General features: G+C 47.8%; 1 protein-coding gene and 1 long non-coding RNA gene across 9 annotated transcripts; both read left to right on the top strand.

Moving 5' to 3' along the window:
• Positions 1–20,663: 20,663 nt before the first annotated feature.
• On the top strand, positions 20,664–88,600 carry LOC112209743 (uncharacterized). Its single transcript, XR_002944552.3, has 5 exons — positions 20,664–20,750; positions 37,249–37,366; positions 74,461–74,535; positions 80,735–80,801; positions 88,326–88,600. It is a non-coding gene; the product is annotated as an uncharacterized LOC112209743 (long non-coding RNA).
• Positions 88,601–150,661: 62,061 nt separating this feature from the next.
• On the top strand, positions 150,662–287,996 carry CARD11 (caspase recruitment domain family member 11). 8 transcript variants are annotated; one of them, XM_016957037.4, is made up of 26 exons: positions 150,684–150,884; positions 213,475–213,535; positions 235,551–235,682; positions 246,507–246,719; positions 248,338–248,475; positions 249,752–250,077; positions 254,396–254,575; positions 255,493–255,645; positions 256,292–256,417; positions 257,090–257,287; positions 259,471–259,647; positions 261,391–261,442; positions 263,872–263,954; positions 265,248–265,348; positions 267,153–267,205; positions 269,441–269,573; positions 270,473–270,674; positions 271,046–271,172; positions 274,193–274,433; positions 275,219–275,315; positions 276,420–276,515; positions 278,433–278,568; positions 280,327–280,506; positions 281,631–281,755; positions 283,762–283,877; positions 287,294–287,996. In XM_016957037.4, the coding sequence occupies exons 3-26, from the start codon at positions 235,676–235,678 to the stop codon at positions 287,496–287,498; spliced, it is 3,465 nt and encodes a 1,154-aa protein (XP_016812526.1). In that variant the 5' UTR covers positions 150,684–150,884; positions 213,475–213,535; positions 235,551–235,675; the 3' UTR covers positions 287,499–287,996. The 8 variants fall into 8 exon arrangements, with proteins under 8 accessions (XP_518943.3, XP_016812526.1, XP_054543340.1 ...); XM_054687362.2 differs by having other exon boundaries at positions 150,750–150,884; positions 213,475–213,539; XM_063815200.1 differs by lacking the exons at positions 150,684–150,884; positions 213,475–213,535 and adding exons at positions 220,668–220,702; positions 234,043–234,160 and having other exon boundaries at positions 265,251–265,348.
• The last annotated feature ends 362 nt before the right edge of the window (positions 287,997–288,358 follow it).

Raw genomic sequence — 288,358 nt, 5'->3', positions numbered from 1 at the left:
TGAAAAACACAATAACCAGGAAAAAGATAAATAAAACACGTCACTAGATGGGCTTGATAGTAGAGTAGAGATGACAGAGATTGAAACTGTGAACTCAAGAACAGACCAATAGCATTCACTCAGTCAGAATAATAGAGAGAAAATAGGCCGGGCGCGGTGGCTCACACCTGTAATCCCAGCACTTTGGGAGGCCGAGGCAGGCAGATCACGAGGTCAGGAGATCGAGACCATCCTGGCTAACACAGTGAAACCCCATCTCTACTAAAAATACAAAAAATTAGCTGGGTGTGGTGCCAGGCACCTGTAGTCCCAGCTATTCGGGAGGCTGAGGCAGGAGAATGGCATGAACCCGGAAGGCGGAGCTTGCAGTGAGCCAAGATCACGCCACTGCACTCCAACCTGGGTGACAGAGCGAGACTCTGTCTCAAAAAAAACCAAAAATAGACTGAAGAAATAACAGTCCCAGGGACCTGTGAGACAATAAGAAAAGAGCTAACAGTCATACCTTCTGAGTCCCAAAGGAGAAGAAAGTGAGACTAAAAGTATTCAAAGAAATAGTGGTTAAAAACTTCTCAAATTTGGAGAAAGACATAAACCTACAGATTCAAGAAGTTTAGTGGATTCCAAGCAGGCTAGATGTAAAGAAATCCACATCATAATTAAATAGTTAAACTAAAGACAAAAACATATTGAAAGCAGTCAGAAAGAAATAACACATTTATGACATGGGAAAAATTAATTGCAATGATAGTGGATTTCCCATCTGAAATGATGGAGGCCAGAGGAAGTGGCTCAGCATCTTTCAAGTACTGAGAAAAAGTACTGTCAACTGTGAATACTGTATCTGGCGAAAACATCCTTCAGAAATGAAGGAGAAAGAAAAACATTCTTGGATGAAGAAAAACTAAGAGCATTTATTGTTGGCAAATGTATCTTTAAAGATTGGGTAAAGAATGTTATCTGAACAGAAGCTTTTATTTAAAAATTATACCTTCTATTTCTGTACTGAGATTTTTCCACTTTTCTCATTGGTTTCAAGAATGCTTGGAGCTCCAGAAAAGAAAAACAAACTATGGGAAGTATATAAATAGAAATAAATATAACAGACTATACTTCTCATGAGTATCTGAAATCATATTTGATGATTGAAGCAAAAATTGTAACAGCATCTTATGTGATGTTCAATGTATATAAAGAACACCCTCAAGACACATGTATTTTTAAGTGGGGAAGCTAAAGAGAACTAAATGGAAGTAAGGTTTCTACACTTACTCAAAGTGGCAGTGTCAACACCAGTAGCATGTGGTAAGTTGTATATGTATGTCATAATCTCTATAGTGACCAATAATTTTACATAATCTCTCCCAGAAAATAGGACGGGAAGGAACACTTACCACCACATTTTATGAAGCTAATATTACCCTGATACTAAAACCAGAAAAAGACAGTGAAAAAAAAAAAGAAAGAAAAGTAGATATCAATATCTTTTCAGCGACTTTTGACCCGAGATGCGTAGCCCTGGGGCTTTCTGTGCTCCTCGGCCCCTTGGTCTCCACGCAGAGGCTCCTGGGCTCACTCTCTCCTCCCATCTCCTCTTCTAGGAAGCATTGATGCGGCTGTCCAGCCTGTTGGATCAGCTGCAACCCACCCTGGTCTGTGAGTTAATGTTTCAGTGACCCAGCTTCTCATCTTGCGTCGTTGCAAACACTCCAGGTCCCCAGCCAGCTTTCAGTAGGGCAGGGGAAAAAGAGTGAGTCGAGATCACATGCTGGTGTGGGTTCCTGAAGGTTCCAGGGGGGAGGGGAGAAGCGGGAGCGGAGAGGGGGAAAAGGGGAAGGTAAAGGAAGAAAAGGAAGGGAGGGAGGGAGGAAGGAAGGAAGGAAAGGAAATGAAAGGAGGAAGGAAGCAGAAAGAAGAAAAGTTTAAAAGCAGGAATGAACTTACTGTCCTGGGTCCTATTGACTGCTCCTTTTATCGACAAACCTCTTGAAGGAACCATCTAGGCTGCTTGCCTTTCCCCCCACCTTCTGCAGTGCTGGCTGGCTCTCACTCCTGCTCCTTAGCTGAAACTGTCTTTCAGCAGCCACCAAGTCCCTATCTTTCCTCTTGGGTTGCTCCACGGCTTCTGTTGAAGGTGCCAGCTCCGGATTTTTTCGAAGGCTCGCTGTCCTCTCCCAGTTCCCCTCCTGCCCTCTGCCTGAGCCTCCTCTGACTCTTCCCCCACCTGGCTTCCTCTTTCCACCCCAATAATCCAATTCTACATCCCTTCTTTCTCTCTTGTTTCACTTTCCCTGGTAGTCTCACCTCTTTAGGGTTCCACTTTCCTTCCTCGGACACCAGGGTGATTTCTGTCCCTGCCCCCAGCCTCATGCCAGGTCTTTATTTGCCATCTCCCCTCATTCCTGAGCTCCCCAGGCAGGTTCCAGCAGCACATCACAGTCCCTGAGCCCAGGACTGAGTGCTTCCTGCCTTACCTCCCTCCAAACTGCTCTCCTACTGCCCTTTCTGCAAATGCCCCCAGCATGCCCCCACCCCCGTGCCCAGGTACTCTGCAACCTCGGGCAGGGGACTCAAACCCCTCCCAGCATGTGCGCCTCCCACACGTCTATGCCATCCTGGATCAGGCGGTTGGGAAGAAGGATAGGAATGATGAATTATTCATCTCGCTGTGCTTAGTAAGTGTCACTCATTCATTCACAGGTATTGACTGAGGGCTCTCCCTGGGCTGGGCCGAGCAGGAGGAGGCTGAGCAGTGAAAACGGTGACCCCTGTCCTCAAGGAGCTAACGAGAAGAGCAAATGGCTGGCAACGGTGCAAGACACAGAATGAGCAACGGGCTGCACAAATCGCGATTTACGTGGCTTTGGAAAAAAACGCATCTCTCAAGTTGGGGCTGTCATACAGCATTGGCTTCTTCGTAATCAATGCGTTTCAGCAATATATGGGGGTGAGTTTACTTTCCAGTTGGCTTCCCTGAGGGTGTTGGATAAAATTGCAATTTAGATTCAATCAATACACATTTAGTGAGCGCCTATTCTTTGCCTGAAAGATCGTGGGCATTGTGGGGGATACAAAGGGAGACATCGTGGGTGGAGCTTACCATGGAAACAACTCTCTCTTGCTCCATGGCGTTTACCTTGCCTTGGAAAATAAACAACGTAAACATTTTTTTGTGACAACGGAGACAGGATTGAGAGACTTGCACAGACTTCCCTTCCCAAAACTTCTGCAGACTAAAATTCTACCATTAGCTATTAATTTCTTTGACTAAATTTTGCCCTCACTCTGCAGTTTCTTTTTTCTAAAATAAAAATACTTCTAGAAAGAGAACACGACGTCCTTAACCTCTTAAAACAGAAATGACATATAATTCGACATGCACACCAATCTGGACCCTTGGATATTTGTTGCCTGAAGAGCTGTGTTGAAAAGGCCTCTGAGGCTCAATCTGGCCTCTGATGCAAAGAATGTCGATCGATTGGTGATGTCTGCCCTGAGTGCTGGAAGGGAGGATGGCATTTACTATCCCTGCCTTAAATTAGAGGAGCTTATGGGGTTCTTCCCCAACTATAACAAGAGGGGTTAAATGAACACTAATCATCTGATAGGACAGCCACTGAAGGAGGTGGGGGGAATTTAAGAAGGAAAGGCTGTGACTGCCAATCTCCTAATGTCACCTGCATGGCCCTCAGTCACCTGCAGCCCTTGTCAGTGCACCCAAAGCCTTTGCAGATGTCAACCCAGCTGGCTTTCCAGCCATGTCTGACCATACCCCAGTGCTCCTCTGCTCCAGCCCCACTGAACTCTGCCAGACCTGGACGTGCCCTTATACATGTGCTTCCTAGACATCCCAGAACATCTGTGCCCATTGTCTCTGCACAGGGAATTCTTATGTAACTCCATGAACACCTACCCTAAGTGTCACTTCCTGTGAGAAGTCCTCCCTGATTCGCTCCCTCCTCTGTTTACCCACCCACTGGATACCCACTTCTGCATGGCAGTCTTCACACTCTGTCATCTTTGTCCTTCCTTCTTTTTTTTTTTTGAGTCAAGCTTTCACTCTGTCGCTCAGGCTGGAGTGTAGATCACAGCTCGCTGCAGCCTCCAACTCAGCTAAAGCGATCCTTCCTCCTCAGCCTCCAGAGTAGCTGGGACTACAGGTGCATACCACCATGCCCAGGTAATTTTTTTCTTTTTTGTAGAGACAGGGTCTTGCAATGTTGCCCAGGCTGGCCTCGAACTCCTGGCCTCAAGCACCTCCCACTTCAGCCTCCCAAAGTGCTGGGATTATAGGCATGAGCCACTGCATCCAGCCCATCCTTGTCCTTTCACATGTGTCACCTTTCTCGTGAGACTAAGAGGTCTGTGGGAGCAGGGTTAGTGCCTGGTCTCTGTGATCCAGCCCCCAGCCTCGGGCCTGACACACAGCTGGTGCTCAACAACCACTGGCTGAATATTGGAATGAATAAATGAACGAACTTTATAAGTGTGGCAGATGCTATGCCTATGCTGAGACTGCTGTTTTTTCACGTGCCCCTGCTTCTCCTGTGTTCCTGCAGTAGCACACTGCCGGTGGTAAATGAATCCCCAAGTATGAATGCTTCACAGAACAAAGTTTAATTTCCCCTCCCACAAAGTCCAGTGCAGATTGTGCAGCCCTCCGGAACAGTTGTCTTGGTATTAACCACATCTTTTATTTCCTGCATTCCAATGCTCTGACATCTGGGGCCTCACTGACCCCCTAGAGTTAGCCAATTTCTAGAGATACAACTTGCCATGACAGCACTTTTCAGATGCAAACAACCCACCCAAACCAAACAAAGCCTTCTTTTCCCTCCACCTTCTAACTGACCTTGGTGCTTCCCCGTGTGGCTCTGTGTGGCGGGGCAGGCGGTGTCCCCTCCTCCTGGGAACTGTGAGTAACAAACTACTTTTTCAATAGCAATCATCTCCTGATCTGTTGGCTTCACTATACCTCAAAATTTCTACTGATACACTATGTTTTGAAACAGGCTTCCATTGAGTGACTCAGCGATCCAGTCTGCTTTCATAGGTGGCTCTAATGAGGCAGAAATTTAAAAATAAATATGCATTCATTCACTCCAAGAAAAGTAACAGGCAAGGGTTAACAACAAAAAAAGAAGTTTTCCTCTGCCTAGCAAGCACACTTCAAGGACAGTTATAAGATAATGCTGTATGAGCAGCCAAGGCCAAAGGAATGGGCTTCAGACACCCCTCCCCTCCAGAGCAATGTTGAAGGAAAAAAAAAAGAGAAAAAGATAAATTACTTTACTGTTACTCCTTTCCCAGGCTTCTTAAACGTGATTATGTTTTACAAATGTCTGTATTTAGCCAGTTCTTGTTTTTCTTTTGATGCAGTTACAAGGCCACAAATTATACACTATATGATTAAATGCTTTTGTTTTACTTTTGTAAGTCTGCTTATAAAAACCCCACTCAGTCTTTGTTCAATGCTCAGCTTTTTGGATGCGAATCCACTGAGCCAGTGCCTACCTAAAATAAACAATCCTCCCGTTCTCCGTATCGGTCTCTCTGGTTCTCAGTTTCTCGCAACGCTAACACCTCAACCTGTGGCCCCCACAATTGTCGTGGCAGGGAACACAGACCAGGGACATCTTGCACCAGCTCTAAAATACTTCCACCCAGAAGTGGCACCTACCACGTCTGCTCCCTACTCAGTGGCCATGTCAGAGGCTTTCCAACCAGAGTGACTCCATCTTGAATAAATGAGACAAGAATAGGCAGGACTGGTTTTGCAAGGTACAACTCACAAAGACCCCCCTGATAAAACAGAATGTGGTCAAGAAGCCAGCCAAAACCCACCAAAACGAAGATGGTGAGGAAAGCGACCTCTGGTCATCCTCACTGCTCATTATACACTAATTATAATGCATTAGCTTGGGAAAAAACACTCCCACCAGCACCATGTTAGCTTATAAACACCATGGCAACATTCAGAAATTATGTTATACGGTCTAGAAAGGGGAGGAACCTTCAGTTTGGGAAACTTCCCACCCCCTTCCCAAAAAACTCATGAATAATCCACCCCTTGTTTAGCATATGAGCAACAAAGAACTGACAGTATACTCAGTCAAGCAGCCCATGCCACTGCTTTGCCTATGGAGCAACCACCCTTTTATTCCTTTGCTTTCTTAATAAATTTGCTTTCACTTTACTCTGTCAGCTCACTCTTAAATTCCTTCCTGCATGAAGCCAAGAACCCATGTGGCCTCTCAGGGTGAACCCCAGTTTTGGGGTTCACCACGTGATAGCCAGAATCGGTCACATGTTGCCACTTGGGGGTACCTAAGCGGTGTGGCTGGGAAATTGGGGGTAGGGGATTGAACTATCTCCACTTCGGGTCTTGTTCTTCCCATCTGAATTAAGAACAGATAACCAACCCGGGATCAGTATATCTTTAGCTTAATATCAACACAGCACGATATGATTTCAGAGGATGCTTTGCCATATATATGACCTCGTGTGTCACCAGGAAATATGGGAGCTGAATGTTAACAAAGTAGAGATTCAAAGGAAAAAAGGCCCAAGGACTGATTGGCTCACAAATGTGCTCCAGCATTAGGGTCCTGAGTGAGATGAATGGGCCCAGGCCTAGCGAGCTAACCTCCTCTCACCTCCCTGGGCCAGACGCAGATGGGAACCGTGTGGTCATGGCTGCCCTAAGCCAGGATGAGGCTGAAGAGGCAACCTGTGTCTGTTACCATCTGCTCTTGCAAATATCTTCCTTGGGTGTGGTGTTTCTGGAGCCTGTAAGATATTTTCCCCAATGTTTTCTTGTAGTGGTTGCATTAGGCCATTTGAGCATGGCCAGAGTTTTAATTATTCATGACCAGGGAGGAGTCAGTAGACGAAGAAGCATCGGGAATATTGGGAAGCACAGACCTGGATGTGCTGATAATCTCAGCTTTCTTCCTCCCCAAATATCAACTGTGGCTGCTCCAAGGTTGTAAAGTTAAAGAAAGTTTCACCACTTCCTTCTCCTGCCCTGTTGCAAATAGAAATAGCAGTGGTATTGACCAGAGGGTGGGTGCACTGGGAAGGAAGGAAAAATCCCAAAGATACAGAAACAATGCACAGGCTGGAGGATCAGACCGAAAAGAGGAGAGAGGTTTTGCTGGAGACAGCAGAGGAAGCAGGCAGGCGGAGAGATGGAGCCCTGGGCAGGGGCCTCTAAGTACATAACTTCATTTACTCCCCACCCCTGCTCTGGAAGGAGGTATTGTGTTTGTTTACATTTTTATAAATGAGAATGCTCAGAGAGGGTAGTAAACTAGCCTGAAGTCACACAGGATGTCAATGGGTGGTTTTGACCTTTCTCCTGTTGTTACCCAACACAGGCCCAGCCTGGAATCCTGTGATCTCTAGATTAAGAGTCTCATTTCTTGCCCATTTTGGAAACTATCATTAACCTAGAACAATGCTTCTTAGCCTCTCAGAGGATGCCTTTGAAAGGCTGATGAAAGCCGTGGATTATTTTTGCAGAAAAAATGCACATACCTGCATGTGTTCACTCACACCTCGTTTCTGCCTGCAACTTCAAGATATTTGCAGATGCCCCAAATGGAGGAAAAGCTGTCAGGGACAGGTGAAGCACTTTCTTCCCAGCCTGGTACCTTGTAAACAAATTTTAAGGTAATATGTTGACACGTCCATGGCTAAAGTGCTGGTAGACAGATGTGTATTAGTGCATTCTCACACTGCTATGGAGAAATACCCAAGACTGGATAACTTATAAAGGAAAGAGGTTTAATTGACTCACAGTTCTGCATAGCTGGGGAGGCCTCAGGTAACTTACAATCGTGGTGGAAGACAAAGGAGAAGCAGGCACCTTCTTCGTGGAGTGAGTGCCAGCAGGGGAAATGCCAGATGCTTATAAAACCATCAGATCTCATGACAGTGAGACTCGCTCAATATCACAAGAAGACCATGGGGGAACCACCCCTATAATCTGGTTACCTTCACCTGGTCCCGCCCTTGACACATGGGGATTATAGGGATTGTAATTCAAGATGAGATTTTGAGTGGGCACACAGCAAAACCATATCAAGATGTGAGAGGAAGTAGCGAGACCCCTGGGCAAGAAATCAAAGGGTCATATCTTTGTTTAATATGCCTGTCGTTCTCCAGCCAAAGACACGACCCCGGCTCCAGTCTGGCCTCCCCACCTCCACGTTAGAACCTGTCTGCATCCCTGCCTCGTACCATCTCAGTTCATTCATGATGCTACAGCAAAATATCCTAGACTGCATAATTGATAAATTAGAGAAATTTCTTTGTCACGGTTCTACAGGCTGGGAAGCCCAAGATAAAGGTGCTGGCAGATGTGGTGTCTGGGAAAGGTCTTCTCTCTGTTTCCAAGACAGTGCCTTGTTGTTGTGTCCTTGAGAGGGGACAAATGTTGTGTCCTCATGCGGCGGAAGGAATGGAAAGGCTGGGTTGCTCTCTGAAGCATCTTTTATTACAAGGGCATTAATGCATTCATGAGGGTGGGGTCCTCACGACTGAACTACTTCCCAAAAGGACCATCTCTTTTTTTTTTTTAATTTTAAGACAGGGCCTCACTCTGTCACTCAGGCTGTAGAGTGCAGTGGTGCAATCACAGCTCACTGCAGCCTCGACCTCCTGGACTCCAACGATCCTCCCACCTCAGCCTCCCGAGTAACTGGGACTATAGGAGCACAGCAGCATGCTCAGCTAACTTTTTAATTTCTTACTAAGATGAGGACTCCCTATGTTGCCCAGGTGGTCTTGGATTCTTGGGCTCAAGCGATCCTCCCAACTCAGCTTCCCAAAGTGTTGGGATTACAGGTGTGAGCCACGGCACCTGGCCAGGTCCACTTCTTAATACCTTCACATTGGGTATTAGGTTCCAATGTATGCATTTTGGAGGGACATTTATAGTTAAACCATAGCAACATCCATGGAGGGGGTCCCGTGTGTCACCTGCAGCCTCTGGAGTGGACCCTCCTCCTCCGCAGTGTACCACCCCTTTCTTCTCTTTCTGCAGACGCTTTTTCGTGATCTTCTCCTTCTAAGATTTGGCCGATACAGTCCTCACTTCAGAAAACTGGTACTCCAGCCTGAAATCAGAAAAGTAACCCCCACCTGCAGAGAAACCGGGACTCTGGAGACCATCCTTGGGTTTTGGCAAAAAGACTCTGCTGGCCGGGTGCAGTGGCTCACATCTGTAATCCCAGTACTTTTGGAAGCCAAGGTGGGTGGAACACTTGAGGTCAGGAGGTCGAGACCAGCCTGGGCAACATGATGAAACCCCATCTCTACTAAAAATACAAAAACAATTAGCCGGGCATGGTGGCACATGCCTGTTACCCCAGCTACTGGGGAGGCTGAGGCAGGAGAATCACTTGAACCCAGGAGGCAGAGGTTGCAGTGAGCCGAGATTGCGCCATGGTACTCCAGCCTGGGCAACAGAGTGAGACATCATCTCAAAAAAATTTAAAAAGGCTTCCACAAACAGGAGGAGAGACCAGGGATTAGAGAGAAAGCAGCAGCATTGCTTGGTGATTTTTTGGCCTCCTCCTACCTCAGTTTTCCCAACTACAAAATGGGGGCAATGGTGTTTCTAGCCTCATAGAGTTGTTACATCTGCACAGCATGGTACCTGGAGCAGCGAGACCAGCACATACATGGGAGCTGTGGTTATTGACTCCAGCCTGGCTGCCAGAAGGGAGACCTCTGTATCCAGAGACATCAAGGCATTGGCAAGGGGGATTTGGGGTTACAGATGAAACCCCATTAAATAAATAATGCCCCTCTTGAGCTGGGCATGATGGCTCACACCTGTAATCCCAACATTTGGGGAGGATCGCTTGTCAGAAGGCTTAGGAGGGAGGATCACTGGAGCCCAGGAGTTCACGACCTACCTGGGCAACACAGCAAGACCTCATCTCCACTAAATAAATAAATAATAATGCCCCTCCTGCTCGCCTGAGCTCTGTACCAGTTGAATGAGACCAATGAGGGATCCAAGCATCCCCTCCGTTCCACTACGCAACTGTCAGCTAAGTCCCTCTACCTCCCAGAGCCATGCAGAGGCCAGGAGCCTCAGGAAGGTGATGGGTTGTTTCCTCAGCCCCCGCCAGGGAGGGCGTCATCTGCAAAGGCAGATCTTGTGCCCATCACACCAATCTCAGCCTGTGTGGCTCCCGGAAGCCCCTGTGGCTTGAGATGTGTCTTCGTGTTTGAGATCACCACCTGGGAGTCAGCCTTGTCATCTAACGAACCCGTCACTGGAGCCTTCTTCGTTAGCCCAGGTGGAAACCATCTCAGCGGGACTTTAAGTTCTAACAGCACCGTTTCTTTTCCTGCGTGGGCCCCTCCTCATGGGGCTGCAGTGGCTTGGACCCTTTAATAGTCTCCCTGCTGCAGGTTCCAGCAGCACTCCGCTCTCTGCAGCCTCCCTGGATGATCTTCTCCGCAGCTGCCTCTACCTACAGATGGTCTCTGCCTCAAAGCCTGCAAACCGATAACGATGACCTCACCCACCCTCTGCCACCTCCAGTTTTGTTTTTCAGTGAGAGAAGCAGCTGTTATTATTCATGAAGTCAAGATTTGGGGAGGAAAAAAAGTATCCTTCCAGTTAAGGCTTGGCCTTAAATAAATACAATTCACTCAAAGCAAAGCAACAGGCCAGGAAAATATTGTTAGCACTTTCCAAAGAAAAATGTATATGATTCAACATATGTATTTTGAAAGGAATATATATTTCCTTTCAAATATATATAAACAGCTCCTACAAATCAAAAAGAAAAAGACAAACAATGCCACAGAAAAGTGCCACAGCCGTGGTAGCGAGCAGGTTTGTTACTGATGGCAGTGGCCGTTCCTCCCTCCCCACCCCAGGGGAGCCCCGGTTTCTCAGGTCCTCAGTGCGCTACAGATGCTTGCTTCAAGGGAGTGCCCAGATGCTGTGCTGGGGAGTCTGGGTTCACCGTGGCCACCACAGTGCGATAGGTTGGGTCATAGACAGTGATGTTGTCTTGTCCATCTGCTGGGGGTATAGGGGGTGGCAAGGAAAGCCTGTCCTCATTCTTAAAAAGAGACACTGATGCTGGGTGCAGTGGCTCACACCTATAATCCCAGTACTTTGGGAGGCCGAGGCAGGAGGATCACTTGAGGTCCAGAGTTCAAGACCAGCCTGGCCAACATGATGAAACCCTGTCTCTATCTAAAAATACAAAAATTAGCCGGGCATGGTGGCGCACGCTTGTAGTCCCAGCTACTCAGGAGACTGAGGCAGGAGAATCGCTCAAACCCAGGAGGCAGAGGCTGCAGTGAGCCGAGATCACACCACTGCACTCCAACCTGGGCAACAGAGCGAGACCTCATCTCCAAAAAAATGAAGACACTGAGGCTGTGCGTGGTGACTTACACCTGTAATCCCAGCACTTTGGGAAGCCGAAGTGTAGGGATTGCTTGAACCCTGGACTTCCAGACCAGCCTGGGTAACATAGTGAGACCCCATCTCTACAAAAACCAATAAAATTAGCCAGGCTTGGTGGTGCACACCTGTAGTCTCAGGTACTTGGGAGGCTGAGGCAGGAGAATCACTTGAGCCCAGGGGGTCAAGCCTGCAGTGAACTATGATCGTGGCACTGCACGGCAGCCTGAGTAACAGAGTGAGACCTCGTGTCTAACAAAAAAAAAAGGAGACACATTTCTTATTGTCCAAGCCAGTTGAGTCATGGTTTTTTGTTCCCTGCTCTCCAAAGCACTTTCATTAATACAGGCACGAAGAGGTGCTGTCATCGATGAGATATGAGTGGCCAATAAACACAAGAAATTATGCTCAGCCTAAGCAGTTAAATAGGGAACTGCAAACGGCAATAACAGGGACGTAACTGGGGCCCGTTAGACTCGGAAAGAGTGAAAAGGTTGAGAACATGTGAGGCTGGGCAGTGCGGAGTGCGAGGCGCTCTCCTGCGGAACGGGAGGAGGTGTTCACCAGCACGGCGTCTGGAGAGGACAACTTATGGTTATATAAAAATGTAAATGCACACACCCTTAGCCTCGCGACGCCAATTCGGCCTCTTTTGTAGAAACATTTGCATGATGTAGCCATAAAAAAAGAATGAGTTCATGTCCTTTGCAGGGACATGGATGAAGCTAGAAGCCATCATTCTCAGCAAACTAACACAGGAACAGAAAACCAAACACCGCATGTTCTCACTCATTAGTAGCAGTTGAGCGATGAGAGCACATGGACACAGGGAGGGGAGCATCACACACTGGGGCCTGTCGGTGGGTGGGGCGCAAAGGGAGGGAGAGCATTAGGACAAATACCTAATGCATGCGGGGCTTAAAATCTAGATGACGGGTTGATAGGTGCAACAAACCACCATGGCATGTGTATACCTATGTAACAAACCTGCATGTTCTGCACATGTATCCCAGAACATAAAGTAAAATTTAAAAAAAAGAAAAGAAACGTTTGCATGAATATGCAAAGGAGTAAGTAGAAACATGTCGATTTGGAGCAATGGTAATAGCAAAACACTAGAAACCATCCAATCCATTTCCAATGATGATTTGGTTAAATCAATCACAATGCAATCATGTTATGGAAAACTGTACAGCTATAAAGAGAATGAGCTTTTTTTTTTTTTTTTTTTTTTGAGATGGAGTCTCGCTCTGTCGCCCAGAGACTGGAGTGCAGTGGCGGGATATCGGCTCACTGCAAGCTCCGCCTCCCGGGTTCACGCCATTCTCCTGCCTCAGCCTCCCGAGTAGCTGGGACTACAGGCGCCCGCCACCACGCCCAGCTATTTTTTTGTATTTTTAGTAGAGACGGGGTTTCACTGTGTTATCCAGGATGGTCTGGATCTCCTGACCTCGTGATCCGCCCGCCTCGGCCTCCCATAGTGCTGGGATTACAGGCGTGAGCCACTGTGCCCGGCCGAGAATGAGATTTGTAGCTGTCCGTGAAAACAAAGAAAAGCCTCCAAGACAACAAATAAAAGTTCAGTGAAAAAAAAAGTTATGAGAATGCAAATAGTATAATTGGACTTACATAAAACCCTTTATCTGAATGTACACATATGTGTGCATATACCTATGCAAAATCGTAGAAAAAAGACTATACGGTGCAGATTAAAGTAATACCAGTGATTGTCTCTATAAAGTGAAAGTGGGAATACGGGAGGAATTTAAGCCTTTTTGTTTTGTTTTGTTTGTTTTGTTTTGTTTTTGAGATAGAGTCTCACTCCGTCACCCAGGCTGGAGCGCAGTGGTGTGATCTCAGCTCACTGCAAGCTCCGCCTCCCGGGTTCACGCCATTCTCCTGCCTCAGCCTCCCAAGTAGCTGGGACTACAGGCGCCCGCCACCACGCCCGGCTAATTTTTTGTATTTTTTAGTAGTGGGGTTTCACTATGTTAGCCAGGATGGTCTCGATCTCCTGACTTCGTGATCCGCCCGCCTCGGCCTCCCAAAGTGCTGGGATTACAGGTGTGAGCCACCATGCCTGGCCGGAATTTAAGCTTTTTATTGTTTTTGTTGTTGTTATTACAAGACAGGGTCTTGCTCTGTCACCAAGGCTGGATTGCAGTGGTGTAATTATAGCTCACTGCAGCCTCCACCTTCTGGGCTCAAGCAATCCTCCTGCCTCAGCCTCCCGAGTAACTGGGACTACAGGCGTGTGCTGCCATGCCTGGTTAATTTTCTATTTTTTTGTAGAAATGGGGTCTTGTTTGGTTGCCTAGGCTGGCCTTGAACTCCTGGCTTCAAGCAGTCCTCCCACCTCTGCCTCCCAAAGTGTTGAAATTACAGGTGTGAGCCAATGGGCCTGGCCTTAACTTTTTATTTTGTACTCTGTTTGCAATTTTTTCTTACAGTGTATTGCTGTATTGTGTGACTTTATAAAAAACATGCAAGCCACTTAAGACATTGAAAGTCAATATACACAAGAGATACATTAGGCCGGGCATGGTGGCTCACGCCTGTCATCCCAGCACTTTGAGAGGCCGAGGTGGGTGGATCACATGAGGTCAGGAGTTCAAGACCAGCCTAGGCAACATGGTGAAACCCCGTCTCTACTAAAAATACAAAAACTAGCCAGGCGTGGTGGCAGGCACCTGTATTCCCAGCTACTCGGGAGGCTGAGGCACAAGAATTGCTTGACCCCGGGAGGTGAAGGTTGCAGTGAGCAGAGACAGCACCATCGCACTCCAGTATGGGTGACAGAGCAAGACTCCATCTCAAAACGAAACAGAACAAACAAACAAAACAAAAGGGATGTGTTAAGGAAAAAAAGGGTTTCATTGTCCAAGGGACCGTTCTGCCTGAGGCTCCACCTTACGGCTCCCAAGCCTAGTCCACAGATACATGAATTTCCCAGCCAGGAAGGATCCTGTAGTAGCTCAGAGACTGAAGTTGCCAGCCAAGGCCAGGGTTCTAATTTCTCAGCCTGGCACCCAGAGGAGCCTGAAAATGGGGCAGTGTCTCTCAGGGACCCGCAAGGCCTTGACAGCCCAGCAGCCCCAGGCTTTGCACCTGACCAACGTCACCACGTTCCCCTTCCCCATTTGTTCCTAACTCTGTAACAAACCTGCATGTTCTGCACATGTATCCCAGAACTTAAAGTAAAATCTAAAAAAAAAGAAAAGAAACATTTGCATGAATATGCAAAGGAGTAAGTAGAAAGATGTTGATTTGGAGCAATGGTAATAGCAAAACACTAGAAACCATCCAATCCGTTTCCAAGGAGGATTTGGTTAAATCAGTCACAGTGCAATCATGTTATGGAAAACTATAGAGCTAGAAAGAGCATGAGCTTTGTAGCTGTCCGTGAAAACAAAGAAAAGCCTCCAAGACAATAAGGGTTTCATTTCATACTCTCATGGTACCCTGGCCTTGCCTGGAGCCAGCTGTCCCGAGAGACCAGAAGGTCCCAGCCCTTCAGCCACATGTGGGAGCCAGGTTCCCGGCTTGCTGCTGCGTGGCTGGAAACCCACCTTCTGGCTGTGTTGATCGTTTGTGGAGGGCTTTGACGCGGCACATCCATTTCTCCTTCTCACTGGCATCGGGCGGCTCTGGAGCAGGAGGAGATCTAACCTCACGGGAGGGGTGCTACATTCAGGAGGGGCTGTAGGCTTCATGCTCTTCTGTCAGGGGTCTTCACCAAGAGCTCCACAGGCACCAGTGGGAAGGGCCAGGACTCGGGCACTGGAGGATTTCACGCATCTCACTTTCTGCATCACGGCAGCTGTGAGGCCGGCCCTGCCCCTCAACCCCTGTGGACCTTGGGAACGCCCCCAGCCTGAGCTTCCATTCCCTCGTCTGTAAAGTGGGATAGTAACAGCCACTCACAGAGTGACGTGGGGACTCAGTGAGACAGTGCACAGTGAAAAGGGCTGTGAGCTGGTCACCTGGTTGAGGGGATTAGGGAGGCTACAGAAAAGGGGTATTTTGGCTGGGCATGGTGGCTCACACCTATAATCCCAGCACTTTGAGAGGCCAAGGCAAGAGGATTGCTCGAGGCCAAGAGTTCAAGACCAGCCTGGGCAACACAGAGAGTCCTCATATCTACAAAAAATTTAAAAATTAGCCAAGTGTGGTGGTGTGTGTCTGTAGTTCCAGCTCCTCGGGAGGCTAAGGCAGGAGGATTGCTTGGGCTCAGGAGTTGGAGGCTGCAGTGAGCTATGATTGTATCACTGCACTCCAGCCTGGGTGACAGCAAGATAGTATCTCAAAAAATAAAAATTAAAAAAAAAGTTAATTAAGAAAATGAAAAAAGGAATATTTTGACATAGTCTAGGCATCAGGAAGGACTTCTTGAAGGAAGGAGCAATGAGTTTTGAAGGCTGTCCTGTTCACTGTTGCTGCGTCATTTTTAAAACTCTGAACTTAGTGTCACAAAAGAACCATGTTATTGTGTTTATGGACCCATGAGCCAGGAATTTGCACAAAGCACAGCAGACTGGCTTGTCTCTGCCCTACAATATTTAGGGCCTCAGTTGGGTAGACTTGAAGGGTGAGTCCAACTCCATGGCTGGGGCAGGAAGGAGCCGGAAGCCTCTTTACCTGCCTGTCTGGCAGTTGGTGCTATCTGTCAGCTGGGACACCACGGGTGGCCTCTCCCTATGGTCTCTCCACACAGGCTAGTTGCGCTTCCTTGAAACATGGCAGCTGGGTTCCAAGAGTGAGCCCCCCAGAGAACCAAGGGCAAGCTTTACACTGTTTATAACCCAGCCTCAGGAGTCACAACACATCACTTCTGCCATAGTCACACACCCTTTCCAGATTCAAGGGCATGGAATGTAGACCCTATCTCCACAGGAAAGGAGTGTCCTTGTAAAGTCATACGAAATGGGAGATGCTGTTGCTGTCATTTCTTGGAGAAAATAATTTGCTGCAAAGGTCTGTAGCAAGTAGGAAATGTCTCTTCTAAACTCAGAGGAAGTTAATATGTTCCCTGGCACGCCTTGGACTGTTGTCCAAGTTGTGCACTGCACAAAGGCATCCAGCTAAGAAGGCAAGTAGGAGCTGAAATCCAGCCTGTCCTCCATTCACTGAGCTCTTTGTTCCTGCATGAAGCTGCATCTTCCAAGAGGAAGGAGAGACTTTTCCTTTGCAGAAAGCATTGACCACTTGCTAGGCTAAGCATCCACAGAGCTGCGTCCAACCAGAAGAGTGCCTTTTTCTAATTCCCACAACATATCCACATGGACAAACTGTGGTCCTGGCTGATCCCATCCTGGGGAAGATGAGTGGTGAATTAGAGGCTGGAACAGGAGGTGGGAAGAGGGGAGGAGGGGGGCTAAGCCTTGAGACTCAGGCTGAGCCCTAACGGTCCTGCCCCTCTGTCAGTCCCGCACTCCTCTAAACACACACACACACACACACACACACACACACACACACACAGAGTCATTTTCCATCTCATTTTGGCACCCTCAGGCCAGAACTCTAGTTTGTTCTGGTCCTAAAGCTGGTGTCTTCCAGGTTTATAGAGGAGGCCCCAGTGTGATTCATGGGGCCAGTATAAATATGGAGCAGACCTACAGCAGCAGAGGAAGAGGTAGGACTCATCTGAGAAGCGCAGACTCCAGGTTTCAGTGGGGACAGAGCCTCTCCCAGACAATAGAATGAAAGAACCACAATGAGATTTTGCTCCTTAGATCTGGCCATTTGGGAGGCCAGGGTGGGAGGACTGCTTGAGCCCAGGAGTTAGAAACCAGCCTGGGCAACATAGTGGGACCCCCATCTCTACAAAAATTCAAAAATGTAGCCAGGCATGGTGGCATGCACCTGTGGTCCCAGTTACTTGGAAGGCTGAGGCAGGAGGATTGCTTGACCCCAGGAGGTTGAGGCCACAGTCGAGGCCACAGTCAGCTGTGATTGCACCACCGCACTCCAGCCTGGGCAACAAAGCAAGACCCTGTCTCAAAAAAAAAAAAAAAAGATTCCAAAGAGCATCCTTCAGGGTTCAGGGACCGAGATGCCCACTATTGAAACAAGAGGAGAGAATACCCAGTTAGACTTAGCGAATGTCCCTCGGCTTAGCATATCATCATTTCCCCCAGTTTCCCTTTATGGAGATGGGCTGTTTTGAAGAGTGTTCAATACTATAAAATAAAGCTGAAATCAGGTTATCTGGGCTTCCGTGGAGCCTGCTGTAGGAAAGTGCAGCACAGAGGCTATTTATACAGGGAGGGAGCATCTCGGCAAGAAACTTACAACGGACGTTTAGAATTAATTTAGCACCCTGTCTGCTCCGAGGACATATGCTCTGTGTCTAGAATTACAGCACCTTCAACACCATATGTGAGTGCTGGGTGTGGCCGGGAAAGATCTCGGAGCCTCCTGGCGCACAGACACGGAAGCTCCAGTGTCAGCGACGATCACACCTCCCTATGCGTGCGAATGCCAGCAATGTGTGTAGAATCCCCGAGTCTTCACAAGTAAGCGAGCATATGGCACGTATCTCGTTTTCTGGCACAGAGCACAGAAAATAAACGGTGACGTGCAATCTGGAGTCAGGCAGGATGTGTGACCTGCGCTGTCTTTGCAATCTCGACTTTGCGCGTCGTGGTGGGTTCCCGGCTCAGAGCCAGCAGGGCCTCTCCTCCAGGAACTGCATCTGAACATACCGGAGCCTGCAGTGGAGACCTTGGAATCGGACCCGGGAAGGGGCACTCACCAGGACGATAACTGGCAGCCCTCGGAAGTTTTAACCTTTGAACCACTTCAAAGGGAACTGGTTACAGGCTGAGGGAGGAGCTGTTTCATGGCTCTCTCCTGGCTTCCAGTAATTGCTGTCACGTGAGTTCCTTGGCTTGTACACACATCACTCCAATCTCTGCCTCCTTCTCTACCTGGAATTCTCCCTGTGTCCAAATTTTCTTCTTCTCATAAGAACACCAGTCATCGGATTTAGGGCCTGCCTCAATGTGGTGTGACCTCATCTTATCCTGATGACATCTGCAAGACCCTGTTTCCAAATAAAATCACATGCACATGTACTGGAGGTTAGGACTTCAACTTCCCCTTCGAGGGGACACCATTTAACCCACGACACAGGTGTTATCGAACGTTTTGAAGGCTTTTGCATAGCAGAGTTGTCAGGCTGATGGTGGAAATCCCAGTAAGTTGGCAGCTCCCACCAGACCCCCCACCTGCCTCATCCCCTGTTGCTGACACCTGGAGTTTGTCAGCCCTGATCAGAGGCCTCCAAAGCACACTCGCTGGTGGGGGTGGGGGATTAGGGAGTGGGGGATAGGTTGGGGATATCATAAGCTATTCTCCCACATTTCCCAAACCAGGGCACTGCTTGAGGCGACTTTGATGCTAACTAATAATCAGTATAGTAAAGTCACACTTTTCTCTCTGTCTCTATTTTTTTTTTATTTTTTTTTTGAGACAGGGTCTTGCTCTGTCACCCAGGCTGGAATGCAGTGGTGCAATCATAGCTCACTGCAGCCTCAAACTCCTGGGCTTCAGCATTCCTCTCATTTCAGCCACCCAGGTAGCTGGAATTACAAGCATGTGCCTCCACATCTGGCTAATTTATTTGTGTGTGGGTTTTGCTTTTGTTTTTGCCTTTTTGTAGAGAGCCATTTCGCTATGTTACTCGGGCTGTTCTCCAACTCCTGGGCTCAAGCAATCCTCCTGCTTCGGCCTTCCAAAGTGCTGGGATTATAGGTGTGAGCCACCACACCCAGCCAACATTTCACTGGAGTTCAGATTCTAAAAACTAAAGTTCTGCAAAGTAAAAATCACGTACAGTCAATATGATGCTTGGAAAGGACCTTAAGAAGTTCAAAAGCCAATGATCAATTCCTTTTGTTTGTCTTTGCATTTGGGCGAGTTTCTCAGGGGCGGCGGAGGTCAAGGTCTAGCTTGGGGTCTCTGTGTCAGCCCCTGTGTTGTGTGGTCGGGCTTTGGGATACATTTCCCCTGCACTTGGGGAAGGACCCTCTCGTCCAAGACAAGCCCTGAGAACCTGAACTCTACCTCACAAGAGGCAGCACAATCTCTCTGGCCCCATTTCTGCAGCCCCAGCCTTCCCTCTTCCCTGCAGCAAAGCCTGCAAGTGAACAGATCTGAAATTGTACAATTCCCTGGGCGTGTGGGCTCAGCCTACATAGACATCCTAGCTGGGGTCTGTCAGCAAGATGAATGGTGCAGAGGCGACCAGTGACCCCCAGGGACACAGTGGATGCCTCCAATTATCTGGGCAGCCTCTAAAGCCCCCTTTTTATTTTCTATCAGTGGGGGCAAAGAATTTTTCTGTGGGCCAGTAGCCCCTGTAATGAGGCCTGTGTTCTCAGCCTTCGGGAGGAGGAAAATGAGGAACAGGGCTGTCAGCCTGCTTGCTAGTCCAGAAAGATGATGACCGTGACTTGGGGAAGTCTAAAAGCAGGAAAAACGAGCCCCTCCCAGGATTCTGGCAGAGAGGCAGAGAACCCCTGGGTCCGATCGATAAAATATGTAATGGACTGAGGAGGTTTGCTTTGGGAAATTTCCCCATCTGCTCCGTCCAATTATCCTTTCTCATGATGAGGATCCTAAGTGTTTCGCCCCATGTGAGTGACATTTAAAGACCCACCCTTGTGTGAGAGGAGGCAGGGGCCCCGGGAGGTGGACTCCCCAGTAAATATCGGTTTAAGTGGAGTAAACACAAATGTTGTGCACCATCCCCGATTTATTGACTCACTTCTCCCAGTCAGTTTCCCGCCAGGGAGCCACATGGGGCTGCAAAGCGAGAGGTGGACAGATTGGAAGCCATGTGAAAATCTTTCCGAATGATGCTCAGAAAACAGGGTGTCATCCCTGGAATACATTACCTGCTCCTTGCAACACTCAGATACAAATCCGGGAGCTGAATTTACTGCGGGGTGTTTACGGTGAATCCAAAGCACCAAACACACTCAGGGCTCCCAAACAGCCCTTGATCAATGTGCCAAGGCGAGGAATTTTATTAGCCAGAAGTTTACCTGGAGGATTTCAAGGGGGCAGGGTGGGGAGGGTGGAGTGGGTCAGAGTGATGGGAGAACAACCCTTCCCAGGAGGACTCTCGGGGATGAGGAAGGAGAGGAGCAGGGAGCATCGAGTGAGTCCTCCAGCCTTCCTAGAGCTACCCAGCAGGCCAGAGGGAGGGTGGGGAAGCCAGCCACCATTGCTGATGGGCGGAAGAACTGCTGACGGCTGAGAGCCCAGGCAAGTCTGGGAAAGGAAGGTGAGCTGACAGGTAGGAAAATAGGAGACTTCTTTTCACACAGGGAAGCAAAAATGAAGGTTTTTGTTATTGATTTTTTTAAAGTCCTCTTATTAGTTACAATTTTTTCTCCTTTAATATTTTAAGATAAAATAATCCAACGTTGGCATTATTTTTCACTGTCATGTAATGGATGGTTTCTGATAACGTGACTCTACACTGAATGGACCCCTGTAGGGAATGGGGAGTTACTTGGATTGCATTTGGGGGGCTGCAGCCGGGTTGGGGGGCTGCAGCCGGGTTCTGGTGCAAATGTGTTGTACCCAGCGTGGACCTGGGCAGAGAGCGTTTTTATACCGTGACCTCCTGGCTCTGGGCTTGTGAAGTCCAGGGTTTGAGCCTTATCTGACTTGAGCTATTCTGGGTCTCAGAATACAAATGCAAGTCAGAGAGATATCGTAGAGAAAGCACAAAAACTGGAACTATGTTTTCTGGGAATATGCACAGTAGCGGGGGCAGGATATTTTAGATGGAAAGTCTCAGAGCAATTGGTAAATTGAGGAAGCCATATTAACCTCCCCTGGAAAAGTCTGAAGGTTTAAATTTGAAAGTAGATTGATTTCCCCACCTCCCAATTTCCACAAACACTTAAGTTTTTGGGTTGTATTTGTTTTTGTTTTTAGAAATTAGAGGCCGTTGCCTTCTATGTCACAGGGTATGAAAAAAAAAGAAAGAGATAAGTAAATAAATAAATTAGAGGCGTTTCAGATACTGAGAGTTTGGGGGTTCTTTTGTTTTGTTTTGTTTTGTTTTGTTTTTGAGACAGAGTCTCGTTCTTTCACCAAAGCTGGAGTGCAGTGACGCGATCTCCACTCACTGCAACCTCCGTCTCCAATGTTCAAGCGATTCTCCTGCCCAGCCTCCCAAGTATCTGGGATTACAGGCTCGCACCACCACCCCTGGCTAATTTTTGTAGTTTTAGTGGAGATGGGGTTTCGCCATCTTGGCCAGGCTGATCACCAACTCCTGAACTCAAGTCATCCACCTGCCTTGGCCTCCCAAAGGGCTGGGATTATAGGCATGAGCCACCGATCCCGGCCCTGAGAGTGTTTAAAAGAATTTAAAACTTAGGACCCCATCTTTCCTTCCTTTGGTCATCCACACACTTAGGGAATACTAAATAATTGAACCAATAAAGGAATGAGGAATTGTCCTCCTGTTCCACAGAACCTAGCACCAAGAAGGTCCACAGTAAATATCTGTGGACTGCCTGAACAGCTGCCCATTGGGGTGCCAAGACTGGCCATAAGGAGGATGTCATCAAGTCCTGCTCTGCGAATTTATAGCCCAGTAACCAGAAAAAGAAAGAGCCAGAAAGAAGGGAGCAGAGAACCAGAGCTAACCAGGCAAATCCATGCTTGCAAATGAGCCCCCAGCTGTCATCTTCCTGCCTGCCTCTCTCCCCTTTGCCCACCGTTACAGACTGCATCTCTGCCCTCCCCGTATCCATGCCCTTTGCTGTTGACTTTGCAGTTCTTCCACGAAAGGAATGGGATCTGTTTCTCCATACCCTGGCTTTGTGTTTACCCATGGGACTTACTTTGCCCAGTGGAATGAAGTGGGTGTGATGGTGCACCTAGGCTTCAAGAGCACCCACGCCTTTGTACTTGTTCTCTGATCCTTCTGCCATCATCATGAGCGGAGCATGCCTGGCCAGCCCACTGTCTCAGGAGGAAGACAAGAGATGCGTGGATCAGAGCCTCTCTGGCCAAGCCCAGTTTAGCACATCCAAGCCTCTGCTGGCCCTCTGACCAATGAGAGTAAATAACTACTGGTTTTTTTTTTTTTTTTGAGACGGAGTCTCGCTCTGTCACCCAGGCTGCAGTGCAGTGGTGCGATCTCAGCTCACTGCAAGCTCTGTCTCCTGGGTTCACACCATTCTCCTGCCTCAGCCTCCATCCAGAGTAGCTGGGACTACAGGTGCCAACAACCACGCCCGGCTAATTCTTTGTATTTTTAGTAGAGACAGGGTTTCACCATGTTAGCCAGGATGGTCTTGATCTCCTGACCTCGTGATCCGCCCGCCTCGGCCTCCCAAAGTGCTGGGATTACAGGCGTGAGCCACCACACCCGGCCTATATAACTATTGTTTTAAGCCACTGAGTTTTGGGGTCGTTTGTTATGCAGCAGTTTTATAGAGGTAGCTAACTAATACACCCTATTCCTGTGGATGGTTCAGTCTTCCCTGGTCGACATGTCTGGCTCATCTACACCTCCCACAACACCTCCACCCATTGTTTCTCTGCATGTGATTCTAATATTGATTCTTAAGACCCTTGAGCACCACCATTGATTTTTCAATACCTATTTCCTTTGTATCGACGTTTTCATCTCCTTTGAATTTTTCTTCAGTCCACGTTATCTCTTGCATCTGGATCTGGCTTGTCCTGCCCTCATCCCCTCTCCCCTGTGCTTGGTGTTCATATCCACTCTTGCTCCCTCCTCTCCCCACTTCTCCCTGCCTCCGGGCATGGGCTGGTGCCTACCTCCCACTGCGCTGCTCCTGTAATCTCTGCTGCCACCCTTGAAGGAAGGAATTTAGAAATGCTCTGTGAAGGCATTATTCATACATGAGACATTGTCACTGTTGACAGGGTAGGTAGGTCCCACTGTGGGCCCTGGTGACCTCCAATGCCAAGATCTCCTGGTGGAAGGAGCCGGGCTTGTGTGGAATAGACACAGCCTTGTGTGGCAGCACGCAGCCTCTGCCAACAGCAAATTCGGTCGACCGCGACTGTTACTTGACAGCATTTGTTAACATATTAATGACAGAAAAAGGGTTTTTGGCAGAAATATCTTATCCTTGAGTCCTCCTCTCTGGAAAAAAAGGAATGGGGTTCTTTGAGGAGTTAAAGCAGACATAAAAGAGCCAAGACCCCCTGGAGAGGCTCCCCCGTTCCCACACTATCTTGGAATGTGGGCTCTCTGGGGATGACACTCATCTGTTGAGCCCCAAAGCCATGCCTTTGATTGCAAGAAACCAGAGACCCACACAGGCTTGCCCAAGCAAAAGGTCCCCACCAGGATCTATCAGGAAAGATGGTAAATTTGGATTAAGATAGTCCAAGAAGGGCTGAAGAAAGAGATTAGAGTCCTTTCTCGGTACCCATGGCAGATTGGTTTCAGCATCCCCCACAGATACCAAAATCTGCAGATGCTCAACTTCCTGATATGAAAGGGCATATTATTTACTTGTAACCCACAAACATCTTCCTGTATACTTTAAAGCATCTCTAGGTTACTTATAATACCGGATACAATGTGAATGCTTTGTAAATAGTTGTTTTACTCCATTGTTTTAGCAATTTGTATTATTTTTATTGTTGTATTTTCTTCTTTTAAATATTTTTGATCTAGGGTTGGCAGGCCCCATGGTTGGTGAGCCCATGGTTGGTGGAGCCTGTGGTTGGTGGGGCCCATGGTTGGTAGGCCCAAGGCGACCCCATGAGGAAAGAGCTGGACATCAACACCCTGGCCTTGCTCCTTCTGTCCCTCTGAATTGCTTCTGGGCATCCCCATTGGGTGAGCCCAATGGGAAGCCAAAACCAGGGTAGGGCATTGATACTGTCCGTGCAGATCAGCCTCATGGGCTGAGAGTCGAAAGGAGCAGATGGATCACAGGGTTGGATATCTGTAGCTCTTAAGCACACCCAACACAGCTCTCAGGGCCGGCCTCCACACAGTCTGATCTGAGAAGGGGTCTTGGTAACAGCACCACCACGGACATGACTCAGCCTCTCTCCATGGCTTTGGTCTCACCACCAAGTGTCAAATCAAGTCCTTGTTTCTTTGTTTGAATTCCAAAGAAAGAGAGAATCTGATTGACCGAATTTCAGATTTGGGAACCAAAATACATGATACAAGAGGACGCTGGAGAGCCTCTGGGCTGCTCCGGCCAGGCAGGTGGCACGCTTCCTTCCATGGGGGATGAGGGGATACGTGTCTGGGAATGATGTATTCTCATTCTTTCATTCTGCCTGATTTTGAAATTTCCCAGGAGCAGATCCTGAGATGTTGATGCCAATGCAGGTGGTTTATTTGGGAGGTGGCCCAGGGAAGCATAGATAGGAGAGTAGAGAAGTGAGGCGGGAGGGGAGGAGCCTCTAATAGAGAGTGTGTTACCGAGCCGACCACCATCATGGCACCTGGGCTTCATCCTGCTGGGTTCGGAATTAGTGACTCAGTGTAGACCATGTCCTCAGAGTGATTCCAACTCTGGCGTGGTGTGTGGAATATGTGGATATGTATAGTTATATTTATATTGGTATTTTTTTGTTTTGTTTTATTGTGAGACAGAGTCTTGCTCTGTCGCCCAGGCTGGAGTGCAGTGGCGCAATCTCAGCTCACTGCCACCTCCACCTCCCATGTTCAAGCGATTCTCCTGCCTCAGCTTCCAGAGTAGCTGGGATTACGGCGCCTGACACCATGCCTAGCTTATTTTTGTATTTTTAGTAGAGACAAGGTTTCACCATGTTGGCCAAGCTGATCTCAAACTCAGGTAATCCACCTCAGATAATCCACCCTCAGGTAATCCTGACCTCAGGTAATCCACCCATCTTGGCCTCCCAAAGTGCTGGGATTATTGCTTGCCCAGCCTTACATTGTATTTTGATACACGTTATATTTATATTATATATATATATATATATATCAGTTATATTGCACATACATATATTTATATATGTTAGTCATTGGCTCAGTGTTACTGAATGCAGAAGGCCATCCATTCTCAGGCTCTTTTGGACCCTAGGGGCCAGAGAGGGCCCCCAGGCAACTGGAAGTCAGGGCAGTGCACTATGATGATGGTTTTTTGTTGTTTTGTTTTGACAAAAGGTCTTACTCTGTCGCCCAGGCTGGAGTGCAGTGGTGTGCAATCTCGGCTCACTGCAGCTTCCACCTCCTGGGCTCAGGCAATCCTCCTACCTCAGCCTCCTGAGTACCTAGAACAGGAGCGCGCCACCATGCCCAGCTAATTTTTTAACATTTTATAGAAACAGGGTCTCACTATGTTGCCTAGGCTGGTCTTGAACTCCTGGCCTCAAGCAGTCCGCCCCACCTTGGCCTCCCAAAGCACTGGGACTACAGGTGTGAGCCACCGTGCCTGGCCAGTGTTTTAAGGCTTCTTAGGATTTGTCTTAATTCAGGTATGGTAAGACACACAGACACAGAAATGATGGTCATGATAAAAGCCTTTTTATACTCACAGATTCCAGGACGTGTCACACAGGGCCACACAAAGCAGCCCCGGGGTCAGTCCGGAGACAGAGGGGCGGGAGGAAGCGTGTGAGAGCCTTTGTGGTGGTTTCCGAGGGAAAGCACAGGTGAGGCAGGGCGAGCAGGCTTCAGGTTGGCTGTTTGGATCATTTCAGTGGGCTCCGGGGCACAGGAGCTGCCCCTTGTTATCCAGTACCTGGCCCTGGGGTGGTCAGGGCAGGCTGGATGGGTGACCAGAGTGTAAGAGCCCTACAGAGGAAGTGGTCAGAGATGGGTTGGTTGGTTTGCAGATGAAAGCTATACTCACAGGTGAGTCATTTACTATCTCTGGGGATCCGCTAGCCCTGGGAGGCGCAGTCCCTCCAGGGTCAGCAAGACCCAAGACATCAAAGCGTCAGAACACAGCAAAGGAAAGTCGTGGTGAGTACAAATAGTCAGGACAGAGGGGACAAAGAGGGAGCTCGAGGGGCGAGCACTGATGGCATCTGCTGCACATTTATTCAACTACTTATTAGCAACCTGTTTAGAAAGTCCTGTCCCACATGCAGGGGAAATGGGGTAAACACTCGTTGCTGCCTGCATGGTGTGTGGCACACGAACACGGGGTCTCAGCTCGGGGCAGGTGGAGCAGGAGCCCCAGTGCGTGCGGGCGTCATCCGCGCCCCGGAGGATGAAAAGTACGTGTTTCTGGTCCCGCATTCCAGTCTGGGCACCAGGGGCTCTGCTTCCAGAGCCAGTTCTCCAAGCAGCTTGGCACACACATTGCAGCTCCCTGTGCCAGAGCTTGGCCAGGGTGACGCCGTCCACTGGCTTCTCAGGACATGATATTTTCTGCTGAACCAACATGGCACACCCTGCGTCTTCCAAGGCCATTTAGGGAACTTGTGGATCTGCACAGGAGGCCACTTGGCAGTGAACAGAACAGGCTGGATGGAGGATCCCGATGGTGGAAGTCAAGGTGCCCAGGGAAGGCTAGCGCCTCTCGGAGAAGATCGTTCCACATGGGGTCACTCAATGTCAACCACTTTGCATTAAAAACAAAAACAAACAAACAAACAAAAAACCACTTTGAATGGTGGGAGCCTCCCGAGGCTCCAAACACCAAAAGTCTTCAAACAAGACAATTAATTTTTCCATTTAAATCCCATCCTCCCTGACGCCATGAGAGTTTTCTCTTAGTAAACTCTGAACATTCACGTGGCTGGAAGTAAATCAGTTACCCATGTTGAAACGAAGAGAGCCACACACTAAAAGGAAAATGAAAAAAAGTCATGAGGACGTGTGAAAAATGGACCAATTTCGAGAGTCTACTTTGGAAAACAGCATCTGTTTTCAAGCATTTCCACTTCATTTCTGAGTTAATGGGTCCCTCGTTTCCAGGGTGCCATTTCCCCCTCAAAAGATGAGAGCCAGCCTGGCTAGAGACACCCTCCCTCTCTGGGGAGCAAGTTGGGGGTGTCTCTGTTTCCAGGCAGTGTGGCAAAGCACACTGCAGGCCCAGCCTCCTCCAACTCCAGTGCAGCATTACGCAGAAATGTGTAAAGCCTAGGACAGTTGCAAACGCCTTTCTTCATTATGATTTTTTTTTCCTAGAGCTTGCTAATTAAATCATTAAAATTTTATCTTCACTTAACCATGGATAAGAAGCATTTGAAACATTTAATTAGTATTGCTGCAAGAGGTGCATAGAAGCCAGGAACCTTTGCAAGTTGGATCTGTTAGGAAGGGGAGGTGGATGAGGTCGGGGAGGGAAGAGATACCAGAAAGGAGACAGCAAAAGACGATGGGGTGGCTTATTTGCAAAGGAATCTGTAACTGCTTTGCTGCCTGTGATCAGAGCCACCTACCTGGTCCTGTTCCGCGCCTCTCTCATGAGCTTTGGCTGGCAGCCACAGCCAGGTTCCTACCCAGAATGGCAACCCCTGTGTGTGGGGATGGGGATGGGTGTGGGGCGGAGTGCTTTTCGCATTTCAGGGCTCTCGGCTCCACATGCTAAATTGCGTTTCAAATTTTACATACATTTACTTGCAGGGTCTCTGAGTTCCCTGCCCTTGTCTCACTCCCAGTCAGCAAAATAAAATATCATGAAATAAAATGGAAGTAGTGCAGCTCCAAGGTCAAGCTAATATTCAGCAGGTTGCAAAAAGGGCTCCTGGTCCCTGGGGAATAGACGCTGTCAGTTCCAGAGCCTGTCTCTAGTGCCCAGCAGCATGCTACGTGCGTCCTGTGATCTCGCATCATTCCACAACCACCCTGGGGTTTGTATTATCATCTCCTTAGCACTACCCACCTGTGTCTGTATTCGTTTCCTAGGGATCCCGTCACCACGTACCATAAACTTGGTGGCTTAGAACAACAGACACTAGCTGGGTGCGGCGGCTCACACCCGTAATCCCAGCACTTTGGGAGGCCAAGGCAGGTGGATCACTTGAGGTCAGGATTTTGAGACCAGCCTGGACAACAGGGTGAAACACTGTCTCTACTAAAACTACAAAAATCAGCCAGGCTTGGTGGTGTGCATTTGTAATCCCAGCTACTCGGGAGGCTGAGGCAGGAGAATCGCTTGAACTCAGGAGACGGAAGTTGCAGTGAGATTGCGCCACTGCACTCCAGCCTGGGTGACAGAGCAAGACTCTGTCTCAAGAAACAACAACAACAACAATAAAAAACCACAAAGAAACAAAAAAATACAAAAATTAGCTGGGCATGGTGGCAGGTGCCTGTAATCCCTGTTACTCAGGAGGCTGAGGCAGGAGAATCGCTTGAACCCAGGAGGCGGAGATTGCAGTGAGCAGAGATCATGCCACTGCACTGCAGCCTGGGCGACAGAGCAAAGACTCTGTCTCAAAAACAAAAACAAAAAAACAAAAACCCAGATGCTTATTTTCTCATGGTTCTGCAGGCCAAAAGTCCAAAGTCAAGTGCCATGCTCCCTCTGAAGCCTGCGGGGAAAGACTCTCCCTTGCTTGTTCCAGCCGCTGGGAGCCGCAGACCTTCCTTAGTTTGCAGCCACATCACTCTGATCTCCACATGGCGCTCTTCCGGTGTCTTCACGCCCTCTTCTTCCCTAAGCCTGCCCGTCTCTGTCCAAATTTCTCCTTTGCGTAAGAGTACGGTTATGTTGGATTAATGTCCATCCGTCCTGATGACCTCATCTTTTTGTTGTTGCTATTGTTTTGAGACAGGGTCTCTCTCTGTGAGCCAGGCTGGAGTGCAGTGGCATGATCACAGCTCACTACAGCCCCAACTGCTGGGTTCAAGCAAACCTCCTGCCTCAGCCTCCCAAGTAATTGGAACTGTAGGTGCGTGCCATGCGTGCCACCATGCCCAGGTATTTTTTTAAAAAATTTGTGTAGAGATGAGGTCTCGCTATGTTGCTAAGGCTGGTCTCAAACTCCTGGGCTCAGTCGATCCTCCCTCCTCGGCTTCCCTGAGTGCTGGGATTCTAGGCACAAGGCACCGCGCCTGGCCAAATGACCTCATCTGAATTACCTCTGTAAAGACCCTATCTCCAAGTAAGGTCTTAGAGTTAAGACTCCAACTTATCTTGTTGGGCAAAGCAATGCCACCCATAACAAGAACAAGGAGAGATTTGGAAGGTAGTTCAAGGTCACACAGCTGGTAAAAATGGGAGCTGCATTTCCCACCCAGGTCCGACCTCAGCACAGGCTCCTGCTGCCTTGCTGTCAGAGGTGTGCCCTCTAGGCCTCAGGCTCAGGGGCTTCTGCCACCCCCAGGAGGGTCCCAGTCCTGGAGCCAGCCAAGACCAGTCAGCAGGAGGACATCAGGCAGGCCCAGAGCCACCCAGACCAAGCATGACAGGCACTGGCCAGACCTGGTTGACACCCAGGAGCCTGACGCTCCAGCCTTCTCTCATGGACAGAGGTGCTACCATCTTTGTCATTGCTGTTTTGTGGGATTTCAGGGCATGTGCAAATAAATCTCCACGTGCAAGAATTTCATGGGGTTCTGTCGAGGGGGCTGCCTAGCCCCTGCCTCCAGGTCTACTGGCTGCCTTGCTCACACCTGTCCTCACAACCACGTTGTCCTATCGAAGAACAAAGTGGTCCTGAGATGGACAGCCAAAATTCACACAGAATTCACAAAATTCACACAGAATTCACAAAACTCACACAGGACACAGGTCCTTGTGTCCTAAGCCCTGGCAGCACCTGCCCAGGGGCCCTGGCATCACTCAGGGGTTAACGGGAAGGAAGGGGCCTGACAAGCCTTGTGGGTCCCCCACAGTCAGTCCCAGCCTTCTGGGGCTGTCTCTGTCACCCCCACCCCCATCCTGCTTGGAAGGAAGCTCCAGGGTGCAAGCAGGAGAGAGGAGGCTGGGGGAGCCATGGGAAGGGGTGGTCCAGGACAGCTGGGCATCCAACCTTGCTCCTTGCCAGCTCAGGACAAGCAGACAGTCTTTTGGGATGCTCCACTTTCGTTCCTGCTATAAATAAATGCCCCCCGGGCACACTGGCACACTGGCCAGCTTTTCTACTGGAGGGGATTAGAGAGGGGAAGGAGTTCCCATTAAATACAGCAATTATTTAAAAATCCTTCGAGGCAACGTGCAGGAGACAGTATGCAAAACACTTTAGGAGACTCCAGCACCCAACCACGATGACACTGTCAAGTTGCAGATATGGTGGGAGAAAGAACGCCCCATGTCAGCACTCACAAAACACAACACACGTGGTTTAGAGCGGCAGCAACAGCTATTAACCTGATATGTTTGTTATGAGATAATGAGAGCATGCAGTTCTTTGATTTCCGCTAACTACCTTGGGAGCTTAACCCTTCCTCTGGAACGGTCTCCGGGCTGTAATGTGTTATCTGATTGTAGGTCTTCCTGGCAGGCTCCCCGGTGTGCTACAATTTCAGATGTTTGTGTGATAGACTCTGATCTCAGTGAATTACTGAGATTTCTTCAAAGAGCTGGGGGAGCAGCTGAGCTGAAGGGAAAGGAAGCGTCACCACTGGTAGATGGAGTATGGGAACAAACCCTCTGTCCGTTGTAATCACCTGCCACAGTGAACCTGCAGTTTTGTCTTGGTCAGAGAAGGAGGTTGGGCAGGGAAAGGCAGGTCTGTAGGGCCCCATGCAGTCCTTGGTGTAAAAACACAGGCTCTGGTGCCCCTCCTCTATTCCACAGCAGATAAGAATTCACCTCACTCCTCCCAGGAGCAAGGCGTATGTGAACCCAAGGAAGTCCTGGTTAGGCCAATCATAGCCCGCCACAGCCCCAACTCTGGGTTACAGGCTCACACCTGTAATCCCAGCACTTTGGGAGTCCGAGGCAGGAGAATCACTTGAGCCCAGGAGTTCAAGACCAGCCTGGGCAACATAGTGAGACCCCTATCTCTACCAAAAAAATAAATAAATAAAATACAAAAGTTGGCCAGTTGAGGTAGCACACATCTGTAGTCCCAGCTACTTGGGAGGCTGAGGCAGGAGAATCACTCGAACCTGGGAGGTAGAGGCTGCAGTGAGCTGTGATTATGCCACTGTACTCCAGCCTGGGCGACAGAGCAAGACCCTATCTCAAAAAAGAAAGAAAGAAAAAGTTCTGGTTAGACTTGGGCTGAGCAGAGAGAAGGCAAAAGTCACTTCTGTTTCCTTGTTAGAAGGGAACATTTCAAAGAACAGAAAGCAGACAGGCCTTTGTGAGGTGTCCTGAACTTTGCGTTGCCCGGAGTGCTACCTGGGGCCTTACTGATGCCCTAGGCAGTTCACGTTGCATGGGATCTGAGGAGTGCCCGTAATTGGTCCTGCATGCTTCTGAGCCAGTCCACTCCATCATCCCTAGTTACCGGCTCCTCTCTCACCATAAAACTAGAGCATATGGCTCTCGTAGCCAGAGGGGTTTCTCCGCTGACTGGGAGCTGTGACAAGCCTGCCAACGTTCCCCAGCAGGCCCGGTGGGTAGCGTCTGGGGTCAGAACCCACTCTTGTGTCTTCCCCACACACGAGGTTCTGTGGGGTCTTGGCCAGTGATACTCTGAAGGTCTTAGACTTGCAGCTGGAGGAGTGGTTGTCCATGCACCAGCAAGCATTCCCTGGAACTTAGTTTAAAACCTGCACCTCCAGAGTCAGAATCCGCATATGCCCTTGGGACTTTCAGGTGATGTGCGTGCTGCTCATGACTTGAGAAGAGCTTCTCTGGGTGTGCTGTTCCATTGTCACACTGCTAATAAAGACATGCATGAGACTGGGTAATTTATACAGGAAAGAGTTTTAATGGACTCACAGTTCCACGTGGCTGGAGGCCTCACAATCACGGTGGAAGGCAAGGAGGAGCAAGTCACATCTTACATGGATGGCAGCAGGCAAAGAGAGGGCTTCTGCAGGCAAGCTCCCCCTTATAAAACTATCAGATCTTGTGAGACTTATTCACTATCATGAGAACAGCATGGGAAGGACCCGCCCCCATGATTCAGTTACCTCCCACTGGGACCCTCCCATAACGTGTGAGAATTCAAGATGAGATTTGGGTGGGGACACAGCCAAACCATATCACTGGGATTCATGTACCCAAGCTAAACAGCACTCCCTCCTAAGGAGGGCAGAAGGGGAGGAATTTCCAGGTCTGCCCAATCTAAAGGAAAATTCCCGAAAGGGGAGGCCCCTTGCTCATGGGAAAGAAATGGCTGCCTTTTGAGCTGGGCTACTTACAGGGTAAAGTGAGTCATGTACTCCACAGAGTGGGTAAGAGAGGACACCCTCCAGGAGAGAAAGCAAGTGTGTTGAGAACACAAGACAGAAAAAAGAGAAGCTCCTTACTCCTGCATCATCCTCCCACCCATGCAGGATGTGCTCAAGCTGCTACCCTCTACCGCTACTGGGCTCCATGGGAAATACAACTGGTTGGGTGGGTGGGTGGAGAAGAAAAGAAATTATCACCAGGTCTGATGTGACCACACGGAATTTCTTTTCTTTTCTTTTTTCTTTTCTTTTTTATTTTTTGAGATGGAGTCTCATTGTGTCACCCAGGCTGGAGTACAATGCTGCAATCTCTGCTCACTGCAACCTCCGGCTCCTGGGTTCAAGCAATTCTCCTGCCTCAGCCTCCCAAGCAGCAGGGATTACAGGCGCCTGCCACCACACCCAGCTAATTTTTGTATTTTTAGCAGAGACAGGGTTTCACCATGTTGGCCAGGCTGGTCTCGAACTCCTGACCTCAGGTGATCCGTCTGCCTTGGCCTCCCAAATTGCTGGGATTACAGGTGTGAGCCACTGCTCCCGGCCAGCATGTCTTTTCTTTTCTTTTAGATTTAATTTGTTTTTGTTTTGTTTTGTTTTGTTTTGTTTTCGAGAGATGGGGGTCTCCCAATCTTGCCCAGGCTGGTCTCAAACTCATGGGCTCAAGCAATCCTCCCATCTAAGCCTCACCAAAGTGCCGGGATTACAGGTGTGAGCCACCATGCCCAGTCACAGTGATAATTTCAATAATAATAAAGACTATGGTTAACCATCATAGCCAACATTTACTGAGGACACTTATGTTCCAGGCACTCTATTCTGGAGTCTTTATTTTTTTGGATTTTAAAAAATTTTTTAATTTTTTTATAGAGACAAGATCTCATTATGTTGCCCAGGCTGGTCTCAAATTCCTGGCCTCAAGCCATCCTCTCACCTCCCAAAGCTCTGGGTTTACAAGTGTGAGTCAACAAGGCAGGCGGCAAAGAACGTTTTGACTCCATTTTGTGGCCGCTGCCAGGAGGAGAAAAGGGATTGAGCAAAATTGTTTCAAGGAGAGTGGTCCAGTGGCCAGGTGCGGTGGCATACACTTGTAATCCCAGCACTTTGGGAGGCCGAGGCAGCTGGATCACCTGAGGTCAGGAGTTCAAGCCCACATGGTGAAACCCCACCTCTACTAAAAATACAAAAATTAGCCGCATGTGGTGGCAGGTGCCTGTAATCCCAGCTACTCAGGAGGCTGAGGCGGGAGAATCACTTGAACCCAGCAGGTGGAGGTTACAGTGAGCTGAGATCATGCCACTGTACTCCAGCCTGGGCAACAGAGCAAGACTCCATTTCAAAAAAATAAGGGAGAGTGGTCCAAAGAGCCCCTGTGTGAATTTTGGCTGTCCAGCTCATGAGCCATGAAAAATTTCCTTTAAAAAAATACAGTGTTAAAAAAGATAATTTCTCCCTCAGACTTAAAGAATATATTAATAGGCATGGAAAGACTGATTTTTCAATGAAGAGCTCACCAAGTCAGCCAGGGAAAATAAAACACAGCAACAACAAACACACAAGGGCACACACACACGCACACACACACACTAGCCTCACAAAAGCTTAAACACACAGCGTCTTAATAAGGCACCAAAATGCCTGTTAGTTATGTTTATTCTCTTAATTGTGCTAAAATATACAGAACATAAAATTTACCATTTTAATAATTTCTTTGTTATTATTATTATTTTCATTTTCTAAAAGACAGGGTCCAGCTCTGTCACCCAGGCTGGAGTGCAGTGATGCTCACTGCAGCCTCCAACTCCTGGGTTCCAGCAATCCTCCTGCCTCGGCCTCCTGAGTAGCTGGGACTACAGGCATAAGCCGCTGTGCCTGGCCCATTGTAACCATTTCTAAGTGCACATTTGAGTGGCATTAAGCACATTCACAGTGTTGGGCAACCGTCACCACCATCCACCTCCAGAATGTTTTCATCTTTCCAAACTGAAACTCTGTCCCCATTCAACAACTTCTCATCTCCCCCTCTGTATTAGTCAGGGTTCTCTAGAGGGACAGAGCTAATGGAATTTATATATATTTATTTATATATATATAATTTATATATTTATATATAATTTATATATATTTATTTATATATATAATTTATATATTTATATATATTATTTATATATATTTATATATAATTTATATATTTATATATATTATTTATATATATATAATTTATATATTTATATATATTTATATATATATATAAAGGGGAGTTTATTAAGTGTTAACTCACACAATTACAAGCTCCCACAATAGGCTGTCTGCAGGCTGAGGAGCAAGAAGAGTCAGTCAGAGTTCCAAAACTGAAGAACTTGGCGGGCAGGAAGCATCCAGCCCAGGAGAAAGATGGAGGCTGGGAGGCTAGGCCAGTCTCTCTTTTCGCATTTTTCTGCCTGCCTTTATTCTAGCCATGCTGGCAGCTGATTAGATGGTGACCAAGCAGATTAAGGGTGGGTCTGCCTTTCCCAGCCCACTGACTCAAATGTTAATCTCTTTTGGCAGCACCCTCACAGACACACCCAGGATTGATACTTTGTATCCTTCAATCCAGTCAAGTTGACACTCAGTATTAACCATCGCACTCTCCTCCCAGCTCCTGGTAACCGATTTTCTACTCTATTTAGGTAATAGGTAACCTATTCACACTCTATGAATTTGGTAACTCTATATGCCTCAGATATGTGAGTTACGTGTTTTTTAATTAGCCGCATTAAACTAAACTTAGTTTTACTAAGTTTTTACTAGTTAAACTTTAGTTTTACTAAGAAGAAAAAGGCATGGTGAGGCACACGTTGCAATCTCTAATAATAAAAAATAAAATAAAATTTGCAAGATGACAAATGTGGCCCACACACATATTATTTTTTTTTTCTGGAAATGGTCTGCAAACAAATTTAAAATATAAAATGTTTTAACAAGAAAAGAAGGGAAGCAGCAAATTGCAACAGCCCAGCAGTTGTTTAAGGAAAGTTCCAGAAAGTGGTGGTGGTAGGGGGGCATGGGGACAGGGTGGGTGGGGAAGCCAGTCCTTTCCTGCCTAAGCTGGGAAGCCCTGTGTCTATCCACCGCTTCTACCCCCTGGCTACTGGATACCTGCTCACAGGTGTTTATAAGCTCAGTGGCTCACCTGTCCCAGCTGTCACAGTCCCATTGGCTGGGCAGCCAGAGGCAACAGGTTTGGGTTCTGAGCCAGGAAGTTAAGAAGCCAGGCAGCGCAACCCTACCACCCAGATGTCAGAGGGATTTGAACCAGAGCAACTCTATCTTGAAGAGGAGCTGGGTAAAATGAGGCTGAGACCTACTAGGTGCATTCCCAGATGGTTAAGGCATTCTAAGTCTCAGGATGAGATAGGAGGTCAGCACTAGATACAGGTCCTAAAGACCTTGCTGATAAAACAGGTTGCAGTGAAGAATCTGGTAAAACCCCACCAAAACCAAGATGGCCACCAGAGTGACCTCTGGTCATCCTCACAGCTACGCTCCCACCAGCATCATGACAGTTTACAAATGCCATGGCAACGTCAGGAAGTTCCCTGTATGGTCTAAAAGGGAGAGGCATGAATAATCCACCTCTCCTTTAGCATATCATCAAGAAATAACCACAAAAATGGGCAACCAGCAGCCCTTGGGGCTGCTGTGTCTGTGAAGTAGCCCTTCTTTTATTCCTTTCCTTTCCTAATAAACTTGATTTCGCTTTACTCCATGGACTCGCCCTGAATTCTTTCTTGCATGAGATCCAAGAACCCTCTCTTGGGGTCCAGATCGGGTCCTGTAACACAGGCTCACCTGCTCCTGTTTAAGGGATACCCACTAGGGTATCCAGCTCCAAATCTGGGCTGGACCCTTCCCCTCTGTGATCCTGGCTTCCTGTTCCCAAGGGAAGAACCGTCCAGAAACGCCCTGACCCAGAGCCCGCTAAACCCTTGAAGGAGGCTCCCTGATCCCTCCAACATCATGCTGTAGTTTTCGCCGTACAAACGACCCCATCGACTTCCTTTTTCTCCAAGGAGAGATCAGGGACCTCTCCATGATGAGTTAAACATCAAATCCTCTATAAAAGCTGCTCTGGATTCTGCCTAGGTTCTCAGCATCTGGCAAAAACATTTGCAGACCAAGGTCTGTGAGCACATCTCGCTGGTTTTTTTTTTTTTTTTTTTTTTTTTTTTTGAGAGCTCTCGTGATTTCTAAATTACATCATGGGGCAGAGCGGAATGGAGGGATTTAGAGCGCCCATCCTTTTAAAAAACATGAACCGTTTCAAGTACAGAGTTTGACAGAGGGTAGACGGTACGAACTTGCTCCCACAGGCCTAGTTACTTGCCTCGTGCAAGGCCCCTCTCTCCCCTTCCCACTTGGAATCATCTTTGTCTAGGAAGAGGATTTCAGTCCGGGTCTTTGAGAACACCTCTCAGGCCTGACCGTGGCCTTGGGAAGAAGACTCCCAGCCTGAGGGTCTTGTTGAGAGTTTTAATGTCCCCTTTAGGGACATCTTTGCTTTTCTTTCTTTCAGAAGAGGAATCAATTCTGGACCGGAGGGTGTGTCCCTGCCTTTGCCCTCCCCGCCTCCCCCCACATCCTTCTCTGGCAAGGGGAATGAGGATGAGAATGACCTCCATCCGCAGGACGAGGTAGGCACTGATTTAATGAAGGACTTCACTCTCAGTCGGGCTCAGCCGCAGGGATGGCAGGTGGGGCCAGGCAGGAGGCTGTGGTGGGGTCTGTGCTGGGGAGATGGGAGCAGGAGCATCTGCAGAGTGGAGGCAGGAGGGTCAGGGAGCTCGGGGCCCAGACAGTCCCCAAGCGACTCTTGGGAGGCTGGCTTTGATACCATCCCAGAATTTGGTTCAGACTCAAAGCAAAGGGATGAATTTGTTAGCTGGAACACGGCCCTGAATTCTCCCCAGGAAATTCACTGAAACAGAGATTTAACCCGCGAGAGTTGCAGCCGAGCGATGAATCACCCGACCTCCCTCCTGTCTTTCATAGCCCACGTTTCACTTTCCTACCTTGGATTAGATAAATTAATGCAGAACATCCGGAAACTCCCGGGGCGCTTTGAAGTTTTCAAAGGGCCTCTGCCTACATTGTCTCCTGTGATCCCCCTGGCAGCCCCCGCAGGTGAATGGACGAGGAGGTTGGGGTGTCCTTGTACAAATGGAGACACAGGAGAACACTAAAGGCGAATGGCTTTCCCCAGGTCCCAGCCTGAGGATCACAGCCCAGGTCTCCTGCCTCATTGCTCAGTGGTTCCGGAGTTCAGGCAACTTCATACCATGGCGCAGGGAGAAGCATGAACCCAAAGGTTGGAGCCACGTCTTAGACAAATCAGTTCTTCTCCCTGGGCTGCATCTCCTCTTCCTCTTTTTGTTTTTTTTTGAGACAGGGTGTCACTGTGTTGCCCAGGCTCACTGGGCAGTGGCACAGACTTGGCTCACTGCAACCTCCGCCTCTCAGGCTCAAGTGATCCTCCCATCTCACCCTCCAGAGTAGCTAGGACTACAGGTGCATGCTACCATGCATGGCTAATTTTTGGACTTTTTGTAGAGACAGGGTCTCACTGTGTTGCCCAGGCTCCTCTGGAACTCCTGGGCTCAATCAGTCCTCCCACCTCAGCTTCCTGAGTAGCTGGGACTACAGGCTCATACCACTACACTTCTCCAATTTTTAAATTTTTTTTATAGAGTCGGTGTCTCGCTGTGTTGCCCACGCTGTTCTAAAACTCCAGTCCTCAAGCAATCCTCCTGCCTCAGCCTCTCAAAGTGCTGAGATTACAAGCGTGAGCCACCGCACGCAGCCTCTCCTCCTTTTTAGTGGCTGGGCTGGGCTCTCTAGAACTGTGCTGTCTAACGTGGTAGCAACTAACTCCATGTGACTTTTTAAAGTTAAACTAATTTAAGCTAAATAAAAATTAAAAACTAGTTCCTCAGTCTGACCAGCCCCATCCAAAGTGCTCAGTAACTGCGTGTGACTAATGGCTCCTATATTGGATGGCATAGAAATAACATTTCCATCATCACGGAAAGTTCTACTGTCCAGCAACAGGACAGGGCTGGTCAAACTGCCGCCTCAGGGCAAATGCGGTCTGCTGCCTGTTTTTGTAAATAAAGTTTTGTCGGAACAGGGACACACCCATTTCTTTATATATTGTCTTTGGCCCCTGTCATGCAACCAGCATGAGTAGTTGTGACCGAGATGATATGGCCCAAAAGAGCTAAAATATTCACGGTCCGGTCCTTTACAGAAAGCATGCCGACTTCTGCCCTGGAAGATGGAAAATCTCCGGATTTCCACCCAGACCGCTCAGTGTCATTCAGAGGCCCAGAATCATCCCACACTGCAGAGATCCCACCTCTCCTTGTCCCAGTTATTGGGATTCATGGAACACATCTGCCTGTGTGTGTGTTTCTAGAAAGGAGATGTAGTGCTTTATTTTTTTAATTTTTGAGACAGGGTCTCACTCTTTCCCCTGGCTGGAGTGCAGTGGTATGATTGGGGCTCACTGCAGCCTCGACCTCCTAGACTTCCATAGTCAAATGATCCTCTTGCCTCAGCCCCACCAGTAGCTGAGACTACAGGCACGAGCCGTCACACCTGATTAATTTTTTTTTTATTATTTTTAGTACAGGCAGGGTCTCACTATGTTGCCCAGGCTGGTCTGGAACTCCTGGGCTCAGGTGATCCTCTGGTCTTGACCTCCCAAACTGCTGGGATTACAAGCATGAGCCACCACGCGCAGCCCTAATAATTTTCAGTTCAGGGCCAATCTCATTTCCTCTGTTCCTCTACCCACTTTAGATAAGCCCTGGAATCTTTTGAAGCAGATTTCAGTCATTCTGTCACTTAACATGTAAATATTTCAGTAGGCATCTCTCAAAAACATAAGTACAATACCAGTATCACAGCTAAAGATATTCACAATAATTCCTTAATCAAATGTACAGTATTCAAAGTTCCCTAATTTGTCTCATAGATATTTTTTCTTGTATTATTCTAACATCTGCCTGGGGATCTAAATCAGATCCGTATGTTGCGATGGGCTGTTGGGTCTCTGCCTTCTTTAACCTATTACCCTCTCCCTCTTTTCCTTACAATTCACTTAATGAAAAAATTGGATTATTTGTCCTATAGAGCTAGCCACAGCTTGCACAATCTGGAATTATTATTATTATTATTATTATTGAGACAGGGTCTTGCCCTGTGCCCCACGCTGGAGTGCAGTAGCACAATCACGGCTCAGTGCAGCCTCAACCTCCTGGGCTCAAGTTATCCTCCCACCTCAGCCTCCAGAATAGTTGGGACTGCAGGCATATGCCAACACACCTGGATAATTTTTATATTTTTTGTACAGACGGAATTTTGCCATGTTGCCCAGGCTGGTCTCCAACTCCTAGCCTCAAGCGATCCACCCACCTCGGCTTCCCAAAGAGCTGGGATTACAGGCCACAGTCTGGATTTTGATGATGACATCTCCATGGTGTCATTTGACAGGTTCTTCTGTCCTCTTCATTTTCTACAGATCAGTAGTTGGATCTAGGGTTGATCACATTCAGTTTTTGGGATTTGACAAGAATATTTCATGGTGTAGTGTCCTGTCCTTCCACTGGGGGGCACAGAGTGCTTGGTTTGTGTCTTTTTTAGAGGTTGTTCACGGTTTGTAATGGTGATTGCTTAGATCCATTACTTCATTATGAGATGTAAAATGCTGATATTCAAACTCTACATTCCTCTTCCTTAATTAGCTAGAATACTTCTATAACAAGGACCTTCGCCTTATCAACCATTTGGTCACGCTGATGTATCATTGCCATAAGAAAGGTCGATAAATGCTTAAATTTTTTCCCTTTTACTGACCAGTTTTCAAAATAATGAGGGGATATCCTGCTGACCTCCAAAGGTGACCAATGAGAGCTTTTTTCTTCTTTTTTTACGAATCATGAATTCACCGACTTTAACCCATTCACTTTGTTTCAAACCATTCAACTAGTTAACCTCAAGGATGCCATGGTATGGAAGAGAATCTGTTGAGTCAACTCTTCCTACATCACTGACCAGCCAACTTCTGACCACAAAAGCTGTCAGGCTGGCTGGGGCCAGAGTCCCCTCACCTTGTCACAGGCCATAGGAGAGTCTCCTCCTACACCCCACCCTGGTCAACCCAAGACCTGCTCGTGTGCAGATGCGTGCTTCAGAAACAGAGCGGCAGGACGCTCTAGAACCGAGCCTGGGGGTGGGAGGGGCCAGCACCTCTCTTGCTCAAGAGTGAGACACCAGGCAGGATGCAGGGGCTCATATCTGTAATCCCAGTCCTTTAGGAGGCTGAGGCAGGAGGATCACTTGAGGCCAGGAGTTTGAGGCTGCAATGAGCCACGATCGCACCACTGCACTCCAGCCTGGGCAACACAGGCAAGACCTCATCTCTATAAAAAATGTAAAAAATCAGCAGGGCATGGTGGTGTGCCCCTACAGTCCCAGCTACTTGGGAGGCTGAGGTGGAAGAATCACTTGAGCCCAGGAAGTTGATGCTGCAGAGAGCTATGATTGATTGCACCACTGCACTCCAGCCTGGGAAACAGAGTGAGACCCTGTCTCTAAAAAAAAAAAAAGGAGACAATGAGACACTTGCATTCAATTTTTCATGGTGGGGACGTCCCCTGTTGGGCTATGGTTAATGCAATCACTGATCCTAAGCCTTAAAATGCACACACACAAACATACACATCACACACATACACACACAAACGTGCACACAACTGCTGTTCATGAGGAAAAATAATTTCCAGGCTTCTGTTCCCACCTGCTCCACACACAGATGCTCTCGTATCTCATAATTGGCCAACTTAACTAGTTTGATAAGGAAATAGATTTTGCTTTAGAAGACACAGCTACGTCTACCTCTGTGTAAGTTTCCTTTTTACTCCACCCACCTCAGAACTCAGGCTGTTCCCAAGCAGTGAACTAACAGGAGAATGTCTAGTTTAAGGGGGATTTTTAATTCCATTTCCAAACCCTGCAGGTATTCACCAGTGTGCTGTTTATTTTACTTGCTTATTCCCTGCTCAGGACAGGATATTGGAGGTGAATTATTTATATTCCAAGAAACCAAAAGAAAGAGAGAGGAAAAAAAGCAAGAGCAAGGAAACAGTAATTTCTGTATGGCTGTTTTTCAGGTTTCTACCGATCTTACTAAAAATATTTTGTTCTTACTCCATTTTTGTACAGAAAATTTCATGTGTGTACTGCCACTGAAAAGCAACGTTACTGATTTATTTAAAATATTTATACTGAATTACAGCATTAAGATAGACACATGCATTAGCAGGAGTGATTCAGAACAATGTGCCCACGAAGTTTATTTTTGAATCAAAGTTGAGAAGGCTGTGTGTCTACAAACATCAAATGACTCATTTTTCGCTAATTACTGACACCTGCAGCCGATTCACTCTTTGCTAAAACTCAGCATTTCAGTTAATTTCTGCCCTAATTAGCGTGGTAACAAATGCATCTCCTACTTGATATAGAAATGCAGAAGGCTGCACAATGACTCTGGGGGCTTCCAACTTTCCTCCTAAAATTCTAGCAGAGGAATCTAGAAATGCCAATGGTTGGGCTTCACGGCCTGACCCAGGTGTTCAGAGGTTCCTCCACCAAAGGGCAGGGCTGCTTAGAAGCCAGGCAATCTCTTAAGATGGGGTAGTGGAGCATGCAGGGGCTGGGGGTCAGACAATCCTGGGTTCGCATTTCTGACCTGCCGTTCACGTGCTGTGCAACCTTGGGCAAATCGCTTAGCCTCTCTGAGCCATAAGATGGAGAGAAATGATCAGTCCCATATCACTGGCATGTTGTCCAGGCAAAGTGCTGGGAACATGGGAGGTGGTCCATCCTCACTATTCCCATGGTTACGACTCAAGATCAGACCCACTTTCCTTCCTTCCCTCCCTTCCCTCTTTCCCTCTTTCCTTCCTTCCTCTCTCTCTCTCTCTCTTTCTTTCTTATCCTTCTTTCTTTCGATGGAGTCTCGCTCTATCACCCAGGCTAGAGTGCAGTGGCGCGATCTTGGCTCACTGCAGCCTCCACCTCCCGGATTCAAGCAATTCTCCTGCCTCAGCCTCCCGAGTAGCTGGGACTACAGGCACATGCCACCACACCCAGCTAATTTTTGTATTTTTTATTTTTTAGTAGAGATGGGGTTTCGCCATGTTGGCCAGGCTGGTCTTGAACTGGTAAGCTCAAGCTACCTGCCTGCCTCGGCCTCCCAAAGTGCTGGGATTACAGGCATGAGCCACTATGTCCAGCCCAGACCCCTTTTCTCAACCCCCGAAACCACTCCTGTCAAAGTGACTCTCCCTTTGAGTTCCCCAGCCTTAGCTCCTGACAATTTCCACTGCCACTGTGTGGTCCTGTCTGGCTCCTGCCTCCAGCCAGCCCAACATGTGGTCTTTCTCTTAAGTGGGCCTTTTTCTTTCCCAAGCCCAACCCTCTGTATGGAGAACACCAAAATAATAATAATAATAATGATAATGATAATAAAAAGGAAGGAAGGAAGGAGAAAAAAGATAAAAGATTTGATAGCCACCATGTGTCTGGCACCCAGCGTGTAATGAAAATGATAATGTTTTCTCTGTTGCAAGCTGCTTCGCAAAGCTCTTTATGGCCACTGACTCATTAAATCTTCATGACTCCCGCGAGATACGTACTCTCATTTCCCCATTTTATGGATGAGAAAACCGAGACTTTAGAGAAAAATAGTTCAAGAAGATATAAACAGACAATTCACAGAAGGGGGCATCAAAATTGCCTATCAGGCTTAGAAAGAGTTGCTCAACCTCACATTCAAGGAGGTGCAAATAAAATTAATTATGGGATACTATTTTTCATCTCTTAGTCTAGAAAATGAACAGTAACTTCCAATGCCTCAACAATACATGAAGCTGGGTACTCAAATTCCTTGTTCATGAGTGTGAATTGCTTTAAACTTTACACAAATTAACCTTACAATGTCTATTAAAATTTTAAATGCATGCTCTTTAGCAAGAAACCTCACTTTTGGGAATCTGTCCTACACGAGTAAAACCAACGACACATGAAAAACATAGAGGAGGATGTTTATTGCAGCACTGTTTGGGACAAGGAAAACGAATGATTTTTTTTTTTTTTTTTTTTTTTTTTTTGGTGTGAGACAGAGTCTTGCTCTGTCGCCCAGGCTGGAGTGCAGTGGCAAGATCTCAGCTCACTGCAACCTCTGCCTCCTAGATTCAAGAGATTCTCCTACCTCAACCTTCCAAGTAGGTGAGATTATAGGCGGGCGCCACTACACCTGGCTAATTTTTGTATTTTTAATAGAGTATTTTTAATGTTAGTGAGGCTGGTCTTGAGCTCCTGACCTCAGGTGATCCTCCCACCTCAGCCTCAGAAAGTGCTGGGATTACAGGCGTGAGCCACCAAGCCTGGCCGGAAAATGAATGACTTTTACTGCATGGTTTGTACTGGAGGAAAAAACAGCAACCCAAGGATGGTATAGTATTGTTTGGAGTGGGGGAAAATAGAAACAAAGTAAATTTTCATCTATAGAGTAGCTGGATGCATTTAGGTATATCCCTATTATAGAATACTATATAGCAGTTTAAAATAATGAATTGAAACTCTATTGCTGATTGCTGAGTGAAAAATCAACCTAACCCACTCCTTGAAACGAGTCACAAGTAGGGCAACGCTTTTGAATGAGATACCATGTTTCATTGTATTGGGGTGGGGGGTGGGAATCCACCAAGCATTTTTGCATAACATCGAGCATTTAAAACACCAATACCGAGGCCTGCAAATTGCTTGAGCTCAGGAGTTCGAGACCAGAAGACTGGGCAACATGGAGAAACTCTGTCTCTACAAATAATAATAATAATAATAATTAGCTGAGTGTGGTGGTGCACACCTGTAGTCCCAGCTACTTGGGAGGCTGAGGTGAGAGAATCGCTTGAGATCAGGGAGGTCGAGGCTGCAGTGAGCTGTGATTGTGCCACTGCACTCCAGCCTGGGTGACAGAGTGAGACCCTGTCTCTAAAAAAAAAACCAAAGACAAAAACAGAGACTCCCAATAACCTAATTATTTAACCCGGAATGAACACAATAGAGGGCACGTGTGTCTGCACTCATTGGGAATGTTTTCTTTCTCGCCTGTAGTTAGCGAACGCTGTGACATAAGCAAATGGGGAAATGTTATGTGAAAGATACACGATGCATGCAAGTAAGGCTTAGCAAAATGAAATAAGCAAGGGGACTTTTAATAACGGTGGTTTCCTGATTGGAGAGCTGTCTGAATGAGGGGACAGCCGCACTAGTCCCCGATCTCTCTAACTCATAACCTACCCAGGTGCTTCCCCCTGCAGCCCTGCGGGGGCTGCCTCCAGTTTTCAGGGGTCAGTGAGTGTAAACTCCTTTTTTCCTGGCAGGGATGCCCATGTCTGCATGTCTTAGTATCGCAGATTAAAGTAACTCCCAGGTGTGTGAAAACATCAGGCCTGTTTGTGGGGCAGAGTCTTGGCTGGGGAGAGAGACAGGAGATGTGTATCATCTTTCCTGGCACTCACAGGGCCGTGGGAACAACGGGTTTGGAACGGAGGAAGTGGAGCGCGGTGAGGTGGGGACTGCAACAGGGGAGGGGCAGCTGCAGGAGCCCTGGGGGCCTAGAGGAGCCACAGCCCCCCTGCTGCAAGCCAGAGAGAGACCGGAGGGGTTCTGAGAGGAGGGAGGTTGCAAGTACATGGTGGGAAAGGTGCAGACGTCTGTTAAGGGCACCCACAAAGGTGATGCAGGAGGAAGTGCTGTGGCTGGGAGACCAGGGCCGGTCCAGAGACTGGCCAGTGAGAATAGGAAAGGCTTCTGATATCCACAGGGCCTGGTCGTGGCAACCCTGATGAAACCTGCTAGGCTGTCTGGAACCTGCCCGTTAGGCAAAAGGAGCCACTCAAGAGGATCCCACCCAGCTGATGCCAGTTTCAGCTGAATCTGGTCTGTGGCTGGGGGCAGATTGGGAGAAGTCAATGCCTCACTCAGTTTTTGTTGTCGGGATCAATGGACGGCTGCCGTTTGCAGGTGTTGCATCTGGGATAAAGTGAAGGGACAAGTTTGGAGCCAGGGCTTGGTGGCCGAAATGTGTGTGTGTTGGGAGAGCAATGGGCCAGGCAGCTCCCCTGGTGCTGGCTTGGAAGGTGGGTGGGTGTTGGAGCATTTCATGGAGCAGGGCCACAAGGTCAGCACTGGGTTTGGGAGTAGATACTCCTTGTGAGAAGAAGCCATCCTGGCCCGGTGCAGCTGCTCACGCCTGTAATTCCAACACTTCGGGAGGCCAAGGCACGAGGATTGCTTGAGCCCAGGGGTTCAATACCAGCCTGGGTGATATGGTTTGCATCTGTGTTCCCAGCCAAATCTCGTGTTGAATTGTTAGCCCCAGTGCTGCAGGTGGGGCCTGATGGGAGGTGATTGGATCATGGGGGAGGAATTCTCCCTTGCTGTTCTCGTGATATTGAGTGAGTTCTCACGAGATCTGGTTGTTTAAAAGTATATAGCATCTCCCCACTCTTTCTCTTCCTTCTCTTCTGGACATGTGAGACGTGTCTGCTTCGCCGTTGCCTTCCACCGTGATTGTGAGTTTCCTGAGGCCTTCCCTAGCCATGCTTCCTGTATAGTCTGTGGAACGGTGAGTCAATTAAACCTCTTTTATTTATAAATTACCTGGTGTCAGGTAGTTCTTTACAACAATGCGAAAACAGACTAATACACTAGGAAACATAGCAAGACCTCTACATCTCTACAAAATAACAACAACAAAAAATAAGCTGGGCATGGTGGTGCATGCCTGTAGTTCCAGCTACTCAGGAGTTTGAGGCAGGAGGATTGCTTGAGCCCAGGAGGTTAAGGCTGCAGTGAGCTATGATTGAGCCACTGCACTCCAGCCTGTGTGACAGTGAGACCCTGTCTCAAAACAAATAACAAAAAGGCAGGGTGCAGTGGCTCATGCCTGGAATCCCAGCACTTTGGGAGGCCAAGGTGGGTGGATCATCTGAGATCAGGAGTTCAAGACCAGCCTGGCTGACATAGTGAAACCCTGTCTCTACTAATAATACAAAAATCAGCTGGGCATGGTGGCAGAGAACTGTAATCCCAGCCACTTGGGAGGCTGAGGAAGGAGAATCACTTGAACCCGGGTGGCAGAGGTTGCAGTGAGCCAAGGTTGTGCCACTGCACTCCAGCCTGGGCAACAAAGTGAGACTCCATTTAAAAAAAAAAAAAATCCGGGCATGGTGGCTCACACCTGTAATCTCAGCACTTTGGGAGGCCGAGGTGGGCAGATTACCTGAGGTCAGGAGTTCGAGACCAGCCTGGCCAACACAGTGAAACCATGTTTCTATTAAAAATACAACAATTAGCTGGATGTGGTGGCGGGCACCTGTAATCCCAGGTACTCGGGAGGCTGAGGTAGAAGAATTGCTTGAACCCGGGAGGTGGAGGTTGCAGTGAGCCGAGATCATGCCACTCCAGCCTGGTCGACAAGAGCAAAACTCCATCTCAAAAAAAAAAAAAAAAAAAAAAGCATCCTGAATTTAGTGAAGGGGAAGCTTGAAAACACCTGTGCTGTATTCTCACCAATATAGGCCAACGTCATCAAACAACTCCCTTCCTCTGTGTTTCCATTTCTGTCTCCCTGTCTTTTTTCTGCTCCCTAAAATCTGTTTTGAGCGTCAAGTACTGGGCAGCCTACACATGACATTAAGGAAAACCTGGCAATAATTGTAGGTGACATAAAATGTATTGAGATCCTTGGTTTTAACTTTACTACTCAGAATGTGAATCTATTTCTTCAAAACTAGGGTGGAATCCTGAATAGAGGCACATGTGAGAGATAAAGCTCGAGACTGGGTGCAGTGGCTCACGCCTGTAATCCCAGCACTTTGGGAGGCCAGGTGGAAGGATCACTTAAGCCCAGGAGTTTGAGACCAGCCTGGGCAAGATGGCCAAACCCAGTCTCTACCAAAAAAAAAAAAAAGCAAAAATTAGCCAGGTGTGGTCACGTGCACCTGTAGTCTCAGCTACTTTGGAGGCTGAGGCAGGAGAATTGTTTGAGCCCAGGAGGCAGAGGTTGTAGTGAGCCGAGATCGTGCCACTGCATTCCAGCCTGGGCGACAGAGCAGGACCCTGTCTCCAAAAAAAAAAAAAAAACAAACAAACAAAAAAGTCTGCCCCTACGAGTTGAGCAACCTCATGAAGATATCCTTTCTTAGCTTGTTTTCCCAGCTCTAAAATACAATGCAAACTATCCCACGGGGTGTATTAGGGCCCAGTGAAATTTCTCTGCTAGGGCTATAATTGTCTTTCTTCTTATAGACGTTCTTATTTTTGACTTTGGAGGTATTAAATATTCAGCTCATGCCAGAGTGAGGATCTCCTTTTCACCTTCTGTCTGAATTGTGCCTTGAATCTGTTGCGCAATGGGTGGGAACTGGGTGAGACACTTTTTTTTTTTTTTTAACAACCGCAGCCCTGGCAACTCCACACCGCCTGACTCCAGCCGGTTTCCATAGCCTGAATCCTTCCTCTCATTTGCAAACAACTTTCTTAGTAAATGATTACAAAGCAGAATGCAATCCCTTCTATAAGAGATATGACACAGAACAAATTGTAGCCACGTTTTCCTCACTTTTCTCCTGCGTGGTGCGTGCTTCATCATCTTAAAGATCTCTTTGTTTGATAGTCAAGTGCATTAGTGTAGGCAAGTGTGATATTTCTTCTCTTGTACTAATTATTTCCTCTTATAATTTTGGAGTTGTATCATGGCTTCTAACGTCGTCCCCCAGCCCTTGAGCATAAAGATTTCCCCTGGACTCCTCCAGCAATGTTACATGCAAAACAAATGACATCAGCAGAATAGAACAGACTTGTAGAAAGATCGTCTAGGAAGAAAGCACATAGGAAGATCAGCTACAGACCGAGACGGGTGGATCACGAGGTCAGGAGATGGGGACCATCTTGGCCAACATGGCAAAACCCCATCTCTCTCAAATACAAAAATCAGCTGGGTGTGGTCACACACCTGTAGTCCCAGCTACTCAGGAGGCTGAGGCAGGAGAATCGCTGGAACCCGGGAGGTGGAGGTTGCGGTGAGCTGAGACAGCGCCACTGCACTCCAGTCTGGGGACACAGCAAGACTCCGTCTCAAACCAGCTAAGCAGGAAGAACATCGCTTTGCAAGAAAAATACCTACGTATTCATTTAACAACAGCTCCAAACAAAGGCAGTGGGTTCATCAAGGGTTCGGGCAGCTTGTATCATCTTTAATTATAATAATTTTTAATGGTGGTAACCTGATTATTACATTTACAATGTTTGTTTATCAAAAGGTCTGAGGGGCGACCAAGGAATTCTTTCAGCAGTACTCTGTACACTAATGAAGTTGCAAAGCTCTCAAATGCAGAGAGCACATAAAAGCCATGCCAATAAAAGACCTTAAACTCCCCGAGCCTGAAGTGCTTGCCTACTGCATCACCGGCCGTCAATAGGTACTTTGCTCTGAGGACATCAGGTGGTGTTAGCAACCTGTCGATTAGATGGAGGTGAGCCCAGAGGCCAGAAAGTCACTGATGGGCCAGGGCTAAAGTCACAGGTGATGGTGAGACCCAGGCTACTCAAAGCGTCCCCAGACCAGCTGCCTGGCCTCACTGGGAGCTTGTGAGAGGTGCAGAATAAGGCCACCCAGACCTGTAGTATCAGAAACTGCTAAGGGTGCCGGGTGCGGTGGCTCACATTTGTAATCCCAGCACTTTGGGAGGCCAGGGTGGGCAGATCACTTGAACCAGCCTGGCCAACATGGTGAAACCCCATCTCTACTAAAAAATACAAAAAGTAGCCAGGTGTGGTGGCACACACTTGTAGTTCTAGCTACTTAGGAGGCTGAAACAGGAGAATCACTTGAACCTGGGAGGCAGAATTTGCAGTGAGCCAAGATGGCACCGCTGCACTCCAGCCTTGGTGCCAGAGTAAGATTCCATCTCAAAAAAAAAAAGCTGAGGAACAAGATGCACAGGTGACCCGTGTGCTCGTTAATGTTTGAGAAGCAGAGGTTTAGGAAACAGCTTTTGAAGAAATCAAACCGAGAGGGGTAGGAATTGTCAGGCAAGAGGTGGCCCTGGAATGTGAGGCTGTGAGCAGCATGACCTTGTCTTATCTCATTGCACCTGCAATTAAACCTTTTGTCCAACGAGATCTTACTCTGAGGTTCCAAGTAGATGTGAATTTGGGAGAAGACAGCATTTAACCCAGTGCAGAGGAGAAGATCTGCAAGAACCGTAGACAGGGCATCAGGACTCCTGAGTTCTGCTCCTGGCTGGGGCTACTCCAGGGGCTTCTGTTTCCATGTGCATTTTTTAAAAAAAAATTGTCATTGAAATCTTTTTTTTTTTTTTTTTTTTGAGATGGAGTCTCGCTCTGTCACCCCGGCTGGAGTGCGGTGGCATGATCTCGGCTTATTGCAATCTCTGCCTCCCGGGTTCAAATGATTGTTGTGCCTCAGCCTCTAGAGTAGCTGAAATTACAGGTGTATTCCATGTCTGGCTAATTTTTATATATTTAGTGGAGACAGTGTTTCACCATGTTGGTCAGGCTGGTCTCGAACTCCTGACCTTGTGATCTGCCTGCCTCTGCCTCCCAACGTGCTGGGATTACAGGCGTGAGCCACCGTGCCTGGCTGGTCATTGAAATCTTACATGCTAAAGTGGCAGAGAACACATTGAGGACAGATGAAAAGGCAGCTGATGAGAAGGGACTGAGATTCCGCTCTCCTTGAGCATGCAGACTTCTCTGACCTGGTACCCGGGAGAGGCCCCAAGCCTCTCCATTCCCATCTCCTTGTATTTAAAACCGAGCTAATAACTTGGAACTCCCTCACAGGAATAGTGGGAGGAACTGGTGTTTAAAATAAAATGATTCTCAACCGTGTTGCAAATGCAAGTTGCCTCAGGAATATTAACTAGGAGGGAAACCATCAAGGTTCCCTCAGATTCTAAATCTGGCAAGAGAAAGAGAGGGATGGGGGGGAGAGAATGAGCTATTTTTAATTCCTGGCCAAGAAATGATTTTTTAAAAATCCACAGTAATATTATGAGCTCAGCCTGTTTGAACAGTGAATTCTGTTTCCATAATTGTCTTGTCCACAGTAGCCACCATAGAAAGAACAAGAATCATGGTGATTCCTAATGTAAATCCGCCTGGTTTCTCGGTGGCAGAGGAGGGTGGGCCGCTTTCAGAGCTCTGGGAGAGCCCCGAGGGAGGGGGGACAGTGGCCCCTCCTGGGGTCAAGCCATATGATTTGTAATTAATATTTAACACCGGTTTTAAAAACAAGTAACATGCCCCTTAATCAGCACACATTATCTAAGGTCAGGAACAGAAGAAATGCGTTTATTGATTGATTTGCTCCCCCCACCCCATGCCTCTATGTATATGTTAATCAATATTGCCTACAATGTCCAGATTTTTTTTAAAAGGTCTCCTAGATGAAGCTGCAAACACAGCCAGCTCTCTGCTTTCCCTCTGTGCCACAGCTGAGGAAAGCCTGTTGGCAGGAAATTCACTTGTTTAAGGAGCTGGCTTCAGCCTCCTTCTGCCACCCGACCCACTCCAAAACACATTCACTATTCACGGAAGAAGAGGACCATAGAAATTCAGTATGTAGTTTCACATGGGTTATTTTATTATTATTTTTAGAAATGTTCAAAACACAGAAAAGTGCAGAGAATAACAGAACATGTTCCCAGGTTCTCACCACCCAAAATTGACAAATGCCAACGTTTTCTGTCCTTCGGTTTTTGTTTTTGTTTTTGAGATAGGGTCTTGCTCTGTCACTCAGGCTGGAGTGCAGCGATGCGATCACAGCTCACTGCAACATGAGTCTCCTGGGCTCAAGCAATCCTCCCAAGTAGCTGGGACCACAAGTGCATGCCACCATGCCTGGCTAAGTTTTGTTTGTGGTGGTGGTGGTGGTGGTGGTTTTTTTTGTTTGTTTTTTGTTGTTGTTTTTTTGTTTGTGTTTTTGTAGAGATAGGGTCTTCTTTGTTGCTTAGGCTGGTCTTAAACTCCAGGGCTCAAGTGATCCTCATGCCTCAGCCTCCCAAAGTGCTGGGATTACAGGCAGGAGCCACCATACCCAGTATTTCATGTTTTTATATTTATAAAAATATAAAGTGGGCCAGATACAGTGGTTCACATCTGTAATCCCAACACTTTGGGAGGCCGAGGCAGGTGGATCATGAGGGCAAGAGATCAAGACTATCCTGGCCAACATGGTGAAACCCCATCTCTACTAAAAATAAAAAATTAGCTGGGCGTGGTGGTACGTGCCTGTAGTTCCAGCTACTGGGGAGGCTGAGGCAGGAGAATCGCTTGAACCCAGGAGGTGGAGGTTGCTGTGAGCCGAGATTGTATCACTGCACTGTAGCCTGGCAACAGAGCAAGACTCCATCTCAAAATAAATAGAAAATAAAAAATGTGTATTGAACAAAACATCACAGATCAAGTGAAGTCCCTTTCAGCCCCACCTGCAAGGTCAGCCCCTCTCCCCCTCTCTCTCAAATCGGGGATGTGCCTCTACCCTCTTATAGGTGTACCCATGAACAATCTATAATATTATAATAAAGTTTGGGCTGCTTTGAGGTTCCTAGAACTTGTTTTGTGTCACTCGACATTGAATTTTTTTATAATTACCTGTGTTATCGATGCACATCTAGTCTCTCCATTTCAATTGCCTGTAGAAGTCTATCTTATGGATGCACCACGTCTGGTCCACCTTCCCCCACTGGTGGACATGGTGTTGTCTCCCACTGTTTCCCATTTACAAACCATGAGTCTGCCATGCATGTCTCCTGGTCTACATGTACCCTTGGAATTTCTGGGTCATGGGGGCGCACAGGTTCAACTTCACTGGGTACTGCCCAGTTGCTCCAAGGCCGGATCAATCTGCATTCGCATCAGCAGGGCCTGAGCACTCCCTCTGCTCCACATACTCTCCAACATTTACTCTGGCCCAGCTTTGCTTCCTGATTGGAAACCATCTGATGGGTGATGGAGAGGAATGGGTCCACACGGCTTTTTTTCACATCACCATTTGTTGGCTTTCTCTGCTGGGGCTGCTTAAATTCAGCAAAGGAAAAAAACAAAAAAACAGAACAGACACTGGACGTGAGAAATCTGAAACTGGAGCATCTATGTTGTTCCAAAGGGTGGATCTCCAGAGAGCTCCCCACCAAGACCGCAGCCCCCACCACCCAAGCAGACTGACACCAAGTAACTACTTTGAAAATGAGCTATGGATCTGGGAGGACCTGGGTCCTGGTGTTGGTTCAAGACTTTCTTTAGACAATTCACTTCACTCTGGTAACCTCAGTTTCCTCAATAGTCAAACAAGGACAATGATCTCAATCATATAAGAGTAAAGACATAGTATCTACGCAGGGCCCGGCATATCGCTTGGTATAGAGTGCTGAGAAAGACTATTATTTTTGAGACAGGCCCTTCCTCTGTTGCCCAGGCTATAGTGCAGTGGCACGATCATGACTTACTGCAGCTTCAACCTCCTGGGCTCAGGTGATCCTCCCACCTCAGCCTCCTGAGGCTGGGACCACAGGCATGCGATCCTTGGTTAAGTTTTTTATTTTTTGTAGCGATGGGATTTCACACTGCCCAGGCTGGACTCGAGCTCCTGAACTCAAGTGATCCTCCTGTGTCGGCCTCTCAAAGTGCCGCAATTACAGGCAGGAGCCACCACACCTAGTTCTATTATTAATAATAATAAATAACACAGTGAAATGATTAAGAGTCTGGCTTCTGAAATCGGACTGTTTGGGTTACTTTCCTGGCTTTGGCCTCTTGCTTGTTGTGTGTGTATCTTGGTTGTGTCATCTGCCAAATGGGGATGCAATGAATACCAGCTTTTGTGAAGATCAAGTGCAATTGTGCATATAAAGGTCTTAGAACAGGGCATTATCCAGGGCTGGGTGCAGTGGCTCAGGCCTGTAAATCCCAGCACTTCGGGAGACCGAGGCAGGTGGATCACTTGAAGTAAGGAGTTCGAGACCAGCTTGGGCGACATGGTGAAACCCTGTCTCTACTAAAAATGCAAAAATTGTCCAGGTGTGGTGGCGGGCACCTGTAATCCCAGCTACTCAGGAGACTGAGGCAGGAGAATTTCCTGAGTCCAGGAGGCAGAGGTTGCAGTGAGCGGAGATCGTGCCACTGTACTCCAGCCTGGGTGACAGAGCGAGACTCCCTCTCAAAAAAAAAAAAAAAAAAAAAAAAGGCGTGATCCATAGTAAGTGCTCAATAATTGCTGTATTCCTAACAGAGCAGATTATGGACGGCAGAGCTGTAGCTTCTGATTGAACAGAATCTGATCAGCAACCTTGGCCTGAAAGCTCGGCAGACTGAACGCTTCAGTGTGATGCAGCTCATTTGAAGTCATCCAGACCTCAAGAGCTCCTTTCTCCTGACCTTTGACGTTGGCTGGTGCCTGGTGTGCATCGTGGGGAGTTCCCCAAGGATCCAGATGCCTGCCACTGTGCCATCAAGGAGGTCTGGCCTCCAAAGGCCTGGGCAGATCTTGGGGGAGAGGAAAAAAAAGAAAAAAAAAGACACGAAACGAGTGAGGGGAGTGCCTCATGCCAAAAGCTGCCCCATGCATGGGCACAGGAAGAAAGCAAATTGGACCGGCTCTGTAGTAGAAATGCCGGCAGGAAGCAACATCAGTTCTCTCCTCTTCTGAGATTTCCCTGCCAGCATTCTGAGTGATGATAAATCACTCATTTCTGACACGGTTTATTTTTCAAAGCATTTTTATAAGAAGCATCCAGCCATCACATTTCAAACATAATTCAAATGGGGGAAAAAATCCTGCAATGTTTATTATTAATTAAACAGGATTACAGGACCGACTTGGTAGAAACGGGCAGAGGAAATACAGGCACCGTCCCAAATTCCTTACACCCAGCCTGCCAGACCTTCCTGGGAGGGGTTTCCAGATGAGACTCGTTTTGCCATAAATCCAAATATCTATTCGTACTTATCTGCATTTTGATGTTGGAATTAGATGCTGCATGTGTGCAGATGTCGGAATATTTATTGATAGTTAAAATTTCATGTGCCCTGGATTGATGTTTGTGCATCAGGACAAATAACTAGTGTCTTGCCCGTAGTTTGAACAGGTGTAGGTTAAAGATTATTTAACACCAAGTTCTGTTTTCAGTCTTTAGATTCTCTAGGAAACAAGAAATCAAATCTCCGGGGACTATCCAGGTGGGAAATGGAAATAAATGATAAACATACGAATACATCGATTCTGTTTCCTATTGGTTGGGAGTAGGCTTTTTTATGATCTTGTTACTATTCCAGATTTATGAATACTAAAAAATTTAGAGACTATTTGAAATATTTAAATGCATTTTAAAGCCTGTGCGTGGGAAATGGAGCTATAACCTCACAAGATCCAAAGTGTCTTTCACAAGCCCGTGCTCTGCTCCGGGAGGGCTCTGCCGTTCGGGACCCAGGCTCCATCAGAGCAGCAGGAGCTGCAGAACTACAGCTGGATCGGGGGATGGACCTACCCCACCTTGGGCTGTCACTGGGGGGCCCAGTGTTATCCCAGAGGAACTGCTACCTGGACCACTGTCCTTGAGTATGTCTGTAAGCATGCCACAGAAATCACTAGATGGCGGATGCTAGCCCTGTTCGATTAAAAGCAAGTGCCCACCCCGTCTCTATTAAAAATAAAAAATAAAAAATTAGCCAGGCACGGTGTTGGATGCCTGTGGTCCCAGCTATTCAGGAGGCTGAGGCAGGAGAATGGCGTGAACCCGGGAGGCGGAGCTTGCAGTAAGCCAAGATCGCGCCACTGCACTCCGGCCTGGGTGACAGAGCGAGACTCCATCTCAAAAAAAAAAAAAGCAGGTGCCCAGCACGGTGTCTTGCTCATAGCTCACAAATGGATCCATCTTTCCTTGCTCTTCCGGAAGTGGCATACAAAGAGTAGGAGCCCGTCCACCTTGGGGGTCAGAGAGGGTGTGATCGGGAGTGCGTGGCCTGTAGAGAATTTTAAAACAACACCAACTCAAAATCAATCTGCTTTTCATTCTCACCACATGTGATTCTACACAGTGCCACGGATAACATATGCCTCCCCCTCAATCTCTTTGTTGGTCTAATTTCTGGACAATTGCCACAGTTACTGTTGAGTTTTAATAATATCGCTATGGATTAGCACATTGAATGACTTGTCCTCCAAAATATTCTTCGATGCGGAGGTTAATTTGGAGACGTCCCTGTTGTGTAATCGACCCCAACACTCAGGGACCCAGCAGCACGTGTTCATGTGAAGAGGAAGTCTGCCAAGATTCTGAATCACTAGGGCTCAGTTGGTGTGGAGTTCAGGTCCCCATCCCCTGTGGCATTGCATATTACATTTCAACTGTGTTTAGTAGATTCAAAATAAACAATAGCACAGTCATTATGAAGACAAAGAGAATTTGAATCACTTTAATTCTGCCTTTCCTTGTGACCACTTGGAGTTTTTATTTTACAATTAAAACAGCAAAACAAAAGAACTGAGAAGTGTCATGTTTTGTTCCATATGTGCAAATGTTAGTGTATACGAGAGAGATTTTACTGCATTCAAACAGTATCTGTTGCATCATGGTGATAGAAAATGATTTTGTCTATAGAGGAGAGGCATATTAGAAACGATGGGCTTCAGGTGTCTGTTTTGCCTGGCATACCACTGTCTCCCAGCATGAAGTTCAGTTCTATAAGCATTTACCAGGTCAGGATCCTGAGGGCACAGCAGGGACTGCAACAGACATTTCCAAACCATGCATTCCACAGTTAATTATTTTAATATAAATGTCATAAATGCTGTAAGAATGATCTAAGAAGTTGCTATATTGTCTAATTCTGTATAAACAAGTTGCTAGAAAACTTAATGGCTTAAAAAAATACAGGTTTATTATGTCAGTTTCTTTGGGCCAGGAATTTGCAAGTGATTTAGCTGAGTGGTTCTGGCTTGGGGACTCTCAGGAGGATACAATCAAGATGCTGGCCAGGGCTGTATCATCCAAAGGCTCAACTGAGACTAGAGGATCCACTTCCAAACTCACTCGCATGGCTGTTGGTAGGAGGCCACAGCTCCTCACCATGGGGGCTTCCTCAGAGGGCTGCTTGAGTGTTCTCACAACATGGCGGCCGGCTCTTCCCAGAGCAGGTGATCCAAGAGAGAACACAAAGAGGAATTCACACAATGCCTTTTATAATTTAGCTTCAGAAGTCATACCTTGTCACTTCTATTTATTAGAAGTATTCTATTTATTAGAAGTTACTAAGTCCACCCCCATTTAATGGGAGGCGAATTGGGCTCCATTTTGGAGAGAGGAATGTCAACAAGTTCATGTAATAATTTTAAATTTATTGCCTATCTGTAGATTTGAGACAAGGTCTGGCTCTGTCACCCAGGCTGGAGTGTATGGTGCGATATTGGCTCACTGTAACCTCCACCTCCTGGACTCAAGTCATTATCCCACATCAGCCTCCCAAGTAGCTGGGACTACAGGCATGTTCCACCACACCTGGCTAGTTTCTGTATATTTTGTAGAGATGAGGTTTTGCCATGTTGTCTAGGCTGGTCTCAAACTCCTGGGCTCAAATGATCTGCCCACCTCAGCCTCCCAAAGTGCTGAGATTACAGGCATGAGCCACCAAGCCTAGCCAACACTGAAATTTTTTTTTTTTTTTTTTTTAAAGAGATGGGGTCTTGCTGTGTCACCTAGGCTGGAATGCAGTGGTGCAATCACAACTCAAAGCAGCCTCCAACTCTCAGGCTCAAGGGATCCTCCTGCCTCAGCCTCCAGAGTAGTTGGGACCACAGGCCTGTGTCACCACACCCAGTGAATTTGTTGTTTTGTTTGTTTATTTGTTTTTATAGGGACAGGGCTCACTGTGTTGCCCAGACTGATGAACTCCTGGTTTCAAGCAATCCTCTCACCTAAGTTTCCTAGGGGATTCTAGCTCTGAAGTGTGAAGGGGAGCTAGGCAGGTAAAGCAGGAGGAAAGAACATTTGGGCAGGGGAAACCGTATGCTTCGAGGTCATGGAGTGGACATGAGCAGAGCTGCTGCTGTGCGGACGGCAGAGAGGAAAGTGGCCACTGGCGTAAGACAGGCAGGGCTGGGATCACGTCATGGTGAGGAGTTGGAGATTTATCCTAATGGTGAGAGGAGAGCATGCAGTAGGGTCTTGCCAGGATCTAATTTGCATTTTTCTGGACATTTATGGCAATCCTGTGGAGAACAAATCAGAGGGAGGCAGGAATAGATGGGAAAGGAACTCGTTGGAACATGGTTACCCTAGTCCACACTGCAGGGATGATGGCCTGGACTAGGGAGTGGCAGGGGGACTAGAAATAGCCACCTGGGCTGGGCGCGTTGGCTCATATAATCCCAGCACTTTGGGAGGCTCAGACGGGTGGATCACTTGAGGTCAGGAGTTCAAGACCAGCCTGGCCAACATGGTGAGACCCTGTCTCCACTAAAAATACAGAAATTAGCAGGGTGTGGTGGTGTGCTCCAGTAATCTCAGCTACTTGGGAGGCTGAGGCATGAGAATTGCTTGAGCCTGAGAGGCGGAGGTTGCAGTGAGCCGGGATCACACCACTGCACTCCAGCCTGGGCAACAGAGTGAGACCCTGTCTCAAAAAAATAAAAATTAAGATAAAATATAAAAATTTTGGTAAGAAAGAGGCACCTGGACCCCAGTCGTATTTACTGATTGGCTGTGTGGGGATGAGGGAGGGAGGGGTCAGAGGTGATGCTCAGGTTTCTGGCTTATGCAGCTGCCCAAGGAGGTGGCAAGTAGAGCCATCTACTCTGACAGGAAAACACTGGAGGAGGGGGAGCAGGTCACAAGAGCAAGATCCTAAACAGCTTCAATACACTCAGCTTGACAGCCCTACCAGATATCTAAATAGCCATAGCACGTACAGAGCCGGATACAGCAGGCTCGAGTTCAAGTTTGGAGATATCCATGTGGCCATGGGTTTAGCTTCTGGGGAGAGAATAAAGGCAGTTGATTAGATAAAAGAGGAGATAAGATGGGAGATGGCATTTGCATCCCCTATTAAGTGAAAGACTTTTCTACTTTTGTGATTTGATGAGATAGATCAAAAATGACCAGTTTAGTGTCGGGGTGCGGTGGCTCACGCCTGTAATCCCAGCACTTTGGGAGGCTGAGGTGGGTGGATCACAAGGTCAGGAGATCGAGAACATCTTGGCCAACATGGTGAAACCCCGTCTGTACTAAAAATATAAAAATTAGCTGGGCGTGGTGGTACACGCCTGTAGTACCAGCTACTCTGGAAACTGAGACAGGAGAATGGCTTGAACCCAGGAGGCAGAGGTTGCAGCGAATTCAGATGGCTCCACTGCACTCCAGCCTGGGCAACAAGAGCGAAACTCTCAAAAAAAAAAAAAAAAAGGTACCAGTTTTGCATAAGCTACTCAGGGTTGGGTTGAGTGTCTGTCACTTGCATCCAAAAAGTTCTGACAAATATACAAGGCAACCCGTGGAGAGTTTGCTCCCTCTCAGAACGATAAAGCAGCTCTTTCTCCCCCTTGGAAAGTAGATGAGAAAGTAATTTGTATGCAAATGGAGATGGATGTGACCTCCTGCTTATCAACAGCAACTTGTCCCCTTTTCAGAAAGCAGAATCTTACATTCCACTTTGTACAAACGGTACAGTTCAGAATGGCAGCTGGAGGCAAATCTTTCTCTCTCCCCCCAATTGCTAAGCAAGACCTCCCTTGCTGTGTAAATGCTTTCCTACCCTTTGACACAATTGCTTCAGGTCTTTTCTCCTGGGTGAAACGTTCTGCAGAAGGGGCCGGGCAGGGAACTCTAATTAGAAAGCAGATCACCCACCCACATGAGATCAAAATTCAGAGTGTACCCATCCCTCCTGGCTGGCATTCTAGAAAAAGCAACTGAAGGAAGTAGAATGTGGGCGGTCTGACATGTCCACATCAAGTGCCTGGTCAGCATGTCGGTCCTGGGAGGGCAGGACCCTGGAGGTCCTTTCTTAGAAGAACACAAATTATCAAAGACCTGATGTGTTGGGATAGAAAGAAAGATGCCGGCTAAGATGACATCGAGTGTAACCTTGAAGGCTATAACAAACCTCCCAGTAACAATAATGTGTTTATGCCGTATTTATCCCCTACGAAGTGTTTTCACATACAACGCTCACCAGCCTCTTCTTAGAGCAATGCCCCATCCTCATGGGATCTAACTTCTGAAAGAGCCTCCAGGTCCAGAAATCCTTGTTCCTTCAGACCCATCTTTGTCATTTTTAGAGCTTAACAAATTCTGAGAGAAGGTGGCAATGTCTCTTGTATTGTCAAACGCTGCATAACAAATCACTCCAACACACAGTGGCTTAGAACAACAGTCGTTTATTACCTTGTGGTTCCCGGGGGTCAGGAATTCAGGAGCAGTTTAACTGGGTGGTTCTGGCTCGATTTGTCTCATGGGTTTGCAGTCAGATGTTGGCTGGGGCTACGGTCAGAAGACTTGAGGATTCTCTTCCAAAGTGACTCAGTCACTGAGGCTTCACTCGGTGGAACTTCCCATGGAGCTCCTTGAGTGATGTCACAGCATGGCGGCTGGTTTCTCTCAGAGTGAATGATGAGGTAGAAACCACAACGCCTCCTATCACCTAGTCTTAGAAACCATACGCCATCATTTCTGCCATATTCTGTTCGCTAGAAGCAATTCACTGAGTCTAGTTCACACTCAGAAGGAAGAGAATTAGGCTCCATTTTGGAAGGAAGCAGTATCAAATTACTAGTGGAGATATATATAGATATATAGATTTTTTTTTTGGAGACGCCCAGGCTGGAGTGCAGTGGCACAATATCGGCTCACTACAACTTCTGCCTCCCGGATTCAAGGGATTCTCCTGCCTCAGCCACCCGAGTAGCTGGGATTACAGGCATGCGCTGCCACGCCCAGATAATTTTTTGTATTTTAGTAGAGACAGGGTTTCACTGTGATGTTCAGGCTGGTCTCGAACTCCTGAGCTCAGGCAGTCCACCCACCTCGGCCTCCCAAAGTGCTAGGATTACAGGCGTTAGCCACAGCGCCCGGCCTAGTGGATATATTTTAAAACCAAATCTCTTGAAGCCAAAAAGCTGAGAGAATGGGCATCAAGTCAGTGCAATAATTCATTGAGTAGGGACTAGGGAATCCACCTTCATCACATAAATTTTCACTTTGCAGCGAGCATTTTTTATTTTTTAGGGTCCTGGCGGGAAACAGATGGCATGTTCAGATAGTGAATTAGTAGACACAAAAAAAGCAATTGACAAAATCCAACACCCATTCATGACAAAAACCATCCACAAACTAGGAATAAGAGGGAACTTCCTCAACTTGATGAAGTGCACCACAGAAAACCCACAGCTAACGTTATACTTAATGGTGAAAGACTGAATGCTTTTCCCAAAGCTTGGAAATGAAGCAAAGACATTCATTCTCACCACTTCCATTCGGGAATTTACTGAAGATTCGAGCCAGTAAAATAAAGCTAAATATATATATATAAAATAAAGACATCCAGATTGGAAAGAAAGAAGTAAAACTTTTTTATTCACAGATGGCATCATCCTATATGTAGAAAATCTTAAGGAATCCACCAAAAAAAAAAAAATCCTCCTACAACTAGTAAATTTAGCAACTTTGCAGGATACAAGATCAATATATAGAAATTAATGGAATTTTCTATACTAGTCATGAACAATTTGAGAATGAATTTTTTAAAGTTCATTCACAATAGCATCAAAAATAAACAGTTTGGAATGAATTTAACAAGAAAAATGAAAAATTGGTACACTGAGCATTATAAAGGATTGCTTAGAGAAATGAGAGAAAATATAAATGGAGAGAGATTCCTTGTTAATGGATTGGAAGATTAAATATTATTAAGATGTCAATCCATAGATCAAATTGATCTATAGATGCAATGTAATCCCTGTTAAAGTCCCAGCAGGATTTTTTGAAGAAAGTGACAAGCTGGTTCTAAAATGAATGCAGAAATGCAAAAGACATACAATTGCTGAAACAATTTGGGGAAAGAAAAACAAAGCTGGAGGACTTACCCTACCCAATTTCAAAGCTTACTCTAAAGCTACAGTAATCAAGACCGTGTGGCATTGGAGTAAGGATAGGCATATATTGATAATGGTACAGAAGTGAAAGCCAAGAAATAAGCGCTTATGTATATGGCCAACGGATTTTTGACAATGATGTCAAAACAATTGATAATGATGTCAAGACAATTCAATGGGGCGGGATAGTCTTTTCAAACATGGCATTGTAACAGTTGGATATCATGTACCAAACACACACACACACACACACACACACACAAAACAATGTTAGGCCCTTAACTCACACCAAAAATAAAAATTATCTCAAAACGTATCACAGACCTAAATGTAAGAGCTACAATTAAAAAATTTCTAGGAGAAACCAACAAGAGAAAATCTTCATGGCTTTGGGTTAAGCAAAGAGTTCTTAGACATTACACCAAAAGTATGAGCCAATTATAAACTGGATGTCATTTTAATTTCAAATTAAAAACTTTAAAAGACACCATGAAGAAAATGAAAGAACAAGCTACAGACTGGGAGAAAATATGTACCAGTCATGTATCTGATGAAGAACTTGTACCCAGAATATATAAAGAACTCTTGCAACTGATAATAAGACAAACAACCCGAATAAAAGATAAGCAAAAGACTTGAACAAACATTTCACTAAAGTTTCTCCTAGAAGTTTTATAACTGTAGCTCTTACACTTAGGTCTGTGATTCACTTTGAGATAATTTTTATTTTTCGTGTGAGTAAAGGGCCTAACTTTTTTGTGTGTGTATATGATATCCAATCTATACAAATGACTGAAAAGCACCAGCCTGCCCAACATGGCAAAACCCCATCTCTACAAAAAAATACAAAAATTAGCCAGGCAGGGGGTGGGCACCTGTAATCCCAGCTGCTCAGGAGGCTGAGGCAGGAGAATCACTTGAACCTGGGAGGCGGAAGTTGCAGTGTGCCGAGATCACACCATTGTACTCCAGCCTGGGGATAGAGCAAAATTCCGTCCCAGGAAAAAAAAAAAAAAAACACTCACCATTATTAGTCATTAGGGAAATGCAAATTAAAGCCACAGTGAAATATTATTATGTACCTAGTAAGTGGCTATAATTTTTGAAAATCAGATGATAACTAAATATAGGTGAGGATGTGCAGGAATCAGAACTCTTGTCCATTGCTGGTGAAAATGTAAAATGGTACCATAGGTTTGGAAAATAGTTTGGCAGTTTCTTAAAACTATTTTCCAAACCTATTGTACCATTTTGCATTTTCACCAGCAATGGCCAAGAGTTGAAACATAAACTTACCATATGATCCAGCAATTCCACTCCTAGAAAGCTGAGAGAATTCAAAACACATGTCCACACAAAGACTTGTAAACAAATGTTCATAACAGTTTTACTCGTAATAGCCCCAAACTGCAAACAACCCAAATGTCCATCAGCTGGTGAATGGATAAACAAAGTGTGGTCCATCCATACAATGAAATATAATGCAGCAATGAAAAGGAATGAAATACTGACACATGTTCCAGTAGGGACAAACCTCAAAAATATTATGTTGAGTGAAAGAAGCCAGACACTATATAGAGTACTGTATGGTATATGATTCCATGTTTATGAAATGTCCAGAAAAGGCAAATTCTGCACATTGCCAGGAGCTACTGCAAGCAGGCTGAAGTGAATTTTGGGGGTTGATAGAAGTGTTCTGAAACTGGATTGTGGTGATGGTTGCAGCACGTTATAAAATTACTAAAAATTGTTGAATTGTAAACTCGTAATGGATGGACTTTAAGGTATGCAAATTATACCTTAAAGCTAAGAAAATAATAGTGTATTAGTCTGTTCTCATGCTGCTAATAAAGACATACCTGAGACTGGGTAATTTATTAAAAAAAAAAAGATTTAATGGACTCCCAATTCCACATGGCTGGGGAGGCCTCACAATCATGGCGGAGGATAAAGGAAGAGCAAAGTGATGTCTTACATGGCGGCAGGCAAGAGAGCTTGTGCAGGGGAACTCCCATTTATAAAACCATCAGATCTTGTGAGACTTGTTCACTACTATGAGAACAGTACAGGGGAAACCACCCCCATGATTCAGTTATTTCCATCTAGCCGTGCCCTTCATACGAAGGAATTATTGCAATTCAAGGTGAGATTTGGATGGGGACACAGCCTAAACCATATCAAACAGCCATGTGTTAGCCATAGAAATCACTCTTGGGGCAGAGAGGAGGGAGGAGACAGGTGGAGAGTAGATCTGGAGGGGAAAGCGAAGAATATCCAGTTTAAGGATTCCTGTCTGGCCTGCATTCTTTCCCCCTTTTTGGTAACAGTACTGCAATTGTCCTTGGGGGAACTGCCCCTCCAACTCTCTCACGGCATATGATTCATCACCTCCTGCCTTCAGAAATGGATGACCAGGGCCTGGCCAACCACTGTCAATCTGAAGGATTTTAGGAGAGTTTAGGGAGTTACTGCTCTAGGTTTCTAAGCTGACAACGCTTATGATATGGTTTGGCTCTGTGTCCCCACCCAAATCTCATCTTCAGTTGTAGTTCCATAATCCCCACATGTCAAGGACAGGACCAAGTGGAGGTAAAGGAATGATAGGGGCAGTTTCCCTCATGCTGTTCTCATGATAATGAGTGAGTCTCACGAGATCTGACGGCTTTATAAGTGTCTGGCATTTCCCCTGCTTGCACTCATTCTCTCTCCTGCCATCCTGTGAAGAGGTGCCTTCCACCATAATCATAAGTTGCCTGAGGCCTCCCCAGCCACGTGGAACTGTGACTCTATTAAACCTTCTTTCTTGATAAATTACCCAGTCTCAGGTATTTATTCATAGCTGCATGAGAATGGACTAATACAGCATAGGACTGATACTGATAGGGAATATCTTTGCCACTACGAGAAGAAGCCTGTTGGGAGATAGTCATCACAGAGAAAAGGAGAACTGAAAGATGAAGAAAAGACAGGAAGAAACTGAAGTCCACCTGCCCACGGACATGTTCAATGAGCCAATACCTCTTTGTGATTGCATTAGGGAATGTTAGGTTTCCATCACTTGCAACCACAAGTCCTAACTCAGTGGCATGATCTCAGCTCACTGCAACCTCCGCTTCCCAGGCTCAAGTGATTCTCGTGCCTTAGCCTCCCAAGTGGCTTGGATTACAGGAATGCACCACCATGCCCGGCTAATTTTTGTATTTTTTTTTGTATTTTTTTTTTTTTTTTTTTTTTTTTAGTAGGGATGGGGTTTCACCACATGGGCCAGGCTGGTCTCGAACTCCTGGCCTTATGTGATTCACTCGCCTCGGCCTCCCAAAGTGCCGGGATTACAGGCATTAGCCACTGCACCTGGCCCTCTCTCACTGTTTCTAATTAATCTGAGCGCATTTTTCCTCCCTCCTCCTTCCCCTCACTTCCTCTGCTATTTTCCCTTCTCTCCTTCCTTACCACCCTACCATTAGCCTTCTAAGAACGATGAGGTGAAGAAAAGGAAACCAGCCACTTACCACCCGCTACTTTCCAGCTGCGTAAACTTGTTGGACAAGTGACTTCATTCTCTGAGTCTCTGCTACCTCATCTGTAAGTTAAGGACAATATTATTGACACGTTTGCCAGAATAATTAAATGAAGCACTCTATGCTAAGTGCCTGGCACATAGTAGGTGTAATGGTTAGTAACTTGATTGGATCAAAGGAGTCAAAGTATTGTTCCTGGGTGTGTCTGTGAGGGTATTGCCAAAAAAGATTAACATTTGAGTCAGTGAACTGGGAAAGGCGGACCCATCCTCAATCTGGGTGGGCACCGTCTAATTAGCTGCCAGCATGGCCAGAATAAAAGCAGGCAGAAGAATGGGAAAAGACTAGACTGCCTGAGTCTTCTGGACTCTGTCTTTCTCCTGTGCTGGATGCTTCCTGCCCTTGACCATCAGACCCTAAGGTCTTCAGCTTTAGGACTCTTGGACCTTCGACCACAGATTGAAGGCTGTGCTGTCGGCTTCCCTATTTTTGAGGTTTGGGTATTCAGACTGGCTTCCTTGCTCTTCGGCTCGCAGATGGCCTATTATGGGACCTCACCTTGTGATCTTATGAGTCACCCCTTCATCAACTCCCCTTTATATATACATCTATCCTATTAGTTCTGTCCCTCTCGAGAACCCTGTCTAATACAGTAGGTCATCAATAAATGCAACAATTATTGCTAATCATTATTATCTTGTCATTAGCTAGCCTGATGGGCAGCGTTTGGTACTAGAATGGTTGTAAAGCTCTGCAATCAACCCTTTTGTGTCACGTAATGGTGAAGAAGTCAGAGTTGACTTTTAGGCACCACGCCACCCCTGGATGGACAATATCACTGGTCTATATCTCCCTAAATGTGGGAGGAGTCGGAAAGCAACTCACAAGAGTGGAGGGTGAGAAGACTTGGAACTGTCAGCAGTCATGAAGATTCCTTCCAACGGGGACTTAACCCAGTGCTTCCAAGCTCTAAGGTGCACACAGCTCTACTGAGAACCTTGCTGACGTGCAGATTGTGATCCAGGTGATCTGGATGACCCAGGAGCCCTGGAGCAGGACCTAAGATTCTGTTTTCCTGGCCAGCTCCCAGGTAATACTTGCACTGCTGCTCCACAGAACACAAGTGGAATGACACAGATTGCAAAACACTGGTGCTCACATTGGACTGCTTATTGGAATCCCCTGAGGCACTTAAAAAATATATGCATGCCTAGGTTCCATCCCCAGAGGTTGTCCTTTATTTGGTTGTGGGTTTGGCTTGGACATCAGCATTTGTCAAAGTTCTTCAGGGACTCTAAGGGACAGGTAGCGAGGGTCGAGAACCACTGTCCTAAATAAGCCTGGGTCTCTTTCTCTACCTGTCCCCATACTGGAGAGATTTGCTTTAAACACCAGGGAGAGAAACTGTCTTTGTTTAGCCTTCTATACAAAATTCCCTCGCCTGCTAAGAAGGAAATAAGTGACTCACAGCTTGAACCCTCACACACAGCAACACAGAGGACAACCTCAAGTCCAGAAGGAAAGATGTGTAGATGCTTTCACCTAATTAAGATGCTCAGTGATACTGGGGCAGAGGAGATGTGAGCTGCAAACTTTGCTCAGGAAGCTGAGCAGTGACATTTTCACATAGGGGAAGGGAGAGAATCTCCCCAGTCAGGACCTCGGTAGCACTGTGAGTATTTTCAGGGAGTCTTGAATGTTAATATATGTACTCTGGAAATAGTTCATTCCCGGAGAAATGTTAGACCTAGTCCTCCCAGTCTGGGGCTGCTACTTATCTTCATTTTTGAGTTTATGACTCGGACCCTGTAACTGTTACCTCCTGAGACTCTAGAAATTCAGCCTTTATCTCAACTGCCATAAGTAGAAGCCATACCTGTCCCAAGTGCTTGCCATGGGCAGAGAGGTTCATGCCCCAATAGCAGAAGCCACTTCAACTGCACTCATTCAGCCACACTGAGTGTTGACTGGATCCAAGAGAGCCTAGGATGAGAGGACAGGGATAGAAACAAGAGTTTCAAACCCTTGGCAAGACAGAACAAAACACACTTTTTCTGAGGCATTACTGAAGGAAGAATTGATTTTTTTGTTAATTTCACAAATCACGTTTTATTTCCATACAAACAGATTTTTTTTTAATTTTATTATTATACTTTAAGTTTTAGGGTACATGTGCACAATGTGCAGGTTAGTTACATATGTATACATGTGCCATGCTGGTGTGCTGCACCCATTAACTCGTCATTTAGCATTAGGTATATCTCCTAAAGCTATCCCTCCCCCTTCCCCCTACCCCACAACAGTCCCCAGAGTGTGATGTTCCCCTCCCTGTGTCCATGTGTTCTCATTCTTCAATTCCAATCTACGAGTGAGAATATGTGGTGTTTGGTTTTTTGTTCTTGTGATAGTTTACTGAGAATAATGATTTCCAATTGCATCCATGTCCCTACAAAGGACATGAACTCATCATTTTTTATGGCTGCATAGTATTCCATGGTGTATATGTGCCACATTTTCTTAATCCAGTCTATCATTGTTGGACATTTGGGTTGGTTCCAAGTCTTTGCTATTGTGAATAGTGCCGCAATAAACATACGTGTGCATGTGTCTTTATAGCAGCATGATTTATAATCCTTTGGGTATATACCCAGTAATGGGATGACTAGGTCAAATGGTATTTCTAGTTCTAGATCCCTGAGGAATTGCCACACTGACTTCCACAATGGTTGAACTAGTTTACAGTCCCACCAAAAGTGTAAAAGTGTTCCTATTTCTCCACATCCTCTCCAGCACCTGTTGTTTCCTGACTTTTTAATGATCACCATTCTAACTGGTATGAGATGGTATGTCATTGTGGTTTTGATTTGCATTTCTCTGATAGCCAGTGATGGTGAGCATTTTTTCATGTGTTTTTTGGCTGCATAAATGTCTTCTTTTGAGAAGTGCCTGTTCATGTCCTTTGCCCACTTTTTGATAGGGTTGTTTTTTTTTTCTTGTAAATTTCTTTGAGTTCATTGTAGATTCTGGATATTAGCCCTTTGTCAGATGAGTAGGTTGCAAAAATTTTCTCCCATTGTGTAGGTTGCCTGTTCACTCTGATGGTAGTTTCTTTTGCTGTGCAGAAGCTCTTTAGTTTAATTAGATCCCATTTGTCAATTTTGGCTTTTGTTGCCATTGCTTTTGGTGTTTTAGACATGAAGTCCTTACCCATACCTATGTCCTGAATGGTAATGCCTAGGTTTTCTTCTAGGGTTTTTATGGTTTTAGGTCTAACATTTAAGTCTTTAATCCATCTTGAATTAATTTTTGTATAAGGTGTAAGGAAGGGATCCAGTTTCAGCTTTCTACATATGGCTAGCCAGTTTTCCCAGCACCATTTATTAAATAGGGAATCCTTTCCCCATTGCTTGTTTTTCTCAGGTTTGTCAAAGATCAGATAGTTATAGATATGCGGCATTATTTCTGAGGGCTCTGTTCTGTTCCATTGATCTATATCTCTGTTTTGGTACCAGTACCATGCTGTTTTGGTTACTGTAGCCTTGTAGTATAGTTTGAAGTCAGGTAGTGTGATGCCTCCAGCTTTGTTCTTTTGGCTTAGGATTGACTTGGTGATGAGGGCTCTTTTTTGGTGCCATATGAACTTTAAAGTAGTTTTTTCCCATTCTGTGAAGAAAGTCATTGGTAGCTTGATGGGGATGGCATTGAATCTATAAATTACCTTGGGCAGTATGGCCATCTTCATGATATCGATTCTTCCTACCCATGAGCATGGAATGTTCTTCCATTTGTTTGTATCCTCTTTTATTTCATTGAGCAGTGGTTTGTAGTTCTCCTTGAAGAGGTTCTTCATGTCCCTTGTAAGGTGGATTCCTAGGTATTTTATTGTCTTTGAAGCAATTGTCAATGGGAGTTCACTCATGATTTGGCTCTCTGTTTGTCTGTTATTGGTGTATAAGATGCTTGTGATTTTTGTACATTGATTTTGTATCCTGAGACTTTGCTAAAGTTGCTTATCAGCTTAAGGAGATTTTGGGCTGAGACAATGAGGTTTTCTAGATATACAATCATGTCATCTGCAAACAGAGACAATTTGACTTCCTCTTTTCCTAATTGAATACCCTTTATTTCCTTCTCCTGCCTAATTGCCCTGGCCAGAACTTCCAACACTATGTTGAATAGGAGTGATGAGAGAGGGCATCCCTGTCTTGTGCCCGTTTTCAAAGGGAATGCTTCCAGTTTTTGCCCATTCACTGTGATACTGGCTGTGGGTTTGTCATAGATAGCTCTTATTATTTTGAGATATGTCCCATCAATACCTAATTTATTGAGAGTTTTCAGCATGAAGGGTTGTTGAATTTTGTCAAAGGCCTTTTCTGCATCTATTGAGATAATCATGTGGTTTTTGTCTTTGGTTCTGTTTATATGCTGGATTACATTTATTGATTTGTGTATATGGAACCAGCCTTGCATCCCAGGGATGAAGCCCACTTGATCATGGTGGATAAGCTTTTTGATGTGCTGCTGGATTCGGTTTTCCAGTATTTTATTGAGGATTTTTGCATCAATGTTCATCAAGGATATTGGTCTAAAATTCTCTTTTTTTTGTTGTGTCTCTGCTCAGCTTTGGTATCAGGATGATGCTGGCCTCATAAAATGAGTTAGGGAGGATTCCCTCTTTTTCTATTGATTGCAATAGTTTCAGAAGGACTGGTACCAGTTCCTCCTTGTACCTCTGGTAGAATTTGGCTGTGAATCCATCTGGTCCTGGACTCTTTTTGGTTGGTAAGCTATTGATTATTGCCACAATTTCAGAGCCTGTTATTGGTCTGTTCAGAGATTCAACTTCTTCCTGGTTTAGTCTTGGGAGAGTGTATGTGTCGAGGAATTTATCCATTTGTTCTAGATTTTCTAGTTTATTTGTATAGAGATGTTTGTAGTATTCTCTGATGGTAGTTTGTATTTCTGTGGGATTGGTGGTGATAGCCCTTTCATCATTTTTTATTGTGTCTATTTGATTCTTCTCTCTTTTCTTCTTTATTAGTCTTGCCAGTGGTCTATCAATTTTGTTGATCCTTTCAAAAAACCAGCTCCTGGATTCATTAATTTTTTGAAGGGTTTTTTGTGTCTCTATTTTCTTCAGTTCTGCTCTGATTTTAGTTATTTCTTGCCTTCTGCTAGCTTCTGAATGTGTTTGCTCTTGCTTTTCTAGTTCTTTTAATTGTGATATTAGGGTGTCAATTTTGGATCTTTCCTGCTTTCTCTTGTGGGCATTTAGTGCTATAAATTTCCCTCTACACACTGCTTTGAATGTGTCCCAGAGATTCTGGTATGTTGTGTCTTTGTTCTCGTTGGTTTCAAAGAACATCTTTATTTCTCCCTTCGTTTCGTTATGTACCCAGTAGTCATTCAGGAGCAGGTTGTTCAGTTTCCATGTAGTTGGGCGGTTTTCAGTGAGTTTCTTAATCCTGAGTTCTAGTTTGATTGCACTGTGGTCTGAGAGACAGTTTGTTATAATGTCTGATCTTTTACATTTGCTGAGGAGAGCTTTACTTCCAGCTATGTGGTCAATTTTGGAATAGGTGTGGTGTGGTGCTGAAAAGAATGTATATTCTGTTGATTTGGGGTGGAGAGTTCTTTAGATGTCTATTAGGTCTGCTTGGTGCAGAGCTGAGTTCAATTCCTGGGTATCTTTGTTAACTTTCTGTCTCATTGATCTGTCTAATGTTGACAGTGGGGTGTTAAAGTGTCCCATTATTATTGTGTGGGAGTCTAAGTCTCTTTGTAGGTCACTCAGGACTTGCTTTATGAATCTTGGTGCTCCTGTATTGGGTACATATATATTTAGGATAGTTAGCTCTTCTTGTTGAATTGATCCCTTTACCATTATGTAATGGCCTTCTTTGTCTCTTTTGATCTTTGTTGGCTTAAAGTCTGTTTTATCAGAGAGTAGGATTGCAACCCCTGCCTTTTTTTGTTTTCCATTTGCTTGGTAGATCTTCCTCCATCCTTTTATTTTGAGCCTATGTGTGTCTGTGCACGTGAGATGGGTTTCCTGAATACAGCACACCGATGGGTCTTGACTGTTTATGCAATTTGCCAGTCTGTGTCTTTTAATTGGAGCATTTAGTCCATTTACATTTAAAGTTAATATTGTTATGTGTGAATTTGATCCTGTCATTATGATGTTAGCTTGTTATTTTGCTCATTAGTTGATGCAGTTTCTTCCTAGCCTAGATGGTCTTTACGATTTGGCATGATTTTGCAGTGGCTGGTACCGGTTGTTCCTTTCCATGTTTAGTGCTTCCTTCAGGAGCTCTTTTAGGGCAAGCCTGGTGGTGACAAAATCTCTCAGCATTTGCTTGTCTGTAAAGTATTTTATTTCTCCTTCACTTATGAAGCTTAGTTTGGCTGGATATGAAATTCTGGGTTGAAAATTCTTTTCTTTAAGAATGTTGAATATTGGCCCCCACTCTCTTCTGGCTTGTAGAGTTTCTGCCGAGAGATCAGCTGTTAGTCTGATGGGCTTCCCTTTGTGGGTAACCCAACCTTTCTCTCTAGCTGCCCTTAATATTTTTTCCTTCATTTCAACTTTGGTGAATCTGACAATTATGTGTCTCGGAGTTGCTCTTCTCAAGGAGTATCTTTGTGGCGTTCTCTGTATTTCCTGAATCTGAATGTTGGCCTGCCTTGCTAGTTGGGGAAGTTCTCCTTGATAATATCCTGCATAGTATTTTCCAACTTGGTTCCATTTTCCCTGTCACTTTCAGGTACACCAATCAGACATAGATTTGGTCTTTTCACATAGTCCCATATTTCTTGGAGGCTTTGTTCATTTCTTTTTATTCCTTTTTCTCTAAACTTCCTTTCTCGCTTCATTTCATTCATTTCATCTTCCATCACTGATACCCTTTCTTCCAGTTGATCGCATCAGCTCCTGAGGCTTATGCATTCTTCACGTAGTTCTCGAGCCTTGGCTTTCAGCTCCATCAGCTCCTTTAAGCGCTTCTCTGTATTGGTTATTCTAGTTAAACATTCATCTAAATTTTTTTCAAAGTTTTCAACTTCTTTGCCTTTGGTTTGAATTTCCTCCTTTAGCTCAGAGTAGTTTGATCGTCTGAAGCCTTCTTCTCTCAACTTGTCAAAGTCATTCTCCGTCCAGCTTTGTTCCATTGCTGGTGAGGAGCTGTGTTCCTTTGGAGGAGGAGAGGTGGTCTGCTTTTTAGAGTTTCCAGTTTTTCTGCTCTGTTTCTTCCCCAACTTTGTGGTCTTTTGGTCTTTGATGATGGTGATGTACAGATGGGTTTTTGGTGTGGATGTCCTTTCTGTTTGTTAGTTTTCCTACTAACAAACAAGACCCTTAGCTGCAGGTCTGTTGGAGTTTGCTAGAGGTCCACTCCAGACCCTGTTTGCCTGGGTACCAGCAGTGGTGGCTGCAGAACAGCAGATATTGGTGAACTGCAAATGCTGCTGCCTGATCGTTCCTTCGGAAGTTTTGTCTCAGAGGAGTACCCTGCCATGTGAGATGTCAGTCTGCCCCTTCTGGGTGGTGCCTCCCAGTTAGGCTGTGTGCTGGGAGAACCACTGCTCTCTTCAAAGCTGTCAGACAGGGACATTTAAGTCTGCAGAGGTTACTGCTGTCTTTTTGTTTGTCTGTGCCATGCCCCCAGAGGTGGAACCTACAGAGGCAGGCAGGCCTCCTTGAGCTGTGGTGGGCTCCACCCAGTTTGAGCTTCCCACCTGCTTTGTTTACCTAAGCAAGCCTGGGCAATGGCGGGCGCCCCTCCCCCAGCCTCACTGCCACCTTGCAGTTTGATCTCAGACTGCTTTGCTAGCAATCAGCCAGACTCCATGGGTGTAGGACCCTCCGAGCCAGGTGTGGGATATAATCTCTTGGTGCGCTGTTTTTTAAGCCCATCGGAAAAGCGCAGTATTAGGGTGGGAGTGACCCAATTTTCCAGGTGCCGTCTGTCACCCCTTTCTTTGACTAGGAAAGGGAACTCCGTGACCCCTTGCACTTCTCAAGTGAGGCAATGCCTCGCCCTGCTTCAGCTTGAGCATGGTGTGCTGCACCCACTGTCCTGTGCCCACTGTCTGGCACTCCCTAGTGAGATGAATCAGTACCTCAGATGGAAATGCAGAAATCACCCGTCTTCTGCTTCACTCACGCTGGGAGCTGTAGACCGGAGCTGTTCCTATTGGGCCATCTTGGCCCTGCCCCTTGTTTTGTTTTTAGTAAAGTTTTCCCACATCATATGTTTTTATTGCAATAAAATACATATAACAAAAACCTTACAATCTTAGCCATTTCTAAGGGCACAGTTCAGAGGCACTAAGCACATTCACAGTGTTCTGCAACCATCACTACCATCCATCTCCAGAACTTTCTCATATTCTCAAACTGAAATTCTGCACCCATTAGCCACTCACTCCTGGTCTCCCTCCACCCGCTCCTGGTAACCACCATTCCACTTTCTGTCTCTATGAATATGACAACTCCAAGTCCCTCACGTAAGTGGAATCATACGTTATATGTCCTTTTCTGACTGGCTTGTTTCACTTTGCACCATCTCAAGATGGATGTTCTCAAGATCCATCCATTTGGCAGCCCATGTCAGAATTTCCCTCCTTTTTAAGGTGGGAGCATTGGTTTGGGAGCCTGAATTTCATACTTGGAGTAAATGCTTTCCCTCTCTGTGCCTTGGTTTCTTCATCTATGACAGGGCTCATTTTGTCCAGCAATCTCCTTTTAGAAGCTGTATTCACTTGTCTGCAGCAGAAACCTAGCTTCAGTGACTTCAGCAAAGAGGGTGCCTTTCTTCCCCTCAACACATAATGAGGTGTCTGGAGGATGCATCCCAGGGCTGGTGAATTGGTCCACGATAGCCTCAATGTCCCAAACTTCCCCTTTTTGTCCTCCTTAGTGGGTGACTTTCTCCTTCATGATCATGAGAGAGTTTCTCTTCCACAGCTTTGAGGGCCCTTGTTGCGAGCAGGAAGAAAAGGAAAGTAGCACTGAGGAACGGATGGTGCCTGCAGCAGAGAGGTGAGATTTTCTCAGAAGTCTCTGGCAGACTTCTCTTATCTCATTGGCTAGATTATGTCACATGACCACAACTAACTGCAAAGGAAGCTGATACCTTATGGGTTTTTTTTTCTTTGTCTATTCATTGCATAGGACATTTTACATCTATTTCTAACTGTTTGACAATTTTGCATCATCATGCCCAACTGGAGGAGTGGGTTTTGTTTGTTTTTATTAGTGTAGGTTTTAAATCTTTGGTATCATGCCACATTAAATGAAATCTCAGGATTTTATATTCTAAGGAACAAGGGGGAGAATGCATTGGGGGTAGGCAACTAGTGATATCCTGTTTCACAAGTTGTCCCAAGGATTAGATATAGGTTTGCAATGTGTCTGAAATGGTGCCAGCAGCACACAGTAGGCACTTGGCCAACGATGGTGCCAGTGAAGATGACGATGATAATGATGACCATGATGGTGAAGAGGATGGTTATGATGATGAAGATGATAGTGATATGATGATGGTGATTATGATAATGAGGGTGATGATGAAGAGAATGGTGAAGATGATGCTGAGGTTGATGATGATGATGATGGTGATCATGATGGTGAGGATGATGGTGAAGAGGGTGGTGATGATGAAGGTGATGGTAATGATAAAGGTGATGGTGAGGATGATGAAGATAGTGGTGATGGTGATCTTGATGGTGATGATGAAGATGATGGTGGAGGGGATGGTGATGAAGGTGATGATAGTGAAGATGATGGTGAGGATGATGATGAATATGATGATGAAGGGGGATGGTGATGAAGATGATGGTGATGATGATGGTGATGATGGTGGTGATGATGGTGAGGAGGATGATGAAGATGATGGTGATGATGGTGGTGATCATGACGGTGAAGATGATGATGAAGACGATGGTGAGGATGATGATAATGATGGTGATCATGATGGTGAGGATGATGGAGGCATATGGACATAAACATTTTCAGTATAATAAGACTCTTGATTAACCAGATTTCACCAGGATGACAATAATGGCCAGTAATTAGCTCACGCTTATGGAGTGCTCCCTGTGTGTCTAGTGCTTTGCAGTATTATCTTCCTAAATCTTTGTGAGTCTCCCAACCTTCATTCAGGCACATTCTTTGGAGCTAACTCCACCTCTGGCTCTAGAGAAGGGGTAGATAGCTCAGGCCTAATCTGACCAATGTAGTCTCATCCCCTAGACTGTGATGGATTCAGAGATGACCACATGAGCTTTGCAAAATAGACCAATGAGCCCTGAGGAGGGTTTTAATGGAAGCTTCTAGGAAAGGAGGTTTTTTTAATCTTCTGTGTGGGTTTCCAGAAGTGACACATGCTTGCCTTCTCACTTCAGTACTGGTTGACAACCACATTATAATTTGTTGTCAACCAGGCACGGTGGCTCACGGTTGTAATCCCAGCACTTGGGGAGGCCAAGGCGGGAAGATCATGAGGTCAGGAGTCTCAGACCAGCCTGGCCAACACACTAAAACCCTGTCTGTACTAAAAAAACAAAAATTAGCTGGGCGTGGTGGCGGGCGCCTGTAATCCAAGCTACTCAGGAGGTTGAGGCAGGAGAATTGCTTGAACCCAGGAGGCGGAGGTTGCAGTGAGCTGAGATCACGCCACTGCACTCCAGCCTGGGTGACAGAGCAAGACTCTGTCTCAAATAATAATAATAATTTAATGTGATGAAGAAGCCAATACTGCCTAGAAATGGAAATGTACAAGGTGCTGTCTCCGTTTGCGTCAGTGTTTATGTTCTTTGCATCCGCATGCACCCCAGCTGGTTCAGGTTGCACTATTATCAGCCTCATTTTACAGAGGGGAAAACTGAGGTTCAGAGAGGTCACGGGTACATAACTAATAAGGGACAAGCCTGAGATTTGCACCCAGTAAGTTGGATGTTAAACCTTAGAATTTAATCACTCAGTTGTACCAAAATGGTGTGCTTACTGGTGGAGGTTTCAAGTCCTCAACCACAGAATAACTCCGGCTTTTCAGCCTTTCTTCTGGAGTTCTGTCTTCCACAGTCACTAACATCTTCTGTCCCAAGCTGGGCTCCACCCCAGCATCCATACAGACAGCAATGGGACTTTTAGTCTTGCCTCTGTATTTCCAAAAGTCTAATGGAAGCCCCTGTGTTTTTACAGAGCTTGATGCCACTCAGCCTAATTAGAATACTGAGGCTAATTAGATTCCTTCAACTGGAATCAGATCCACTCCATGGAAAACTCTGCTTAGCTCTGGCTAGTGGAAGAGCCGATTGCCTGATGTACCTATTTGATTAATAAGAATAATTTTGGTTGGGTGCAGTAGCCCATGCCTGTAATACCAGCACTTTGGGGGTGCTGAGGCAGGTGGATTGCTTGAGCCCAGGAATTTGAGACCAGCCTTGGCAACATAGCAAGACCCTATCTCTACCAAAAAAAAAAAAAAAAAAATTAATTAGCTAGGCATGGTGGTGTATATATCTGTGGTCTCACCTACTCAGGAGGCTGAGACAGGAGGATTGCTTGAGCCCAGGAGGTCAAGGCTACAGTGAACCATGATTGCACCACTGTACTCCAGCCCGGGCAATGGAGCAATACCCTGTCTCAAAAATAATAATAATATTCTTCAAAACAAGCATTATTTCTTAATAAATGCAACCTAGTAAACAAAATCTTTGGAAGAACCAGATTCATGAGAACACAACGAAGGGGGCATTTGCCTCACCCCTCCTGAGTGTGAATGTCACCCCTAGCATCCCTCAGTTCTCAGATCCAGGCTTATTTGACGACTCCCCAAGGTCTGGAGGTATCCCTCCATGCCAGGTCACCCAAGAACAAGAGCTGAGCAGAAAACAGCTCCTGTTCAGCACAAGTTGAATGTTGGTGGACCCCTTACCCATAATGAAAAAGGGAGAAGTTAATAGGCTGATAAAACCAAAATCTTGCTCAGAGATTGTTTAGAAACCACTGGGTGGGAGGCGATGGTGGCTGAACGCAGAATGGAAGCTCTGCAGGGTTTCTGTCGGAGGCTGGTGGAAAAAGCTGCTGGTAGCCAGCCCATGTGCAAGGGGAGCAGAGAGAAGGCTCATTCCAGGTAAATTCCAGTGCTGTCTCCAAAAGGGACAAATGCAGGAGGGTGGGAGAGAAGGTGGCAGAGAAGCTTCATGAAAGGAGACAGGCTGTTCTAACAGGGCTCTCTGCTCGGAGGAGAGAAGTGCTAGGAAGCCTCTCCTCTCTCAATCTCTCTTTTAACCTCTCCCTTTCCCTTCCTCCCTGCTTTCCTCTCTCTCCCTCCCTCTTTCTCTCTCCTCTCCCTCTCCCTCTTTCTCTCTCCTCTCCCCCTCCGTCTTTCTTCTCCGCCCCTTTCTTCCCTCTCTTCTCCCCCTCCTTCATCCCTCTCTTCTCCCCCTCCTCCTTCCCTCTCCCTCTCTCTCTCTCCCTCCCTCTCTTTATCTCTCAACATCCCCCTCTCTCCCTCCCTCCCTCTCCTCTTTCTCTCCCTCCCTCCTCTCTCTCCTTTCTCTTTCCTCTCTCTCCTCCCCTTTCTCATCTCTCCTCTCCCCTCTCCCCCTCCTTCCATGAAAGTGGTAAATTCTAACCTAATCTTTTCTCCTGATAAATGAAGGGTCCAGGTATGGTTGCCAGAAACAGTCAATACAAATATTTATACTAAGAAAAGGTATTAGTTGTTTATTTGATTTAATCCAGTGAACCTCAGCCCAGGGAGCTACGGCCTGCCACAAACACCCCACCTCCCATTCCGTGGTCACTCCCCAGTCTCTGTGGGGTGGATGTGTGTTCCTGCTTAGGACACAGCAGGACACGAAATGGAACGGACAGGAACTCAGCCCCATGAACTGTCAGCATGACACAGATTCTTTTCATTCTGTGCCTCTGTAAAAATCACATTTAAAAAACAATCAAGATAGGCTCCAAAGAGTAAAGATAAGGCTTGAACACCATCTCCTGAGGAGACTTGCCATTGCTAGTTCAGGTTCTCATTACAGTGATTGTGGACGACCAGTCCTCCCCAACTCCATCCCTGGGGTTCCCCACTCTCCTCTTATGCTCCCCTGCCCCGCTCTCCTCCTCACCACCAACTCTCTCCCACCCACCAGCACCACAGGTTTTTTCCACCTTACGCTTGGCTTAAAATTGCAGCCCTTCACTGCAACCTTAGTTGACGTCCTGCTAAGGACCCTACGCTTCTAACATCATCGAGACTGCACTCTCACAACTGACTTGGCCTGCCCTCCCCAGCAAGACTTGGAAGGAAGTTAGAGATGGTCCCAGACCTGCAAGCCAGTGCCCCAGGTGAGGCTGCAGGCCACACAGAATGGGGCTTACATGGAAGACAGGTCTTCGTATCCCATCTTTTTCATGCAGCAGTCAGCAAGTGGTCTTTGCGAACTCGATCATTAATTGTTTACTAGGGCGAGTCCGTTTCTTTACCCATCCCTGTCATTGAGCATTCAGATTATTTCCACTTTTACAGGATTTTGATCTTTAATTTTCAAAGGGAGAGAAGAATGTAGTCATCATCATTTAGAATTTATGAGTTACGTGCCCAAGTTTTACCCTTCATGTATTATCATAGCTTGGCATGTTTGGTGATGAGCTGTATGATTTTAATCAAAAGATACATTTTAATAGGCCATCAGTAGAAAGTCCATAGTTCTAATCTGAAACATAAAGGAAAATTGAGGGTGGAGGGGAGACCTCAAGCCATCTGATTAGAAACCATTGGCAATGCACAGAGCGGGATGTGGGGGAAAATTATTTTCTTAAATGTTACCTTCACACGTGTAAAGTTATCGAGGGACAGCGGTACACAGAGAACATCCAAGAGAAAGAGATGCCAGCTTGGGCCACAGGTTGCTCTAATCTGTTCTGACTTGACTCTAGATGTCTCTCTCCAGGTCCCATATCTCTCTATTAAGGTCCTATTTGTGGTGCAAGGGAAAGGCAAGATGACTCTTCTTGGGGTAGGGGCAGACACTGAGGGCAGAGGAAATGTGCTGTGGCTTAGTTGAACCAAGAGGGAAGTTGAACTAAGTCAATAATAGCTCAAGATAAAAACTGGAATCCTATCAAAGCATCAAGTCCAAAGGGCAAGATGAGGCTAGACACAGAAAAATAATCAATGTATGATCAATGAGCTCAGAGACTGGGAGGGTTCAAGCCAAGATGGCAGGCAGAGTGAGGCGTGGAAGAAGCCTGTGGTTCAGAATGAGCCGTGGACAGGGGGTGGATCTCAGAGTGGAGGAGGTGCAGGAGGTCCTGAGTGGAGGAGGTGCTGTCCAGGTTGCAGGGATGGATGTGATGGCTAAAAGGGATCTCTCAAGGCTGGCCACTTTTCTCATGGCACTGAGACTCTATGTTTCATCCACTGGTCTTCTTTCTTTGTCCATCCCTTCATACATGCTTCAGATTCTTAAGAGAGCTGTCAGTGACGACCTTACCCACCTTCCTAACACCACCAGCTTTAGTCTCACTCAACTCTCTAGTACAGAACTAGAGAATCATTTCCTTAGATTCAGAAAGGAGTACCTTCCAGAGAAAGGGTCTTCTCCCCCCTTCCCTCCACCTATTCTGAATAATAAATCGAGAAGATAAAAACTAAAGACATTAAAATAAAGTCACTTTGCTGGCAAGCTATGAATTGGGAGAGCTAACTGTTTGTGAACAGAAGGGCACAGGGAAATCCATTTGGGGAAATTATTTTCAAAGTTTACTATTTATGGCCTTAAAGTTTTTATTTTCCCAAATTCTAGGAAAAGATTGATCATGGTGAGACAAAAATTTCTTTTGGGAAAGTTGTGAAAAATGTCTTTGTTCCAAAACAAAGCAACACAGTGTTGTCTAATTTTCCTGGTGGGCAGGTGGAATACGATGGGTCAAGGATAAGGAGTGATGGTGATGGTGGTTTATGCTGCTGACACGTAGTCTTAAAGATTATAATCAGCTCACTTGGGAGCCCTCAATGGAAGAAAGAGCCAAAGGTAGAATGAACACATATGATCTATAAATAGGACACATGCTAGAGAAGCAGTGATCTTATCTGGAGGCAGCCTTGCCTCTGTTATTTCATCGATTCTCCCCACGTTAATGGTGTTGCTGGAGCTTACTATTAATCTAATGACTGTGCTTTGGAATAATAATGCTTCACTCCTGCCCTATCTCTCCTATTTGACAGACAGCTTGGATTCATCAGAGAAAGGCCCAAGAGCTGCATCAGTCATTATTAAATAGAAATCAATAAGGTACGTTACATAAAGGAAGCTGCAAGTGTGTGATATGAGGCAGCATGTTACCTCTGAATTCAGAAATCCATTCCTGTTTCTAAGCACCAAAGTTCTAGGGGGCTCTGACCTCTGGAAATGTATGCATATGCTTTGGGCATTAATGCCACTAAGAGGGTGCCTTAATTAATTTTGTGCTGCTTCTGCAGAATACCTGAGACTTGAAAATTTATAAAGAGCAGAAATCTATTGGCTCATGGTTCTAGAGGCTGGGAAGTCCAAGATCAAAGGTCTGCATCTGATGAGGACTTTCTTGCTGCACCATAACATGGCAGACGGTGTCACATGGCAAAAAAGGATGAGAGAGGGGGGAGAGGGAGGTGAAATTGCTTTCATAAAAACCCCACTCCATCATAATAACGTTAATTTGTGAAGGCGGCGCCCTCATGACATAATCACCTCTTAGAGGTCCTACCTCTCAACATTGTTGCATTGAGGAATAAGTTTCCAACACATGGACTTTGGGGGACATATTCAATCCAAAGCACAGTTTTTGTGGGTCAGGAATTCATGGGTGGCTTAGCTGGGTGATTCTGGCTTATGTCTCTCCTGAGGTTGCAGTCAAGATGCCAGCTGGGCTGCATCACCTGAAGACTCAACTGAGACAGGGGGATCTGCTTCCAAGAAGGCTCCCTCACAAGGCCAGCAAGTTGGAGTGGTTGTTGGCAAGAGGCCTCAGTTCCTCACCACATCAGCCTCTCCACAGACTACTTGAGCATCCTCACAACGTGGTGGCTGGCTTCGTCCAGAGTGAGTGAACCAAGAGAGCAAGGGAGACACTGCAGTCTTTTGTGATCTAGCCTTGGAAGCCATGCTCCATCTGTTTCACAATCCCTGTTGTTAAACAGGTCCATCGTATTTGAAGTGGGAGCAGGGATATGCAAAGGCAAAAATACCATGAGGGGAGCATCCTTGGGTGCCATCTTGGGGTGGCTACTGTGGTTCTCTGTGAGACTTTGCTTGATATTGTGCCCTCCCTTGGCCACCTTCTCTTCCTGGTCCTGCTTCCCTACTTTCCAATTAGTTTTTCCTAAGAGCAATTTCTACCAGGGGATTTTCACTTTCACATAAATTCTTCCCCAAAGATCTGCTTCTAGAGAACACAGCCTAAGACATAAAACATAGATGAGCAGCCCATCCATTTTCTGATTAGCCCTCTGGCTTTCTGCTGGAATGGGAGCACTGCTGTGAGCCTTACCGTCCTTGGCTGTGGCCCTGACCCACTCCATGGGCGCTTCATTCTCTCCTTTGTCTCAAAAGTCATTGGGTAGGGCCCTATTAGAATAGAGCCACCACCCAGAACCAATGATACCCTTTACCAAACACTCAGCTGACATCACCCCATTTAACATAACTTCCAACTCATCCTTTATAGCAGCTACTATTGTCTTTATTCTACAGGAGAGGAAACTGATATTTAGGCAAATTAAGTAACATATACAAATTTGCACTGCTAGCACCAGAGCCATGAGTTGAACCCACATCTGGAAGTTCCAAAGCTCATGACCTTCACTTCCATTGTGTTTGCTTTTTGGTCATTCTCTGCACCTGCTGCCAAGCTGTGTCTGCACGTCTGACCCCCCACCCCCCCAACAAAGGATAGAATCAGTTGGGGATGGAGCTGATGTTGACCACAATTCCTCGCACGACCAGCCATCCAACCCTGTTTTCAGGGTCCTCTCCCACTCCTCGCCCACTACTCCTGACTTCCTGCCCCTCCATACCCACAGTGGAAACTCTTAGCATGCATCTGTGCTTCCTGCCTGAACCAGCCCAAAGCTGTGGTCACCCTGGTCAGGGCAGATAGATGAAGTGGTTAACCCCACCCTTTGCCACATTGCCACCTGGGTTCAGGAAGTCAACATCCCTCATGCCACCAGGCTCCTGGCCTGCCTGTAGGAGATGGAAAGGTCTCTTCTTGGTCAAAAGATTTTGCTCCCCTGAAAATGCACTTGAGCCTAAGCAGGTTGGCACTGGGGTTTTTCTTTGAGGACAAGGTCTGAGGGAAGGGGAGACAGTGTAGTGTGTGAGCTGCTTCAGGGGAGGAGTCAGCCGAGCCCTCTCCAGTAGGGCAAGTCCAGGCCCTCGGGGAGATTAGGGCTTAGAGAAACCAGTCCTGGGGCTGTGGAACCTTCTCACTTGTAAAACACAATGGCTCCCAGGGCAGCACACTAATTAGCCAGTTGTTCTGCCTAAATTTGCCTCTTAAATTCAAGAGACTCCCACTCCTTGAACGTATCATAAAGTCAGGTTCAATTTTAGAGTTAAACTCCTGGAAAGGAATAGAACATTCCAGCACCTCTTATTCTCCCTCCCAGTCATTGCCCTTCTGCCTCCCAATTTCTATTACCGTGCCTGAGTCAAGCAGGGGTCATGTGTGTGTCATTTTCTAATTGAACTATAATTAACACACTACAAAATGCACGGATTTTAGGCATTCCGTTCAGCGAATTTTGATAATTACATACTCCCAGGTAGCCACCACCCAAACAAAACACAGACCAACTCTGTCTGATAGCAATGGAGCAAGCGCCATACATGTAATTTTAAAGTTTCTAGGAGCCACATTTGGAAAAGTAAAACGAAACAAGTGAAAATTACTTTAATACTATATTTTTAATCCAGTGTATTTAAAACATGATTTTAATACAAAATGATAATAAGAAATTGTTCTCTTTTTTCAGTAACAAGTCTTTGAAACTTTGTGCATGTTTTATACTTACAGCACATCTCAATTTGGAGGCTAATTTTTAACAGTTAGTGCTGTGGCTAGTGCCTGTAATCCTAGCACTTTGGGAGGCTGAGGTAGGAGGGCTGATTGAGGCCGGGAGTTCAAGACCAGCCTGAACACCACAGTGAGACCTCTTCTCTACAAAAAAATTTAAAATGAGCTGGGCATGGTGATGCACACCTATAGTCCCAGCTTCTCCAGAGGCTGAGGCAGGAGGATTGCTTTAGCCCAGGAGTTCGAGGCTGCAGTGAGCTGTGATCATCCCACTGCACTCCAGCCTGTATGACAGAGCAAGACCCTGCCTCTAAGGAAAAATTAAATAAAATTAAAAATTTAGTCTCTCAGTCATACCAGCCACAATTCAAGTCACATTTTATGAGGTTAGTGGCCACCATATCAGAAAGCAAAGATTAGATGCCACCATCAGCCCAGAAAGTTCTCTCTCCCCTTTTTCAGTCAATTTCCTTCCTCTCCCCAGGTGACCACTTTCTATCATTACAGATTGCTTTGTTTGTTCTGGGCTTCATATAAATGGGTTTATGCTGCCTATACTCTTGTCTCCTGCTTTGTTTGTTCAGTATAGTTTTTTGTTTGGTTGCTTTGAGACAAGGTCTTGCTTTGTCACCCAGGCTGGAGTGCAGTGGTGCAATCACAGCTCACTGCACTCAACTTCCTGGGCTCAAGAGATCCTCCTGCCTCAGCCTCCCAAGTAGCTGGGATTACAGGCATGCACCACAATGCCTGGTTAATTTTTGTATAGATGAGGTTTTACTATGTTGCCCAGGCTGGTCTTGAACTCCTAGGTTCATGTGATCTGCTCCCTCAGCCTCCTAAAGTGCTGGGATTACAGGCATGAGTCATTGTGCCCAGTCTCAGTATAGTTTTTAAGAACCATCCACATCATTACTCGTATCAGTAGTTCTTTTTTTATTGCTGCATAGTATTCCACTGCATAAACATACCATGATGGACCCAGATGCATGATATCCATTTGGGCTATTTTCAGTCTGGGGTTCTTCTGAACAAGGCTGCTATCCACATCCTAGTGCATGTCATTTTATGAATGTACGTTTTCATTTCTCTTGTGTAAACACCAAAGGGGAATTGCTGAGTCATAGGGTAGGTACGTGTTTCACTTTGTAATCAGCAGCACTCCAGAGAGACAGTGCCATTCCATGTTCCAAACAGCAGCATGGAGCCGTCCATGTTCCCCACATCTTTGTCAGCATTTGGGACTGTCGATCTTTTAAAATTCAGCCACTGTGTCTACCATGGTGATCACATTCATTTCCTTGATGACTCAAGACATTGGGAATCTTTTTTTTTTTTGAGACAGAGTCTCGCTCTTTCACCAGGCTGGAGTGCAATGGCATGATCTTGGCTCACTTTAACCTCTGCCTCCCAGCTTCAAGCGATTCTCCTGCCTCAGCCTCCCGAGTAGCTGGGATTACAGGCGCGCACCACCACGCCTGGCTAATTTTTGTATTTTTAGTAGAGATGAGGTTTCACCGTGTTAGGATGGTCTCACTCTCCTGACCTCATGATCCACCCACCTTGGCCTCCCAAAGTGCTGGGACTACAGGTGTGAGCCACCACGCCCGGCTGGGAATCTTTTATGTATTCATTGGCCATTCTTAGATCTTCTGTGAGGGGGCCTGATCAAATCTTCTGTTCATTTTTTAGGAGTTGTTCTCTTCAGGGTTAATTTGTAGGAGTTCTCTACATATTCTGCACAAGTCCTTTATCAGATACATGTGCTGCCAATATTCTTTCCATTCTGTGGCTTATTTTAATTTTTTTGAAACAGGTTCTCACTCTGTCCCCTAGGCTGGAGTGCAGTGATGTGATCACAGCTCACTGTAGCTGCAGCCACCTGAGCTCAAGTGATCCTCCCACCGCAATCTTTGGAGTAGCTGGGACTACAGGCATGTGCCACCACACGCAGCTAATTTTTGTATTTTTTGTAGAGATGGGGTCTCACTCTGTGGCACAGGCTGGTCTCAAACTCCTGAGCTCAAGCGATCCTTCTACCTCAGCCTTCAGAGTATCTGGGACTACAGGCATGTGCCACCATGCCCAGATAATTTTTTTATTTTTTGTAGAGATGGAGTTTCACTATGTTGCCCAGGCTGGTCTCGAACTCCTGAGCACAAGCCATCCTTCGGCCTTGGCCTCCCAAATTTCTGGGATAACAGCCTCTGTGGCTTATCTTCATGATGTCTTTTGAGGAGCATTTTCAAATGCCTGAGTAACAGAGCAAGATCTTATCTCTTTAAAAAATTACAATTATCTATTCACAACGGCCCACTGTTCATCTCTGGTGCCAACATTCCCCTGCAGACAGGGATGGAAGCCAGCACTCCTATTGCAAGTCCTCTCATCCAACGGAATGGGCTCAACAGCAGTGTGGGTTGTGGTGTATTTTTCAGTCAATTCAGTACCGTAGCTACCAGCTTCAACCTTTACAACCTGTTGTCTCACAAAGTGATCTCCTGCCACTCTCTAACCTCATGAAAATGAAATGGGAGCCCCGCAAAAGCAAATAGTTTGAATCTGTTTATAGCTGGTCAAACATGTTTTACTCAAAGACTGGAGTTCAAAAAGTCATTTCTCCTAACAACCAAACAGAAATATTTGCCCATCATTTAAACGTTCTGTAGCTCTCAGAGGTCCGCCTTACCTTAAATTGCTTGTTATGCAAAGTGTTCCAAGATGAAATTTGGCTTCAGTGTTTGGGGACGGGCTTTCGATGGATTTATTAACTGACTCTTTGTGTCTCACCTCCCTGGTATTTCAAGCTCTACCTTCTCCTTGTTACCTTTTATGCGGGGCCAGGACTGGTGGTGATTTTCCCTTCGTGAATCTTGTTTTCAATAGAAACCTCACAGACACACAGAAAACTCCTCAGGTATGTGTGTAGGCAGTGGTATCCCGCCAGCCTCCTGCCTCCCGGCTCTGCAGAGATTGTAATCGTGTAATTACAATAACACTCTGCATCCTCATCACACATTTCATCTGAGATTGCCAAAGGTTTCACAAACTAGTATATGATCTCTTTCATTTTACAAGTGGAGAAATCAAGGCTGGAAGACACTGTTGAGATGTCATGTCAGGGAACGCCTCCTGCCTCCCTGGGCTGGCTCCAGACACAGCCGTCTCTCTGCTCAGATGGATGCAAAGACACCCAGCATTTGTTGTTTTCACATAACGCGTGTCAGGTGTTGCTCTCAGCGCCTTTCACGCATTAACAAAGTTCATCCTTGGCCAGGCGCAGTGGCTTATGCCTGTAATCCCAGCACTCTGGGAGGCCGAGATGGGCGGATCACCTGAGATCAGGAGTTCAAGACCAGTCTGGCCAACATGGTGAAACCTGGACTCTACTAAAAATACAAAAATAAGCCGGGCATGGTGGCACATGCCTGTAATCCCAGCTATTCAGGAGGTTGAGGCAGGAGAATTGCTTGAACCTGGGAGACGGAGGTTGCAGTGAGCGGAGATCACACCACTGCCCTCCAGCCCTGGTGACAGAGCAAGACTCTGCCTCAAAGAAAAAAAAAATTCATCCTCAATTCAGTTACATCCCTGTGTACAGTGGATAAAATGAGTCACAGGAAGGCTAAGAACATAGCCCAAGGACACAAAGCTATAAGTGCCCAACAGATTCTCCTTGCCTGCTGCCTAGAGAGAGCCAATTTATCCAGACAGGGAAATTGCAATAGAGAAAGAGTAATTCACACAGAGCCAGCTGTGTGGGAGACCAGAGTTTTATTAAATCAGTCTCCCCAAGAATTCAGGGATCGGAGTTTCTAAGGATAATTTGGTGGGTAGGGGGCCGGTGAATAAGGAGTTCTGACTGGTCAGGAAGGAGATTAAATCATAGGGAGTTGAAGCTGTCTTCCTGCACTGAGTCAATTCCCGAGTGGGGCCCACAAGACCAGATGAGCCAGTGTATTGATCTGGGTGGTGCCAGCTGATCCATCAAGTGCAGGGTCTGCAAAATATCTCAAGCGCTGATCTTGGGTTTTACAATAGTGACGTTATCCCCAAAAACAATTTGGGGAGGCTTAGAATCTTGGAGCCTCCACCTGTGTGACTCCTAAACCCTTATTTCTAATCTTGTAGCTAATTTGTTCGTCCTACAAAGGCCCTCTCATCCCCAGGCAGGAAGGGGGTTTGTTTTGGGAAAGGGTTGTTATTTACCTTTGTTTCAAACTATAAACTAAGTTCCTCCCAAAGGTAGTTCGACCTATGCCCAAGAATGCACACAGACAGCTTGGAGGCCACCAGGCAAAGAAAAGTAAATGAGTAGCTTTTTACTGACTATGACAAAGTCACAGGTACACCAAGCCCTAAAAGTCCTCAAGATCACAGAGTGATGGCTGCAGCCCCAGCCACTGGGTTCTCATTCTAAGCAGAAAAGGGAGGGACAGAGGGTGCAAGCCACACTGTTCCCTCTTCACAGGAAAGAGTGTGAGTGTTAGACCAGCTATGTGACTGGTCATTTGTAACCAAAGGACGTCAGAATGAAATGCAGTGGGGGAAGATGGCCATAAAAGCCGGCTGCATGTTTATTCCATTTTAAACTAAGTACGCGATTTCACACGTGCGACCTAAATCTGTATGCAAAGCAGAATCAACCCCACAAGCAAAAGAGAAAAAAAAAATTGTCTGGACTTCCTCTTGTCTTAGAGTGCATCCTCTAAGGATTTTTCTGTAAGGCCAAGTAAAATTACAAGGTTGGTTTTTTTTTGCAGTGAAGTCACAAAATTACGGTAGCCTAAAGGGCACACGAAAGGCCAGTGATCATTGCCTCCAATTAACATTTGTTAATACCAGAGGAAGAAATGCCGCAGAGGAAGCTTCCAACGGCAGGTGATTTCTCCACCTCAACCCAGTCCAAGTGCACAGAGAAGTAAGGATTCCAGGGACCTTGGCGACCTTGGGAACAGGTGCCAGAATGAGACTGAGAAACCCTGACCCAACCCTTCCTCCTGGAGATTCCTCATCCATGAAATTGTCAGGCTGGAAATGTCTCTGAGACTCTGTGTCTAACCACCTAGAAAACCTTCAGTGTCCTTTGATAGCATTTGATAGAATTTGATAGCATTCAACAAATACGTGAAAACCTCCAATGTACCAGCCTCAGGGTAAGGGCATGTGATGGTGAACACAACAGACCCTGTCCCTAATCTCACAGAGCTTGTGGTCTGGTGGGGAGATGGCTTCTGAGAATACAAGTGTAGCATACATGAGAAAGGTGGAACTGATCAACAAGAATCCTGGCTACAGAGGCTCAAACCAAAAGGGGGTTATTTTTCTCATCTAACCAGAAAGGTCAAGTCATAGCTCCCTGTGTTGAATCAGCCACTTGGTAACTTTGAAACCCACATTTCCCTCAAGATCACAGAGTGATGGCTGCAGCTCCAGCCACTGTGCCACTGTGTTCTCATTCTAAGCAGAAAAGGGAGGTACAGAGGGTACAAGCTGCACTGTTCCCTCTTCACAGGAAAGAAAGCATTTTCTCAGAGACTTCCACTGTGTCCCAGGGCAACCCCAGCTGCAAGACAGGTTGGGAGAGCCAGTATTTAGCTAGGCACATGGCCACCTCAAACAAAACCTTTTAGCAAGGGAGAGGGAATGTGGGGAATGGGTATTTCATAGCCAGCTGTTACAGTTATCTACTGGTATGTAAGAAACCACCCCGAAACATAAGGATATAAAATAATTGTATATGGTCAGAGACTGTGTGGGCCAGAAATTTGGACAGAGCACAGCAGGGATGGCTTGTCTCTCTCCCTGAAGTATGGGGGTTCAGTTGGGGAGATGATTTGAGGTGGCTTAAATGCCTAGGGTTGGAATCATTGAGAGGTTTCTCTCCTCATGTCTGGCCCCTGGGCTGGAAAGTCTTGAAGACTGACCCCTCCATGTGGCTTGGGCTTCCTCACAATATGGTGGCTGAGAGCCCAGCAGGGGCTACTGAGATGGGTGTCCTGAGAGTGTGCATTCCAAGAAACCAGGTGGGCACTGCATGGCCTCTGTTGACCTAGCCTTGGAGTCACATGGCATCACTTCCATCATATTCTATTGCTTACAAGTCCTTAAGACCCAGCCAAGTTAAAAGGGAAAAGAATTAGACTCTACATCTTGATGAGGGAGTGGTCAAGTGGGTGTTATTTTCGGGAGGCTGAGCATGAGAATCACTTGAGCCTAGGAATCATAGTTTGCAGTGAGCCAAGATCCTGCCACTGCACTCCAGTCTGGGTGACAGAGTAAGACTCCATTTCAAAAGAAAAAAAGTGGCTGGGTGTGGTGGCTCACACCTGTAATCCTAGTACTTTGGGAGGCTGAGTTGGGCAGATTGCTTGAGCTCAGGAGTTTGAGACCAGTCTGGGCAACATGACAAAACCCTGTCTCTACTAAAAAAAAAAAAAACCTGGACGTGGTGGCACACATCTGTAATCCCAGCTGCTCAGGAGGCTGAGACACGAGAATCGCTTGAACCTGGGATGCAGACGTTGCAGTGAGCTGAGATCATGCCACTGCGCTCCAGCCTGGGCAACAGGGTGAGACTCTGTCTCAAAAAACAAAACAAACAGATGTGCCAGGTCAGGAGGGCAGGGAAGGGCATGGCCACTGGAGAAATGGAGGCTCCTGTGGCCAGAGTGGGAAGGTCGGGTGGAGTGGGCAGGAAAATGTGGCTTAGGGGGTGGGCAGAAGCCAGGCCACACAGACCCCTGGGGCCAGAGAAGGGGCTTGGGCTTCATCCCGGGAGCAGCAGGAGATCAGGGCGGGGCGTCCTGCAGAGGAGCAAAGGGATGGATGTTCATGTTAGGAGGCCCGTGGGCTGCAGTGGGAGGAGCGGAGGGCAGACACATGAAGGCAGGTAGATAGGGAGGAGGCTGCCACAGAAATTGAAAAGGCATTGGTGTGGGGTGGGGAGAAGCAGACCAGGATGGGGATGAAATTTTAAGGTGAGGTCTCAGGACTTGCTAATTCCCTGAATTGCACTTGCAGAGGGAGAGGAGACAGGAAGGAAAGATGAACCCTGAGTTTGAGCCTGAGCACCTGGGGGCTGATGCATTGGAAAGGCCCTTCACAAGAGGCTGGCATGGAGTGGCTTGTTAATAATGGAAGAGGCATCTTCCTAAAGTCTTTGTAAAATGCAAATCCAACCAAGTCCTCCCCTGCTTTGAAGCCTCCGTGAGTCCCCTTTGCCCTGCTGAGAAAGGCTGCTCAGTTTCCCTAGCCTGACCTGTCAAAGCATCCTCCTGATTCCCTGGGATTCCTTCTTCCCACTCCTCCAACCCTATGGAATGACTCCAGAGCACCCAGCAATTCCTCTCTCTCTCAAATCTACATCTTTGCCGGGCCGCTACCCTGGTCTTCTCTTTGCCACTTTTCAGGACTCAGTAGAAAGGTCACTTCCTCTAGTGCCAGGGTCTCTGTTCCATCTCACCACTTCCTATGGGGCTTTTATCTTCGCTTGGACCTGTGAGTTCCCAGAGGCCAGCTTTGTGTCTCCTGCTCACTGCTGTACAGCTAAGTCCTGGGATGGGGTAGCCACTCCACAAGGCTTTGAAACATCCAATCAACACAGTAAATCCTGGAGATGGGGAAGACACAGGGGTACTAGAGGAGAAGGGTGAGGGATTGGGGTCAGGGTGTGGAGACACCTAATGTAACAAAGTCGTTCGGCTTCTGCAGGAGGCCATTAGCTCTGCACAGCTCCTAGTCTGCTTTCAGTTCCAAAAACTCAAAAGTTGCAGGTTCTTCAGATGATGCTGGGTGATGGTAAGTTTCTGGATGCACCAATCTGACTGTGGCTCGACTTGGAAGTTAAGAGTACATAATGTTCCCATTTCTATGAACAGCTCAGAAGGAATCCAAAAAGCAGAAGTCAAAAACAGGGATTGGGAAGTAAGCACCCATACTTGGTAGAAACAGAACTCAAGCTGTTCACTTTTATCATCCCTTTAAAAGCAACAAGAAAATCCTTAGGGAAAAAGATACACATGGTGCCTTCAGCGGCTTCTTCCAGCAATGGGACAGAAAGGCCATGTGGGCACACGGGCTTTGGAGTCAGACTTGCTGGCTATAATTTTCCACTTTAGGCCTCAACGTCCTCATCTGTCAAATGGGAGCAGTGTTGGCTCGGGATGAAATGAGGTGTGTGCTCAGAGCCTGGGGTGACGCACCTGCCTTGACGCGTTTGACTGCAATATGAGCTGCCCTTATTGTGTGGTTCTCACAGTCTCCAGTGACATCAGAGCAACCACAGTGACAACAGTTTCATTTTTCTGTGCACTCACCAGTACCCTGCCATGGGACAATAGTGCGTGAGTAAATGCAGCCAATTTACAGGCATGCTGGCTCATGCCTGTAATCCCAGCACTTTGGGAGGCCGAGGTGGGAGGATCATTTCAACCCAGGAGTTCAAGACCTGCCAGAGCAACAGAGTGAGACCCCTGTCTCTACAAAAAAAAAAAAAAAAAAAAAAAAAATCTCTGCATGTGATAATGCCTGCCTGTGGTCCCAGCTACTCAGGAGGCTGAGGCAGGAGAATCACTTGAGCCCAGGAGATGGAGGCTACAGTGAGATGAGTTCATGCCACTGCACTCCATCCTGGGCAAGAGAGCAAAACCTCATCTCAAAAAAAAACAAAAAAAAAAAAACTAAATTCGCAAAAATAATTAAATAAATGTAGCCAATCACCAAAAAGCTTCCACCTCACCTCTCCCAGCACCGCCCTGGGAGGCACACCCAATATAACAAGTGCCAGCACCGGGCGCAGTGGTTCACACCTGTAATCCTAGCACTTTGGGAGGCCAAGGTGGGTGGGTCACCTGAGGTCACGAGTTCGAGACCAGCCTGGCCAACATGGTAAAACCCTGTCTCTACTAAAAATACAAAAATTAGCCAGACATGGTGGCAGGTGCCGGTAATCCCAACTACTTGGGAGGCTGAGGCAGGAGAATTGCTTGAACCTGGGAGGTGGAGGTTGCAGTGAGCTGAGATCATGCCATTGCACTCCAGCCTGGGCAACAACAGCGAAATTCCATCCCAAACAAACAAGTGCCAGGCCCTTACATGATGCTCAATAAACCCTCTGTGCTTTTTTTTGTTAGTTTTGTTTTGAGCCGGAGTCTCACTCTGTCGCCCAGGCTAGATTGCAGTGGCACCATCTCGGCTCACTGCAAGCTCCGCCTCCCGGGTTCACACCATTCTCCTGCCTCAGCCTCCTGAGTAGCTGGGACTACAGGCGCCCGCCACCTAATTTTTTGTATTTTTAGTAAAGACGGGGGTTTCACCGTGTTAGCCAGGATGGTCTCGATCTCCTGACCTTGTGATCCGCCTGCCTCAGCCTCCCAAAGTGCTGGGATTACAGGCGTGAGCCTCCGCGCCCGGCCCCCTCTGTGCTTTTAACATTTCCCTTTTGTTGGGGGAAAGTGAGAGTCTCAGAGGCAAGATGGCAGGCTCAGGCAGGAAGATGAGGCCTCAGATAATGTCTTTTCATGTAAGGCTTGTAATGTTGTTTCCTCTCATTAGGGATTGTTTTTGTTCCTACTGGCGCACTTTCCAAGCTGTGTTAAATTTTAAGACCTAGTTAAACTTGTGTTTCTTCAGGCTAAGTGGAAACTCGGTAGATTATTTTTTACAAATTAAAATCATAATAAAACTGATTTGGAAAAAAATAAGCTCGAGGAAACCCAAACGTATCTGTTTGTCAGTTTTACCATTACAAATGGAATTAAGCCAAACATTTAAGTGGTTTTTCACAGGCCTTCCTTCTGTGGGTCCCCTCTGTGTGTGTATTCTCTGTGCAGAATGTTCTTGGGTATAATTTATCCTCCTCTAATTTATTAGATTATGTCTATATACTGCTGTACTTATTTTAACAAAGAGGTTTTTAAACAAATAGAAGTAAATGTAGATTTAATTTATTTCATCAGGCGAAGAATTCTCGAGAAAATCAATTTTCATTTGCACAGGTATCCTGGTAGTCAGGCACCCCCGTTATTACACGCCTGTTCCTCCTTTGCCGGCGTTTCCATGACAGATAGCTTCGTTTCTCTGCCACGATTCTATTACTTACAGAAAAATATGTTTAAGGAGTATTAAAGGTCTTACTTAAACTGACAAAAGTCACCAAAGCTTGCGTTAAGGTTGACACGGTCTTTAACTTACTCCGGCGAATGGGAACCACTGGGAAATTCACATGCCCGTGGCGGTGTGGCATGTCCATTTTTATTTGCAGCTCTTCCTGTTTTGTTAATTTATAGAAGACCTTTAATGCTATCTAAATGGAAGCATGGATCTCGGCCCAGCATGAGAAGGTCTGACGAGGGATTTTCTCTCTCTTTGCTCGGAAACTGGGCTCTTCAGAAGCCGGGTGTGTCTGGGGTGCCCACCACCAAAGTTCTAAAGGGGATAGAGTTTAGGTCTATGCCGAAATGCTCCAGGTCAGCCCATTATTTTCCAGCCTCAGAGCTCATTGACAGACATAAATTAGATCATTCATTCTATTCTCTGCTTAAAACACTTCTAATGGCTTTCCATTTTCTTTTCCTTTTTTTTTTTTTTTTTTTTGAGACAGGGTCTTGCTCTGTCACCCAGGCTGGAGTGCTGTGGTGCAATCATAGCTCCCTGCAGCCCTGAACTCCTGGGCTCAAGTGAGCCTCTTTCTCTAGGCCACTCCCCTGGTCTTCTCCTTGCCACTTTTCAGGACTCAGTAGAAAGGTCACTTCCTCCAGTGCCAGCGTGTCTGTCCCATCTCACCACTTCCTATGGGGCTTTTATCTTCACTTGGACCTGTGAGTTCCCAGAGGCCAGCTTTGTGTCTCCTGCTCACTGCTGTACCGCCAAGTCCTGGGGTAGCCACTCTGCAAGGCTTCGGAACGTCCAATCAATGCAGTAAATCCTGGAGAGGGGGAAGACACAGCAGTCCCCTTCCAAGGAGCTGGGACTACAGGTGAGCACCGCCACACCTAGCTAATTTTTAAGATTTTTTGTAGAGTCAGGGTCTTGCTGTGTTGCCCAGGCTGACCTTTCCATTTTCCTTTCTGACCTCCTCCTTCAGCATGTGCTGGAGTCGGCTTGTCCCGCATGTTCTGGAGTCGGCTTGCCCCGGCCCTTCAGCGTGTGCTGGAGTCGGCTTGCCCCGGCCCTTCAGCGTGTGCTGGAGTCGGCTTGCCCCAGCCCTGCAGTGTTTGCTGGAGTCAGCTTGCCCTGGCTTGTAAGAGCTGAACGTGAACGTGCACATCTCTTCCCAGCTCTGTGTTCAGGGTTGACATTGGCAGCTTGAAGTCGGCCATGACGGGAGTATTTACACCATGGAAATTGACAAACATGACAAATCAGTGCTCCTTCTTTTTTTAGAGCTGGTTGTAACTATTTCCCAGCACACCACTGCCTTAACTCCTACCATTCTCCCCATCACTCTCCACGGTCTAGTCACACTGACCTTCTTTTTATTCCTTGAACACATCAAACTCTTAATTAGGACTTTTTTTTTTTTTTTTTTTTTCTTTTTTTGGAGACAGATTCTTGCTCTGTTGCCCAGGCTGGAGTGCAGTGGCATGATCTCAGCTCACTGCAACTTCCACCTCCCAAGTTCAAGCAATTCTATCTCAGCCACCCGAGTAGCTGGGACTACAGGCTTATGCCACCATGCCTGGCTAATTTTTGTATTTTTTAGTAGAGATGGGGTTTCACCATATTGGTCAGGCTGGTCTCGAACTCCTGACCTTAGGTGATCCATCTGCCTCAGACTCCCAAAGTGCTGGGATTACAGGCGTGAGCCACCATGCCTGGCCAATTAGGACTTTTGTGTCTTCGAGTCCTTTAGCATGGAGTACTCCTGCCCCCTGTAATAGATGCTGCCCCCTCTCCATGACCTTCAGTGAACACAGGCTTCCAAAGTCCAACTGCTGGGACCACATTTATACCAGAGAACGTTCTCAGGCCACCATTTGCTACCAGAGTGACAGAGAATGGAGGTGCCCTCCAGCCCCAACCACACCCATAATTCCTTAGCAAAGGCTTACAGGGACTTGTGGAGAAAAGCCCCAGAGAATGATGGGAGCTACAATTCAAGATGAGATTTGGGTGGGGACACAGCCAAAACATATCAGTCCCTGTTGCTGGAACGCTGGCCGAGAATCCTGGGTTCAAATCCCAGAACCACCAATGAGCTAGTTTCTCCCACAATAATCCTAGCCACTTCCTTGTCCAGATATTTTAAGATGAGAAAAAAAGAAGACTGATTCTCTCAGCAACCAAAATCCAAGAGGCGTGTTTTACCCAGCACCCTTCAATGGCTGCTCCTCTTCCCCCTCATTTCCCACTCCTCCGATGGTGTTTCTTGGGATCCTCTCCCAAATAAACTTATTTACACTTCTACTTCCGGCTCGAAGTCTGCTTCTAGGGGAACCTAAACCAATATACCCCAACCTTCCCTTGCCTGGTTCCTTCTTCTCCTTCATATCTGAGCTTAACCCTCTGCTGGAAGAAGCTTATCCTGATAGCCAACCACCTCATTGTTCCCCACCCAAACTCCAGTACCTGTAAATGCCAGAGCCTGGTTTTGAACTCAGATCTCTCTGGCTCTCAGACCAAGGACTCTGGAAGCACTATCACTGGAGGCCTTTAAAAGTCGATTCTTCTTCAGTAGTTCTGCAGTGAGGCCCATGAATCCAAAATCCAATGGTCCCCAACCTTTTTGGCACCATGGACTGGTTTCATGGAAAACAAGTTTTTCCACGGACTGGGGGTGGTTTTAGGGGGGATGCTTTGGGGATGATTCAAATGCATTACATTTATCGTGCACTTTCTTTCTATTATTATTACACTGTAATATACAATGAAATAGTTATACTCAACACCGTATAGAAACAGTAGGAGACCTGAGCTTATTTTCCTGCAACTAGACAGTCCAATCTGGGGGTGATGAGAGACAGTGACAAATCATCAGACATTAGATTCTCATAAGGAGTGCACAACCTAGAACTCGCGTGCGCAGTTCACAGTAGGGTTTGAGCTCCTATGAGAATCTAATGCGGCTGCTGATCTGACAGGAGGCAGAGCTCAGGTGGTAATGCGAGGGATGGGGAACGGCTATAACTACAGATGACGTTTTGCTCACTCACCCGCTGGTCACCTCCTGCCGTACGGCCCGGTTCCTAACAGGCCATGGACCAGTTCCAGTCCATGGCCCAGGCACTGGGGATCCCTGCCATAACATACATCTGTATGTGTATGTATATATATATATATTTTGAGACGGAGTTTTGCTGTTGTCGCCCAGGCTGGAGTGCAATGGTGCGATCTCGGCTCACTGCAACCTCCGCCTCCCGGGTTCAAATGATTCTCCTGCCTCAGCCTCCTGAGTAGCTGGGATTACAGGCTCACACCACCATGCCTGGCTAATTTTTTAGATTTTTAGTAGAGATGGGGTTTCACCATGTTGGCCAGGCTGATCTTGAACTCCTGACCCCAGGTGATCCACCTGCCTTGGCCTCCCGAAGTGCTGGGATTACAGGTGTGAGCCACTGCGCCCGGCCCCGGTATATTTTTAATAAGCTTCGCCACTGAATTTTTATTTATGGTAAGTAGTCACAGAAGAAAGTGCTCAGGATGGTTTGATAGCAGAATGTATTCTCTTTGTAATACTACTTTACCATTTATTTTATGTTTATTCATTCAGCAAATATTTGTCAAACTGAGGATTCAATGCTTAACAAGACAGGCATGGGGCTTCTGTACACACTTGTTATTTTTATGATTGGAAAATGAATTGATCCTGTTTTAACAGAAATAGAAACATCTGCTGATTGAGTGAGGGAATGACAGCTTTCTGGGCTGTCTGTAGATTGCTTCTATCTGGTGCCCTTCCCAGCAGCCTGGCCTCTCTAGGGCTGCCTTGGCTATCCCTGTAATTCAGGGGTCCGTTAGGTGGGTTTCTGCAGGCCTTCCTACCAGCTGCTCCATTTGAATGTTAGTATCCCAGGAGAGGAGGCTACACAATCAAGTGACTTCAGGGGCCACTGCACATTGCAGCCTTATCTTGGAGATGATACCATACATATCAGTATATTCAAGGTTCTGATAAGTCCTGCAGCAAGAATGACAAAAAGCCAGAGCAAACACCTGCTTTTCTTTTTTTTCCATATGTGTCTTATCTAGTGGTGTTTTGTGAGACCCCAAAAGGAAGACTTTTTATCTAGTTCCTAATGTACTTGACCATGGAAGCTTTTTTCCATGTAGAATCTCCTTCCTTCAATCCCAAAATATCATATATCTACTTTGTGGCAGGCACCATGATGGATCCTGGGAATGATGATAATGAACGAAATAGATACAGCCTCTATTCTTAGACATCTTGCATGTATCAGGGAAGACAGGCACCAAGGCATACTTACAACTGAAGCATTCCACGATCATGTGATCCAGGAGAATTCCAGGGTCAAGAGCCAGGGTATTGGAAGCCAACCTGTCTACAGGTGACCAACACTGAACTTACTTTGGGAAACACTGTTCTAGGGTAAGAGGTCTCATGTATTTTTTGGGGGGAGATCTTTTCATGACTGAAAGACTCAAAAGGCCATTTTTATCCTCTGCCGTTGCATGTTCTTCTAGAAGAATGTTTCTGCTTCTGTGACACACAAAAAAGCAATGTTCAGATTTGTATTACCTTTATAAGCAAATCATTTCACATCAGGAACAAATACAGCACTTTCAAATTGGTAGTCACAAAAGCCTGCTGAAAGGTGTTTGTGGAGTGCAGGGTGGGAAGGTCCTTGTGTTAGTTCATTTTCACACTGCTGATAAAGACATACCCAAGACTGAGTGATTCATAAAGAAAAAGAGGTTTAACGGACTCAGTTCCACATGGCTGGGGAGGCCTCACAATCATGGCAGAAGGCAGAAGGCAAAAGGCACGTCTTACATGGCAGCAAGCAAGAGAGAATGAGAACCAAGCAAAAGAGGTTTCCCCTTATAAAATCATCAGATCTCATGACACTGATTCACTACCATGAGAACAGTATGGGGGGAAACCGCCCCCACGATTCAATTATCTCCCGCTGGGTCCTCCCACAACACGTGAGAATGATGGGAGCTACAATTCAAGATGAGATTTGGGTGGGGACACAGCCAAAGCATATCAGTCCCTGTTGCTGGAATGCTGGCCGAGAATCCTGGGTTCAAATCCCAGAACCACCAATGAGCTAGTTTCTCCCACAATAATCCTAGCCACTTCCTTGTCCAGATATTTTAAGATGAGAAAAAAAGAAGACTGATTCTTTCAGTGACCAAAATCCACCTGGGTGTACAGGCTACCATCTCTTTGGGGGGACTCAGAGGGGTTTTCTAGCTCTTTCCAGCCTCAGATCCCATCCCAGGAGTACACAGTAAAACCGGACATGGAGTAGGAGGAGGAACCCTGATGATATTCAGGAAAACCCCCTCCTGGTGAGCAGACCGTCTTCAATTCAGTAAACCGAAGACTGATCTTGTCACATTCAGATGTGTAATTAATGCCTGCTACATCGCGAAAAGCATCTATACCAGGTAGACAGTAATTTACTTTCCCATAAAACTTTAACACTTTTGCTAGAAACACTATTTTTTTTTTCACAACACATTGAAAGACTATTATCCAGACGGCCTCTCTTTCGCAGGGACGTAGGGAGGGAAAATCTTTTAAGGGACTGGCATTCCATATTGGTACTTGAGCGTCTTAGCAGTGGGACGCATCGCCCTCTCACAGGGGTGACTGCCTGACTAATGAGGTCGCCCCCAGCAACATCCACATTTTGGACTGTATTGTGTGAGCTGCCCCAAATTGAGATGATCTCCTGTCTAGACCAGGCTGTACTTTGGTTATTTATTTGCAATGAGATATCAAGAGACTGAAAGTGGTTTAAAAAAAAAACAAAACTCTCTTCCCTAATATATGGTGTATTATTATTATTATTATTATTATTTTGAGATGGAGTCTCACTCTGTTGCCGAGGCTGGAGTGCAATGGCACTATCTCGGCTCACTGCAACCTCAGCCTCCTGGGTTCAAGCGATTCTCCTGCTTCAGCCTCCTGAGTACCTGGGATTACAGGCATGCGCCACCACCCCTGGCTAATTTTGTATTTTTAGTAGAGACGGGGTTTCTCCATGTTGGTCAGGCTGGACTTGAACTCCTGACCTCAGGTGATCCGCCTGCCTCAGCCTCCCAAAGTGCTGGGATTACAGGCATGAGCCACCACGCCAGGCGTTTTTGTTTGTTTGTTTGTTTTATTTTTAGTAGAGATGGGATTTCACCATGTTGGCCAGGCTTGTCTCAATCCTCTGACCTCAAGTGATCCACCTGCCTTGGCCTCCCAAAGTGCTGGAATTACAGGTGTGAGCCGCTGTGCCTGGCCTCACATCCCCTCCTTTTAAAAGGATAAACTAAACAGGCCTCAAGAATGTGACCTCCCACACTCCTCCATGAACAGCTCTCTCCCTGCGTCCCAGCAACCAAAGACACTTGTTGATTTGGGAAAAACCCAGAGGAAGGATTCTGTCTGGATTTTCTGGTACCACTGACCCGTTTTCACCCAGGCACATTCATCTGGTTCAAGACTGAATCTTTCCCTTTTTCATGAAACAGATTCTCCCCGTCTTTTAAGCCTCTGTGGGCTCCAGAATGAGTTGAACCGCTGTATCTTCTCATCACAGCGTTTCCCTCTTTGGACATGGGCTGAGACACACAGATTTCACGACTTCCTCTTTGGAGAAGGCATGAAAGGACCTGCAGCCACGGCCCCATACGTTTCAAGAGAGGCAAGGCTTTCACCCTCCGTGTCTTTCACAGCCATCTGCCCACAGCCTCTTAACTTCCTGACATTAAACAAAAATGAAACCGAGGTTTCCCTAATTGGGGATCATCATCAAGAATCTGTCATGGGGTGTCTTAGAAATTAATTCAACTCGATTGTTCTTCAGACCTCCGCTAAGGAGCCGGCGTGTTACTCTCGACACCAACTTGTCCCATCCTGTATTAGCTCCCTAACAAGGTTGCACGATCAGCTCCTAGGCTGCAAATTAGAAAAATGGGCGATGATTCCAGCAGCTACGCCTCGGCACTCTCACGCCGGATTACTGTGATGGTCTCTTTGCAAGGCTTCCGGATCTTTCTATGTGGGTTGAAGTTGGTTCCAAATGTAACTTCCTGTTGATCTCCCCCCCCTGAATTCCCTCATTGATGCAACATTTTGTTAAAAAAGAACTTCACCGAATTACCCATTTCATGGAAATTGCAATAGGGTATTGACTTGTATAGTTAATGAAGCTTTCAAAAAAGCACTCCTGTAGCCATCATCTAAATGCCCCTCTGGCCACCAAAATTGTGCATGTAATTCACTGTAGTGAGGATTCCTGAGTCTCCCTAAGGGAGATCCAGTAGGATCAGTTCTGGGTGGGATCCGTCGGCAAACACAACGTATTGCCCGCCTCCTTCTGGTTTCCAGTCCCGGAGGGTAATTGATGTCTTAGTGCACACAGAGCCGGACCAGGGAGCTAAGTAGATATGGGTTTCCAGCTCATCCCGGCCACTTCCCAGGGGCATGTCCAGGGGCAAGTTAGTAACTCTCTTGAACCTCAGTTTCCTCATCTGCAGAGTGTGGATCATCACAAACCTACCTTCTGGGGTTGCTAGGGGGTTAAAGGAGATAAGGAGCATAGCGGGGCTGGCCCTGTGCCTGCCTGGAGTGGGCACCAAGCTGACTACGCTGGGGCTCTCCCGGCCCCACGTACCTGCAATGGTTTTGCCTTTGGCTCGATGTCTGAAGCCTTTGCATTTCTGAAGGGAGTGATGTAAATCAAGCCATGCTTATGATTAAAAACATCCAACTTACAGCTCAGTTGTTTGTCCTATTTTGGCAACATCCTATTCTTTTGTTGTTGCTGTTTTTGAGATAGGATCTTGCTCTGGGGCCCAGACTGGAGTGCAGTGGTACAATCATGGCTCACTGCAGCCTCAACCTCCTGGGCTCAAGTGATCCTCCTGCCTCAGCCTCCCGAGTAGCTGGGACTATAGGTGTGCACCACCATGCCTGGCTAGTTTTTTAATTTTAATAGAGATGAGGTCTCACTATGTTACCCAGACTGATTTCAAACACCTAGGCTCAAGTGATCCTCCCACCTCAGCCTTCCAAAGTGCTGCGATTACAGGTATGAGCCACCACACCTGGCCAACCTTCTCCTCTTATCTGTGGGAAACCTTGGGGCATTACTGAAGAAAAAATTGTGATGTCCAAATCCTGCACTGTACCCCAGTGCAAGGTGGTAGGTGTTGAAGTAGAAAATGATAAGACTTAAATCGTCAGCAAAAGCCAAAGAGAGAGGTAAAAAATGTATGAGCACTAAATGAATTGATTTTCATAAAATTAGCATTATACTGTATAATAATGTTTCCCAATATAAAGTCTTTTTCATATTAATATTTATAACATTGTAAAGATTAAATCATACCTTTGTGATTATTTTAATTTTTTTTAACCTTATTCTGTTCCAAAGATAAAGCTTGGTTGTGTTTTTTTTGTGTGGGGGGGGTTTTTGGGATTTTTTTGGCCTTTATCTTTAGAATGTTCTAGTGACATTCTGAATTCTTCCAACAGGGCGATATTGTTATTTTAATAATGGTTATACACAACACATATAGGAATCTGTCATGGAGTTGGTGGGAATGAAAAGGCTACTTAGATACCCAGCTTGAAAAGCTTTCATGTTTTTATGTTTAATTTGCAACAATCTTCCTTCTTTGCACAGGAGGTGATACATTACTGAAATAGGAGATCAGGCCGGGTGCGGTGCCTCACGCCTATAATCCCAACACTTTGGGCAGCCAACGTGGGAGGATCACTTGAGCTTCAGAGTTTGAGACCAGCCTGAGCCACATAGCAAGACCCCCCTTTTCTACAAAAAAAAAAAAAAAATTAAAAATTAGCCGAGCATGGTGGCATGCATCTGTGGTCTCAGCTACTCAGGAGGCTAAGGCAGGAGGATTGCTTGAGCCCAGGAGGTAGAGGCTGCAGTGAGCTATGTTTGAACCACTGCACTCCAGCCTGGGCAACAGAGCAAGACCTTGCTCTAAAAAATTAAAAAAAAAAAAAAATAGGAAGGAAGAAAATAGGAAATCAACCAATGCAGCTCTCACCACCTCCTACATCCGGTTCTGGGGTTCTGGGTGGTGGGGCGCCTGCCTCCTGCTGTAGGGTCAGGACAAACAGGCATGGCTGCACAGCTGTGCTCCTCCTGGCTGGCTCCCGCAGGCTCCCAAAGCCTTTGGGAGGTCAGCCTCTCAAGCTGAGTGCCCAGAAACTACACAAACCCCAACAGGCCGTGCAGGAAATGAGACCCACAGCCACGTCACCAGCCTCATTTTTGCAAGCTGATGGAGGTGGGGAAACCCTACGCTTCTTCCTTTAGCAGCAATAGCTTTTCTTTTTTTTTTTTTTTTATCATGCTTTTTTTTTTTTTCATACTTACCAATATTTTTAAGTTTGAGCTTCATTTCAAATTTTTGACCTGAGTAATGATGCCATGCACACAGTTTGCCCAATCTTTCCCCAGCTACCTCTTGGGTCCTATATTAGCATGCTGGGCCTGCCACGACAAAGTACCACAAACTGGGCAACTTAAACAACAGAAATGTTTGGCCTCACGGGGCTGGAGGCCAGAGGTCCAAGATCAAGGTGTCGGCAGGCTTGGTTCCTTCTGGGGGCAGAGAACCTGCCCCAGGCCTCTCCCCAGCTCCCGGTGGTTCTCCACGATCTGCAGTGATCCTCGACTTGTAGACGCATCCCTCTGATCTCCACCTTCATCCTCACGTGTGCTCTCCTGTGTGTCTGTCTCTGTGTCCAAATTTCCCTTTTCATGAAGACACTAGTCACCTTGGTCCAGGTCCCACCCTAAGAACTTCATCTTGACTTGATTATCTGCAAAGACCCTGTTTCCAAATAAGATGGCATTTGCAGGCATTGGGGGTTAGGACATCATCTTTTGGGGGTTTAACATCGTTTGTGGGGACATGATTTAGCCCTGACAGGCACCCTCCTTGCCTGGGTCTCTTCCGTCACCACCCCAGTGCAGGCCGTGAGCTCGCTCCATCTGACTTAGAGAGACCATCCCCTCCTCCACTCTGTACTGTCTCTGATCCCTTCTCCTGCCGGAGGGTGGAGGGGTTGGGTGCCCCAGGAAGCAGACTCAGAGAGGGAGGAGACTGTGCAGGAGATCTGTCAAGGGGTTCTCTTAGGACTGGCATCCGGGGAAGGGAAAAGTACAGAATTAGGCAGGAAGGATATTGAGCTTTGAGGCAGCCTCCGTGAAGGCTTCAGACAACCCTGAAGGGAATCTGGAAATGGGGTGGGGAGACCCTCAGAGCTGAGTCTGGGCTTTTTTACCCCGCGTTGATCATGCATCAGCTGCTGGCTGTCCTGGAATGGAGTATGCCTCAGAGCCGGCATGTTCCCCACAGCCACTATCCCTGAAGGATGGGGAGCCGGGACTTTCTGCCAGCAGCCCTCCCACCACCCAGGGACTAGGCCTTCATTTCTGCAGGGCCATGTGGTGGGGGCAGTCCAGCCCCCTGCGAGCAGCCAGGGTGGCCTTTATTTTTATTTTTTTAAGATAGGGTTTCTCTCTGTTGCCCAGGCTGGAGTGCAGGGGCATGATCGTAGCTCACTGAAGCCTTGAACTCCCGGGTTCAAGCAATCCTTCCACCTCAGCCTCCTGAGTAGCTGGGACTACAGCTGTGTACCTTCACGCCTGGCTAATTATTTTTTGTAGAGCTGGGGTCTCACTGTTTTGCCCAGACTGGTCTCGAACTCATGACCTCAAGTGATTCTCCTGACTCAGCTTCCCAAAGTGCTGGGATTACAGGCATGAGCCACCAGGCATGCCCCAGCTGGTCTTTCTAAAAGACAAATTTGACCAAGTTACTCCCTTTACATCCTTCAGGGGTTCCCATTACTCTTAGGATAAAGACTAAAGTGTCTTAACTTGACCCTCCAAGCCTGGCCCTTGCCCCCTCCACATCTCTTCTTGTCCTGCGCCACTCCCTTTCCACTCTGACCTCCTGCTTGCCATGAGCCCCCTGCCATAGGGCCTTTGCAAATGCTCATTCCCCAGCCTGGATGGGTTTGTTTTTTTTTTTTTTAACCTAATTGACTCTCTCTCATCTTTTGGGCCACTTCCTCAGAGAAGCTCCCCTCCTTTTGACCGAGTCAAACCCTCCTACTGTAGACTGTGAGAACACTGTGTAACTCTTCTTTGTAGAAATTTGTGGCTGGGTGTGGTGGCTCCCATCTGTAATCCCAGTATTTTAGGAGGCTGAGGTGGGAGGATCGCTTGAGTCCAAGACCAGCCTGGACACAGGGAGACCCCTTCTCTATAAAAAACAATCTTTTGGTGGCACACACCTGTGGTCCCAGCTATTCAAAAGGCTGAAATGGGAGCATCACTTGGTCCGGGAGTTAGAAGCTGCAATGAGCTCTGATCAAGTCACTGTACTGCAGCCTGGGCAACTGAGTGAGACCCTGTCTCAAAAGATAAATACATTTGTGAGGTTTTGTTTTGTTTTGTTTTGTTTTTTAAACAAGTTCCTGCTCTGTTTCCGAGGCTGAAGTGCAATGGCACCATCATAGTTCACTGAAGCCTCAACCTCTTGGGCTCAAGGGATCCTCCCACCCCAGACTCCTGAGACTCTGGGACTACAGGTCCACACCACTACGCCTGGATAATTTTTTTTTTTTTTTAAGAGACAGGGTTTTGCCATGTTGCCCAGGCTGGTCTCAAACTCCTGAGCTCAAGTGATCCACCCACCTCAGCCTCCCAAAGCACTGGGATCATAGGCGTGAGCCACAGCACCCGGCCTAAATTTATGATTTTTTACATTTGTTTATGCAATTATTTGGTTATTGTCTAGCTTCCCACTGAATCGTAAGTGCCATAAGAATAGGGCCATGTCTGATTTTTCTTCCCAATTGTCCTTCAAGAGCCTTGCACAGGCCTGGCCCATAGTAGGTACCCTACGCATGAATGAAGGAACGAATGAATGCACTTATCAGTTAGTAACTCCCACGATGGAGCATTTCATGGGAAATCTGCAGTACATTCACATTCACTGTTTAAAAAAATAAAAAAGAAAGAACTTGATATGTTCCTGTCCCCTGAAAGCTATAAGAGATTGACTGTCCAGCAGATTAACAAACAGCAGTGGGTCTTGAGAGACACGAGGGAGCCATTTGTCCCAGCAAGGATGGAATTTGCAGGTTGTGGGGATTTAGTAAATGTCCCCCTAGTGGACCGAGAAAGAATGCGCTGCCCCAAGCTGGGCCTGACCCGGCCACCTCCCTCCAGAGGGGTCTCCTGGTGGAGACGGGGAGTGGGTACCACTGCCGTCTGCCTGGAATGCAACCCAGAGATCTTTTCCAGCGGTTTGCATTCCTGCCGGGCATTTCCCGGGCTAATATATTAAAAGCCAGAAGGTGGGAGGGCAGGGGTTACTTGCATGACAAATGACCCTCAGAGTACCATTCCTGTAGACCAATTGGAGCTGGCCATGATCCCGGTCCAGCTGCTAACGAGGTACCCTCTGGTGCCTCCCCACTTTCAGCAGAATCATTCCCTTCCCACCACATCCCATCATTCCTGCTTCCTGCTGGTCCCCAGACCCTTCGCTGACACTGTCGGCACCCCTCACCTGTCCCTGTGCTTGGGCGCTGAGCTCCAGCGTGCAGTGTCTTCTGACATTTGCAGCCACTCTGCGAGGTAGGCTCTGTCACTCCCATTGTACAGATGGGTAAACTGAGGTCAAGTGACTTGCCCCAGCTTGAACTCTACTCAGTTAGTGGTCTTCTTGAAAGCCGCCCACTGGGGAGCTGAAATTTAAAACAATGGAACTTGTGGAGATAGAGAAGTAGAAGGATGGTTACCAAAGGCTGGGAAAGGGAGTGGGAGGGGGCGTGAGGGGGAGTGGGGAGGGCTAATGGGCACAAAAAAATAATTAGAAAGAATGAATAAGACCTAGTATTTGCTGGCACAACAGGGTGACTGTAGTCAAAAATAATTCGTACATTTAAAAGTAACCAAAAGAGGCCGGGCACGGTGGCTCATGCCTGTAATCCCTGTACTTTGGGAGGCAGAGGTAGGTGGATCACCTGAGGTCAGGAGTTCAAGACCAGCCTGGCCAACATAGCAAAAACCCATCTCTACTAAAAATAGAAAAGTTAGCCGGGCATGGTGACAGGTGCCCATAATCCCAGCTACTCAGGAGGCTGAGGCAGGAGAATCACTTGAACCTGGGAGGCGGAGGTTGCAGTGAGCCGAGATCATGCCACTGCACTCCAGCCTGAGCAACAGAGGGAGACTCTGTCTCCAAAAAAAGAAAAAAAAAGTAATCAGAACACTAAAATTGGTTGTTTGTAACACAAAGGAGAAGTGTTTGAGGGGATGGAGACCCCATTTACCCTAATGTGATTATTATGAATTGCATGCCTGGATCACAACATCTCATGTACCTCATAAATATATACAACAACTATGTACCCACAAAAATTAAAAAGAAGATTAAAACAATGTCTCCCATGAGTACTGGCTCCCCAACATGGGAACTGCGGCAGGCAGGAGTCTTGTAAAAATGGAAGGGTTTGAGGGTGAAGGTCTATTCAGAAGGCGGGACAGCAGGTGTTAGTGCTTGGCATCTGCCCTTAGCAACCACCCTGCTTTCTAAAGCCTCCACCTAGGGCAAAGGCATGCTCGATGCTGGTCTTTCTGTAGAGCCAGGGCCTGAGGAGCCCCAGGGGAGGACACACCAGGTCTTCGGCTGTCTCTGCCAGAAACCTCTGGTGGTTCCATTGCACCAACGGCAATCACTCACTCTCGTTTTGTTTTTTTTTTTTTTTTTTTGAGACAGAGTCTCACTCTGTCACCCAGGCCGAAGTGCAATGGCTCGATCTCGGCTCACTGCAACCTCTTCCTCCCAGGTTCAAGGGATTCTCCTGCTTCAGCCTCCTGAGTAGCTGGGATTACAGGCACCTGCCACCACGCTTGGCTAATTTTGTTTTTTTTTTTTTTTTTTTTTTTTTTAGTAGAGATGGGGGTTTCACCATCTTGGTCATGCTGGTCTTGAACTCATGACCTCATGATCCACCTGCCTCAGCTTCCCAAAGTGCTGGGATTACCCACGTGAGCCACCACATCTGGCCTCACTCTCCTTCTTTTTTGCATTCTTAGTTCCTGCCACACCAAGACAAAGCTTTCACCAGCCCTTTGAAGGAAGCTTACCCCATGTCAGGGTCTGGGGTCAGAATGACCAGCTTGCTCCTATTCCTGGCTCCGGGCATGGCCATGGACATGAGACAAAGACCTCCGGAGCCTCTGAGTGTTTTTGTTTTGTTTTGTCTTGTTTTGTCTTTTGTGTCCAAGCCCTGAATGGCAGGTCAAACTAAGAGCCGGCTGACAGGGAGAAGAAACCCCTCTCACCCCCTGTGGCCTTCTGTTCCCAGTCCTTCGCAGAAAGTAGATGTTTATGCAGTAAATTCTTTCCTACGACATCATCAGTGCAAGACCATAGCATTTTCCCCCTACCGATAGGATCATCCGTCAATGCCAGCAAGTGAAGATACAGATTTCCTGAGCTTCTGGCAAAACTCGGTGGCTGAAAGCACACACCTGTTCCAAGGAGGCTCTGCCAGGGTAGGACGATGACAGCATCGGCTGAGAGAATTCCACAGGGGAAGGTGTGGGGCTGGGCAGCTCTTCCTCAAGGTGAAAAGAGAGAACCCACGTCTCCTGCAGCCAGCAGCCCTGTTCAGTGGCACCCTGATGGCACGGTGGTTGCTTCCACTGGGGTTGGAGTCTAGGCTTTCTCCCCCAGGTAAGAGAAGCCCACCTTGATTTGCTGCTGCAATCTAAGAAGCCTAGACATTTCTCGGGGAGAGAGGCAGGCAAGGCTAATGAGAAGGTGTGGACATGGGCTTCTAAGACACAAAAATGAAAAATGACACTCTTCAGCTCAGCAAAATTTCAAAGCAAGACCACTCCTGAATCTCTCTGAATGCTTGCTTTGTAGCCTGCGGGCAAAGCTGTCATTTCAGACTAAACTCAGCCGGCGAGGAACTAATGCTGATAGTCTCATCATTTTCTTCCACTTCTCCTGACTTTTTTGTCTTGTTAATACATCGTGAGTAATTCTTCCTCGTGTTAACAGTGGCCTTGTTTCACGCCCCGGCATTCTGCGGGTGTGACATTGAGTTCTGTGGAAGAAGGTTCCACTGTCAAACTTAGATAAATGAATAAGGTGAGATCGTCCACATTTTCCCGGTCCCACACCTCATCTCAAAATATTAAGCCCCTGCTTTTCAAATATACGGTCGGCATCTCTGTGTGCACTTTGTAAGGACAAAATAGTAAATATTATCTTCCTCTTCTCTGGCCATCAGCTGAGGACATGCGGGAAGACAGTGTTGTAATTCTTCTCTTTATGAAGGTGAAAGGCATTACCTGCGGGAGATTAGCTAAGTCTGACCTTGACTCTCACGTGCTTTTGGCTCCATCTTTCAGCTATTTCAAAGAAGAAGGACTTTGAAGTGTTGAGGTAGGAGCCTGTATCATCTCTTTGCTGGTTTGCAGGTAAGTAGGCAGTACCCCTAGGCTTCTGTCCGTGAATCTCTGAGATCCTCTTTACAATTTCTGAAACAAAAATGGGCTAAACCTACGTTAGTCAGAACTATGCTCTCCTGACAATGGGCTCTGAAAAAAACAAACAAAAACACCAAAACAGCCGACGCAGAGGGAAAATATCACTTCATTCATTGGGTTTCTGTTTGGGTTTGTTTCCTTCTTGTTTTTTTTTTTTTTTTCCTTTTTAATCTATAACATGCCAACAACTGATTTGACTGATTTCCTCTATTATTTCCAGAATGCTTAGCATTCTGAACACACTGGGGTTTTCGTATATTAATTTCTATTTTTGCTTTCATTGGGTTCATTTCAGAGCAACTTATCAGGTTTAAGCTGGAAGTTGTTTTCATCCTAAGAACCCTGGATTTAAAATCAGGGACCTGAATTCCTGAATCAGGCTTCTACATGTTTTTCCCAATGAGTCTTCTATTCTGAGCCCTGATTTTGTCGGCCTGGAGGTGAGACAAGGGACAAGGGCCCTTCATACCTGCCTGCCTCCTGACCACTAAGAGTCCTTTGTAGGGGGTAAAGCTCTGGTCACCGCTCCCATCTATCACTTGGTGACTTCAGGATCCCACCAGTGTCACCCCTGACATGTCATTAGAATGTTGTCGCCTAAAACTCCCAGTTCAGTCTTGGTCCTCTTCTCCAACTCCGGGATTGTGTCTTCCTCTGATGTCAGGAACATGAAGGGGTGTTGGATGGGACAGGGTCACTGATGACACTGAAACAGGAGAACCTCCCTTATCCCCTTCTCAGGGCATTGCGACAGGAGTATGGCTCGATTCTTTGGTGCCCCGCTGCTCAAACCCCTGGGGAAGCATACAGACAGGCAGTTCGTGGGGAGCGTTTTGGGGCTCTGACCCCACAGCAGCATCTAGCATTGAGGGCTTACAGCTCCCGAAGCCCCAGTGGGCGTGTGTTACAGTATACTCTTTCAGCTTTGCTGTCTGCAGGCAGCTTGTGGTCATCAGCTCAATTAGACCCTCTGCCTTATCACAAGGACAGAGCGCTACTTTCTGTATCCCAGGTTCTTGCCCTAGAGTACCAGAAAAATCAGATCACACATGGGCTTGGAGAATGGGTGCAAGGTTTTTTGTTGTTGTTGTTGTTTTTGTTTTGAGATGGAGTCTCGCTCTGTTGCCCAGGCTGGAGTACAGTGGCATGATCTCGGCTCACTGCAACCTCTGCCTCCTGGGTTCAAGCAGTTCTCTGCCTCAACCTCCCAAGTAGCTGGGATTACAGGCGCCCACCACCATGCCCGGCTAATTTTTGTATTTTTAGTAGAGACGGGGATTTCACCATCTTGGCTAGGCTGATCTTGAACTCCTGACCTCATGATCCACCCACCTCAGCCTCCCAAAGTGCTGGGATTACAGGCGTGAGCCACCGCACCCAGGTGGATGCAAGGTTTTTTTCAGTGGTGGAGGTGGCTCCTAGCAAGATGGATAGGGAAAAAGAAGGGGAATGGAGTGGGAAGGTGGTCTTTTCCTGGAGTCGGGCCACCCAGCAGCCGGACTCTCCTGCAACCACCCCCGGCCAAATTCCCCTTGGTGTCAGCGTAGTTCTGCTGTCACTGGCTGCCAGTGTCTGCTGGTGTCTGTTGGTGTGCTATTCTGCTCCTCTTAATGTCCAGCTACTTGTGTCTGCGCTCGCTAGGGTCTGGTGTTTTTATGGGCACAGCATGGGGAGCGTGGTGGGCCAAAAGACAACTTTTCGAGTGTGAAAACAGAAATACCTGTCCTCATTCAGGTCCGTAGGCCCAGGTCCAAGGGTGGAGCTTTTGCCAGGGACACTGTCCTTCTCTACCCAGCACTTCCCTGCCCCCCCTTCCATACTACCACCTCCAGGGACTCTCTAGGGCCCATCATTGTCCCCCGTCTCTGCACTGTCCCACTGCAGGCCCCCTATCCCGGGACACCCACACCCATTCACCTCCATGTTCATCCAGACATGCATGCCTATTCCATCTTCTGTCACCACAGACCTTGGTGGCATCTTGTCCACATCAGAATTTCAATCGACGCCCTCCAGAACCAGCTCAGCATCTCACACACCCCCTATCAGGACTGGCATCTCTTTCTTGCTTCTGACTCCTTCTTTGTGTCCATGAGATGCCTGATTCTTCATTCTCACCAGGGCATCCTGGCCTGTCTGTGCTCAGCTTCCTGGTGATACCCAGACCCCCACTGGTTCCTACATTGCCCCCTCCAGGAGACCAACAGCTCCTGGTTAATGGTGCCATCAACACTCTCCTTGGGCCATCTCCCCATCTCTGTGTCTTCTAGGGTGTCTTCTCACAGTATGCATTTGATGAATTGCAAACTACACACTCTGCTTATATTTGCATAGGAAGTTGGTAATTAGCTGCAGAGCATTTTGTTAAACTTCTACATGAAAGATGGTGGAGGAAAATTAATTGCATCGTATTGTATCGTACTCCTGAGAGAGTGGCACGCTCCCTGGCCCGGCTCCGATCTGCCCGCTATATTACCATCCTGAAAATTGCTATTCTTGCCTTTGATTACTGGGTCTTTTCAGCCTCAGAATTAGTTTTCAGGGTACAGAGCAGTTTCTACCAACTCGATCTTTTTTCAGGAGGGTCTTGTTTACCAAAGTTAATTTTGCTCATATTGCAACGTGCTTGAAAATAAGTATGAATCTTGTTTATTTTCGGTTGCTGTGTTCCACCAGCAAGTAGCAATTGGGACTAAATTACCAGCATTCAAGGAATGTGCTCACATATTTCAGAGCTGTTGAGAAACATTTGGCTGGACAAAGTCGAGTTCAAACAAGTTATAAACCAAACCAGGGTTTGGTTTAGGACATCCCCCCAGAGTGAGTTCCTTGGTGCCGCACCTCGGCTGGCGGGGTGGGCAGGGAGTGTTGTATTAGTTTTAGCTTCCAGAGCCAATCATAGTTTCACCATCTGCCTCTCCCACACCCCTGGCAGGCAGGCTGAGGACAGCACCCACTTAATGGTACCTAGCCCATTATAAATGCAAACCTTTTTATTTCCTTGTAAATAAATCTCTGCTTCTTTCCAAGCCTTTCCTAAAGGAATGGGGCTGCCGAGGAGGGATGTTGTACTTTGCTCAATGCGGTTATTCTCAGTTTCTTCCCCAAAAGCAAATGGAGCGCTTCCCCCTTGTTGTCATGGCAATGGCAGGGTTGCAAGACAGAGGGCGCTAGTGCACAGACTTCTTGAGACTTAGACTCCCAATGGGGATGTCATAACTTCCGCTGCCTCCTATTGGCTGAAGCAAATCACATGATCAGCTTAGATTCAAGAGATGGGAAACAGACCCCACCTCGTGGTAGGAGATGCTACCAAGTCAGAAAGCAAAGGGGGTCAGAAGGAAGGGGGCGCGGGGAGGTCAATGGACAGATGTCTATGGTGGGCTTCCCACTTGCTGGGAAAATGATCCCAGTAACTTCCTGCCCTCATGCGGTTTGCAATCCGCAAACGGCAAAGCGCACAGGGGCACGTGCACTGGCCCTGTGTGAGAAGCACTACTTTGGAGAGGTAGTTCAGGAGTCTGAGAAACCGGAGCATGGCCACTTGCGTTTGGCTGAAGACCCAGACAGGGACTTTGGGAGGAAGTGGCATTTCAGCTGCAGCCTGAAATCTTTTTATTTTTTAGAGACAGAGCCTCGCTTGGTTGCTCAGGCTGGAGTGCAGTGGTGCAGTCGTAGCTCACTGCAGCCCTGAACTCCTAGGCTCAAGCGATCCTCTTGCTTAAGCTTCCCAGGTAGCTTTGACTACAGGTCAAATGTGCCACCACACCGGGCTCATTTTAAAAATATTTTTGTAGAGATAGGATCTCACTATGTTGTCCAGGCTGGTCTTGAACTCCTGGGCTTAAGTGATCCCCCCACCTCTGCCTCCCAAAGTGCTGGGATTACGGGTGTGAGCCACAGTGACTGGCCTGAAATCTTGACTCTTGCAGCCGAGATAGAGCTTTTCTTATTGGCCTCAAACCAGGGCTTATCCCGCCTCTGTTATTTAACATGTATAGATTTCCTGGGATACACCATAAACCTTAAAAACCCTGTCACTGGGAATGTGGGTCAGTTCTGGGTTTTCCTTTGGACTTAATTTCAGGGAGGCATATCTTCCTCTCTGATTGATGGCTGCTTGGCAGGGCCTCCTAACTCTGTTTCTAAGCATTTCTGTCCTTCGTAAGTAGTTCCAATCTCCTCGATCCCAGCCAGGAGTGAATACCCTGCCAGTGATCCCTTAGACACACTGGGATGCTTCTGGAACTGGGTGATCCTATGGTGAATCCTTCTGTAAAGCCAAGAATCATTTTATTTATTTATTTATTTACTTATTTATTTACTGTTTTGGGGACAGGGTCTTGCTCTGGCACCCAGGCTAGAGTGCAATCACAGCTCACTGCAGCCTCAAACTTTTGGGCTCCAGCGAGAATTTGTAATGTTTTTAATGTGGATAATTGGCTTCCTGATTAATGTGGATAATTTTTTAGTGTGGATAATTGGCTTCCAGATTACTCAAAAAAAAATTTTTTTTTTTTGAGGTGGAGTCTCACTCTGTCACCAGGCTGGAGTGCAGTGGCATGATCTTGGCTCACTGCAACCTCTGTCTCCCAGGTTCAAGTGATTCTCCTGCCTCTGCCTCCCGAACAGCTGGGACTAGAGGTGTGCACCACCACGCCCAGCTAATTTTGTATTTTTAGTAGAGATGGCGTTTCACCATGTTGGCCAGGATGGTCTCGATCTCTTGACCTCGTGACCTGCCTGCCTCGGCCTCCCAAAGTGCTGGAATTACAGGCGTGAGCCACCACTCCCGGCCCAGATTACTCAAACATTTTAGCCAGATTACTCAAACATTTTAAGTTCAGATTCTTACATTCAAAAGGAAATGCTCAGTAATCCTCTAGATTGATGGCAAACTTAACCCTGTTTCTCTAGCCCCCTTTCTAAATCCAGGCCTTCTAAACCCTTTGCTTTCTGACTATGTAGCATCTCCCACCAAGGGATGGGGTCTGTTTCCATCCTCTTGAATCTAAGCTGATGATGTGATTTGCTTTGGTCAATAGGAGGCAGCAGAAGTTATGACATCCCCATTGGGAGTCTAAGTCTCAAGAAGTCTGTGCACTAATGCCCTCTGTCTTGCAACCGTGCCGTTGCCATGACAACAAGCCCAGGCTCTCTGCTGGAGCATGGGAGGCCATGTGGATCATAGCCCATCAAGGACCTGCCAACGGCCACCCAAGCTCTGGCATAGGTGAACTCAGCCCAGTTCAGCAGAGCCACCCCGCCCACCCATAGACCCCTGAGCAATGATAAATGGTTGGGGTATATATTAATTTGCTAGAGCCACCAAAACAACATACCACAGACTGGGCAGCTTAAACGATAGAAATTCATTTTCTCACAATTCTGGAGGCTGGAAGTGCAAGATCAAGGTGTCTGCAGGGTTGCTTTCTCCTGAGCCCTCTCTCCTTGGCTTGTAGAGGCCATCTTCTCCCTGTGTCCTCACATGGCTGTACCCCTGTGTGTGTCTGTGTCCTGATCTCCTTTTTTTTTTTTTTTTTTTAATTTTTTGAGTCATGTACTATTGCCCAGACTGGAGTGTAGTGGCATGATCGTGGCTCACTGCAGCCTCAACCTCTCGAGCTCAAGCTATCCTCCAGCCTCAGCCTCCTGAGTAGCTGGGACTACAGGCACATGGTAGCATGCCTGGCTAATTTATTTTATTTTTATTAGAGAAGTCTCACTACGTTACCTAGGCTGGTCTCGAACTCCTGGCCTCAAGCAATCCTTTCTCCTCAGCCTCCCAAAGTGCTGGAATTACAGGCATAAGCCACTGTGACTGGCCTGATCTTCCCTTCTCTTCTTCTTCTTCTTGTTTTTTTGTTTGAGACGGAGTCACACTGTCACCCAGGCTGGAGTGCAGTGGTGCAATCTCGGCTCACTGCAACCTCTGCCTCCTGGATTTGAGGGCTTCTCCTGCCTCAGCCTCCCAAGTGGCTGGGATTACAGGCTCGCCAATTTTTTTATTTTTAGTAGAGATGAGTTTTCACCATATTGCCCAGGCTGGTCTCAAACTCCTGACCTCAAGTGATCTGCCCACTTCAGCCTCCCAAAGTGTGGGGATTACAGGTGTGAGCCACCATGCCCGGCCTGATCTTCTCTTCTTATAAGGGCACCAGTCCTATTGGGTTAGAACCCAACCTAATGATCTCACTTCACCTTAATTACCTCGGAAAAGACCCTATATCGAAATGTAGTCATATTCTGAGGTCCTGGGGGTTAAGATGTCAACATACGAACTGGGAAGGGGCGAGACGCAATTCAACCCATACCAGGGTGTTTTGTTTCAAAACATCACTATTGGCATGAGTAAGAAATACTCTTAGTCAGTGCCAGGCACCGCGTCTGCACTGGGATTCTAAGCAAGGACAAACAGGTTTGTCCTCCTGGTTGTCAAGGAGCTCATGGGCTGTGAGTGCTTCTTCATCTGGAACTCACACAGGGAGCAGCCACACACATGTGCACCACGCACGTGCATCCCAGCCTGGAACCTTCACTCCCTACCCCTCAGACTCAGAATCTGCCTTTTCCAAACAGACTCCAAAGAAACAAAGGAAGAAAGAGAGAAAATGTCCCACTCCCCTTGTAGCTGAACTCTCTGTCACACAATCAGCAGTTACATTTCCCTGCCCCAGGCCACAGCTTGTTCTGTTTTAATTAACTTGCCTGTTATTTAATTTCCATATTCATCACCAAACACCAACGCATCTCTACGTGTGTCTATAATGTCAGTGATCACACTGCGTGTCGCTCTGGGTCACGCATGACCTCTGATCATGGGAAGGAGCAGTAAGGCCCACATTGGGAGTTATTTGGGCTTTGATCTTGCTTCAGTAGGATTGGGGTGAGGCTGCAGGAAGAAGGCATGAGGAGATAAGGGGGGTCTGGACATGCCGGCGGTCTGGACGTGCTGGCAGCCTCGAATCCACCCTCACTAGCAGCACAGGGAGCACAGACAGCCTTCAGGGCTTGGTGAGACCCGCATGGCACTGGTGGCTGCGTGTAATGTGCACTTTATTCCTTTATTTGTAAGAGCAAGAAACTGAAATGGTGACGGGAGACACAAAACGCACAAGTTGAAGCAGAGGGTTGCCTTCTCACCAAGGCCTTGTAGGGATAAGGCCGGACTGACAATAACAGAGTAAGGCCAGCGCTCTCAGCATAGACGTATATACTCTACTCCTCGCTTGGAAAAACCTTGGAGTCCCATCCGAATGGAAGGATGTCAGCTTCAGGAGTTCAGGGAATTTTGTCGGCTTGGTTCACTGCCCTGTCTCCCATGTCTAGAGATCATGCTTGGCACAGAAGACGTTGTTCAATGATTTTTTCCTTAATGAATGTTTTTCCTCTCTTCACGTGAGGGTCTGTCCTGTGTTGTGTTCTGCAGACACGGATCTGAGATGAGGATTGGGGCGCCCCAGGAGAAACTGGGGAGGGAGTGAGGGAGAGCGGGGAGCTGGCAGGGAAGGGGTGGAGCCCGGCAAGGCTGTGAGGTCCGGGAAGGACCTGTGTGGACTGTGGCTTCAGCCTGGGCCCATGGAGAGGGAGCACTGGAGGGAGAATTAGGGCTCCAAGTTGCCCTCCCGCCCCCAACCTCTTCACTCATTGGCCAAGTGTCCCTCTGGGGAACATCAGCCCTCAAGTACTCCAGCCACCTGTGCCTTCCAGGCCATCATCTCCAGGAGCCCGAGGGAGAGGTGAGGTGCAGGCCCACTGGGGGCCAAAGCATGCTAAAGCGGGGTCAGGTACACCCGGAAATGCAGAAGGGATCCACAGGACCCCGGGGAGAAGTTTAATTTGGGAATCTGCAAGCCAAATGGGAGTCAGTGAGTTGGTTCATTACCCCCCAGCGTGGTTAATTTTATGTGTCAGCTGGGTGGGCCAGGCCATGGTACCCAGACATATGGTAAACAGCAGCCTAGCTGTGGCTGTAAAGAGAATTTTTAGATGAGATGAATATTTAAGTCAGTAGACTTTGAGTCAAGCAGATTACCACCCCACTCCATAATGTGGGTGGAGGCTCATCCTACCACCTGAAGGTTTTAACAGAAAAAAGAGGTCGAACGTGGTGGCTCATGCCTGTAATCCCAGCATATTGGGAGGCCGAGGCAGGCAGATCACTTGAGGCCAGGACTTTGAGTCCAGCCTGGCCAACATGGTGAAACCCCATCTCTACTAAAAATTAGCCGGGCTTGGTGGCACATGCCTGTGGTCGCAGCTACTGGGGAGGCTGAGGCACAAGAATCGCTAGAACCTGAGAGGTGGAGGTTGCAGTGAGCCGAGATCATGCCACTGAATTCCAGCCTGGGTGACAGAGCGAGATTCTGACTAAAAAAAAAAAAAAAAGGAGAGAGGGAAACAAAAGACTGACATTCCCCAAGGAAAAGGGAATTCTGCCTGCAGACTCTCTTCAAACTGTCCAGGCTACTGATGCAACATTACCTCTTCCCTGGGCCTCAAGCTTGCTGGTCTTCCCTGCAGACTTTGGACTTACTGGGCTCCACAATTGCATAAGCCATTTCCTAAAATAAATCTCACTCTCTTTCACTCTGTCTCTCTCACATAATACATCACACACGTGCATATACCTACATATACGTATAGATATATATATACACACACACATACATATGTATATCATGTTGGTCCTATGTCTTTGGAGAATTCAGTCTTATCCACCCACTAAAAGATCTTGGCCATGAATGCTCAATGTGCTCAGATTGGAACATGGAGAATATGCACGTGGCAAACCTGGATGGGAACCTAGAGATCATCATCACATCTGGGGCTGCAGAGCCAGCTGCCTGCAGGGGCCAGGCAGGTAGCTCAGATGTATGAAGTGGGCAGGTGTAGGAGATAAGATGAGGACTGTGACAAGCCAAAGAAGCAGTCAAAGCTGTTCCTGTCATCTGTTGCTGTGTGAGAAACCACCCCAAAACTTCGTGGCTTAAACAATAATCATTGTATTATTTCTTATGATTCTGTGTGTTGCCTGGGCTTAGCTGGGTGGTTCTTCTGCTCTCTCTATGAATACATATCAGCTAGGGCTGTATCATTCAGAGGCTCAGCTGGGCTGTAACGTCCAAGATTGCTCGCTGACATGGCTGGCAGTTGGCATGGACTGCTCTGTGGGGGCTTCTCCATGTTGTGGTTCCCCATGCAGCGAGGGCTTGCTCACAGCATGGTTTCTGGGTTCAGAGAGGGAGCATCCCATGAGATAAAGGCAGAAGCTGCAGATACCTTAAGGTCCAGCTTTGGAATTATGTAGTGTCACTCCTGCTGCATTCTGTTGGTCAAAAGGCCAGCCTGGATTCAGTGTTGGAGGTGGCCACCCCATTGCATGGATACCAGGAGGGATAGCTCATTGGGCTGGGAGGCTCATCTTTGGAAACTGACCATCAAAAAAAGGAATTCAGATTTAGAATGTGTTAAAAAAAACACTGTTAAGGCCCAATTAAATATCTGCTGGCCAAATGTGGTCTATAGACTAAGAGTTTGCAATCCCCGTTTCTAGTCCAACACCTTAATTTTCCCAGATGAAGACCCCAAGATCTAGTGTGAGATCGAGGATGGGAGGAACTTTTTTTTTAATTGAGGTGAAATTCAGATAATATAAAAGTAAGCATTTTAATTGCACAATTCACTTTAAAGTTTACAACTCAGTGGCATGTAGTACATTCACAATGTTGTGCAACCGACATCACTATCTAGTTCCAAAGCATTTATTTCATCAGCACAAAATGAAGCCCCATGTTCATTAAGCTGTCATTCTGCACTCCCGCTCTGCAGCCCCGGGCACACACTAATCTGTTTTCTATCTCTATGGATTTACCTATTCTGAGTATTTCATGTAAATGGAATTATACAATATGTGATCTTTTGTGTCTGGCTTCTTTCACTCTGCAAGATGTCCACGAGTTTCATCCACATTGTAGTGTGTGTCAGTGCATCTTTCCTTTTGATGGCTGAGTAATATTCCATTGTATGGCTACCGCACAATTATTTATCCACTCATTCATTGGTGGACATTGGGGTTGCGCCCACCTTTTGGTTATTGCAAATAGTGCTGCTGTGAACATTCACAGACAAGGATTTGTTTGGGTGCGGGAATTTATTTTTGAGACCATGCAGGCAGCTAGAGGCAGAGCCTAAGTGAAAATGTAGGTTCTCTGGCTCCCAGGCTGATGCATATTCTAAACTGTGTTAGAATGAGACAGAGCCAAGAGGTGCAAGGGGTGGAGTGGGGAGATGCCAGGTCCTGGCTATTTCCAAGGTGATTTTCACAATGAATCGGAACCAGAAAATTGCCGCTGTGTCAGGTTCTTCCCAGATATTCAGACAAGTCTGATATCATGCAAATAAAGCCACCTGACAATGAAGATTCAAAGACAAGAGGAGGGTTTGATCTTATTCTTTCCTTTTCAAGGTACACACACACATACATACACACACACATACACACACACCACCCTACCCTAAGCTGGGCCCTGAAACAGCACCAAACGTCTTGAAATCTTAGGGACGTTTCTCAAAAAATTCCTCCCAGTAAAGCTCTTCCAGAATGCTCTATTGAGCCATCGGGCTCTTTTTGTCTTTCCAAACCCAGGACAGCTCCTACAGCAAATGACAGCTGCTGAGAAAATATGAAGACAGTAGCCAGAGGAGAAAGAACCCAACATTTCCAGCTTTCAAACCCGGGCATTGCACGGGTCCCCAGAATGGCCTTTGTTGCTGTATTTTGAAAGAACTCTGATCACCCCCAGGGGCCCCTGCAGGTTGCAGGCTTTGAGTTCCAGCTCTGGAGCTTGCTCTATGTTGGTTGTTATGCAAAATTAATTATCCTGGTCATTTGAATGTTTTCCCCCAAACATAATATAATCTCATTACAGACTACTCCATACCAGAGTGAATCTCGAGCCAAATTCCATTTGGGAAATTGAAGGTAATTTAGAGTTATATGATGTGCAAAAAAAAAAAAAGAAGAAGAAGAAGCCCCTTTCTCTGCTAAATGCTAATTTGGTCTGTCTGCATAATGTAAAAGTGACATTCGTTTAGTTGGGGAATTGCCATAAGTGTGTAGGCGACTTGGGGCAGCAGAGGGGTAGTTCACAATTTTTCAGTGAGTTCATCTGGAAAGAGTCAGCACATAATTCTGGGAGGCAGGTGGCAGAGGACAGAGAGCCAACAGGCTTTCCAGAGACCAGGACTTGTCTGCTGGTGGGAGGATGCTCCAGCAGACAAGTCCATGGGAGATACGGCCTTTATGGCTAAGAAGCTGCTGTGAACAACAGAGAGGTGCTGGGGCATTTGGACGAAGCAGGAGGAGAAGGAGAGAGGCTGGATCACCTGGGCTGGCCCAATTTTAGCTCACACAGGGTGCATGAGTCAGCTCAGGCTGCCCTAACAAGCACCATGAACAGGGCGGTTTCAACAACAGACTTTTATTTTCTCACAGTTCTGGAGGCTGGAAATCCAAGATCAAGGTATCGATTGGTGGGGTTGGTTTCTCCTGAGGCCTCCTTCCTTGGCTTGCAGACAGCCACTTTCTCCCCACATCCTCCTATGGGCATCCCTCTGTGTGTGTCTGTGTCTTAACATTTATGCCTGAGGTTGCAATTTTTTGAATTTTTGCAATCAGAACCCTGCGATGACCTTGAGCAGTAGGATATAAATAATTCTCACATGCTTAGCGTTCCAGTAATGGAACACTAGGCATAAATGGGTATTAATCTCCTCTTCTCATGAGGACACCAGGCAGATTGGATTAAAGCCCACCCCGATGACCTCATTTTACCTTAATCCCCTCTTTAAAGACCCTGTCTCCAAATACAGTCACATTGTGTGGTTCTGAGAGTTAGGGCTTCAGCAGAGGAATTTGCAGGGAACAGCATTCAACCTATCACAGATAATGAAGCCAAAGTACCATCCATCCAGCTCCCACCAAATCACACCCAGATGCCCACAGCAGCCTCATTGGTTCCTGCCCTCACCCTTCCTGGAGCACTCAGGAGGTAGTGACCAGGGTGAGTGATTTTTTTTTTTTTTTTTTTTTGAGATGGATTCTCACTCTGTCACCAGGCTGGACTACAGTGGTGCGATCTCTGCTGACTGCAACCTCTGTCTCCCAGGTTCAAGTGATTCTCCTGCCTCAGCTTCCCGAGTAGTTGGGATTACAGGCATGAGCCACCACACCCTGCTAATTTTTGTATTTTTAGTAGAGACGGGGTTTCACCATGTTGGCCAGGATGGTCTCAATCTCTTGACCTCATGATCTGCCCACCTCGGCCTCCCAAAGTGCTGGGATTACAGGCATGAGCCACCGTGCCCAGTCGAGTGATGTTCTTAAAGCATCCATCAGCTCTTACCTCTCTCTCCCAGACCTACTGTGACTTTCCACTGAGTTTTGAATGATGCAAACCCCCCAACAGAGCTCCAGAGCTGGCCCTTGCCTGGATCTCCAGCTCTGACCTCCAGTCATCGTGGTGCTCAAGACAACTGGACTCTTTGTTTTCCCCGCCCTCCCAGCCCTCCCAGCTCTTTCCTCTTCTGACTCAGGGCATTTCATGGAGGTCTTCTGCTGGGAGATGCTCTCTGGCTCCCTATGCTCCTGGTCTGGCTAACTCACTCCTTGGAGTCTCTACTTGAATGTCACTTCCTCAGGACAGCCTTCCCTGGTTCTCTCTCCTCTGATCTACAGGAACCCCCACTGCCGGGCACATGGCAGACATTCAATAGGTACTTGTTCTACAGAAGGGAAAAGGAATGAATGAATGAATCAATGAATGAACAATCAAGTGAATAAACAAGTAAATATCTCCAAGCACAGTGCATGGCCTTTCAGCCCCTCTAGTGAAAGTTGAAAGCCTTAACCAGGGAGTCTTGACCTTGACGTTGGTGCAGAGGTTACAGAGCTCCAGGAAACTAGAGGTGCTCTCATTCTTCTCTACCCTGATGAAGGACCTACCAGGGGGCTGGGCACAGTGGCTCACACCTATAATCCCAGCACTCTGGGGGCCGAGGTGGGAAGATCGCTTGAGCCCAGAAGTTCAAGACCAGCCAGGGTAATGTAGTGAGACCCCATCTCTACAAAAATAAAAAATTAGCCAGGCATGGTGGTGTTCACCCGTAGTCCCTGCTGCTCAGGAGGCTGAGGCAGGAGGATTACTTGAGGCCAGGAGGTAGAGGCTGCAGGGAGCTATGATTGCACCACTGTACTCCAGCCTGGAAAACAGGAAGACCCTGTCTCTTAAAGAAAAAACGCAAACAAAAAAAAAAAGTACTTACCAGAAAGAGCTCACCTGTGTCACCTGTTCCTAAGATTTCACCACCTACCCTCCCAACCCACTGCAAGTGACCGTCCACAGCTATGAGGGTTGGGACTCTCTGGCCAGTGACTCTCCCACCCCAACTTCTCTCTCACTAGATCTATCAAATCATAAATCACAGAGTGAGGCTGAGAGATGTTTCAAGCAGCAGTGAGAGTCCCCAGTAGGCTTCTCCCTCATTTCTTTTTCTTGGGTTATTATCACTCAAAAGCCTGTTCAAGCCAATCACCCCCTCCAACTTGGCATTACGGTTGTGAGCTAATCAACAACCTTCATAGAATTTGACAACCTTGTTCAGACTCATGTAAGTACAATTGCTAGTGGAATGTGAGTGCAACAAATTAACAAATGATTCCTTGAAAGGTTCGTTCTCATTCCCTATGAAATGATACAGTCAGAGGTGAGGTCCCTCCAGATGCACATGCTGAGGGCAAAGAGTTGAGAGTAAGGAGTTTATTGGTAAATTGATCCCCAGGAAGCATTGATAGGTGAATGGGAAGTAAGGAGAGAAAGGGAAGTGTGGTGGGTCGGATGTTCACATCTTAATTTCTGAAACCTATGAATGTTACCATATGATATAGTTTGGATATTTGTCCCTGCCCAAATCTCAGGTTGAAATGTAATCCCCCGTATTGGAGGTGAGGCCTGGTGGGAGGTGACTGGATCACAGGGGTGGATGTCTCATGAATGGTTTTGCACCATCCTCTTGGTGCTGTCTTTGCCATAGTGATATGGTTTGGCTGTGTCCCCACCCAAATCTCATCTTCAATTTTAGCTCTCATAATTCCCATGTGTCATGGGAGGGACCTGGTGGAGGTGATTGAATCATGGGGGTGGATCTTTCCCATGCTGTTCTTGTGATAGTGAGTAAGTCTCGCGATCCACATTGTAGCGTGTGTCAGTGCATCTCTCCTTTTCATGGCTGAGTAATATTCCATTGTATGGATACTGCACAATTATTTTACAACACACAGTTTTTTTGACCTGATGGTTTTATAAAGGGGAGTTCCCTTGCACACACTCTCTTGTCTGCCACAATATAAGATGTGTTTTGCTTCCCCTTCACCCTCTGCCATGATTGTGAGGCCTCCTCAGCCATGTAGAACTGTAAGTCCGTTAAACTTCTTTTTCTTTATAAATTACCTAGTCTTGGGTATGTCTTTATTAGCAGCATGAGAACAGACTAATACCCATAGTGAGTGGGTTCTCGTGAGATCTTGTCATTTAAAAGTGGATGGCATCTCCCCCAACTCTCTTTTGCTTTCACCATGTGAGATGCCTGCTCCAGCTTCACCTTCTACCATGATTGGAAGCTTCCTGAGGCCTCCCCAAAAGCAGATGTTGCTGTGCTTCCTGTACAGTCTGCAGAACCTTGAGCCAATTAAACCTCTTTTCTTATAAATTTCTCAGTGTCAGGTATTTCTTTATAGCAATACAAGAATGACCTAATACACCTTAGGTGGAAAAAAAAGGGGACTTTGCCGATGTAGTTAAATTGAAGTCCTTGGGGTAGGGAGATTATCCTGGATTATCTGAATGAGTCCTTAATACGATCACATGTATCCTTATAAAAGGGAAATAGAGATTTGACTACAGAAATCTTCACCCTTCTCCACCTTGATGAAGGACTTACCAGGGCGCCGGGTGCGGTTGGCTCACACCTGTAACCCCAGCACTTTGGGAGGCTGAGAGAGGAAGATCACTTGAGCTAGTAAAAGTAGCTCAAGGTAGGCCAGGCACGATCTAGGCTTAATAAATATTTGTTGCGTAACAGAAGAGAAGGCAAGGTGAAGAAGGAGGCACAGACTGGAGTGATGCAGCCACAAACCAAGAAACTCCAAGGATTAGCCAACAGCCACCAGAAACTGGAAAAGGCCAGGAATGGCTTCTCCCCTAGAGACTATTGAGGGAGCATGGCTCTGTAGACACTTATTTCAGCTCAGTGATATTGATTTTTGGACTTCTGGCCTCCAGAACGAGGAGGGAATAATATCTACTGTTTCAAGCCACCAAGTTTGTGGTCATACATTATGGCAGCCACAGGAAGCTAACACAGGAAGAAAACTAGTAATGTGTGTGTTACCAAGCAGCTCACTGCTGTGGGAAGGTGAAGCTCAGTCCTGCTGGGGACTCTGGAAAACAGTGTGAAACGTGGCTGAGACTCATCCCAGCTGCGAGCAAGGGAGCTGGGAAATGTATGCACTGACGCCCATCAGTCGCTGGTTGAAGGATGTTCCTGCGGGAGGAGGGGGTATTCAACTTTCTGTCTCGTGTGTGAGCCAAGCAGGTGCCAGCAGCCAGAGAGAGCTCTCAGGAAGAGTTGCAGCCGCTGCAGTTACACCTCTGCATGAGTCCATGTGCATCAAAATGAGGAGTGCTGAGGGCATGTGGGCAGGGCACCAATGATGTCTGCTACACACCCAAAAATAAACGGAAAAGCTCAAAAGCGGATACCCAAACTGGGGCAAAAAGGTTAAGCCTACTACATGAAAACCTTTCTCAATGAATAAACCAGGAAGATGATAGATGAAGCTGAAAACTAACCCATAGCTCCAACATTACCTATTCAATCAGCCTAGAAAGGAAAGAAGAATTAGCACTGGTTGAATATCTGTATCAGTCAAATGTTTGCATCCATCTTTTCATTTACGAGGCCATAATTCTATTTGGAGTAGTGCATTACTTTCCTAGGGCTGCTGTAAAAAAAAAAAAAAGACCACAACCTGTGTGTCTCAAAACAACAGAAATGTATTCTTGCAGAGTTCTGGAGGCCAGAAGTCTCAGATCTAGGTGTTGGGAGGGTTGCTTCCTTCTGGTTCTGGAGGAGAATCTGTTCCATGACTCTCTTCTAGCTCCTGATGGTCATTGCCAGTCTTTGGTGTTCACGGACTTGTAGATGCATGACTGCAATCTCTGCCTCCATCTTCACATGGTCTCTCTCTCTCTCTGTCTCTCTGTATCCTCTCCCCTTCTTATATAGAAACTCATCGTTAGATTTACAGCCAACCCTAAATCCAGAATGATTTCACCTCGAGATCCTTAACTAATTTTATCTGCAAAGACCCTATTTCCAAATACACTCACATTCTGAGTTTCCAGTAGACATGAATTTTTGGAGGATACTGTTTCACCCACTACAACTCACTTTTACAAATGAGGAAGCTGAGGTTGCCCATGGTCACAGAGCTTGTGGGTGATGGAAGTATGACTCTGGCCTAATTTTGTATGACATCAAAGCGTTGGAGCTGCTATATGTGGGTGGTAGAGATATTTAAAGCCTCTGAGAGAAGGCTTCTAATAAAAGTAGCTCAAGATAGGCCAGGCACAATCTAGGCTTAATAAATATTTGTTGTGTAACTGAAATGAATATTCCCAGAGGACCCCACATTCCAGGCTCTAGACACAATGCATTTCTTTTTTATTTCTACGTAATGGGACACTCTGCCCTGGGAAATTGGGAGGAAGGCATGATCCAGCCATGGTCAATTGTCCACAGTTTGTGCTTCTGTCTACTGCTGTTGTGCTTGGCATTAGAAAAACCATCAGCCACAATAAATTTTATATTTTATTGCCTTTTTACCTGTTTCTCAAACAGTTTCAAGTACACTGGAGCATCTTTTATCCTTAATGGTCTGTTTTCCCAAAATTTATTTTTGGAAACCAGTGAGTAAACAAAAGACACCAAACCCAGCTTGATACCAATAATCCTGAACCAAACAAATTAGATCTCCTTTTTAGTTTCTTTCCTGCTTCCAATGCTCTAAAGGGTCTTATGAGTCATTAATTTGTTGGCTCTTGTAGAAGTATTTATGCAGGGCCATTAAGTAGCACAAACTGTGGAGGAAAATTGAGATGCTTTATGAATGTAGCCTCTGACCCCACCTGCCAATCTCCCTGTAGGAGGAAAACACAGACAGGACTTTTGGCCTTGGGGGTCCCCCTTCATTGTGGCCTGGTTTTCAATCCCCAGGCAATAATCTTCTCACCCTCATTCACATCTCTAGCCAAAAGCAGAAAATAAAACACAAGGGCAGAACTCTCAACTCTAGGGGGGGTGAAATCTGGGTCCCAGAGCAAAAATTAGTCACACCCCAAAAACTGATTTCTCCAAGCAGAAATGACAGATTCTCATCTCTGTCATATGGTCTGAGCCACAGTATAAGGCAATGCAGTTTTGACACCAGCCACCTGGACTTGGGTCACATTTCACAGGTTAAGGGCACAGTCTTCCACAAGACTGTCCTCCCTTCAGGCACCCACTGCAAGCTCCAGGGCTCCCAGGCCACCCACACTTCTGACAAACTGGCTACACATTCGGGGGCTCCCATTACTCTCTCAGGTTCAGTAACTCATAGACCAACTCAAAGCACTAAAAACGCACTGTACTTTCTATAATTGTTTATTATAAAGGAACAACCCCCCCCCAAAAAAAAACCCATGGGAGGGCCCAATTCACAAAGCTTCTGTGTCACCCTCTGAGCACGCAGAAGTATGACTCCCAACCCGGGGAGCTCAACTGAGTCTCATCATTCAGAGGTTTTTTTGTGGTTTCATTATGTAGGCATGATTGACTAGATAATTGGCCACATGATTGAACTCAATCTCCAGCAACCCCTCCACTCCCCAGACATCATCAGGCTGATGTCACTGGCCCAAAGTCCCAACTCTCTAATCACACAGTTGGTCTTTCTGGTGTGGCTGGCCACCATCCCAAGTCACCTTGTTAGCATAAACTCAGGCAATCCCATGACTCAGGAAATTCCAAGAATTAGAAGCTTCCTCCTAGGAACCAGAAACAAGGGTCAGACAAATGATTTATTACAGAACACACATATGTACAACAGGTAGGACTGAAATTAATGAAGTGTCCTCTCTCTCCTCCTGTGAATAAAAATCTTCTGTCACTGGTCAGTTTTCTAGCTCATAAAAAGAAGGGATTCTTGCTTGCTGGGATCAAATTTATGGGACAGATGGGGAAGAGGGAAGAGGAAGCTGAGAGCAGGGGCTTGGGAAGGGGAGCAAGAAGTGAGGTCCTTTGGAGCTTTTGGGGTTGGAGATGGAAGGGGGTTTCAATAAATGTTCAGGAGGGCTTAAAGTGGATTCTCTGGAATATGTTTGGCTTAAGAATGAAATTCATTTTAATTTCTTTTCATGGTGGACCTGTGCTTTTAAATACTTTTTTCCAGCAGAGACTGAGCTGGGAGGCTCATCCCCCTGGGATTTATCATTATTTTATCCTTATCAATCTTCTTTTTCTAACAGTGAGCTTTTTTCTCTTTCTTTCTTTTTCTTTCTTTCATCCATCTTTCTTTCTTTTTCTTTCTTCTTTCTTTTTTCTTTCTTCTTTCTTCTCCTTCCTTCCTTCCTTTCTTCCTTCTTTTCTCTCTCCCTTCTCTCTCTGTCTTTCTTTTTTCAGAAAGGGTCTTGCTCTGTCACCCAGGCTGCAGTACAGTGGCACAATCATAGCTCACTGCAGCCTCAAACTCCTGTGCTCAAGCAATTCTCCCTCCTCAGCCTCCCAACTAGCTGGGACTACAGGTCTACACCACCATGCCCCACTAATATTTTTGATTTTTTTATAGAGACGAGGTCTCACTATGTTGCCCAGGCTAGTCTCAAACTCCTGGCCTCAAGTAATCCTCCTGCACGGCCTTCCAAAGTGCTGGGTTACAGGCATGAGCCACTGTGCCAGGCAAGGGAGAAGACATTTGAAAGCACAGGGCCAAAGTTAAAAAAAATTCAAATGAATTTCCTTCCTAAGCCATGTCTCTTCAAATATTCTATGACCAGCTCATCCATCCATGCCCCCTTTGCTGGCCGCCTTCCCTTCCCGTCTCACTTCCCATCTCTCCTACCAGTGTTTCCTGGGATCCTTTCCCAAATAAACCACTTGCATGCGAAGATTTCCTGAGGAATAACCGAGATTCTATATCGAGGCCTCAGCACAGCGGGGGCACACAGGAAACCTCCTTAAATAACAAGTGCAATCATGTATTTCCACCTCTGCATGGGTGAAACTTAGAAGGGCTTCATGGAGACGTCACTGAGATCGGTATGGGAGGGAAAGGTGGGCGTTGTCCAGATAGAAGCTAGGGCTGCACCACGATGGTGGATGAAGTCACCAATGGAGGGGTGGGAAGGAAGGAGGAAAGAGCGCCACCTGGGGGCGGGAAGAAGAGCAGCCAGAGGAGTCGAAGAGTTGGCCAAGGTCATCAACAAGGAACAGAAATCGTTGCTCTCCTGAACTCCCCACCCTCAGCAGGAATAGACTTAATTCCTCAAGCCCTGTGGCCCTGGTCCTGGCTCTGTGGTCCTCTCTGCCTCAAGGTCTGTCCCCAACAACCCATCCCAGAGCCCACAGTTCAGGTAGGAAACGTGGACTTGTTGACCTAGCCTGAACTTTTTTCTTTTCTTTATTTTTGTTCCTGTTATTTCTCTTACTTTGTGCATAAAGCTTTATTGCAATCAAAGCAGCATTTTATATTTACAAGGTGCCTTTCATCAGACACTGATCTGACACTCACCAGAGTCTGGGAACTTTACAGAAGCCACACAACAAGCTCCTCTAATCTCAAAGGCAAGTGTTGGGGCGGGGAGGAAACAGTGCACACACACACACACACACACACACACACACTCACCACCCCCATTGCCAGTTTCTGAGTTAAGCATTTTACCAATATTGTTTCATTGACTTCTCACAGCAAACCAGTGAGATAGGGACTGTAATTCCCACTTTACAGATACGGAAAAGAGCTGAAAAGTGAATTTCCTGGTTTCTCAATGCAAGGCCATTTGACCCAGACCCTACATTCCCAAAGGGTTTCCCGCATGGCTTTATGACATTATCTCCAAATGAGGTCATACACATGGTCACAGAGCTACTCTGACAATTTTAAAAGGAGACAACTTTCTTCATGCAACTATAGGTGATGCCTCCATATCGGCCCATGCCACCCATCCTGCAAAATGAATCAAAGGATTTAAAAAATATATCCTCTAATCAACTTGTGAAAAGCACAATTATATTGCATTGTGTGTTAAAAGAGTAAATTATTTCAGGAAAATACTTTAAATATATGCAGCATTGTAACTATTTTTGGCATGTTGTCCCATGTTAAGAATTGCAAGGACCTTTAAAAAACCGAGCTGAAGGCCAAGTGCAGTGGCTCATGCCTGTAATCCTAGCGTTCTGGGAGGCTGAGGCAGGAGGATTGCTTGAGCCCAGGAGTTTGAGACCAGCCTCGGCAACATAGTGAGACCCCCATCTCTACAAAAAATAAAATAACATTAAATAAAATTAGTCAGGCATGGTGGTGTGAGCCTATAGTCCTAGCTACTGGAGAGGCTGAGACTAGAGGAGTGCTTGAGTCCAGGAGTTTGAGACCAGCCTGGACAAAATACCAACACCTCATCTCTGAAAAAAAAAATTTAAAAAAAAAAAAAAAAAGGTGTCCCTGCCTCCTGGGATTCCCAAGAGATCCTCTCTCAGACCTATTCCCTTTGCCTGCAACAGATAACATGTTCATCCTGGATCCAGTCCCCATGATAGGCAACCGGAATGCAGTCCTGCTAGGAGCCTCCAGGAGACAGGACAGAACATACCTTGGAGTTACCCTACCAGAGAGTTGAGATAACTGGGTTATTTATCCTCCAACTCCACCAGTTATGGGCTGAGAGCTGCTCCTAGGGCCACTCGTATAAAACAGAGAACACCTTCAGGCAGAAAGTCCCAGGTGGTTACAGCTGGTGCAAGTGGGGCCTTTGCACCCAGAAGTGATAAGCACGGGGGCACTTGGGTAGAGCCTGGCAGCTTCATCTCCTTTAAAGCTCCCTCAGGGGCATGCACTTCGTCATTCAAAACAATTCGCTGTCTCTTTTTCTAGAAATCACTGATCTCAGTTAGTGGGCTTATGTAAGAAAGCCATATCTTCTCCACTTTCCCCTAATCCATGTAAAAAATAAAACACATTTTAAAATATGTATGTCACAGGCTCAAGAATGTGAGCCCCGGCCAGGAGGAGTGGCTCATGCCTGTAATCCCAGCACTTTGGAAGCCCGTGGCAGGAGGATCGCCTGAGCCCAGGAATTTGAAACCAGCTTGGGCAATGTAGCAAGACTTCATCTCCACAAAAATGAAAATTTAAAAATTATCTGGGCGTGGTAGTGTGCACCGGTATTCCCGCTGCTGGGGAGGCTGAGGCAGGAGGATTGCTTGAGCCCAGGAGTTCAAGGCTGCAGTAAGCTAGGATCACACCCCTGCACTCCAGTCTAGGCGGCAGAGCAAGACCCTGCCTCTAAAAAACAAAGAAAGAAGAAGAAAGAAGAAGGAGAAGGGGGAGAAGGAGAAGGAGAAGGAGGAGGAGGAGGAGGAGAAGAAGAAGAACAAGGAAGAGGAGGAGGAGAAGAAGAACGAGGAGGAGTAGGAGGAATAAAAAAAGAAGAGGAAGAAGAGGAGGAAGAGGAAGAAGAAGAGGAGAAGCAGAAGAAAGAAGGAAGAAGGAAGAGGAGGAGGAGGAGAAGAAGAAGAAGAGAAGAAGAAGAATGTGAGCCCCTAGGGGGCTAGGGGGTAGGAATGATGTAAACAGGCTGTTTCTCCCCCTTTTCATTCCTGACACCTCACTCCTCCCGAAGACTCAATAATACAGCCACCTTAACAAAACTTTCCACTCTGAGGTGGGCAGGGAAGGAGGTGGAGGAGAAAGGGGAGGAGGCTGGGTGGTGGCAACAGGTTGAGACTGCACCACTGTCCTCATTTCACAGAAGAGAAACTGAAAGAGCTGCACCATGGGCCCCGGATCCCACGATGCACTCACAGTGGAACTAAGTGACTCAGACTGGGTCCTTCTAGCTTGTGAAAGATTTTTGGACTGAGACACTGCAGCCCTGTGATTGCCATCCTGGGCTGTCTGCACATGGGCCCCAAAGACCAGTGCTGGGGTAGAGCAGAGAGTGCCAATCAATGGGGCCCAGGCCATCTCAATTCCACTCTGAAGCACGTGTGCACAGTGTCGGAAGGGAGGCAGGAATGGATAAGACCCAGGCCATGCTCATGGCTGAACTGGTGTGCACATCAGAGAAAGATTTGTGTCTGAGTAGGCTTCAGAGGGTGTCAGAAAAGTGGGGTGGGCATTGGCACCCCAAGGGTGGAGCACACTGGGAGCCACCTACTCCAGGCTCCTGCAGGAAAGGGTCCGTTGTCTGTAGAGAATTTAAAATTAACAATAAAACCAATGAAGAGTTAGACTGTTTCTATTATCACCATGCACCAGCAATTCTACACAATGCCCATGATCAGCTATTCCTCATCGAAAAAGAAAAAAATCTTTGTTCGGGCTAAGTTCTAAACAATTGCTGTGGTGACTGTTGGGTTTTAATAATAGCTATGTGCACTCTGGGTTAGCACAGTTTTTATTACTCAAGCTTTAATACATATTGTATACTACCTGGGAGTGAATTCCAAGAACTCCCGTTCCTACAGTCGGCTCCCAACATCCCCCCAACTCAGCTGCTCCCCAAGAGTGAGTTCCCATGGCAACAAGACAAGGTCATCCACTCTGGCCACTGCTGGAGCCTCTAGCCAGGGCAGTTAGGAAAGAAAAAGAAATGAAAGACTTCCAGATTGGAAAAGAAGAAGTAAAACAATCCTTATTCTCAGATAACATGATTTTGTAGAAAATCTCAAGGAACCCACTAAAACTATTGAAACTAAATATGAGTTCTGCAAAGTTGAAGGATACAAAATCAATATGCAAAAATCAATTGTGTTTCTAGATGATAACAATAAACCATTCAAAAATAAAATTAAGAAAACAATTCATGTACAATAGCATCAAAAAGAATAGGATACTTAGGGATAACTAAGAAGTATAAGACTTGTATACTGAAAACTACAACACATTGTCAAAAGCAATTAAAGATAATCTAAATAAATAGGAAGACAACCCACGTTCATACTCCTCAAGTTGATCTACAGGTTCAACACAATTTCCTATCAAAATCCCAGCTCCTTTTTTTTTTTTTTTGCAGAAGTTGAACAAGCTTATCCTAAAATTCATATGGAAATTCAAGGGCCCCAGAATATTCAAGACAGTCTTGAAAATGAAGAACAAAATTGAAGGACTCACAGCTCCTAATTTCAAAACTTACTACAAGATGACAGTAATCAAGATAGTGTGGTACTAGCATAAGGATAGACATAGAGAAAAATTGAATAAAACTGAGAGGCCAAAAATAATGGATTTTTGACAAGCGTGTCAACACACTTCAATGAGGAAAGAATCGTTTCTATTATGGTGATGGATGATAATGGATGGATGATGGACTCACGGATATCTACATGCAAAAGAATGAATTTGGATCTCTACCTCACACCATACATAAATATTCCATCAAAGAGCATCATAGCAGCCAGGTGAAGTGGCTCATGCCTGTAATCCCAGCACTTTGGGAGGCTGAGGTGGGTGGATCGCTTGAGGTCAGGAGTTCAAGACCAGCCTGGCCAACATGGTGAAACCCCGTTAGCCAGGCATGGTGGTGGACACCTGTAATTCCAGCTACTCAGGAGGCCAAGGTGGGAGAATCGCTTGAACTTGGGAGGTAGAGGTTGCAGTGAGCTGAGATCACACCACTGTACTCCAGCCTGAGCCAAAGAGTAAGACTATGTCTCACACACACACACACACACACACACACACACAAGTTGATCATAGACCTAAACGTAAAGGTTAAAACTGTAAAAGTCTCAGAAGAAAACATGGGAATAAATATTTGTGACCTTGGGTTCGCCAATAATTTCTTAGCTATTTCACCCAATGCATAAGCAATTAAAACAAATTAAAATTTCTGTGTTACAAACAATACCATCTAGAAAGTGAAAAAGCCCACAGAGTGGGGGAAAACATGTGCAAATCACAAATCTGATATGGGACTTGTAGCCAGAATATATAAAGAACACTTCTAACTCAATAATAAAAAGACAACCCCATTTTTAAAATCAGCCAAGGATTTGAACAGACGTTTCTCTAAAGAAGATTCACAAATGGCCAGTAAACACAGAAAAGGTTCTCAACATCATTAGTCATTAGACAAATGCAAGTCAAAACCACAATGAGATGCCACCATACACCATTTAAATGAGTACCATAAGGAAAAGAGTAACAAGTATTGGGGAAATTAGAATGCTTGAACACTGTTGGAGTGGATGTAAAATGGTGCAGCTGCTTTGGAAAACACTCTAGCAGCTCCTGAGAATGTTAAATGTGCAGTTATACATATGACCCAGCAATTCCACTCTTAGGTATCTACCCAAGAGAAATGAAAACATCTCTTAACACAAAGCCTGCACATCGGTGTTCATAGTGTTATTCACAACAGCCGACAAGTAGAAACAATATAAGTTCATCAGCCGATAAACAGATGAATAACTTGTCATCTATTTCTAGAAACAAATAATTTTTGGCAACAAAAGGAAAGAAATACTGATACCTGCTACCACGTGGGAGAACTCTGAAAACATTACGCTAAGTGAAAGAAGCCAGACACAAAAGTCTGACTACTGTATGATTCCATTTATAGAAAATTCCCAGAACAGGTAACTCCATAGAAATAAAGAGAAGAGTGATTGTTGGCTAGGGGTAGAGAGGGGTGACGGAGGAGATTTGGGGAGAGGGGGTGGAGAATGGAGAATGACTGCTAATGCATACGAGGTTTGTTTGGGGGGGAAGAAAAAGTTCTAAAATTAGACAACAGGGCACAAAATATTCTAAGTCTAAAGTTGAAAAGCATAATTGTGTGCACTCTCAGAGATTCATGTAATTCTTCTAAATAGTTGCAGTGTAACTGTCACACGTCAGTCTCCACACTGATAAAGTGACAGGTGTGGCCGGATGCGGTGGCTCACGCCTGTAATCCCAGCACTTTGGGAGGCCAAGGCAGGCAGATCACCTGAGGTCAGGAGTTCGAGACCAGCCTGGCCAACATGGTGAAACCCCATCTCTACTAAAATACAAAAATTAGCCAGGTGTGGTGGTGGGTGCCTGTAATCCCAGCTACTTGGAAGGCTGAGGCAGGAAAATCCCTTGAACCTGGGATGCAGAGGTTGCAGTGAGCCAAGATCACACCAGTGCACTCCAGCTTGGGCAACAGAGTGAGACTGTGTCCCCCAAACCAAAAAAAGAAAAAAAGTGACGGGTGGGTTTCACTTTAATCATAGGATGTTTACTCCTTCCTTGGCTGGAGTGATACCAATTCTGTAGATATACTAAAAACCATTGAACTGAACCTTGCTTTGTTCTGTTTTTAAGACAATGTCTCACTGTGTCACCCAGGCTGGAGTGCAGTGGCACAATCATGGCTCACTGCAGCCTCCACCTCCTAGACTCAAGCCATCTTCCCGCCTCAGCCTCCCAAGTAGCTTGAACTACTCGGTGCCACTGTGCCTGGCCTGAATTGCACACTTTAAATGGGTGAACATTATGGTATGTAAATGATATCTCAATAAAGCTACTGAAAATAAAAGTGTAGATTCCTAAAGGTTCAAGATTGTTTGGGTTCATTTCTGGCAGATTCTTGTCTCGAACCCCTATGGTCCTACAGATTCCTGTGCTTAAAAGGTAGATTCCAAATGAACGAGAATAAAATAACAGTGAGAAGGACAACAAAACAGAGCTTGAGTTACTTAATGGCTGCCATTTTTGTGATCACTTGTAGTTTTTGTTTAACGTTTAAAACAGTGAAACAGACGGTGAATCCCAAATTGCCATATTTTTGTTGTAGGTACACATTTCAGTATTTACCCAGAATCTTTTCCTGAATTTGCATAACACCTTAAAAGCTGAAAAACCAGCCGGGTACAGTGGTGCCTGCCTGTAATCCCAGTGCTTTGGGAGACGGAGGCAAGAGGATCACTTGAGCTCAGGAGTTCAAGACCAACCTAGGCAAGATTGCGAGACCTCGGCTCCATAAAAACAAAAAAATTAGCTGGGTATGGTGCCACTCCCCTGTAGTACTCGCAACTCCAGAGGCTAAGGCAGGGGGATTGCTTGAGCCCAGGAGGTTGAGGCTGCAGTGAGCCATGATTGCACCACTGCACTCTAGCCTGGGCAACGGAGCAAGACCCTGTCTCTAAATGAATTAATTAAATAAAATAAAATTGAAAAATCCACTCTTTTTATAACTGATCATTGAAAGCCATAGAACAGATTAAAGTAATGATTATTACAGATTGATATAATTATTGCTAAATATAATTTTGAAATACGAAGGAAGTTGTTCAGAATGCTCTGTTCCGTGGCTCAAATATGCAGTGGTGTTACCGGGACAGGCCAGGTCATGAAGGAGTAGAACACCACACTTTAAAGGAACTAGCTGTATCCACAGTCATGTATGCGGGCCCAGTGATCTTAAGAGTTATTAATAAAATATTGATATCATTCATTTATCTAGTCAAGTGCTTTAAAATTGTATGGGCCATTTCCATGCAGTAATTTCATCTCAGCATCCCCTGATACAAAAACTGGTGCTGAAAACCAATGCGGGGTGTGTGTGTGTGTGTGTGTGTGTGTGTGTGTGTGTGTGTGTGTGAGAAAGAGAGAGAGAGAGGGAGAGAGGGTGTGTTTGGCTGCTCTTGTTTTAATTTTGCTCTGTTTGTCCCCCACCATTGGCAGTGCACAGGATGGGGGTCTTGGACTGTTTGACAAATGAAAGCCTTCCAGCTCCATGATGGTTTGCCTATTTTTTCAGTGTATTTGCCTCTTGTATTTCGTGCTGAATATTACTGAACCTTATTGATGTCCCCAGCATTGGCTTCTCTCTGATCAGAGTGATTTGTTCTACCTCTCACTTCTTTTCTTTCTTTTTATTTATTTATTTATTTATTTATTTATTTATTTATTTGAGACGGAGTCTGTCACCCAGGCTGGAGTACAGTGGCATCATGTCGGCTCACTGCAACCTCCACCTCCCGGGCTCAAGTGATTCTCATGTCTCAGCCTCCTGAGTAGCTGGAATTACAGACGCGCGACCCCATGCCTGGCTAAATTTTTTTGCATTTTTAGTAGGGACGGGGTTTCACCATGTTGGCCGGGCTGGTCTGGAACTCCTGGCCTCAGGTGATCTGCCTGCCTCAGCCTCCCAAAGTGCTAGGATCACAGGCGTGAGCCACCGCGCGTGGCCGTTCCTCTCACTTCTAATCATTCTTTTCTTTCTCCAGCGCTCCCTGTCTGACCTTGTAAAGTTTCCCTTCCTCCTGTTTTCCTCCCTCGGCTAACCCTTTCCTCGCAGCCCTGCTATTTCTCTCTGTGTTCTTATACTCTGAACTCAGCCATTTTAGCAGAAACATTCCAAATAGACACAATTCTTTGATAGAGAAAATCAAAGGTTGGAAACATGTCGATTTTCAAACATGCTATGCACGGTTTAGGTCCAAGCAGCTAACAAGGCATTTGATTTTACAGGATGCAAAACATGCTAAGGCTAAAGTTAAACAGCATAAGTGTGTGCAAGCTCAGAGGTTCATGAAATTCTTCTGAATAGTTGCAACATAACTGTCACACGTTGGTGTCCACATTGATAAAGTGACAGTTGGTTCTCACTTTAATCACGGGATGTTTACTTCTTCCTTGGCTGGAGTGATTGTGTGAGTACCGCTGTGCCCAGCAGAACCTTAGGGAAATACGCTGGAGTGTGTTATACACGTAGATACTGAGAGATGCCTCATAAAAAAAAACCAGACTACTATAAAACAGTTTGAGAACCACTGGTGTGTGGACGACTGTGTTTAAAGAGGCCAATTCGATTCTATAAGCTACAACATTCGTGTTCTTAATGAGCCCTGACTTGCGTACTGAAACATTGTGTGCTAAAAAACAGACATAACTCAAAGCTGTTTATACGGCCTGAGTGTTTCCAGTGTCTTCCTCTAAAAGCAAAGGGAGGAGAAAAAGCGATCGGCAGGCATGGTGATGGACGAGCAGGGCTAAATATTTTCCGTCTTTAAACAGGGGGAACCAAAAGCAAATATTGGGCCTCTGTTAAGTTCCCGGCAGAGGAGAACAGACTCAGAGGTGATGGAGCACCTTCCGGGCCTCAGGTAACCTAGAGCGTTTTAAAGCCTCATCAGTTACATGCTGGTAATACAGTCCCCGAAGACAAACAAAGCATCCATTACACGCTTGCCGCGACGTCTCACACACATTTCTGGTCATTACTGTGATTTTTTCATTATTTATAGAGAGCCGCAAGCACACACGCCACACTGTAAATGGATGTAGCGTGCCAATTACCCTAATGTTGATTAACTGGGAAAGAAAATGGTGGTCAAGTTTCAGGAACTGTCACCGCTCCCCTTGGAAAGGAAAAGCAGACAGTACACAGCCATGAGCGGTGAATCGGATGTTGCCACATTTCTCCAACATCTATCTGCCTCGCGCAGAAAACAGAGCCTCTATAGGACCACCTGGAGCTGTCCTCAAGGCTTAGATCAGAAAGCCCTGAGTTCATTTTCGTCGTGGTATTCTCATGAGCATACAATCGTTTTGCACATTTCGTGCAGAAATGCCTCCACGCCAGCACCGTGGTGGAGTGAATTTCAAGGTATCCTTTCCCCCCATGAAATATATAGATGGCTATCATCATATTTCATAGCCCAAGCAATTGAAAACTGTTGAATGTGTATTACCAGCCTACAGATGGAAAGTATTTTCCTCCTGGATATGAGCCATGCTTTCTGCAAGAATTTTTTTTAAGAAAAAACAGCCAACAAGTCAGGGGTCATTGAAGGTGTTCAGCAGTCAGGAAAGTAAATGGACCTCTCAGTGGGTTATTTTTTATCAGTGTGGGGTAATGTAGACACATTGATGCCTTTCTGGAATCATCTCTGCATAGGGAGCTGGCATGGAAACAATCTGAAATTAAGAGGCATGAGCTTGCCAAGGCAGAGAACAATAACCACGTAGAAGTGTAAAGTACGTAAAACATAATTAAAGGCCTATAGTGTTCTGTTTTGCTCTTGATGCTATTTTGGGGGGTATTAATATATACCACGGCAGTGAGGTGTGGCATCTGGGAAAAAAGCAATATATTAATTCTCAGATCAATAGTTTGTGAAATGCTTTCTTGCTGTCCCAAGCGTGTGACTGTTTCACTGATAAGGAATGATTTTCCCAGAGTCACAGGCAGCTGCCACTGGCTGAGATTGCTCTCTGGAGGCGAGGGAACGAAGGGGGACTGCCCTAGCAAAGGAGGGGTTGTTTAAGAGACAGAACCACATCGTCCCCTGGGTTCCCTCTCTCATTCCATTTCACTCTCCATACAATCCAGCAATGGCTCCTAACACCGCATTGAGACCAAGGTACGACCTCAGCCTCTCTGTTCTCCCCATTTTTTTGATCTCTTGTGGGGGGATGCAGACAACTCTTAAGCTACTATAAATGGCTAACATTTGTAGGGGGAAGAACCACAGAAGATGGAGAGCACTGGGAGACATATGGAGGCGTATGGGGGACAGTAGTGAGGAAGGGGCAGTGAAGCAAGCCAAGCTGACAGTTTTAAACATTGAACTGATTTAACGAACCACATCTGATCCTGCAGCTGCAGCATGGACCCCTGCTGCTGCCCTCCCTGCTTTTTTTTGTTTTTGTTGTTTGTTTGTTTTTGTTTTTTTGAGATGGAATCTTGCTCTGTCACCCAGGCTGGAGTGCAGTGGCACGATCTCGGCTCACTGCAAATTCCACCTCCCAGGTTCACGCCATTCTCCTGCCTCAGCCTTCCAAATAGCTGGGACTACAGGCGCCCACCACCACGCCTGGCTAATTTTTTGTATTTTTAGTAGAGACGGGGTTTCACCGTGTTAGCCAGGATGGTCTTGAGCTCTGACCTCGTGATCCACCCGCCACGGCCTCCCAAAGTGCTGAGATTACAGGTGTGAGCCACCGCGCCTGGCCTGTGCCCTCCCTGTTTCTAAGATGATCTCAGCTCAAAGTGACCCTGTTTTGAGAGAAGATATGTTACACCCACCACCTCCAGGCAGCCCGCAACCAGTGACTGACGGATGGTGGAGCCCATCAGCCCAACAGGCCATTCACGCTGCAGAGCTCCCGGGAGAAGGTGTCAAGTCTAAACACCAGCTGGTATCACCTCCCCGTCCAGCTCTCCCTCTCTGCTCTTCCCCTCCTCTCACTTTCCTGCTCCTGAGAGCACCCCTCAGTTAACCATTCACATGAGAATCCCCATCTCAGGGGCTACTCCAGTTGTCTCTGTTCAGATGGAAAAAGAGCATACACGTGTCTGTCCACACACAGATGTATGCACTAGGGGCAGATACCACTTTTCTTTCTCAGCTTCCCCAGAGGGAGAGGTGGGTGTACTGGCCTCCTCCTGCACAGAGCAGACAGGGAGGGGATAGTGGGGCAGGGCCAGACCTGCGTCTTGGGCTGCCCTTGCAAAAACCGAGTGCCACTCCATGTGCTGCAGAGAGGCCTGAAGCACGGGCTTTCCCAAGCTGCTTTTAAGTTCCCGGTGCAGTGAGCTGAGTGACTGAGATGCTGCAACGTGACCCCTTTGCAGAGGCGGCAGGTGGACTTCCAGGCTGGATAGGAATATGACAGACACTCAGCCGAGCTGGGAGAAAGCAGACTGTGTGTTATACCCAAGCTGGAAATCAGCATGAATTCCAGCAGGGCCAGCACAATCAGCCAAGGAAGGGGCATTGTCTTAGAGAATCGATAACCAGAGGACAGAGGCTTGGGACCCCAAGACGTCCTCTGGGACCCTCCAGACCCCTATGAGCCACTCTCCTCCTGCACACTCAGGAACCATCCGAGAGGGGGAAGCTGAGGGAGGGGACAGCTGCATGAGAGACTCAGCATGTCAATCCAGAAAGACTGAGCACCATCTAAAAGGACTAATCAATTACTGAATTGGGCTAAATTTTAAGCCAGAGAGAGCTAAAAGTTTTACTTTTCCTACTATCATGGAGGAGGGGCCCGGAAGAAAGACAAGATGCTTTCCAGCTAACAGAGGGGTTTTCTCTAAACACAGGAAGGGTTTGAGTATGTGACCTGTGACCACACCACAGATCCATGCTACGATCACTTGACTGCTTGAATGCAGGGAGGTAAGAGAACTGATCAGCTCTGCCCTGGTATTTATTATTCAGTAGTGTACACACACATACGCACACACACGCATGCACACACATATGCAGGCACACAAATGCACAGACACACACACATATGCACATGCACACGCTTCTTGTGTAAATGATTTTATTTTTATTATGAAAGAATTGCACGCTTGTGGAAATAGACATTTGCCAGAATAGAGGGGCACACACTGAAAATTAAGCGCACCCATATAGCCCTTGCTCGCACCCTTCCTAGTTGAGCTCCTTAGAAATGACAATTTTTGATCAAATAAGACTTCCAGATGGATCTGGCTTAAAAATTAGTCCCATCCGGTACTTCAACAATTCTTTTCATTTCTTTTAGCAGCTAAGATCTTTCCACTAGCTAGCCAGGGTCTTTACTAAAATCTCTGATATTGGAAGAGATTTCAAAAAGTTCACGGAAATGCATATTTTGAAAAAACCATGCGTAGATTTAAATTTTTTGGGGGCACCAAAATAAATGCATGTGAACTGGTTATAACATGTCTGAAAAGGATCCAGTTTGAAGCACTAAGAAGGCTAAGGAATCAGTTTATAAAAAGTCCCTATTGGAGTAACATGAATTCTGCTAAAATTGAAGCAAGAAGAAACATCAAAATTATGGTGAAACTTGAGTGGGAGAATGGTGAAATCATTGATGCTTTGCAAAGTTTATGGGGACAGTGTCCCCAAAGAAACCAGCAGTTTAGAAATGGACAACTCATTTTAAGAAGGGACAAAACAATGTTGAAGATGAAGCCCCGCCCACATCAAGTCGTGAGAAAGAAACTCATCTTGTTCACACCCTAGTTGAAAAAGACTGATGATTAACAGCAGAAACAAGGGCCAACACCACAGACATCTCAACTGGTTCAGCTCACACCATTCTGGCTGAAAAATTAAAATTGATCAAATTTTCCACTTGATGAGTGCCAAAACCATTGCACCTACATCAGCTACAGAATAGAGCAGAGCTTTCGGTGGAAATTTTAAACAAGTGGGATCAAGATCCTGAAGCATGTCTTCAAAGAATTGTAACAAGAGATGAAACATGGCTTCACTGGTACCATCCTGAAGACAAGGCACAATCAAAGTAATGGCTACCAAGAGGTAGAAGGAGTCCAGTCAAAGCAAAGCAAGAGTGAACCAGTCAAGAGCAAAGGCCATGGCAAGAATTTTAGGGGATGCTCAAGGCATGTTGCTTGTTCTATTTCTGGATGGCCAAAGTACAATAATATCTGCTTATTGTGAGAGTATTTTGAGAAAGTTAGCCAGAACTTTAGCAGAAATACACTAGGGAAAACTTCATCAGACAGTCCTTCTCCTCCATGGCAATGCTCCTGCTCATTCCTTTCATCAAAGAAGGGCAATTTTGTGAGAGTTTCAGTGGGACATCATCAGGCATCTACAGTACAGTCCTGATTTGACTCCTTCTGACTTCTCTTTGTTTCCTAATCTTAAAAAATCTGCAAAGGGCACCCATTCTCCTTCAGTTAAAAATGCAAAAAAGACTGCATTGACATGATGAAATTCCAAGGACCCTCAGTTCTTTAGGCATGAACTCAATGGGTGATATCATAATTTTCCAAAGTGTAGACCTTGATGGAGCTTATGTTGGGAAATAACATTTATATTTTTTATTTTTATATTTTAATTCCATTTCTCAATGAATTTTTTGAAGTCTCCTTGTATACTGACATTTTTGTAGGTCTCTTGCACAACTGTTATTTTTTAAATTGTCCTATTTATTTATATTTAAAAGAATTATTTTCACTTATTTATTTCAGTCTTTCTGAGATCCTTTTTCCTAGATTTTTTTTTTGAGACCTTGCTCTGTTATTCAGGCTGGAGTGCAGTGGTTCAATCATGGCTCACAGCAGCCTCCAACTCCAGGGCTCAAGGAATCCTCACACCTCATCCTCATGAGTAGCTAGGACCATAGGTGTGTACACAGCCAATTTTTAGGTGTTTGTTTGTTTGGTTTTAGAGATGGGGTCTTGCTATGTTTCCCAGGCTCCTCTTGAACTCCTGGCCTCAAGCAATTGGTCCTCTTGCCTCAGCCTCCCAAAGTGCTGGGATTATAGGTGTGAGCCACCACACTTGGCCCCTAGATTTCTTTTTCATTTTATTGTCATCCATTCTCAAGGAACTTTTTTCTTGAGGAGTGCTTAGGAATTAAATTTCCAAAGTTCCCTGCATGTTGAGGAAAATGTTTATTTTGCTCTCACACTTAATTGATAATTTGGTTGAAATCAGAACTCTAAGTTTAAAGTAAATGTCCCTGAGAACACTGATGCATGACTTCCTTGTCTTTTAGCAGCCAATGTTGCTGATGAGAATTCTGAATGCCACTGGGAACGTGGCATCAGTGTGCATGATTTTTCTCTCTAAAAGATTTTAGAGCCTTCTCATTATCCATCTTTTTTTTTTTCTTTCCTGAAATGTCATGAGGCTATATCTAGGTAGAGATCTTTTTCATTCATCCTACTTGGCCCTCCGTGGTCTCTCTCCTCATGAAGAATCATGTCATTCTTCAGCTCTGACAAATATTATCGTTATCTCATGATTAATTCCTCCCTCCACCTTCTCTCTTCCTGCTGGAACTCTTACTAAGTAGACATTGGTCTTTCTGAATTCATCATTTAGGTCTCAACTTTTCTCTCAAACTTTTTCTTTCTTTTTGGGTTTTATTTAGTTCTCGCTTTCCAGCCCAGCAGATAGACTTCACAGACATCTTCTTGCAGCCCTTCTACTGTATTTTAAGTTTTATTTTATTATTCGGACAACCCTATTTTTAATTTCCATGACCTGTTCCTTTATTCAGGCAGCCTGTTTCATAGTAATTTGTTCTTATTTGATGGATGTGATCTCTGCTTGAATCTCTCTGTGGATTCTCATTAGAGGATCTTTTTGGATCATTATGTTTCATTCCCTTCTCATCATTGTTTTTTCCCTTCCTGCCCTTGGGAGATGACTGTCCAATTTGTTCATCTAAGTCCCACCCTTTCAAGCTGCTGATCTCTGTCCATGTTTGGGAAGGTCCGTGTTGACTCGTGTGGAGTTTCCTTTGTCTTTTCCAACCTCTGTATGGAGGAGAGGCCAGCTGGGATAACGGGGGGCAGGAATACTGTGTCAACAGGCAGCCTTGACTCCAGGGCTCTGCTCTGAGAAATCTGGCCTGGGGACCCGTGTCCTTCAGTGCACCGGTCCGCACCGAGATAAGAGCCGAAATTGAGACTAAGCATTTAGAAACTTTTATAGCAGTTTTGACATTGACACGACAACCAAGCATGATCGGCCAGCTTGTGTCTTGAGTGTCTTTTTTAAAATTCTATTTTCTAGTAATTAATTTTTATTATATTTCACAAAAGTATCAGCCCATAACAGATAAGAATTTTTTTTAAAGGCAGGAGGGGGTGGGGGTGTCTTTCGCTGCAGATGGTTCCAGAAGCCCTGCTTTTGGGAACCCAGGCAGGAAGAGGCTACCCCGCCTGCCCCCCTGTTATGACATGAGGAAGGGCTTTTGGGGCCCATGCCCCCATTCTAAGAGCATTTGCCCCTCTGAGCAGCTTTTCAAAAACTGATACATAATATTTTATATATTTATGGTGTATGTGTGATTTTTTTTGAGACAGGATCTCATTCTTGTTGCCTAGGCTGGAGTGCAATGGCATGATCACAACTCACTGCAGCCTCAACTTCCTGGGCTCAAGCGATCACCCCCATCAGCCTCCTAAGTAGCTGGAACCACAGGTGCGTGCCACCATACCCAGCTATTTTTCTTTTTTTTTTTGTAGAGATGGGGTCTTGCTATGCTGTCCAGGCTGGCCTCGAACTCCTGGGCTCAAGCGATCCTCCCACCTTGGCCTCCCAAAGTGCTGGGATTATAGGCGTGACCCACTGTGCTCAGCCTTTTGTTACATGCATAGAATGTGGAATGATCAGGTCAGGGTATTTGGAGCATCTATCACCTTGAGTATTTATCATTTCTCCATGTTGGGAATAATTCAAGTCCTCTCTTCTAGCTAATTTGAAATATACAATACATTGTTGCTAGCTACAATCGCCCTACTCTGCTGTCCAGCATTAGAACTTGTACCTTCTATTTAACTGCATGTCTGTACCCATCAAACCAAGAGTTTTCACTGGAAAGATCTCTCTGGCTTCGGCCTAGCGGGGAAGCTAAAGTGGCACAGTGGAGGGTTGGGGGAGGGAAGTGGGGCAGCCGTACCTGCCCCAGCAGTCCTACAGATGATGCTCCCATCAGTCACTCGGTGTCTGCCCTTCCTCTGAGACTGCCTTCAGTTCAATCCTGACAGATCTGAGGGGTTCTACAGTAGGAGAGTCACTCTCAGCTCTGCTGCTGACTCCCTGCTCCAGGCTCTGAGCCGGGGCTCCTGTCCACTGCCGTCTGCCTCCCAGAAATGCTTCTCACCTCTTACCTGCATTCTTTCCAGGCACCTTTTTATAACCTATCCCCCACTGTTCTTGGCAGGTAAATTTTGTGTTTAGTTTGCTATCTTTTTTTTAGAGACAGGTTCTCACTGTGTCACTCAGGCTGGAGTGCAGTGGTGTGATCATGGTTCACTGCAGCCCTGAACTCCTGGGCTCAAGAAGTCTTCCCACCTCAGCCTCCTGAGCAGCTGGGACTACAGGCACCCACCACCATGTCCACCTAATTTTCTTGTATTTTTGGTAGAGTTGGGGTCTCCCTATGTTGCCCAAGCTGGTCTCAAACTCCTTGACCTCCCTGTGTTGGTCAAGCTGGTCTCCCTATGTTGCCCAAGCTGGTCTTGAACTCCTGACCTCAAGTGATCTGTCCGCCTTGGCCTCCCAAAGTGCTGAGATCACAGGCCTGAGCCACCGTGCCCGGCAGGTTGTTCCCATCTTTGTGTCTATGATTCAAGGACTTTGGAATCAACTTCTCTCTGGGATCACAGAGGAATCAAGATACAAAACGGTGTATCTAGGCATGAGGGAACTCAGTGGGGTGATAGTTGTGTTCTATATAATACAGCACCGCCCAATAGAAATAAAATGTGTAATTTTAAATTTCCTACTGGCAATACCAAAAAGAAACCGGGGAAATACATGTTAATAAGATATTTCATTTAACCCAACTTATCAAAAATATTATTTCAGCATGCAATCAATATAAACATTATTAATGAGACGTTTCATATTCTTTTTTACACACACAGTCTTCAAAATCTGGTTTCTTTTACACGTACAGCACGTCAATGCAGACACCACATTTTCCTCGGAGATACTTGACCTGTATTTAGATTTCATTAACTTTACAGTTGAAAAAGTAGGTGAACATGCTCAAATTGCTCCAAACGTACTTAAAAGCTTTTCAATAACAAAATCAAGTGTCAGTTTTTGGATTTAGATTAAAAATAATTAAAATTGGCCAGGTGCAGTGGCTCATGCCTGTAATCCCAGCACTTTGGGAAGTCAAGGCAGGCGGATCACTGGAGGTCAGGAGTTCAAGAACAGCCTGGCCGTCATGGTGAAACCCGGTCTCTACTAAAAATACAAAAATTATCTGGGCGTGGTGGCAGGCGCCTATAATCCCAGCTACTCAGGAGGCTGAGGTAGGAGAATTGCTTGAACCCGGGAGGTGGAGGTTGCAGTGAGCCGAGATCGCACCACTGCACTCCAGCCTGGGCTACAGAGTAAGACTCCTTCTCTAATAATAATAATAATAATAATAATAATAATAATAATAATGGAAGAGAATTAAAAACTCGCTTCCTATTCTCACCAGCCTCCTGTCAAAGTGCTCAGCAGTCAAATGTGGCTAGTGGCTGTCACATTGGACCACACCGTTCTATGTCCTCATAAGGGCTTGGCTTACACAATATGTACATTTGTCAAAACTCATTGCATCATATAGTTTTTAAATCATTTATGTATGTATGTATGTATTTGAGGTGGGGTCTTGCTCTGTCACCCAGGCTGGAGTGCAGTAGTGCAATCACAGCTCACTGCAGCCTCGAACTCTTGGGCTCAAGCAATCCTCCCACCTCAGCCTCTGGAGTAGCTGAGACTACAAGCACCTGCCACCATGCCCAGCTTCACTGCATCATATGGTTAAAATCTGTTTGTAAATTTCACCTAAACAAACCTCTCTAGTGAATGGCATGCATGATGGAGTGTTTAACAGTGACGTGTACTGATGATGTCTGCAACTTACTTTGAAATACACCCAAAAAAAAGGACAGGAGGTTGGGAGGCCGAGGCAGGTGGATCGTGAGGTCAGGAGATCGAGACCATCCTGGCTAACATAGTGAAACCTCGTCTCTACTAAAAATACAAAAAATTAGCCAGGCGTGGTGGTGGGCGCCTGTAGTCCCACCTACTCGGGAGGCTGAGGCAGGAGAATGGCATGAACCCAGGAGGCGGAACTTGCAGTGAGCCGAGATCGCACCACTGTACTCCAGCCTGGGTGACAGAGTGAGACTGTCTCAAAAAAAAAAAAAAACAAAAACAAAAAGGACGGGAGGATTGATGGAGAGATAGATGGATAGATCTGTGATAAAGCCAATATAGCAAAATGCTAGTTGTAGAATCAAGTGGTGGGTTATATGCGGATTCACTAGATGATTCTTCTAACTTTTCTGAACATTTAAAATTTTTAATAAGATATTGGGGGAGAAACAGGCTTGTCTTAATGAACTAGACTCACATGCAGTCCCACCTATAAAACTCAGAAACATAACGCTGAGTGAAAGGGACCAGGCTGCCTAAAGAACGCATGCACGCTGCCGTTTACATACAGTTCACAAACAGGCAAACTGACTGATGCTGTCAGAGGCAGGAATGTGGCTACTCTTGGTGGTGGAGTGACTGGAACGAGACACAAGGGGGTTTCTGGGGTGCAGATAAAGTTCCATGTTTTGATAGGATGAAGTGTGGGTGTGGGTTACACTCGCACTTGGGATAATGGCCTCCAGTTCCATCCAAGTTGCTGCAAAAATTCATGGTACTTTGCAGCATTTGTGTACTTTACTGCATACATATCTCTACAGACATGTTTCATTGTTTTAAGGCATTGCCCTCATTTCGTATCTTGCAGGAGGGAAATCTGAGCTCTTCTTTAAAATGACAGGCCAGATGCCGTGGCTCACGTCTGTAATCCTGACACTTTGGGAGGCCTGAGCGAGAGGATCACTTGAGGTCAGGAGTTCAAGACCACCCTGGGCAACATAGTGAGACCTCATCTCTACAGAAAATTAAAAAATTAGCCAGGCGTGGTGGCGTGCACTTGTAGTCCCAGCTTCTCGAGAGGCCAAGGCGGGAGGATGGCTTGAGCCAAGGAGTTCAAAGCCGCAGTGAGCCTTGATCAAGCCACTGTACTCCAACCTGGGCAGCAGAGCGAGACCCTGTTTCAAAAATAATAAAATGAAATAAAATAAAATGCTTGCCGGGCGCATTGGCTCACACTTGTAATCCCAGCACTTTGGGAGGCCGAGGTGGGCGGATCATGAGGTCAGGAGTTAGAGACCAGCCTGACCAACATGGTAAAACCCCATCTCTACTAAAAATACAAAAATTAACCAGGTGTGGTGGTGCGCGCCTGTAATCCCAGCTACTCAGGAGGCTGAGGCAGGACGATCACTTGAACCCGGGAGGTGGAGGTTGCAGGGAGCCGAGATCGTGCCACTGCACTCCAGCCTGGGCAACAGAGTGAGACTCCATCCCAAATAAATAAATAAATAAATAAATAAATAAATAAATAAATAAAATGCCACTGCCCGATTTAGAGGTTTCATGGAGTACAAGCAGCTTCCCCAGTCCCAGGTAGGCAGTGAGATGTATCCTTAGGGACCAAGGCCTAGAAGGCTGTGGGTCTTGGTGTTCATTTTAGAAACTTTCTTTACGGCTGTTGCTTGCATTTCTGAACACGCTTTACAGGAAGCAAACTCGTGTCTTCCTTCATCCCTAGCACATGTGCATCAGTGCAAACGGACTCCTCACTGGTATTTCAGATTCTTCCGTGCTTGGACCAAAATCCCATTTTTTATTTATTGTCTTGCTGAAAATTTAATTTATTGAAGGCCTTTCCTTCTAGCAGCTCGAGGAACTTTTCTCAGAACACTTAAAACATGAAACAGAAGCCTACATTCTCTAGCCATAATGAGGGGATCAAAAGAGAGGGAGAGAGATGAGAGGAGAATGGTAAACTGAGGCAGAGTAGAATGAGAGGTGCAGAGGCTGGGGCAACGGGGGGGGGCGGGCGGTGCGGGAGGCAGTGCAATTGCAGCAAGAGAATAGAAACTAAGGTTTTCTGGGTAGGCATGGTTCATCCAGATTTTTATTTCAATAGCTTTAGGGGTACTTGCGGTTTTGGGTTACGCGGATGAAGCATATAGTGGTGAAGTCTGGGCTTTTAGTGCATCAGTCACTGGAATAGTGCACATCGTACAGTATACATTGTACCCAATAGGTGATTTTTCATCCCCTACCCCCTCCCATTCTTCCCCCTTCTGAGTCTCCAACGTCCATGATCCCACTCTGCCTGCCTTTGCCTACCCATAGCTTAGCTCTCGCTTTTAAATAAGAACATGTAGTATTTGGTTTTCCACTCCCGAGTTACTTCACTTAGGATAATGGCCTCCAGTTCCATCCAAGTTGCTGCAAAATACTTTATTTCGTTCTTTTTTATGGCTGAGTAGTATTGCATGGCGTGTGTGTGTGTATCACATTTTCTTTCATCCAGATTTTTGAGTCCGCAATCCATGTAAACCCTTGGGACCATCCCACCCATGACGATGGCCATTTGGGGTAAATTATTAAAATGATGACATCCAGCTGGGCGCAGTGGCTCATGCCTGTAATCTGAGCACTTTGGGAGGCTGAGGTGGGCATATCACTTGAGGTCAGGAGTTCGAGGCCAGCCTGGCCATCATGTTGAAACCCCATTTCTACTAAAAATACAAAAATTAGCCAAGTTTGGTGGTGCACGCCTGTGGTCCCAGCTACTCGGGAGGCTGAGGTGGGAGAATCGCTTGAACCCAGGAGGTGGAGCTTGCAGTGAGCTGAGATTGTGCCACTGCACTCCAGCCTGGGCGACAGAGCGAAACTCCATCTCAAAAAATAAAAATAAAGTAAAATGATGACATCCAAATCACAATTTCTCTTACAAATATACTTCACCGGAACATCGAGGGCACAAGCTGATGGTGGGTGTCTTGGACCCCAAAGCTGTCGGGGTGAGGAAGGCCTTTGCAGGGGTGCTGACCACCCGGCATGCCCAGGAAGCTTCCAGAACAGGGGCTGAGGGAGGAAAGAGGCTTGGGGTGTAGGAGGCTGCAGGACTTGATGTGGGGCACCCCGTTCCCCTCCCATTGCAGTGACAGGCTCTGGAATTTCTTCAGAAATTCAGCTAGATCTCGGGAGCCAGTGCCCTGGAGAACCTAGAAAGGAGAGAGCCCCTCCCAAGGCCCCGTCTGGACTCTGCCGGGGGTCACGGCTGGGTGGGGACTGATGCCCAGACTGGTCCAGCCTCACCCCGACTGATGCAGGTGGGCTGGGCCCTGAGACTCGCCTTGGTCTCCCCATCTCCGGCTCCCTGATCTGTCCCCAAGCACCCCCACCCCAGGCCCTGTCCCCACTCCCACCCCAGGCCCTGTCCCCACTCCCACCCCCGGCCCTGTCCCCACTCCCACCCCCGGCCCTGTCCCCACTCCCACCCCCACCTCCTTGCCGCCCTCCTCCCGAAGCACCGACTCCGCCCCCTCCCTCTCTTCCTTATCTTTTTCTAACCTTTCGCATTTTTTAGTCTCATTTCCTGTCGGGTTTTGCATTTCCCTCCCCCGCCCCTCCCAGCCTATGACATACTTTCTCTCCTTTTTTTCTCTCCTGCCTCCTCTGGCCTTCGGACTCCTGCCCGCGCCGCCCGCAGCCCCCTCCCGGCCCTGCAGCCCCTGGGCGGGCGGCGCCCCTCGGAGGACGGCTCCGGGCCCGGGGGGACGGAGGGCCTGGTCGCCTGGAGGAAGCCGGAGGCCTGCGTGGAGGAGGCGCACCGCGCAGCTGGCTGGCGGAGCATGAGCGCCCCAGGTAGGCGCAGCGGGGATGGGGGAGCTGGCGGAGGGGAGCACGAGGCGGGGAGTTGGGGGAAGAGAGGAGGGCACGGGGAGGAGATGGGGGGCATCAGTGAGATGACACGGTGGAGGGGGGGGGGTCGTCAGGGGATGGGAGTGGCTCCTGCTGGTCCCGCGATGCTGGGGGTATCCTTCCCTCTCCATCTCTGTCCCCATGCCCCCCTTCTCTCTCTCACTCTCCTCTCCCCTTTTTCCCTTCCAACCCTTTTTCTCCCTCACTTTCCACCTCGTGTGCCTCTCCTCCGTGTCTCTCTGAGCGTCTCTGAGTATCACCGCCCAGCGAAGCCCCCACCTCCTCCTACTGGACAGGAAAAAATCGGGGGTCAGGAGGCTGCAGCCCCTTGGTGCACCTGCCCCAGAGGGAGGAAGAGAAACTTTTCTGACACCTGAAAGGCCCGGAAGTTTGCAGACCACAGCCCAGCCTGACTCAGAGGCTCCTGGGAAGGTGGGGCCTGGCTCAGGGAGGAAGGGCAGCCGCACCAAAAGTGGGTGTGGAGCTGGGAGATGGGAGAGGACAGCCCCCTGCGGGGACTCTACTAGAAAGGGGGTGGCGGGGGCACAGGAGAGGGCCCAGGTTCCCGACTGAAACCCGGAACAGGTCCTAGCGGCCTCAGGCCTGAAAGCCACCTCCCCCAGGAGGCCCCTCCAGGCCCGATGGGGCCACCAGGCCTTCTGCTGAGCCCCCTCTGCAGATAGGGGCAGAGAGGGTGTTTCTGTCCCTCGGGGGCTCTGAGCACCGCTGGAGGCTGTCACGGGGACCCAGGTTCATGGACAGTGGTCTCAGCTGTGAGCTTCGGGGCTGCCCACACAAACTTGGTCTTGGACCAAACTGACCTCTCCCTGCCTGGCCTGCTCTCAAAGCCTTTGATTTGTAGTTCAAAACATTTTCTCCTAACATTTATGACTCGTCTTGATGGTATAAGGTTACCAACCTACCAGAAAGGGGAGAAAAATAGTCGATCGTTCATTCCACATTTATTGAGCGCTCAGCCTGTGCATAATGCGTGCCGGAAATCCCAGGAGCCGGGAATTAATATGAGGACAGGAATTTCTCCGTAAGTGTCTATTTCTGTGCTTTCGCGGAAACTCCGGTTCTCTCCCCAGCAAGGCATCTGTAAAGAGATGACACCCCTGCCTCAGGCCAGGGCTGCCCTGAGGAGCGCAACAGTGACCAGGACTCAGCATAGTCAAGGCCAGGGAATGCTTGGACCCGTGTGGATGTTACTTGCCTGGGTATCAGATAGGCAGGCCGTGGCTCCACTGGCCCCAGCAGTCTTCAGTTAATGCATGAATGGTCCTTGATGTGATTTTTTAAAAATCGTGGTGAAATACACGTGACATAAAATTAGCTCACTGAACCACTTTGAAGCGCAGAGTTGAGTGTTGTTAAGCCCTTTCACGTTATCTTGCGGCCATCACCACCATCCAGCTCTTCCCAAACTGAAACTGTGTCCCCCATTAAACAACAGCTTCCTGGCTCCCTCCTTAGCCCCTGGCAGCCACCCTTCTCCATTCTATCTCTAGGAATCTGATGACTTTCGGGACCCCATATAAGGGGGCTCATACAACCTATGTCCTTCCTGTGCCTGGCTTATTTCTCTGAGCCTCATGTCCTCAAGGTTCATCTGTGTTGTAGCCTGTGACTGAATCTCCTTCCTTTTTCAGGATGAATAATATTCTATCGTGCAGATAGACCATATTTTGTGTATCCGCTCATCCTTTATGTGATTTTAAAAAATGACTTCTGGATGGGCGCAGTGGCTCATGCCTGTAATCCCAGCACTTTGGGAGGCCAAGGCGGGCAGATCACCTGAGGACAGGAGTTCCAGACCAGCCTAGCTAAAGTGGAGAAACACTATCTCTACTAAAAATACCCACAAAAAATTAGCCCGGCGTGGTGGCGCACACCTGTAGTCCCAGCTACTTAGGAGGCTGAGGCAGGAGAATCGCTTTGAACTGGGGTGGTGGAGGTTGCAGTGGGCTGAGATCGTACCACTGCACTCCAGCCTGGGTGACAGAGCATGACTCTGTCTCAAAAAAAAGACTTCTAAACCAAGCTCTTCTAAAGATGACACGCTTGTTTAAATCCATCAGTGGGCGTGTGTGGGTGGCTTTGTACTTGGTGCCACAGGGGACTCAGGAGGGATGTGAGAAGCAGCGCTCCACCCTGAGTAGGTTCATCACACAGTCTGTGTACGCCGTGGTCAGAGTGTGGCTGAGACACACATGAGGTGGAAAAGAATTAGGAGGAGTGGGAAGGGCAGCAGGGAGTGAGCTTGGGTGATGGTAGGACTCAGAAGGTCCAGGGATTCCTGGAAGGTTCCAGGCTGAGATGGTGCTGAAAATCTCAGGGAGGAAGGGCATCCCCACCAAAAGGGGGTACGGAGCTGGGAGATGGGACAGGACAGCCACCTGTGGACACTGTACTAGGAAGGGGTTGGCAGGGTCACAGGAGGGGGCCCAGGTTCTAGGAGTCCAGGGGTTCGAGACCAGCCTGGGCAACATGGCGGGACCTTGTCTCTACAAAAAATACCAAAGAATTCGCCAGACATGGAGGTGTGCCGCTGTAGTCCCAGCTACTTGGGAGGCTGAGGCAGGAGGATCATTTGAGCCTGGGATGCGGAAGTTGCAGTGAGCTAAGATGGCACCACTGCAGTCCAGCTTGGGCTACAGAGCAAGGCCCTGTATCAAAAAAAAAAAAAAAAAAAAAATGAGGGGCAGTGTCTGGACTTCTTTATCCTATGCGGTGATTCTGGACCCTTCCGATAAAAGGCTTGCTTCCTGGGACTGAGGGGCTGTGTGACTGTGGCTTGGTGGTGGCTGGCAGAGGCCGTGGAGTTGAAGACGCACTTGTGATTGTAGCTCCTCATAGCATGTCGTGCATGAAAGGCCAAGTAGGGTCCCGATTTTCGGATGATGATGATGAAAAGGCGTGTCAAATGCTGAAAAATGGAGCCTCTTCGAATCCATTTTAAAAACCGCCTTTAGGCACGGTGGCTCACACCTGTAATCCCAGCACTTTGGGAGGTGGAGGCAGGCGGATCGCTTGAGGTCAGGAGTCTGAGACCAGCCTGGGCACCATGGTGAAACCCCATCTCTACTAAAAATACAAAACTTAGGCAGGCGCCTGTAATTCCAGCTACTCGGGATGCTGAGGCAGGAGAATCGCATGAACCTAGGAGGCAGAGGTTGCAGTGAGTGAGTGCAGAGTTGCACACTAGCCTGGGCAACAGAGTGAGACTCTGTCTCCAAAAAAGAAAAAAAAAACACTTTCCATTCCCTCTTGGCCAGCCCCTGCACTCTCTGCTTTGCAGGCAGTGCCCCCAGCGGCATTCCATCTTTTGGGTTGGAGCCCATGAAGGCATGGGTTCAAGGCATGACTACTGATCTGTGCTAGCCGTGTGACCTTAGACAGGCTTCCCATCACCTAAGCTCTCTGAGAGTCATTTCTCTAATGAAATCAGGATATCAATACTGGTTATTTTCAGTATTGTCAGTTACACCAAGCATAAAATGAGAAAATGCAGCATATGACCTAGGACTACCTTTGCCGTGATGACTAAGGTCTGGAGCAGATCAGAGGTTGGACCCTGGAGTCCAGACCCAGGGCTGCAGTGCCGGCCTCCCCGCAAACACCAGCTGGATGGACCTCGTTACTTTTTTCTGGTGCAACCTCAGATTCCTTATCTGCAATCTCAATCTTACGGGGGAATTATGAGGCCCAAGGAAATCATAGACCGAGCTGATGCTCCGTCAATCTACCCTGTAGAAAAACCCTCACTCTTGGTGGTGGCAGTACCCAATCGGTCTAGAAAATAGCTTGATTGGCTGGGCACGGTGGCTCATGGCTGTAATCCCAGCACTTCGGGAGGCCAAGGAGGAGGATCGCTTGAGTCCAGGAGTTCCAGACCAGCCAGCCTGGGCAACGTGGTGAGACCATGTCTCTACAAAAAAAATACTAAAAAATTAGCCAGGCATAGGGGTCTCTCCTTACTTGGGAGGCTGAAGCAGGAGGATCATTTGGGTCTGGGATGCAGAAGTTGCAGTGAGCCGAGATCACACCACTGCGCTCCAACTTGGGCGACAGAGCGAGACCCTGTCTCAAACAAAAAAAAAAAAACAAAAAAAAGAAAGGAAATATTTTGATCAATTGATTGAAATACAGAAACAAAAAGAGAAGGAAAAGACAGCCTTCGAGGGAGCCCCTTAAACATGCTCTTCTGCCAAAGAAAAATTAGAAGGCAGCTGGGCGTGGTGGCTCACGCCTGTAATCCCAGCACTTTGGGAGGCCGAGGTGGGCAGATTGCCTGTGGTCAGGAGTTCGAGACCAGCCCGGCCAACATGGTGAAACCCCGTCTCTACTAAAAATACAAAAAAAATTATGCAAGGGTGGTGGCGGGCGCCTGTAATCCTAGCTATTCGGGAGGCTGAAGCAGTGGTATTGCTTGAACCAGGGAGGCAGAGTTTGCAGCGAGCCGAGATTGTGCCACTGCACTCCAGCCTGGGCAACAGAGTGAGACTCCGACTCAAAAAAAAAAAAAGAAAAGAAGAAAAATTAGAAGGCACAGATTCCAGATGCCAGCCTCTTCCTGTGGCAGGCCACATAAGAAAAGCACGGCCAGGGCACTGCACGCTCCATACAAAGAACACGCCCCATGCCTTGTCCGCGTTCTCTCCTTGAGGGACTGCCACTCTCTGGGTCAGTGGTTTTAATGGGGTGATTATTTTCGGGAGGGTAACCTTTTGGGTTGTGATTTGTTCAAGAGCTCAGAGATTATAATGTCACTGTCACATTTCTGTAATAGGTGTTGGTGGCCGAGAGCCAGAGGGTGATAAAAGTCCTTCCAGTCCCATCTGTGTGGCTGTCACTTCTTCCCCTCTCCTGCTCCTCCAAGCACACTCATTCCTCCAAAGTGCTGGGTTCCTCCTGGCCCAGCCGGGGCCATTCCTTAGTGGGCATTATTCTTGCAAGTGTGAGAGCCAGAGAGGGGCATGTGCAGTGTCCATGCTCACAAACAGGGCTCCATCCTCCTTTGTGTGGTTTCTGTGTCTAGCATGTCACCTTCCTTCCTGCCCCTCTGCAACTGAGGAATTTGCTGTCTTTATACCCAAGTATCACAGCAGCAGAATGGGGGCTGCCCCATGCCATGTCCTCGGTCCTGGTGGTATCAAAGGCAACACCTGCCAGGACAATGCTGGTTATGATTGCTGCCGTCCCCTGGGACTGGCCTCATTCATTAAGAGGCAAGATTAAAAAAAAAAAAAAAACCAGGCACGAGGGCTCACGCCTATAATCCCAGCACTCCAGCACTTTGGGAGGCCAAAGCGGAGGATTGCTTGAACTCAGGAGTTCGAGACCAGCCTGGGCAACATAGCGAGACCCCATCTCTACAAAAAAATTAAAAATGAGGCAGGTATGGAGGTATGCGCCTGTGGTTCCAGCTACTCAGGAGGCTGAGCTGGGAGGATTGCTAGAGCCCAGGAAGTTGAGGCTGCAGGGAGCCGTGATTGCACCACCGCACTCCAGCCTGGGCAGCAGAGTTAAGAACTTGTCTCAAAAAAAAAAAAAAAAAAAATGGCAAACCTGCATTCTGGAGAGATCTACAGACTTAGAGCCTGACAGACAAGGTGCCCATTCCGGCTCCACTGCCTGCAATCTCAGTGACCCCAACAAAGTCACATGATGATTTTGAGCCTCAATTGCTGCACGTGTAAAATAGGTATAAAATTACCACCCCTAGCTGGGCACAGTGGGTCACACCTGTAATCCCAGCAATTTGGGAGGCTGAGGCGGGCAGATCACCTGAGGTCAGGAGTTTGAGATATGACAAAACCCCGTCTCTACTAAAAGTACAAAAATTAGCCAGGCATGGGGGTGAGCTACTCGGGAAGCTGAGGTGGGAGAATCACTTGAACCCGGGAAGTAGAGGTTGCAGTGAGCCAAGATAGTGCCACTGTACTCCAGCCTGGCCAACAGAGCAAGACTCTATCACAAATTAATAATAATAATGATACCTCCCCTAGATTAGCATAGACCAAAGTGTTTCCAAACGCACCAAATGTGTCAAGGGGTTCTGCAGGCTTCTGCTTTTAAGTTTTACTTCTGACTTGCTTATTCAGAGGCCAGGAGGGAGAACAGAGAGAGATGAGTTGAATGCAAAACAGAGTATATGTGGCAAAGAGCTATTTCCTTAATTTACTAAGAACTCTTGTAAACCAATGAGACATGGGAACTGGCACACTTTTTCTTGAAAGCTCCAAATAGTAAATATTTTAGGCCTTGTGAGCCAGAGGGTCTCTGTCGAAGCTAGCAACTCTGTCCTTGCGGGGTGGAGGCGGCTGCAGTTGGGAGTGAGTGTGGCCACCTTTGGCGCAGTGGATGGCACAGGACTGGACCCTCAGTGGGAGTGTCCAGACCCCAAAATTAGAGAATTCAACCAATGGAAAAAATGGTGGAAGGGTACAAACACACGGAATATGAGCAGGTCAGTCAGCATGCTTCGTTTATAATTAAATCCATGTGAAGTAATACAACAGGTTCATAGCGTTTTCCACCTGTCAGACTGGCAAACATCAAAAAGTTTGATAGGCCGGGCGTGGCACCTCTCACCTGTGATCCCAACACTTTGGGAAGCCCAGGTGGAAGGATCACTTCAGCCTAGGAGTTCGAGACCAGCCTGGGCAACATAGTGAGATCCCACCTCTACAAAAAAACTTTAAAAAATTATCCAGGCATGGTGACACACACCTGTAGTAGTCCCCGCTCCTCCAGAGGCTGAGATGGGAGGATCACTTGAGCCCAGGAGTTTGAGGCTGCAGTGAGCTAGGATTGCACTACTGCACTCCAGCCTGGGCAGTAGAACAAGACCCCATCTCTAAAAATAAAATAAAAAGAAAGGTAAAACTGATTGCCCATCAGTAATAATAATAATTTTTAAAAATTAAGGTATAACACACACACAGTACAGTCTTAAGCGTACAAACAGCTTGACGGGCCTTTACATGCCCTTCTAGAGCCAATCACCCAGATCAAGATTTGGGTCCTTTCTAGGTTCTGGGGAAGTGCCATATCCCCTCCCAGTCGTTACCCCTCCCCTGTCCCCTAAGGGAGGACCTTTCCAACCTCTATCACCATCCCTGTCCTTGAACTTGACATGGACGGAGTCACATTCAATGTTTCTTTTTCATTGCTACACAGTATTTCATGGTATAAATTTACCGCAATAGGGGCAGGCGCTGTGTCTCATGCCTGTAATCCCAGCACTTTGGGAGGCCAAGGCAGGCAGATTGCTTTGAGCTCAGGAGTTCAAGACCAGCCTGGGCAACAGGATGTAACCGTCTCTACAAAAATTCAAAAATTAGCCAAGCGTTGGTGGCTTGCGCCTATAATCCCAGCTACTCGGGAGGCTGAGCCTGGAGAATTGCTTGAGCCCAAGAAAGCAGAGGTTGCAGTGAGCCAAGATCGCACCACTGCACTCCAGCCTGGGTGACAGAGTGAGACCTGTCTCAAAAAAAAAAAAAAAAAAATTACCGCAATTTACTTATCCACCTGACCGTTGATAAATGTTTCTGTTGCTTGCAGTTTGGGGCTGTTATGATGAAACCACTGTGAACATTCTTATACGTGTCTTGGTGGTGATGGCCCTTTAAAAAAAAAAATCTGGAAGCAGCCTGGGCACAGTGGCTCATGTCTATCATCCCAGCACTTTGGGAGGCTGAGGCAGGAGGATGGCTGGAGCCTAGTTGTTTGAGACCAGCCTGGGCAACATAGTAAGACCCCATCTCTACAAAAAATGTAAAAGTTAGCTGGTGTAGTGGCCATGCCTGTGGGCCTAGCTCCTTGGGAGGCTGAGGTGGGAGGATCACTTGAGCTCAGGAGGTAGAGGCTGCAGTGAGCTGTGATTGCACCACTGCACTCCAGCCTGGGCGACAGAGGGAGACCTTGTCTCCGAAATTTAAAAAATCCAAGGAGGGCTGGGCGTGGTGGCTCACGCCTGTAATCCCAGCACTTCGGGAGGCCGAGGCAGGCGGATCACGAGGTCAGGAGATCGGAGACCATCCTGGCTAACACGGTGAAACCCTCTCTCTACTAAAAATACAAAAAAATTAGCCAGGCGTGGTGGCGGGCACCTGTAGTCCCAGCTACTCGGGAGGCTGAGGCAGGAGAATGGCGTGAACCCGGGAGGCGGAGCTTGCAGTGAGCCGAGATCACGCCGCTGCACTCCAGCCTGGGCAACAGAGCAAGACTCCGTCTCGGAAAAAAAAAAAAAAAAAAAAAAAATCCAAGGGCAAGCAGAGGCCCTGTGCCGGCGTTTTCTGCGGTTTAGTAAATTGCTATGTCAGTGGATAAATGCTGGTGTGAAGTAAAACCGTAACGTTATTGACATTAGTGCTTCGTTGCCTGCCTCTGCGTAAGGATTATGTGATTCGTGGAAATCTTCTAAGAAGAAATGGCCTATTTTTAAAGGGATTCAGGTATCGTTGGTTCCGGGGGAAACGTTCAGCAGAATAATAACGATACCTCACACCGCCTTCCAAGACTCCTGACTTCAATTCTCAGACGCGTTTCAAGAACCAGCTTAATAACCTGCGGAGAGTCTCTGCGAGCTGACACGGGGATCCCTGTTTGCCAGTGAACAGGCACCGTGATCCCTGTTTGAGTCCCTGAGGCACGCAGAGGTTCTTGGCTCTTCGTAGGAGAGTTCTCGACCTTTGAAAAATATTTCTCCTCCTTCTTAAAGGACGGCCTTTTACCGGGCCCTGTTCCGAGTGTTCTGAGCTCGGGGAGGTCTTAGACTGGGGAAGAGCATGACCTAGTGGGGAAAGGACCCAGCTCCGGTACAAGCAGAAGGCCGTCTGTGCGCCGGGGACGGGTCACCGTGTCTCCTCACTCATTTTATGTGGAAGTTTGATGTAATTTTGTCTTGCTCTGTTGCCCAGGCTGGAGTGCAATGGTGCCATCATAGCTCACTGCAGCCTCAGCCTCCTGGGTTCAAGCAATCCTCTCACCTCAGCCTCCCAAGTAGCTGCGACTACAGGCACGTGACACCATGACCGGCTAATTTTTTTATTTTTTGTAGAGATGAGGGTCTTGCTATGTTGCCCAGGCTGGTCTCGAACTCCTAGACTCAAACTATCCTCCAGCCTCAGCCTCCCAAAGTTCTGAGATTACAGATGTGAGCCACCGTGCCCAGCCCTGTATCTTTCTTAATTTGTACATATATACATATTATTTTTTAAAAATTATATATGTAATTATATGTATATTATATATTTACATATGATTGTATATAATATGTGTAATTATATTTGTATAATATCTATTTATATAATTTATATATATAATTTAGTAATTATATATATACAGTTCTATTTTCTTTGACACAGAGTCTCACTCTTGTTGCCCAGGCTGGAGTGCAGTAGTGTGATCTCAACTCACTGCAACCTCCACCTCGCGGGTTCAGGCAATTCTCCTGCCTCAGCCTGCTGAGTAGCTGGAATAACAGGTGTGTGCCACCATGCCCAGCTAATTTTGTATTTTTAGTAGAGATAGGGTTTCACCATGTTGGCCAGGCTGGTCTCGAACCCCTGACCTCAGGGGATCCGCCCGCCTCAGCCTCCCAAAGTGCTAGGATGACAGGCATGAGCCACCGTGCCCAGCTGTAATTTTAAAATATATTTTAAAGATCAACCTTATGTCTTGTGGCAGTCAGACTAATGGGCCTCAGAGGCCCTCCTCCCACTGCACTGGTGGTCCTACTTCCCCCTTCCGCCTGCCTAGGGTCTCCTGCCTCTGCGCCTGGCACTTCGCCCTGCCCTGTGCCTGAGATGATGATCCTGCCACCTGCCAAGGCCCACTCTGCACAGGCACCAGAGCCCACCTCTCTCCAGTCAAAGACGCTTCTCGAGCAACTGTCTTCTCTCTCGGCTGCATCTTCCATTCTGTATTCCCTCTCTACGGGGACCGTTCCTATCCAAGTGCAACTGATCTACTGCAATTTCACCCACTTTAAGACAAACCTGTCTTGATTTTACATTCCCCTCCAGCCTTCGCCGCATTTCTCTGCACCCCCTTTGTATTAATTTCCTGGGGCTGTCATAACAAAATCCCACAGACTGGGCAGCTGCAGCAATAGACATTTATTGCCTGGCATTTCTGGAGTGGAAGTCCTGGATCAAGGTGCCGGGCGGGCTGGTTCCTTCTGAGGCCTCTCTCTGCAGCTCCCAGGTGCCGTCTTCTCCCTGTGTCCTTGCCTGGCCTTTTCTCTTGAGTGTGTGTCCCCTGGGTCTCTGTGCCTCCAATTTCCTCTTGGTATAAAGACACAGGTCAGATTGGATTAGGGCCCACTCCAATAGCTCCGCTTTAATTTCAGCACCTCTTTAAAGACCCCATCTTCAAATACAGTCCCATTCTGAGGTCCTGGGGGTTAGGACGTCCATAATAGGAATTTGGAGGGACAGGATTCAGCCCGTAACACCTTTATAGCAAAGTGTTGTCTGTACTCCCTGTCCTAATTCTTCTCCTCCCCTTCCATCTTGAGCCCACTTTCTTCAGGCTTTTGCCCCAGTACTCAATTTAAACAGCTCTAGCCAAAGCCACCCATGTGGTCAGGTGTGGGCTCACGCCTGTAATCTCAGCACTTTGGGAGGCCAAGGCAGGAGGATCACTTGAGGCTATGAATTTGAGACCAGTCTGGGCAACAAAGGAGACCCCGTCTCTACAGGAAAAAAAAAAAAAAAAAAAGCCATGTATTGTGGTGTGCACCTGTGGTCCCAGCTACTTGGCAGGCTGAAGTGGGAGGATCACTTGAGCCCAGGAGGTCGAGGCTGTAGCGAGCTATGATCACACCACTGCATTCCAGCCTGGATGACAGAGTAAGACCCTGTCTCAAAAAACAAAAACACAAAGTCACCAATGTCCTTATCTGATGGCTCATTCTCTGTCCTTATAGATCTTGACCTCAGCAGCATCTGAGGCCCGTTCTTCTCTCCTCTTTGAAACATAGGTTCCTTTGGCTTTGGGGCCTCTCCATCTTGTTTCTTTCCCTCTTTACTGGCTACTCCCTCCTGGCCTCTCTTTTCTGACTCCTCTGTCTCCCTCACCTCTGAGGTCAAACTGCCCGGAGCTCAGTCCGTGGGCCTCTTCCCCTGGGTGGTCTCCTCCCACCTCTTGCTTTAAAAGTCATCTATATGCCAACGACTCCCAAGTTTATATCTTCCGCCCAGGGTCTCCTCTTGAACTTTAGACTTTAATATCCAACGGTCTTCACACGTCTGCCTGGACATGGAGTGAATCCAAAATCAAACTTGTGATTTTCCAAACTCTCTCTTCCATCCTGCCTGGGACTCGGGCTTAAGATCCTTGGAACAGTCCTTCACTTCTCTGTTGGTAGTTTATCCGCTTGCTGGGCACAGAAAAGAAAATTTGCTCAGGCTAGGTCATGAAGAATGTCATTCTCATGCATCTTTTGATAGGGAAATCTTTTTTTTTTTTTTTTTTTTTTTGAGACATGTCTCACTCTCACCCAGGCTGGAATGCAGTAGCATGATCTCGGCTCACTGCAACTTCCGCCTCCTGGGCTCAAGCGATCCTCCTGCCTCCGCCTCCCCAAGTAGCTGAGACTATAGGCATGCACCACCATGCCCAACTAATTTTGGTATTTTTCGTAGAGACAGGGTTTTGCCATGTCACCCAGGCTGGTCTCAAACTCCTGGATTCAAGTGATCTGCCCCCCTTGGCCTCCCAAAGTGCTGGGATTATAGGCGTGAGCCATCTTGCCCCACCTTGATGGGGGAATTCTTTCTGCAGTAGATAGGGCACCGCACAGTGCACTGGAGAGGCCACTGGCTCAGAAAGAGGGATTTGGTTTTCAGACACTGACCCATTGGATGGTCTGGGCCAAGTTCCCTTTCACCTCTGGGGCTCAGTTTCCTCGTAAGTCAAATGAGAAGACTGTACAGGACTTGGGGCAGTAAATGGGTTGCATCTGGCAAGCCAATTCCAATCAACTAGTAATGGCTTGCTGGAGCACCGCGTTGAGGACCCAAGCTCAGTGATCAATCACTGACGTTTGCTCATGGGTGTGAATCTGAAAGTGGAAGCTGGGCTGCCCCATCAGTCATCTGCACTTGCTCTGCATGACCCAGAGCCCTTCCAGCCTTGAAAATCCACGATATAAAGACACATGCATGTGAATGTTCACTGCAGCACTATTCACAGTAGCAAAGACATGAAATCAACCTAAATGCCCATCAATGACAGATTGGATACAGAAAGTTGGTACATATACACCATGGAATACTATGCAGCTATAAAAAAGAATGAGATCGTGTCTTCTGCAGGAACATGGATACAGCTGGAGGCCATTATCCTAAGTGAATTAATGCAGGTATAGAAAACCAAATACCTCATGTTCTCACTTATAAGTGAGAGCTAAATGATGAGAGCACATGGACACAAAGACAGGAACAACACACAGTGGGGCCTCCTTGAGGGTGGAGGGTGGGAAGAGGAAGAGGATCTGAAAAAAAGTAACTATTGGGGGCTGGGCACGGTGACTTAATCCCGTGCTGTAATCCCAGCACTTTGGGTGGCCAAGGCAGGCAGATCACTTGAGGTCAGGAGTTCAAGACCAGCCTGGCCAACATGGCAAAAACCCGTCTCTACTAAAACTACAAAAATTAGCCAGGTGTGGTTGCAGGCGCCTGTAATCCCAGCTACTCGGGAGGCTGAGGCAGGAGAATCACTTGAACCTGGGAGTTGGAGGTTGCAGTGAGCTGAGATTGTGCCACTGCACTCCAGCCTGGGTGACAGAGCAAGACTCCATCTCAGGAGAAAAAATAAAAAAAGTAACTACTGGGTACTAGGCTTAGTATCTGGGTGATGAAATAATCTATAGAACAAATCCCCATGACACTAGTTTAACTATATAGCAAACCTGCAGGTATACCCCAGAGCCTAAAATAAAAGCTAAAAAAAAAAAAATCCGTGATGACCTCGTGACCTTGAACAAATCGCTTCACTGTCCCAAGATTTTATTTCTTCATGAATAAGATGGAGATAAATAATTCCTGCCTTGCCACTACACAAAATTGCTCTCAGGACAATGTAAGTAGATGAAAAATGGTGCTGGAGGTTTTTATGCACCGTGGTATAAAGGGGAAGTTTTATTTTTTATTAATTGACCTCTCCAGTTGTGGATTCCTGTTGGTCACGCACTCCTCTGAACCATCTCACCGGTTGGGTTGAAAGCCCTTTCTTTCCCTGTTAATGGATTCAGTTTGCTGCCCCCCACTCTGGGAAGACAAGGTCATTTGGATTTCCCTGGTGCGGAGGAGAAAGGGGATTAATATGGGTGTTGGATGTGGGTGTGATCCTTCCGTGCTTGGAAGATCTCAGCATTCTTTTTTCTCTCTCTTTTTTGTTTTTAAACTCTAAGTTCTGGGATACATGTGCAGAGCATGCAGGTTCGTTACATAGGTATACATGTGCCATGGTGGTTTGCTGCACCCATCAACCCGTCATCTAGGTTTTAAGCCCCGCATGCGTTAGCTATTTGTCCTAATGCTCTCCCGCCCCTTCCCCCCAACCCCCGACAGGGCCCGGTGTGTGATGTTCCCCTCCCTGTGTCCACGGATCTCAGCATTCTTAACAGCCTCTGGGCAGGTGGCAGCCTGAAGGTTTTCTTCAGGGTCACTCAGCTAATCAGTGACCAGGGGGGTCTTGCATCATAGAACCCAGAGCTTCCAGTTCCCGCCCACTGTTCCCACCACTGAATGATGCTGCTGTACAATGGCTGGGGACAAAAATCTTCCCAAAGTAAATTTTTATCTCCTTTAAGTGTTCTTTCTTATTATCCAAATCTCTGGAGTTAAATTAATTCTCCAGTTGGGCAGCTAGGAGCAGTCGGTCTCCCTAGCGTGCTGCCGAGTGCAGCCCTGGTTAATTTCTGGAGAGGGCACGTGCCCTGCAGCCTGTGGAAACCCAGCAGAGATATCCAGACGTATCTATTTTTGTTATCTGATGAAAATGTCCCTGTCCCTAAATCTACAAGCCCTCTTTCTTTCACCTTGAATCTTGTGAATGCCTTGTGTTTTCTGCCCAAATCCCAAACAAAGCCTGTATCTGCAGCCTCCTGGATCTGTTAACTTTTCCCAGAGACCCAGGGGAGCCATCTGTTCTTCTATTATTTGGTTTAAGTAAAGCTTTGGGGCATTTCTTCTTGCCAGTGGTATATTCCGAGCTGGATTCATTGCCCAGGCCCTTATTTATTAGCATGTGTGTTTTATTGTAATGCGTTTCATTTCCTTCTGTCTTTTAGTCTGGGCTTCATCCTGGAGCCCCTGTCATGAACGATGTTTGGTGCTGTATGAAATGAGATGCATTCAAAACCCTTTTAAGACATAAAGGGCTTTTTTTCTGGTTTGATTTTTTTTTTCCTTCTTCTTTTTTTTTTTTTTTTTTTTTTTTTTAGTGGCAGATAAATAAAGGACCTGAGTTTCCTGTAGGACTGGAAACAGTGAATCAGATTTTTGTTTTGTTTAAAACCTGAAAATCTCAGGCAGGAGTCGAGAGTGTCTGGACAGAGCTGAACGCTGTGTTTAGGTGTTTGAGGTGTTAACCCGTTCCCGGCGAGCCATTCCATGGGAGAGGGGGTGGCCACCCACAGGGACTGATTTGAGAGGTGCCAGAAAGCTTGCTTGAGTCAAAAGGTGGCCCGGGGCAGACTGGGCACTTCCTCTGTTGACTTGCCTGTCCCAGAAGGACATTTTAGTGATTCAGCGTCTGCTGTGATTCACGGAACAGCCAGTGCCATGAGTGTGTGGTCTGCTCCGTGCTGGCCATGTGACCTTGGGCAAACCATTGAACTGCTCAGCACTTTTCTTCCTATCTGTGACATGGGAGACAAGACCAGCACCCTTCTCCTGGGAAGTTAAATGAGACACTGGCCACTCATTAGCAGAGTGACTTACAGCATCATTTTCCAATTCTTTCTTTCTTTTTTTTTTTTTTTTTTTTTTTTTTGAGACAGGGTCTCGCTCTGTCTTCCAGGCTGGAGTGCAGTGATAGGATCATGGCTCAGTACAGCCTCCACCTCCCAGGCTCAAGTGATCCTCCCAACACAGCCTCCTGAGTAGCTGGGACTACAGGCATGCACCACCATGCCCAGCTAATTTTTGGTTTTTGTTTTGTTTTGTAGAGACAGGGTTTTGCCATCTCTAATTCTAAAATTAAGTGTGAACGCTTTACAGAGCCCTTCGATCTCTCTGCTGGTCCCCATTCATTAACACCCATTACTGTCATGACCCACTTAACACATACGCAGAGCCTAACACGCACAGACACTCCGTGAGTTGCTAGGGATAAAAAGACAAAAAGACAGGGTCCCTGCCCGAGCAAGCCTGTTGTCCCGGGAGGAGACAGATATATAAACAGTCAGTTGCGAAGTAATGGAGTTGCTCTAATGGATGCTTGAAATGAAGACAGACCTTGGGGAGAGGAACAGACCGGTCTGCCTGAAGGAGTCAGGAAAGACCTCCCAGAGCCGACAGAAGCTGAAATGAGACTGGGAAAATAAATAGGTTTTTGCCTGGCAGAGCAGCAGGCGAAGCGGTAGGCACAGAGCCGTGGTGGTGTGGTTAGTGTCAGTGCTGGAAAAAAGATGTGAGGACGTGGAAATGGGGCAGGGGAGGCCACAGGAGCCCTGGGGTGCTGTGCCAAGGAGGGCAGATGCCGTCCTGTGGGCAAGCGTGCGTCACCGGGGCGTTCTGAGCAGCGGCTACAAGCCAGGATGGATGCACGGGTTACAGAGATCACAGACAGCAGAGACGACAACAGATGGGTCCCTCAAGGCAAGAGGCAGGCCCTCATTTAATGGGCCACGGGCCAGGGATCGTTTTATTGTGATTTCAGATAAACTTTGTATTGAAGTAGCAAATGCACACAAGAGACCTGCACTCATCCTGAGTGTGTAGCTCAGCGGATTTTCACAAAGTGAACACACCCAGGTCGCCCAATGACACCCAGATCAAGAAACAGAACATGACCAGCTAAAAAATAATATTGTAATATAATAACATTTAATAGAATAAGAATTTTGTAGTGTAAGTATGTCCCAAATACTGCATAGGACATTCTTATGCTAAAAAAAATAAAAATAAAAATCATTTGGGCTGGGCGCAATGGCTCACACCTGTAATCCCAGGGCTTTGGGAGGCCAAGGCGGGCAGATCACCTGAGGTTGGGTGTCTGAGACCAGCCTGGCCAACATGGTGAAACCCTGTCTCTACTGAAAATACAAAAATTAGCCAGGTGTGGTGGCGGGTGCCTGTAATCCCAGCTACTCAGGAGGCTGAGGCAGGAGAATCGCTTGAACCCAGGAGGTGGAGGTTGAAGTGAGCTGAGATCATGCCACTTGCACTCCAGCCTGGCCTGGGCAACAGAGTGAGATTCCGTCTCAAAAAAAAAATCATTTGTTTTTAATTCAAAATTTAAATGTAATTGAATGTCCTCTATTTTATCTGGCAACCTTAGCTTAATCCATGTTGTTGCTTGCGGCAGTCACTCATTCATTTTTTATTGCCAATAATTCATTTTTTATTGCCAATGAGTAGTATAACGTTTTATTTATACTACTGCTGATGGATATTTGAGTTGTTTCCAATTCTTGGCTACATTGAATAATGCTGCTACAAGCATTCTTTTTTTGTTGTTTTGTTTTGTTTTGGTAGAGTTGGGTGGTCTCACTTTGTTGCCCAGGCTGGTCTCGACCTCCTGGGCTCAGGTGATCCTCCTGCCTTGGACTCCCAAAGTGCTGAAATTAAAGGTATGAGCCACCATGCCCAGCCAGGCATTCACTCTTATGTGTCTTTTGGAAACATGTGTTTGGCCACTCAAGAGTGGATTTGCTGGATCTTAGACTACGTTTTTGTTCTGCTCTAATAAATACTACCAAATAGTTTTTAAGGATGTCATTTCAGTCTACACTCCCATTAGTAGTGTATGAGAGTTCCAGTTGCTCCACACTCTTACTCACACATGGAATTGTCTGTGTCTTCATTTTAGCCATTCTTGTGGGTGTTTAGGCAAAACAAATAATTTTGTATCTTTAATTTGCATTTTGCTTATGACTAATTAGCATACATTTTCATGTGTTTATTGTCCGTTTCAGATAGCCTCCTTTGCAAAGTGCCTGTTTAAGTGTTTTGCCCATTTTTCTATTGAGTTGTCTTTTACTTATTGAATTGTAGTAGTTCTTTATATATGATAGACATGAGTTCTTTGTCAGATATATGTATTGTGGATTTTTTTTCAGTTTACAGCTCACCTTTTTACTCTCTTAATAGTCTGCTGATGAACAGAAGTTTTTAGTTTTAATGCAGTCCAATTCATGTGTGTATTTTTTTCTTATAGTTAATTTGTTTTGAGTCCTGTTTAAGAAGCATTCACCTATCCTAAAGTTTATGTTTCCTTCTAAAAGCCTTATTGTTTCATCTTTCACATTTATATCTGTAATTCATCTAGAATGGGTTTTTTCCTTTAAAATCAACTTTATTGAGGTATAATTTACATACAATGAACTCAGTGCATTTTGATCAATGTATATACTCCATGTAACCACAATCAACATTTAGAGCATTTCCATCACCCCCAAAAAGTTGCGTCAAGTCCTTTTGCTACTCAGAGTGTGTTCCAGGGACCAGCGTTAGCCTCCCCTTGGGGCTGCTCCCATGAGGCAGACTCCCAGGCCCCACCCCAGACCTACTGCATTTTAACAAGGTTCCCAGGTACTCTGTATGCCCATTAAAGGTTTAGAGACAATCTGGGCTCCACTGGAGAAAGGTGACAAGCCAAAAATGCTGCTTCTATGGTTATAAATAGTGTGGCCTGAAGCAAGTCCAAGGTAAATGATGGATGATTGAGTTTAGGGGGAAAAATCAGAGAAGAACCAAGTTGGGAAGAAATTGTGAAGTCATTACAAGAACACCCTTTATTTTCCTGGACCAAACACCTATTCTCCCTGAGGCCTGGCCCCACTGACATTATGGCAGGGCATGACGCCTGCAGATTTGAGGGGCAGGATTTTCCACTGAGAGACTATGCGTTCCCTGGGTAGCTGCTTCCTGGTCTTCATTCTGTACCACAGTGGAGAAAGCCATTCCAATGACCACATCCAGAAGAGACCTTAATTTTAGGTTGCGGTTGTTTTCTTTGTTTTTAAGCTTGCTTTCTATTTTTATCTAAACAATATGTGTACTTGGTTTACAAAAGTCAAACACAGCCAGGTGTGGTGGCTCCTGCCTGTAATCCCAGCACTTTGGGAGGCCAAGGCAGGTGGATCGCCTGAGCCCAAGAGTTTGAGACCAGCCTGGGCAACATGGCAAAACCCTGTTTCTACCAAAAAATAAAAATAAAAAATTATCCAGGCATGGTGGCACGCACCTGTAGTCCCAGTTACTTGGGAGGCTGAGGTGAGAGGATAGCCTGAGCCCAGGAAGTTGAGGCTGCAGTGAACCATGATCATGCCACTTTACTCTAGCCCAAGCAACAGAGTGAGACCTTGTCTAAAACTAGAAATAGAAATAAAACATCAAATACTATCACATGACTTAAAATAAAAAATAGCAGTCCTGTAGCCTGCCCCTCCCTACTTCTGAATCCCATTCTCCCCACACCTGTTGTCCCCATAATTTTCCAGTGAGTAAACCTACCTTCTATCAGTTGGGGAGGGAATCTGGGGGCTCACCTCCTCTTTTTACATTTCCTCTACTCATCTGCTGGCCCCAGCCCTGCCCTGCACACCACCTCTTGCAGTACAAGGTGCTTCCATTTTCTGAGCTCTTCTGGGCTCTGCAGAGAAAACTGTCTCTCTCCTCGCCAGCTCTTCCACCATTAGGAACTCGGGTTTCATCCTTCTCTAATGTAAAGTCTGTAAACGTTTTGAAATTATAAGTTAGATTTCTTGAAAATTTCAGACAAAAGGATATACAAATACTCCTTGACTTATGATAAGGCTACATCCCGATGAACCCATCATAAGTTGAAAATATGTGAGTCAAAAATGCATTTAGTAGGCTGGGCATGGTGCCTAATACCTGTAATCACAGCACTTTGGGAGACCGAGGCAGGTGAATCACCTGAGGTCAGGAGTTCAGGACAAGCCTGGCCAACATGGTGAGACCCCGTCTCTACTAAAAAATACAAAAATTAGCCGGGCATGGTGGCGGGCACCTGTAATCCCAGCTACTCAGGAGGCTGAGACAGGAGAATTGCTTGAACCCGGGAGGCAGAGGTTGCAGTGAGCCAAGATCGCGCCACTGCACTCCAGCATGGGTGACAAGAGCAAAGCTCCAACTCAAAAAAGAAAAAGAAATCACGTTTAGTGCAAACCTGCTGAACATCCTAGCATAGGCTGGGATACCTTAAATATGCTCAAAACACTTACATTAGCCTACAATTGGGCAAAATCCTCTCACACAAAGCCTATTTTCTAAAAAAGTGTTGAACATCTCATGGCATTTATTGAATACCATACTAAAAGTGAAAAACAAAATGGTTGTTTGGGTGCCTGAGATAGAGTTTTTACTAAATGCCTATCACTTTTGCACCATTGTAAAGTCAAAAAATTGTAAGTCGAGCCATCGTAAATCAGGGATGATCTGTATAGATCAATATATCGTAAGAAATGCTAGCAATAAGATTTCACACTAAAGTACATGATATTTATTTATGTGGATGGCTTATGGGAGAAATCCAGTTAAATTTATTTCCAAAGAAATATCCACTTGTTTTTGCAGCATCTTTTCTCCACTGATTTCCAATGCTAAGTTTCTGATATATCAAAAATTTCAAATAATCATGGCTTCAAATCTGAACCCAAACTCTGTTTTGTTTCTTAGATCTACTTGTCCTTCTCTGAATAAATACCAAGCTCTCTTCCCCCAGCCTCGTTTTCTGACTTCTCAGGTGTTTTCTTGTTGTTTTTTCTTACATACATATATATATATATATATATATATATATTTTTTTTTTTTTTTTTTTTTTTTTTTTTTTGAGGCAGGGTCTCACTCTGTCACCCAGGCTGAAGTGCAGTGGTGCCATCATAGCTCACTGTAGCCTCAACCTCCCGGACTCAAGCCATCCTACCACCTTAACCTCCCAAATAACTGGGACTACAGGCACACAACACCACACCCACCTAATTTTTGTATTTTTTTGTAGAGACACAGTCTCAGTATATTACCCAGGCTGGTCTCAAACTCCTGGCCTCAAGCAATCCTCCCGCCTCAGCCTTCTAAAACATTGGGATTATAGATGTGAGCTACTGTGCCCGGCCAATTTCTCAGGTTTTAATTGAGCATTTTATGTTCTGTCTTAGCATATCAACCATATTTCTTTTTCAATATTTTTAGTGGTTGTCCTAGAATTTAGAAAATGCATTTTTAGCTAATCCAAATTCACCTTCAAATAACACTATACTGTTTCATCTGCAGTGAAGATACCTTGTAACAGAATTCCCAATTCCTTCTTCCTGACTCCGTGAGATGGCTGTCAATCACTTCACTGATCCATTTGCTAGAATTACCTGATACATAATTACTGTTATTACTTTAAAAACAGTTATCTTTTAGGTCAATTAAGAGCTTTTAAAAAGATCTTATTTTACTTTTAGCTATTTCTTCTCCATTGTTCTTCCTTTGTATCATTTTTCTTCTGCTGAAGACCTTCTTTTAACATTTCTTGCAGAGCAAGTCTGCTATGAATTCTCTCTGTTTTTGCTTATTTAAGAAAGTCTTTATTTCTCCTTCACATTTGAGGACTACACAGAATTCTATTCTAAGTCAGTGGTTTCTTTCTGTCACTATTTTACTCCACTTTCTTCTTGCTCACTTGGTTTCTGATGAGATGTCTGCAGTAATTCTTATCATTGTTCACTTACAGATAAGGTAGGGTTTTTTTCCCTCTTTTATTCCTTTTGAGATTTTTCTCCTTATCTTTGGTTTTCTGCAGCTGGACAGGGTATGCCTTGGGGTGTTTTGTTATTTGTCCTGCTTAGTGTTCTCTGAACTTCCTGGATTTGTGTCATTCATTTTGCAAAATTCTTGGTCGTTACCACTTGAAATATTTCTTTTGCTTCCTTCTCTTTTCGTCTCCCTCTGCTTATCCAAGTATGCCTTACACACTTTTGATATTATTCGATACTTCTTGGATGTTCTGCCCTGATTTTTTTTTTAATTTTTATTTTTAGTTCTGGGGTACATGTGCAGGATGTGCAGGTTTGTTACATAGGTAAACATGTACCGTGGTGGTTTGCTGCACCTATCCACCCATCACCTAGGTATTAAGCCTAGCATGCATTAGCTATTTGTTCTAATGCTCTCCCTCCCCCAACCCCACCACCCAGCAGGCCCCACTGTGTGTTGTTCCCCTCCCTGTGTCCATGCGTTTTCATTGTTCAACTTCCATTCCATCTTCATCGATGTTCCTGTAAAGGGTATGATCTCGTTCCTTTTTATGGCTGCATAGTATTCCATGATGTATATATGTACCACATTTTCTTTATCCGGTCTATCATTGATGGGCATTTAGGTTGATTCCGTGTCTTTGCTATTGTGAACAGTGCTGCAATGAACATACACATGCATGTATCTTTGTAATAGCATGATTTACGTTACTTTGGGTATATACCCGGTAATGGGATTGCTGGGTCAAATGGTATTCTGGTTCTATGTCTCTGAGGAATCGTCACACCATCTCCACAATGGGTGAACTAATTTACATTCCCACCAACAGTGTAGAAGCGTTCCTATTTCTCCACAACCTCACCAGCATCTGTTGTTTCTTGACTTTTCAATAATGGCCATTCTGACTGGTATGAGATGGTATCTCACTGTGGTTTTGATTTGCATTTCTCTAATGATCAGTGATGTTGAGCTTTGTTTCATGTTTGTTGGCCACATAAATGTCTTCTTTGGAGAAGTGTCTGTTCATGTTCTTTGCCTACTTTTTAATGGGGTTGTTTGATTTTTTCTTGTTGTGAATTTGTTTGAGTTCACTGTAGATTCTGGATTCAGATTTTTTAAAATTCCTTTTTCTCTTTACATTTCAGTTTGGGACATTATATTCATCTGTATTCAAGCTCACTGATTCTCTCCTTGGCCATGTGCAGTCTACTGATGAACTCATTGAAGGCATTCTTCCTTTCTATTCTGTGATTTTTATTTCTAGCATGTCCTTCTGATTCCTTCATACAGTTTCCATTTGTCTGCTTACTTTATCCATCTGTTCTTACATACTGTCTATTTTTTTTCCATTTGGGCCCTCAACACATGGTATCTCACGGTGGTTTTGATTTGCATTTCTCTAATGATCAGTGATGTTGAGCTTTGTTTCCTGTTTGTTGGCTGCATCAATGTCTTCTTCTTTAAATTCCCTGTCTATGTCCTATCTGAGTCTGGTTCTGATCATCAATTTGTCTTTTCAGAGTGTTTTCTCTTGCCTTTTGGTATACCTTGTACTTTTTTGTTGACAGCCATACATGCTGTATTAGGTAATAGGAACTGAGAAAAATGAGCCGTTAGTGTGAAGATTCTGTGAATCTTGCTAAGATTCAGATTCTGTTTAATGTTTGTTGTATTTCAAGGTACTAGGAGCTTCAGACTCCTCAAATGTCCTTGCTTTTGTCTAGTCTCTTGACTTGGGGATTCCCTGTATATTCCTCCTTAGAGCAAGTCTGTGATTTGCAGCTCTTTCAGCTCTAATCCACTGTGATTACACTGGAGCCCTGTCAGTGTAGTGGTGAAGTGTGGGGGAGGGGAAATGTTCTATAATCTCTGATTACATTTAATTCTTTTAATGGGCCTGTGTTTCAGAGCCGTGTCCTCACATGGTGGAAGGGGTGAAAGAACTCTCTGGAATACCTTCTATAAAGGCACTAATCTCATTGCAAGGGCCCCACCCTCATGACGTAATCACCTCTCAAAGGCCTCACCACCTAATACCATTGCCTTACGGGAGAGGAATTCAAGCCTATGAATTTGGGGGAAGACACGCACATTGAGACCATAGCAGTAGTCTCCCCAGAAATGGTAGTCTCTATCTGCTTTCCATCTTCCAAAATTTTCTCAGCATCTCTCATCTACTGTCGTCTTCTCTGTTCTTTATGTTCATATGAAAACACACACACATTTCATTTCTTAACAGGTGAATTGCTCCATTTTCAGGAGGGAGCAGAGAGAAATGTATATGCATTTCACTGGAAATCCAGCTGGCAGCATTTTCTCCTGGTGCCCCTTTCTCTTACTCCTCAAAGTGTGGTCCTCAGACCAGCAGCACTGACGTCTCTTGGGCCTGTGTTGGAAATGCAGACTCTCAGGCCCCACCGCAGACCTTGTGAATGACTTCAACAAGAGCCCAGAGGGTTCCTACACACAGTAAACCTGGAGAAGCTCTGCTCAGTCCACAAGCTTCACCTGGGCCCCCTTTCTCCTCTGCTGCCTCTCCTCTCACACTTCATGTGGGTCCTTGTTAAAGCCAGGGGCTCTGGTGCAATGGTTCCCAGCCCTGGCTGCCGGTCAGAATCCTCTTTTAAAACTGCCATTGCCTAGGCCCTACCACAACTAATTGCTTCATTATTTGGGGTAATGGATTTTTTAAAACTCCACAAGTGATCGTAACACATGCCAAGGAGATGCAAAGACAGCACAAAACAGGCCCTGCCCTTAAAAAGTTCCCAGCCTGAACATGGGAGAACATTCTGGAGATTAGGAAACAGCCCTTCAGGGCAATGAGTAGATTTCTGCACATGTAACGTAAATGACATGTAGTTCCAAGAGCACAGATTTTTTTTTTTTTTTGAGATGGAGTTTCGCTCTTGTTGCCCAGGCTGGCTGGAATTACAGGCGCCCACCACCACACCTGGCTAATTTTTGTATTTTTAGTGGAGACAGGGTTTCACCATGTTGGCCAGGCTGGTCTTGAACTCCTGACCTCAGGTGATCCACCCGCTTTGGCCTCTCAAAGTGCTGGGATTACAGGCATGAGCCACCATGTCTGGCCGCACAGAGTTATTTTGCATTCAAATACTTGGACTTCTGGTAAATGTCCCAGAACCTTGTTTTCCTGGGAGCTTGGATTCAGTTGAAGCTCTCAATGTTTTGCGTCATCTGATGGGTTGTCAGAAGTTTCCAGGTTTGACATGATTTCATGGTGCTCAGAGAGGAAGGGTCTCCGCTGTGCCCCACACCAGTTCTCCCCCTGTGTTTCGTGTGCACCTGAGTCACAGCGTCTGAGGAAGGCCGGGCTGTGTTCTCAGCCAGGAGCCCATACTGGTCACAACGTCCATTTCCTCCCACGCCGCCATCTTTGCTGGCAAGCCCAGGCCCAGGGTGACGACGTTGCAGGGTGACGATGTTGCAGGGTGACGATGTTGCAAAAGATGGTTCTTGGATCCCGTGCAAGAAAGAATTCAGGGCGAGTCCACAGTGCAAAGTACAATCCGGTTTATTAAGAAAGTGAAGTGGGTCAGGCGCGGTGGCCCATGCCTGCGATCCCAGCACTTTGGGAGGCCGAGGCGGGTGGATCACCTGAGGTCAGGAGTTCGAGACCAGGCTGACCAACGTGGTGAAATCCCGTCTCTACTAAAAATGCAAAAATTAGCTGGGCATGGCGGCGTGTGCCTGTGGTTCCAGCTACTTGGGAGGCTGAGGCAGGAAAATCATTTGAACCCAGAAGGCGGAGGTTGCAGTGAGCCGAGATTGCGCTACTGCACTCTAGCCTGGTGACAGAGCGAGACTCCGTCTCAAAAAAAAAAAAGAGGTGAAAGAACAGTTACCTCTCTAGACAGAGTAGGTGGTCCTGAAAGTAAGAGGAGGGACACGTCTACCTAGGTACAATACTTGTTTATATATAGGATAAAGAAAAAAAGAAAATCATGGGGAAATATACTCTGCTACAAGGATTTGTGATGAAGGATTAATTTTCTTAATTACTATATTTTGCAAGAATTGATATTACTATCTTTAAAGCAAAATTAGGAATGCTTTTGTTCTCAAGATATCGGGGCCAGGTGGGGTGGCTCAAGCCTGTAATCCCAGTACTTTGGGAGGCCAAGGCAGGAGGATCACCTGAGCCCAGGAGATCGAGACCAGCCTGGCCAACATGATGAAACCCCGTCTCTACTAAAAACATAAAGATTAGCCAGGCATGGTGGCATATGCTGTAGTCCCAGCTACTCAAGAGGTTGAGGCAGGAGAATTGCTTGAATCCGGGAGGTGGAGGTTGCAGGGAGCTGAGATTGCTCCACTGCATTCCAGCCGGGGCAGCAGAGCAAGAGTCTGTCTCAAAAAAAAAAAAAAAAGATGTCAGAATATCAGGACACTCACAAGTCTGGGTCTGTTTGGTAAACGTTATCAGTCTGTTCTCTTAACCGTTAACATCTAGAGGCCAGGAGTGCCTAACTTTCTGGGAATGCAGCCCACCAAGTCCCAGCCTTATCTTCCTCAGCCTCACGCAGGATGGAGTCGCTGTGGTTTGAACGCCTCAGACAGCAGTACTGCCAAACCAAAAATCAATCATTCCAGGAGCCTTAGCGGGACCCAGGACTGATGTGGAAAGAAATACAAAAGCCCTGTTTCCTCCTGATGTTCCTCCCAGGCACTCATGGCTTGGCACCTCCAGCGTCCTGTTTGATCTACAGGGTCCAGGTTGTCCACACTCTCCCTCCTGGGCAGCCTGAGCTGGGCAGCCCATCCCCCTTGGAGGTAAAGCAGGACCCCACTGGCCGCCATGCCCATCCTGCTGGCTGTGCATCCAATTTCTACCTTTTTCTATGAACCTTGTGGTGTCCAATAAACAGGTGGAAGATGGAGGATGCTCTGAGTCTGGTTCTCCAGGACCGTTTCTTACCTGCCAATTGGATGCTCACCTAAATTTCCACTGAGATGCTGTGAGATTTCGTGGAGGGTGCGGTGAGGGTGATTTTGTTACTGGAAAGGGACCCGGATCCAGACCCCAAGAGAGGGTTCTTGAATCTCATGCAAGAAGGAATTCAGGGTGAGTCCATAGAATAAAGTTAAAGCAAGTTTATTAAGAAAATAGAGGAATAGACCAGGCGGGTGCAGTGGCTCACACCTGTAATCCCAGCACTTTGGGAGGCCAAGGTGGGTGGATTGCTTCAGGTCAGGAGTTCGAGACCAGCCTGGACAACATGGTGAAACCCTTTCTCTACTAGAAATACAAAAAATTAGCTGGATGTGATGGTGGGCTCCTGTAATACTCAGGAAGCTGAAGTGGGAGAATCGCTTGAATCCAGGAGGCAGAGGTTGCAGTGAGCTGAGATCACACCATTGCACTCCAGCCTGGGCAATAAGAGTGAAACTCCATCTCAAAAAAAAAAAAAAAAAAATAGAGGAATAAAAGAATGGGTAGTCCATAGACAAAGCAGCCCTGAGGGCTGCTGGTTGCCCATTTTTATGATCATTTCTTGATGATATGCTAAACAAGGGGTGGATTATTCATGCCTCCCCTTTTTAGACCATACTTCTTGATGTTGCCATAGCATTTGTAAAGTGTCATGGCACTGGTGGGAGTGTAGCAATGAGGATGATCACAGGTCACTCTCGTCGCCCTGTTGGTTTTGGTGGGTTTTAGCCGGCTTCTTTACTGCAACCTGTTTTATCAGCAAGGTCTTTATGCCAACTTCCCATCTCATCCTGTGACTTAGAATGCCTGACCATCTGGGAATGCAGCCCAGTAGTTTTCAGCCTTATTTTACCCAGCTCCTATTCAGGATGGAATTGCTCTTGTTCAAATGCCTCTGAGAGTTTGCGATTCCTGGACACAGCACCAGGGGAAGGGTCAAGTGGCTAATACTGCTATCTTTTCTTTTATTAGAGACAGGGTCTTGCTCTGTCACCCAGGCTAGAGTGCAGTGGCTTGATCACAGCCTACTGCAGCCTTGAACTCCTGGGTTCAAGCGATCCGCCCACCTCAGCCTCCTGAGTAGCTGGGACTACAGATGTGTGCCACCACCCCCGGCTAATTTTAAAATGTTTGGTAGAGATGAGGTCTCACTTTGTTGCCCAAGCTGGTCTCGAACTCCTGGCCTAAGCGATCCTCCTTCCTCAGCCTCCCGAAATTCACAGGTGTGGGCCACCATACCCAGCCGGCTGCTATCATCAGTAAGAGTCTCAACACATTCTGTTATTTCCCTGGGGTGGTTCTGGAATGAGAGTCTGGAAGTGTTGCCAGCCAGAGTTACCTGATGCAGCCAGGTGAGGAGAAGGCAGGCCTGGGGCCACTCCAGTGCCAAAGCCCCCGTGGGGGATCATGGGCTGCTGTGTCTCCCCAGATCCATATGTTGCTGGGGGATCATGGGCTGGTGTGTCCCCCCACATCCATATGTTGCAGGCCTAACCCCCAGGACCTCACAATGTGACTGTATTTGGAGATGGGGTCTTTAAAGAGGTGATTAAGTTAAATGAGGTCATGGGGGTGAGCCCTAATCCCATGTGACTGGTGTCCTTATAAGAAGAGGAAATGAGGTCTGGCCTGGTGGCTCATGCCTATTATCTCAGCACTTTGAGAGGCGGAGGCGGGCAGATCACCTGAGGTCAGGAGTTTAAAACCAGCCTGGCCAACATAGTGAAACCCTGTCTCTACTAAAAATACAAAAATTAGCCAGGCGTGGTGGTGCATGCCTATAGTCCTAGCTACTCAGGAGGCTGAGGCAGGGGAATCGCTGGAACCAGGGAGGCAGAGGCCACAGTGAGCCAAGATCACGCCATTGCACTCTAGACTGGCCAACAGAGCGAGACTCCATCTCAAGGAAAAAAAAAAAAGAGAGAGAGAGAGAGATCAGAGAGAGATGCTCACAGAACGACAACCTTGTGAGGTCATAGGGGGAGAAGATGCCGTCTACAGGCCCGGGAGAGAGGCCTCAGGAGACGCCTACCCTGCTGTCACCTTGATCTCGGACAGCAGCCTCCAGGACCCTGAGATGCTAAATGTCTGTTGTTGAAGCCGCCCTGTCTATGGCACTTTATTATTAACACATGAATCCCAGGAAACTCACACAGAGGCTTGCTGGTCCCTCCCTGCTCTGGAGTGACTCCTGCCTCCAAGTCTGGAGCCTCGAACTCCTGGGCTTCCGTCCACAGGATGGGAGGCAGACCCTGTCGCTGGCCACCAGAAATGCTGGTGCAACAATCCATTTTCCCGCTTGCGGCAATGCAGGCCTCGGGGGCTCCACAGAGATGTTTCTGACGTGCGTGCAGCCCGCGGGTCTCCAGGGCAGCACTGAAGGGTCTGCCACTCCATCCTGTGCCCTCAACGCCGCCGCTGTCATTCCCCCTATTATTGAGCTCCTCTGTGGGCACGGTGCTGAGTTAATTTTTTTTTTAATTGGCTCTGCCCGACCCACCGCTGGAGCTTCCGGGAGTTCATTTTAAAGTCAGAGAGAGAAGACGCAGGAGCCGGCTCAGTCCCTGGTTCAATTGCATGTTAAACTTAGTTTGATGTCCTCCCCACTCGCCACATCTCTTTTATGACAGTTGGAAGCAGATGATGACAGTTCCGGGCGCCCTGCCTTTGCACCGCAGGGTCAGGAGGACCAGCGACCTCATTATCCGGCCTGCCACTGCCCTCTCACCCTCCTGCGTCTTCCAATAGATTCCAGGATGCACCTAAAAGGGAAGGGGCAAGGGGTCGTTCTGCAGGTGACCAGATGGTGGGCTGGGCCCGTGCTTGAGGCCGGCCTCTGCATAAAAGACTTCAACACCCCTCCCCGGCCACCGCTGTTAAATAGACTTCCCCGTGACTTTATGCACTCAAGCCCAGCTCTTTGCCCAGACATAGGCCCAGCCCACTCCCTCCCCAGGCCCTGCCTGGCTCTGCTCCTGTCTGAACACTGGCCTGCCTGCCTTCCTCTTGGCCTGGGCAGATTCTACCCTCCTGCACACTCACTGATGCCCAACAAACTTTTCCTTTCCTAGCTGTTCCCTCTGGCATTCCCACTCCCTTCCCAGAATTTCTCTTGCATTTTGTGATTAAAGAAGAAATCATGGTGTGAATGTAATATGGTGCGTCTGCCGTGGAAAACAGCTGGGCGGTTTTGGCAAAAGTTAAACACAAAATTACCATATGAGGCTGGGCACAGAGGCTCAGACCTGTAATCCCAGCACTTTGGGAGGCCGAGGTGGGTGCATCACCTGAGGTCAGGAGTTCGAGAACAGCCTGGCCAACATGGTGAAACCCCATCTGTACTAAAAATACAAAAATTAGCCAGGTGTGGTGGTGGGCACCTGTAGTCCCAACTACTCAAGAGGCTGAGGCAGGAGAATCGCTGGAAGCCAGGAGGCGGAGGTTGCGGTGAGCCAAGATCGCACTACTGCGTTCCAGCCTAGGTGACAGAGCAAGACTCCGTCTCAAAAAAACAAAAAAGTGTGGTTTCTCTAATGGGCATTTAAGATGGCTTCCAACCTTTTGCTGTCCTTTGTGTGTCCATGGATGTGCAGAGGGCTGAATGTTTCTCTAGGTTGGGCGCCAAATAGGAATTCCTGGGCATCTTAGTCCATTCAGGCTGCTGTAACAGAATATTATAGACTGGGCAGCTTACAAACAACAAACATTTATTTCTTATGGTTCTGGAGGATGGGAATTCCAAGAACAAGGCATTTAGTGTCCGGTGAGGGCCTGCTTCGTCATAGACGGTGCCTTCTGGCCATGTCCTCCCATGGTGAAACAGGCAAGGGGTATCTCTAGGATATCTCTCTGGGGACTCTCTTGTAAGTGTACTAATCCCATCCCCAAGGGTTCAGCACCCCCTGACCTAACCGACTCCCAAGGGTGAGGTACTCTCCCTCATCTCCTAATACCATCTCCTTGGGATTCGGATCTCAACATAGGATTTCGGGGAGACACAATCACACAGCAGCACCCGGTGTCAGATGTGTGGTGGCGTGTGTTCATGGATATTGCCAAATTGCCCTCAAAAACTGGCCGGACCCATTTAGATTCCCCTCAAGACAGCGGGAGAGTCCTTTTTTTTCCCCTGCACCCTTGCCAAAACTGTGTATTATCCAGCTTGAAAACGTTAGCCCCTCAGATGGTGGAAACATGCTGATGATAATGATAGCAACTGCATATGCCTACTGGCCGCCGATCCTGTCCCAGGTACTGTACCATAATGAGAGCAGAAACTGCTAGTACCAATGAGCAGTGATTGCACCATTGCACTCCAGCCTGCCTGGGTGATCAGAGTGAGACCCATCTCAAAATTAAAAATAAAAAAAATCACTTCACAGGGTTGTTGTGGGATTAAGTGAATGGATATCACTGCTCATTGCAGCCTCAACCTCCCAGTCTCAAACCATCTTCTCATCTCATTTTTTGACTTTTTTTTGCAGAGATAGGGGGTCTCACTATGTTGCCCAGGCTGGTCTTGAACTCCTGGGCTCAAGCAATCCTCTGCCTTGGCCTCCCAAAGTGCTGGGATTACAGGCATGAGCCACAGTGCCTGGTGGAGGTGAGTGAGCTCTTTTCTCACTCCTGTTTTGCAGCTCCAACTCAAGCGCAGAATGGAATCTCAATGTTCTAATTTTTTTCTTTGTTAGTGAGCCTAATTACCACTGCCATGTTCATTGGTTGTGTAAAGTTCTGTGAATTCCTGCTCAGTTTCCTTTTCTTTCCCACCACATGCCTTGTCTCTTTCTTATTGACAGTCTGCACATTAATCTCTATTTCATATATTACAGATGTTTTCCTGGACCATAACTTACGCTTTAACTTTGTCGTGCTGTTTTTCACCACATAGAAGTTGTAAATTACAATGTACGCGAAGGCATCAATCTTTTCCTAAATGACATTAGCATACCATGCCTTCTTTAGGAAGGCCTTTCCTATATGAAGGTTATCGGTGTATTTAACCGTTTTTTTTTCTTCTAATACTTTGGAATTTATTATTTCATTTATAAGTCATTCATCTATCTGCAAATTATGCAAAGGGGCAGGTAGGAACATAATTTTTTCTGAATCGTTAGCCAATTATCCATCAGCACTTGAATTTCTACCTTGGTTTGAAATGTCACCCTAATCATACACTAAATTTGTACACCTACACTGGCTGTCTGCTAGACTTTTGTTCATTCATCTAATTATCTGTTTCTGTGCCACTGTGGCCTGTAGCCTTATAATATGTTTTAATATCTGGAGAGATGCAAGTTGACTTTGGATTTAGCCACCTTATTGCACTCTCATATTGATTCTAGCAGTTTCTGCTCTCATTATGGTTCATTTTTAAATAATTTTAAATATTCTGGTTTATAGATTAGAGGGGGTATTCTTTTGTCATTTTAAAAATTTTATTATGTCTTTGTCAGCAAATATGCCATATGCTATTTCTGCGTTTCATTATTACTTGAAATTTCCTTTGCGGCTAATCTGTGTTGAATTTTTGTAGAATTTCCATGTGTAATTGAAAAGAGTTTTTTTTCTTCTATTTGTTGGGTACAGAGTTCTGTAGCTCTATTAGAGCAAACATGCTAATTATTTGAATCATCTCTCCCTGTACTTGCCGTCCCCATCTCAGAGGACTGCAGGAAGTCTCTTTACTGTGGCAATGTCTTTACCGATTTCTTCCTGTATTTCTATCAGTTTTGCTTTATGTGCTGTGAAGCCAGATTGTGAGGCATGCAAGCATTCATGCTTAATAGCATGAAAAGTGGCCAGGCACAGTGGCTCACATCTGTAATCCCAGCACTTTGGGAAGCTGAGGCGGGAGGATCGCTTAAGCCCAGGAGTTTGAGACCGGCCTGGGCAACATAGTAAGACCCTGTCTCTACAAAAGATTAAAAAATTAGCTGGGCATGGTGGTGCACACTTGTAGTCTCAGCTACTCAGGAGCTGAGGCAGGAGGATCACTTGAGCCTGGGAGATCAAGGCTGCAGTGAGCTCTGCTGGCCCCACTGCACTCCAGCCTGGGCAACAGAGCAAGACCCTGTCTCAAAAATAGCATAAAAATCTTCCTAGTTACTTTCCATGCTTTTTTCCTCAAATTATATTAGGTTGGTGCAAAAGTAATTGTGGTTCTTACCATTATATAATGGCAAGGATTGGAATTACTTTTGCACGAACCTAATGTATTCTCATATAAGGACAGCAGGCAGATTGGATTAGGGCTCCACTTAACTCTCATTTTAGCTTAGTTACCTCTTTAGAGAACTTATCTCCAAATACAGTCACATTCTGAGCTACGGAAGGTTAGGACTTCAACTTATGCCTTCGGGGGGATGCTGTGCAGTCCACAACAGGCAACTACCATTGTTCCTTATATCCTATTTCCTCCCCTTGAAGTCTTTCTTCCTCCTTGCCGATGTACTGCTTTTGGTGATGGTTTCATTGAACGTCTATGGATGGGAAACTTTTTCAGTCCTTGCGTGTGTGAAATTTTTTTTTCTATGTTTATACTTGAAATCATTGTCGAGCTAAATATAGAATTCTAGTTTCAAAATTGTTTTTCCTTAGAATGTTAAAGATACTGTCTTCTTGGACCAGGTATTGCCAGTTGATCCATCTGATTCTATAGCTTGGCAGGTAACAGATCCCTGCAAGCTTTCAAGACTTTTTCTCGCAAGCCTGGCATCTGAGACTTCAGCATCACGTGAATTGCTGTGGTTTTTTTTTTCCCCTTCGTTCTTCCGGGCACTTTGTGCATCTTTCTGAGCTCAGGATTCGTATCTTTTTTCAATTCTGGGAGCTTTTCTTCTAGAGTTTTGTTGAGTTTATCTTCTTCTCTGTTCTTTTCATTTTCTCCTGCTAGGTCACCTGTAAGACAAACGTGGGAACTTCCGGATCTATCTCCCACATCTCTTTAACTTTTCTTTTATCCTATCCAGGCCACCCCCAATGCCTTTTTTCTCTGGATTGTGGGAGAATTCCTCAATTCCATCTTCTAAGTCAGTGATTTGGTCATGAGCTGTGTCCATTCTGTAAATTCAGTCCATCTACTGTTTGGTTTTGTTGTTGTTGTTTTGGTGATGTTTTGGGGGGTTTTTCTGGGTTTTCTTTTTTTTTTTGAGATGGAGTCTCAGTCTATCACCCAGGCTGGAGTGCAGTGGCGCGATCTCAGCTCACTGCAAGCTCCGCCTCCCAGGTTCACGCCCTTCTCCTGCCTCAGCCTCCCGAGTAGCTAGGATTACAGGCGCCTGCCACCACGCCCAGCTAATTTTTTGTATTTTTAGTAGAGATGGGGTTTCACTATGTTGGCCAGGATGATCTCGATCTCCTGACCTCGTGATCCGCCCGCCTCGGCCTCCCAAAGTGACGGGATTACAGGCGTGAGCCACCGCGCCCAGCGGTGATGTTTTGTTTTAATTTCTATTTGTGGAGCCAATGCTCTCTTGCGTCTTTCTGAGGACATGAAGCACGCACAATCTAATGGCTTGTTCTGCTGGCCCTGTGAACGCTTTCCTTGACTGTGCTTGGTTGTTTCTCTTACGGCATTGGCTTTCCTCCAGTGTCTAGTGTTTCCTGGGGAGAGGAGCATGTTCACCTTGGACATCCTCTCCAAATGGTCAGCTCTCACTGTATCTGTGCCTGCAGGCTTTTGGTGAGCACGAGATGATCCCTGCTGTGCTGTAGGGACTCCTTTTCTAGAATCTGAGGCTTCCTGTTCCTCCTGGGTCTCACCTGCCCAGCCCAACCCTCCCCGCAAGCACCGTCGTACCTCTCTGACCGCCAGGCCCGCAGTCTGTCTGCAGGAGGAAAGACATCTCCATGGGGTGCTGCCTGGCCATGGAATGGGGTGAGGGGAGTTTGCAGGAGGTTCAACCCGGGCAGCTGTCCCTGTCTCAGGCAGAGCTCTAACTCGTCACCCTAGAGCTATCCTTTGTATCTGGTGTCTGCGGTCTTGGAGTTGGTCTTTCCTGCAGCCTCCGGACTTGGGTTTTCTCTTTCAGCTCGATCCTGTCTGCTAGCGAGAAAATGATTTCTCATAATTTTGTATCCACTGCGTTGGGAGTGGGAGAGAAGGGAGAAATTACAGCATCTACAGTTTGCCTTCTTCGTATAATCTGCCCTTATGGTTTAAGTGTCGCTTATTACATTACCGGGTCACATTGAACATTTAGTTAATTAAAAGCCCACAGTGTTTTTCTTCCCTTTCCTTCTTTCCTTCCCTTTTTCTTTTTTTTTTTTTTTCCTTCCTGTTTTCCTTCCTCCTTTGTTATATTAACCATCTTTCCCAACTTTGTGTGACCGGCTAAAATCTGATAAAGTCGGTCCTTCCTTCCTTCCTTCCTTCCTTCCCTCCCTCCCTCCTTCCTTCCTTCCTTCCTTCACAAGCCTCTGCCATGCCAATTCTCCCCCATCCTGCCCTTGGGCAAAATTTTAAGGCAAAATTCAGCACTTTACGTTAATTTCTGTTGAATTCCATCTTGTGGTTTGGGCCCTATCTTCTTGCCTGTCAAGTCTTTTTGAATATTGATGAGTGCATTTATCATATTAACCATTTTTCCCAACTTTATGTGACCTGCAAATCTGATAAGGTTCTCCTGTATGTCATCACACACATCATTGCCAAAGGTGTTGAACAAAACAGGGTCCAGAAATGAGCTCTTTCGTCTAACCCCTTAGACATTCTCCAAGGTCTAAAATGTATTCAGCACGAAGATAACACTATTATCAATACTATTTAGGTAATGCTGTTCAACCACCTGTGCGTTCACCTATGAGGAAAACCAGTCAGTCCCAATTCTATCATCTTGTTCTCAAGGTTATCATAGAAAATTGGTCAGAAGCTAAAATCAAGATGTACAATTGTCTTCTTGTTTTCTGATTCTCTGGTGTATTGGTTTGTCTTCCAAGCTGAAGTATGAGTTTTTCAGAGGAGGGTATTGATGTCATTTCATTCAATGTTGTTTCATTATAATGTCAATGAGAAAAAAAGTTGATTCCTGGCTGGGACCACTGCCTGTGTGGAGTCTGTGAGTCTCCCTATGTCTGTGTGGGTTTTCTCTGGGTATTGCGGTTTCCTCTCGTATCCCAAAGGTGTGCATATGAGGTTCATTGGTGCGTCTACATGGCTGCAGTCTGAGTGAGTGTGGGGTTGTGAGAGATGCCCCGCGATGGTGTCCTATCCTGGGCTGGTGCCCATCTTGTGTCCTGAGCTGCTGGGATGGGCTCTGACCACCCAAGACCCTTAACTGCAATAAATGAGTAAATAATTATTTGCTATTCTTAATGAATCTTTCTTAAGCTCACATTTATTGTATGTATAGTGCACATTTATTTCCATGTTTGATACTAGAAGTGTTTTGGTCTTGAGAAGTTTGGTAGGCCAGATACAATGGCTGATGCCTGAAATCCCAGCACTTTTTGAGGCTAAGGCAGGAGGATCACTTGAGCCTGGGAGGTCAAAGCTACAGTGAGTATGCCATGATTCCAGCACCGCATTCCAGCCTGGGTAACAGAGTGAGACAGAAGAAGAAAGAAGAAAGAAGAAAGAAGAAAGAAGAAGAAGAAGAAGAAGAGGAGGAGGAGGAGGAGGAAGAGGAGGAAGAGGAGGAGGAAAAAGAAGAAGTTGTAGTAGTAGTTGTTGCTGTTGTTTGGCCATGTTTTTGTGAGTAGAAACTTAATTCCTGTTTGTAATCATTAGCCTATGGTAAAATTCGTTGCCTTACAGGTCATTTTGCTTAAAATTGCAGTTTCTAAGAACGAGTGGGCAATGCCGACTGAGGACTTACCGTACAGCTGTGCACATGCACTCACTGGCATGGAAACCGTTGCATTATTTGAGCTTAGGATTCCTATATTTTTTCAATTCTGGGATTTTTTTTCTAGAGTTTCTTTGAATTTCTCTTCCTCTCCATTCTTTTAATTTTCTCCATCTGTATCACCTGTAAGACAACCGTTACAACTTCTCAATCTGTCTTCCACTTAGCTTTTCTTTTATCCTGTCCAGCTCCACCTACCACCACCTTTTTCTGCTGGATTCTAGGAGAGTTCCTCAGTTTCCTCTTCTAGAATAAATCTATAGAGTGTATAAATATTAACTCACCACCCACAGTTGGAGGAGCTGTTATGGTTTTGATTTCATAGGCAGGGAAGTATCTTGATGGTTTATCGTGCTCTGGGCCAGGCCACCCTGCTGGTTGCAGTAGAGCTTGTTTGACTGTCTTGTCCCAAGCCCTCTGCACTTTCACCCACTCCCTCCCTCTTTCCAGAATTTGGGAGCAGGCTCAGAAAATGCCATGCCCTGAAATTCCACCTGATAGGAATTGAAGAGAAATGAATGAGCGATTCCCAGCAGGGATCACTTGCCCTAAAAGATGAATTGAGCCGAGTTTCTGCAGTGACTGGGTCCTTCCCACACCTCATTAGTAGACTCCAAGCCAGAATGTAACTGAATGCAAAGTGATCTCATTCATTGAGCTTATCCATCATGGATATTGGTGCCATGACTGAAGGCAGTGTTCTTGTCCAAGAGTAAGACTTGTGCATGTGCTTTTCCCCTCCACTCTCCTGGGGAGGGAATGGCCTGATGCTACCGACCAGTCCACATTCTCTGAACAGATGCATCCCCAGAGTGCACGTGAGTTCATCAGCTTCTCCAGGTTGATGGACACGTGGCCTGTGATGATGTTTCTCAAAGTGTATGCCACACAGAACACTAGTTCGTGAGTTGCTCCATGAACCAAGGGTGCCATGGTCAGATAGGCTGGGAAATGCTGCGTGCTGCACCTCCCTTGGCAAGATTCGTGTGCAAAGGATCTGAGAAGTCCTGTGATACCCAGGCTTACCAGTCCATTTGGTCACATCACACACCCCACTCCTCACTGTTTTTTTTTTTGTTTTTTTTTTTTTTTTTTGGCTAAACACACTGTCTCCTAGGGACACAGTTCTGTGTAGTTAACAGGAAATATTTATTGAGTTTCTATGTGGCAGGCCCTGAACTAAGCTTTCTTTTGTATGATTTCATTTGCTCCTTAAAGCAACCCTGTGAAATTTATATATTGTCATCACTCCCATTCGACAGGTAAAGCATTCGAGGCTTGGAGAGTTCAAGCCACTTTCCCTCCTCACTCAGCCAGTAAGTGGTAGAGCCAGGTTCAAACCCAGGCCTGCCTCCCTCCAAAGTCCACTTTATCATGCTTCCCCAGAAGAAAATGGCCACTTATAATAAAAAGGTAAATTAGGGCCAGGTGCAGTGGCTCCCACCTATAATCCCAGAGCTTTGGGAGACCAAGGCAAGAGGATCACTTGAGCCCAGGTGTTCAAGGCCAGCCTAGGCAACATAACGAGACCCCATCTCTACAAATAATAATAATAATAATAATTTTTCTTTAATTAGCCAGGCATGGTGGCAAGCTCCTGTAGTAGTAGCTACTCAGGAGGCTGAGGTGGGAGGATTGCTGGAGCCCAGGTCAAGGCTGCAGTGAGCTGTGATTGTGCCACTGCACTCCAGCTTGGGTGACAGAGCAAGACCCTGTCCCAAATAAATAAGCATTATGGTTTATGAGTCAGCCTCTTAAGCATTCAGTGACCAGAATGCAGGAGGAAATAGTAAATTCCTTGAGCTTACAAAATGGAGCCCCATATCCTGAGTGTAGGGTGACCCCACTAAGGTGTAGCCAGGTTCCTGGTCTCTTCCTAGACTCTCTCCTTACCTTCCTATGGCCAGCCTCCGTTGTCAAAAGAAATCCAGCATGCTGCTAGGCTCATTAGAGGCCTGCGTTAAGCCAGGGGCAGGGGTGCCTTCCTGTAACTCCAGCTATTTGGGAGGCTGAGGCAGAAGGATCGCTTGAGCCCCGGGGTTCAAGACCAGCCTGGGCAACACAGCGAGACTGTCTCATAAAAAACAATAATTATAATAAATTATAAATATTCATAAATTTATATTGTATATAAATTTTTATTATATTATATATTATATATTTATATTTATAAATAAATTAATATTATATTATATATAAATTATATATATTATATATAAATATTTATAATTATAAATATATAGTAAAATATATGTTAAATTTATATTTATTTTTATATATTATATATTTAAATATATATTTATTGAAATATATATTTTAATTTAAAATTATAAATATATTTTAATATATATTTTAATTTAAAATTATAAATATATTTTAATATATATTTTAATTTAAAATTATAAATATATTTTAATATATATTTTAATTTAAAATTATAAATATATTTTATTATATATTTATAATTTATAAATATATTTATAAATTATAAATCTATAATATATGATATACATTATGTATAATATATAATAAAATATAAAAAATTAAAAATGTAAATATATACTTAATTATATATCATATATAACACATTTCATATAAATATATAATATATAATTGTATATTATATACAATAATGTATATTTATATGATATTACATATAATTATGTATCTATCATATATCAATAATATATATTGTTACATATATAATATATGAGAGAGATATATAGAGAGATATATATTGAGTTTCTATGTGGCAGGCTCTGAACTAAGCTTTCCTATGGATGCTATCATTTGCTCCTATATATGAAGGCGTGTCTTAGATAGCTGCAGAAGTGACTATTGAGATTATCCAGTGTTTCCCTACCTGGGAAGGCACGTGGTATCTTCACGGTGGGCTGTGGACTTAAGAAGCTGCTGACCTCTTGGCTGGCCCAGACCTCTGTGCCATACATAGTCAGGGTCTGGTTTCTTCAGCTCACCAGAGTTCCGCATGCAGTTGGTCTGGTCTTCCAGACGTTCATGGATGCTGCCCTTAGTTCTGTGCACATCCAGCAGTTTTTCTCAGCTGCCTCCTTCCCCCTTGGCCTCTCTTGCCTGCGTGGACCTCTGCGTGGCCCCACTCTGGGTGGTCCTGGATCTCACAGTGTCCCTTTGCCCACAAATACTCCCTCGCCCAGGGACTCTGAATGTCCCATCCCAGTGGGGACCGCACATTCCGTCTCCATGGTAACCAGCAGGAAGCTGGTGATGGATGGGGGCCTGGCGTGGAGCATATTGCAGTCCTCAGATACCATCACTTCCCACAGAGTGAGTCCAGGCAGGGAAGAAATGACGGGGGAGCGGGGAAGAAGAGGTCGCAGCAGCACCTTCTGGCGCTGATCGGACGTGGAGGCATCATTCCCGTGCCCTTCTTGACTTCGGGTTCTTGCCAAAACCCACCAGTAAGCTGATGCTGCGATGGGGTAAGGCTAGAGAGAGGCCCTTCTGGCAAGGAATTGTTCTTAATAGGCCAGGCTGTGATGATGAGTTAGGCAGGAGACTAGCAGACCACCTTGTGCCATCTGCTGCAGTGTTCGTGGCCTCTAAATGACTGTGGGGCGTCCTTTACTGTAGAGTTAGAATCAGATCGGACTCTTCCACACAGTTGGTGGTTGTTATTGAGCTCTGGGCCAGGCACTGGGGATATAAGAGTTGCTGACATCAAATAAACTATAGAGACGAATCTCTGCAATTCAGAAGTTTTACTTGAGAAGTAAGAACAGCAATTTGGGCTGGGCACGGTGGCTCACACCTGTAATCCCAGCACTTTGTGAGGCCGAGCGGGGAGGATTGCTTGGGCCCAGGAATTTGAGACCAGCCTGGGCAACACTGTGAAACCCTATCTCTACAAAAAAAAAAAAAAAAATTAGCCGCGAGTGGTGGCACACGCCTGTCGTCCTAGTTACTCAGGAGGCTGAGGTGGAAGGCTCTCTTGAGCCTGGGAGGTCAAGGCTGCAGTGAGCTATGATGGGGCCACTGCACTCCAGCCTGGGCAACAGAACAAGACCCCTCAAAAAAAACAAAGAATTACAATTTTTGACGTACACACAGACCTGGGTGGTCTTCGTTATGTCCAGAGAACAAAGGTTTGAGGTTTTATTTTTAAAACAGAAGTGTTACGTATTGTTCTTTAAGTTGACCGTCACCAGTGAAGTTTTGGGGAGCTGGCAAGCCCCAATTGGTGAGTGACAGCGGTGGGTAAAACTAACCTTACAGTCATAGCAGATTGTTTCAGTAGCTGTTAGAGAAAACTGGTTTCAGGTTACGGCTGGCAGTGTCCGCAGCCCAGGCTTGCAGAGAATTTCATTTCTGGAGCCATGTTATGTGTCCCGGGTGCTTTTTACCTCCACCCCTCCCAACTCTGTTTTAGGTGGGTGTGATAAGAATGACCCAATTTGCCAGGTGTGGTGGCTCACATCTGTAAATCCTCGCATTTTGGGAGGCCGAGTGATACGGTTTGACTCTGTGTCCCCACCCAAATCTCATGTCGAGTTGTGACTGAGTGTTGGAGGAGGGTCCTGGTGGGAGGCGACTGGATCATGGGGAGGGATGGACATCCTCCTTGCTGTTTTCCTGACAGTGAGTGAGCTCTCACCAGATCTGGTTGTTTAAAAGGATGTGGCACCTTTCCCTTCTCTCTCTCTTCCTCCCGCTCCTGACATAAATGTGCTGGCTTCCCCTTTGCCCTTCCACCATGATTATAAGTCTCCTGAGGCCTCCGCAGAAGCTTTTTGTTTGTTTGTTTGTTTTTGAGATGGAGTTTCAGTTGTTTACTGTCTGGAGTGCAATGTCACGATCTCAGCTCACTGCAACCTCCACCTCCTGGGTTCAAGCGATTCTCCTCCGTCAGTCTCCTGAGTAGCTGGTACTACAGGCCCGCACCACCACGCCCGGCTAATTTTTGTATTTTTAGTAGACAAGGTTTCACCATGTTGGCCCGGCTGGTCTCGAACTCTTGACCTCAAGTGATCCACCCGCCTCGGCCTCCCAAAGTGCTGGGATTACAGGCATGAGCCACTGTACGCAGCCTATATGTTATTTTATGTATTTAAAAACATTATTCTGAGCTGGGCACAGTGGCACACACCCATTGTTCCAGCTATTCAGGAGGCTGAGGCAGGCGGATTGCTTGAGCCTAGGAGTTTCAGACTGTAGTGTGCTGTGATCACGCCTGTGAATGGCCAGTGTACTTCAGCCTGGGCAACATAGCAAGACCCCATCTCTTAAAAACAAAAAAACACCACATTATACGGGAAGTAGTCCCAGATGAGTTCAAGAAAGATACGAAGTGCTGTCCCTGAGAAAGGGCTTCCTGTATTGGAAACACCTTGGGTGGTTCCTGCAGTGGAAGGAGTGGCCCAGCATGGGAGGCAGAGGACTGACCTACGAGGGTCCAGGTGGCCAAGGAAAGTGGCTGCCCAGAAGCCCCAGGAGTGAGGCTGCTGTTCTTGGGGCAGCCGCAGAGCAGGATGAGGATTGCCACGTTCAGTCCTCAGTGGGCCTGGAGGAACGTGAGTCGCCGTGTGTCAAATGGGGAACAGGATTGCCAGAGAGCTCTTGGATTGCAGGAGAAGGAACAGCTTCGTTAGAAGGAAGCAATTCTATTAACTCGCATGCATGTCTCTTGATGAGCTGGCCTTCTCTGCTTGAAAGCCACTGGGAGGGAGAGAAGATGGAGAAAGTTCCAAGGAACTTTCTGAAATACACAGCCCGGCAGGTGGAGGGGGTGGGAGGGATGACAAGCCATTCTTATCCCAATATAAGGGAACGCTCCATGTCAGAAAGGTGATTAAATGGATGTGAGTTTCTATTGCAGAAACAAGCCGGGGAGGCGCGTTAAGGATGGCGTGTCAACCTTCACTGTGCGTTCCCTGGTTTTATTGGTCTGTGTTATCACCTCCGCGTTACTTAAATGTAGTTTGGTGGTGTTTTTTATTACGGCCTCCCCTTTCTTTCCCCATGGCTGCCAATATTTCGTGTGGCAGCTCCTCACTCTCTCGTCACCCGTTATCTGTTACTGTCACCGCCCCGCCAGGGTGTCCTTGCAAGGGACGCTTAATGGAGCTGTCCTGGTTAAAGAAATTCAATGTGATTGAGCTGCAGCAAAGAATCAAAATCCAAGTATCTGAAAGGGATGAATAATAACTAGGTATTAAAGCATATTGGTTATTTATTATGAGCAGAAGGCAGGAAAACATTAGCATGTAAAAAGCTGTAAATTAATCACGGCTGGAGCTGGGGAACCTGAAAAAGTCACCTCTATCTTTATTAACTCTGTTTTGTTATCCCTGAGTGTAACTGAGTCCCCATTTCTGTCCTTCTGTGATAGATTTTCATCCCCAGCTGCCTTGCTGCAGGCATGAAGGGGTGAGATTTTTTAAAATATGGTTGATCTCACATCACCTGGTGCTCAGAAGAGGGCGGCAGGGGATTGAGCGTGCAGGAGCTGACTTCAGTGCAAGTCCTGGCCATTACCACTCAACAGCTGTGGCCATGGGCACATCCCCAGACCTCTCCAGATGCTGTGTCTCCAATCTGTAAAGTGCACGTGATTCTAGAGCCTTCCTTGGGAGTTGTTCTAGGATTAAATGAGATACTGCCGGCCAGGCGCAGTGGCTCACACTTGTAGTCCCAGCACCTTGGGAGGCCAAGGTGGGCAGATCACTTGAGCAAGCCCAGGAGTTCGAGATCAGCCTGGGCAACATGGTGAAATCCCATCTCGACTAAAAATACAAAAAATTAGCTAGGCATGGTGGTACATGACTGTAGTCCCAGCTACTCAGGAGGCCGAGGCGGGAGGATCGCTTGAACCCAGGAGGTTGAGGCTGCAGTGAGCCATGATCACACCACTGCACTCCAGCCTGGGTGACAGAGTGAGACCCTGTCTTAAAAAAAAAAAAAGATACTGCCTTTCCATGTTTAATCCTGTGGGTAAGGGTGGTTGCTGGTAACAGACAAACAAAGGGGCCCTTGCTACTCAAAATGCTATCAGTGCTACTCAGGAGGCTGAGGCAGGAGAACTGCTCGAACCCTGGAGGCAGAGGTTGCAGTGAGCTGAGATCATACCACTGCACTCCAGCCTGGGTGACAGTGTGAGACTCTGTCTCAGGAAAAAAGAAAAAAGCAATCAGTGGCTGGGTGCAGTGGCTCATGTCTGGGATCCCAGCGCTTTGAGAGGCCAAGCAGAAGGCTTGCTTGAGGCCAGTTCAGGACCAGCCTGGGCAACAGTGAGACCTCATTTCTTCATACAAAAAAACTTAGCTGGTTGTGGTGGAGCACACCTGTAGTCCTAGCTACTTAGGAGGCTGAGACAGGAAGATCACAAGCTCAGGTGTTCAAGGCTGTGGTGAGATATGATTGCACCACTGCACTCCAGCCTGGACAAGCAAGTGAGACCCCATCTTGTTAAAAAAAAAAAAAAAGCAAAAAATCTGGGCTGGTGGCACACACCTGTAATTGCAGAACTTTGGGAGGCTGAGGCAAGAAGACTGCTTGAGCCCAGGAATTCAAATAAAGCCTCAGTAGCATAGTGACACCTCATTTCTACAAATAATTTTTTTTGAATTAGCTAGGTATGGTAGGTGTGCACCTGTAGTCCCAGCTACTCGGGTGGCTGAGGTGGGAGGGTCACTTGAACCCAGGGAGGCTGAGGCTGCAGTGAGCTATGATGGCACCACTACAGCACTCTAGCCTGGGCAACAAAGTGAGACTCTGTCCTGAGTCAAAGAAAAAAGAAAAATCACATTAAAATGCAGATTTCTAGGCCACCTGTGACCTCCTGCATTGAACAGGATCTCCAGCTGAGTCATGTAGACATTGATGTTTAAGAAGGACTGACAAAGCATTCTGGTCCTTTTAGGGAATTTTTTGATAAACTGGAGAAAGGGCGTTACGTGTTACGATAAAACCAGGAAACTGATTCACTATTGTTGAAAGAGTGCATTGACTATTTGAGCTGAAATGCACTTTGCACCTTGAGAGTTTGTTTGGAGGTTCTAGCAGGGGAGCGCGGCTACTTGTGTACCCTTGATGGAAGACCGGTCTTCCTCTCTCGGGGATGGTCATCCTCTTTGACCGAGTACGCAGCCTCAGGAGGGACACACGTGGAGCGGTGAGGGAGGAAGGAGACACCCGCCTAGCCAACCAGATCAGCCAAATCAACTCTGGTGATCAATGGGGGTGACAGCTGTTGCAGCCAGATTGCCCTCACATCCTGAAATGCACTTTGGAAGGCTTTGAATCCTATTCCCTTTACAGACGAGGAAACTGAGGTCCGGAGAGATTAAGCATTTGCCCCAGGCCACAGAGACGGTGTTCTGGTTGTGTGTTGTGTAAAAGCCACCCCAAAACTTAATGACTTCAAACAACAACAATTTCTTGAGCTCATGGATTCTGTAGTTCAGGCAGAGCCTGGCAGAGAAAGCTTGTCTCTACTCCACGCAGGGTCAACTTGGGCAGCTCAGCTGGGGCCGCAGGATCCACTTCCCAGACAGTGCTCTCATGTGGCTGCAAAGTGCTGCCGGCTATTGGCTGGGATCTCAGCCAGGGAGGGCTGGGAACCTTGATCCTTGTCCAGGTGGCCTCTGCATGGGCTGCTTGGTGTCTGGGCTTCTTTTTTTTAGAGACAGGGTCTTGCTCTGTTGCCCAGGCTGGAGTGCAGTGGTGCAATCACGGCTCACTGCAGCCTCAACCTCCCAGGCTCAAGTGATCCCCTGCCTCAGCCTCCTAAGTAGCTGGGACTACAGGTGTGTATCACCATACCCAGATAATTTTTTTCTTTTCTTTTTTTTTTTTTTTTTTTTACAGATTGGGTCTTGCTATGTTGCCCAGGCTGGTCTCAAACTCCTAAGCTCAAGTGATCCTCCCACCTCAGCCTCCCAAAGTGCTGGGATTACAGGCACGAGCCACCATGCCCAGGCATGTCTGGGCTTTAAGAGTGAGTGTCCCAGGACACAGACAATGAAAGCTATGTATATATTTTTTTTTCTTTTTTTTTTTTTTTTTTTTTGAGACAGAGTCTCACTCTGTCACCCAGACTGGAGTGTGGTGGTGTGATCTTGGCTCACTGCAACCTCCGCCTCCTGGGTTCAAGTAATTCTCCTGCCTCAGCCTCCAGAGTAGCTGGGATTACAGGCATGAGCCACCACACCCTGCTAATTTTTGTATTTTTAGTAGAGATGGGGTTTCACCATGTTGGCCACGCTTGTCTCAAACTCTTGACCTCAGGTGATCCGCCCACCTTGGCCTCCCAAAGTGCTGGGATTATAGATGTGAGCCACCACGCCCGACCAGGAAGCTGCAGTTTCTTAGAGCCTCAGTCCAGACACTGGTACAGTATCACTTCCAGCTTTTTCTGTAGGTCAAGCAGTTACAGAGCTCGGGTCCAAGGGGTGGGGACACAAGCCCCACCTAACAATGGGAAGAGTGGCAGAGAATTTGGGGGTCAGGTTTTAAAATTGCCACAGATAGACTTTAAGAGAAATGGGATCTAAACATAGATTTTCCAGCACAGAGCTCATTCTGCCATCCCAAGTTCAACCTCCCCACTTAATCTTTCCTTGGGGGAAAGAATTAGACCCTGTCAGCTTGATTCTGCATAAAAATAAAAAGACGTCCATCTTTTCACTGTAGAATGTGAGCTGAGAGCCCAGGGCCCAGACCACCATCCTGTCCCCAGAGCCCCTGGGAGCTGCCGGGTGGGGTGTCTCAGTTCTGGGCAGCTTGTTGTTTTTTTCTCAGCACGGAGGTGGTAGCAGCCGCTGCTGTCCCTGCTGTGGGCCTGAACATCTCAGGACTGCCTCTCAGCTAAGTCAAGCCCACAAGAAGACTTAGAACTGAGCCATGCCTAGGGCCACTCACCCGCAACCACCAGCCTCCATCCTCGCCCTGCCTCCCCTGTGGGCTGAGCTGAAGGGAGTTTCAGGATGACCCCGGCTTTCCCTCTCCTAAAAAATGGTGCCCTGTCCATCTGCACCATCTGAGGTTCTCATTTGAGATTTGTTGGGGTGGATAGGGGAGGGCAGGCATTTTTGCTTGTTGTTTGCTTTGAATCCGGCCAGCTCCAACGAGCCTTTATCGGAGCTGGGATCTGAGCTCCACACCACCTGTCCAGAGCAACATCTGCCATCCCGGACTGCGTCATCATTTGCGTGCCCCCGCAAAGCAGTCTCTGAGATGAGGGTTTGAATGCAACTAGTTCATCTGGGAGTTGCCGGGGATGAGGATCTTGGGGTGGGGAAGTGGGACAGCGTCGAGGGGCAGCTGATAAAGGGAATGTTATGGAGCCTGTCACTACGGTGAATGACAGGGACTCCATCCCATAGGGAGGCTGGGCAGATGGGCAGAACTCACACCCAGGGATTCCTCCTGAGACCGAGGTGCCTGGGGGGTTATTCAACCCAAACACCCTTAATTGTTACACTCTGGGCTTGGTGGTCTAAGATAGTCCCGGAAGGACAGGTGCGGTGGCTCATGCCTGTAATCCCAGCGCTTGGGAGGCTGAGGTGGGCAGATCACTTGAGGTCAGGAGTTCAAGACCAGCCTGGCCAATACAGGGAAACCCTGTTGCTACTAAAAATATAAAAATTAGCCAGGCGTGGTAGTGCACGCCTGTAATCTCAGCTACTTGGGAGGCTGAGGCAAGAGAATTGCTTGAACCCAGGAGGTGGAGGTTGCAGTGAGCTGAGATTGTGCCACTGCACTCCAGACGGGGCAACAGAGCAAGACTCTGCCTCAAAAAAAAAAACAGTTGAAAGAAAGGCCTCAGGCACAGAGCTGGGAATAGTGGCAGTAAGTCTGCTGGTGTCACTTTATTCCCTGTTTTTCTTTGTGACAAAACCAGGCAGTGGCAGCTTTGGGTGTGGGTGGGGTTGGGGGGAGCTGGCTAGAACGTCACGTCCACAGGATTAGACAGACATCTGCCGTCACGTCCACAGGATTAGACAGACATCTGCAGAGTGCCTTGATGACTGAGGCCCTCCTGGTGACAAGACAGGTCTGCTGGTTTCCAGGGCAAATTGCCAAGTGAAGGAGGCCAAAAAGCACAATCCCATGTGACAAGTGCGAGTCTGAAAGTTGCAGCTTGGGAGCGGTGGAGGAAGCAGGCATGGAACTGCCATGGAGTTTAGGCAACAGTGGCCCTGAGCCCTAAGGGGTGTGCCTTGTACATGGACATGATGGGAAGGGTGTTCCCGGTGCATGGAACAACATGGGCGTGTGCGCAGAGGCTGGGAAATGTGAGGTCATTCGATGTGGCCGCTGTTTGGTCTCTGTGCCTATCCCAGCGATGGTGTCACTGCACAGGGAAGAATGCAGATTCTCACCCTCTGCAACTGTTCCTCAAGCTTTAGAATTACAGCAGTTCAGAGGAAGAAATTCCAGAAAACACGTGGAGCAATTGCAAAATTGCCGGAAACGCTGTCTTAAAGGACTGTTCATTTGGGTGTTGTCAAGTCAAGCTTCCTTTCTTAAAAAAAGTCCACTTTGGTTCACACATCCCATCAGGATGGGGAGGGACAGCAGGCTTGGTTACTGTGATGGACTGAATGGTGTCCCCCAAATTCACATGTTGAAGCCCTAACTCCCAACGTGATTGTATTTGGAGATGGGGCCTTTAAGCAGGGAGTGATTGGTTTTTCTTTTTAGTTATTGTTTCTCTTTTTTGGAAATTTTAGATTTTGGGGGTACATGTGCAGCTTCGTGTGTGACATAGGGACATTGCATAATGCTCAGGTTTGGAATTCTACTGAACCCATCACCCAAATAGTGAACATCAAATAGGTCGTTATATTAGTCTGTTCTCATGTTGCTAAGAAGAAATACCCAAGACTGGGTAATTTATAAAGAAAGGAAGTTTAATTGACTCACAGATCCCCATGGCTGGAGAGGCGTCAGGAAACTTACAGTCATGGCAGAAGGCACCTCTTCACATGGCGGCAGGAGAGAGAATGAGTGCAAGCAGGGGAAATGCCAGATGCTTATAAACCATCAGATCTCGTGAGAACTCACTCACTGTCAGGAGAACAGCATGGTGGAAACTATCCCTGTAATTCAATTACCACCACCTGGTCCCGCCCTTGACACAAGGGGATTATTACAATTCAAGGTGAGATTTGGGTGGGGACACAGAGGCAAACCGTATCAATCAGTAGTTTTTCAACCCTTGCCCACTTCCTTCCCTCCCTGATTTTGCAGACCCCAGTGTGTGTTGTTCCCATCTTTATGTCCATGTGTTCTCCTCATTCAGCTCCCACTTATAAGTGAGAACATGCAGTATTTGGTTTTCTGTTCATCTGTTAATTCACTTAGGATTATGGCCTCCAGCTGTATCCATGTTGCTGCAAAGGACACGATTTTGTTCCTTTTTATGGCTGTGTGGTATTCCATGGTGTATATATGCCACATTTTCTTTATCCAATCCACCGTTGATGGGCACCTAGATTGATTCCATCTTTGCTTTGTGACTAGCACTGCCATGAACATAAGGGCGTGGGTATCTTTTTAGTACAATGATTCGTTTTCCTTTGTGTAGACACCCAGTAGTGGGATTGCTGGGTCAAATGGTAGCTCAATTTTTATTTATTTGAGGAATCTTAAGGAGGCAATTTTAAATAAGACCATGAGGGTGGGGACCTGATCCCACAGCACTGGTGTCCTTGTAAGAAGAGGAAGAGACACCAGGTTCACGTGCATGGAAGTAAAGGCCATTTGAGGACACAGCCAGGAGGTGGCCACCTGCAAGGAAGGTAGAAGAGCCTCACCAGAAACCAACCCTGCTGGCACCTTGATCTCAGACTTCCAGTGTCCAGCACTGTGAGAAAGTGAATTTCTCTTGCTTAGGCCACCCAGTCTGTGGTATTCTGTTAAGGCAGGCTGAGCAGACCAGCACTGTTACCAACAGATAACCAAACGCTTTTAACGGGGCATCTTCAAATGTTTTTGAAGACTTCTGAGCCGCTGTCTGGCAAGGCAGTCCTGTGTACAGCCCATTCCAGTTCAAGCCTCTAAATGCATCTTTTCTCATCTGTAAACGGCGCTACGTTTTGAGGCCCCCTTTTCCAGAAATGATGTACTCCACTCTCCCCAACGCACACACAGATCCCTGGAGCTTGCAACTCCTCTGTTAGGAATAGCTATTTTCACTGTTCAGAACAGGTGTTCGTAGAAAAGGTGACACCTTCAACGCAGCCAGGCACTGAAACCCTAGCGGGAGGATTTAGAGGCCACCAGCCCTGCCTTGGGGTCAGACATGCATGAGTGAATGGGGCTGGGCCAGTCCCTGCTATGTGAGCTTGGGCAGGAATCCAGGGCTCAGGGCGTGACTATGAACAGGAACGCCTGCGTCCCAGGTGAGGCGTTCCATCTGGAGAAGGCAGCTGCTCACCGTGCGTGTCGGCTCTTCGTGCCATTCCTAAAAGCAGAGTTTGATGGGACACGATTTTTTAAAATATAGGAACCGTGAGCATTTGGCGAGCTAGAAGGGAGACAGCTCCAGACAAGAGGAGGCAGGGGCGGGAGCTTTGCAGGGTGCGGCAGGGACAGGTTTACCAAGAGCCGGTTCTGCGTGAAAACCCACGGGACGTTTCCCCTGCTGAGGAAAGGTTAATTCTTCTGCAGAGAAAGCCACATGGCCCAGACTCCTTGGTGCAGGAAAAGCGAAGGCAATTAAAAGCAGCTCCGACCCGGATCACAGGGCCCACCTTCTGCTGCGTCCCTGGATATGAGCTTTCCTCTGGCGAGTCACCCGCCTCTCTTTCCCGTAGACTTCGCACGTGTCACGGGTGTGTTCTCAAAGCTTTTCGGGGCCTTCAAATTTAGCAATGCCTCTGGATGGATCAGATGCCAGGGTGGGGTCACTAGAAATGCACTTTCTTCCCAAGAACCCCCAGAAATGCCTTCTCCATTCCTCCTCTGGTGGGATCATGGCCCCGCACAGACACACATCGTGCTCTTTCAAATTCTAATTCATGAGCTGCTTTCCATGGCCTGGGCCTCCATGTCCCAAACCCACACGTGGGCTGTTGAAGGCCCCTTTGAAGATCCAGGCCCTGTGCTGTATTTTCACCTTCACTGAAACTTGCCTGTACTTTGGCCAGAGCATGGACTGCAGTGGAGGAAATAATGTCTCCCAGATTTCCTGCCCACCTGGAACCTCAGAGTGTGGCCTAACTTGGAAATGGGGTCTCATGCACATGGGGTTAGTTAAGTTAAAAACAGATTATACTGGATAAGGAGGTGGGGGCTGAATCTAATGACTGGCCTCCTTATAAAAAGGAGAACGAGAGGAGAGAGACAGACACACTGGCCAGACCTGGTGGCTCACACCTGTAATCAAAACACTTTGGGAGGCCAAGATGGGAGGGTCACTTGAGCCCAGGAGTTCAAGATCAGCCTGAGAAACACAGCAAGACCCCATCTCTACCCCCCACACAAAAGTTTTTAATTAGCTGGGCATGGTGGCATGCACCTGTAGTCTCAGCTTCTCAGGAGGCTGAGGTGAGAGGATCACTTGAGCCTGGGAGGTCAAGGCTGCAATGACCCGTCTTTGTGCCATTGCACTCCAGCTGGACAACAGAGTGAGACCCTGTCTCTGAATAAATAAATATTTTTTTAAAAAGAAATAAAAAGAAGAGAGGCTGTGCAGAGATGCACAGGGAAAGCCATGTGATGACGGAGGCAGAGATTGGAGTGAGGTATCTACAAGTCAAGAAATGCCAGGGATCTTCAGAAATCACTAGAATCTGGGAAAGAGGCTTGGAAAAAACTCTCCCTCTGAGCTTCCAGAAGAAGCCCATCTGGCCGACACCCTGATTTTGGACTTCTGGCCTCCAGAACTGGGAGAGAATACATTTCCATTGTTTTAAGCTGCTAAATTTGTGATAATTTTTTACTGCAGCTCTAGGAAACAGACACAGATGTCGTCTAACTTAGCCATCCCCCATCACCTGTGTGCATGGGGATCGCAGGTGCAAACAACACCAAGGGCCCATTGGGACCTGGTTTATTCCCGGAGTATCTGCTGGAATTCTACCCCTCTCCCCAGGCCCACTGAGCTATCATTTCAGATTTCAAGGGTGTATGCTTGTGTATAGCAGCACAATTCAAAATTGCAAAAATATGGAACCAGCCCAAATGCCCATCAGTCAACATGTGGATAAAGAAACTGTGGTATATCTATACGATGGAATACTACTCAGCCATAAAAAGGCATGAATTAGTGGCATTTGCAGGGCCCTGGATGAGATTGGAGACTATTATTCTAAGTGAAGTAACTCAGGAATGGAAAACCAAACATCGTATGTTCTGGCTCATAAGTGGGAGTTAAGCTAAGAGGATGCAAAGGCATAAGAATGACACAGTGGATTTGGGGAACTTAGTGGGGAAAGGGTGGGATGGGGAGAGGGATAAAGGATTACATATTGGGTTCAGTGTATACTGCTTGGGTGATGGGTTCACCAAAATCTCACAAATCACCACTAAAGAACTTACTCATGTAACCCAATACCACCCGTACCCCCAAAAACCTATGGACATAAAAAATGAAAATTAAAAATTAAATAAAAGATTTCAGAGGTGTGAAAGCACAGTATTGTATTGGAGGGATCACTTCAGATCCATTCTCATTTCTTTTTTCCAAATTGAGATATAATTTGTATGCCGCGAAATGCACAGATCTTAAGTGCACGGTAGATAGTTCAACCGTTTTTGACGAACGTAACCCATAATCCTTCAAGATACAGAACATCTTCAGTGCTCTCAAGAGTTTCCTCATGCCCCTCCTGCTCAGTTTCCATCCTTCCCACCAGAAGCTGTTGGGACAATCACTGTTCTGATTTCTTTCACGTTGGGTAGCTTTGTCTGTCCGGGGGCTTCACATACCTGGAATCACACAGTATGTACCTTTTTGTGTCTGGTTTCTTTCACTCTGCGTGTTTTCAGATTCTTCCACGTTGTTGCATGTCTCTTTCCTGTTTATTTTTATTACCACAATTTGTTTATCCTTCCTCCTGTTGGGTAACTGGGGTGGTTTCCAGCTTGAGGCTATTATGAATGAAGTTGTTATCAGTTTAACCACACACAAGTCTTTGTGTGGACATGTTTTCATTTTCCTTGAGTAAATACATAGGGGTCCTGGGTCCTAGAACCCTAGGTATTTGCTAAGTCATCAGAATAGGTATATATTTAATTTACCAAACCATTTTCTAAAGTGGTTGTCCTATTTTACACCCTCACCAGCTATGTATGAGAGTTCCAGGCCAGGCATGGTGGCTTATGCCTGTAATCCCAGCACTTTCTGAGAGGCCGAGGCAGGAGGATTGCCTGAGCTCAGCCTGGGCCAACATGGTGAAACCCTGTCTCTACAAAAAATACAAAAATTAGCTGGGTGTGGTGATGTGTGCCTGTAATCCCAGCTACTTGGGAGGCTGAGGCAGGAAGATCGCTTGAGCCAAGAGTCTGAGGCTGCAGTGAACTATGATTGCACCACTGCACTCCAGCCTGGACAACACAGCACAACCCTGTCTCAAAAAAAATAAATAAATAAAAACAAAAAAACAAACAAACAACAACAAAAAAAAACACCAAAAACCAATATTAAGGAATCTTCCAATCAATGAACATGATATATCTCTCTGTTTGACTTAGGGCTTTCTTAATTTTTCTTAGCAATGCTTTGTAGTTCTTGGTGCAGACACTTTACAAAGCTTTCCTTATCTTAAATCCTACGTGTGTTATGTTTCTGGATATTAGGGTTTTTGGCTTTTGTATATTGACTTTCTGTGGCTTTGCTAATTTAGCAAATAATTATTAATCATTGTTAATTGAATATTAATTCTAGCAGATTTTTCTGTAGATTACTTTGGATTTCTTTTAGACAATCATGTTTTCTGCAAATAATGGCAGGTTTACCTCTTCCTTTCCAGTCTTCGTCCTTTTTATTTTCTGTCTTATTGGATTAACTAGAAACTTCAATACAATGTTGAATAGAAGTGGTCAGTGTGAATATCCTTGCCTTGGTCCCAGTCTTTGGGGAACAGTCCCTTCTATTCTAATTTGTGGAAGTTTTTAATATGAATGGATGCTGAAATTTGCCCAATGACTTTTCTGCATAGATTGAAGTAATCAGATGATTTTTCCCTTCTTTATTCTCTTAATATGGTGATGCACATTGGTTGATTTATTTTTTTTTCTTTGAGATGGAGTCTCGCTCTGTTGCCTAGGCTGGAGTGCAGTGGCACGATCTTGGCTCACTGCAACCACTGCCTCCCAGATTCAAGCAATTCTCCTGCCTCAGCCTCCTGAGTAGCTGGGATTACAGGGGCCCGCCACCACGCCTGGCTAATTTTTGTACTTTTAGTAGATGCAGGGGGTTTCACCGTGTTGGTCAGGCTGGTCTCGAACTCCTGACCTCTGCCTGCCTCGGCCTCCCAAAGTGCTGGGATTACAGGCATGAGCCACTGTGCCTGGCCACATTGGTAGATTTTTTAATGTTGAATGGACTAGCATTTCTGGAATAAATCTCACTTGCTCATGATGTGTTATCCTCTCTCTATATTTTTGAAGTTATTGCTAATCCCATTAAGGATTTTCGTATCTATGTTCATGAAGTATGCTGGTTCCTAGTTTTCTATTCCTGTAATGTTTTTTGGTTGATTCCAGAATCAGCATAATATTGGCCACATAAAATGGGTGGGAAGTGTTGCTTTTTCCTCTGTTTTCTGAAAGTATTTATGTAAGATTTGTGTTATTTCTTCCTTAAACGTTTGACAGAATTCACCAGTGAAGCTGTATGAGTCTGGAATTTTCTTTGTGGGAGAGTTTCTGATAATGACTTCAACTTTTCCAATAGATATAGGGCTAATTCAGACTGTCTATTTCTTCTTAAGTCAATTTTGGGAATGTATATCTTTTGAGTAATTTCTGTTCTTATCATTCATATTATAGAATTGTGGGCATAATGTTTTTAAAACAATATTCCTAATATATTCTTAATGTCTGTTGCACTGGTAGTGATAGCTCCTCTTTCATTCCTGATATTGGTCATTTTGTTTTTTTTCTTTTGTTTTTTTTTTTTTTTTTTTGAGACAGAGTCGCACTCTGTCACCCAGGCTGGAGTGCAGTGGCGCGATCTCGGCTCACTACAACCTCTGCCTCCCAGGTTCAAGCAATTCTTCTGCCTCAGCCTCCTGAGTAGCTGGGATTACAGGCATGTGCCACCACGCTCAACTAATTTTTGTATTTTTAGTAGAGACAGGGTTTCACCATGTTGGTCAGGCTGGTCCCGAACCCCTGACCTCGTGATCCACCCACCTCAGCCTCCCAAAGTGCTGGGATTACAGGTGTGAGCCACCGCGCCAGGCCTGTTTTTTCTCTTTTTTTCTTAGTGTATAGCTAGAGGTTTATCCATTTTGTTGCTCTTTTTAAAGACCCAGCTTTTGGTTTTCTAAACTGTTTTTAAGCTTTCTAACTTACTGTTTTTCACTCTTATCTTTATTTTCATTATCTTCTTTCCTCTTCTTTCTTTCTTTTGTTTTTTTTCTGGGGGTTTTGTTGTTGTTGTTGTTGTTGTTGTTTTATTTTGTTTTGAGACAGGGTCTCACTGTCACCCAGGCTGGATTGCAGTGGTGCAATCATAGCTCACTGCAGCCTCAAGCTCCTGGGCTCAAGTGATCATCCCACCTCATTCTCTCAAGTACCTGAGACCACAGGTGCACACCACCTTTTATTTTTATTTTTATAGCAATGAGGTCTCACTAAGCTGCCCAGGCTGGTCTTAAACTCCTGGCATCAAGTGATCCTCCTGCCTCAGCCTCCCAAGGTGCTGAGATTACAGGCGTGAACCACCACTCCCAGCCTGGCTTCTTAATGCAGAAACTTAGATCGTTAATTTTAAATTATTCTTCTTTTCTGATACGATCATTTAAAGTTATAAAGTCCTCCCTAAGCATTGCTTTAGCAGCATTCCACACATTTTGATGTTTTGTTTTTATTTCCATTCAGTTCAAAACATCTTCAAAAGTTTCTTTTGCTTTCTTATTTAACCAATGAGTTATTTAGGACTGTGTCATTTCATTTCCAAACATCTAGAAAACTTCTAGGTTCCTTTTTATCATAAGTTTCTACTTTAGTTTCATTGTGTCAGAGAACATACTCTATATAATTTTAGTCCTTTTAAAGTTGAGACTTGTTTTATAGACCAACGAAAGATCTTGGTGAATGTTCCACGTACACTTGAAAAGAGTATGTATGGCTGGATGCAGTAGCTCGCACCTGTAATCCCAGCACTTTGGGAGGCCGAGGCGGGCAAATCACAAGGTCAGGAGTTCGAGACCAGTCTGGCCAAGATGGTGAAACCCTGTCTCTACTAAAAATACAAAAAATTAGCTGGGTGTGGTGGTGGGCACCTGTAATCCCAGCTACTCAGGAGGCTGAGGCAGGAGAATCGCTTGAACCTGGGAGGCGGAGGTTGCAGTGAGCCGAGATGGAGCCACTGCACTCCAGCCCGAGCGACAGTGTGACACTCAGTCTCAAAAAAAAAAGAAGAGTATGTATTCTGCAGCTGTTAATTGTAGTGTTTTAAACATTAATTAGGTCAAGTTGGTTGATACTATTATTCAAATCTTCTATAGCCTTCATTTTTATCTATTGGCTCTAACAATTAGTGAAAAAGACTGTTGAAATCAACAACCATCATTGTAGATTTTGTCCAATTCTCCTTTCAGTTTTATTTCTTTTGGCCTCACATGTTTTGAAGCTTTAGAACTGGTGCATACACATTTAAGATAGTATCTTCTTGATGAATTGACTCTCTTTTCATTATGAAATGTCCCTCTTTATCCCTGGTAATACACCTCTTCCTGAAGTCTACTCTTCTGATATTAATATTGCCATTTCAGTTTTTATGAATAGCGTTTCCATCTTTTTACTGTTACCTTCTCTACATCTTTATGTTTCAAGTGTGCCTGTTATCGACGGCATAGAATTGAATCCTCTTTAATCCACCCCGATCACCTCTGCCTTTTCATTGAAGTGTTCAGTTCTTTAAAAAATAGCCAGGCATGGTGGTGGGTGCCTGTAATCCCAGCTGCTCAGGCGGCTGAGGCACGAGAATCATGTGAACCTGGGAGGCGGAGGTTGCAGTGGACCAAGGTTGGCCATGAGGTGGGGTTTGTGGAGGGTCGGATTCACTAGGCACCCTGTCCCCAAAGAAGACTTCAAGTGCACTGAAAAAACTTATATGAAATATTATCTGATTTTTAAATATTTAACTTGTTTGGGGTTTTTTTAACAGATTTTTTAAAATTTTCTATCACTTTTGGGGTACTAGAGGTTTTTAGTTACATGGACAAATTCTATAGTGCTTCAAACCAAAGTCCTAAAAGACTCAGGCAGGGAGTGAACCGGCAGTCGGTGACCCACATCTCTGTGCACGGGGAGGGGTCAGGCAGGGAGTGAACCAAGAGTCGGGGACCCACGTGTCTGCGCACAGGGAGGGGTGAGTTGGAGTGGCGTTTATCAGTGTGTGTGAGTTGGAGTGGCGTTTATCAGTGTGTGTGAGCGTCACCTGGGGAACCTGTTAAACCGCAGTCTCCGTTCCGAAGGGCTGAGGTGAGGCTCAAAATGCGGCAGGTGAAGCACCTGCTGACGCTGCGGTCGATGGGCGACACTTTGAGTGAGGAATTTGAGGCTGTGAGCAGGGGCTGTGGAGGGCAGTTGCATAGGTGGGGAGTCAGCTCTAAATCCAGTCAATGGGGAGAAGAGAGTTTGATTTACACAAACTCAGCTTACCCGTAACATTTAATCCTGGAAGCCAGCCGCACCTGTTGGTGCTGACAGTGATACCTGAGGGGTTCCGGCTCCAGCATCCCAACAACCTCAGCCATGACCCTAGGAGGGTTCCCTGCAGAGGTGCAGGGAGCAAAACCTCAGCTGTTCCTACTCGTTCAGGAGCTGGGACCCAAATACCTGCAGAATTGCAATACGCTTCTGTTTAAAAAAAAAAAAATCCGGCGAGAAAAAAAATCCCTCAAAAACTCTATTACCTTCTGTCATAAACTTTTTACTAGAATATAATCCTGTGTGCCTTGACCACAGACTAAATCTAAAGTTTTACGTTGCAGGCTCTATCGGGGGGAGCACGGCTCCTTCTCACTTCTGATGAGTATTTGTGTTTTGCAGGGAGGGGTCTGTGTACCAGCTCCTGTGTGCAGTGCACATGCAGGCTGTCTGCACAGGCGTGACCTGTGTGCAGGGAAATGACACATCCCCACACGATCCACACACGCTGGGACTGCAGACCCTGTGTTCCACACACGGACACGCTTGAGTAGATATTAGCGTGATGTCAGCACCGACCAGATGGATTGGGTTTTTCCGAACATGTTTGGGAAATTAACGGTCACATTCTCACTTCAGCTTCCTGAATCATGTTTGAAATAGTCCGTGTCTCCTCCGTAGGACTTCACATAGTAGTGAGTTCTGGATTGGGGATTTAACTCATAAACTCATGCAAGATGATGATTATAAAGTCTCCCGTTTATGGAGCTCCTCCTGTATGCCGGGCATGTTCTTTAGACATTTGTTGAATCATCCCTAAAATCCTGCAAACTATGGGCATTATTATTCCTGCATTATAGGAGGAGAAAATGAAGCCAGGAGTAGTGGGAGGAATAGGGTGGTCCTGGGTTTCATGTGTTCTGTGGAGTATGAAGGAGGAACTATAGGGTTCCTCTGATCTCTTTGGGTTGTGGGCAGAAGGTATCTGGAAGTCACTACCAGGAAGGCTGGCTGGTGGCAAGAAGGACTCCGCACCATCCAGTCCATTGTAAGGCAGAATGGACTATGCTGTGTGCCCCCAGCTCACGCACAGCATTGAGCAGAGGCCCTGGGCACTTTCTGAGCTCCAGTGGCCTTCCCTTAAGCTCCTGTGCCGAGCTGTGTATTATTCCCAGTGCCTCCCTTTTGCTGTGGACAATGTTCCATCAGAGGGTTTTATTATTATTATTATTAAAGACAGGGTCTCGCTCTGTCACCCAGGCTGGAGTGCAGTGACACGATTATGGCTCACTGCTCCTTGAACTCCTGGGCTCAAGTGATCCTCCCACCTTAGCCTCCCGAGTAGCTGGGACCACAGGGGCACGCCACCATGCCTGGCTAATGTTATAAAATCTTTTGTAGGGAGGTCTGACTATGTTGCCCAGGCTGGTCTCGAACTCTCGGGCTCAAGTGATCCTCCTACCTCAGCCTCCCAAATTGCTGAGATTACAGGTGTCAGCTACTGGGCCCAGCCTACCAGAGGGTTTTAAAGAGAAGACAGAAGCTGGGTCTCTGATCTGCAGCAGAGTGTATTAGTCAGAGACATGGAAACAGTAGGATACATAGAGACATATATAAAAGGGGATTTAATTATGGGAATTGGATTACATGACTATGGAGGCCAAGAAGCCCCATGATATGCTCTATGCAAGCTGGAGAATCACAGAAGCCACGGCCGGGCATGGTGGCTCCCACCTATAGTTCCAACACTTCCAGAGGCCAAGGCAGGAGGATCACTTGAGCCTAGGAATTCAAGACCAGCCTGAGCAACATAGGGAGTTCCCATCTCTAAAAAAAATTTAAAAACTTAGCCAAGCATGGTGATGCACACCTGTAGTCCCAGCTACTCGGGAGGCTGAGGCAGGTGAATCACTTGAGTCCAGGAGTTCAAGGCTGCAGTGGGCCATGATCATGACACTGCACTCCAGCCTTGGCAACAGAGCAAGACCCTGTCTCAGAAAAGAAGAAAGGAAGGAAGGGAGGGAGGGAAGGGAGGGAGGGAGGGAGGGAGAGAGAAAGAAAGAAGGAAAGAGAAAGAAAAACGGAGAGGGAAAAAGAAAGAAAGCTAGTATATAATTCAGTCCCAGTTTGAAGGTCTGAAAACAAGGGAGTCCATGGTGTCAGTCCCAGAGTTTGAAGGCCCAGAACCAAGAGCTCCAGTGTCAGAGGACAGGAGAAGACAGATGTCCCAGCTCAAGACGAGAATTTTTCCTTCCTCTGACTGTTTGTTCTATCAGGGGCCCTGGACAGATGGGATGGCGCCCAACCACGTTGGGGAGGGCGGATCTTCTTAACTCAGTCTACTGATTCAAATGCTGAGCTCCTCCACAGACATCCTCACTGACACACCCAGATGTTTTACCAGCTATCTGGGCATCCCTTAGCCCAATCAGGTGGACACATAAAATTAACCAGCACATCCAGTACCCCGCTGCTGTGCCCAGAGCTTCCTGGAGACCCAAGGAAGGGACATCTGAGCTACCTCCAACTCTGCCTGAACGAGCAGCCCCTCCTTGTCCTTCCAGGCCAGAGGCTGCCCCTCTGCAGCGGGGCCCATGGGGCCCTAGAAAGGGCCCAGTGAGGGGCAGCGGGAGAGGAAGGGTTAATCAGGCAGTAGGTTCTGTTGCCTGCAGGTGTTCACATTCCCTCCGCCTCTCCAGGCTGGCTTCCATGGTGACTTCATTAGCAGCAGGCTGCTAATTAAATTTCATATTTATGATCAGAAAATAAAATCATTGGACCTTTTTAAAATAGGATTTTATGAGTTTTGGCTCCAGCAGCTGAATCAGCAGTCAAGGGCCTGCCTGTTTGGAACTACAGCTTCAAGGCGGAGATAAAGAAAACAAATAGTGCCAGGGAGGAGGTGGGATCCTGAGTGCTTGGACAGGCCTAGGCCTGAACTGCTTTGGGGGCCTCAGAAGGACAGACCTGGCTCCACTGGAGGAGCAGCATCAGGAAAGAAGGCTCCTGGCCAGGTGCGGTGGCTCACGCCTGTTATCCCAGCACTTTGGGAGGCCAAGACGGGTGGATCACCTGAGGTTGGGAGTTCGAGACCAGCCTGGCCAACATAGTGAAACCCCGTCTCTACTAAAAATACAAAAATTAGCTGAGCGTGGTGGTGCACGCCTGTCATCTCAGCTACTCAGGAGGCTGAGGTGGGAGAAATTGCTTGAACCCAAGAGGCAGAGGTTGCAGTGAGCCGAGATTGTGCCACTGCACTCTAGCCTGGACAACACAGTAAGATTCCGTCTCAAAAAAAAAAAAAGGAAAGAGGGCTGCCTCCCAGCCCCCTTGTTGAAGCTCAGGAGTCCAGGCTGGGGCTCAAACCCCAAAGCCCCTAAGTCCACATCAGGTCGGCCCCATTTCCAGGGTCACCAGGCTCCTCTGGGGCTGACTTATTGGCAGAACCACCTGTTTTGTATTTTATGTTTCTTGTCATACTAGAAAAATCACTCCTCACCCACAAGCTTAGGCTCCCACCTCCCTGGGCGTGCGTGCCGGAAGCTCTCAGATGCCACTTCCTTTATGTGTGTGACTTAGTTACTGCCGCCTCCTCCAAGGAGTCCCTCTCCTCTGTGGCCTCAGGTGACCCCCTCTTTTCCGTGCTGCTCATGGGGGGACTCAGCTTCTTCTGCCCCATGGCGCTGGTGATCCTTGCCGTGCTCCCTGGAGCAGCCCAGTAGGAACGTTTTCACCCTCTCGCGGGGAAATGGGAATCAAGCCTGAATTCCACCAGCCATGTTTTGGTCTCTCCGATGGGGTGTGTTTAAGAATCCAGTTGGAAGGAACTTTTACCTCCAGGGGATCTGGCCCCACCTTTGAAGGTGTTGACATCTTTTCCCCCTGAAATTGCCAGTCCCATATTGAATCAGCTTCCTTCTGACTCTTTTTGGTGGGTTTCAGGCCTCCCGATATCATCATCACTGTCTCTCCCGCCTAAGCCGGGAAGGATGAGGTCAACGTCCACTCCGCTCCTATGCAAGTGAACACTAGTTTCTCAGCCGTTGCTTCCTTTCCCTGTGCAACAGCACCCAAATCTACTATCGTAGCCAGCTTCCTCCCTATTTCCCAGCCTACATCGATCACAAGAATACTTGCTGTTCCCCTTCGTTTCTTCCAAAAACTTGAGGTGTAATCAGTGAGCTTCCCAGCCTTCCCAGAAAGTGCTAGCGCTGGAATGATCAGAGAGCGGAGGTGTGAGGAGATCATGGTCAGTCCCCGCTGCTCCCCCAATTCTCCATGGCGGCCCTGGCTGGGGGCACCGCGTCTTCCTCCCTCAGACAGTCCTACTCCAGGGCGTTTACTCAAAAGAAATGACAGCACGTCCACATGAAGATCTGTACAGGAAGGTCCCAGGCAAACAGGAAACAACCCACATGTCCAGCGAAAGATACACAAGTCAGGAAAATGTGAGACATTTTCGATGGGATACTGCCCAGTGACAAACAGGAATGCCTGACTGACACCAGCCTCACACGCTGCGTGAAAGCAGCCAGACCCTAAAGAAGATGGATGCCCTAGCTCAAAATGGCAAATTCTTCCTTCCTCTGACTCTCTGTTCTATCAGGGGTCCTCGGCAGATTGGATGGCGCCCTTCCACATTGAGGAGGACGGGTCTTCTTGACCCAGTCCACTGATTCCAATGCTGAGAAACAACCTCAACAACACACCCAGAAATGTTTTACCAGCTATCTGGGCATCCCTTAGCCCAGTCAAGTTGACACAGAAAATTAACCATTGCAGGGAGTACACAGCTGCGGTGCCCAGAGCTTCCTGGAGACCCAAGGAGGGGACGTCTGAGTAGAACAACACATTATTCTACTCTCCTAAGGTTCAAGCAAAGGCAAAGCTGATGGAAATCACAGGAGCGGTTGCCTTTGGGGGCCACAGGGGGATGGAAAGGGCCATGGAGAACTTCTTAGTGGGGGTCACCATGCTCTGTATCACGACTGAGATCTTGGTTGCGTGGGCATCTTCCTAACTCATCGAACTGTGTACTGAAGACCCATGAAGCTCACTGATTACACCTCAATTTTTTGGAAGAAAAGAAGGGAAACAGCGAGTATTCTTGCGATTGGTATAGGCTGGGAAATAGGGAGGAAGCCTGCTAAGATAGTAGATTTGGGTGCTGTTGCACACAGGGCCAGGGCCAGGAAGCAATGGCCGAGAAACTGGTGTTTGCTTATATAGGAGCGGAGGGGACGTTGACAGCTTTGGGGAAGGAATTGATCACCTGCATCCACAGGTCGCTGGGGTGGGCGGTGTTCATGCATTGCCTCCATTCATTCCCACAACTCTGGTTGCCCTCCATTCTCTGGTAAAGACACGATGTTCCAGCCATGATGTTCCAGTCCAAAGTACTTTGGGCTCCACACCCACTAACAAACTTCAAAGAGACAGGGGAAAAGGGTATGCATCATGGGATGCACGCTCATAGAAGAGTGTTCCCTGGAATGTCCAAGGCCCCGCACTTCTGCTGGCCGGTCTTCCTCCTCTGTGGAATTCAGAGGCAGAGGAGGCCAGAGAGGTCCCCTGGGTGAGGTCTGGCGTGGCCCGGGGCCCAGTGGTGAGAGCAGAGCAGAGGTGCGAACAGTGACTGACGACGCTGGGTTCCTGCCCTGGCCCCCCCGCCCCCCCGCCCTCCTGGCCCTGATGACAGGCGCACCCTGTTCCCTGCAGTTTCTGCCTGCCCTGCACAGCCTGAGTCCCTTTCTGCTCTCCGAGCCTCCCCACTCCCATGAGTGGAAAGTCACCCACAGATTCTGCTCAGAACAAAAAAAAAAAGAGGGAAGTAAGGCAGCCCACCCCCAGTCCCCACTTCTGCCCCTGCTAAAAATAGAGGCAGCATCTGAGTGGGGCGTCGGTGTGGGCTTCCGGGGGAGGTGGCTGCTCTCCCACAGCCTTGGTGTTTTCTGGGGAATCAACAGGAGGAGAGAGAATTTGAGAGGAACACGAGGGACCCCCAGGACCCAGCTGGCTCACAACCGCGTGAGTACGTTTCCCAACTGGCCGGTCCCGTAACTGAGGCCCACGGGTGCAGTGCTGGTGAAGCCCTGTCCCTGGGAGGCTGCCATGGGACCCCCTCTCCCCAGCACCTGGCCCCCTTGTCCTGTCTGTGCCCATGTGTTTTCATGGCTTCATGCACACCTCTTTGCATCTCCTAATTTCCTAAACCAGATGTGGAGTCTCAGCAGCAGGTGCTGGGGCGACTATCTCATGCCGTGGCTTGGATTGCACAGAGCTCCATGGATCCAGCCCGTAGACACTCTCCATACATGCCCGGTGACCCACACAGGCCAGGATGCTCCCGTTGTCATGTGGCACTGGGTCTTATTTTCTTCTGACTGGGACAGTGCCAGGGTCCGGGGAGTGGGGCTCAGTGCACAGAGTGTGTCTCAAGGCCTGAGTTGCCCGTGGCCCCCAGCTGGGTGGAGAGGAAGTGTGTACAGGGTCTGTTTCCAAAACGTGGGGCCTTGCAGCCTGGCCCTCCCCAGGTCTGGAAAGGGTTCGTGTTCCCCACCCCTCAACCCCGCAAGCACCTTCCAGACGGTTCCTCTGGGATCTCTTGAGATTGCAAATGCTAAGAAATGAGGCTGTGGCTCGCTGGTGTCCACCGGGGCACCAAAGGCCCAGCCCCTGCCCACAAACACCGGAGGACAAACCAGGCGACTGTGGGACAAGGAGCTTCCCAAAGAGACAGTAGGACTGGGGACCCCAAAGGGGAAGTTCCCCTCCCCCCGGGATCCCTGAAAGGGATCCGAGTAGATTCCTCAGTTCCTGGTGAAACACTCGGGAATTTCTTAAGTCCTGCGGGCTTGAAGACCCTCGGCAGCCCCTTGGTAACTTTTGCTTGCAAGAGACTACAGCCTTTTTGGGGCTTCGCTGACTTAAGTGGTTTGAAAGCATCAGCTGGTCCTCAGAGGCCTCCTTTAAAATGCAAAACAGAATAATAGGCTCTTAGCGTCTCTAGTTCACATACCGCGTAACGTCCGTCTAACAGCCCTGAGTGCAGAGATTTCGGGGTGACCCCCAGCCGTCACTGCCTGGCAGGTGGAGCCCCACCTGCAATATGCTCCTGTCACCTTAAATCCTGGCTTCCTAAGTGGGCTCCTTCATAGCTCCCTGCACACAGGGAAGAAGAGACAGATGATCAGAGAGCAGCCAGTTACCCCCTCTTCGCTGCTAAGGAAACGCATTCCTAACAACCTCACGTCCATACTGATCGACCGTTTCTGGGTGCAGTTTTGACAGGTGCCTTATTTCATTATTGGTGATTGTATCATTTGGCGCAAACGTAAGAAAGACTTCCCTGTTTGCATCTCATTTGTCGTCTTGCACTTACACGGCGGGAGGGTACAGATGATCTCTGAGCCTGCAGAATCCCAGGGTCTTCTCACTGTTGCTGGGGAGCGTATTTCCATCACCACTGTGGTGGGGGAGGCAGAAACCACTGGAAAAATGTGGCCTCATGTTTGCTGGTCTTGGATTGTAGTAGAGAAAGTGCAAAGAAATGGCCACCCTAGGCTCCAAGCCCGACAAATTTATCTAAAGACGTTTTTACACAATAGAGGCATTAACAGAGAGGGTGGGGGCACACCACGAGAGTCTGCCCCCTTAGAAGAAGAAAAATCGGTGCATTTCGAGATGTGTTTGGCTCCTCTTACCTTGCACGGATAGGCGGAAAGTGTGAGTCTGAGTATTTGTAAGTTTCAAGATCACTGATGGGTTGGAAACAGGTGAGCTGGCCTCCGGGAAATTACTCAAGTTCTTGAGCAAGTTGCCTGCAGTCCTGGGAGCTCTCAGGAGAAGGGGTGTGACCAGAGATGGTTGCAGCACCCCCACCCCCTGGCCGGACCGCCCTCTCACTTTCTCAGCCTGCACCCAGTGCCCGCGCCACCCCCACCATCTCCTCCCTCCGAGTTGCCGTTCTTCATTTCTCTTTCCTTTTCTCAGCTCTGCACCTGTGGGTACAACGTAAAACCCTGAGTTCTTGTTCCCTTTTCTGTCACAAGGCCCCTGTCCCGCCGTCCCCTCTTCTCCCACTCACCTCACCCTCTTTCTCCGCCTCTGCTTCTATCTTGTCCTTTCCTTGACCCAGCGTCCTGTAAGTGCAGATCACAATGTCAGGAGATGGAGACCATCCTGGCCAACACGGTGAAACCCCGTCTCTACTAAAAATACAAAAATTAGGGTATGGTGGCAGGTGCCTGTAATCCCAGCTACTCAGGAGGCTGAGGCAGGAGAATCGCTTGAGCCCAGGAGGCAAAGGTTTTAGTGAGCCAAGATCGCGCCACTGCACTCCAGCCTGGCGACAGAGTGAGACTCTGTCTCAGAAAAAAAAAAAAAAAAAAAGGCCAGGCACGGTGGCTTACGCCTGTAATCCCACCACTTTGGGAGGCCGAGGCAAGTGGATCACGAGATCGGGAGATTGAGACCATCCTGGCTAACACGGTGAAACTCCGTCTCTACTAAAAATACAAAAAAATTAGCCAGGCATGGTGGTGCACGCCTGTAATCCCAGCTACTTGGGAGGCTGAGGCGAAAGAATCGCTTGAACCCGGGAGGCAGAGGTTGCAGTGAGCCAAGATCGCGCCACTGCACTCCAGCCTGGCAACAGAGTGAGACTCCATTTCAAAAAAAAAAAAGGCATTCCTGCAATTCCCACGTGGACTGTTGCCTCCCATGACAAGCACACGGCCTCCCTACAGGGCTCAAGTCCCAGCTTCCCCACAACCTGTCTCATCCCTTGGTGTCCCCTCCCCAAGACTGGGAAGTCTCAGGTCTTCACCAGAGATGATCAGAGCTTCCTGCCCAGGCTGTCTGGGGCTTGGAGTCACTGAGGGTTTGGGGCCTAGCCCCTGCTCACCTCGGCTCAAAAAATTGTAGCTGTTTTTATTTTAGTTTAGTTTATTTTTGAGATAGGGTCTTCCTCTGTAACCCAGGCTAGAGTGCAATGGTGTGATCATAGCTCACTGCAGCCTCAAACTCCTGGGTCAAGCAATCCTCCTGCCTCAGTCTCCTGAGTAGCTGAGACTACAGACATACCCCACCACGCCTGCCTAATCTTTCTATTTTTTGCCCAGATGGGGTCTTGCTATATTGCCCAGACTGGTCTCAGACTCCTGGGCTCAAGTAATCCTCCTGCCTCAGCCTCCCAAAGTGCTGGGACTACAGGTGTGAGCCACTGCACCCAGCCTGTTTCTATTTATTTATTGAGGTAAGATTCATATAACATAAAAGTCACCATTTTAAAATCAATAATCTGGTGGCGTCTAGTACATTCACAATGCTATGTAACAACCACCTCTATCCAGCCCCAGGACACTTTCATCACCCCAAAAGGAAACCTCATCCCCATTAATACTCACCCCCTCCTCCATCCCTGCCTCCCCCCAGTCCCTGGTACCCACCAACCTGCCTTCTGACTCTATGGATTTGCCTGTTCTGGGCATTTCATCTAAATGGCATCTTATGATGTGTGGCCTTTTGTGTCTGGCTTCTTTCACTGAGCGTAGTGTCTGCAAGGCTCATCTGCACCACAGCAAGCAGCAATGCTTCTTCATGCCTTTGTATGGATGAATAATATTCCATTCTATGGATAAGATGTCTTTTTTTTTTTTTTGACAGTTTTACTCTGTCACCCAGACTGGAGTGCAATAGTGCAATCTCAGCTCACTACAACCTCCGCCTCCCGGGTTCAAGTGATTCTCCTGCCTCAGCCTCCCAAGTAACTGGAATTACAGGGGCCTGCCACCACGCCCGGCTGATTTTTGTGATTGTTTGTTTGTTTGTTTGAGACGGAGCTTTGCTCTTGTCGCCCAGGCTGGAGTGCAGTGGCGCCATCTCGGCTCACTGCAACCTCTGCCTCCCGGGTTCAAGCAATTCTCCTGCCTCGGCCTCCAGAGTAACTGGGATTACAGACACATGCCACCACGACCAGCTAATTTTTGTATTTTTAATAGAGACAGGGTTTCACCGTGTTGGCCAGGCTGGTCTCGAACTCCTGACCTTAAGTGATAGGCCCACCTCCACCTCCCAAAGTTCTGGGATTACAGGCGTCAGCCACCGTGCCTGGCCTGATGTCTTTATTTTAAATGTCACTGGCATGAAGGGTTCAGGGCTTCAGGGACTGTGAAGGGAGCGGGGCAGAAAGAAAAGGGCCAGCACCTTGCTCAGCACCAAATGCAGCAAACAAAGCAGACTCCAAGTATCTCAGCCCCTCTCCCTCGTCATCCCACGGAGGAGCTCTGACTTATTGGTGAAGGTGGAGCTCCAAGCCAGCCCTTCCAGGAGGCCGGTTAGAGGAACAGAGCAGCTTCAACCAGCCTTCCCGAGCTGCAGCTTGGCTCTGCTCCTGAGTATATTATAACAATTAATTACAGCCAGTCCTGGGTTATCTGGAGTAATAGGAGACCCGAATAACACAGAGCTAATTGAAACGTGGGCTGCAGGGGTGGCGGGAACAGAGAGGGCCCCATTCCATGAGAGAGCTGTTTATTTTGTAGTTAATTATAAGTAAAGAGAGCCTTTCTGAATCCCCGCTCTCTCTCCGTCTTTCTCCCTCTCAGATGCCCCACATTTAAATGGATGCACAAACCTATTTTGCTCCCAAAATAGTGGTACTCAATTAATGCATTTCAACGCACGGGCTCCCCTGGCATCTCGTTGGCAGAATTCTCCGAGACAGAAAATCCGACTGGTTTGAATTCCGTTTCTGTGCCCGCCTAACCTCAGATGGAGACACTCATTGTTATAATAATTGTGATAATAAGAGCGCCGGATGTAGGTTTCATGCTTTATTCTTCTAGAAATGCCTCCTGTAAATGGTGATGTTACTGTAAGACACACAGCAGAGGCCAGGCGTGGTGGCTCACGCCTGTAGTCCCAGCACTTTGGGAGGCTGAGGCAGGTGGGTCACTTGAGGTCAGGAGTTCAAGAACAGCCTGGCCAACATGGGGAAACCCTGTCTCTACTAAAAATATAAAAATTAGCCAGGTGTGGTGGTGTGCGTCTGTAATCCCAGCTACTTGGGAGGCTGAGGCAGGAGAATCGCTTGAACCCAGGAGGCAGAGGTTGCAGTGAGCCGAGATGGCACCACTGCACTCCAGCCTGGGTGAACTCCATCTCAACAAAAAAACAAAAACAAAAAACAAAAACACATAGTAGAAAGCAAAATCAGACAAATGAGGAATCTGGAACCTGCCCCACTGGGTCGTCAGTTCCTGGGGATTAAGAGGTGGTGAGGTTACTCTTTGGAGGTCTCTTGAGAGCCCTTTCCTGAATGGTCAAATGTGCTTAAATATCGAGATGCTGCTTTATTTTTTTTTATTTTTATTGTATTTTATTGAGACAAGCTCTTGCTCTGTCACCCAGGCTGGAGTGCAGTGGCACAATCACGGCTCACTGCAGCTTTAACCTCCTGGGCTCAGGCGATCCTCGTGCCTCAGCCTCCTCAAGTAGCTGGGACTACAGGTGTGCACCACCACACCCGGCTTGTTTTTGTATTTTTGGTAGAGACGGGGTCTCCCTATGTTGCTCAGGCTGGTCTCAAACTCCTGGACTCAAGCTATCCACCCACCTTGGCCTCCCAAAGTGCTGGGATTATAGGTGTGAGCCACTGTGCCTGGCCTGAGACACTTATTTTCCTGTCTAGTTAAGACTAAAAATCTCTATTGTGTCCTGAAGTTTTCCATCTCCAGCGTCTTAATTATTCATTTTCCTTCCCAGAAGCCCAGCCACAGCCTACAGTAATCCTGGTGAGGTTACAGACAGCCCAAGCATGACCGTCCAGAACACGGGATGGGGGCTTCCCAGGTCTCCTGCACCACAGCAGTCTCCCCTTAGAGGCTGTCAGCGTCCACCTGCGCGTCTGTCATGTGGGTTTGGTAACTGAGACATTCTGTCGTCCTGCTCTGAGGTTGACTGAGTGCCCACTGTGTGCAGACACCCACCGCACAGAGACATTGTGCCCTGGTTGTCTGGGAATATGTCCTCTGAAGGTCAACTGGTAAAGAAGTTCCCATACACCCCTCATTCCCTTAAACAATGAGAGAGGGACGAGTATAATCCAAAAAATGATGGCTGATGTGGGGTTATCAGTATCCCACAAACATAACTGAACTCCAGAAACAGCCCAGTGGACAGAATGGACTTTCTTGTTTTTGAGATAGGATCTCGCTCTGTCACCCAGGCTGAAGTCTAGTGATGCAATCATGGCTCACGGCAGCCTCTACCTCCTGGGCCCAAGTGATCCTCCCACCTCAGCCTCCTGAGTAGCCGAGACCACAGGTACACACCTCCATGCCTGCCTACTTTTTTAATTTTTTTGTAGAGACAAGGTCTCACTATGTTGCCCAGGCTGGTCTCAAACTCCCAGTCTCAAGTGATCCTCCTGCCTTAGCCTCCCAAATAGCTAGAACTACAGGCACATGCCACCACACCCAGCTAATTTTTTTATAGTTTTATAGAGACAGAGTCTCACTATGTTGCCCAAGCTGGTCTCGAATTCCTGGGCTCAAGCAATCCTCCCGCCTCAGCCTCCCCAAAGTGCTGGGATTACAAGCATGAGCCATGGTGCCCAGCAGAATAGACTGGCTTTGTTAGTGAAGAAGGCCCTTCAGTTTCTGGAAATTGCCCAGGGTGGGAGCAGGTGGCAGATATGTTTGTTGTTTCCATAACACTGATGTTTGGGGACATTGGCAAATGAAGAGCTCTCCTGGTGGGACATAGGGCCAGCTGGCCTGTCTGCATTTCACCAGGTAAAGACAGTTTGCGCCCTGCAGGTCAGAAATCAGAGGGCCATCTATTCTAGGCTTCTAACCCGTGAGTGATTGAGAGTGCAAGATGGATTGGTGCAGACCTCCAAACTGCAGGCACAGCGGAACCATCTAGGTGGGAACAGCAGGCACCGGAAAGCAGTCACAGTGAAAGCTCTCCCCACCCTTGGGGAGGTAGAGGTCTGATCAGCTGAAGGGAAGAAGCTGTAACGAGTGAAAGAAAGCCAGCGTTTAGCCCCTGGACACCAATCACTTGATAAATATGAAATGCCGATTTGTGGAAGACACTCGCTAAGCCAGGGTACACAAGGAAATATGAAGTGTGTCCCTGCCCAGAGGAACGTGGAAGACACAGAAAGATGCCAACACCACCGGCTAGGTGAGTTTCCAATCGGAAGCTCAGACAGAAGGTTTGAGGGTAAATTTTTAAAGTTTTTCTCTAAATTCTGCTTGGAATGGAGGTAATTACACAGGACGAGTAGGTAGTGACTTCTTGTTTCTGTCCTGAGTTTGCTGCTAGCTTCTGACGGGGGTGGGCTGAGTAGCTAAGTAGCATTGCCCACTGTACGTGCCACAGTAGCCTTAAGATGTTAGTGCTACTCGTGGCCAGGAGCGGTGGCTCACGCCTGGAATCCCAGCACTTTAGGAGGCCGAGGCCAGTGGATCACTTGCGGCCAGGAGTTCAAGACCAGCCTGACCATCATGGCAAAACCCCATCTCTACTAAAAATACAAATAAATAAATAAATAAGCAAGCGCAGTGGCACGTGCCTGTCATCCCAGCTACTCCGGGGGCTGAAGTGGGAGGATCACTTGAGCTCAGGAGGCGGAGGTTACAGTGAGCCAAGATAGTGCCACTGCACTCCAGCCTGGGCAACAGAAGCAGACTCCACCTCAAAACAACAACAACAACAACAACAACAACAAAAAACGACTTTAGTGCTACTCATCCAATAAAAGGGGCTCAGAGAGGGTAAGCAACATGCCCAAGGCCACACAGCAACAAATGGCACAACTGAAGTTTAAACCCAGGACTCTCTGACTGCAGGACCACATCCTTCCCATTAGAACACAGAGGGGAACTGCCGTTTTTATCTCTTTATGCAAAAGTTTTTTGTTTTTTTTTTTTGGTTTGACTTTTTGTTTAATTAGAATTCCTGCAATCCTTTCCCCTACAACCCCTGCCCTTTTTGGAGGGAACGATGTCACTTCACAGCAGCAAGTACAACTTACAATATTTTAACCTCCTGAGTGCAGGAGTTATGGCTTCCTTATTTGTGGGTTCCCGGCCCGTGGAACCCTGGCCACCCAACTCTCTAAATCTACAACAGAAGGCATCCTCAGAGACTCTTATTTTAACAAAGTCACTCAAGCCTAGCCCTCAAAAACCACCCTACTTCTTTTTCTTCTGCTGCCTGGAAATCTGCCCACTGAGCCTGATAGATGAGAAAATGCAGTGTTGACCTCAAGCCTTGAACACCTTGGGTTAAAATAAGGAAGTCCAAGACCTAAATAAAACCCAGATCTGGCAGGGCATGGTGGCTCATGCCTGCAATCCCAGCATCTGGGAAAGCTGAGGCTTGAGACCAGGAGTTCAACACCAACCTCGACAATGTAGTAAGACCCCCATCTTTAAAATACAAAAATTTAAAAAGTAGCTGGGTGTGGTGGTGTACATCTGCAGTCCCAGCTCCTGGGGAGGCTTGAGGTGGGAGGATCACTGGGACCCAGGAAGTCAAGGCTGCAGTGAGCTCTGATTGCACCCCTGCAGTCCAGCCTGAGTGGCAGAGTAAGACCCTGTCACACACACACACACAAAATTTAAAGTGTCTTTTTTTTTTTTGAAAAGGAGTTTTGCTCTTGTTGCCCAAGCTGGAGTGCAATGGTGCAATCTCGGCTCACTGCAACCTCCACCTCCCAGGTTCAAGCAATTCTCCTGCCTCAGCCTCCCTCGTAGCTGGGATTACAGGCACCCACCACCACACTCAGCTAATATTTCGTATTTTTAGTAGAAACGGGGTTTCACCATGTTAGCCAGGCTGGTCGTGAACTCCTGACCTCAAGTGATCCGCTCGCCTTGGCCTTCCAGAGTGCTGGGATTACAGGCATGAGCCACCATGCCTGGCCAAAAAAAAAAGCTGCTTCCTGAACCTTGGGTTGACCAGACCTGAAGGCCTTTCTAGAAGTAAGAGCTGGGAGCCCTGTGAAGCTCCAGGGAAAGACACACAGACCCCTCCTTGGGCTCTTCTGCTGTGGTTGAGGCGACTTGCCCTGACTGCACCTCTTAGTGGATCCTGGGACAAGAATGGGAGGATTAGAAAGCTAGAGGCAGAAGCCTCCACCACCACATCCCTGTCACCATGGAAGAAAACCTGAAATCTGCATTTCAAAAAAAATACTGACCTTCTAGCCAATGGAAAAAGTTGGCAAAGTTACTTTCAAACACCTGGGAATGTGTTTCGAAGCACTGCTGCATTTATCCATTTGCAGGGTATTTCATAAAATAGATGGCCCCACAACTAGAAATGCATTTTAAATTGATCGCTGCGTCTATTCTAAGTGTATTTCCAGCGTGTCTTATAAATGCAGAAGGCAGCGACGGGTGCCTGGTGTGTGTCCCGCTGCCTGCTGACTCCTCAAAGGAAGCTTGTGATGCAGTCAGGGCCAGCTCTGGGCCCTGGAGATAACTTCATTTGAGCTGCAGGTAGTGACCTGAGTGATCACGCTGCATTCCCTTGGTAAATCACTCTGCTGTAGCTCTGATTTGCATTCTCTGAGCTAATGCTTGACTTTAAAATACGGGCCAGACGGGGCTGGGATCCAGGTTTCCTTGTTCCCTCCAGTCTCCTTCTCACTGCTCCTCAGCCCTGATCTTTCTTGCCACTTCTTTCTTCTTCCAATGAGTCTGGGGGCCCTTTTGACCATCTTTCCTCCGAGTTTCTCTTTCCCTGCCTCTTTTTCTTGGCTCTGAACCTCCCATATTTGTCATGTGTGGCATATTCTTACTTATTTTTCGTTCCCTGCATCTTCTCATAGTCAAAGTTTCTTCGATTTTTTTGACTTCTGCATCTAGGAATGCTTTTTGAATCTAATGAGTGAGTCAGTGAGTGAGTGAGCCCATGAATGAATGAGTAAATGAATTAATTAATGAGCAGATGAGTGAGTGAATGAATGAGCGGATGAGTGATTGAGTGAATGAATGAGTGTGTGCATTAGTGAGTAAATGATTGAGTGAATAAATGAATGAGTGAGTGAATGTGTGAGTGAGAGAATGAATGCGTGAATCCATGAGTGAATGGGTGAATGAGTGAGTGAGGGATGAATGAGTGAGTGAATGGATGAGTGAATGCGTGAGTGAGTGAGTGCATGAGTGAGTGAATCAGTGAACGGATGAGTGAGTGAATGAATGAGTGGATGAGTGAGTGAATGAGTGATTGAGTGAGAGTGAGTGAATGAGTGAATGAATGAGTGAATGGATGAGTGAATGCATGAGTAAGTGGATGAGTGAGTGAATGAATGAGTGAGTGAGTGGATGAATGAGTGGATGAGTGAGTGGATGTGTGAGTGAGTGAATGAGTGAATGGCTGGGTGAGTGGCCGAGTGAGTGAGTGAATGAATGAGTGAGTGAATGGATGAGTGGATGAGTGAGTGAATGAGTTAATGGATGAGTGAATGAATAAGTGAGTGATTGCATGAGTGAGTCAGTGGATAAGTGAGTAGATGCGTGAGTGAATGGATGAGTGAATGAGTGAGTGAATAAGTGGATGAGTGAGTGAGTGAATAGATGAATGAGTGGATGAGTGAGTGAGTGAATGAGTGAATGGCTGAGTGAGTGGATGAGTGAGTGAATGAATGAGTGAGTGAATGGATGAGTGGATGAGTGAGTGAATGAGTTAATGGATGAGTGAGTGAATAAGTGAGTGAATGCATGAGTGAGTCAGTGGATAAGTGAGTAGATGCGTGAGTGAGTGGAAGAGTGAGTGAGTGAATGGAAGAGTGATTGAGTGAGTGAGTGAGTGAATGGATGAGTGAGTCAGTGAGTGAATGGATGAATGAGTTAATGGATGTGTGAGTGAATGAATGAGTGGATGAGCGAGTAAATGAGTGAATGAGTGAGTGAGTGAATGAGTGGATGAGTGAGTGAATGAGTGAGTGAATGTGCGAGCGAGTGGATGTGTAAGTGGATGAATGAGTGGGTGAATGAGTGAGTGCATGGGAGAGTGAGCGAGTGGATGAGTGAGTAAATGAATGAGTGAGTGAGTGGATGAGTGAGTAAATGAATGAGTGAATGAGTGAGTGAGTGAATGAGTGAATGGATGAGTGAGTCAGTGAGTGAATGGATGAGTGAGTGAATGAGTGAGTGAATGGATGAATGAGTCAGTGAGTGAATGGATGAGTGAGTGAATGAGTGAATGGATGAGTGAGTGAATGAGTGAATGGATGAATGATTGAATGAGTGAGTGAGTGAGTGAATGGATGAGTGAGTCAGTGAGTGAATGGATGAATGAGTGAATGGATGTGTGAGTGAATGAATGAGTAGATGAGTGAGTAAATGAGTGAGTGAATGAGTGAGTGAGTGAATGAGTGGATGAGTGAGTAAATGAGTGAGTGAATGAGTGAGTGAGTGAATGAGTGAGTGAATGAGTGGATGAGTGAGTAAATGAGTTAGTGCATGAGAGAGTGAGCGAGTGGATGAGTGAGTAAATGAATGAGTGAGTGGATGAGTGAGTAAATGAGTGAATGAGTGAACGAGTGAGTGGGAGTGAATGCGCAAGTGAGTGAATGTGCAAGTGAGTGAGTGGGACCCCCGTCCCCGCAGTCTGTCTGGAATATCCTCATTACCACGCTTTGCAGACTTTCCCGGGGTTGACTCCAAAGGCATCTGGCCTGGCCTGGCCTAACCCTGTCGCGGGCTCCTTGGGGGTTCTAGTGGCAGCCGAGTGAGATGAGAAGAAGATAATGAGGAAGATTTAAGGTCTGATTGTGGCTCCCACAGGCTCTTCCACCTCTGGTTCTTGGCCACTCTCCGAGTGGGACTCATTTGATGATACTGGTGACCTTTTCTACAAAACTCAAGGGCCCGACTCTCTCACTGAGAAGATTCTCGGGGCTGCTGGGCCCACCCCACACATTCACATGCCAGCCCCGAGGGCTCCCAGGGGCAGGATTTTGCTTGCTAATGCCCAAGTCTCCGGCAGTGCCTGTCCCATGTCTGATTTTGCACCTTCCAAACTGTCTCTCAACTTCCCAAAACCAAAGAGTAACACAATTTCCTCCCACCTCTCCTCCTCCCGAATTTAATGTATGCACAAAAACACAGGCTCTGTATCCCACTTTGCTGTTGCTTTCGTGTCAAGTCTCCAGGCTACACGCTACAGGAGACTTGTTTATTCAGTCACTCTACAAAGGAGGTCCAGGTGCTGTGCTGGAAAGGCACCGATGGGTACATGTGAGGCTCCTCCAAGGAATTCACGACAGGTGTACGAACCAGCAATGGCAAAAGAGGGTAAGAGGCAGAAACTGGGCCCAGCAGGCTGCCTCATGCCTGAAATCCCAGCACTTTGGGAGGCCAAGGCAAGAGGATCCCTTGAAGCCAAGAGTTCAAGACCAGCCTGGGCAACATAGCAAGACCCCCCCCCCCCATCTCTTAAAAAACAAAGTTATCCAGGGGTGGTGGTGTGCCCCTGTAATACCAGTGCTCTGGGAGGCTGTGATGGGAGGATCACTTGAGCCCAGGAGTTGGAGGCTGCAGTGAGCTATGATCATGCCACTGCACTCCAGCCTGGATGACAGAGCAAGACCCCATCTGTAAAAAAAAATTTTTAATTTAAAAAAGAAGTGGTACAAAAATTTGTTCTGTGCCCAGTGCACAGGTGGCATGAAGGAAGGGTCCTCACTCCACTGGAGCAGTCAGACAAAACTGCAGAGTAGCCGTCCCGGGCCCGTCACAGCACTTAAGCTCACTGCATTCTCCTTGGTGGACTGACACTGAATGTAATTCTGTGACAACAGAATGTTTTTATCATAAAACATCAGAGCACTCAATTCGGCAAATAATTATTAAAAACCCACTCCATACCGGATAGCGTGGCCCAAGCAAATCACGACACTGACATGGAGAACTCAAAGAGGGACAATGGGCTCCCCAAGTTGCTTCCAACCCAGGCAATAAAATGCCAGCCAGGACACTGAAGAACACAGCAATGAAACAAATTCCATCCAGTGCACAGGTGAAGCCAAGAGCCCATCTTTGAAAGCACAGCGAGGTCTTGAATTGGAATCAGCTGGTGGTCGCAACTGCTTATCAGTCTCCTGTGGGGAAGGCGGATTTGCTGACCAGGCTTCAGAGGCAACAGCAGGAGAGAAGAGTATTTCGTTATCAAGGCCAGGGTTTCCCCCTAGCCAGTCCTGTAGCAAGTCTGACTTGACAGGAGTCCGAAAGGGTGACCTCAGTCTGGGATTTGGGTCTGGCTGAGTGGTCCCATCATGGCTCCTGGTCGCCATCAGAGCTGTCAATCAGCCCTGTGCACGGACCTGAAATCCAGGTGGGGCCAATGCTCATAAAAAGTGGACGTGATGAATTGATGTGCATTTCAGAACAATTTAAATCTGTCACTCCTAATTGGGCTTCTATCAAAAGCTTTTCTGCGGTGGCGTTAGAAAAAAGGAGACCCAGGAAGCAGTGTCCTTTGGGAATACTAGGGGTGCGTGCCTTTCCACACTTCATCGTCTTGGTACAAATCTGAAGCCACTGCAGAATAAGTGTGGATATATTCCGGGGGGCTGGGGGATGATATGTGGTGGTGCCCTTGGTCTCTGGGTTCAGGGCACACCAGCCCCTCTTAACTTCCTACTGATGCTCTCGCCTTTCCTAAAAAGGAATCAAGATGAGACATTTTTATCTTCAGGAGCCATTGGCCCTTTGCCTGAGTCAGCTAAAAATGATGTTGCCTCTTGGGGAGCTTCAGGTATGAATATTAGAGGCAGCCTGGTGCCTGAGGGGATGCTTGGGGTGGCGGGCAGTGCTCTGGACCAAGGGACTAGGCCTTGCCGGGGATGGTGGCCGGGAAGCTCGGCTGTAATGTGACATGGGGAGGAGGTTGGGTGCCTATGGAAGAGCGAGAGCTGATGCAAGGGGAGATGCAGCCCAGGGGATAAGGCAGAGGCTGGAGAAGTGACAGCATTGACTGCACAGTGAGGGGCATGCTGGGGATACAAAGCAGGGCCACAGAAGGCAGGTGAGATAAATCATCCTGCCTACACACTGAAAGCTGGGAATGGTTAAACCAATGGCTGAGGGTGTCGTCCGTGAGTTACAATTTCCTGGGCGATCCTTATCTCCTCATGGTACTGCTCACCCCTCAGAGCTGCACCATTTGTTTCTGTCCGCCGCAGCACTTTAGACACGGAGAGTATTAAATACTTAGTTCTTATTGACCACTTGCCAACTTTGGTTTTGTCTCTAGGAAAAAAGAATGGGAAGGAATAGATCGATAAGCGGGTTGCTCTGATTTCAGGGATCAGGGGTCTGTGGCCAGGACCAATATAACTTAGAAAGTGTGCATTGTATGTGGCACTTGTGTCTGTTAGGACTGTTTGCAGCTGCAAATAATAGAAACAGAATCAGATTTTCTGCCTACTAGGGGTTTTACTCTTCTCATGGACCAAGAATTCAAAGGTTAGCTGTCCAGGGTTGTCATCAATGACCTGAGGTTCTTATAGCATCCTAATCAGTCATCCTTAGAGCCTGGCCTAGTCTTCACTGTCACAAAATAGCTGCTATGCCTCCAGGCATCACACCCACATTCCAGGTAGGAAGAGAAGGACAAGTAAAGGGCTCTTCTCATCTGAAATCTGCCTCCTTTTAAAGAGCCTTCCCATATGTCTCATCCAGAAACTTCCACCTACATCTCCCTGGCCAGAGTGGTGTCAAATAGCCACCTAGCTGCAAGGGATGCTGGAAATAACAGGTTTTTGGTTGGGCACAGTAATGTTCCCAAAAAAAACTGGTGATCTCTTAATAACTAAGAGAGAATGGCTATTGGGCCAGCAGCTGGCAATGTCTGCCACACCACTGCAAATTTAAAATGATAATTGCTACTTTCAAAATATGTATCAGTGAAGCTCTGCTGATTGCTCAACGCATGTTAATTGATGGGAAATATTATCATCTCAGGATTTTGGTTGAATGAGCTGAGATAGACAGAGGTTAAAAAGTTAACTGGGATACCAGGGAATAGTCTTGCAGGGGGAATTTTCTAGCTGCTTCTGCAAGTGCCCTCTTTGTAGGAATGAAGGGGATGGGGCAGGTGGTACATGAAGGGATGATTCTGGCTCTTTTCCATCAAGCTTTCATTTCAGGGCTGTAAACACTGAGTATAGCTGGAGTCCGGGCATGTATCCATGTCTCTTCAGTCCTTTCTCATGGGCAGTAGATCATCCTTTTAAATAATCTCTTTCCCTTTTTTCTGCTAGAAGCCCTTTCAATTAAGTGGAGGTTTCATTGGAATAATTAAACCCTGCATATTAAGCCATTCACTCCAATCATGCAGGCAAATCAATTAACCAGAGATGCATTCATCTAACTGTTTATCTCCTCCTGTTTCCAGAGCTTTTGCACTGGGGCAGCTCTTGGAAAAAAGAGGTGTCTGCCCCCCCTAAAGACAGCTCATTTCCAGAGGGCTCCCTGGGTTTGAAGCAATGGGAAACTTAATGTTTATTTTATTCAAGATTTGATATTTATTTGTATTTATCCACTCAACTAATATATATATTGAACACCTACTAAGAATATAGCTCCATGCTAATTTCTCCTGGGGATACAGAGATGAGACAGACATGTGGCAAATTGCTGGAACTCTCTTTGAGTGCCTCAGTTTCCTCTTCTATAAAATAAGGAGCGTAGGAGTATCTACCTCATAGGGTTGTTTTGTGTATTAAATGAGATAATCGACATAGAACATTTAGCATGATATCTGGCAAATAGCAATTCCATATGCCTTTTCAGAGGCAGCTATTCAAGTATACATTCCGGCAAAATGAGGGCTTAAATTAATAAAGAGGCTGGGCACGGTGGCTCACATCTATAATTCCAGAGCATAGTGAGGCCCTGTCTCTACACACAGACACACACACACACAGTAATAAAGAGGAAGATTTGGAGCTCAGGAAGAAAAGAATATAATTGGTTCGATTAGATGCTATGCTAAATAAACATTAGCTGGGATGATTGCTAGTTTAATTAAGCTCAGATGATGTGAGTTCAGGGAGGCTCAGTAGGAATCTCTGCTCTTCCACTTATTAGCTGTGAGATCTCACTCTGTTATTGAACTCTCAGATCCTACCTTCTCATCCATAAAATGGGAGTAATAAAGCCACCTAATTGAGCTTCTGTGAAGATTAATCAAGGTGATATCCATGAAGAGCCAGATACACAGTCAGCAGTTTCAGTTTAGGAAGGGGTGAGCTGACTCACAAGCATTGCAAAAGATGGAACGTGGTGTGTGTGCAAAGACTGAAGATAACTATTTTGTTCTTCATACTTAAATGCATTATCCATATTTCCAATGACTGACATGTGTTTTTTTTAGTTAGTTTTATTTTTTATCGAAGTCATACATGAGTCATGCAAAGGAGCAAAATACACCAGGCATGGTGGCTACGTCCGTAATTCCAGCACTTTGGGAGGCCAAGGCGGGTGGATCACTTGAGTCCAGGAATTCAAGACCAGCCTGGGCAATATGACAAAACCCCATCTCTATTATATTTTTAATTAAAAAATTGAAAATAAGAAAGTAAAATAGGCATGTAAGAAAAACATCACTCCCCAACCCAGCCATCATCATCCCCTAGTCCTGATCCCCAGAGGCAATCACCTCAAACTCTTCTTCAGGCCAAGCACAGTGGTTCATGCCTATAGTCCCAGCACTTTGGGAGGCCCAGGCAGGTGGATCACTTAAGATCAGGAGTTTGAGACCAGCCTGGCCAACATGGTGAAACCCCGTCTCTACTAAATATACAAAAATTAGCCAGACATAGAGCATACCTGTAATCCCAGCTACTTGGGAGGCTGAGGCAGGGGAATCGCATGAACCTGGGAGGTGGAGGTTGCAGTGAGCCGAAATCGTGCCACTGCACTCCATCCTGGGTGACAGAGTGAGACTCCACCTAAAAACAAAAAACAAAACAAAAAAACCTCTTTTTCACCTTGTTTTCTTCTGTTATTTCTTCTGTTCTTTTTCACTAGGTCTAAATAATGTTTGCCTTGCTATTTGTTGATATGTTAGTTTTAAGACATTATCAACTGACATATTGTTAGATAGATGAGAATTTAGCTCTCTTTTACTAATAACCCATTCAAAGCACTTCCCCTTCCTCCATTTTCTCATTATATTAGGCCACAATCTGTTGTGTTGATTCATCTGTGGCGGTTATATTATTATAACGAGGTAAATATTGTTCATGTTAAGGCAAGTTGTGTGCTCTGATTTTCTTTCTTGTCTGCACTTTTGTTTTTTCCTGGAGTTAATATTGCCTCTTTTTTTTTCCTTTGCTTTTGCACAGGGTTTCTTTTAAATGTACTTATTCTTCATTGTTTCCCCATCTGACTCTCAGATCTGTCATTCGCCTAACAATATGATTTCCTGAATTATCAAATGTATCAGAAAATCATTCTGTTTTTCCCCTGGCAACCTCTCCCTTGTGGACACTCCATGATCCTGTTGCAATCTTGGCCAATTGCTCCTGGCCGCTTTGCTTTCACCCTGGGACTTTCCTTGCTGCTTCCCCAAGTAGATTCCTTGCTTTGTGAGCTCCATACCTTCCTCTTTATTGTTTACTTCCTCATTTTGCTGCATCATATCCTCTAGTAGCTTCCAATGAAAAGGTGCCTAGGAGCAAATATTTGGAGTTCCTGCTTTTCTGAAAATAATTTTATTCTATTTTCACACATAATAGTTTGGGTGGATATAGGATCCCAGGTAAAAAAGAATTTTCCATCAAAAATGTGAAGGCATTGCCTCATTTTCTCCGAGCTTCCAGTATTTGTATTGAGGAGTTTGATGGTATATTTGCTTCCATTCTTCTTCATGTGACCTGAGGTTTTCTCTCTGGAAACTTCTAGGGTCGTTTCTTATTCCCTGGTGGCCAGAATTTTTGCAACAATGTGCACTGAGAAGTTTCTTTTCAACTGATTGTACTAATATTCAAAGAGCCTATTAAGTCTGAAGTCTCATGTTTTTACACTCAGAGACTTCTCTAACGTTATTTCTCTGATAATTTCATCCCTTGATTTATAGTCTATCCCCAGAAGATATATAACAAGAAGACACAGTCTTTGTCATCTCTTTTTAGGATTTCTATTTATTGGATATTAGACCTTCTAAATTGATCTCATTCCCTCCCCTCTTATCTTCCTTCTCTTTAATTTTTTATTTAACTTTTCAGGAAATTTCCTCAACTTTATCTTCCAAGCCTTCTATTGATTTTAAATTTCTGCTGCCTTATTTTTAATTGCCAAGAACTTCTTGTTCTTTGATTGTTCCTCTTCTTAGCACCCTACCATTGCTTTATGGATGCAATGCTTCATCTCATCTCTAAATGATTCTTAATTATCAGGTTATGCTTTGGGGGTTTCTTTTGAGACAGGGTATCGCTGTGTTGCTCAGGCTGGAATGCAGTGGTGCAAACATGGCTCACTGCAGCCTCAATCTCCTGGGGTGGAGCAATCCTCCTGACTCACCCTCCTGTGTAGCCAAGACTACAGGTACATATCACCATGCCCAGCTAATTTTTTGATTTTTTGTGGAGACAGTGTCTCACTATATTGTTCAAACTGGCCTCGAATCCCTGGGCTCAAGCAATCCTCCCACCTCAGCTTCCCAAAGTACTGGGATTAGGGGTGTGAGCCACTGCACCGGCCAGGTTATGTTTTTTAAAATTTTCTCTTATTCTGTGCATTGTCTGCTCCTAGCAGGTTCCTTGTGTCTGTGTGACCCTTTTGATCTCTGCCTTTCATGTGGAGACTTTCCTCAACCATCAAGTGATCCTTGCCTCTGTTTATTCTTAAGTGAGAGGCAACAAAAACCCCAGCATTTCCCAGCCAGGCACGGTGGTTCACACCTGTAATCCCAGCATTTTGGGAGGCCAAGGCTGTTGGATCACCTGAGGTCAGGAGTTCGAGACCAGCCTGGCCAACATGGTAAAACCCCATCTCTACTAAAAATACAAAAATTAGCCGGGCATGGTGGCGCATGCCTGTAATCCCAGTTACTCAGGAGGCTGAGGCAGGAGAATCACTTCAACCCAGGAGGCAGAGGTTGCAGTGAGCAGAGATCACGCCACTGCACTCCAGCCTGGGCAACGAGAGCAACATTCCATCTCAAAAAAAAGGAAAAAAAAGAAAAACTAACATTTCGTTTGTCAACTAGCAGGCTTCATTGTGGGGTGAATGGGCATTGATTGTACTTGGAAAACACCACCATGAGGAATCTACAGTGCATTAAGCAATTGATTCCTCTTTTGAGAAGCAACAGTTGTTTGTTTGTTTGTTTTGAGACGGAGTCTTGCTCTGTTGCCCAGGCTAGAGTGCAGTGGCGCGATCTCGACTCACTGAAAGCTCCGCCTCCCGGGTTCCCACCATTCTCCTGCCTCAGCCACTCGAGTAGCTGGGACTACGGGCACCCACCACCATGCCTGGCTAATTTTTCGTATTTTCAGTAGAGACAGGCTTTCACCATATTAGCCAGGACTGTCTCTATTTCCTGACCTTGTGATCCTCCCGCCTCGGCTTCCCAAAGTGCTGGGATTACAGGCGCCCACCACCATACCCGGCTAATTTTTTTGCATTTTTAGTAGAGACGGGGTTTCACCATGTTAGCCAGGATAGGTTGGTCTCGATCTCCTGACCTCATGATCCACCCGCGTCAGCCTCCCAAAGTGCTGGGATTATAGGCGTGAGCCACCATGCCCAGCCCTCTCTAAGCTTTTGTGTTCTTGGTTGTAAGGTGGTGGTGGTGGTGGTGATGATGATACCACCTATCTCAAAGTGTTCTGGAGGTTCATCAGTGACGCCTAACAAACTGTCTGGCACACACCGGATAGTCTGTAAGCACGAGGGATGGTGTTTGGTCAGTTGCATGTTACACCTATGAGCCGGTCTTGCAAGTGGTCAAGAGATTGACTTTTAATCCTAGAAATCTTCCCTGACCTGAGGACCAAGTTCCCAAATGCTGTCATCAAAATTCTAAAGTCAGAAACAGCCCAGCCTCAGTACTGGTTTTCTTGTGCCTCAGTTTTCCCAACCTACGTTGACATAGTGGGTAGGGGGTAGGGGTAGAACAGCAAGGGTAGTTGTTCAAGCCTGTTTCTCCTTTTTTTTTTTTTTTTTTTTTTTTAGACAGAGTTTCACTCTTGCAGCCCAGGCTGGAATGCGACTGTGCGATCTCGGCTCACTGCAACCTCTGCCCCCAGCTCAAGCGATTCTCCTGCCTTAACCTCCCAAGTAGCTGGGACAACAGGCATGCGCCACGCCCAGCTAATTTCTGTATTTTTAGTAGAGACAGAGCTTCACCATGTTGGTCAGGCTGGTCTCAAACTCCCGACCTCAGCTGATCTGCCCACCTCGGCCTCCCAAACTGCTGGGATTACAGGCGTGAGCCACAGCACCCAGCCTTGTTTCTCCTTTCTTGTAATTAAAACCTTTCTTTTTTTTCTCTTTGAGACAGGGTCTTGCTCTGTCACCCCAGCTGGAGTACAGTGGCGCAATCATGGCTCACTGCAGCCTCAACCTCCTGGGCTCAAGCGATGTTCCCACCTCAGCCTCTTGAGTAGCTGAGACTGTAGGTGTACAGGCCAGATAATTTTTGTGTGTGTGTGGAGATAGGGTCTCGCTATGTTCCCCCAAGCTGGTCTTGAACTCCTGACCTCAAGCAATCCTCCCACTTCAGCTTTTCAAAGTGCTGGGATTACAGGCATGAGCCACCATGCCTGGCCACAATTAAAGCCTTCCTTACAATTTTTTAAAGCCTTTTTTTTTTCTGATGATAAACACATTCTCTTTTTTAAGAAAGGCAGACAGTGTCATTTCCCTTTGTGCTTGCTGACTGGCCTGTGGACTGCTCTGCTGCCTTTGCAGAGGCCTTTGGTTCTCTGATTCCCTTCCCCACCCAGCCCCAACCCCTGGCCCTGTCCCAGCCACAGAGCAGGGAGGCCGTGAGGAGACCAGGGAGATGGTGTCCTCCAGAGATGCCTGTCGCCACCACCTCCCCGGGGCTGAGGGCCTCTGACAGTTCACTCCAAGCCCAGCCGATGCCCGACAGGAACAGCTTCTGTCAGCCCCGGGAGATCTCATGTCACCTGTGGTTAGTCTTCAAAGCCAAAACCAAGGAAGTCCTTGATTAAACATCAGCGGCCCAGGGTCCCTGTCACTCCTGAATGGAGCTGTCCTAGAGCAGCTGCCTAAAGCCTGCCCCCCACCAGGTTCCAAGCAGCTTTGGGGACAGGCATAAGGCTCTTTCTACCGTACAAGGGTTTGAACCCCACCTTTTCCTCTTACCATGATTGTCCCACTGCACTCCAGCCTGGGCAACAGAGTGAGATCCTGGCCTCCTTTCTCCAGAAGGAGAACTGACCCTTCCCCAAAAAACCCAAACCCCCAGCTGGGCTCCTGGATGGCTGAGTGGGGCATTAGCGGTGGCCTCGTCAGTCACCATAAGGAACACTGCCCTTGGGAAATTACAGCGTGTATGGGCTACCGCGTGTTCCTGCCCAAACCCATGGCAGGCTGGAGGCTAAAGACATAATTCATAGTGACGGGAACTCTTTGGGGTTTGGGAACGGGGTTTGCTGCTTTTGACCTAATGAATTAGCAGCTGATTAGAGTGGCTCCAGTCTGCAGAGGTTTCCATCAAAGCCTTTTCCATCAAAGATCTTCCACACTGGCCACGAGCATGCCCAAGGCTGCCATCTTCCCTCCTCCCCATCTCCAGGGGTGTCAGGACCTGTGTCAGTGGCCTCCCAGGCTGTCCACTCCCCGGGGTGGAACAGAAGCCCTTCTCCCCCTGCAGCCCCTGGTGTGGTCCACTCTGCCAGTGTCATCGAGGGTGACACGCCCCTCAGGACTTCCTGGCCTTTTCTTCCAAAGCAGAACATCCCTTTAATCCCAGAATGATTCCCTTTCTCTCCATCCTCCGCCTCCTGCTCCAAGGCTGATTATCTCTTCCTTTTCAGATCCCAAGCACTGCAAGTCCACATGCAACGGGAGCCTGGCTCAAGGGACGACAAGATCCAGCCGGAAAGTGTAGAAGTCACACCCCAATGGCGGGATAGCAGCCCCTGTGTGTGAGCACCCCTCCATGCCAGGTACTCGGCGTCTGTTATCCCCTCTATACCTCTCTATATATTATGGAGAGACAGGGTCTTGTTCTATCACTGCGGCTGGAGTGCAGTGACGTGATCATAACGTACTGCAGCCCTCCACCTCCTTGGCTCAAGTGATCCTCCCATTTTAGCCTCCCAAGTAGCTGGGACCACAGGCACACACAACCAAATCTGGTGAATTTTTTAAATTTTTTGTAGAGACAGGGCCTTGCTCTGTTGCCCAGACTGGTCTCAAACTCCTGGCCTCAAGCAATCTCCCTGTCTCTGCCTCCCAAAGCACTGATTACAGGCAGGAGACACTGTGCCTGGCCGTTCCTTTATATTGGAAAAAACGCAAGTGAGGGTGACCTGAGACTTGGCGGAGGGGCGGGAGTAGTGAAGGGAGAGAAGGGCAGAGATCAGGCTGTGACACTAGCCGGAGCTTGGGAGACCATCAGAGAAAAGGCTGGCAGGCCGGGGATGTAGTTGTGATGAGACTGAGGGGCTGGCAGAAAGCAAACCTTGCAGGGCCTGAAGATCAAGATCAAGATGCTGAACATGGGCCAGGCACAGTGGCTTACACCTGTAAATCCCAGCACTTTGGGAGACCAAGGCAAGTGGATCATCTGAGGTCAAGAGTTCAAGACCAGCCTGGCCAACATGGTGAAACCCCGTCTCTACAAAAAATACAAAAATTAGCCAGGCATGGTGGTGGGCATCTGTAACCCCAGGTACTCAGGAGGCTGAGGCAGGAGAATCCTTGGACCCAGGAGGCCGAGGCTGCAGTGAGCCCAGATGGTGCCACTGCACTCCAGCCTGGGTGAAAGAGCAAGACTCAAAAAAAAAAAAAAAAAGTTGAACATGGCTTGGCATGGTGGTCATGCCTGTCATCCCAGCACTTTGGGAGTCCAAGGTGGGAAGATCACTCGAGCCCAGGAGTTTGAGACCAGCCTGGGCAACATAGCAAGACCCCATCTCTACAAAAATAATTTTTAAAATATTAGCTGGCCACGGTGGTGTTTGCCTGTGGTCCCAGCTACTCAGTAGGTGGAGGCAGGAGGATTACTTGAGCTCAGGAGGCAGAGGCTGCTGTGAGCTGAGATCACGCCACTGCACTCCAGCCTGGGCAACAGCGCAGGACCCTATCTCAAAAAAAAAAAAAAAAAAGATTGGAACTTTATCATAACAGCAAGAGGAAGCCACAGTAGAGGTCTTGAATGAGTAAGTCAGGACATGAGGCCAGCAACTCTCATGGAATTCGTCCTCAGGTGGGTCACCTCCTGGTCCTTTGCTTCCCAGGGAAGGTGAGCAACACAGCCCTTCCTGTGGAGCCTAGTCTGGGGGCCTGGCACTTGCTTTTCAGCCATTTGCAAAGAGATTGGTGTGGCCTAGGACCTCTCTCACACTGGAAGTCAAACCCTGCCCAAGGTTGGGTTCGAGTTGCGAGTTGCGACAAGCTCCAGCTAAGACTTAGGTAGGGACGGGCCATCCAACCTGCCATGCTGTTAAAGTTCAGAGCCTTGGGGCCTCTGGGTACATTTCTGAGAAAACTGCCTTCAAAGAAACTGCCCAGAGCTTGACAGAGCCACTGGGTTCATCCCCGGTGATGAGGCTGAGTCATGCTGAGTTAGAGGGAAGTGTTAGAAGGGAAAATACATTTCGAATTGTGTCTGAGACATTTTTTTTCTTTTGAGGCTAGCTACACTCTCCATAGATTTTTTCCATGAAATATTTCATACATATAAATATGTATATATAATGTGTATCTATGAGGCAGAGAACAATGAAACAGACACTCATGTCCCCAGTTGAAGCATAACATAATTCCTTGTGTCACCAATGTCCCCAGGGGACCTTCAGAGGTCACATCTGTCTGGCTGCCCCTCCCCAGGGGAAGCCACCATTCTGATTTTTATCAGTCCCCTTGTTTCTTGGTATAGTTTTGCCGTATATCCTTAACAGTAGGGTTTTGTTTTGTATGTTTAAAAAAAAAATTATTTTTAAGACAGGGTTTTGCTCTGTCTCCCAGGCTGGAGTACAGTGGTATGAGGCTCCCTGCAGCCTCGACCTCCTGGCTTAAGCAATCCTTCCATCTCAGCCTTCTGGGTAGCTGGGACTACAAGCACGCAACCCCACACCCAGCTAAGTTTTTATTTTTTTGTAGAGATGGGGTCTTGCTATATCGTCCAGGCTGGCCTCAAACTCCCAGTCTCCCGTCTCGGCCTCCCAAAGTGCTGGGATTTCAGGCATGAGCCATCTCACTCAGCCTTGTTTTATATATATGTATATATTTTTTTAATTTTTTAGAGACAGAGTCTCACTTTTTCCCAGCCTGAAATGTAGTGGTGTGATCGTAGTTCATTGCAGCCTTGATCTCCTAGGCTCAAGTGATCCTCCCACCTCCCAAGCAGCTGGGACTATAGGCATGTACCACCATGCCCAGCTACTTTGTTTTTATTTTTTGTAGAGATGGTGTCTTGCTGTGTTTTCCAGGCTGGTCTCAAACTTCTGGCCTCAAGCAATCCTCCCACCTGGGCCTCCCAAAGTGCTGAGATTATAGGCATGAGCCACTGTGCCCAGCCTGTTTTTGAAGTACTTATAGACAGTTTTATACCATGCATCTTCTGTGGCTTGCTTTTTCACTCAGCATCATGTTCCTGAGGTCCACCTGTGTTTATGCACATGGTCATATTTCTTTCCATGTTCACTGCTGGGGAGCGCGCCAGCGTTGAATACACAGTGTATTTATCCACGCTGTTGGACGATGTCTGTGTGCGGTTTCTGGTTTTGGATACACGGTGCTGCTGTTGAACATTCTTGCACAGGTCTCTGGATGCACACGGGTAGGATTTCTCTAGGGATGATATCTAGAAGGGACTCCTGGCATGTATGTTCTGCATGTTCAACCCTACTAGGTGAAACCAACTTGTTTTCCAGCCCTTGCAGGTTTTTTTCATACAGTAACAAATGTCTGCAGGTGAGCCCCTGCTGGGGACAGAGGTGCAATAGCGTCGTTACTCTGTCACTCCAGTGAGAACAGATGCCCCCAGATCATGGCTCCGGCTCTTTGTGATATGAACTCACCCTTCACCAGGCTGCTTTATCTTGCCTGTCCCTCTGCCTAGCAAACTCCCACTCAAAATGCTCCCAGCTCTCTAAGGAGGGGAACCTCAGGGAGGTCTTCACATGAAGGAGGCCTGGGCTGGAACCCCAGTTAGATTTGCTATGTGACCCTCAGCAAGTTGCTAGGGCTCTCTGGTTCTTGGTTTCCTTGTCTACAAAACAAGGGTGAGCACATCCATCTCTCAGAGCCGCTGTGGTCGTTAAATGAGATGATTTCTTTTTTTTTTTTTGGAGACAGAGTCTTGCTCTGTTGCCAGGGCTGGAGTGCAGTGGAACAATCTGGGTTCACTGCAAACTCTGCCTCCTGGGTTCAAGTGATTCTCTTGCCTCTGCCTCCTGAGTAGCTGGGACTACAGGCACCTGCCACCATGCTCAGCTGATGTTTTGTATTTTTAGTAGAGATGGGGTTTTGCTATGTTAGCCAGCCTGGTCTCGAACTCCTGACCTCAAGTGATCTGCCCACCTCGGCCTCCCAAAGTGCTGGGATTACAGGTGTAATCACCATGCCCAGCCAAATGAGATAATTTCTATAAAGGATCAGGCACGGTGCCTGGCACGCGGGCAGCCCAGAGGGGAAGCACTTCCTGTTCTGCCAGCAGGGCGTGTGGCTGCCCTCTCTGCAGGGTTCCAGAGGATGCTGTTCCTCCCACCGGGGCTTGTGTGGGTGGCTGACACTTACCACCAACCTCTGAGCAGCTTGCAACCCAGGGGCTGTGTGCGAAACGTCTTTGCACCCTCTGTTCCCAGCACAGTGCTCAGCACAGAGCCAGTTCTCACTCAAGTCGGCTGAGGTTGAAGAGGCCCTTTCAGTCCAGGCACTCACAAACTGGTCCACTTTCCCAAGTTCAACTTCACCCCTGGTTGCTAAGCAACTGTGCTGCACAGGGGCATTAACGATGGGACAGGTTTCAACGAGATCCAGGGTCTGTGATTTCACTGCATCTGAGGTAGAAGGGTCCCTTGGCCGGGCATGGTGGTGTGCGCCTATATTCCCAGCTACTTAGGAGGCTGAGGTGGGAGGATTGCTGGAGCCTGGGAGCTCAAGGCTGCAGAGAGCTACAGTGAGGCAGGAGGGTCCCTTTCATCTCTGCTCTGGAAAGAAGATTTGGCCCTAGTTATTTCCTGCTTAGCTGACAGGCCGCTGAGGTGGCTGCACCGGGTCACCCGGGGTCCCGGGAGGAAGGCTTTCTATGTCACTGAGCACTCTTGTAACACGTGGTTGGCATGTGCCAACTACAACCTCCTTGTTCATGAAAGCTGGTAAGAAATGCTGGTTGGTCTATCCAGACCTGCCTGTCTTCTTGCCTTGAGCTGCTGTTTAATTCCTAGGCATGTGCCTTCTGACCCCGCAAAAGGTATAAGCTTCTTAACACCTGCCTTTCAGCTCTCTTGTGCGTTCATGGTGCTGGGCAAGTCTTTGTACTAAGTAGATGTCTTTATTAGTTAGGAGGCTTTGGGCTGCAAATCACAGTAGACCCAACTTCACAAGGCTTGGGACAAAGAGCATTTATATCTTACAGGAGTCCAGAGGTGGGAGGGACCCAGTGCTGGTTAATTCAGTGCCCAGGAGGTGACATCAAGGACCGAGGGTCTTTCCAGCTCTCCGCTCTGCCATCCTGAGGCTCAGGATGGCAGAGCGGAGAGCTGGAAAGACCCTCGGACCTTGATGTCACCTGAGGGATACAGGCTGAGGTGCAGTGACCCAAACCATCACATCTACTTTTACATACTCACAGCCAAAAGCCCAAGGACAAGGTGTCCCTGTTAAAGATCAAGGAAAACCTCCAGAACCGCCCCCAGTGCATGTTCCTGCAGGTTGCATGGCCAAAAGCACTTCACCTGCTTGTTTCTACACTACTGGTAGAGACCAAACAAAGGCCACTCTTTGCAGCTCAAAAGATATTCAGCCTCCCTGAAGCATCAGACTGCCTGGCTTTTGGGAAAAAAAAAAAAAAAAAAGGATTCTGTTAGCAGGAAGTCGGGGGTCGTGTGGAGAGACACCAGCAGTGCCTGCCACCTAGTCAATAAATAATTCATTGAATAAAATTCTTAGGCTGTCCACTTCTTGAAAATAATAAAAGCAAGTACATTTTCCTTTGTGAATGCAAATGATCACGTGGTCATATTGTCAGAATGAGCCATTGTTGTAGGCGTGTCTATGGTGTTGCTGGCTTTGACCCAGGTAGCCAGTGCCATGTGTTAGCAAAAGGCTCATAGAGGTCAGAACTTAAGGCAGTGAACTATGGAAGTTGTCCTCTATACAAAGTTCATTGGATTCAATGGAGACCAAATCCTCATTTTTAATTACTTTAAATCCAACTTTTGCTCATGACAGAAAATAGATATTTTTACTCAAGGCACTTTGGTTGCAGGGAACAAAATCCCACTTGAAATATCTCAAATTGGCCAAGAGTGGTGGCTCATGCCTGTAATCCCAGCACTTTGGGAGGCTGAGGTATGAGGGTCATTTGAGGCCAGGAGTTTGAGACTAGCCTGGGCAAACTACAGCATTGTGGTGCATGCCTGTAGTGAGACCCTGTCTCTACAAAAAATGTTCAAAACAGCCAGGGGTGGAGGCACACACCTGTAGTTCTAACCACTCAGGAGGCTGAGGTGGGAGGATTGCTCGAGCCCAGGAGTTTGAGACTGCCATGAGCTAGGATTGCCCCACTGCATTCCAGCCTGGGTGGCAGAGCAAAACCCTGTCTCTAAAAATAATAATTTTTAAAACAAATTTAATAGCTCAAATTAACGGGGAAGGTGGAAGGATACTGAAGGCCTACAACAAGGACCAGACACCACAGAAGGCCAAGGCTCATGAGGTTGGGAACTGAGTTATGTAGCAAGAAAGATGACCCCGGCCATCCGCTTCTCATGGAACCTCATGGGCTCACCATGGCACCACTCGGTAGACCAGCTTCCTCTGCTTGCTGGTTTCTTCTCTGCCCTCATAGCCTTGACCTGCCTGCATGTCTCCTCACCCTGGCTGAGCTCCAACTCCATGGCTACACCAATGCCACCTTCTAGCTCAATTGCCCCCAGCATACTCACCCATCCCACCACTGTGAAATCCCCAGGTCCAGGAATTTGGCTGTGGCTAAAGAAGAACATCTCATAATGATAAAATGGTCAATCCACCGGGAAGCGATAAGAGTTATAAGCGTATGCACCTATCAGAGCCCCAGACACATGAAGCAAAGATGGACAGAGCTGGAGGGAGAGATACGTAATTCAACAATAAGAGTTGAAGACGTTGGCCAGGTGCAGTGGCTCATGCCTGTAGTCCCAGCACTTTGGGAGGCCGAGGCGGGCAGATCACCTGAGGTCAGGAGTTCGAGACCAGCCTGGCCAACATGGAGAAACCCCGTCTCTACTAAAAATACAAAATTAGCCAAGCATGGTGACAGGTGCCTGTAATCCCAGCTACTCAGGAGGCTGAGGCAGGAGAATCACTTGAACCCGGCAGGCAGAGGTTGCGGTGAACTGAGATCATGCCATTACACTCCAGCCTGGGCGACAGGGTGAGATTCTGTCTCAAAAAAAAAAAAAAAAAAAAAAAAGAGTCGAAGACGTTATTACTTTACTTTGAATAATGAATAGAACAACTAGGCAGAAGATCAACAAATAAGAAACTTGCACAACACTATAAACAAACCAGACCTGGCTGGGCATGGTGGCTTACACCTGTAATCCCAGCATTTTGGGAGGCCAAAGCAGGTGGATCACTTGAGGTCAGGAATTTGAGACCAGACTGGCCAACATGGCGAAACCCTGTCTCTACTAAAAATACAAAAATTAGCCAGATGTGCTGGCTGGAACCCAGGAAGCAGAAGTTGGAGTGAGCCAAGATTCCACCACTGCACTCCAGCCTGGGTAACAGAGGGAGGCTCTCTATCAAAAAAAAACAAAAAAACAAAAAAAAACTAGACCTAACAGACATCTGTAGTACACTCCATCTGACAGCAGCAGAATAATACGTTAATCTATGAACTGAGTTTCTCCCAAAGTTAGTTTGGCCTCTGCCCAGGAATGAATGAGGACTGCTTGGAGGTTAGAAGCAAGATGGAATTGGTTAGGTCAGATCTCTTTCACTGTCAGAATTTTCTGTTATAACTTTTGCAAAGGCAGTTTTACCTCCTCCCTTACAAAAGTAGAAAAAGAAGAGCTAACTAAACCTAAAGCAAGGAAAAGAAAGGAAATAATCAGGACTAGGGCAGAAGCAAATGAACCTGAGAATAGAAAAGGAATACAGAGAATTAATGAAACCAAAAGTTGGTTCTTTGATATATCGACAAAATAAGAGAGAACATGCAAATTACTAGAATCAGAAATGAAAGAGGGGAAATTATAACTGAACTTACAGAGATAAAAAGAATTATGAAGGGAACTGTGAGCACTTGCTGCCAATAAATTAGATAACTTAGATATAATGGACAAATTCCTAGAAAGACACATACTACTGAAACTGGCTCAAGACAAACAGAAAATATGAACAGACCTGTAATAAGTAAGGAGGCTGAATTTGTAAAAATAATCCACAAAGAAAAACCCATGCCCAGATGTCTTCACTTGTAAGTTCTACCAAACAAAAGAAAAATTAATATCAATTCTTAAAAGCCTCTTCCAAAAAGCAGAAGAGGAAGAAACACTTCCTAAATCATTCTGAGGCCAATATCAAAACCAGACAATGACATCACAGGAAAAGAAGTACCCTGATATACCCTGATATCAAAACCAGACAATGACATCACAGGAAAAGAAAACTACAGACCAATATCTCTTATGAATATGAATGCAAAAATCCTATTTTAAAAAACAAGTTAATTAAATCCAGCAGCATATAAAAAGAATTATATACCATAACTATGTGGGATTTATGCCAGGAATACAAGGTTGGTTTAACATCTGAAAGTCAGGTAGTGTAACCCTATCAATAGAATGAAAAACAAAAACCACATGGCAGCCTCAATAAATGCAGAAAAAGCATCTGACAAAATCAAGAACCCTTTCAGGATAAAAACATTCAATAAACCAAGAAGGTAAGAAAACTTCCTCAACCTGATAAAGGACATCTATCTTAAAAACAAAAGCAAAAGCCTACAGCTAATGTCATACTTGACAGTGAAAGATTGGACGCTGTCCGCTAACATCAGTAACAAAGCAAGGATTCCTGCTGTCAACATTTCTATCTAACATTGTACTGGAGGTATTTTAGCCAGAGCAGTTAGGCAAAGAAGAGAAATAAAAGGCACCCAGATGGGAAAAACAGAAGTAAAACTACCTTTATCTGCAAATGACATGATCTTATATATAGGCTATCATGTCTCTAACAAACTAACAGAACTAATAAATGATTTCACAAGGTTGCAGAATACAAGGTCAATATACAAAAATAAATTATATATCTATAGACCAGCAATGAATATCCCACAAATGAAATTAAGAAAAAAACTCCCATTTATAATGTCATCAAAAATAATGAAATACTTAGGAATATATTTAACAAAAGAAGTGCAAGACTTGTACACTGAGAACTATGAAACATTGCTGAAAGAAATTAAAGAAGATTTAAAGAAAGACATCCCCATGTTCATAGATCAGAAGATTTAATATTGTTAGGTAGCAGTACTCTCCAAATTGATCTACATATTCAGCAGATTCACTACCAAAATGCCAACTGCCTTTTTTGCAGAAATTGACATCCTAATCCTAAAATTAGGTAAAAGGCACCTAATAGCCAAAACAATCTTGAAAAAGAACAAGGTTGGGAGACTCATACTTCCCAATTTCAAGGCCTACTACAAATCTACAAATCTTCCGTAATCAAGACAATGTAGTACTGGCATAAGGATACACATATAGATCAATGGAATAGAATCAATACTGCAAAAACAAATGTTTACTTTTATGGTCAGTTGATTGTCAACAAGGGTAGCAAGATCATTCCATGGGGAAAGAATAGCCTTTTCAAACAAACTGTGCTTGGAAAACTGGACATCCACACATAAAAGAATGCAGTTGGACCCCTACCTCACACCATACACAAAAATTAACTCAGAATGGATCATCCTCAATGTAAGAACTAAGGTATAATATTCAAAGGAAAAAAACAGGAGTAAGTCTTCATCATCTTGAGTTAGACAGTGGTGTTTCGGATACATGCCAAGAGCACAAGTGAAAAAAAGAAAAAATAAATAAATTGGACTACCTCAAAATTTAAAACTTTTGTGCTACAAACAATGCTTTTAAGAAAGCGAAAAGACAACTGACAGAATGGGAGAAAATATTTGCAAGTCATATATCTGATAAGTGGCTTGCATCCAGAATACATAACAAAATCCTACAACTCAATAATAAAAAGACAAACAACACAATTTTAAAATGGGCAAAGGATTTGAATAGACATTTCTCAATGCACACAAATGGCCAATATGCACATGAAAAGATGCTCAACATCGTTAGTCATTAGGGAAATGCAAATCAAAACCACAATGAGATGCTACTTCACACTCAGTAGGAGAGCTGTAATAAAAAAGACAGACAATAACAAGTGTTAGCAAGAATATGGAGGAATTAAAACCCTCATGGCTTGCTGGTGGCAATGTAAAATGATGCAGCTGCTTTGGAAAACAGTTTGGCAGTTCCTCAAAATGTTATAGAGTTGCCATATGGCCTAACAATCCACTCCTATGTATCTACCCAAGGGAAATAAAAACATACGGTCACACAAAAACTTTTACATGAATGTTCATAGCAGCATTGTTCATAATAGACAAAAGGTAGAAATAACTCAAATGTCCATTAGTGGATGAACAGACAAGCAAAATGTGGCATGTCCATGCAATGAAAAAATCACTGAGCAATTTAAAATAAGTGAAGTCCTGATACATGTTACAACAGGAACAAACCTTGAAAAGTTGCTGAGTGAAAGAAGCCAGACATGAAAGACCATAAATTGTAGGATTTCACTTGTATAAAATGTACAGAAAAGGCAAATCTATACAGACAGAAGGTGAACAAGTGGTGACACAGGGCTGGAGGAGCAGGGATTAGAGGGAAATTGAGAGTGGCTAATAAAGGGTGAGGAGCTTCTTTTTGAAATGACAGAAATGATGTTAAATTGATTGTGGTGGTGGTTGCACAGCTCTGTGAATATACTAAAATCATTGAATTGAACATATTAAAAAGGTAACTTGTATGCTATGTGAATTACATCACAATAAAGCTATTTTTAAAAACGAATGACTTAGATCTATATGTATCCATCTAGATAAATCTCAAAAAAAAATGTAGAGGGAGAAAAACATGCTGAAAAAGGAAACATACAGTATGACACCATTTATGTGAAATTTTAAAACAAAAGCCAATAGTATATATTGTTTAGGGAACTATACATTTTTAGTAAGACATAAAAACTTGGATGGAAAGGGTAGACTCAACCGCAGGATTTTCCCTCTCTGCCCTATAAATAATCTTTTTAAAAATTTATGGCTTAAACTTCCATTGTGTATGTTTAGTATATAAGGAAATATATATTTTTATATTCATACCCCCTTTCTTAGACAAAAGGTAAAATGCTATATATACTTTACTGTACAGGACTTTTTTTTAACTTAATATATTCTAGAGATCACTCCAGAGGAGTTGATAGAGCTGTTCCAGTGAGTCTGCTTTATTAAGCTTGTTGGGGTTTATGTCTAAAAGGAGGAGGGCCAGAGATGGATGACTACATGGAGACGCTGAAGGATGAAGAGGACGCCTTGTGGGAGAATGTGGAGTGTAACCGGCACATGCTCAGCCGCTATATCAACCCTGCCAAGCTCACGCCCTACCTGCGTCAGTGTAAGGTCATTGATGAGCAGGATGAAGATGAAGTGCTTAATGCCCCTATGCTGCCATCCAAGATCAACCGAGCAGGTAACCTTAGGACCTCTTTGCGGGAGAGGGAGGGCTACCGCACACGGCAACTTCCAGACATACCCTTTGGTAGCTGTACCAAAATGAAGTTGCTCTAGGTCAGGGATTTTTCAACTGGGGTCCGCAGTCCATCACCTACTCATTTGTGTATAGAACTCAAGCTGTCTGTGTATGTAACTCAAAGGATCCATAAACTGGGAGGGGGGAAGAAATGCCATCTTTATTTTACCAACCTCAACTGCAATTCAGCATTGCCCTCAATTGCAAATGTCAGGAAGCCACAAATTACAGGAGTGATTAGTAATTCTTGTGACTTAGGCAACAATGAAAATTACAGATCTCTTCCTATCACTACAGTTACTGCAAATCTCTCAAAATGCCACTTACACTCATCTCTCTTTCAAAATTACAGTACTTATTAGACCTGCCGAGAGGTCTTGTTATTTAATGCATTAATAAAGAAGTACGTTACTGAAACACAAATTTATTTAATATTTGATAACTGGATTTTATTATAATTGGTTTCTTTTGTAATCTGATGTACTTTCTCTGTTTAAAAATATTCCGAGAAGGGTTCCACAAGCTTTTCTAGCCTGACTTCTGGAGGGGGGGTTTATCATATTCAGTAAAGGTAATAAATATGGTTTGTGAAGCTTGTTTTAATTTTACATTATGTACATGTGTATACACATGTACTTGTAGAGTTATCTTTGTTTATGGTCACTAGACCACAATGTTAAATGTTTTTCTTTCTATGGATCAGTTTAGAAGGTTTGATAATCACTGTCCCCCAGCGTGGCTGGTGGTAAGTGGCTCATCAGCTGCGACTCTCTGGCATCCATGGCAGACATCACTAATCAGCATGCTTTCCCACTGAGCTTGGATGTAACTTTGGAATGTTTCTCGAAACAGTACTGCAGGCGGCTTCACCAAACAATCGGGGTTGACATACCATCAAATTTATTTCTTCTGTCCGTCCTAGGGAAAAGGTCGAGTTTTAAGACCTACCTTTCTTCTTCTATATCTCAGAAGAATATCTGAAAATAAAATGTTTAAGGAAGGGCCCAGAAATGTAAGCAATAAGTGGAATCAATAGTATAGAAACTGGGACCTGCTGGGGAAATTACATTTAAGGTGTTTCCAGGTTGTGTAATAATCCCAAAGAAAAACCTAGAACTATCCCTACTTCCTATGATTTTTCCTAGCCTCTCACCCAAAGATTTATCTTCCTGCTCTCAATCCCAGAGAACCATATATTATTCCATAATTTTTATCGTGCTTCCAACCTCCTTCAGTCATAGAAGACCTGGTGCCTACGTGGTTCATTTTGGCCCTGGTCAGTTGGGAAACTCTTCAAAACTGGGGCGGCAATTCCATTTATCCTGGTTCTACCAGTTTATTAGAAACAGAAAACTAACGCTCACCAAATCCCTGTGGAGGGCCTGGCACTTTGATTTACGTCATCTGGGCTCCAAGATACAACTCAGAAGTGATAGAATGTGGGGAGACTGTCTTCTTAGAGTTGATTGAAGGACACAAGTCCAGGATGAGACCAGCCACAGAGACTTGCGTTCCATCAGATATGTATTCTCACAGAGTGATCTGGTCTTTCCCCTAGGCCGGCTGTTGGACATTCTACATACCAAGGGGCAAAGGGGCTATGTGGTCTTCTTGGAGAGCCTAGAATTTTATTACCCAGAGCTGTACAAACTGGTGACTGGGAAAGAGCCCACTCGGAGATTCTCCACCATTGTGGGTAAGTGCTTTTGCCATTGGGAACATCTGGACTCTAAGAGGAGGGGCGTGTGTGTGAGTGTGTGTGTGTGTGTGTGTGTGTGTGTCCTCAGTAGTGGCATGGTTCTTAAGCTGTGAATCTATGACATATAGAACTGGGGTCTGTCAACCACTTATTTTGCTTGATGATGAAAGTTTAACAGGGGCAAAGGGAAGCAGGAACCAAGAGAAGTGGGTGTTCACGGACCATCCCCCATGAATGGCGCCAGGTGGAACACAAGTTCATTCTACCCCGTAGATCTTGTCCTTGCCTTGCCTGCATTCTTTCTAGTGTCTCATGGGCCAGAGCCCTTGAGCATCTTGCCTTCTTAATCTTCCTTTCTAAACATTCTTGAATCAGTCTTCTCGCCCGCCCCAACACTTCCCACAGTCCAGACTCCCACAACCCCATTAACTCTCCATATCCATTCCCGATCTGTTCCAGTGCTTTCTCCATTCTTCCTCCCCTATTTAAAACGCTTTGGTGGTTTTTCATTGCTTCTTTGTAAAGACCCAGGTCTTGGCCAGGCACAGTGGCTCATGCCTGAAATTCCAACACTTTTGGAGGCTGCAGCCATAGAATTGCTTGAGCCCAGGAGTTCCAGGCTGCAATAAGCTATGATCATGCCCCTGCACTCCAGCCTGGGTAATAGAGCGAGACCCTGTTTTAAAATATAAAAAAAAGTCCCAGGTCTTTAATGCAGCCCACAAGGACCCTTCATGATCCAGTCCCTGCTGACACCACCAGCCTCGCCTTTCTCTTCTCTCTCTCTCCTTCAGCCACTTTGGTCTTCGTTCAGTTCCTGAAATATGCCAAGTTCCTCCCTCCTCCCCATATGGCCTTGGCAATGTTGTTCCCCTTTCCTAGAATGCCTTTTCCCACCCGAACTTAACATTTTACCTCAACCATCAGGAGCCTTCTCCAACCCCCTCTGCCCACGAGGCTGGATCTGGGCCCCTGCTACACACTCTCATAGCCCCATCTACCTTTACTTTGTGAAATCCTCACGGTCTGTAATTCTATTTGTGGTATCATTTGATTTTTTTAAATGTGTTTCTCTTATTACACCCTAAGCTCTCCCGGGGCCAAGGCTGTGAGTCTCGCTCACTCTGAATCCCCAGTGCCTCATGGGCAGAGTGAGTAAAGAGCTTGGCACAACGTTGGTGAGTGAGTGAATGAATGGCACCTGCCCTGCGTCTGGAACCTCCTTTTTCCACTTCCCAGTCCTCAGGCCTGACTGGGTGCCCCCTCTCCACAGTGGAGGAAGGCCACGAGGGCCTCACGCACTTCCTGATGAACGAGGTCATCAAGCTGCAGCAGCAGATGAAGGCCAAGGACCTGCAACGCTGCGAGCTGCTGGCCAGGTTGCGGCAGCTGGAGGATGAGAAGAAGCAGATGACGCTGACGCGCGTGGAGCTGCTAACCTTCCAGGAGCGGTACTACAAGATGAAGGAAGAGCGGGACAGCTACAATGACGAGCTGGTCAAGGTGAAGGACGACAACTACAACTTAGCCATGCGCTACGCACAGCTCAGTGAGGAGAAGAACATGGCGGTCATGAGGAGCCGAGACCTCCAACTCGAGGTGAGGGGTGCCCAAGGGCTACTCCGCCAGGGTGACCCAGGGGAAACAAATGTCACCAGGGCTCAATTCTCCCATAAAGCAGGTGCAGGCACATGCACATGGTCTGCCGGAGCTTCCTGCCAGCCAGGTGAGGGGGAATGGAGGACACAGGGCGTCTGGGAGTTCTAGGTCCACTATGCACCTGCACGTGTACCCATAGTGCTTAGCGCTACCGGGTAAGCAGCCTACATCCCCTGTGCGCATGGGCAGACATGCGCACAAGGACGGACCCAGTGCGCAGCTTTCCACCCCCGGCTCAGTTCCAGATCCACCTTGCACATGCGCACGCAGACCCAGAATGGCTCACTCCGCAAATGAATTAAGGAGATTTACATCTTCTTTTTTCTTTTCTTTTCTTTTCCTTTCCTTTCTTTTCTTTCTTTTTTTTTTTTTCTTTTCTTTTCTTTTTTTTTTTTTTTGAGACAGGGTCTTCCACTGCCCAGGCTGCAGTGGTGTGATCATGGCTCACTGAAGCCTTGACCTCCTAGACTCAAGTGATCCTCCTGTCTCAGCCTCCAAAGTAGCTGGGACTACAGGTGCCCGCCATCACGCCAGGCTATTCTTTCAATTTTTTTGTAGAAAAGGGGTCTCGCTATTTTGCCCAGGCTGATCTGCAACTCCTGGGCTCAAGTGATCTGCCTGCCTTGGCCTTACAAAGTGGTGGGATTACAGGTATGAGCCACTGCACCCGGCCTCGTTCATTCTTTCTGTTCATTGAGTTCCATCGGGTACCAGGCTTTTTGTTTTTGGGTTTTTTGGAGGGGTTTTTTGGACAGAGTGTCACTCTGTCACCCAGGCTGGAGTGCAGTGGTGTGATCACAGCTCACTGTAGCTTTGGCCTTGCAGGCTCAGGTGATCCTCCCACCTTAGCCTCCCAAGTAGCTGGGACTACAGGTACATGCTATGCCAGCTAATTTTTTTCTATTTTTATCCTACCCACCCCCCTTTTTCTATTTTTAGTAGAGACAGGGTTTCGCCATGTTGCCCAGGCTGGTCTTGAACTCCCGGGCTCAGGCAATCTGCACACTTGGCCTCCCAAAGTGCTGGGATTACAGGTATAAGCCACCACACCTGGCCCCCAGGCTCTTTTCCAGGGATACATAGCTGAAGACTAAAACCCTTCTGTCGTGGAACTAACATTGTAATCAGAAAACAAATGCATAGATACTTGGTAGAAATGAGTGCTATCAAGAAGAGAAGACAGGGCGTGAGGACAGAACATGAGGATTGCTACTTTAACTAGGGTGTCCAGGAAAGGTCTCTGAGAAGGAGACACATGAAGAGAGATCTGAAGGGATGAAAGGAGCCAACCATGCAAGTCTCAGGGGGAAATCACTTGCAAAGGCCACAAGTAGGGGGCATTTTGTTTTTGTTTTTGTTTTTGTTTTTGAAGAAACAGCAGGAAGGCTGAGCTTGGTGGCCCACACCTGTAATCCCAGCATTTGGGGAGGCCAAGGCGGGAGGACTGCTTTAGTCCAGGAGTTTGAGACCAGCATGGGCAACATGGCAAAAACCCCATCTCTACAAAAATAAGCCAGGCATGGTGGTATGCACCTGTAGTCCCAGCTACTAGGGGGGATAAGGCAGGACGATTACCTGAGCCTGGGAGGTCGAGGCTGCAGTGAGCCATGCCTGTCAAAAGAAAGAACTAGAAGGAAGGAAGGAAGGAAGGAAGGAAGGAAGGAAGGAAGGAAGGAAGGAAGGAAGGAAGGGAGAGAGAGAGAAAGAGAAAGAAAAAGAAGGAAGGAAAAAGAAAGGAAGGGAGGGAGGGAAGGAGGGGGGAGGGAGGGAGAGAAGGAAGGAAGAAAGGAAGGGAGGAAGGAAGGAGAGGGAGGAAGGAAGGAAGAGGGAGGAAGGAAGAGGGAGGGAGGGAGGAAGGAAGAAAGGAAGGGAGGAAGGAAGGAGAGGGAGGAAGGAAGGAAGAGGGAGGGAGGGAGTAAGGAAGGAAGGAAGAGAAACAAATGAAAGAGAAAAGAAATGGCAGGAGAGTCAGTGGGGCCAGAGCCAAATAAACAAACGGTGCAGAAGGGAGTGGAAGGGATGGCGGGGTCCAGATCATGGGGGCATGGTAAGAACTTTGGGATTTATTCTAGTTGTGATGAGAAGCCTCTGCAGGATTGAGAGCTGAGGAGTGACAATTGATTTATGTCTGAGAAGGATCACTCTGGCTGCTGGGTGGAAAATAGACTCACAGAATATTTATTAAGCACCTGCCACGTGTGAGGCACTGTGCTAAGCACTGTGGGAGACATGGGGATAAATAACGTGAGCTGTGCTCAGGTCACTTACAATTTAGTGAAGCAGACAGATCCGTAAACAATCCACCGGGAATTCAGGTGAATTGAGTCAGTGGCACAGCAGGCAATAGTGTTTTGGTTAGGAGCATGAGTTTTGTAAGTCCTGTAGCTTTGAGTTCAAATTCTGGCTTTATGCTTTACGACTTACTTAGCTATTGGCCTCAGTTTCCTCATTTGCAGATGGCAATAATGAAAGTAATACGTGTGCCCTAGGATTGCTGGGATACTGAACCGTAGGTCTTTGGCGGAGCGGCTGACCCTGTAAGCACCCCACAATGCTAGCGCCCCATGCCTGCTCATGTGGGACCTGGGACTTAGCACAGGACACTTGGGTTAAGCTTTGAAGATGCTGAGGAGCTTTTTTTTTTTTTTTTTTTTTTTTTTTTTTTTGCATGAGCAGGAGAGATTTCTATGCTGTTTTTACCTAGGATTTGGGGAAGTTACCCTGTGGCAGAGACTTACAAGTTTCTCTCCCGGAACTTCCTCCTGTGTTATGTTTCCCTGGAGATACATTAATAGTGAGAAAGTGTAAGTAGAATTTGGAAGAACATCTGGCCAGCAGAGTCCCTGGCTGGTTTTCTTGGCCTCGGGCTGCTTCCTGCACGCCCCTTTCTTCATCGTCTCAGGTTAATCACTGGGGTGCAGGAGCTGGTCTTTTCTTGCTAAAGCCACTGCTCTCTACCTGCCAGATTCCTTGAGATGATTCTCCCTCCAAGACTAGATTTGAAAAATGACACTCTCCCCTTTGGTGCCTCCTTTCTTTATAGCCCTCCAATGCAACCTTCTTGTTTGGGATACTTTAGCAAAGCCGATGTGTTTGGGGAGGAACACAGATTAGTCTCACAGGTTGAAGACGTCTTCTGCTGGTCCCAGTTCCTGACACTAAACTCTTGAGTGTGAAAATCAGCACATCTCCACTTGTCTCATTTCCAGATGCAATAGCTGCCTCCTCCAGGAAGCTACTCTTTCTGCCACTAAGTCTAGGGAGGTTCTTTAGGCTGGAGATCCTGTGAAATTACAATTCAGTGAATTTCAGGCTGTCTTCTTCTCCTTCTCCTTTTCCTTCTCCTCCTCCTCCTCCTCCTCCTCCTTCTTCTCCTCCTTCTTCCTATTATTCTTCTTTCTTCTCCTCCTCCTCTTCCTTCTTCTTCTTCTCCTTCTCCTTCTTCCCCTTTCTCTTCCTCTCCTCCTCCTCCTCCTCCTCTTCCTTCTTCTCCCTCCTCTTCTTCCTCTTTTTCCTCTTTTTCCTCTTCCTCCTCTTCCTCCTCCTCCTCTCCTTCTCCTTCTCATTCCTCCTCTTCCTCTTCTTCTTTCTCTTCCTCTTCTTCTCTTTTCTCTTCTTCCCCTTCCTCTTCTTCTTCCTCTACTTTTCTTCTTCTCCTCCTTCTCCTGCTTTTTCTTCTTTCTTTTTCCTCTTCCTCCTCCTCTTCCTCTTCCTTTTTAGCAACAGTGCTATTTATCCAAATAAAATCTTGTGTGAAACCCAGAAGAACAAACCACACAAGCAGAGCAGTTCTGGGATGTGAAGTCAGTGTGGATGCCCAGAACCCCGACTTGTCAACCATCTCCTCCTTCCCCCTGGGTAACCCCTGGATTCCTCAGGGGAATCCTTGAGTTCCGAGGATCAGAATTTGAAACCCATCAGAGAAGGGCGTTGAAGTGGGAAACACCAACTTGGATCTCTTTTATCCCAAAATCCATAACCTGTTCCACCCGACAAAGGTTGAGGGAATTTTCTCTGAGGCCTGTAGCCCCTTTGGAGCTATTCTAAATAGACTAATCAGGAACTCTCCATCAACAGGGTGATGACAGTTTGTTTTACTGGAGAAGGTTTCTTGGAGCCCTTCTCTGCCCGTGGAAGAAGGAGAGAGGGGCATAACTCAGGTTATGCTGCCAGCCCAGTGGGATCGGGGGAAGCGTTGCCTTTTCTGAGTGTTTCTTGCCACCTGCCTTCTCCCCTGGGCACCCTTGGGGTATTTCAGATCGATCAGCTAAAGCACCGGTTGAATAAGATGGAGGAGGAATGTAAGCTGGAGAGAAATCAGTCTCTGAAACTGAAGAATGACATTGAAAATCGGCCCAAGAAGGAGCAGGTTCTGGAACTGGAGCGGGAGAATGAAATGCTGAAGACCAAAAACCAGGAGCTGCAGTCCATCATCCAGGTGAGGGCCTGGGGGCGGGGCCAGCACGGGCAGTGGGAGGGTGAGGGCTTGGGGTTGGGGGAAACCATGAACCTGCCAGGGTGTGAGTCCCCAAGCCTCACCCATGCTGACTGCAGGATCACAGGCATGCGTGCCATCTTTGGGCACCTTTGTCTCCTCCTCTGTAAAGCGGTGACCCCCACCACCCATTTGTCAGAGATAGGATATCATACTTGGGAAAACATGTGCTTATTTGAAGAACTCCAGGAAAATCACCAACCACGTGGAAATCAATGCCCTGGGCACTGTGGGAAGAGACAAGGACATCTAGGAAACCTACGTGCCCTTAAAGATTCCAAGAAACTCAACTCTAAGCTCCGTGCCTCTTGTTCCAACCTCAAATGCCTCCCCACACTTGTCATCGCCGAGTCACTTGTGGGCACAGAGGAGGAAGTTGCTGAGGAGTGACATCCCAAAACATATCTGCAGGGCAAGAAAAAAAACATGCATCCTCCTGCTCCCTCCAGAACAGTCCCCCCAGGAGTGGCTGCCTGGTATTTGAGGCTCTGTTTCAGAGCCAAGGATGAACCCAGCTTCTCCAGAACAGATTCCTTGGTATTTCAGGGGCAGCATCTAAAAAGTGTTTCGGGTGCAGCAACTGCTTCTCTGTGCTCCGATAAGTGCCAGGGAGAACAAAAGGCCCAGGATACGCCCAAGCAAAAGCCAGTTTTCTGCTTCTTTCCAGGCAATAAACTTCTTAAATGCTAAGCTTCTTAGAGACCCCAGGGGACATACATCTCTTCTTGCCTCTACCTTCCAGGCACAAAACCTTCTGCTCTGTCCGTATCTGTTGCTGGTTCTTCTGTCCCCTGCCTTCCAGGACCACCTGGCTCCCCACCCCGACCCTGACCCTCTGAAACCTCCTCCCTCCCACCCAGGCCGGGAAGCGCAGCCTGCCAGACTCAGACAAGGCCATCCTGGACATCTTGGAACACGACCGCAAGGAGGCCCTGGAGGACAGGCAGGAGCTGGTCAACAGGATCTACAACCTGCAGGAGGAGGCCCGCCAGGCAGAGGAGCTGCGAGACAAGGTGGGAGTGGGGATCGCCCGCCCAGCGGTGCCCTCGGCCGGCCCCCTTCACACCAGGGGGCAGTGGTGTGTGTCAGCAGGACCTCCCTGACCCCACACTCCTTTCCAGGGACTAGGTCAGACCCCTGGCGTAAATCCCCTGTACCTCCCAGTATTCAGCCCCTGGCAGAAGCTGCAGTTTATCAACCAGATGAGGGCCTGGGGGTGGGAGCAACGTGGACAGAGGGGAGGGTGAGGGCTTGGGATTGGGGGAACCCACATACCTGCCAAGGTGGGAGTCTCAGAGCCACACCCACACCTTGCGGATTGCAGGACCCCAGATGTGTCGGCCACCCTCGGGCATGTACAAGCTATTGCACCAGCTTAGCACCTGTGTCCCCCTCCTGACTGAGATCACATTGTCCTCCCCTATGTTACCTGGTCCGTAGTGGGTTCACGACAATGCTGGGTTGATTGGTCTCCTACCTTGAGCCCCAGCAGTCAGATAGCCGGTTCCCAGAAGGGCAGGCCATGTCCTGACCATGCCAGTTTACGGAGGGACAGGCCAGCTCCAGCCAGCCGGCGGGAAGGCACGAGCAGAGAACAGCTTTCAGTCCTGACCTATTGATTGCTCGATGTGCATATTGATTTCTCTGTGTGGTTCACAGTACCTGGAGGAGAAGGAGGACCTGGAACTCAAGTGCTCGACCCTGGGGAAGGACTGTGAAATGTACAAGCACCGCATGAACACGGTCATGCTGCAGCTGGAGGAGGTGGAGCGGGAGCGGGACCAGGTATGGGCACCACCTGCAGCGTGCAGGGCGGCGAGGCTGCACGGCGGGGCCCGCACCCCAGACCACCGGCTCCTTCAGAGTGTTTTGTCCAGTGCAACATCACTGACAATGCAGGGATCACTCCTGAATCCATCTTTCCCATTTCTGTTCCAAAGATGAATTCTAAAAGATGAATTCCAAAAGGCTTTTTTGGAAGTCACAGGCGTTTGGGTATCAGGGGGCTCCGAGCTGGGCTCCAGCAGCTCCCACGACCAAGCATGGTTCTTAAATGTTGTCTGTTCTCTTGGGTGAGAGGATGGGTTCAGATCCAGCCCTGTCATTCATAAGGTGTATGCCCATAGGCAAGCTGCCACCCCTGATCTCAGTGCCCTCATCTGTAAAATGGGGATAATTACGGTAGCACCGCCTCATAGGGACAGGCTGTGGCCTTCCAGGGACACTGCATCAAAGCTCTCAACACAGAGCCTGCCACCAGCAAGGGTCAGACCATCGGCTCTGTGATCGCGTTAATGAAGAAGGTAGTGACTGACACGCCCAGGGGTCAGACTGCAGACGAGAGCCACAGACGATGTGGCTGGCCCCTGGGTTGGGATGATGCCTGTCCCTGGGCCCAGCTGGATTTGGCTGGGGTGCAACCCCCAAAGCAGCCTTTGTCCCGCTTCTCCCTGGCAGGCCTTCCACTCCCGAGATGAAGCTCAGACGCAGTACTCGCAGTGCTTAATCGAAAAGGACAAGTACAGGAAGCAGATCCGCGAGCTGGAGGAGAAGAACGACGAGATGAGGATTGAGATGGTGCGGCGGGAGGCCTGCATCGTCAACCTGGAGAGCAAGCTGCGGCGCCTCTCCAAGGACAGCAACAACCTGGACCAGGTGGGGCGGGACGGGCAGGACCCCACGCCTGAAGCCAGGTGGGCCCTGGCGCCCACTGAGGACTGAGGGCTGTGGCCAGTCACCGCCTCTCCATGGGGCCCCACACGTGAAGCCAGGTGCCCCCTGGTGCCCACTGAGGGCTGTGGCCAGTCCCCACCTCCCCGTGGAGACCCACGCCTGAAGCCAGGTGCCCCCTGGCACCCACTGAGGGCTGTGACCAGTCGCCACCTCCCTGTGGGGCCCCAAACCAGAAGCCAGGTGCCCCCTGGCACCCACTGAGGGCTGTGACCAGTCGCCGCTTCCCTGTGCAATGAATGGCTGCTTGTCCTTTGTTTAGTTTTGTTTTGCTTTTGAGACAGGGTCTCACTCTGTCACCCAGGCTGAAATGCAGTGGCACTATCACAGCTCACTGCAGCCTCAAACTCCTGGGCTCAAGCAGTCCTCCCACTTCAGCCTCCTGGGTAGCGGAACTAAAGGCACACACCACAATTCCTGACTAATTTTGTAATTTTTTTGTACAGACGAGGTCTCACTGTTTCCCAGGCTGGTCTTAAACTCCTATCCTCAAGCGATCCTCCCGCCTCAGCCTCCCAAAGAGCTGGAATTACAGCCGTTTGCCACTGTGCCCGGTTGGCTCTTCATATATTTGAAGCCGGAAGTTCCCTCCCACGCCCAGCATAATCCACATCTTTTACTCTTGTGTCTGTGTCTGTTTAGTGATGAGTGGAAGCCACTCATTTTGAAGTTAGAAGATGCAGGGTAGGGCTGGGCACAGTGACTCATGCCTGTAATCTCAGCATTTTGGGAGGCTGAGGCAGGAGAATCGCTTGAGCCCAGGAGGCGGAGGTTGCAGTGAGCCGAGATCACGCCACTGCACTCCAGCCTGGTGACAGAGCAAGACTCCATCTCAAAAAAAAAAAAACGCAAGCTTGACCTGGCCACTTCCTTGCTGGGCAACCTCCGCCTTAGGAGCCTCAGTGCCCTCTAAGTGACCACAGCCAGCTGCTGGCCTCCCACTGGGGTTCCCCCGCACACCTGAACCGTCACTGGGTTTAAGACACCCTGCGGTCGTTACGGTTCCTAGTGCCTGTGAGTAAACCCTCATGTATGGACTATGTGAATTGCAGAGTGCATTTCCCAGCAGGGCTCCAGGCACTGAGAAATGAAGGAATGGCTCCTCCAGGGTAGATGTTATCACTATTATAGCTCTCGGTTTACCGAGTGCTGTCACGTGCAGGTGCCACGCAATGTGCCCTCTGTGCATTACCTCATTTATCCCGCGGAACTGTCCTGCATGGAAAGCATGCTCAGTGTCCTCATTTACAAAGGAAGGGACCCTGACCGGGCGCGGTGGCTCAGGCCTGTAATCCCAGCACTTTGGAAGGACCCACGTTCCCGGCTGCAGTTACAGCATGAACACAGGCCTGGCATGTAGCCCACTGTGCTGTCAGCAGGGCATGACCGGCGCTTCCATCCGTCTGCAGAGTGGGAGTCAAGGAGCAGCAGGGGGTTAACGGGGCACGCCAAGGTGGGCTGTGCACACCCAGGAGCTCTACTGCTATTTTGAGCCCCTGAAGGATTTTGCACAGGGAGTGGAACAAGACGCTTTGAGTCTGGAGGCAGCGCAGCATGAGGGTGCCATGTGGCTTTGTGGGCCACGTAGTTCCTTCATGCCACAGCACTCCGCTTCCTATTTTGTAAAAAGCGATTATCAACAACAACCTCTACTTGTCAGGAAGGATTCACTGAGGTGACAGCTATGAAGTACTCCAGACAGTACCTAGCACTGTGTGTGTGTGTTTTTTTTAACATCATTCAGTCATTCTGAATATTTTTTATATGTTTAGCTCAGGCACAGGGCTAGAAATTGGAAATTTCATGGTGGCAGATGAGATGGAAGGGGCTGAGGCCAGGTAGGAGGCAATGCCTTTACCATTGTACAAGAAGACCGGGGCTTGCTTGGGAGACTGGACCAGAAGCCTGGGAGGAGGATGCATCATTAGGCTGGACTGATGGGGCTCAGTGTCTGGGGTTACGGTTGGGGTCAGGAAAGAAGAATGGCCAAAGTGAGCTTCATGCTCGGGTGGCCGAGGGAATGATGATGCCATCAGCCCAGCCATCTTGCCCACTGGTGGCGCATCGCCAAGCCCCACCACTAATGCCAGCTTTTTCTCTGTCCCCAGAGTCTGCCCAGGAACCTGCCAGTAACCATCATCTCTCAGGACTTTGGGGACGCCAGCCCCAGGACCAATGGTCAAGAAGCTGACGATTCTTCCACCTCGGAGGAGTCACCTGAAGACAGCAAGTACTTCCTGCCCTACCATCCGCCCCAGCGCAGGATGAACCTGAAGGGCATCCAGGTGCATGGGTGTGGAGGGAGGGGGCGCAGGTGCAGGGCAGAGGGTCTGTGAGCCGGGGGCCCCTGCAGGCGGCGATGGGGCAGCACAGCCACGCCTGCTTCTGGGTGGGTCTTGGGTGCCCAGACTGTGACTCACCCTATTTCAACCTTGTAAGCTGGAAATCCTGTGACTCGCTTCTTACTCATTTGTACATTTTTACTGATTTCCTTACTCTTATAAATGTAATAGACGTTAAAAGAGAGAGAAAGAAAGACAGTCTGGGCATGGTAGCTCACGCCTATAACCCCAGCACTTTGGGAGGCCAATGTGGGAGGATCGCTTGAGGTCAGGAGTTCCAGACCAGCCTGGGCAACATAGGAAGATCCAGTGTCTCAAAAAAAAAGAAAAGAAAAGAAAAAAAACAGCCAGGCATTGTGGTACGTACCTGTAGTCCCAGCTACTCAGGAAGCTGAGGCAGGAGGATCACTTGAGCCCAGGAGTTGGAGGCTGCTGTGAGCTATGATCGCACTACTATACTCCAGCCTGGGTGACAGAGCAATACCCTGTCTCAATAATAAGAGAGAGAGAGAGAAAGGAAAGAAAGAGAAACGAAAGGAAGAGAAAGAAAGAAAGGAAAGGAAAGAAAGAAAGAAAGAAAAGAAAGAAAAAGAAAGAAAGAAAGAAAAAGAAAGAAAGAAAGATGGAAGGAGGGAAAGAGAATGAAATGAGCATCATTTCCAAATTCAGTCTTGGCGCAGTCGCTCACGCCTGTAATCCCAGCACTTTGGGAAGCTGAGGTGGACGGATCACCTGAGGTCAGGAGTTCGGGACCAGCCTGGCCAACATGGCGAAATCCCATCTCTACTAAAAATACAAAAATTAGCCAGGCGTGGTGGACACCTGTAGTCCCAGCTACTCAGGAGGCTGAGGCAGGAGAATCACTTGAACCCAGCAGGGCGGAGGTTGCAGTCAGCCGAGATCGCACCACTGCACTCCAGCCTGGGCAATAAAGCAAGACTCTGTCTCAAAAAAACAAACAAACAAAAAAAAAACCAATTCATTTGTTTATTCATCACATATGTATTGAGTCTATGTATTGAGTGCCAATCACATGCCCGTCACGTGTCAGGCACCATCCCGGGAGCTGGAGTTAGCAGTAATCCTGTCACTGTGCTCAGAATCTCGGGCAACCACGGCTGGCTCTCGATGGGGAGGGAATGAGTGAATGAATGAGATGCCACAGCAGGGCCTGACAATGCCTCTGCCTCTCCCAGCCTTGCACACGCCAAGCCAGAAGGCCTGAGGCAGCACATCTGAGCTGACTGAGACCCGGTTAGCACTCCAGGCCGGGGGTGGCCAGGGCACCTGCCCGGCAGCCTCACCGTCTTCTGAAACCTGCTCTGTGTCGTGTACCCAGCTCTGCTCAGCTTCACACTCCCCGCACATCACTTGGTCCCCTCTGCCGCTCTTGGCTCCTGTCCTGTCTTCTGCCTTGAGCCATATTACACGGCCGCCCTGGGAGGAGAGCTTGTCTATACCAGCAGCTGCCTGATTCAAGCCCAGGGGAGCCGCTGTGTCTTGTCGTCCCGGCCGCGGGAGATGAGCATCGGTCCGTGTGCGTTCCGGGCTGACCCTGGTGGCCGTATGACGAGGGACACGATGGCTGGCCTCTCTCTATTTTTTTCTAAGCCCCAGTGACATGTGTCTAGGTCCCTGTTTGATTTGTGTCTTGTGTCTTGTTTCTTCCCCTCCCCTCCCTTTTAGCTGCAGAGAGCCAAATCCCCCATCAGCCTGAAGCGAACATCAGATTTTCAAGGTTAGTGAGACGCCCAGATCTCTCTTGGCCTGTCTCATCTGTCACTCTGTCCTTCTCGGTCCATCTGTTTCTCCCACTGTAATGAACAATCCTGCGCAGTAAACGTGGCGGGTTCTCGGGGGTCTCGGGGTGGTGGGGGTCCATCCAAATAGCAATTAATGTTCATCCTCATTCAAAGCAGGCAGGAGCCCCAACTGCTGAAAGGTCCCCTCTGTGGTTCCCTCCACGCTTCCCCGCCTCTTCCGGTGGGTCTGTCCGGAATCCCTGGTGCGTTAGCTGAACTGTGCGTTTTGCCCGTGGCTTCTCAGTGAGAGGACTCTTTGACCCTCTTCCAAGACTTTTGGCCGGCTGGTCCCCCACAGGATTTCACAGGAGGCTGGTTCATTCGTCAGTCCCTGGTTCTCCGAGACACACTGCCTTCAGAATCTTCTCTTTTGTCCTCACCATGTCTCTGGGAGTGACAGATTGGCTAGAAGGGTTTGCCTAAGCAAATCAAGCACCTACTATGTGCCAGGTGCTGGAAGGCCCAAGTAGATGCCCATAGACCCCACACACTCAGGCAGCGCCACAGCCAGGAGGTGGAAAGTGCATGGGTCCTGACAGTGGCTGGACAAAGGTCAGAGAAGGATCCATCAAGAAGGGCACACTTGGCCGGGTGGGGTGGCTCACACCTATAATCCCAGCACTCTGGGAGGCCAAGGCAGGCAGATCACCTGAGGTCAGGAGTTTGAGACCAGCCTGGTCAACATGGTGAAACCCTGTCTCTACTAAAAATACAAAAATTAGCCGCGCGTGGTGGCAGATGCCTGTAATCCCAGCTACTTGGGAGGCTGAGGCAGGAGAATCACTTGAGCCCAGGAGGCAGAGGTTGCAGTGAGCCAAGATGGCACCACTGCACTCCAGCCTGGGTGACACAGTGAGACGCTGTCTCAAAAAAAAGAAAGAAAGAAAAATGTGGGGGCGAGATGGACATTTAAACTGGGGCTGGAAAAGGGAGCCTTTTGGTGGAGGGACACAGTGTCCAGAAGGACTCCTCAGGTCAGAGAGGGGCCCATAAACAGAGGTGTGGAGACCAGGAGGTGCACAGGGCAGAAGCCACCCTGCCACCCCAGAGCGTAAAGCAGGAGAGCACTGGGCTGAGACTGTGGGCGCCTCACTGAAGATATGGACTTCATCCTGCATGGCAAGGATGAAGCCTCCCCCAGGTGGCTTTGGGGTGGGCAGGAGAGTGAAGAGTGCAGACCTGTGCTTAAGGCCATTCTCTCTGGACACGGAGGGCAGCAGAGGGAGGCCAGGGCGGGGGGCCCCGTCCAGCTCCCTCACGGCCACATCCGGTGTCTCAATGGCCTTCTGTATCAGAAGGGAAGTGCAAAGGGCCTGGGGCCTGCAGGAAGCAGAGAAGGGGGTTGCATCACAGGGAAGGGACAGGATGAAGTGGCCATGGGGCTCCTCATCAGACCTTAATAGGCTGCCCAGTGCCAGGTGCTGGGGGCCCAGGGAAGGACAGCATATGGTTCCTCCCCACAAGGCATCCACTGATGGGGGTGCATGTACGTATATCTCTCTGTGCACACAACACGGGCACACACAGCAAGGGTGAGAGCAAGGAGGGGACACAGAGAGCAAAGCCATCTTAGGAGGGCTGAGAGGATGTGCACATGGTCCCCAGGCAACCCACCACAGAGCCAGGGGTTGGGGCAGGGACATCAAGGGAGGCTTCACTGAGGAGGTGACGGACTTGGCCCCCAGTTTGTCCTCATCCCCATCAGCCAGCCCTGCTTGTCAGGGAGAGGCAGAGTCCATGTTGATGGCGGAGAATTGGACAGGAAGACTCATGCCCCGGTTGTCCATTGTTCACAGAAAATGCCAGCCGGGGACCCCACACCAGTCCTCAGAGACACATGGCGTTGTCCAGCTTTGACCCAGGCTGCCCAGGGGGTGACCCTCGCTGGGAGCTGGATATGTTGGCAAACGAGACCCACCACCCCCTCCCCGCCAGGAGCCTACTGTGGTGGGGGGAGACAGGAAAAGAAGAGATGGTTTTATGCCTGTGATACCAGCGCTTTGGGAGGCCAAGGCAGGAGAATTGCTTGAGGCCGGGAGTTCAAGACCAGCCTGGGCAGCATAGCAAGACACCATCTCTATAAAAAATTTAATAAAAAGCAAGAGGAGGTTTTTGAGGGCTCTTTCTCCAGCAGATGCCACAGAGAGTGGAGTGAGCCCTCAAGGGAGAGAAGAGGCCCCAAACCCACCTCGTTAGAAGGAGGTTGGGGATGACGCCAGACAGCCCCATGTGCCTATGGGCCATGAGGCTGTGACTTCCCTTTCCCCACCTTTTCTCTTCCTCCCCTCTCTCTCTTCCATCTCAAACCCTCCCCGGCCCCCTTCTCCTTTCTCTGTCTCTCCCATCTCGTCTCCCGTGAGGACAGCCAAGGGGCACGAGGAAGAAGGCACGGACGCCAGCCCCAGCTCCTGCGGATCTCTGCCCATCACCAACTCCTTCACCAAGATGGTGAGCTGCAGCCTCTGCCCGATCTGCAGGTCCCCTCCATTGTCTCGTCCTGCAGAAGAGTGTCTGGGGCCCCAGTTCATGCCCACCACCCACTCTCCCTCCAGAGCTCATCCCCACCACCCTCTCCCCCTGCAGAATGCCATCCAGGGACCCAGCTTATCCCCACCACCCTCTCTCCCTCCAGAGTGCCATCTGGGGCACCAGCTCATCCCCCAACACCCTCTCCTGCTGCAGAGCACCGTCCCGGGGCCCCAGCCTCATCCACCCCACCAGCCCTGACCCACCTCGCCTTCCTCCCCAAGACCCAGCCTCTGAGCAGCGCTGCTGCCTGCTCTGGGCTGCAGCCCCAGCCTCCCTTATGTTTATTTAGAGAGGTTTCCACAGCCTCGCAATGTATTTACACCTTCTTGCCGCCTCCTTTCCCAATTTAACACTTGGTGGGAGGAGGAGCTGGGCCTCCCAGAGGCTGTCGCGCATGGCACAGGCCGTGAAAATTCTGCCGCAACTTCTCAGCCCCTGGCAACTCCCGCAGCCTGGGGAGCGGGCGGCAGGCAGGGCAGGGAGCTGTGAGCAGCTGGAGCCGCCGCAGAGCTGAGGCTCGGGGCCCCATCCCCAGCCCAGAACCCCTACCCGGGCAGAGCCAGGCAGGGTCCCAGCCACTGCATCCAGCACTGCCCACCCCCTGACAGGCAGCAGAAGGCCCAAGATTAGAGATTCTAACCCCAAGGGGAAGCCCTGGGAAGCTTGTCAGCTCAGCTTCCAAAATCAGGCCCTGGGGGAGGCAGAGATTTTATAATGAATGATTCCTGTCTGATGGCTGCCCTGGGTGGCAGAATCCCAGGCTCTTATTAAGAGCGGCTCTGGCCAGGAGCCAGCAGGCCTGGTTTCAAAGGTTGCCCTCCAGCAGCTGTGCCTTCCGGGGCACCATTGCCCTCCCCACGCCCCAGGCCCACACTGTTCACCATGTTTAGAGCAGGTGCCCACAGCAGGTGCAGCCCGGGGGCCTTGAGCTCAGCCTGTGCACCATGGCGAGGCAGCGCCCCAGTCCCCCAGCCGGCCGGCTCCCGCCTGCGTCCTCCCTGTGAGCAGATGTGCGAGCAGATGTGCTTCAAGCTCGGCGGCTGCGGCCGCTCCGGGCTGAGCACAAGCCTCCTCCAGCCAAGGTCGCCGCCGAGAGCCGGCTCGCTGCCTCCATGCCTCCTGAGTAGGAGGCGGGCACGATTTTGCATTGAATTGAGTCCCTGCGTGTGTGATATTTGTGCACCCGTAACATGTGTGTGTCTGTGTCTGAAGCAGCCCCCACGGAGCCGCAGCAGCATCATGTCAATCACCGCCGAGCCCCCGGGAAACGACTCCATCGTCAGACGCTACAAGGAGGACGCGCCCCATCGCAGGTGGGTGGCAGGTGAGGGAGGACTGGGCGTTTGCCCCGTGCCACCATGCCAAGCCTCCTTACCCCGTCTCTGGGCTAGTCCACGCTTGCTGACCCAGCTGTCCTCGAAGCAACCCTGAAAGGCAGGGTACTGCTCATTGCACAGATGAGGAGGCTGAGGCTCAAAGGAGGGAAGCGGCCTCCCCAGGTTCACCCAGCTGCCTGTCCAAGGACAAAACCTATGACCCGTGGCTCCATGCTGCCCAGAAATCAGGTTCCCGGGCCGCACAGCCCCAGGGCTTGGCTTTTTCTGCCAAAGAATAAGAAACTCACAGCTGGGCATGGTGGCTCACACCTGTAATCCCAGCACTTTGGGAGGCCGAGGCAGGTGGATCACCTGAGGTCAGGAGTTCGAGACCAGCCTGACCAATATGGTGAAACCCCATCTCTGGTAAAATTACAAAAAATTAGCTGGGTGTGGTGGCATGTGCCTGTAATCCCAGCTACTCGGGAGGCTGAGGCAGGAGAATCGCTTGAATCCGGCAGGTGGAGGTTGCAATGAGCCGAGATCATGCCCCTGCACTCCAGCCTGGGTGACAGAGCGAGACTCCATCTCAAAAAAAAAAAAAAAAGAAACTCATGAATGGCTTCTCCAATCTCCTCTCCCACCTTCCTTACTTCCTAAAAACCATTAGTGTCCTCACAAGGAGAACCACAGTAGAAGTATGCCTGGGCAACGGGTGTTTCCAGCCTGCCAGGGTTTGGCACATCACCTACAAAGTCAGAGGTTGTTGGGCGGTTTCCAGAAGGGCAGAGAGCAAGCAGTGGCCTTGGAGGCTGGATCCACACCCCCGGTCCCACTGGGGCCTGGGTTTGGGCCTCTTAGCATGGCCTTCCCTGGCTGGCTCCAGAGATCAGCAGCAAAGACCTGCACTAGGCCGGGCACAGTGGCTTACGCCTGTAATCCCAACACTTTGGGAGGCTGAGGCGGGTGGATCACCTGAGGTCAGGAGTTCAAGACCAGACTGGCCAACATGGCAAAACCCCATCTCTACTAAAAATTAAAAAAATAAAAAATAAAAATAGCTGGGCATGGTGGCATGCACCTGTAATCCTAGCTACTGGGGAGGCTGAGGCAGGAGAATCGCTTGAACCCGGGAGGCAGAGGTTGCAGTGAGCCAAGATCGCACCATTGCACTTCAGCCTGGGTGACAGGAGCAAAACTCCATCTCAAAAATTAAAAAAAAAAAAAAAAAAATCAGACCCACGCCAGCCCCTCCACCAGCAGCTGTGTTGCGGGGGCACCCTCTGGCCAGCCAGGGGCAGGTGTTGAAAGCAGCTTTCAGAAGCCACATGTGGCGTCTGCATGAAAGCACCTGCACCTTGAAGCACTATTGCAAAAACCACATGCAGACAATTGAGAACTCCAGAGCACAGCAAGCTTGCTGTGTCCACTCCGGCTGAAGGGCGCTCAGCTCCCAAACCCATCACACAGGGCAGATGGATCTCTGTCCTGTACCATGTCGGAGAAGAGTGAGAGAGACGTGAACAGCAGGTGGGGCCGGCAGGGCCTCTGTTCACCTGCCCTGGCTTTCCTCCTCCCCTGCTGGAAGAGGCAATCTCCAAGACCTCCGGGCCACCCACCCTTCCAGGGAGCCTCCTGCCTACTCCACCCTTCCTTGTCCCAACCTCCTCCACCCACACTGCCCTTTCAGAAGCAAGGCCACTCGGAAGCCTGGAACCTTCCAGAAGCTTCTCTCTCCCTCGCCTGCGTGTGCACACACACTCACATGCATGCTTCCCCCGCCCTCCCTTGTGTCTTGCAGCACAGTCGAAGAAGACAATGACAGCGGCGGGTTTGACGCCTTAGATCTGGATGGTACGTGCCTCTCAGATCCAGGAGGGTCCTAGGTAGGACGGGTCACAGAGGGTCACAGGTGGAGGGTCACAGGTCCTTAAGACCCACTATGTGGAATGGACTCAGAGTCGCTCTTGAACACAAAAGATAAGCCTCTGTCCCCCATTGGGCTTGCCCATGGCTGAGAGATGCCCTGTGAGCTTGTTCTTTATCTTGTAGGTAATGGGGGCCCATCCAGCTGCTGTGCAGAGGGTGCGAGCTAGGTCTGGGCTTTTAAAAACGTAGCTCTCGCATACTCTAGCCAGGCACCATGGAGGGGCTCGACCTGCATACCTGATCCAGTTTAATCTCAACAACCACTCTCAGAAATGCTATTGTTACCCTCATTTTATAGATAAAGAAAGGAGCCTCAGAGACAGGAAAGAACAGGAGGGCAGAGAGTGGGCTGGGAGCAGGGAGTTCTCATGCGAAATTCATGTGTTGAGCTGTTAACCAGCCTCTGCAAAAGGAATACAGAATGCAGATGGAGAGGCCGACATTGGAGGGGCAAGGCCAGGGGGAGAGGCCGAACTTGGAGGTGCAAGGCTGAGGGGAGAGGCCAACATTGGAGGTGCAAGGCTGTGGGGAGAGGCCAACATTGGAGGTGCAAGACTGTGGGGAGAGGCCAACATTGGAGGTGCAAGGCTGTGGGGAGAGGCCAACATTGGAGGTGCAAGGCTGTGGGGAGAGGCCAACATTGGAAGGGCAAGGCCAGGGAGAGAGGCCGACCTTGGAGGTACAAGGCTGTGGGGAGAGAGGCCAACATTGGAAGGGCAAGGCCAGGGAGAGAGGCCGACCTTGGAGGTGCAAGGCTGTGGGGAGAGAGGCCGACATTGGAAGGGCAAGGCCAGGGGAACAGGTCGACATTGGAGGGGCAAGGCAGGATGGGGAGAAGTAGGGAGGGTGAAGGTGGGCTTGCAGGGTCACCACCTTCAAGCCTGTCTCAGCACCGAGGGAGGGTGGCAGCATCCCCTGGCCCCGACAGAGCTGGCAGCAGGGGAGACTGTGGCTCAGAGTCCTCCAGGTGTGCCCTGCCAGCCCCCTCTCTTCCAGGGCTCCCCCAGCCTTTGCCAGCTAAGGCTGCCAACCGATGAAACAAAAGATGAGTGGTCCTCCTTAATGGGGAAGCATCAGCGCTACCAAGTGTTAAAGAGAGGTTAGCCCCTAATCGAGGCTGGGTAATGAGAAGAATTGAAAGAGTTTTGGAAAGGGGAGAGAATCCCGGGCAACCGTCCAAAGTATTTTGCAGTGTCGGGAAAAATTCCATTTGCAGAGAAGCCTTTGTTATCAGCCCCGAGCAGATTTGTAGTTCTCTCCATCCCAGCCACCCAGAGCTCTGGGCAGTGGGTGTCTTTCCCCCAGGTGTTCTGGGTCCACCTGGGGTGAGAAGATAGGGAGGGGCTCCTATCAGGGCCAGACCCTCCTCTTCCCGCCCTGCTTCAGGCCCCTGCGGGCCGGGAAGCTGATGGATGATGGTGAGGCCTTAGGGTCCCAAAATGAAAATCTGGGGGCCCAATTCAAGAACAGAATGAAGCCAGCCGCGGTGCCTCATGCCTGTAATGCCAGCACTCTGAGAGGCCAAGGCCGGTGGATCACTGGAGGCCAGGAGGGGTGACATAGCAAGACCCTGTCTCTACAAAAAAATAATTAGCCAGGCATGGTGGCATATGCCTGTAGTCCCAGCTCCTTGGAAAGCCAAGAGAGGAGGATGGCTTGAGCCCAGAAATTCAAAACCAGCCTGGACAGCATAGTGAGACCCCATCTCTATAAAAAAAATTTTTTTTAAATTATCCAGACATGGTGGTGCACACGTGTAGTCCCAGCTACTCCAGAGGCTGAGGCAGGAGGATCACTTGAGCCCAGGAGGTTGAAGCTGCAGTGAGCTGTGATTACACCATCACACTGCAGCCTGGGCAACAGAACAAGACCCTCTCTCAAAAAAAAAAAAATCTTAAAAACCAGATACCTGATAAGGCTTCCCACTAAGAGGAAGCTCCTGGAGGCTGCAGAACGTCTGTGTTGGAGACATTCAATGCAGGACTCAGCCATCTGCGCCAGGGAACCTCAGAGACCCGTCTCCTGGGAGGCTGCCTGGGAAGAGTAGGGAAGGAGGGCTCCGAGCCTGCCCCCAGTGCCGGGACCAGCCCAGCAGGTCCCAGGGCTGTCTCCAGAGCTCCCCGCCACCCCTGGTACTGATGGGCCCTCGTCCCTCTGCAGATGACAGTCACGAACGCTACTCCTTCGGACCCTCCTCCGTTCACTCCTCCTCCTCCTCCCACCAATCCGAGGGCCTGGATGCCTACGACCTGGAGCAGGTCAACCTCATGTTCAGGAAGTTCTCTCTGGAAAGGTACCCCAGTGAAGGGGAAGCCGGGGTTGAGGGTGGGGATGGGATAAAGACCCCTTGCCCCCTCGCTCTCTTACAAAGCGGACCATTCATGTGGGCCTTGTTCTGCTAGAGCCAGAACCAGAATTGTAGCATTCCCGAGTCAGAAATCACTTCCTGGCTGGGCACGTTGCTCACACCTATAATCCCAGGACTTTGGGAGGCCAAGGCGGGAGGATTGCTTGAGCCCAGGAGCTCCAGACCAGCCTGGGCAACACGCAAGACCCCATCTCTACAAAATAATTTAAACATTAGCCAGGCATGGTGGCACACACCTGTAGTCTCAGCTACTCAGGAGGCTGAGGCAGGAGGATCACTTGAGCCCAGGAGGTTGAGCCTGCAGTAAGCTGTGATTGCACCACTGCACTCCAGCCTGGGCGACGGAGCAAGACCCTGTCTCAAAAAAAAGAAATCACTTCTTCTGACCTCCCAAGTGTCCAGGTGCAGAAACCGAGGCCCACAGAGGAAGGGGCTTGCCCAAGGCCATGCAGCATGGCAGAGGCAAAGAAGTGGGACCCAGATACCCAGCAGTCCCCATCCATGACACACTGGAGCCCGGTGGGCCGCGCTCAAGAGGACCCTCCTAACATGGCCCTTGCCAGTCCCAGCACGGCCGCTGCGGCCACAGAGGGTGCCTCAGCTCCTCTCCTCATCCGCATTTCTCGCAGCAGGAGCCACTTGTGAGCTCTCACTTCCCTTAGCCATTAAGGGCCTTCTCGGAGCCAGGACACCCAGGCGCCTGATGACCACAGGAGGACATGCCACCGGGGTCCTGGCGCCCACCACCAACCCCCGGTGTGTCCCAGTAGGGCTTTTCTCTTTTCAGCCCAGCTGCCTAACTGACATTCTGTTTCCTGCTGCAGACCCTTCCGGCCTTCGGTCACCTCTGTGGGGCACGTGCGGGGCCCAGGGCCCTCGGTGCAGCACACAACGCTGAATGGCGACAGCCTCACCTCCCAGCTCACCCTGCTGGGGGGCAACGCGCGAGGGAGCTTCGTGCACTCGGTCAAGCCTGGCTCTCTGGCCGAGAAAGCCGGCCTCCGTGAGGGCCACCAGCTGCTGCTGGTGAGGGGATGGCGGCAAGGGAGGTGGCTGCAACTGTAGTGTCAGTGGTGACATTTAGGAGCCCCTAAGCCTTGCATTCAGCCACGGATCCCCGGGCAGGAGGAGGGAGCTGGAAGGTGGTCAGACCATCGGCATTGTGGGGCCCTTCTCTCCCCAGCTCCCCGCCCATGCTTCTGCATCCTGCAAGCTCCCAGGGTGCAGGCAGGAGGCAGGTGCACCCCCCTGAGCAAGATGCTTTTTCCCCCTGTTGGCACTGAGCTAGTCTTTGTTCAGGGAGAGATGATTTTTTTCCCAATGTACAGAGAGCGGTCTCGCTCCTGCAGCTCTGCTGCCTGTGGGGCCAGGAGACAAACGCTGTCTCTGCTCTCCAGCTAGAAGGCTGCATCCGAGGCGAGAGGCAGAGTGTCCCGTTGGACACATGCACCAAAGAGGAAGCCCACTGGACCATCCAGAGGTGCAGCGGCCCCGTCACGCTGCACTACAAGGTCAACCACGAAGGTGAGACCTCCCTCCACCGTCCGGAGCGACCCTTGGCCAGGGAGGCGAGTCTCTGACCTGGACAAGTGACCTCGCCGCCTAGAGCCTCTGCTTGCTCGTCTGTTCAGTGGAAGGCATGGGCACTTCCTGGCAGCATCACGAGGTGCAGGGGCAGGTCTGGGAGAGCACACAGGGATGGCGACAGCCGTGAGCGGGGCTTTGCTGTCTCGCACTGGCTCTTTGGCCACGTCTGCACTCACCTGCCCAGGTGTCTCGGGCTGCCCGCCGGGTCACAGTGGACACGGCATCCCCAGCCTCAGGCACACCTGTTGGAGCCCCGGCTGGCCCAGCTCAGCCCTCTCTCCCTGGCAAGTGGAAGTTGCCTCCTCTCTCGGGCTTCCCATTCCTGATGTCCGTAGGCAGCAGCTCTAGGGTCAGTCTGCCCACGGACTGGGCATGAAGAAACAGAGGTTCCCTGTCAGGTCCTGCTGGGGGATTCCTGGCTTTGTTCAGCGTATCTCAGAAGCCTGCTCACCCACCAGGCCGGGGGCCATAGCAATGGCTACCTGAGCTCTCTGCCTCCTATGAGAACAGAACCTACGAAGAGGACCCTGTTGGAGTGAACTTTCTTTCCCTGGAATTCCAGACTGCAGGGCTGTGCTGCTGCACAACCCTGGGGGGCGCTGCTCACATCATATTCTGTGGCACTGCTGGCCAGGGGGCCCAGAGATTTCTCTACCCAGGACCAAGACCACTGAACCACATCCTGGGCCCCAGGATTCTTGCTCTGTGATCCCCCAGCTCCGGGGCAGGCGGGCCTCACCCTCCCTTTTCACGGGGCCCCCAGCATCGTTTGAATGGGCTCTCCTCCTTCTCGGCCAAGACTCCTGGGCTGTGAGCTCTGAGCTTTGTTTTCTGCTCTGAACAAGTCTGAGTTCTTGTTCTCACCTCTGGGTTTTTCTACATGATTATCTCTGCAGCTGGATCTTATTTTTAACCGCCAGGGCTCATGAATGTTTCAGCAGAGAATAAATAGCCAGTTTCTCTCTATCCACTCCCCAGAGCCGCCTGCTTGAGCTCCTTCCCGGCAATGCCCTGCCCGTGCAAAGACAATAATGATGCTCTGTCCCTACATGCAGGACAGGCTTCTCTCCGATGGTGCACCCTGATCTTCCAGCCCAGCAGAAAATCTGTGGGCCTGCAGAATATGATGTGAGCAGCACCCCCCAAGCCCGGAGCTGCGCAGCAGCACAGCCCTGCAAGTCTGGAATTCCAGGGAAAGAAAGTTCATTCCGGCAGGGTCCTGTGTGCAGGTTCCGTTTTCACAGGAGGCAGAGAACTCAGATAGCGATCACAGTGGCCCCTGGCCAGGTGGATGGGCAGAATTCTGAGATGTGCTGGACAAGGCCAAGATCCCCCGGACGGACCTGACAGGGAACCCCTGTTTCTCCATGCACAGTGGTGGGAACATTGATCAGATAATCCAGCTGGCTGGCACGGCCCTGGAATGTGGGCGTGGACATTCGACAAGCTACTCTGGTTATTAGAACCATTTTAGCTTCCGCAGTATTATACAGCCCTCAGCAGGTGGGGCTGATGTGGGGGTTTATATTATGGTTTGATATCATAGCAGAGCTTGCTGCATTTGTTGCGTTCATGGTTTATGCCCCACTCCCTCACAAAGTATTTGCAAAACTTTACTTGGGAGGTTGATGACATTTAAATAAGGTTAAAACGACATGTGCCATGGTCTCTTTGGGAAACCGTTTGGCAGTATCTTCTAAAGATAGATAGATAGAAGATAGGTAGATAGATAGATAGATAGATAGATAGATAGATAGATAGAAGATAGATAGAAGTAGAAGATAGATAAATAGATAGAAGATACAGAGATAGAAGACAGGTAGAAGATAGATAGATAGATAGATAGATAGATAGATAGATAGATAGATGATAGATAATGGATACATAGATGGATGATGGATGGATAAGTAGATAGATGATTAGATAGATGGATAGATAGATAGATAGATAGATAGATAGATAGATAGAAGATAGATAGATAGTTGATAGATAATGGATACGTAGATGGATGATGGATGGATAAGTAGATAGATGATAGACAGATAGATAGATATTCTATGACCAAGTAATTCCACTTCTGTGTATGTACCCAAGAGAAATGGGCACACATATCCATAGATAGATAGATAATAGGTAGAAAGATAATAGATAGATGAATAGATAGATATTCTATGACCAAGTAATTCCACTTCTGTATATATACCCAAGAGAAATGAGCACATATATCCACAGACAGCAGTGTGTGTGAATAACTCATAGCAGAGTTGTTCACAATAGCCCAAAACTGCAAACAATGCAAATTGCACATGGGAGAATGGATACATCCACATACCATGGAGTACTATACACCAGTGAAAAAGAGCGCCCTCCAGCTACATTGCAGCATCATAGACAAATCTCACAGGCGTAATGTTGAAAAGTGGAAGCTGGAAGTGAAGAGAACATATACTGTTTGGTTCCACTTATATGAAGTGAGATTCAGCCTATTTATAGCAACATCGGTTAGGAAGGTGGTTCCCCTTAGGAAAGGTACTGACAGAGAGGGTTCTGGTTGTTGCTGCCCACACATATACATTTGTGGAAATTCATTGAACTGAGTACTTAAGAATTTATGCAGTTTACTGTTTGCGAGTTGTGCATCAGTGAAAAAAATAAAAAACAAACAAGTGCTGTATAATGGTGGGGAAATATGAAGAGTGTAGCGGGAATGCTAGTAAAGGTGATCATTGCAACTTGGCAAAAATTTTAGCTCTGAGCTTCCTGGCAGCCAAGACAAAAAGGGAAACTGGTTAACAACATGGCTACCTTCACTGGGGAGGTAGAACTTTCCCCTGGCTATGAGCTCTAAGAGCAGCATATTGCACAGGCACGGTGGTGAGGAAAGCTGCTGTAGGAGCAGCTCTGATGGTCGGGGGACCCCATACCGATAGACAGCTGGAGCATCTTTCCCTCCGCAGGGTACCGGAAGCTGGTGAAGGACATGGAGGATGGCCTGATCACATCGGGGGACTCGTTCTACATCCGGCTGAACCTGAACATCTCCAGCCAGCTGGACGCCTGCACCATGTCCCTGAAGTGTGACGATGTTGTGCACGTCCGTGACACCATGTACCAGGACAGGCACGAGTGGCTGTGCGCGCGGGTCGACCCTTTCACAGACCATGACCTGGATATGGGCACCATACCCAGCTACAGCCGGTGAGGCCAGAATCAGGGCGGGGCCTCCGTTTCCCTGAGTCTATGGAGGACCAGGCAGGGGGCTGCGGATGCCACGAACATCAGCAGAGGGGCTTATAGAGAAGCCCAGGCCAAAGAAGGCCACTGCTTTCCCTGTTTCACAGTGAGGTCCCCCCAGGCCCTCCTCCTCCAGGAAGCCCTTCCTGCCTCCTCAGAGATGTTTCTCTCAACCTTCACTAGAATCCTGTAGAATCATTTTCCATCTGGTAGTGACCAGACCACTCAATTCTATGCTGTCTTGCTGGGTTCACTCGTCATTTCTTTTCCATAGACCTCATCCCGACAATGACGTTGTCATTATAACAGCACTAGCCCCCAAGGACTGAGCATAGGTAGTGTGTCGGGCACACAGCAGGCATCTGGAAGCATCTGTAAGACTGTAACACTACACATCCATACCACAGCATCTATGAGACCATAACACCACACCTCAGGCCAGTCCTCGAAGGCAAGCATCATCACACCAGATTTACAGAGGAGGAGACCGTGGCTCAGAGGGGTTCGGCCACTTTGCTGCAGCCCCACAGCAAGCCAGTGCTGGAGGTGGGATCCAAACACAGATACAAGGAGCCACATCTTCTCCCCGGGTGCCCCCTGGGCTCAGAGCGCACACCAGCTACAGGGCCATCCCTACGCAGAGTCGGACACGCGCCCCACCCATGCCAGTGCGGTGCTCCGGCCCCGCTGGCTTCCCGGTGCTTGGCCCTTGAATTTCAGCCCCTGAGGCTCCTCTCTTCGTTCCCCAGAGCCCAGCAGCTCCTCCTGGTCAAACTGCAACGCCTGATGCACCGAGGCAGCCGGGAGGAGGTGGACGGCACCCACCACACCCTGCGGGCACTCCGGGTAGGTCTGCCAAGCACCCTGTGGGGGCAGCAGGGGCAGGGATCTCGCCAGCTTCAAACCTACCTCCCGAGTCTTTTTTAGAGGCAGTAACAAATGCAATCCATCCGTATTGGGATGATGAATTCTAGGGAACTTGGTTCCTTGGTTCCTTAGGAATGAGACGCTCCCTACAGAAGGAACCCCATCCTCTCATGCCCTCCCACAGGTCCTGACTTTCCAGGACAAGGGGTTGGTGTCTGGCCGGGTACAGTGACTCACGCCTGTAATCCTAGCACTTTGGGAGACCAAGGTGGGCAGATCACTTGAGGTCAGGAGTTCAAGACCAGCCTGGCCAACATGGTGAAACCTTGTCTCTACTAAAAACACAAAAATTAGCCAGGCATGGTGGTGGGCGCCTGTAATCTCAGCTACTCAGGAGGCTGAGACAGAAGAATCACTTGAACCTGGGAGGCAGAGGTTGCAGTGAGCCAAGATCGTGCCACTGCACTCCAGCCTGGGCGGCAGAGCAAGACCCTGTCTCAAAACAAAAACAAGGCTGGGCGCAGTGGCTCATGCCTGTCATCCCAGCACCTTGGGAGGCAGAGGCGGGAGGATCATGAGGTCAAGAGATCGAGACCATCCTGGCCAACATGGTGAAACCCCATCTCTACTAAAAATACAAAAATTAGCCGGGTATGGTGGTGCGCCTGTAATCCCAGCTTCTCGGGAGGCTGAGGCAGGAGAATCGCTTGAACCTGGGAGGTGGAGGTTGCAGTGAGCAGAGATCATGCCACTGAACTCCAGCCTGGTGACAGAGCGAGACTCTGTCTCAAAAAAAAGAAGATGAGCCTAGGTTTCTGGCTCCAGCTGGACTGCAGGCCTTTGCTCTACCATCCCTGGTCTCTGTTGAAGCAAATCATCTCTCTCACAAGTCTCCAGGACTCCTCTCCCCTACCCCGCCTGCCCCTGCCTGCCCCTGCCCCTTGCCTGCAGCCTTTTGATTTCCCTAAAAAGCGTTAGCACGGAGGGGGCTTGAGGACAGGTCTCCAGTTCTCACCAGCATCATTGTGTTCTCGCCTCCTGCCAAGCCCAGCAGGGCCTGACTGATTGATAAATTCATTTCAGAACACCCTGCAGCCGGAAGAAGCGCTTTCAACAAGCGACCCCCGGGTCAGCCCCCGTCTCTCGCGAGCAAGCTTCCTTTTTGGCCAGCTCCTTCAGGTAAGGCTCTCCGGAGCACCTACCGACTTTTCAATCATATTCTGCTGTGGCCCTGCCCTCTCCCCACTGAGAAGAGACACCCGAATCAAAATAACCATGCTTTGTGTTTGTACACCACTTGCAACTCTTCACAGTGCCTCACATCTCCTGTCCCGTTTTATCCTCTCAGTGACAGGTGGGTAGACAATCTCTGTGCCTGTGGGAAGCAAATCCCACTTTCATAAAAGATTGAGGAAACTTATGGTGAAAAGAAACTGGAGTTAGCTGTTCAGATACTAATAGAAAGATCAGAAGCAGTGTATCAGGAGATGAAAACAAACATCCTAAATATCTAGGCCAGATCAGGTCCTCATTAATTGAGCATTCAACTTATCTGAGCATCCCAGCAGCCAAGGAAAAAAGGGAACCCAGCAGAGTCTTTCAATCTTATCTGTCTTGGGAAACATTTTAGCAATCAAGACCAGAAAGGACTTTTCCCTTCTACTTAATTCTAAAAGGGATTTTTTTTTTTTTTTGACGTGGATCATTATACAAAGAACATTGACTAGCATCGTGTGTGGTATCTTCAGAAATGGTTTCTCGTAAATGCAGAAACACTCTTTGGGATCGTTTCTTGTATCGCCCGTGGACAAAAGCCAAGGGGATAATATGAAAATGTGACCCCATGAGCGTGTTCCTGTGTGGCTGCCTCACTCATTAGACCCCAACGGAGACAGTGTTATGTTCCGCTGCTCCATCTCAACCTTGGAACAGGGAAACCCAGGGAAATTGTGAGCAGTGTGACCCTAAAATCCAGGTAGACACAAACAAGTGGTGGAGAGACACCCAGGTGGAAAGGAACCCTGGCAAAGTCTGAGGGGTTCACGAAGGCAGAACCATTTGAGATGACGCATTTTTACACCCGCATGACATGCAAGAGTGGAACCTTGGGGCCAGGCGCAGTGGCTCACGCCTGTAATCCCAACACTTTGGGAGGCTGAGGCGGGTGGATAACTTGAGGTCAGGAGTTCGAGACCAGCCTGGCCAACATGGTGAAACCCTGTCTCTACTAAAAATACAAAAAGTAGCTAGGTGCAGTGACAGATGCCTGTCATCCCAGCTACTCAGGAGGCTGAAACAGGAGAATCACTTGAACCCGGGAGGCAGAGGTTGCAGTGAGCCGAGATCACACCACTGCACTCCAGCCTGGGTGAGAGTGCAACACTCCATCTCAAAAAAAAAAAAGTGAAACCTTGGGAGTCTCATCCAGAGCCCTGTAGCCAGTTAACAGAGAGCCGGCTGACACCCCAGATGCCATGCGTTTTCCTTCCTGCAGAAGGAAGAGTGTGGAGAGACTCAAAGTAGCCCATAGAATGTGGTGTGAACCTGCTTCTGGGCCCATTGCCAGGGCATCTGTTTCTGCCCTCCAGGACTCAACTCTGTGAATTGTAGAAAAAAGTGGGCACCCCCATTAAACTTAGGGATACCGAAGCAGAAAGGCATGGTGAGCACAGTGTCAGAGGGAGGTGGCATTGTCCAGCACATGCCCAGCAGGGGGACAGTCCCTGCCCACAGGGGTTTCCACCCAGAGGTCTTCACGGCTGGGGCGGCTCAGGTCCCACAGTGCCTGCAGAGCTGCACCTGAGGTTCCCACGGGGATGCAGATGAGCTTGACCCGAGACTCATCCGGCTGCGGAAGACAGCGTGGGCACCGATTCACTCATTTACCTACTGAGAACATCTCTCCAGTGGCTAAAGGGCTCGAGCCACCTGCTGGGAGTCTCCTGCTTTTATAGGGGAAATGACTGGCCCAGGAACCCCCAGGGGCAGAGCAGGGATTTGAACAAGGTCTGGCTTTGCCGGGTTGAGGGCAGCACCCTGTCTGTTTAGAAGTGGAAGCAAAACAGTCCTCCCCCGACCCTCCCTCTTCTCCTCCAGTTCGTCAGCAGGTCCGAGAACAAGTATAAGCGGATGAACAGCAACGAGCGGGTCCGCATCATCTCGGGGAGTCCGCTAGGGAGCCTGGCCCGGTCCTCGCTGGACGCCACCAAGCTCTTGACTGAGAAGCAGGAAGGTACATGGGGACCGCCTGGCCCCTCCCACCACTCCCAGCCACAGTCACACATGCCTCACCCTCACCTGGGGGAACATCAGTCCTTGTGAGGGGGCCTGGAAGTCCTCAAAAGGGAGAGGAGGGTGGACACAGGTGGCTCACGCCTGCAATCCCAATGCTTTAGGAGGCCAAGGCTGGAGGATCGCTTGAGGCCAGGAGTTCAAGACCAGCCTGGGCAACATAGTAAGACCCCCATCTCTACAAAAAAATATAACTATGGCCGGGCGCAGTGGCTCACGCCTGTAATCCCAGCACTTTGGGAGGCCGAGGCGGGCAGATCACAAGGTCAGGAGATCGAGACCATCCTGTGAATGGTGAAACCCCGTCTCTACTAAAAATACAAAAAATTAGCCGGGCGTGGTGGCAGGCGCCTGTAGTCCCAGCTACACTAGAGGCTGAGGCGGAAGAATGGCGTGAACCTGGGAGGTGGAGCTTGCAGTGAGCTGAGATAGCGCCACTGCACTCCAGCCTGGGTGACAGAGCGAGACTCCGTCTCAGAAAAAAAAAAAAAAATATATATATATATATATAACTATAAAATATAGAAAAACATTAAAATAAAAACATAAAGCATTAAAAATAAATCTTAAAATATGTAAATAGCTAGGCATGGTGTCACGTGCCTATGGTCCCAGCCACTTGGGAGGCTGAGGTGGGAGGATCACTTGAGCAGGAGGTTGAGGCTGCAGTGAACCAAGATAACATCACTGCAGTCACTCTGGCCTGGGCCATACAGCAAGAATCCTAGCTCTAAAAATAAAAATAAAAGACAAAAATAAATTAAAAGGGTGAGGGAGCCTGGCCTTGGCTGTGAGGACCATGCTGCCTCGGGGTGACATCCCGCCAAGCTCACCCAATAACGACGCTCTCGTGTGGTTGCTTCGCGCCCGGGTGCCCGTGTTAATTGGGGCCGTTTGCTGTGAAGTGTTCGTTTTATTGATTTCTCTACCCACTGAGTGCCACTTGCCATTTATCAACCCGGCGAGGGGCCTCCCGGTCCACCGTCCCCCACCCCGCTGGCCCTGGCTGGCCCTGCTCAGGGAAAGGGAAGCCACACAGCCCTGGCTGGATCTCAAAGGAGGCCTTGGGGTGGCTTCCCGGGCTGGCCCTTTGGACGTTGGAGTGGCCAGGCCAGGGTACAAGAAAAGGCACAAGGGACAAGGGACAGGCTGCCAGTTTCTGGGAGCTGTTTCCTCGGGCTGCCTGGGGGTGGCTTCATCAGAACCCCGGGCTTCTGTGTGGCTCTGCCACCCCAGCCACAGAGGGACTGAGAAGGTGGAACTGAGGCCAAGTCGTCCCTCCCAGTGCTCCTGGGAGACACCCAAGGCCTTGGCCGCTGGTCCTGGTGTCTCGTGGGCACCTGCCGGCACTTGCTTTCCTTGCCCTCGCCCTCCCCTCCGCTGGGCTGTACCCAGTCCATACCCTTCCTCCAAGAAGCCCTCCTTGATCGTCTGCCAAGGCAAACTTTCCCTCCAGAGCTCAGCCAAGGTTCCTGCATTTGTCACACACTCTGCCTGCCCCCCACCACACCTCCCCTCCCTGGCACACAAGCCCCAAGCAGTGCCAGCCCGAGGTGACCTCAGACACTGGATGCCCGGGGCAGCAGCCAGGCCTTCACACTGACGGTGGCTTCCAGGACCCAGCCCAGGGGCCCCGTCCTCCGTGGAAGGTCTTCGGAGCCCCAGGGGTCTGACCGCCACCCTCTCCTGCCCCTGCCAGAGCTGGACCCTGAGAGCGAGCTGGGCAAGAACCTCAGCCTCATCCCCTACAGCCTGGTACGCGCCTTCTACTGCGAGCGCCGCCGGCCCGTGCTCTTCACGCCCACCGTGCTGGCCAAGACGCTGGTGCAGAGGCTGCTCAACTCGGGAGGTGCCATGGAGTTCACCATCTGCAAGTCAGGTGAGCGGCGAGCCACGGCCACCTGGGGAGCCCCGCGGGAGCCATGAACCAGGACGACTTCCCCTCTTCTCTTCCCTCCTCCCCTCTTCTCTTCCCTCCTCCCCTCTTCTCTTCCCTCCTCCCCTCTCCTCTTCCCTCCTCCCCTCTCCTCTTCCCTCCTCCCCTCTCCTCTTCCCTCCTCCCCTCTCCTCTTCCCTCCTCCCCTCTTCTCTTCCCTCCTCCCCTCTTCTCTTCCCTCCTCCCCTCTTCTCTTCCCTCCTCCCCTCTCCTCTTCCCTCCTCCCCTCTTCTCTTCCCTCTTTCCTCCTCTTCCCTCTTTCCTTTCCTTCCTCCTCCCTTCTCCCTCTTCTCTTCTCCCTCCTCCAACTTCTCACTCCTCCCCTCCCCCTCCTCACTTCCCTCCTCCCCTTTCCTCCCCTCCTTTTCTTCTTCCTCATCCTCCCCTCCCTCCTCCCTCTTCTTCCCTCCTCCTCCTCCCCATCACCCCTCCTCCCCCTGGATAGGTGGATGGATGGATGGAAGGATGGCTGAATGGATGATGGGTGACTGGGTGGGTGGACAGATTGATAGATAAATGGGTGGGTGGATGGATGGATGGAAGGATGGGTGGGTGGATGGGTGAGTGGGTGGATGGATGGATGAGTGGATGGATGGATGGATGGATGGATGGATGGATGGATGGATGGATAAGTGGATGGGTGGATAGGTGGACAGATGGGTGGGTGGGTGAGGGGTCGGTAGATGGGTGGGTGGATGGATGGGTAGGTGGGTGGGTGGGTGGGTGGGTGGAACAGGAGATTTATTTAGACTGGTGATCAGCCTTGCACCACGGTGCCTGAGCTGCTTTGTCCAGTGAAAGGTATTGCTGAGAAGCCAAACCATGAGTATTTGCCAAGCACCTGCTCTATGGGCTGCCATGGGGAGTATGGAGAAGGTTAACCTTAGCCCTGCCCTCAAGGAGCTTCACAGTCTAGTCGAGGGGAGACGAGATTCATTTAAACATGGCTGGAAGGGGATCGGACATCGAGTTCTGTAGAGCCCAGAAGGTGGCAGGCAGGGCCTGAGTGGGATGGTCAACCCAAGGCCACCTCGTGCTGCCCTCAGGACTGGCCCCTCTCTCTGCAGATATCGTCACAAGAGATGAGTTCCTCAGAAGGCAGAAGACGGAGACCATCATCTACTCCCGAGAGAAGAACCCCAACGCGTTCGAATGCATCGCCCCTGCCAACATCGAAGCTGTGGCCGCCAAGGTGAGGCGGGGACTGGGAGGTTGGATGGGGCCAGGACCCTCCGTGATGATCCTCATGAGGCCACCTGGGCCAGGGACAAGGGTGGGATGAAGAGTTGCTTTCACCTCCCCGTGGCCAGACCTCTCCTTTTCCCCTTGTCCCAGCAGCTGCCCCGTGTTAACTCCCTCTCTGCGCCCTTGTTCCCTGGGCTCCGAAGTGAGTTTTTATTTTGGAGCTTTCTATTTGTGTTGGCTTCCTGGAGCTGGTGTGTGTTCGCATTATTTAGGAGTGTGTGTGTCTGGTTGTGATAACAAGGGCCAGAGATAGAGAACGAGCTCATCAGCGCGAGAGACAGGATGAACATGAAGGTGACAGGTATTGCATTCACCAAACGAGGGAAAAACGGGGCATCACAAGGGTTATTGGCAACGATGCAAAAAGGTTGTCTGTGTGCAATGTGGAGTCTTTGGAGCCAGACAACGTGACCTAAGCGTTGAGCTCTTCCTCGTCCCAGCACTGGATGAAGAAAAGGCTCTCTGTCCGCGTCACTGGAGGGCTCCCCCAGCTGCCGGGGGCTGGCTCCGTGGTGGACGCTGACCTTGGGGATGGCAAGAGCAGATGGTGGTGTTTTTGTTTTTTTTAAGTCTGGGCCACAGCAGTTTAGGAAATTCTGACAGCTGGAGCGGATAGAAAGTGAGCAGACAGGGTTGGAGCTGAGATTGTTTTTAGCTGAAAAGAAGAAGCCTTCCGGCAGATCTGTGCTGTAGAAATGTGGGCCATGGTCCTACTGGTGGGGAATGGGGAGCAGTGGCCCCGCAGGAGGCCCAAGGAGACCCTGGGTGAGGGGGGTCATTCCCACCTCCAGACACGAGTGCTAGACTGCGTTCAGTTTGTGAAATTCACTGAGCTGCATGCTTAGAATGCTGTGTTTATGTTCTATTCCAATGCAAAGTTTGATGTTTTATTTATTTAGAGACTGGGGCTCGCTCTGTTGCCCAGCCTGGAGTGCAGGGCATGATCCCGGCTTACTGCAGCTGCGACTTCTAGGCTCAAGCAACTCTCCCGCCTCTGCCTCCCGAGTAGCTGGGACTACAGTTACTCACCACCATGCCCAGCTAATGATTTTCTAATTTTTTTAGAGATAGGGTCTTGTTATATTGCCCAGGCTGGTCTCGAACTCCTAGCGTCAAGCAATCCTCCCACCTCCCAAAGTGCTGGGATTGCTGGCATGAGCCACCATGCCCAGCCAACATTTGGTGGAATTTTTTTTTAAGTGATGCCTTCAGCAAAGCAGAAATTGCCCTTTCTCAAAATGATGAGCTCATGGTTGAGAACCTTGCAGATACTCCTGGGACCTGCCAGCCTGGCCGCCTCACCCTTCGTGTGTTCCCTACCCTCTTACTTGAAGGCTGGCTAGGGTAGCAGGTGTTTTGGGGGGTGTGTGTGTGTGTGTGTGTGTGTGTGTGTGTGTGTTTGAGACAGTGTCTCACTCTGTCACCCAGGCTGGAATGCAGTGGCACCATCTCGGCTCACCGCAACCTCCACCTCCCGGGTTCAAGTGATTCTCCTGCCTCAGCCTCCCGAGTAGCTGGGATTACAGGCGTGGGCCACCGCACCCAGCTAATTTTTATACTTTTAGTAGAGACAGGGTTTTGCCTTGTTGGCCCGGCTGGTCTCGAACTCCTGACCCCAAGTGATTGGCCCGCCTGGGCCTACCAAAGTGCTGGGATTACAGGCGTGAGCCACCACGCCTGGCTGGTAGCAGGTGTTTCATTCAAACTCATTCACGCCACCTGGTTCACCCCGTCTGGGGCCTCATTTCTGCCCATGAACATCACTGTGGTCAGCAGAGTCCTGGAGTGTCCAGACTCATGGGGGGGGTCTCATCTCCTGGATCAGCGGCAGGTGGCTTTCAGGGCTCCCGCCCCGCTATAGACCCCAACCCTGCATCCAGGCCCCGCTGCAGGCACCTTCACAGGAGCGGGAGGTGGGTGGGCTGCTGCTGACCAAAGCCGCTGTGCCCGCAGAACAAGCACTGCCTGCTGGAGGCTGGGATCGGCTGCACGAGAGACTTGATCAAGTCCAACATCTACCCCATCGTGCTCTTCATCCGGGTGTGTGAGAAGAACACCAAGAGGTTCAGGTAGGGCTCCCAGACCCCTAAGGGCTGCCCCCTCCTGTCCCTAGCACCCCACCAAGCCTCCATGGATCGCAGGAGGCTTTTGTGCCCCCACCTCATGCACCCCTTTTGTAAACCCTCACCAAGTACGGGACTGACCTTGCAGAGCTGATGCCAAGGACAGCGGCCGAGATAGTGACTCACATATGGGGCGCATCACAGGGCACAAGAGCTGGGAGGGACGGGGCGGAGTGCCCATCACCCAGGGTGGTCCGGGAAGGCCTGGGGGATCCGTCAGCGAGACCCATGGCAGTGAGGGGGGCCTAGGAGATGAGAAAGAAGACGCAATCTGGGCAGCAGGGGAACAGCTGGTGCTCAGACCCTGAGACAGGTGTTTGGGCGGAATGGTGAGGGACGGAGGGGTGAGGGGCGGAGTGGTGAGGGACAGAGGGATGAGAGGCTGGGGAGTGAGGGGCAGAGGGTGAGGGACAGAGGGGTGAGAGGCTGAGGAGTGAGGGACGGAGGGTGAGAGGCTGAGGGGTGAGGGGCGCAGGGGTGAGAGGCGGAGGGTGAGGGGCGCAGGGGTGAGAGGCGGAGGGTGAGGGGCGGAGGGGTGGGGGCGGAGGGGTGAGAGGAGGAGGGTGAGGGGCGCAGGGGTGAGAGGCGGAGGGTGAGGGGCGGAGGGGTGGGGGGCGGAGGGTGAGGGGCGCAGGGGTGAGAGGCGGAGGGTGAGGGGCGGAGGGGTGGGGGGCGGAGGGGTGAGAGGAGGAGGGTGAGGGGCGCAGGGGTGAGGGGCGGAGGCGTGGGGGCGGAGGGGCGAGGGGCGGGGGGCGGAGGGGCGGGGGGCGGAGGGGCGAGGGGCGGAGGGGCGGGGGGCGGAGGGGTGAGGGGCAGCGGGTACAGGCCATGCAGGGCCACGGGAGGCCGCGGCATCTTGTTCTGGGTGCATCTGGAGGCCACTGAAGGTTCTGAGCAGAGGTGTGGCATGGTCCACTTTAGGGTATAAACGCACCTCTCACCTCTGGACACGGGCAGGGTGGCGCTGTGGGCCGGGCTTCTGTCTGAGAGGTGATGAGAGGCAGTCTGACTCCGAATCCGTGTTCAGGGTCGAGCCTGCAGGATTCGGGAAAGGGTTCACTCTGGGGTTCCAGAGAACCAGAGGCTGGGCGCGGTGGCTCACGCCTATAATCCCCACACTTTGGGAGGCCAAGGTGGGCACATCAGCTGAAGTTGGTAGTTTGAGACCAGCTTGGCCAACATGGTGAAACCCCATCTCTACTAAAAATACAAAAAAATTAGCTGGGCGTGGTGGCGGGCACCTGTAGTCCCAGCTACTCGGGAGGCAGAAGCAGGAGAATCGCTTGAACGTGGGAGGGGCAGGTTGCAGTGAGCTGAGATCGAGCCACTACACTCCAGCCTGGGCGACAGAGTGAGACTCCGTCTCAGAAAAAAACAAAAAACAAAACGAAAGGACGGCGCTGAGGTTTGGGGCCTGGGTGATGAGGACAGACTGGCCCTTAAGTGGCTTCATCTCGGATCCCCGCCCCTCCTCGCACGCACCTGCAAAATAAATGTCCTGCCGCCATTTTGCAGAGGGAATCACAGACTGAGAGTTTAGGCCCATTCATTCCTTTTCACCAGATACTCACTGAGCCATTGTGAAGGGTTAGGCTCTGGGGAACCCAGCAGTGAGCAAAAGAGACGGGCATCCCCCTCGATACCTCACACCCGTTAGGCTGGCCAGGACCAAAAGGACAGAAACTGACAAGTGTTGACGAGGAGGGTAGACGTCAGAACCTGGTGCACAGCTGCTGGAAATGCAAAAGAGAGCGGCCACTGTGGAGGACAGCATGGCGATGCCCCCAAAAATTAAAAATAGAATACTATATAATCCAGCAACCCCACCTGCGGGCATATCCCCAAGAGAATTGAGAGCAGGGTCTGTAAGAGACATATACACGCCCGTGTTCACAGCAGCGTTACTCCCAATAGCCAAAACGTAGACGTCACCTAAGGGTCAGTCTGTGGGGAGTGAATACACACAATAGGGCCCATCCATACAGGCTAGGAAGGTGGCAAGAGCTGAAAACCTTGCAAACTGTTAACAAAAAAAGAGTTGAAACAAAGAAACAATAATACATTTAATGCATGAGAAATACTAGCATGGTACACACTTCCCTGATCTGTCCTGCCTGGGAATGTGTTTATGGTGCAGTGTGTATCACAACAAAAATACTGTATGGAGTATTTTTTTTTTTTTTTTTTTTTGAGATGGAGTCTCACTCTGTCACCCAGGCTGAAGTGCAGTGGCACGATCTCGGCTCACTGCAGCCTCCACCTCCCAGGTTCAAGAGATTCTCCTTCCTCAGCCTCCCGAGTAGCTGGGATTACAGGTGCCCACCACCATGCCTGGCTAATTTGTGTATTTTTACTAGAGATTGGGTTTCACCATGTTGGCCAGCTGGTCTCGAACTCCTGACTTCAAGTGATCCTCCTGCCTCGGCCTCCCAGAGTGCTGGGATTACAGGCCTGAGCCACCGCACCCGGCCCATACAGTGGAGTATTATTCAGCCTTGAAAAGGAAGGAGATTCTCACACCCACTCCAACATGGATGAACCTTGAGGGTGTCATTCTCAGTTAAATAAGCCAGTTACAAAAACACACATGCTGTATGTGATTCCGCTTCTGTGAGGTCTCTAGAGCAGTCAGATTCCTAGAGACAGCAAGTAGAAGGGTGGTTCTCAGGGGCTGCAGGAGGGAAGATGGGGAGTGAGTATTTAATGGGCCCAGAGTTGCAGTTTGGGAAGTTGAGAAAGTTCTGGAGATTGGTTGCACAGCGGTGTGAATATACCTCATGCTACTGAACTACTCACTTAAAGAATAGGTAACATGGTTGATTTTATTTTATGCGTACCTTAGCACAATTAAAAATAAAAAGGATGTGGCCGGGAGCGGTGGCTGACGCCTATAATCCCAGCACCTTGGGAGGCCAAGGCAGGCAGGTCATTTGAGGTCGAGAGTTCAAGACCAGCCTGGCCAACAGGGTGAAACACCATCTGTACTAAAAATATAAAAATTAGCCGGGCATGATAGCATATGCCTGTAGTCCCAGCTACTCAGGAGGCTGAGGCAGGAGAATCACTTGAACCCGGGAGGTGGAGGTTGCAGTGAGCCGAGAAAGTGCCACTGCACTCAAGCCTGGGCAACAGAGCAAGACTCCATCTCAATCAATCAATCAATCAATAAGGATGTATTTGGAATTTCCGATGAACAGCATGAAGGGGCACGGTCCCTAGCGTTAAGAGGCACGGACGCTATAGGGAGAAGCAAGGCAGGGAAGGGGTGGGGACCACGGCAGTCAGGGGTGGCCAGACAGGTGGTGCCACACCAGCGCCACGGCCTTGCAGCCTCCACACAGCCCCTGCGTGTCTCCTCCCAGAAAGCTGCTGCCCCGGCCTGAGACGGAGGAGGAGTTCCTGCGCGTGTGCCGGCTGAAGGAGAAGGAGCTGGAGGCCCTGCCGTGCCTGTACGCCACGGTGGAACCTGACATGTGGGGCAGCGTAGAGGAGCTGCTCCGCGTTGTCAAGGACAAGATCGGCGAGGAGCAGCGCAAGACCATCTGGGTGGACGAGGACCAGCTGTGAGGCGGGCGCCCCGGGCAGAGAGACGCTGTGGCAAGGGGCATCCTATGAGACAGGCACCCTGGGCAGAGAGATGCAGTGGGTGCGGGGGGATCCTGTGGTCCACAGAGCTGCCCCAGCAGACGCTCTGCCCCACCCGGTGATGGAGCCCCGGGGGGACAGTCGTGCCTGGGGAGGAGCAGGGTACAGCCCATTCCCCCAGCCCTGGCTGACCTGGCCTAGCAGTTTGGCCCTGCTGGCCTTAGCAGCGAGACAGGGGAGCAAAGGACGCCAAGCTGGAGGCCCGAGGCCAGCCGGCCTCTCGAGAGCCAGAGCAGCAGTTGAATGTAATGCTGGGGACAGGCGTGCTGCCGCCAGTAGGGCGGGGACCCGGACAGCCAGGTGACTACCAGTCCTGGGGACACACTCACCATAAACACATCCCCAGGCAGGACAGATCGGGGAAGGGGTGTGTACCAGGCTATGATTTCTCTTGCATTAAAAGGTATTATTATTTCTTTGTTTCGACCCTTTGTTTGTGAACAGCTTGCCAGGCCTTGAGCCCTTGCCGCCTTCCTAACCTGAAAACCGTGCCCAGTGAGCTTAGCTGGGGACTCAGGCCCCATGTTCCTGGGTAGGGTGAAGGTGGGGTGACCACACACCCCAGGGTCCCAGGACAGGCCTGATTTACCCCTGGGCTTAGGGTAATACTTGCTAATCGCACCCTATGGACTCAAATGCATCCTGATTTGGAAGATCAATAAATTATCTTGTCACCCTGAGAAGGGCCCATCCTCTCACTGACCCTGGGGAGCCCTTGCAGTCTGTGTCTGGCCTGCCCCGTAACTCCAGCCCTGAGGCCAGGCCCCCGTCACTCAGCTCTT

Source organism: Pan troglodytes, chromosome 6 (assembly GCF_028858775.2).
Source record: "Pan troglodytes isolate AG18354 chromosome 6, NHGRI_mPanTro3-v2.0_pri, whole genome shotgun sequence".
NCBI classification, from domain to species: domain Eukaryota; kingdom Metazoa; phylum Chordata; class Mammalia; order Primates; family Hominidae; genus Pan; species Pan troglodytes.
Note: the sequence above shows the minus strand (reverse complement) of the source record. Positions and strands in the feature narration are given on the sequence as shown.

What these genes read in the sequence shown, in the direction of transcription:
- CARD11 (XM_518943.8), top strand. An exon ending in AGGAAGTTCTCTCTGGAAAG is followed by an intron (nt 269,574 to 270,472) that starts GTACCCCAGTGA and finishes TTCCTGCTGCAG; the next exon opens with ACCCTTCCGGCCTTCGGTCA. An exon ending in ACACCCTGCGGGCACTCCGG is followed by an intron (nt 275,316 to 276,419) that starts GTAGGTCTGCCA and finishes AATTCATTTCAG; the next exon opens with AACACCCTGCAGCCGGAAGA.